This window comes from Mytilus edulis, chromosome 4, assembly GCF_963676685.1.
Source record: "Mytilus edulis chromosome 4, xbMytEdul2.2, whole genome shotgun sequence".
Taxonomy (NCBI): domain Eukaryota; kingdom Metazoa; phylum Mollusca; class Bivalvia; order Mytilida; family Mytilidae; genus Mytilus; species Mytilus edulis.
Genome location: NC_092347.1, coordinates 19,289,773 through 19,578,130, shown reverse-complemented (window position 1 = coordinate 19,578,130; position 288,358 = coordinate 19,289,773). Strand labels below are relative to the sequence as shown.

The 288,358-nt window shown below is 31.8% G+C and overlaps 8 protein-coding genes across 19 annotated transcripts; 4 read left to right on the top strand and 4 right to left on the bottom strand.

The window, feature by feature from the left end:
* The first annotated feature begins 9,155 nt into the window (after positions 1-9,155).
* Positions 9,156-15,361, top strand: LOC139519153 (lysM and putative peptidoglycan-binding domain-containing protein 3-like). Its single transcript, XM_071310983.1, has 2 exons — positions 9,156-9,588; positions 11,309-15,361. The coding sequence occupies exons 1-2, from the start codon at positions 9,307-9,309 to the stop codon at positions 11,870-11,872; spliced, it is 846 nt and encodes a 281-aa protein (XP_071167084.1). The 5' UTR covers positions 9,156-9,306; the 3' UTR covers positions 11,873-15,361.
* Positions 15,362-19,580: 4,219 nt separating this feature from the next.
* LOC139519152 (DNA-directed RNA polymerase III subunit RPC7-like) lies at positions 19,581-25,360 on the bottom strand. Its single transcript, XM_071310982.1, has 5 exons — positions 25,226-25,360; positions 22,280-22,472; positions 21,823-21,962; positions 20,763-20,897; positions 19,581-19,901 (listed from the first exon to the last, which is right to left on the bottom strand). Exons 1-5 carry the CDS (start codon positions 25,340-25,342, stop codon positions 19,812-19,814), a joined length of 675 nt encoding a protein of 224 aa, XP_071167083.1. The 5' UTR covers positions 25,343-25,360; the 3' UTR covers positions 19,581-19,811.
* A 105-nt stretch (positions 25,361-25,465) lies between these two features.
* Positions 25,466-41,180, top strand: LOC139519151 (ATP-dependent Clp protease ATP-binding subunit ClpX-like). 5 transcript variants are annotated; one of them, XM_071310980.1, is made up of 13 exons: positions 25,582-25,880; positions 29,803-30,018; positions 30,715-30,845; positions 31,432-31,606; positions 31,928-31,978; positions 33,020-33,079; positions 33,871-33,933; positions 35,183-35,329; positions 35,779-35,943; positions 36,804-37,063; positions 37,562-37,852; positions 38,455-38,547; positions 38,999-41,180. In XM_071310980.1, the coding sequence occupies exons 1-13, from the start codon at positions 25,808-25,810 to the stop codon at positions 39,131-39,133; spliced, it is 1,860 nt and encodes a 619-aa protein (XP_071167081.1). In that variant the 5' UTR covers positions 25,582-25,807; the 3' UTR covers positions 39,134-41,180. The 5 variants fall into 5 exon arrangements, with proteins under 5 accessions (XP_071167082.1, XP_071167081.1, XP_071167080.1 ...); XM_071310979.1 differs by having other exon boundaries at positions 33,871-33,939; XM_071310978.1 differs by having other exon boundaries at positions 33,020-33,121.
* A 2,628-nt stretch (positions 41,181-43,808) lies between these two features.
* Positions 43,809-101,220, bottom strand: LOC139519150 (neuronal acetylcholine receptor subunit alpha-10-like). 3 transcript variants are annotated; one of them, XM_071310975.1, is made up of 7 exons: positions 101,080-101,220; positions 59,443-59,553; positions 52,430-52,593; positions 51,040-51,084; positions 50,190-50,299; positions 48,532-49,067; positions 43,809-46,009 (listed from the first exon to the last, which is right to left on the bottom strand). In XM_071310975.1, exons 2-7 carry the CDS (start codon positions 59,513-59,515, stop codon positions 45,411-45,413), a joined length of 1,527 nt encoding a protein of 508 aa, XP_071167076.1. In that variant the 5' UTR covers positions 59,516-59,553; positions 101,080-101,220; the 3' UTR covers positions 43,809-45,410. The 3 variants fall into 3 exon arrangements, with proteins under 3 accessions (XP_071167076.1, XP_071167074.1, XP_071167075.1); XM_071310973.1 differs by lacking the exon at positions 101,080-101,220 and adding an exon at positions 72,403-72,770; XM_071310974.1 differs by lacking the exon at positions 101,080-101,220 and adding an exon at positions 72,408-72,649.
* On the top strand, positions 88,689-90,230 carry LOC139521283 (uncharacterized). Its single transcript, XM_071314757.1, has one exon. The coding sequence runs from the start codon at positions 88,689-88,691 to the stop codon at positions 90,228-90,230; it is 1,542 nt and encodes a 513-aa protein (XP_071170858.1).
* A 24,697-nt stretch (positions 101,221-125,917) lies between the features above and the next one.
* Positions 125,918-159,207, top strand: LOC139519148 (neuronal acetylcholine receptor subunit alpha-10-like). Of its 3 annotated transcripts, none has more exons than XM_071310971.1 (7): positions 125,918-126,450; positions 152,898-153,015; positions 154,399-154,568; positions 155,154-155,198; positions 156,235-156,344; positions 157,098-157,633; positions 158,401-159,207. In XM_071310971.1, the coding sequence occupies exons 2-7, from the start codon at positions 152,949-152,951 to the stop codon at positions 158,967-158,969; spliced, it is 1,497 nt and encodes a 498-aa protein (XP_071167072.1). In that variant the 5' UTR covers positions 125,918-126,450; positions 152,898-152,948; the 3' UTR covers positions 158,970-159,207. The 3 variants fall into 3 exon arrangements, with proteins under 3 accessions (XP_071167072.1, XP_071167073.1, XP_071167071.1); XM_071310972.1 differs by lacking the exon at positions 125,918-126,450 and adding an exon at positions 134,523-134,654; XM_071310970.1 differs by lacking the exon at positions 125,918-126,450 and adding an exon at positions 146,252-146,673.
* A 5,838-nt stretch (positions 159,208-165,045) lies between these two features.
* Positions 165,046-170,929, bottom strand: LOC139519147 (protein C19orf12 homolog). 2 transcript variants are annotated; one of them, XM_071310969.1, is made up of 5 exons: positions 170,861-170,929; positions 168,777-168,944; positions 167,746-167,838; positions 166,679-167,224; positions 165,046-165,884 (listed from the first exon to the last, which is right to left on the bottom strand). In XM_071310969.1, the coding sequence occupies exons 2-4, from the start codon at positions 168,868-168,870 to the stop codon at positions 167,004-167,006; spliced, it is 408 nt and encodes a 135-aa protein (XP_071167070.1). In that variant the 5' UTR covers positions 168,871-168,944; positions 170,861-170,929; the 3' UTR covers positions 165,046-165,884; positions 166,679-167,003. The 2 variants fall into 2 exon arrangements, with proteins under 2 accessions (XP_071167070.1, XP_071167069.1); XM_071310968.1 differs by having other exon boundaries at positions 170,781-170,889.
* A 10,625-nt stretch (positions 170,930-181,554) lies between these two features.
* Positions 181,555-288,067, bottom strand: LOC139519162 (G-protein coupled receptor GRL101-like). 3 transcript variants are annotated; one of them, XM_071310997.1, is made up of 25 exons: positions 287,704-288,067; positions 244,775-244,945; positions 233,939-234,049; positions 232,438-232,554; positions 231,746-231,865; positions 228,887-228,982; positions 226,724-226,840; positions 217,772-217,915; positions 208,128-208,292; positions 207,317-207,433; positions 206,195-206,314; positions 204,997-205,131; positions 201,645-201,764; positions 199,115-199,235; positions 197,418-197,492; positions 193,992-194,063; positions 191,549-191,620; positions 191,130-191,201; positions 190,810-190,881; positions 189,634-189,705; positions 189,192-189,263; positions 188,173-188,371; positions 186,105-186,761; positions 183,346-183,523; positions 181,555-182,497 (listed from the first exon to the last, which is right to left on the bottom strand). In XM_071310997.1, the coding sequence occupies exons 1-25, from the start codon at positions 287,744-287,746 to the stop codon at positions 182,373-182,375; spliced, it is 3,363 nt and encodes a 1,120-aa protein (XP_071167098.1). In that variant the 5' UTR covers positions 287,747-288,067; the 3' UTR covers positions 181,555-182,372. The 3 variants fall into 3 exon arrangements, with proteins under 3 accessions (XP_071167098.1, XP_071167099.1, XP_071167100.1); XM_071310998.1 differs by having other exon boundaries at positions 183,342-183,523; positions 287,704-288,064; XM_071310999.1 differs by lacking the exons at positions 244,775-244,945; positions 287,704-288,067 and adding an exon at positions 244,697-244,719.
* Between the last annotated feature and the right edge of the window lie 291 nt (positions 288,068-288,358).

Genomic DNA, 288,358 nt, shown 5'->3' with positions numbered 1-288,358 from the left:
ATATTGTGTATGCATGGTTAAACCGCAAATTAAAGTACAAACATGTCTTTTGATGATACAATCGACGAGTACACAAAACAAATATATGATATGGAAGAAGGAACAACTTATAGAAATAGTTTTGTTTTTTGTTTCGTCAACACCCAAAGATCAAGGTGTTCGTCAAAAATATAATATTGTATCAAGAAATGATTCGGGTCTGGGATCAAGAGGGTCCTCATTGTCAAGAAAGGGAGATAATGAAAAAGTTGATTTACCAACATTCAACAACCCGAATACGCACAAAACTGTAAAATTTTCCCAAAATGATTTGAGGGAAGGGGATACTTTGCCTTTACCCATAGACAATAGTTACATTAGGGAAATAGACGAAACTGACAAATCAAAGTACCGACATACTGGTAACACAGATAATTCTGGTGTGAAAATTAAACCATGTCACTATAACGGTAGCACATCATGGACAGACTATTTGTCCCATTTTGAAATGTGTGCACTTGTAAATAATTGGTCGGAAAATCGAAAAGGGTTATACTTAGCGGTATCGTTAATGGGACAGGCACAAGCGGTACTTGGAGAATTACCAAGTGAGAAAAGACAAAACTTTTCTGATTTAGTCAGCGCACTTGAAGAGCGATTCGCGCCTTCTAGTCAAACTGAGTTATATAGAGTTCAGTTTAAAGAGAGACGTCAAAAAGCCAGCGAATCACTTCCCGAATTAGACCAGTCAATTCGGAGATTGTCCAACTTGGCATATCCTACAGCCCCATTGGACGTACGTGAAACTCTCGGAAAAGAGCAATTTATTGACGCGCTTGTCGATTCGGAAATGCGGTTTAGAATAAAACAATCACGACCGAAAGGTTTAAATGATGCCGTAAGACTTGCTGTTGAATTAGAGGCGTACAATAAGGCCGAAAATAAAGTAAGAGAGGGACGAGGTTATTTACGGCAAACTATGAACGATGACGAGTTAGGTAGGGAAGAAAAGATTACAAAAAGTGACTCGCCAACGAAAGACATTGCATCATGGATGCAAACAATGGAGAAAAGTCTAAGTACTCTTACGACTGAAATGGCAAAATTAAAAACTAGTGGTACAAATAATAAAACCAGATATACCCAAAGTAAGAGGACAAATAAGGGTTGTTACAATTGTGGCAAATTTGGTCATTTAGCAAGGGACTGTCGCCTACCCCGAAGAAATAAGAACAATTATAATGGAAATAAGGGGGATGGGACTGTCAAAACATTAATGAAAACTAGGAAACAAAATAACCGTAAGACAAAGGAAGGTGCGGTTACAACAGCATCTGAAGATGCTGGTATGTATGTCAAACTAAATGTAGGAGACATTGAAGCCAAGTTTGTGGTTGATACAGGAGCAACTTTGACATTGGTATCTTCCAAGTTATACGATATGTTGACTCCATTAGATAAATCATATCTAAGCGAAGTTAAGACAACTGTTAGGTCAGTGTGTGGCAATAAGCTAGAGCTTCGTGGAAAAGGCAGGTTCAATCTGCATTTCGGTCCAAATATGTTGCAATCTGAAGCTGTTGTGACTGATCTACAAGTTGACGGTATACTTGGTTTAGACTTCATGAAACGACATAATTGTTTAATTGATGTTAAGAATGGACACTTTTGTATTGGAGATTTTAAGGTAGATTTGTGTTTTCAGGGATCAATAGGCTGTTACCGAGTGGTTGCTTCAGAAGCGGTTGTTATACCGCCAAGGTCAGAAATTGTCATTAATGGCACGGTTTGCTTAGCAGAAGGTCAAAAATTACCTGCTGACAATGCTTTGTTAGAAGCAAATGAGCATGCAGGGAAAGACTACATTTTGACTGCTAGAACGTTGGTAAGGTCAGGCGAAAAAGTCCCTGTTAGATTAATGAACACAGAACTAGATCCTAAGACAATCTATCCTGGTACAACTATAGCCCAAATGTCTGGTGTTGAACAAGTACTAGATGGTAATATTAGTTCAAATGAACAGAAAAATAACGGACTTAGACCAGATTTACAAGATCTGTTAGACAGGACATCAGATGAATTGACTTCGAAAGATAAACAAAAAATAAAATCTTTGTTGATAGAAAATCAGAACTTGTTTACTTCTTCTGATGTTGACTTGGGAAGGACCAATCTTGTAAAACACGAAATCAATACGGGAAACGCAAGGCCATTTAAAGAACCACCTCGTCGTACACCTTATCATTTGAACAAGGTAGTAAATGACAACCTTGACAAAATGTTACAACAAGGGATTATTGAATCATCCCACAGTCCCTGGACGGCAGGGATAGTCTTAGTTAAGAAAAAGGACGACAGTTATCGTTTTTGCGTAGATTATAGACGCTTAAACAGTGTGACCCTTAATAAGGACGCGTATCCTTTACCGAGGATTGATGATTCGTTAGATCATTTAGCAGGAAATAAATGGTATAGTACTATGGACTGTTGTTCAGGATATTGGCAGGTGGAGCTGGCCGAAAATGACAAACACAAAACCGCTTTTGCAACGCGAAGGGGTTTATTTCAATTTCGGGTCATGCCGTTTGGGTTGTGTTGCGCTGCACAGACATTTGAGCGATTGGTGGAAACCATACTAGCTGGTTTGCAGTGGGAAACATGTCTGGTTTACATTGACGATATAATCGTTTTTGGAAAAACACTAGATGGTATGCTTGATAATTTAAGAGACGTTTTTGCTAGGCTTAAATCGGCTGGTTTAAAGCTGAAGGCGAAGAAGTGCACCTTGTGTACCACCAAGGTTCGTTTCTTAGGACATATTGTCTCTGAGGAAGGAATATCAACCGACCCTGACAAGATTAAGGCCGTAAAAGAGTGGCCCACCCGTACAAATATAACTGAAGTTCGTTCCTTTTTAGGTCTTTGTGGGTACTATAGAAAATTTATCAAAAACTTTGCCCACATTGCTAAACCGTTACACAAAATTACAGAGAAAGAAACTAAGTTTGTTTGGACTTCAGATTGCCAAGAGGCTTTTGATCAATTAAAAGGCAAGTTAATAAACGCACCAGTTCTTGCATATCCCGATTTTAACAAAGAATTCATTTTGGATACTGATGCAAGCAATTTGGCAGTCGGAGCTGTCTTGACTCAGAAATCTGATGAAGGGCTTGAACATGTTGTGGCTTATGCTAGTCGTACACTTTCAAAATCAGAACGAAAGTACTGTGTGACACGCAAGGAGTTGCTTGCTGTGGTTTGTTTTGTTAAACATTTCAAACCATACCTCTACGGTAGAAAATTCACGGTAAGAACTGATCACGGATCATTAAAGTGGTTACTTAACTTTAAGAACCCAGAAGGACAGATAGCTAGATGGATAGACACTTGGTTCATTTGAGATGCAAATTCAACATCGACCAGGAGTGCAACATAGGAATGCAGACGCACTTAGTCGCATTCCTTGTAAACAATGTGGTTATCATTCTGGTTTAGAAAAAGAGACTGAGACTAAAGACCAATATGACACTGTTAATGCTATCACCCGTTTTGATGATAGTAATGACAAAGATGATGACAGTGAAGATCATGATCTGTCTTTAAAGGAAATTCAAAATAATGATCATAACTTGAAAATAGTGACAGAATGGGTAGAAAAAGATGAACGTCCTGATTACAAAGATATTTCTGATAAGGGATTTTTCTTGAGATCGCTTTGGAATCAATGGAACAACTTAGAGTTAAGAGATGGACTTATTTATAGACGATTTGAAGACCCTGTAACCAAAATTGTAAAAATGCAGGCTATCATTCCTTTATCAGAACGCAAAAAGGTTTTACAATTTTCCCATGATGATAAATGTTCTGCTCATTTGGGTATCCATAAAACTTTGGCAAAAATTAGACAATCTTATTATTGGCCAGGGTTACAAAATGACGTCAGGACTTACATAAACGGATGTGACAAATGTGCAAAGCGAAAAAGTCCACAAAAGTCCAAAAGAGCTCCAATGGCTTTAGTTGAAGCTAATGGGCCAATGGAAAGGATAGCTACAGATATCCTTGGTGAGTTGCCAGAAACAGAGAGTGGTAACAAATATATCTTGGTAGTTTCTGACTACTACACAAAGTGGACGGAATCTTTTGCCATGTCAAATATGGAAGCTAAGACTGTGGCTAAGATTATAGTTGAAGAAGTCATTGTAAGATTTGGTGTTCCTCATTGGATTCATTCAGATCAAGGCAGGCAATTTGAAAGCTTGTTGTTTCAAGAGATGTGTTGTATTCTAAACATTGAGAAAACACGTACCACTCCATATCATCCAAAATATGATGGTATGGTGGAAAGGTTTAATAAGACTCTTGCAACAATGTTAAGTTCATTTGTGGAACAGAACCAGAGAGACTGGGATGAATACATTCCTTTTGTCATGATGGCATATAGGGCATCCGAGCACGAGACGACTGGACAAACTCCAAATAGTCTCATATTAGGTAAGGAACTATCAACCCCTTTAGACATCATGTATGAAATGCCACCATCAGTTAAAGATATCCCTGCACATAAATGGGCTTGGGAGCTTAAAGAGAAGTTAGAACACTCCCACAGTTTTGTCAGAGGTAAAATTAAAGGGCAAATGCGAAGACAGAAACACTATCACGACCTCAAATTGTCATACCAAGATTTCAGAAAAGATGACGAGGTGTACGTTTATTTCCCAGTTAAGAAACCTGGGATGTCTTCAAAATTGACTAGTTTCTGGAAAGGTCCTTTCAAAATTCTCGACAAATATGGTGACCTTACATATAAAGTTGACTGTGGATACAGAGGGAAACCACAAGTCATACATGTCGACAGACTTAAGAAAAAGAACAAACAGACATTAAGGACAGAATCAGATAATAACACGTTTGTTCCATTAGACACTGAAAATGATACAGCTGAAAACGACTCTTATTCACAAGACATTGCTGTTCATGAGTCAACGTTGCCTGAGGAAGAAACGCAAGAAATTAGTTATGAAGGGCGTCGTACAAGGCGAAAACCAGCTTGGATGGCAGATTACATTGTTAAATAGTTTTAGTATATATTTAAATGAATAAAAATGTGCATAAAGTACTTCTATGTTTTATCCGTTTCAAAAGTTAGTTTTAGACATGCGGGACGCATGTGTTTTTGAGGCGTGGGTTATGTGATGATTTTGTATCTGTGGTTAAATTGTTTACATTGGTTACAGTTCGGCAGAAGCCTTATTTTATGCATTGTGTATATACTTTAATAAAACATAGAAAAGAGTAAGATGTTTCGCGGGTAAACTTTGGGTCAGGTCAAATATGAAGGGGTGTTCCAAAGGAAACTGTCAATACGAGTAATGAGACACTTTGGAAGAACACCCCTCCTATAATAATGGTACGGCTCCCATCGGGGTATATAAGCAGGAGAGAATCCTAGCTCGGGGTCGATTGTCATAAGTCTTCGTAGACATAAGACCAAGGTACGGACGGTACGTTGGTATTCGAGATCGTAGTCTCGTTTATATTAGATTTATTAGATAATATTACTATTAAAGTGTAATAAAGAACAGGTTGGTTCCTGTTAAAAATACGGACTTGTACGTTTACAAGTTGAACCGTATTGTACCGTATAGGACAAGTGTGAGTCTGTGTGACCACCTTGTAAAGTACATAATTGTACCAAGGGAACAAAGACAAGTGCGTAAACTTGTAGGGTACATTATTGTATCAGGAGGACAAGTTTGTTCCTGACCCAAGGACACATTTGTAATAATACAAATTTGTACCAATTGTATATATTTTAAGTAGAATAGTTTATAGATAGTTTATTAAAGATTGCAAAGAGCAGTTGTACATATTTTGGTTCATTGACGTTAATATTTGAATACAGATTATTTGTTATATGTTTTGTAAATAGAACAATTTTGGATCCAGTATCAAACTGGTAACGAACACATTCTAAATAGAAATAGACACGCTTACCCTGTGTACACGTTACATAGGTAAAACATCGAAAGCTGTTACATCTGTATCACAACGTAGGGCCTATTTGTTAAAATACCAGAAAAGGCCATATTACATGTGTTCGTATCACAATTAAGGTGTTCTATGACCAAATGATGTAAGATGTTGTCCGGTAAAAATATATCTTATTTTATTTTATCTTATAGACGACAAAACTTAAAAACCAGGACAAATACAGATATTTTATTAGACATATATTGAGAATGACAAAAACAGCATCCCATTTGAATTTGTTTTTATATTATTTGGCTTCTTGACAAGCTACGTGGTATGACACCTAATGCTCATAAAAGGTCAGGGCCGTAACTACATTGGGGAGAATGAGGCAAATGCCTCATGTTGGAAATTTCAAAACAAAAAAAACAAAAAATTTAAACAAAAATTATTTTGTAATAAGCAAGATAAAATTGCGACTACTTTGTACAAGTAAGACCCTGTTCACACTAGCATTTTTTTTTATCGATCTAATTTGAATCGATCTAAATAAAACCAGTTAGCGTTCACATTCTTTTTAATCATATCGATCTCTATCGGTCTAATATGAACCACTGCGTTCACACTACAAAAACGCAATCGATCTAACCTTTTTGCCCGTAAAACTGTAAACACTGTGTATAAATAGAACTGATTTATCAAATTCATGTGCTGATACACTGATACACACACTTGGAAAAAAATGGATAAAGTTATTGTTTCTCTTGAATCACAATTTAAAATTTTGATACTGGTGTTATTGCAGTTTTCTTTAATTTTGAAAAAAATAACTGTAGCAACGAAGTTACAACACGACGCCGGAAATACTGCGGTTCCTGCAAAGAAAAAAATCAACATAAGAAAAGAAGACACAGATTTCGCAAATCTATGCTATGGCGAAGACAACATGTTTACAGTTTGTTTTAAAGGTCTTTTAACAGAGAAATATGGGTTAAACAACGAACCTCTGAGTTTAGACCGATTGAAGATCGATTCAATGCGTTCACATTAGCCCTTAAACCGATCTAAAGTGAATTACCGGTCTAGTTTAAATCGATAAAAATGTCCTAGTGTGAACGGAGTCTTATTCTATAACATGCATATTAAGAAATGTTTCCATTCTAAATGGGTTGTTTGTATTGTAAAAAACCTTAATAATTGTGGTCGTTTAGATTACTGGCTATGTCTGTGGGCTGATAAACAAAACGACGTCAGCCAATCAGAAGACGCGTTACATCCAAAATTAAATTATTACACATGATTATATGAATCCAATATTTCAGTATTTTCTATTTTCTCAAAATATGCAATGGCAAGTGTCCAAGTTTACCGTATTTAAAAAGTTTGTGGGGACTTTTTTTACCAAGTTTCAAAATAAATCTACAAAATCTATTATACATGTTATATATTAAGCTGTATGTCACCAGCACGATGAAAACCCCATATTTTCAAACAATGAATGTCTTTGTAATCAGTTCAAACACACATGGGTTATTTCTGTTTAAGATTCAGTTAAATGTTTGAATTATAGAACAGTTCATGATTTTGAAAGATTTATTGTTGATCTACCATGTCAAGTTCTTGTTCATAATGCAAACATTCTACTTTTGATGAAAATATGAATAGGAAATCTTTTTCGGAGTTCTCCATATATATACATAATACAATTTTGCCGGTGTAAATTTGTCAGACCAAGTATCATCGTGTAATGTGTTTTCGTACTAATAACAATTTTCACTGCTTACGGTTTTTACTGTTGAGTTTTTATTTAGGTGTTTACTCAGATTTAAAAAGCATGTCCTGTAGATTGATTTTAGGTATCTAGTTTTTTTTGTCAATGATTTCTACGATTTTTTACTGTTTCCGATTACTTTGCGATTTTTGTATGTCAAAAAAACGGCGTCATATGTTTTCGTATGAAATAAAAATTGGATCAGTACACGGACAGGAAATGACTACAAAATCCGGAAATAATTTTTTTTTAAAGTCGTGGTTCTGGTGATCGCTTGAATCATAAAAAAAGTTATTAAATACTTTTCAGTACTAAAAATTACTAGTAAATAGTGTAAGGTTGGTGTTTCGTGTGATGAAAGTTTTAGATTTTGATTAATTTTCAGATTGGCACCTGGTTTGTACAAAATACATTATTTTTTCTAAAATAAAATGCAGTTTTCAAAATTTATGATTAAATATAAAAAGTTAAGACTGTTTTCATCTTCATGTATCAAGGATGTATAAAAAAAAATTGTCAATGAAATATTGAATAGTTGGATTTTGAACAACCATTTTATATAAGAACCATGCTAATTTTAACTCGATGGTTTGTAATTAAAACGGCCAAAAAAACACATGACAGTCATATGTCTTGAAGATCCGGTGTCTGACTTGCAAAAAACATATCTGGACTTTATTTTAACCCTTCAGAATTTTTTTCCACAACTATTCTAGTGATGCGTTTTTTTGACATTAAATAAAAATGGCTAAATAGGTCAGTTTTATTTAATTTGTTCTAACGTCTTTAAAAAGCGACGTTGAATATGTTTTAAATATATCAAGTTGTAGTGGTGTTGTTGTTCTAAATATAGAAACAGAAAAACATGCCACAATGTACGCGTATGCAGTCGAAACCGACGAAATGTGGTTGATACGAAAACATATGACATACGAAAACATATGACACGACGATATATATTTATAAAATTGCAGACAACATGATTCCAGAGACATATATATGTATATATGTCTCTGATGATTCTAGTATACTGTTATAAGTTAAACATCAAATCTCACAACCGTATATCAAGGACTTTCTATACTTTAATATATGTAAAAACCATTCAGCATCAAACATCTCAAGCTGTACATCAATAGGTAAATAAAGTTTTTCTACAGTTTTTCACATACTTAAAACCTTTCTAGCTTGTTAAACTAATCTTTTCTTTATTTTTACAAAATGATCCATTTTTGAAGATATCTTTCAAGCAAAGATTATTCCAAGATATGTAAAATCATCAACAATATCTATAATTTGACCATCATAAGTGAATGCGTTCTAACCTAGTACGATTTGACTGGTACCCTTCCTAACGACTGACATTATTTTTAGAACGCACCTACAAGGTTTTTCGGAAGTAATTGATGTTACCTTTCCCTTCAAGATAAAAGTAGAAAACATCTGAATGAACTATTTTTGCCAAGCACTTCCGCTCAACTTTGACATGTCACTTGTCAGACGGATTAAAAAATCAACACGATGATAGGATTTATGACATTGTAACATCAGTTTAAAACAAAATTATAAAGTCTGCGATTGGCATGAGTAGAGGTTATGCAAGACCAAACGACCGGGGATCTCTCATTAAAAAAAATGAAGATTATCCATATGCACAAGTCCAAAATGTTAAAAAATCCCGGGTCTACGTATTTGGCGATGCAGACCTCGAGGAGGATGAGATCGTTGAATACGAAATGTCTGAAATGCGATCCAGGAACCAACAAACTAAAAAGAACAAACAGAAAAAAGAACCACTTTTGTTTGATAGGAAAATCACTGATGGAGACACGTTACAAAGTCTTTCCTTACAGTTTGGATGTCCGGTGCGTTAATACAATTTTTAATACTTTTGCTACAGATTGCTGTGTTTAATGGGTATCGGGTCTGTTCACTCCCAATATACTTTCGCATCCTATATGTTCGCACCTTGCACTTTCGAACCCAAGGTCCGTTTGCACCCTACACGCTTTCGCACCCAAATTTAAAGCTGAATAATTACTGAGAAAATCATGATTGTTGTTTAAATTGCTTTGATGTAAATACTACATGTAATATGAGGCAGGCATTTCCTGTAAATGGGGACGAAGTCTGTATGAATTATTTTTTGTACATTTGTAACTTAAATATTTGTTAAAAAAAAGAAACGGAAATATCGTAAAGTTTCCGATTTTGGTTCTGTTGTTAGGGATTTTAGTGTGACGTTATTTAAGTTATGACGTCATATGCAATGTAAACAAAGAAACGCTATCATCAGGTAACGTTTTTTCATATCAAGGAATTATTAAAAATGAAATTGGTATTGCGTCCCCTCCTATTTTATAGTAGACTGATAAATATATATTTTACTCAAAGTTTCATACAAACGAGACCAGAAAAAGGAAGTACATTGTTTTTTTATTGAATTTTCTACTGTTATTGGGGACTTCGTCCCCATATTAAGCTTGGTATGAGTAAAAAATTGAAGATTTTAAATGAAAAACACAAAAAGAAAAGCCCCTTTGATCTGAAACAATGTTTCAAAATAAAGTGAGATTCTGACAACGTTTTTTTTTGTCTAAAACATTTTAATCATGTTTTGAAAACAAAAAATTATAGAAATACACTAACCAAACATGACAAAAAAACGTCAGAATCTCACTTTATTTTGAAAAAAAAGAAATAAAGTTATAGCAATACACTAACCAAGACATGATTAAGATTTATTCAACACATCAAAAAAAAAGTTGACAGAATCTCACTTTAGTTAGAAACTGATTATTTTTTTTTTTGTTAACAATACACTATCCAAAACATGATTAAGATTTATTCCACACAAAGAAAACGTCTCACTTGACATCTTGATTTTGACACAATGACAACTAATTATACTTATAGGAATACACTTGCCAAAACTTGATTACAAAGTCATTAAAAACAAAACAAATAAAAAATAGGACGTGGACGTGTAGGGTACGAACAGACTTTTAGGTTTGTACGTGATTAGGTGCGAACAGACCTGGATTCTGTTTAATCTTGTTAATGCACATTCCTCTGACATGTTTCAGGACAGGTCTTCTTCATGTTCTTCAGTAAACTCAGAGGCTCAGAGCAAATGTACAGGGTATAGTCCAAATAATGACAAGTATCAGCACATATTTATTCCTTCCCATCAAATCACTCTTACATTTGAAGTCAACTAATTCAAACAAATTTGATATTAAGCAACACATATTTAACCATGTGTTAACTGATGATTAAAGATATTAATTTTCAGCAATTCTGAAATATGTGAAAAATAACATTACAAAATGACAACACATGTTCATGCAAACTGAAGATTCAAATTTAATAACAGAAAGTTGGGTAAAAAACAGCAAATCATGTACATTACATGAAGCATGAACAGAGTAGTGACACTGTCAATGGCAACAAATATTAGTGCAAATCGTAATGTTGGACAAACAAGAAAATAGCAACAATTATTTATTTTAATTTTACTTTTAATTATATAAAAACATATCTTGATTGAAACAAATTGTCATGATTTTTGTATGTATTTTATAGGTGGCTGAATTGAAGAGGGTGAATAACTTTATAACAGACCAAGACTTTTATAGCCGACGTTCAATTAAAATTCCAGTGAAACAGTACTCATTTTTAACAGAAATGCTGGACAAACAAAAAGAGGAAGAAGTGGATAATAAGATTACAAATGGAATGACTATTGTTGATGAAACGGAAGAGAATGTTGGCTTTATGGAATCATCTGAAACAGATAATGATTCTTTACATGACCTTAGTGACCCAGAGACTCAGCGTCAAGTCATTAGAACTATTAGCATTAATGACACGTTTCGTAGCCAGTCAAAAGAAGCCAAAGAATTTTTGAAAAATATGGACAAAGATTTATCTAAAATACGAAAAACAAGAGGTGACAATAGTTCATTAGAAGAGGTTGTGTCTTTACTTACTAGTCCACGAATACAACCTTTCCCTAAAAAACCAGCAGCGGTCAACTGGGTAGACTGTGGTGTTCGATGGTGGACTATTGTTTTAGTGATAATTGTAGTGGCTATTCTGGTCCCCTTAGTTATATTAATTTATTATGAGTTAAGAAGCAAGTCTTGATGGCTCAAGTCGTTTGATATTTTTATTCTGGATATTTTGTTTCCTGTATCTGAAGTTTTTTTTATTGATCATGACAGGCTGGTGTAATAGATTTGAAATCAATTAAGGGAGATGATTTTGTTATGATAAGCTAAGAGATTTTTTGAAATGATGTACTTAATCTAATTTTTACATGTACATATAGTAAAATATAGTTTGCAACAGTTCGAAAGTGAAACCTTTTCAAAAACAAAATTGGGTTTGTTTATATACATGTAATGTTTTTGTGATACAAGAATGTAATTTAGGTAAACAAAATATAAGTATTTTCATTTTTTATCATGTTATGATTTAAATTTTTTAAACTTATTTTACATATATGTTACTACATATACATAAATCTGTTAAAATGAATACTCAGTACATATTTTAATATTTAAAAGCATGTTAAACTGTAAAACATATACATGTACATGTGAATTATGATTTTTTTTGAAAGCTATGAAAAGAATTAGTGCTGGAGAGATTATTTTTCCTGCAACAAGTTAGTTATACTAACCTCCTCCCCGTAATCATTTGGAGAATGAGGTTTAAAAACTAAGTCCTGCTCTGCTGAATTGCACTAATTGCAAATTTTAATAATTTAATAGTTTCAAAAGAACACAGTTTTTAACAGTAAGATAGTGACGTCCATCTAATTAATGGTTGCTTATATTTTGCTAAGCAAGTGAGACATATCACTGTATACATATGTTTTATAAACATATTTGTTATAAATATGTATATTTACTTTGTTTCTTTTAATTACTTGTTGTCATAAGTCATTATTCAAAAACAGAAACTTTCAAATATGTTGCATTTTATTTTGCACTAGTACAATGTAGGTAGGAATGGCCTTTATTGTAAAATCTTAAAAACAACTGACCAGATCTAGGAGGGACACTCCCTTTTTTCCTTTTAAAAATTTGAAATCTTGCCTTTTAGACCTGTCATCATCGAGGCATTTTTAAAATCTTATCTTGGGCTGAAAACTTTTTTCATAAATTTGGCACATTTTACTTTTTACTTTTTTATTGTTGATCCATAAAATCTTTTCACATTCCTTGATCAGGGCTGTAAGATCATAGGTCATATAAAAGTTCAAATCAGCAAAATATAATAGAAATAAAGGTTGTGTGAAAGGTTCAACTATCTTCTCATTTCTTGGTGCTCATTTGTAAAGCTTTGCTTGTGCTAATCACCATCATTGTTATTGACACATAGTATCAAAGTTTTAAAAGGCTATTTATAATTATTATTAGTGCTTAATATTGTTGATAGGTTGGTATACAGAATTTACAATATATGATATTGGCAAAATGTATTGACCAGGTTCATTTCAAGATTTTGAATACAACACATCTGGAAGGAACAGGTCTTTTATTTCATAAATAATTTAACCAACTGTTCCATGGACCATTTGGCATTCAAGTATTTTTTCATAAATGATTTGTAGAATTTAATAAACAAACACAAACACAAAGTTATAATTCAATATCTTGCATTTGTCTAAGGTTAAATCAACTTTGTCATGTTTAATTTGTATCCTAGTATCTTGATATTCAAGATTTGTTTAATTCAAATTATCTCCCTTGTATAAATTTGTTGCTCCTATGACATTTACATGCTCATATTAGGTAGGTGGTATGTCATATATGTGTAATGTATTACACACAAATTGAATGTCAAAATGATGTTGTTAATTTTATTATATCATGCTCATTATCAGTCCAAATTACATTATATCTCAATAAGATTGCATTATACAATATGGCATAATCCTGTTCATTGCTGGTCATTTGGATTTAAACTTTAAGATTTAACTTGCTGCTCATATGCTATGTTAGGGAGGTGAGATATTTTTATATGCATGCATTTATATGGTGACAAGGAAACTGTTCCTTGGCAAAAAAAAAATAAAGTGATGGACAAATTGAAGTCACATTCCAATTATTTTTGTCAAACCCTTATCTTAATTGCAAAGATAGATGGATAAGATTTGTTTGGTCTTTTTTTTTATTTTTTTTATTTCCTATGGAATCAATAGATTTTTCACTAAGATATCAAGTTTTAAGTAGAAAACATTAAAAATTCTATGATTTAAAAAATAAATTTTGATAAAATTCATTTTAGTCTTATAAAAGATGGTCATGGTTGGGGCATTGCCCAGGCTTATTGTTATTACATGCATTTACCATTAACTTGATTTTAGCTTTATTATTCTGCATTTATGATTTTTGTTGTTATATTATTTTGAGTTTTTGAATCAGAATTTTATAAAAAGAGAAAGTGGATGATTAAATGTTATGCCATTTTCTCTTTTTATGAAACTGACTTTCAAAAACTTAGATCACATGTCTGTTAAATAGGCTAAAAGGGATGGTCCATCTGTCAGATCAGTGTGAACATGAAATTGTTTGGAAGTATTGGTTTATTATTAAACATATCAAAAAGATTATAATTGTACATACACATGACATACAGAATATATTATATAGAATAGATTTTAGAAATAATTTTGGTCATTATGACAAATATAAATACACTAATCAGTCATTTTTCCTATAAAGATATGTAAGTTAATCTAAATCGGGCATCATACACACTAATTTTTATGTTAAAGACATGAAAAAGGGAACTTTTGGCACTGTCCAATTCACCTGGATATAACTTAATATAGATAGCAAATTCTGTATAATCTTAATTAGCAAAAAAACAAATACTGGTACCGTATAAAATAGAATTTCTTTTAGAGGTGTTAAAATTGGGACCATTTATAATATACATGTATATCACTACTATAAATTAATAGGTTTTCCCTATGATTTATTTTCATACATCCTAATTGATAAGATCTTAAGCTCCTACAGCAACTGTCTTTTCTATTTGAAAATCTTCTTCTTTAACAATTTTCATTTTCAAAAGAAAAACTTTAAAGAAAATATTTGGTTAAAATTTTGAAGTTAGATTTAATGGTTTGATAGTTTTCCAAAAAACTAATAGAAAAAGAGGACCACTGGTATCTTCAAAATGATTAAAAATATGGGCCTATGAAGCTATAGTCTATATTTTAATTTAAAAAATGGGTTCATGTTTGTAAAATTACATTACAGTAATTATTCATACATGTTAAGATATCATGTTCATGTTTAGATTTTGAATACTGTGATAATCTCCACCATAAATAACTAGACCACTGGCCCAGGACAGTGAAAATAAAGTAGCCCTGGTTAGAAGATTCATGAAAAATCAGATAATAGCCTCATTGATATATGTATCATTGTTTAAGTAAGTCAAGAGGTTTATTGTGAAGACTGAATTGTAATATATTTATTATATTAATGGTGATGTGTGTTAAATATGTTGATCATATTATTTCAGTATTATGTATGTCAAATTTACTGAAATATTTTAAAATTCAGCAATATTTTGCAGGAGAAAAAAAAATATCAATTAAAAATCTATGAACTATTTTTTCGATTTCTGTATGCCTAAACTCATCAAATCGATTGCTATAGATGAATAGTAATTTTCTGGTTAATTTGTTCATCTTCTCCTTATATCACTAACTACCAAAACTCCCCTTTTATGTGACTACCACCACAAAACTTTTGACAAAATTGGTAAAGCACCAAAAGTTTTAAATTCATTTCACAGATCAGTGTTCAAGGTTAAAGTAACCTGATTAGGTCTGTTTCTCAAATACTTTAAGCATAATGATAACTTTATATGGTATATTTAATGATTGCAAGTTGTATATGTCTGGCAGGTGTCGACTGACCTTGACCTCATTTTCATGGTTCATTGGTAGACATGATGCTAAGTTTTTTATGTGTTGGTCAGTTTTTAAAGTACTTTTAGCAATATGTCAACTATGTTTTGGTGTATGGAATGATTGTAAGAAGAATATGTCAGTCTTGCAGGATTTCATCTGACCTTGATCTCAGTTTTATGGTTTATTGGTCAATGTTAAGTTTTATGTCTTCTGTTTTTCAAATACCGCAAGTACAAATGTAATAGGTCAGCTATATTTGGTGTAGGAAATAATTGATATACATGTCTGTCTGGCAGGTATTATCTGACCTTGACCTCATTTCAATGAGGCTCTTTGTCATGGTTTATTGGTCAATGATACATTTTCGTAATTTTGTCAGTCTATCAGATACTTTATGTAACTATATTTGATCTATTGAATGATTTTAGGTGTAAATATCTGTCTTAACTGGCTCATCTGACCATGACGTCATTGTCATAGTTTATGTGATACTTGTGGTAAAAATTTCATGTCACACACATAAATTTAATGATAAGTAAAACAGGTGAGACATTTCAGCGTGTGCACTCTCGTGTTTAATCTTAATTTCACATTTTTATATCCTCTGACAATATATATCAGTTTTGGTAATTTTTGTTGCTCCTGTGAAGAAACTTTCCGAATGTGAGACGAGAATTACAACCTGAAGGTAGAGACTGTGTAAACTATTTCTATAAAGCTTTTATATTTCAGACGGTAGAAAACCTAGATGCTTCTTACCTTGTATGCAGATGTGTTGTTTCTGTCTGTCAAATGCCCATTGTCCTTGACCACATTTCATGAAACTTCAGGGACTGCTTATCCTCTGAAATATTCCTTTATTTTGAGTACTTGCAATAAGAGAAATATATTTGCTCTGTAAGTTCCTTGCAAGGTCTATATGTCTGCCAGACAAGGTTCACCTGATCTCAGCCTCATTTAGACCTCATTCCATGGATCAATGATCAAAGCTCAGTTCTTTAAGGTTAAATCTGTATCTAAGATGCAAGAAGCATCTATATTAAGTGTATTGAATGACTGTATGGTGGACATGTATGACAGGCAGGTTTTGTTTGACCTAGACCTCAGTTTCATTATTCATAAACCTCATCATCACAGATCATCTGTCAATGCTACATTTTTGTGTTTGTTTGTTTGTTTACCATAACTAGAGGCTATAAAGAGCCTGTGTCACTCACCTTGGTCTATGTGCATATTAAACTAAGGACACATTTGTTTTTATGCCCCACCTACGATAGTAGAGGGGCATTATGTTTTCTGGTCTATGCCTCCGTTCGGCCGTCCGTCGTACCGTCTGTGCGTTCGTTCGTCCGTCTGTGCGTCCGTTCGCTTCAGGTTAAAGTTTTTTGTCAAGGTAGTTTTTGAAGAAGTTGAAGTCTAATCAACTTGAAACTTAGTACACATGTTCCCTATGATATTATCTTTCTAATTTTAATTCCAAATTAAAGTTTTGACCCTAATTTCATGGTCCACTGAACATAGAAAATGATAGTGCGAGTGGGGCATCCGTGTACTTGGGACACATTCTTGTTTTTTTACAAAATTGTGTTTTGGTGATGGTGATGTGTTTGTAGATCTTACTTGCTGCTTACAATTATCTTTATCTATAATGAACTTGGCTCAGTAGTAAAAGTGGAAAATATTTTGCAAAAATTTACAAAACTTATGAAAATTGTTAAAAATTGACTATAAAGGGCAACAACTCCTTAAGGGGTCAATTGACCATTTTGTTCATGTTGACTTATTTTTAGATCTTATTTTGCTGAACATTATTGCTGTTTACAGCTTATATCTATCAATAATAATATTCAAGATATTAACCAAAAACAGCAAAATTTCTTTAAAATTACCAATTCAGGAGCAGCAACCCAACAACGGGTTCTCCGATTCATCTGAAAATTTCAGGGAAAATAAATCTTGACCTGATGAACAATTTTACCCCCATGTCAGATTTGCTCTAAATGCTTTGGTTTCAGAGATTTAAGCAAAAATCTACATTTTGTCCCTATTTTCAATTTTTAGCCATGGTGGCCATCTTGGTTGGTTGACCGGGTCACCAGACACACTTTTTAAACTAGATACACCAATGATGATTGTGGCCAAGTTTGGTTTAATTTGGCCAAGTAGTTTTAGAGGAGAAGATTTTTGTAAAAGTTGACTACGACGACGGACGACAAGTGATGAGAAAAAAATTATATATATAAAATAAATATGTCGGATGTATTTGGTGTATGGAATGAAGGTAAGGCATACATATCCGTCTGGCAGGGTTCATATGACCTTAAAACTCATTTTCATTGTTGAGGCTTTATGTTTTCAGATACTGACCAATAGGACCATTATATTTGGTATATTAAATTGTAAGGTGTAATTGTCTGTCTGGTATGGTTCATCTTACCTTGACCTAAAAATATCATGGATCATTTATCTTAAGTTTATGTAATCCCTTCATATTACCCGGTACAGACATTCAATCTTTAATCTTTACCTCCTTGTTCTTTGTTTCTATAGTAGATTGTGTCTTAAGAAATCACATCACATCTCCATATTTTCATATATACTGGTAAGAGGCAAACATTAGGTAGATAAGTGAGGATTTGAAAATGTGTCATATGGTATAACTTAAAGCTTTGTATCAAATATCTAGATGGCCTGATTTATAGTTATAGATGAAAATATTTAACCAGCATTTCTATGGTTCAACCTGAAGCCATGTATGTGGCATTGAGATGGTAGAAAATTATGGATCTGAAAATGTGCCATACAAACAAAGCTCAGCAATATGACACTTAGTAATAAATAGGCACTCTTTTTACTAGTTGCTGATTAAAAAGGGCTGACAATTTTCTTATTATTGCACCAATGTGAAAAAAACATATATATGAAACATTTTCTTACTTGTGAATTAATGTGAATAAAACAGTTATATATATGAAACAATCGGGCAGTAGATATTAGTATAAAGTAAGTGTCTGTTTGTAGTAGTTGAGAAAAGTGTGCCACAATTTCCACAAATGTGTTACAGATGGAAGGACAACAGAAATAGGTTAACCAGTATACCTCCTCAAACATCCTTTGGAGGGAGGATAAGAAATATAAAAAATATTCTAAATTGAAATTTTTTTTGTGAACATGTGAAATGGGAGTTTTCTCTTCAAACTTGTAAAGTGCATTAAATAAAGACTGACACAGAAAACTGGACATAGGGATCGTGATCCAGCAGCGGTGTTTACTAACTTCTCAAAATACATATATTTTAGAAGGTGGAACACCTGGATGCTTCATACTTTGTATACATATGCCTTAAGTTATGAAGTGTCTGTCTGTCATATGTGCATTGTCCTTGAACTCATTTTCATGGTTTAGTGATTACTAGTAAGTTTAAGGATTATAAGGTGTATATGTCTGTCTGGCAGGATTCATCTTACCGTGCCCTCACTTTCATGGTTCATTGGTCAATGTTAAGTTTTCATGGTTAAGTTTGTTTTTTAGATACTATAAGCAATAGGTTAACTATATTTAATGCATAAATTGATTGTAAGGTTTACATGTCTGTCTGGCATGGTTCATCTGACCTTGACCTCATTTTCATGGTTCACTGGTCAATGATTAGTTTAACTGGTTAAGTCTGTCTTTTACAAACTATAAGCAATAGGTCAACTATAATTGGTCTATTGAATAATTGTAAGGTGTACATGTATTTCTTGTTTGGCTTATCTGATTTTGACCACTTTTTCTTGTTGAGTGAAGATAATGATAAGTTTTGTGTGATATTTATATTTGATCTATCAACATAAAATCAAGTGTCAGTAAAGAAGGCAAGACATTTCAGCATGTGCACTCTTGTTTTTAAATAAATAAAAAGCACAAACAGTCTTTATGCCAATTAAAGTTTTAATTTATATCTGAATGTATCCATTGTAACATAAGAGCTTTTCATTGAGCTCTACAGATTTCCTCATTTCGTTGCTTTACAAAAATGTGTTCCAACTTAAATTGACCTGTATACAGTCAAAGAAGTGTTGAGAACTTTCTGAAGTTTCCTCGTCTTTTAACACATCTTTATCACTGTTTTTCTTTCAATCATCCTTGGAGGGGAGTGTTGATTCAATATATTGGGCCATCACCATCATCATCGTCATCATCATCACCATAGGTTTCTCCATTGTCAAAGTACGTCAATATATAATCAGTTTCCTATAAAAAAAAGTTAGCATGAAAACGTTAATGTGTTGATGTATGAAAAATTTAATGTATGAATTTCAAGTCGTAAGTCAAACATACATATATATTTTTTATATAGATTAGACCCTTGTATTTCCCTTTTGAATGGTTTTACACTAGTCATTTTAGAGCCTTTTATAGATTGCTGTACGGTGTGAGCCAAGACACTATGTTGAAGACTGACTTTAACCTGGTATAATGTTTTTTTTTTATAAATTGTGACTTGGATGGCGAGTTGTCTCGTTGGCACTCATATCACATGTTCTTATATCTATATAAAGAAGCATGAAAAATAGAGAAATTCTAGTGTATTTCTTCAGAGTTTAAATTTAAAAAAACAAACATTGTAACAGTGCATTAACACAGAGATATGTAGCTCCATTATGGTCAAATCATACCTGCAACCTTAATGGGTTTGGCTAGTGACCTGATGTTGCATTTAAAAATGTATTAGAATCTGTGACATTTGAAATTATTCAAAAATTGAATGATAAGAATAGTTTTACGTCTTTGGTTTGTTTAAAAGTGACCTAGAGGCCTGAGATAATTTTGCAATGTGACATTGTGACCTAAGGAGGGTAAGGTACCCTCAAGAACCCCCAGATATGTCTTGCCTGTGTAACTTATCACAAACTTAAAGAATTGAGGTCGTTGACACTGCATCTACCATCACATCATATGATATCATTATCACCACTTTTGAAATTTCATGATAAAATCATTACTGATCCCCATGATGTTAAAATAAGATAGAGCTGTGAAAATTTACTGCCCCTCCAATATGCATGTATATTACTATGACAAATGTCTTCCCCTCTTATAAGCTGTCAATACCTCTTCTTCATCTATTTCCTCATCAATATCAAGGTCTAGATCCTCCTCTGTTTTCTTTTCTGGGTTTGCTCCTTCCTCTTCCTCTTCTTCCTCTCCTTCTTTATCTGTCATGGCAGCTTCTTTTTTCTCCAGTTTCTGTCAACATAAGATATTTGCCATTTAATCAACTGGGAATAATACAATAATATTTTATAAATCATGTCGCCAGGAATCCTATTATTCAGCCCTGTGGTGTAATTAGGATATTATTAAGAAAACGAGGTTCTGACTCCTTCATGCAGACTTAATACAAAATGTGGTAAAGCTTGGTCCCTTTTGGTCATAAAGCTTCTAATGTTTTCTACATATTTATACATCCATGGCTTTAAAATGTTTGGATTAATAATTTATCAACCATACCGATATGAAATAGTATATTCACTCAGCATTTACTATTACCATCAGATTGTCATATTGAATTTTTTATCAGACATTATCATTCAGTATGGACAGTGGATACTAAAAGATCAGCCTTATCATTTGTTTTGAGTTTGAAGCTTCACATTGTAAATACTTTAAGAACATTAAACAATAGAAGTTTTTGCACAAAGCTAACCTAATTACCTTCCAATTCTCATGCAGAATGTTCTTTGCTAAGTAAAATACAAGAAAAAAATCATACAAAGATGAAACTGGATTTTTTATCTCAAGAAACTGAACCTCAAACAAGATTGTAAGAGTTATACGTCTTCTAGTAATGTAGCCTGTGGCTCCGTCATGATTTCATCACAACTGGTTACGGTAGGTGTTTCCATTCATTCAATAAGAATTGTATTTAACTGTGTCTGCCTGCCATGGAAATATTCTAATTTCTAATACATATCTACATGTACGTATGTATAACAAAAGGAAATGTTGGTAATACCGGTACTTCATTAAGAAACCGACCCAACAACACAATGGAACAGGGTAAAACCAAACAGCCCACAGAGAGAAAATAACTTGTGCTGAACTTGATTTTGGAATAGGAAATGGAATAATAAGTTTTTACATCAACACAATATGATTCTGATGTTCATACCTCCAAAGTTTTTGTTATTTCTTTTTCTGATGTCTTTGACTTTTTAGAGGCTGGAATATTTGGTTTTATAGGTTTACTGCCACCAAATTTACGAACTTTCTTCTCTGCAGGCTTCAATTCATCTGGAAACATTCTCCAATCTGCAAATTCAAATAAAAATATATACATTCAAAGGATATTTCTAAAGGTTTAAACTAAGATCACAGTGATACGTATACATATCCATTTTATACATAGAGCATATATGTATATGGGTTCATCAGTTCTGTTGGGTTTACTTGTTTGAAAGTGATTATTTTAAAGATTGCAGAGTACTAGAGAAGTTAAAGTTTAATGCTCTGATAATGCAAATTTTAACTGGATTCTACCATTCTAGATTTTGTTGTTCTTATGTTTCTTATTCTGTATAATATATGCTATAGCATGTTACATGTATATCATTCATCAAAATCTTTACCTGGATTCCATTGTCCCAATGTGTCTTGTCCTGATTGATATTTATCTGAATATCTATCAATATCTTTCCTTTTCTCTTTGGATTGTATGTAGTATGGGGACTTTTTCATAAAACCTATGAACTCTTTCTTCAAGGCACAAATATATTCATAATCTTCACTTTGTTTCAGTGGTACTGGTTTGAATTCTTGTGGCTAAAATACAGAGAAAAAATCAACTCCTGCATATACTATATTTCATGGCGTTTTAAGAGTATGCTTGTAACTTAGTGGTCACAACACACCACCTACCCACATTTTACTTCCTTCTTTATCCAGATAATCCACAACAAGAATGGTATTTATGTTTGCTTTGGACATGATATTGGAGATAAAATATAAAGTCAAGTGATTGGTACTCTGATCAGGGCTAAGATTTTGATCTCAATGTGGATCAATTTAATAATGGGACCAAAATAAATGAAATGGCAATACATGGTTTGATACAGCATCAAAGAAACCTAAATATTCAGTTTTTTATGAAATCAAATAAGTTAAATTTGAACACTTTAGACCATAAAATAGACAACTTTTTAAAAGGGATATAATTTCTAAAATCTAAATACACAGTTAGATTCATCATATATAAGAGAACCTCATGAATTCAAGACTTTGAATTAGACCCCATTGAAATAAGTCAAGAAATAATGTATACACATGAGTAGAAAAGTAATGTTTTTGGCCCTTTTTCAAAAAATCATGGTAATACATGTACATGCATAAATACATTTTTTTTTACCTCAAGTTATTGTTCCTGAAAACATAAAATCCTTGTTTTTTTGTGATTACCCCTTATTTCTAAAAGGGATTTGGCCATTACAAGTTACTTAATAAATCTATCCCAACCTTATTTTTGAGGTATGGAACCTTTTGGTACAATTTCATAGAGTTCCATACACTTACACTAGTTATTTTCACGAAACAAGAATTTAAGTGACAGTTTATTTCCCCTTATAATCCATACCAGTCAGAACAATATCCACCAAAATCAATCAAAACCTTCCTTTTGTGGTATTGAACCTTGTGGTACAATTTCAAAATCTATGTATACAACTATACTCAATTTCGGCTAGAAACCAAATGACATTTGGATCATGGTGATAATGTTATACCATATTAAATGACAGTGGTCTTAAAAACTAGGAAAATATGTAGCTTTATCATTAAAGTGAACAGAAAATGTTGATACAAATCTCCAGTATATTTATACAATGTAGGACTCTAAAGTGCAATGGGGTCTCTTAAGTTCAATGGTCACGCTGAAGTGCCATGGTATACGCTTAACTGTGATTCCTCCATACGCTTAAGCATAATGGTCTGCGAATGTATAGGCGTAAGAAATGTAGTTGTATTATGACGTTAACAGTCGTTTATAATAACTTTAAATGAACACACTGGAAGACAAATTACAAATATTTGATTAATAAGAACTTTTAAAGAGGCACTAGCTACCAGATATATAAAAAATCTAAAGTAAGAATTTTTTTGTTCAATCAATTATGAAAGTGAAATAATAATTCGCTTTTAGCAGCCAAAATGGTTCAATTTTGTCAAATTAAGCTAAGAAACATTGATAATTAATTATTCACTTGCAAGTCGACCTCATTAAATCCGTATTTTTGTGAACTTCAATTTAACCCCCTAGCTAGAGATTGACAACGCATGCATTAATATTGTAAGTGTACTGGTTGTTGAAGAAAAAGAATCAACAATGAAAGTGAAACTCAGTATCGATCCACATAAAATCATTCTTATACGGTCATGACGGTTAAAACAATGAGAAACATATATTTTTAATCTATAAAATAAAAGACCTATAAAAATCCAATTGCACATGTTGGTTTAATCTATTCATATCTTTATTTATGTTTACATTGCTTATATGGTCATCTGAGGCCAAATCAATAGTTAATTAGATGGCGTCTGTACTAAAATACACACGAAATGAACCTACATATTATCTACCCCATGCTCTGTAAACTGTTTATTTTAGACTTTTGATAGTTTGGATAAATGTTTAACATTGTTATAAATCGAATATTAGAATTTGAGTCAAATCGGTGACCATGAATTTGACAGCTAGCATTGGCTAGTGCCCTTTAAACCAGATGTCAATGAATTTATTAAATTAAACCTAACTGTGCTCACTGGTGGATCCAGAAATTTTCATAAGTGCTGGCCCGCTGTCTGCCTAAGAGGGGCCCGCTCCAGTCACGCTTCAGTGATTCCCTATATAAGCAACCAAATTTTTTTCCAAAAAGGGGGGGCCTGTGCCCGCTGCCCCCCTAACTCCGCCTCTGGTGCTTTGTCGGCTAAAGCAAAGGTCTTTTATTTTGGTAGCTGGAAAAAGAACTGGTGCATGACGATAAAATGTTCACTTTCTTAAACACGATAAAATAATTAAATAGACAGATTCTTTTCCCTAAACTAAATTACTAACTTCATGGCGCTAAACGGTAATGGTAGCCAAAAAAATGACAGTTTAACGCCTGACATTAAACAGCATTTCTACCCACAGGCACTCAGTCTCAGAATACACCTTATCGCTATTTGTCCGCCATTACTGGATATCACACAGGTTCCCGTAAAAATTTGACGTCATAAAACAAAATATCTGACGCCATAATGAAAAAGTGATTATTGTATGCGTCAAAAGTTCAAGCGGCCGGGTCAGCCGGGATTAGCGATAAGGTGTATATATATATATATCCCCTCCCCCCCGCCTGGTATACCTTTATATAACACGTTTTTTTTCTGAGACGAGTGCCTGTGTTTCTACCCTCATATATTATTCTGAATGAGAATGAAATATTTTTACTGGACTCAATCAATCAAATTATTTATCTATTTCATCATCACTTGGTTTTTCAATATGACATGATGTCATCTCTGCTTCTTATTCTATTTACCGGGAAGAGCGGTGGCGGTTGAAGAACAGGCCCTATGGGTACTTCTCCCTTGTTGATTCCCAAAGCTTCTACATTGAAGGATACAGTTCTTCCTCTACCTCTGCCTCTGCCTGCCATTGGCCTGGTCAAGAATAAAATTGTTGACTGGTGGAAGCGGCCATCTTTAGGGAGATTTCCAAACACGGAATATCGAAATTAATATTTTGGATAAAAAAACTACGAGATTTAATTTCAATTAAACAACTGGGGTATATCAAAATGATAAAAGTGTTATTTCTTTAATTTTCAAGATTAAAACATTTACTTTCAAAGTTATTTTATATATACTTTTCTGTGAACTACGATTTCTCCCCGTAACCTTGACCTTAAAATGTCAACAATCGTTGAGATGGAAGACTAGTAGAATTCTTATATAAAACTGTTTAATGTTGAATATCCTCTCTGCAAACCACACATTTCGTGATATGCGATAGCGCTTAAGCACTTCGACTTTTTTTTAAACACTACCGTTTGAAAACTAACCTGTTGTCGATCAAGTTTAGGAAAAGTAACATTTTTAGATTGAAATTTTTATCAACAAATATGTCTGCATCAATAAGACTTTGCAGTAGCCCTGTTCGTCATATGGTTGCTTCTACCTTCAGAAGAAACATTGGTAAGTATTTTCTAAACTGTGAGGCAGATGTCAATGATGAAAAGTGAATGTAATGTATAAATTTGACAACATGCTTATGATGATGAAAAAAAATTTTCAACTATAATTTCAGCATTTCTAGGAAATATTCTATTTAAAGCACACAAATATACACAACTGAAATGTTTTTGACGGAAGTGTAGATATCTAGTAAAGGTCAATTATGACAGCACCTTAACTAAACCATCATTTTTAATTTTACTACATGTACATGTAACATAATCCATATATGTAATCAGTCTGGACATTCTTGAGACAGTCACACCAATACGCTTGAATCCTACTATAATCTTTCCATTCAAGAATTTGGATATAGATGACATTATTCTAGGTGTGGGGTCATTAATATTTTATTTTATTTAAAAAAAAAATAGTGATGAAATTGATCAGAAAAACTTTCTTCAGTTTGAAAATGGTTTCTTAGCCAATGACTAGCACTGGCAAAATGACTTTGGTGAGGGTTACAAATTTGAAAAAGAAGATGTGGTATGATTTCCAATGAGACAACTCTCCACCTCTCCACAAGAGACCTAATGACACAGAAATAATTAACAGCTATTTATTTAATATAGGTGCAAACAGAATAGAGTGTGTGAAATTCTATAAATACTTAGGATTAGTTCTTACTAATACTGGAAAATGTAATGCAGCTAAAAAAAAACTATATGATAAAGGACTAAAGGCTTCATTTAAATTTTACAAAAACATTAAGTCATGTTCTCCATCTATTAAGACTTTACTTCATATTTTTGATCACACCAACAAACATTGGTTTAAATTTAGTACTTTGTAAAAAACTCAGTAAAAATAAATTCAAACTTTACTTAGAAAATGTATCAAAACTGATTTTTTAACATATTGGAGCAATCAGTGGCGTAGCTTGCATGTATGCTCGGATGCTCAAGCATCCACATCATTTTGAAAAAAATAAAATAAAAATAGCAGCAGTTTAACTCGGAAGTATCCAAATGTAACAAGGCTGAGAATATGAAATCATATGAGGATAACGTCCAGTCATTTTCGAAGCAGTATGCCTGGTCTTGCATTTAGGATAATTTAGTTTATGTAAACAAGATAGTTGAATCGCAGAATAGTGTTCCAAGTTAACTTTTGTTCGTAAAAAGGTCTACGTCATCGGCTTAGGCAAGCGGAAAGGACTGATACGCAGACCCGTGGACATGTTTCATCTAAAATCATGAACCTAGTAAAGTGATGGCTTCTCATTTGACTATAGCAACTAACAAATAAAACACCATATCATGATATCGTTTCTTGCGACATGGTAAACGACGTGATAAAAATAAAATCAATTTGTAATAGATCGTAATAAGTCCGATGCTTATGAATTCCAGTTTCTATCTAGGTTCAAATACTAATTTTATTTTCAATGCACATTATATGTCATATTTTATCTATCAAAGGGCAAGGAACAAGGCATATAAACTAAAAAAGCACCTTTTTTCTTTTTCTTTTTTCTTTTCAATATCTTAAGAGAAATAAAAGCTTCACAGCAAATGAAATGTGATTTCCATTACAATTTATATTTCAAAGGGTCATAACTGGTTAAAAATATTTGATTACGACTTATTTTCCAAATTGTTAAAGACATTGCTTAAGATATGAGTTTCACTTAATCTAACAAGAATTGTACACATGAGAGTGCTAACAAGACCAGATGATCGGACGCCTGGTATTTTTATGTCTCCTGCAACGCGTTTAGCTCAGTAATCAAAAATCAAAAACCCATGGTTGTAGACTCAAATTCCTGGAAAGAGAAGTCACTTCAGTTCCTATATTCCGAAGTTCCTAAATTATACAGAAGTGCCGCTGTAATGGGGTCCGTTTCTCATATGTCAAATATAAGATTGGGTGGGAAACTTTACATCAAATATTTATGAATTGAATGATGGTAGTTATATGTTGAAAAAATGAACGAAAAACAAATATGTAACACAGCAGCAAAAGGACAAGCATTGAATTACAGGCTGCTGACTTTGGACAGGCACATACAGATTCACTATACATACAGAATGGGGCAGGTTTAACATGTTAGCAGGATCCCAACAGTTCCCAAATATAGGACAGTGGTGTAACAGTGCCACATAAGAATGAACTATAGAAATCGGGTGAAATATATAAAATGTACTAGATATGATATATGATATAGCAAAAACTTGTGGAAGAGACAGGGTATAAGTACATCCCAACAACAAAAAGACACTAAGTACAGATCTGAGAGTACTTGTTACTGACATCTAGTTCAAAGCCGATAACCATGATAACCATGATAACAACTAATATAAAAAGTCATGCATCATACTCATAGACTTTTTTCATTAATGGGTCTTTATTTTTGCTGGAATTCAGGAGTTAGACATTGTTTGACATGTATCAGGACTATGGTCATAATTGTGGAGATTGTTTTTGGGGAAATCAGGCCGGCTAGGATAGAATGCTTTTTTGGAATTCTGGATTCAGCATTTAATTTTTCCTGAAATTTGGGATGTCATTTGTGGCTTTAAATTGCTTAAAATCTATGTCAGAAAAACAAATTGAGTAAAGGGAGGAATTGTCTTGATTTAGATGATTTTCCTTCATATAAAATTGCAGCAGCTAAGATAATTATGATGAATGATTAAACTGAAATAGTTATATAATTAGAATTCAATATTGTATGTAAGAAATCTGTATACAGACACAAAAAAAACAGCAGGTGAGAGCTGCACAGCAACCTTCTAAGTTCTGCATACACTGATTCAGTTTGACAAATTCACACCTTGGGGACCTCAAAATCAGCATACCGTCAATGACTGTATAGTCAAAGAATTGTTTTGCTAATGGAAATGGTGTGAATCATTGGTATTTGAAATTGGCAAAACTAAGGTGTCACATAAGAGTCAAGAAGATTAAGAACAGAAATTTAACAACAGTTTAATTAAAAATATAAACTTTCTGGTAAATGTGAACAACAGAAGATTATTAGCAGTCAGAGCTCAGACATAAATAAGTCTGAATCTGCTTTTGACTCATAGAGGTCTAAATTTGTAAGTTTTAGGATTTGTCTACCTTAAATGCAAGACAAAATACCACTTTAATAAGTCAAATATTGTTAAGCAAGAAATAATTGACCAGAATCAAAAAGTTGCAAATATCGAGTCCTGCAAGTCGATAAGTTATATAAATTGGTTAACTTCAAGACCCACGCATATTTATAAAAAGGTCATGCATCTAAATCAAATAATGACAACATTGAAAGACAACGCTTTGCCTTCTGAAGAAAATAAGAATGAGAGTCTAAAAAATCGGAGATAATGTTAATCAACATATCAATGCAACCACCTGGAACCACACTTGATGAGGTGAAACATCTGTGTTTAGTAATGATGTTCAATTAAAAAGGTAGTTAAATATAGATTAAGCTCAAGTCCTTGTGAACTCTCAGACTGGTTTTTGCTGTCATAGGTGGTGTACTTTGGCCACCAAGTAAAATTAGTTTTTTTCATCAACACAAATAGACCTAAATAAGTCTGTCATTTTCTGACACAGATAAGTCTAAAATTGAAAACACATTTTTATAATAAATACATGTTTTGACTTCTTAAAGTCAAAAACAAAAATCGACTTGTTTATGTCTGAGCTCTGACTGATTAGAGTAAAATACTATAAAAGGTCACAGACTGCTTCTACCAAGAAAACCAAAACAGATTCCTATGACCAATCTTTCTTTCCATACTTACCACAGTTGAGGTATTCAGAGCTGTTTTGAAGGCATGACTCCAAAATGTACATAGTTTTAACTGTAAAATACTGCAATATTTCAATTGTATATAGCTATTAAAGAGACATATGTTGCAAATCAGTTGTGTTATGTTTTTATTGACAGTTTGTGTGCAGAGGGTTTCTGATGTAAGAATTTTCAAAGTATGGCAACAAATAAGTGCTGCACCAGGCAGTTACCGATTTATGTGTACTGGGAAAGATGGCGGAGGCGGAGAAGAAGGAGGTGGAGGAGGAAAAAATTTCAAACCACCTGGTGACATAAAATCTTTCAAGTGTCATAAATGTGGCCATGAAAATAAATATGATTTAGCTGGGAAAGGTAAGTTTATATATTCTATCGTAAACTATTTCAAAGTGGTCTTTTTACTGAATTTCCTGTGTTTGAATTATATTTTCATGAAATTTAGAATGCAAATGGTGGAATAAGTTTTGCATTCAGATTCAAATCTTAAAAATTTACAAATGACCTCTTTCATGTTTATTTATGCAGAGGTTTAAAAAAAAATATTTTGTTATCAAAAATGTCTTGAAAAGTAAAAATAATCAAATAAAATAAGGACACTTAAACTGTATTTTCATTATACATATCTGGTTAATTTGTGAATACAGTTCCATAAATAATTAGCAATAAAAAGCCAAAGTTAAAGGATATTTTTTTAGTTGCCAAAGTTAAAGGATATATTTTTTTAGTTGAGAGATCTTTGATTATGTACAAGATGCATATAAAAGTTAGGGAATTTTGACTTTCTTTTAACAATATATAGTGATTCCAGTTTTAATATTTATTGAGGTTTTTAATTGAAGTTACTCTGCCGTTAAATGAGTGAAAGAATTGTGACTTCTTTTATGGAACTTACTTGTTTACATGTCTGAATTTTATAGCTTACTATTTACATATTGGGTCTCTTCTAAAAGTGATTACAGGAATGTAGTTTATATAAATGGATTGCAGTTTCTAGTGGTATGGGCTTTTGAAAACAATGTATTTAATGTGGAAACTTTTGTTTGTTTGCAGAAAAGAAATTTTCGGTATTGGTTTGCCAGAACGAGGACTGTAAAGCCAGCATCATAGTAGAACCAATTAGTTCCCCAGAACCACCAAAACCACCTAAACCAGAAATCACCGTCAACTACAAGCCTGAAGATGTAAGATACTTATAAATCATCATTCTTAAAGATAAAATATTGGTTTGCCTGGGGTATAATTTGTATTCTTGTTACATGTATTAATATTACAGTGCATTGATAGATGGCTAATTAGTATGGTAAGAACTCATGGCTATTGTTAACCAAGGTAGGAAAACTGCATTTCCTGAAAGTGTTCAAACAGTGAGAAAATCTTGTCTTATTATTCCAATTTTTATAGAATAGATAAAAATCCAATTTAAACATGCTTATATAAAAAAGGACAACCAATTAAAAATGTACTGTTAGAGCCAATACATTTGTAATAGTACAATACTGTAAATTCAGAAATTATTGTGTACATGTACATTTATTATCATGATTATTGAGATTTTGTCATTTTATACATAAATACAATTTAAATGTATGCGATAGTGAAAAAAAATCTGTTTAATTCATATACAAAATGTCAAGTTGGGAGTTAAAATTATTGTGATTATAACCCTGTCGCATTTTTCGCAATAATAAAAATATTGTAATAATTTCTGAATTTACAGTACTCAGTAAAACATTGGTTGCAATGACTGAAACATGTTTGTTTTATCAGATTCACAAGTTTTTGGACCAGCATGTAATAGGACAACAGAAATGTAAGAAATATCTAGCTACACAAGTTTACCAACATGCCAGAAAGATTCAGAAGATAATGAGTGAACAACAACAGAAAACTGCACAGGTGGAAACAGATGTCAAAATGAAGGATTTTGAATTGCAGTTCAGAGGTATTGTACACAAGTTTGCTTATGTGTCAAAAGAAAATAGTTTTGTTTGTATTTTAGGTGATATTTGACTTAAAGGATTTTGATATGTAGTTTTCTTGACAGGATTTTGAAACTGACTTGCATAATTAAATTTTAAATAAAAATTTATAAGCTTCAGCGAATAAAAAAATTAACGTAACATATTCATTGGGAATTCAAAACAATGTACTTTTAGAAGCAGATAAGTAAAGATAAATGCTGATTTACATGTATGAGGAATAAAATGTCATTTTCACAGTGCACTATTATGGTTATAACATGATTGATATTTTTTTATTTCAGCATTCCTAGGAAATTCAGGAAAGGTGGTCCCTTTCCAGACTCAATATCAAGGTAAATTATTTGTTGTTAATGTTTGGCTGTTGATCAAATACCTGTAGTATATATTAACAAAAACATAACTATCAGGTTTTATAACTTATTTATACTTATATGAATTACTTCCCATCATCATCTTTTTTCCTTAGTTAAAAAAAATGCATGGGGGTATATTCCATCAGTGGCAACAAAGCTTTCTATGTAGAATTTTACTTTTAAGATAAGTTGTGTGCGGAAATCAATTGTTACCAGTTTTGTGTTGGAAATGTTTGTCAAAATATTATTATTTGTATAAAAAGAAGTTGAATGTTCTAAAGTCATAAAGAGAATTGGCAGCAAATCAGATCATAGATATCATTGATGTTGTCATAAATAAATTTGAAACCCTTCCTTGCATTTGTAACAAGGGTTTGATTTAAACTCCTCCCTGCTGGATGATATGTGATATGTTCCTTATGTCGTAACTACAATCCACTTCCCTTTTCACCTCGAATGTGACCTACTGAATTAGACTAATTACCGGGTTTGTAATGACATGAGCAACATGACGGGTGCCACATGTGGAGCAGTTTCTGCTTACCCTTCCGGGGCACCTGAGATCAACCCCAGTTTTTGGTGGGGTTTGTGTTGCTTAGTCTTTGGTTTTCTATGTTGTGTCTTGTGTACTATTATTTGTCTGTTTGTCATTTTCTTTTTTAGCCATGATATTGTCAGTTTATTTTCAATCTATGAGTTTGAATGTCCCTCTGGTTTCTTTCGTCTGTCTTTTCTACATTCTTCATGTCATATTGTACTGCTATGGTTGTAAAATATTAGGCAATAAGCTCTGAAATATTTAAAAATACCCCAATTCATTGGAGAGGTTTCTTTTCGTTCTGTCATTGAGTAATAATAAATTTGAAATGATGTATTCTATCTTTTTTTGTCTTTGCTTCTGTGGCTTCTACCATAACCATACATTATATCATTTTCTTTTTCATCATATTTTCTTAGCCTTTTTATTATCATTATTCATTTGTCTTTTTTCTATATCATGCTCATTTCTTCTATTTCTAGGGAGAGGAAATTCTGAAAAGTTATCTAAACGTGAGAAAAAATTACTTGCACAAAAACTGAGTACGACTTCTACTTCTGTTATGGCTATCTATCATTATCTAGGTTTATTATTTACTTTCATTTGTCATTCTTAAAACTAATCTGTCACACTTACACACCACAAACTTCATTTTACTTAAAGAAAATGAAGTAGTCTTATTGTGTTTATGAAGATGCATGTATTTTCCACTTTCTCTACTGTATACTTATGTTACTACAATGTATTGTTAGTTTTTCTAGGGAATTGTTTCAGAAATTTCTTCTTTAATATCCACCAATCCTTATTTGTGTTGCCTAGATTTATATCTTGTTCACCCCTGTAAAACAAAAATCGAAATATTTGTGAAAATATGGCAGATTTTACAGAAAATGTAAACAAAATGTACATTAATATAATGGACAAATATATACATGACCATTCATTACCTAAAAAGATACATTAAGTCCTACTTGAAAAGTTATTGAATGAGGAGGAAGTCATTATAATTAAGTCAAACCTGACAGATTAGTTTTATTGAAGCAATTGAGACTTATTTATAATGTCTGATTAAAAATATAATCCTCATACAACTGAAAATTTATGCTATGTTTTATCATGTAACAAATTTGGACCATAAAGTAATAGAGAAATAGTTTACATTTTCAGTGTTCACAATTTCTTTACAATAATGACTCATTATTCAACTTTCTCGAAACCATTTAAAATGTTCCATCCTCTTTTCTTCTTCTTTCTTTTTCATTTTTCTTCACACTTTTTGTCTTTTCTGATTATGATATCATCTTTACCTTCTTTCTGATGTCTTCTCATACAGACTCCTTGATTCTGGTACCAGGGACAACAACCACTTCCTCTAAGCTCATCAACAGATATGAGGGTAAAAGTATGAACATTTCTCCTTATTACTGGTCACTTTTCTATCTTTCTCTCTTCTTTCACATCATGCAAATTGTTATAACTTTCTCAATCATCATGCAAATTGTTCTACAATACACTATGTATTCTTCTTTGCAGTTGTTGACAATGTTTCTGATATATTAGAACTTTTAAATAACATTTCAAATGGACATTCACTGAAGCTGATCATGTCATAATTATAAGCTATGAATTAAATGTTTTTGTCATTGCTTCACAAGTATTGGATATTATATCCACCTTTTATTCACAAATTACATTTATATGAACAACTGATTCTTATTCCCCACTTAGGGGCATTATGTTTTTGGTCTATGCGTCTGTTTGCTTGTCTGTCCATCTATCCATCTGTCCGTTTATTTGTCTGTCCCGCTGAAGGTTAAGGGTTTTTGTTTAAGGTAGTTTTTGACAAAGTTGACGTCCAAACAACTGGAAACTTAGTATAAATGTTCCCTATGATATGATCATTCAAAATTTAATGCCAAATTGGAAATTTGGCCCAATTTCATGGTCCACTGAATATAGAAATTGATGCTGTGAGGGGGGCATTTGTGTACTATAGACACATTCTTGTTTGGGTACATGTATATGATGTGTTAGGAAAACTGACAGCCACATTTATATGTCATTCCAACACCATATTTTGAGGAGCCTTGCAATTGTGATTATGTGTTAATTTGCAAATTTCTGGGAGCTTTGTTCACAGAAAATGTCTTAAAATTAACAATTTCTAACACGGAAGTAGTTAAGACATGTAAAAAATCAGGTTATGTTAATAATTTTGTATGTAGAAATTTCAAGTAACCAAAACTTGATGAATTACAAAATTATCAGTGGCTCTTTTGAATTAATCAAACTAAAGAAATGATTGGCTGATTTGTAATGAGCTAACATAGACACACACTGACATAAGGAAGTATTTTTTCTGGAAATGAGTCCCTTGCTGGACAGTATTGTAATAATGTTCTTATACAAGTGAGAGGTTTAGCAAGCTATAAAACCAGGTTTAATCCACCGTTTTGTAAATAAGAAAATGTCTGTACCAAGTCACGCAAGTGACAGTTGTTTTCCATTCATTGATGTGTTTGAGCTTTTGATTTGAATTTTCCTAGGGGTTTGGTATTTTTGTTACTTTACTTTTTTGTATACAAACAGCTTATTTTTATCATATGTCATTATCAAATTCCTATAAGAATTTTTATTTCATGCAGAAGCTCTTCAGACAAGTCCACTTGGTTTGGGAACCACTCCACAGCAGCAACAACCATACCCTAAGATAGATATCATAGAAACAAACAAGGAAGTAGAAACCTTCATCAGAAAGAGTAATATGTTCCTGATAGGTCCAACAGGAACAGGTTTGTTAAATACAATTATTTATTTACAATCAAAATTAAGTTGCATTTACTAATATCAAGATTTTGTTTCTTTTTATATTGGACTTGCTGGAATTAAAAATAAAAAAAATTGCCTAATTTTCATATCTCAGAATTTCTGCAGTAAATTAATAACAAGTTTGGCACTTGCAGAAAGCTCTGCCAGACATATAAAGCAAACACTTTTTTACTTTATGGGGTATTTCCATAGTGGTATTAAATTTTAGTTAAATAAGGCTGTACCTGCATTTCAACAAATTTGTAAATGTTGATTCTTAATTGACAATTGCATCGTAAGTGTTATTTGCATGATAGACCGACCATACAGAGATAATACAGGCACAAATATGCTCTCAAGGACTGATAAGATATGAGTATTGAAATACTACAATAGCAAGCTTTAAATTGATGTAACATTTTTGTTGTTTCAGGTAAAACACTTCAAGTAGAAACCCTAGCTAAATGTTTAAATCTCCCATTTGCTAAATGGGACTGTACAAATCTGACATCAGCTGGGTATGTCGGTGAGGATGTAGAATCTGTGATAGAGTTGTTGTATCATAATGCTGGACAAGATGTACAAAAATGTCAAACTGGTAAGTGTTGTCTCCCTTTGTTAAGTAGACATTGAATGATATTGGAGGAAAATGTGACAAAGACGTTTATATAGCGAGGAACAGATAAACCATGTGGGATTTTAAACAATTATAGTTTATAAGTATCTTTAAATCAGAGCTAGTACTTCATGTTTTACCTTTTGAACTTGTAATAAAATTAACGGTACTAATTTTCTTGCACCAGATGCGCATTTCGACAATACATGTCTCTTCAGTGATGCTCGTGGCCAAAATATTTGAAATCCAAAGCTTATATAAAAGGTGAAGAGCTATAATCCAAAAGGTCCAAAAAGTATAGCCAAATCCCTGAAAGGAATCAGAGCTTTGCATGAGGGAGATACATTCCCTAATTTATAATAATTTCTATCATTTTGTAACAGTAAATTTTAATAACACAAAAAATCCGTATTTTGTAAACTGTGTACCACAGGGGATTGAACTGTGACCTAACAGAAAGATAAAAGTATAGTCCTAGGTTCAATTTCTTCTAATATGGTTGTAACTTTTTAAAATTTGAAGGAATATCACCTTATTGTTACAATACCAAAACACAGTATGACAAAATTGAAAGTGAGTGCAAATAAAACTGTTGTCTGAACTTTAGAGTACATACACATTCTTTCGAACTGATATGTTAATGCCTTGATGGTGAGATAATGGAATTGCACTAGGTTATATGCTTCTTTTGATAAAAGTATGTGCAGTAAATATCAAAAAGACATGGCAAACAAAACAGGATGCACAAATAAAAGAAAGACTTATATTAGCTGACTTCTATAATGAAGACCTGAAATTGAGCAGAACTGTATATACACTAAAGGGTCAAATTTTTCTTTTAGGTATTGTGTATTTGGATGAAGTTGATAAGCTAAGGAAGACAGCAGGTTTAAATGTACGAGACGTTGGAGGTGAAGGCGTACAACAGAGTCTCCTTAAAATATTAGAGGGTAGTGTTGTTAATATTCCACAAGATAGAGGATCCAATAAAAGGTTAAAAGACAAAGAAACTGTGCAAATAGATACTACCAACATATTGTTTATATTATCTGGAGCATTTACTGGAATAGAAGATATTGTTCGCAGACGAGTTACTAAAGATGTAAGTCATGATAGTCAATTCTTAATCGTTGTCAATTCTAGTCTTAATGTAAATGAAAATTTAACTCAATGCAGAACAATATATGATGATTCTTAAAGGTTAAATCTTATGAGATAATTAGAGATATAGTCTGAACAGATTATTGTTCTTTAATTTGTTATCTCCCTTTTCTTTACTCTTCATTCTTTACAAATGATTAAAACATCAGTTAATTTCAATAATATTATGATTAATGTAATACAGCAAACTTTTTTACATATGGTTAATTAGACATTTAAATAAAAAGGTTATTTTGAGAATTATTAAAACTTTAAAGCTTATCTGCAGTTAGTTACAAGAAGGTTGCAATCAATTGTAAATTTACACACATTAAACTAAAATGGAGATTTTCAGTTGTGAAGTAAAAGTTTGGAATTTTTATTCAAGTTTATTGTGATGTTACTAAAATATTTGTAAATTTCAAATAATCTTTGGTCATGTTGTAATTTTACATTTCAGACTAGCTTTGGTCTTGGTGCTGCAAAAGTTCAAAGTGAAACAGAATTACAAGCACAGAAAAATAAAGCAGTTCTTAGCAAAGCAGAAGTAGAATTTCAGGAGAGAAATAGTTTACGTGAAAAACTTGAGGAAAAAGATATTATAGACTATGGATTCTTACCAGAATTTGTGGGACGTGTAGCAATCATTGCGACGGTCCAAGATCTTAGTGTAGATGATTTAATAAGAATATTAACGGAACCCAAGAGTTCTATCGTATCACAGTATAAACAGATGTTTGCATTAGATGATGTAAGTAAACCATATAAAAAAAAAAAAAAACTAGTTACCTCGAAACTAATCCCTGCAATATATTTTGACTTGCATGTAGATAAAAATTCTGACATAAAATATTGGTCATTGTTAATTCATCGGGGAAAATTTTTTACAAAGTTGGATATGACTAGCAACAGTACCTTTTTTTTGTTTTAAGATACATTTTGTAAAGATATCTTTAGTTGATTGTTGGGCTGTATGTCTGTTTTATTAACTTTTACATATTTTTGCATTGTAAATTTTGTTCAAAAAGGCATATAGGAAAAATTCTTCTGACTTAAACAACTTAATGTTAAGGAAATAGATCAGGAAATGTAAACTTTAAGGTATTTCTTTTCGTAAAAAACTTATACACAACCATTTATTAGAACCTAACTTTGCTAAATTTTTTGATTTGTTTTAGAAAATTGTATAGATATAAGAAGATGTGGTATGAGTGTCAATGAGACAGCTCTCCATCCTAGATACAATTTGTAAAAGTTAACCATTATAGGTCAAAGTAAACCATTATAGGTCAAAGTAAACCATTATAGGTCAAAGTATAATCATTTAATAAAAATCTGACTTAATTTTTTCAGTGTGATCTTGAAATAGAACCTGGTGGCTTAAAGGCAATAGCAGAGAAAGCTTTTGATAAGAAAGTAGGAGCAAGAGGACTGAGAGCTATTATGGTGAGTTATTTTATTTGATAGAGGAGAAACAAACAAAATTTTATCAGAATACACTAAAAACATTTTGAAAGTAAAAGAAGTGTGATTAAAAAATTTTAATTTAATAAAGACCATGGCTAATTTAGTAAAAAGACAAGCAAAAAAAAATTTAAAAAGTTCCAGAACTGAGCAACATCAACACTAAAAATCATAGATTGAAGTAGGTGTGCTCTGAAACAATAGTTGTATTTGAGAATTCATGATCAGCTGAATTGTCTCTGAATGACCTGAGATATGTTTTCAACTAACTTACTGATATCACACAATAATTTCTTTTCAATTATGATGTCAAATGTTTCAATCGTGAAGTATATTTTAGGAAATCTTGTTGTGTTGCGTAGGTAATGGTAGACAAATTTGCATACAAGAAAAATTTGTACTGATATCTAATCATATAATTCTTATGTTTCAGGAGTCACTATTTTTAGATATTATGTACCACCTCCCAGATTTAAAATCTGTGATAATTACTGAAGACTTTGTGAGAGGTAAAGCTGAAGCTATCATTGTTAAGAAGCCTGAAGAAGTAGTTGAAGTGTACGGATAGTTCACAGATATAATTAGAAATCATTTATTCATTGTGTATAACAACATTTTCAGGGAAATTTTATAATTGTAATAGGACTACATAAATTTAAAATGATTATTGTAAAGAGACCTTATTTCATCTTTTATTTGCTAACAAAATTTTGCATAAAATGTAAACATGTCATAAGGCTGTGATAAGTATGTTTCATAAGTATTCCTTTTTCATGTTTAATTACTTGGGAGTAATATTTTCACTGAAGAAAATTGTGATAAAAAAACCTAATAAGTATATAGGTAAACTTTAATGTTTTGAGTTGATACTCCCTTTAAAATCAAGAAATTAAGAAAAATTCTCAATTCACAATTAAAGGGAGATAATTTCATTAGATTATTTTTCTGACAAGGAAGTAAATGATTAAATTATAGAAAAAAAATGTATCTTAGAATCATAGAAATGCCATGTCTTTATAGTAGCAATAGAATTTAAAATTTTCATAAAGAATTGTTGAAAATATTTTAATCAGTTGAATCCGATGTAATTTTTTTATTGCCTGAATTATTTTTAATTAGTTTTAAAAATCCAATTTAAACTTCTGTTCTATATCTGTAATACATGTTAATTCTTGTGACAAATGTTATCATATTACACCAGGCATTCAGTTTAATCTCATATTTAAGTAATGATTTTGTATATATCTTGTGTAAATCTGCATAATGGAGTATAAATGCTTATTTTCATTGTATGGGATGGGGTTGTATGTAAAAGTGTATGAGGTATGTCTTGTCATATGAAGTCTTTCATGTTTGTAGTGCTGAAAACAAGTTAATATATGTGTGGATATATGTTAATGATGTAAATTTTATTCATTTGACATAAATGATTTAAGTCCTTTGAATTAAATTTATTTGTCACTGTTTGTATTTTTATGTGTGTCTCATCATTTGATTGCATAAAGCCTTAAAAAAGAAAAAAAATCTTAAAGAATAAAGAATGTTTAAAAAAATATATAATCTTCAAGACTGTTAAATATACCACTTATTTTTATCAAAGTATTAATTAGTGATTTCATGTGTGAATTTCTATGAAAATATATTTGCACTTTTGACAATTTTTCATATACAGAGTGCAAATCAATGAAGATGGTTTTATAAACATGTATTTTAAAGACTTGTTTGATTTGCTAGACGTTTGATTGACATGTTGTTAGTTTTGAAAAGTGATATTATGTATGGTCTATAATTTATTGAATTACGAAAATTGTATCAAAGATCTTTTTTTGGTATTTATTCCTCAATGAAATGTCTACTTTTTTGACAATTTAATTTTTCTCTGTTACTTTTCTGTACATTTATTGTGCAAAGAATTAAAAAAAAATGTCTTTGTCTTCAAACAATTATTCCCTTTGTGTTTTTAATATTTTAACATAAATGAACAGAAAGTACTGGATGTTAAAGTATAAGAACTCTTTATTTTGAAAAATTTACAAGAATAATTACTGTAACTGTTTTAAACTTCAATACAAATTAAGAAATTAATGTTTGAATACAAATATATGATGTTTGCAATGTCACAACATCTGTTACACATACAGTACCAAGTGAATATACAAAGGAAATATTATTTTGTTATAATTGTTTCTGAGCTGGTTAATTTAAAACTGTATTTTAATGACATGAATGCAGCTTTTTGATATATATGCTTTTCCATCTGAAATTCTTTATTTGTTTCAATAACATGTGTACCCGGTAATATGTGGACTACTGATGTTAACGCTCAAATCTATTGATGTAACCTGATAGTTTATTATAAGAAATGAACACTGAAATTGGTTTTGGTCATGCTATAAAATAAGATCAGTGCATATTTTTAAATTAAGCTTTTAATTTTTTTATTAAGAATTAAAAAACAATTAATAAAACAAATATGTTTATTATAGTTTCTCATATACAATGTTATAGTGGGGTTAAAGCATAAATATTTATCAGAGAATAAGTAAGTCAGTGTTTTATGATTTGAACATTCATATTTGTTCACAAAATTGTTACCAATAAAATATACTTTGTAACATGTGTTCTTGTTGACATTTGTCTCAATACTTGTGACTGTTTTGCTACATTGCTGATATTGCTTTTGTCCTTGACAACAGCAAATGTGCATAGTTACAGAAAATAATCTTCAACATGCAATTAAAAATTGAGTTGCTGTTACATCTAAGTTTAAACCAAAATATGAGGTAACAGTCTTCAATCTTGCTTCCTGTGTATATTTTCATGGCAGCCATAGCTATTGTGTGGTATACAAATAAATAAGGCGATATCATAAGGGTCAACCAAAGTCTAGGTTCAAAGCATTGTTGAAAATTTAAAGACAAAACACAAAACAAAATGAACCAAACAAAATACAATTAGCAGTTGGACACCCATGCTATAATATGATGAATGATATATTGTAGTAAAGCCATAGCAGATTGAATAAGAAACTCAGCAAAATAAAAAAAAAATAAAAAAATTGACATGCTAAATGGCATTTTGACTAAATTCACAAGATGTACTAAATGATAATTAAACCAAACTAAATTTGAAACTTCCTATAGTAATATTGACCTTAAATGGTATTGTTTAGCTAAGATCCAATAGATTTTGCTTCTTTTTAAACTTTTAATCTACAAAAGTCTGAAACTTGTCAAAAATACAATGTTTTAATTCTAGGAAAACTGAAACTGGGTTATAATCGCATTACAGTGACTTGACTGTCAGTGTTGCTCTCCACCAATTACAACTCATTCAAAATTTTGACCAAATTGCAATTTGTTTTATAAAATCAAATTGTTCAACTGGTCAGAAATTTGAACCAACTAGTGTAGAAAACCACAGCCAAGTCATGAAAGTGCAAGGTGATAAAATAAAACATACTTACAATCCTATAAGATATAACTCCACTTTAATGATGTTGTGACAAAATTAGTTTATCAGTTTGTATAGTTATATTATATTCATTTCCATGCTGAAGGGGAACTGTTTATTTTGAATTGCTGTCAAAATTTTGAATGAGTTGCAATAGGTGGAGAGCAACACTAACAGTCAAGTCACTGTAATTTAAACTTGCATTTTGAATTTTTTCATATACATGAACAGAATTTTTCTTAACATTGCAAGATTTAAATCCAATTTTAGTTGTAAATGTCTAAATCGCCATAATAAATACACACAATAATTTCTGAATTTAGTTCATGATTAAGATTATTCCATTTGTATTGAAAAATGTAGCAAACTTTTATTTTTGACACAACTAATGGGTCAAAGATTTGCGCCATATTATCTGCAAACTAATATGCTTAAAATCATAACATGAAACACTGTTTCAATACAGATTAGTATTGATTATAAATAGTTGTTTATCTTTAGAAAGTATGCATTGACCATGATTTGAAGGAATAGTTTATTTAAGTCATATTTGAATGGATCAAAACAGAAAACACCTGGACAAAAAAGAAAGCTTTGTAATAATGTAAAAAATATTAAAAAAGAGCTACAATAAATATAAAAGGCTTTGCTGAAAGTTCAAAATAAAATAATGAAGTGATTATGTACGTTTTAGCAATAGAGTTCATTGACAGGTTGTAGGTATTAATATTAATTGTACCCTTAAAAGCAGACTTGTTCCTGTATTGTTATGAATCACAGCCAATCGCAGTAACTTTTCGGATAAATGTAAAATACATTAATTGATAAGTTTAACAAAACTTACATTTACCTTTACGATGTGGTCTCCAAGTGGTCAAAATAGTTTATCTACAGTTATCACTAGCATTTAAAGACCAGTTTGAGTGGTTGAACATGTGTAAAATACTGATATATATATATCTGTGACACGTTGTTGATGAACATACCACTTTTGATATGTTTATCCCAAGTTAGGAACCTTTTCATATCTAAATGTTTTTTGTCCACTATAGAAATAGAAGTTGACTGCAGGTCTTTGATAGTTAGTCTTAAGTTTTTGTCCTTTATATGCCTTGTGTTGTATTTTTTGTGTAAATTATTTGTCGTGTTTTTTCATTTAACCAATATCTTATTTCATTCACAGGAAGTATCACTTATGAAAAGGTCGAGCACACATTCTAATTGGTAATTGCCAATGACGTTGACCGAGTTTTAACACTGGCAGAAATGTGAAAAGGCTAAAAAATTAAGATACCAAAGGCGAAAACGAAAATCATCATTCGAATACTAACAAACACCAAAAATATAAAAAACGAAAAAAAAGACAATCAGCAATATAAACAACAACAACAACATTACAATAACAAACTTGACATAGATTGAGCAATACGAACCCCAACAAAAACTTTAAATCAAGTGCTAAAATGAATAACTAAAATATACATAGATATCCTTCAACAGCAAAAACCACAACACGACAGCTGGTTGAATTTTGACTAATCATAGATGGTTCTTACAAGCACTATCTGTTTATCTCAATGTCAGTATATATTTGTCCCATATTCACACTATGCGACTCACATTCAACTTAATGTATTGCTCAATTCTTAGATCTTGTAAACTGTTGTTTATATTTTTGTCAATAATATTATTTTGACAAAGAAGAATAGATTTGTAGAATTATACAATGAACAGTCTATTTAAAACATGTTAATTTAATGGCTAATATTGTATTGAAATATGCAGCAAACTTTTCTTTTCTTTTTTTTTTATTATTTCTTTAATGAGTGCTAACTACGATGACATAGACATGACATAAACATATGATAAATATTATGCATATTTTACTACAATTTGTCATTTCTAAGGATGGATTTGATAAAAACAAAACAACAGTATGAAACAAACAGATACATATCAGTATCTTTATAAAAGACAACCTGATGCAACATATGTTGTGTGGCGCTGTTGTTGTTGTACATGTTAATATAACTGTTATGTCCTGGTCAAATCAGGAATATGGCAAGTATTATCTACATTCCGTTTCTGTGTCTGTTTGCTTTTGTTGTAGTTTAGTGTTTTGTTGTTCCGTTATTTTCCTTGTATGGTTGTGTTGCTCTCGGCTTTAGTTAGTTATACGGATTAGTTTTTTGCTCAATTGAATTATATCTATTAAACAACAGTATACTACTGTTGCCTTTATTTATAAAAACGTATCAAATAACAGGCAACACAAGAATACCGATGTTTAAAATTCGAAAATTCATATTTAATTTTCAAATCAAGACGACTGCCTTCTGCTTACGGCATAAATCAACCGTCGTGCAGATTTAAAAGAACCAAAAGTTTAATTTGTTTTAAGTGTTTTTTGATACACATTTACCTTGACGGTAAGATGCACGCATACAAGAAGATTGTATCTGTTACATTATGTCTTGGGAATATTTGATGCATTCCTGTCATATGGATTGTTTTTTAATCTGACTGGCGGTTTTAAAATCTCTGCTTTTACATGTCTTCAAAATAGGGTGTTTCATAGTTGTCGATGTTCAAAGCTTACAGAGATAGTTCTCGTAGTTTGCATTTGCACCATAATTGGGCTAAAAAGTGTATACGAATTCATTTTAGTTTTCTGAATTAAGAATCCAACTAAGTCAAATTAACTCTTAAATAAAAAACATATATATATATATATATATATTATATATCAGTACAATAATATCGTCACATTGTCGTTAAATGTTATACATTAATATCCAGATTATACTTGCTGTTGGATCCAAATGATTTCACAAATTCACTGTATGAATCATTATAACCCGTTATGTATAGAAAACATACCATCACAGCTAATAAATTACCATGAAGTGCTTTGCAATTTGGAATGTAAAAGTCACCACAAAAAAATAGACGTTAAAATATTATGATTGAATATTTCTTTCAGAAAATAATCTGAAAATATTGAAAATTAAAGAATGAAATATACATTACCTATACGCAGCTACTGATATTACTATGTTATGCTTAACGTAGAGTAACTCTGCATCTCATATAACATATTATTATTTCTTTTGTACTCTTGGAGATACAGTTCTTCAAGTTTTGGTTTTGGATCATTTTCCAAAATATATCATCCAGAGGTATCTTAGGAAAAATATTGTCGAAATATAGATTATTAGATATCGAAATTACGAATAATAACGTAGTCTACATGTGTCATTTTATCTGATGTTTGCATACTTAATGGTTTAGACATATCTTAAATACTTAATATATTGTATGATAAAGCGTAACATTACATAAAGTGGAAGACATGGAATAATATCACAATGTTCATGCAAAACTGAATCAAACTATAAAACTGGAATTTCGCCCTCGATACTGACTGATTTGATCAAAGGCATAACAACTAAAAGTAGCACAGAAGATAACGTTGTTCCGATTATGAATATTATGAAAAAGAACCTGTCAATGATTTCAGCGGCTTCAATCCATCGTTTGGAATAAAAATCAAATCTATCCTTTTCATCATCTTTATCAATTAAAATTTTTAATCGACGAAGTATCTCCTCAAGTTCCCAATTACCTTCTCTGGTATTACACTGCGTAGCAGTCATCTTTAGATTTTGCTGATTTTGCTGATTCTGATTATTCGGATGACAGTCGCCATTTTCGTATTCAATCAAACTACACCCAGAATCGTTAGAAAATGTGTTCTTCATTGTATGTGTGTAACCTTTTATATGCAATGGGATCATTTGTATATCTTCGGGAGTTTCGTTAGTCAGATGAATCATTTGGAAACACATTACACGCCCTAATCCAATAACACACTTTCGAAACCATCGCGGAACGTCCACTTCACGAAATCCTCTCTGATTAATATTTGATGTCACTACAGCTAATATAACAGAAACTGATGTTAAACTCATCACTGTTGTTAGATAAATCCCTACAACAAAAACAAACAATTTATAATTGATATAATACGAGAATAAAACATTTATGATATGTATTAACGTACCAATAGAAATAAAGTCCTTAAATACGGACATTCAAGAGATCGAATCAGGTTAAACGACTATGCTAGTAACAAATAGTAAACTAACGCTTTGACCGAATTAAAGACAATTTAATAACTTAAACACACTCTTTTGGTGATCATGTCTATTTTTGTTTTGTGTAATTAGTTTTATACTGGACGCATAGTATTGGTGCTAATTTATTTACATATTCTTCTATTATATTGCCAATGATGGTTTTGTAAGTTTTAATTATCCAAAGAATGACAAACGAATGAAAGAAAGTTTTCTTATGCAGATTCTTGCCAAGAAAATCACTTGAAGCAATGTTAGTTGAATATAAGAATACTGCTACGGTAACGTAAAGAATGATAAAATTGAGAAAGGAAATGGAGAATGTGTTTAAGCGACAACAACCCGACCATAGAGCAGACAACAGCCGAAGGCCACCAATGGGTCTTCCATGTAGCGAGAAACTCCCGCACCCGTAGGCGTCCTTCAGCTTGCCCCTAAAAATATGTATACCAGAACAGTGATAATGGACGTCATACTAAACTCCGAATTATACACAAGAAACTAAAATTAAAAATCGTACAAGACTAACAAAGACCAGAGACTCCCGACTTGGGACAGGCGCAAAACTGCGGCGTGGTTAAACATGTTTATGAGATCTCAACCTTCCCCTATACCTCTAGCCAATGTAGAAAAGTTAACGTATAACAATACACACATTAAAAATCAATTCAAGAGAAGTCCAAGTCCGATATCAGAAGATGTAACAAAAGAAAATAAATAAAATGATAATAATACAAAAATAACAACAGACTACTAGCAGTTAACTGACATACCAGCTCCAGACCTCAATTAAACTGATTGAAAGATTATGTCTTCATCATATGAATAGCAGACACAATCCCTCCCGTTAGGGGTTTAGTATCATACTTTCATAAAATATATATGGAGAACATAACCCGTGTCATGCCAACAACTGTTTTTTTTTTAAATAAATGGGATTAGTTCCGATGCAAAGACCCTATAAGTGAATCAATATTAAAACCAAAATTTGCAATCTTTAACGACCTGACAACAGTATCGTAACTATATCCCTTCTTAATAAGTCTGTTTAAAGGTTTTTTGTGCTTTGTAAAGAATATTACCATAAACTATTGGACGTGAAATACCTGAACGTGTAAGATGTCTACATGTTGAGTTATATTTACGAATTATGTCCTTATACCGATGATAAAATTTAGTAAATGTTTTGACTAGTTTGTGATATCGAAACCCTGGTGTAATAAATTTTCAGTAATACATAAATTTCTCTCGCTAAAATCTAGTACTTTGTTACATACACGAGCGAATTGTACAAGTTGAGATATATAAACACCATAAGATGGTGACAAGGGAACGTCACCATCTAAAAATGGATAACGATAGGAAATGAACAATTATCTCTTTTATCATAAATTTTTGTATTATTTTTTTTGTAATGAGTTCACCAGCTCAGCAACGATTGAAGACATTAAAATAACTTTTAAGGTACAGAAGAACAAAAGAACATGCCGTGTTAATTTGAAATTTATATTGAAGTTGGGTTACTATATCGTGCACTACAAGCCAGACCCATTTTCCGCCAAGCTTCAAAACGTAGGTGTGCTAAGTATTGGCTAACTAAATTCATATGAATATTGTGTTACTAGGTTAATGCCTTTTACATTAAATGTGTCTTTCTTCTAAATAGACTTCAATAACCTTGGCAACACAATGTCTGAACAGGGTGTTTTAATGCACCATTACTGAAGTCGTGTGATTATAACTAATATATCTTAATGTCTGGGACTTGGATTTTTTAAATGTCGGAATCGTTTTATTACCATTTCCCTTGTTCCATTATTGCATATCCATAAATATTAAAGACGTTTATATCACTTAATATTCCCAATTTCGTAATTGATAATATAGTTATGTCGACAAAAGGTAGGATATAAATCCGGCAAAATCTGTCAACCAGAAACCTGAGTTCAATGGTGGTGAGGAAATATACTATCAGCTTTGATTCAATGTAAAGTCTGAGATGTATTATATAAGAATATTACTGTTTAATTCTATTAAAGATAGTAATGACTCCCTTAAGTATGTTGGCAGAAATAGGTTTGTAAAGTTATACAAAAAGCACGCAGTCTTCGTTTTCTAATGTTTATAAATTATTATTAATAAGAAACCAAGGTTTCAAATTCCTTAGGCATATTAATATAATAACCTTTGATGACATTATCAATTTGTTTTTAATTCTTTTTGGTCATCTAGCTTTTTGTCGGTGGATATCCTTTAAAATTTTCGGTATTGCGCGTTCGGTATGAAGGTTAATTGAGAAAAGCTCGTCTAAACGCATGAAATTTACAAAATATTGTTTATTCTTATGATAAACAATCTAATCATTTTATGTATTTACCTATTAAAGGAACAAAATTCGATGTGGCTGGCATATTGTCTGCAATAAGTAACATAAACACAGAAAAGGCAAGAAGCACAGTCAATCCAAGTGTGACCTTTTCACCACTGTCAGGTCGCATCCAAAATCCAAGTAAAGTGAGTATTGATAACATAATGCATGGAATTATGACATTATAAGTGTAGTACAATGTTCTTCGCCGAATATGTAGCATAAACGTTACATCCGGAAATGGTTCAGGGCAACATGTATACGTTATAACATTTCGAACCGACTTAACGCCTACAAGTTCCCATTCGCCATTACTGACAAAATTCGATAAGTCAATCCCTTTTTTACTATTAAAAACATCAACTTGAAATCCATCGTATGCCCATGATCCCATTTTCATTTTACATATCTGATCATCAAAAGGATAGTATGTGATGTCAATGAAACATGTGCTCCTGAGTTTTACAATTGGAGGCCAGAACACCGATCCGTCATGGGATACCATAGCAAGCGCTTCCATATAACCATCAGTATAGTCTTCAGCACTGAAATAATCAAATTGAATGTTTAAATAGATATAGGAATATGTTGTATGAGTGCCAATGAGACAACCCTCCATCCAATTAACAATTTATAAAAGTAAACCATAATGTATATTACCAGGTTTTTCAACTACTGACGATTTAAAAAATGGATTTAAATAACATGTTAATGTAAAGTTGAATTTCGGAAATCATAATACTTTTATAAAAATTCAAGGAATTTATATATATATATATTTCTCTAATTCTTCGTCAATTTATCCTTTTCTGCACCCATTGTATAAAAAATTTGAAACAACGTGTGGTTCGTTTGATTTTAGTTATTCATTGGTTAAAATCCGATTATGACGTCGAATTTTCTTGTTTTCCTCTGAATTTCCTTATTGTGACGGCCTGAAAATATGCGACCATGCCCGATGACGTCACATAGAAAGAACATGCACATCTTTTTGCAGATCAGTCGCAAAGAAGGAATAAGTTTGCCTGCGTATTGTTTGAAAATCATTAGAGAAACAGATTTCACCACCAAATCTCGTGTAATACTATATGTATCCACTCTCTACAGTTAAATTTTAAATATTGAAAACGCTCGGTGAGCCTCGCGTTTTGAATTTTAAAATTTAACTGTCTCGAGTGGATAAATATCGTATCACACTATATTATTTTTCAAATAATCCGCGCAAAAGGTAAATTTTGAGCAAACGTAATGAGTTTTGCCGCGCAAAAGTAACACATCGAATTATACACCATTCTTTGACATTTTAACTTATTATGTCTGTTTTTTTGGCTTACATATTGTTGTCCATATATTGTAATTCAATTCGACTGTCATACAAGTGAGAGGTTTAAACAGCTATTTAATTAAGGTATAATCCGTCATTTTCTACATAAGATAATCCATGTACTACGCTAGGAATGAGACAGTTATTTTCCATTAGTTTAATGTATTTGAGCTTTTGAATTTGCAATTTTAGAAAAAAACTTTCCGCTTTGAATTTCAATTGGAGTTTAGTATTTTAGTTTTTTTATACTTTTCCTTGTTTTTTGCTCTAGTTTTAGCTCATAAGTATCAATATTGCCATAATACAATTCTACTACTCAGTTGTGTTTTGCATGTTTTACTACCTGTTGTATGTAACGATATCTGGTAACCACAGACTTTTACATGGCATCCTTAATACTGTTAACCCATTGTAGTCTTTTGGATCCCACTTTATCTTTTCATCTATCCAACTCTGTAATATCAATCAGTATTTGACACAAAAGTTGAAAAGTGATCAACAATACAAAAGTAATAAGGTATAATCAAAGGACCAGGCTGAAATAATACAAAATCTAAAGTGGTGTGAAATATTCTGAGGAATGAGTAACATTTTATTTTGCAGACTAAACGCGCGTCATGCTTACATTATTATATGCCTGTTATCTTTGATGAGTTTTTTTTCAATATGTGTTTTAAATATTGTTGTAGCAACTATACTATGATAAATATAGACAATCTGTGTTCATTTGTTTATCTTCACAAAACGAAACAGAAGACATTCTTACACTAAAAAAACCAACTCTGTCTGAAGCAAAAATAGGCCTCCAGATACGTATCACTATTTGGCAGTTAATGGCATGTCTTTTACATTTTAGTTTGTAACCCGAATTTGGTTTCTCTGAATCTATTTATGACTTTTGAACAGCGTTATACTACTGTTGCCTTCAAATTTTTGAAGCAAGAATAAAGAAAAACTTGCAAAACTTGAGATCTTATCTATATATGCCTTTAACAGAAATTCACTGAATACAACTTTGACTTAATGAACATGTGCAAAATTGTTGTAAGCACAATAATTTGTATTTTGTAGATAATCATATTCAAAATATGCTTTTACAGTTTTCGGTTTTTGACGCTCTAAGTGAAATACATTCAGATCTTACTGATATAGTTGATATTACCATACTATTTTATCAATTGTCATATTCTTACCTGATCTAGCCATATATTTGTGGTAATGACTTGATTCTTTTCGTCCTGTAACATTAGATTTAAAAAAGTATAACTATAAAGTAAAAAAAAAATGTTTCATGGTCAAAGTATGTTTTCGTAAACAGGTTTATTATTGTATATCGATATATGGCTTCACTATTAAATTATACTATTGTGTATTAATAGATTGATAGTATTTGTTTGTTTGCTGGTTGGGAAAAATAAAAACTAAAAAAATACGGAACTCCGAGGAAACAACTATTATATTCCTGATTTAGTACAGACATTTTCTTAAGCAGAAAATGGTGGATTGAACTTGGTTTTATAGCTAGATTAACCTCTCACTTTTATGACAGTTCAAAAGTTCAGTGGTCAATACAAATGTTCATAGTTAAGTTCCGGAAAATCTATAATACATGCAACCGACAATATGTACTTGTTATTCATTTCAATAAGATAAAAAGAATGTGGCCCAAGTATACTATCATTTTCTATGTTCAGTGGACCGTGAAAATGGGATGAAATCTCTAATTTGGCAATAAAATTAGAAAGATCATATGATAGGGAACATGTTTACTAAGTTTCAAGTTGATTGGATTTCAACTTCATCAAAAACTACCTCGACAAAAAAATTAACCTGAAGAGGGACAGACAGACGAACGGACGGACGAACAGACGAACGAACGAACGGACGGACGAACAGACGAACGAACGAACGGACGGACGAACAGACCAGAAAACATACTGCCCATGAATGGGACATCAAACCATGTAAAATGGAAGAAATATATTAACATTCTAGACTTATTGTTCAATTTGAAAAGGTTCATCTGAGGTCCAATTAATTTTATAATCTATATTTCGCACACGTTTTGTCGGAACTTTCGTTTTTTAATATTCTTTAACTTTTGTAGTTGATTTATCCTACCAACTGATTTAATTTGAGCGTCAACGATGAGTCTTCTGCAGAGGAAACATTTTTATTTCCAAATTTAACTGATGATTCTCTTGTAAAAGACTCGCATGCGTCTGTGTACAAATTCAAAAGTCTTGTTTCTTGTTGAGATTTTACGCTGTACGTCAATCTTCCTTCTATCCATTCATTCAGGTATAGTACCACTAATCCAGGCCCGGTCGGAAAGAAAATACAATAAGGAAGTACATATGTTAAACAAAATAGTTCCTATACATATCTGTATCTTTATTAATAGTTGGAACATTTGGGTAGTTTTGGTACCAAATGAAAGCTTAGGATTTGGGGTCACTGTAAAATACTTTCTTTTGATGAATAAACAAGTATCTAAAACTATAATAGGAAGTTACATTTGCCCCGTACTTCAGAACAGAAGTACCTGTTGTATACCCAACAGTTCATCAAACTCCAACTTACCACATCAAATATCTGTGTAAGTGTAATTCCAATGGTGACGTTAACTGGTTGTGAAGCATTAAACACAGGTCTTGTATTGCTGTCATAATTATTCATTAATACCATATACAACCTCTGTTCGTCTGTTAGCATTGGAGTTGTCTTATTAATACAAATCTGATATTCTGAAAATTGAAACCATAAACAACTTTTTCATAGTCTGAACGATCAAAAAAGTTTTGAAATACAATATTTATGTGACAAGTTTTGCATCTGATCGTTTAAATTGTCTCTTGATTCATCAATTTGTACACATAGTATCATCACAATTGAATTTAATCTAAAAGATATTCTTTGGTCTTTAGTGCAATACAGTCGTGGCAGACAAGGAAGAAATTAATGAAATAATTCATGATTCAATTTTGACAAACATAAGTATTGCAAAACGTTTTATTAGTGCTTTTTGATGCAATTCTTTTTAGAACCCACAATAAATAATGATACCGAACTGCTTTCCTTGAAGAATATATATTTTTATCATATATACAATAAACAACAATAAAGTGCTATAAACAGTCCTAGAAAACTAAAAAAAATATTTATAAAAAACATAACTGAATGGATAATCCCACTGGAACAGGTTGATAGTATCCTCTGAATTCCATACTTTGTTACCTGAAGAATAGTTTTCCACTGGACGGCAGTGGGTTAACTTGTACCATAAATTAATCTTCTTGTGTTCAATGTTTTTCTTATAAACAATCTCAATGTTTAATTGAAATCAGTTATGTCATAATAGTTATCAAAGGTACCAGGATTATAATTCAATACGCCAAACGCGCGTTTCGTCTACATATAACTCATCAGCGACGCTCAGATCAAAATAGTTATAAAACCAAACAAGTACAAGGTTGAAGAGCATTGAGGACCATTATGTTTCATGTTTATATCATCTGTATGTTCACTGAAAGACTTATTTTCTTCTTCTATTTATCATTATGGGTCACATAAAAGAACTATAAAGAAAGGGAAAAGAAACCCATTCCTATCGAAAAGAAAAAAGTAAAACAAAAAACAAAAAACTCCGAGAAAAATCCAAACGGAACATGTTGGATTAAACCAGGTATTATAGCTATAAACTCTCATTTGTAAGAAGCAGAACTTTACTGATTTGTTTTGCATTGCGGTTAGATTATGCATACCTAGACACCGGTATCGTTCCTTTTTGGAATTTAGGCTTTAAGTTTCTGTTTGTTTGAATTGTTAGCAGGTCAGTTGTATTGTATGTCTGCAAACAGTAACATGATTTTGACTGCTGGATCCCAGTTATTATCTCACGAACCTATTATGTATGTTTGGGTTGTGAATCCAATTGTTTTAACACAACGGAACTATAAAAAGTAAACTCACAAAAATACTGAACTCCGAGGAAAATTTAAAACTGAAAGTACCTAATTAAACGGCAAAAACAGGGTGAAATTTGTCTAGCTATAAAACCAGATTTAATCCATCATCTCTTCTGAAGATAAATGCACCAATTCAAGTATATGGCAGTTGTTTTTTTTTCTTTTTGGTAGTGTTCGATTTGTCAGTTTTGATGAACTTCCTCTATTTAAATATGCTTTGGAGTTCGATATTTTTGTTACTTTTTTTCATTCGTACCTTCACAAATATTTTCATTCGTACCTTCACAAACAGTTTATGATATATGATCATCGACACACTATTGTTGCCTTAAATGATTGACTCTTCCTTTTACGAGTAATGGAAGTTGATATGACTGTCATATTAATGGAAAATTTGGAGCCAAAAATCCTGGTTAAACGTGGTATCACGTTTTAATGAGTCAACACATTTTATGAGTTGGGATGGTCTCCAAAATTTTATACAAGTTAACTTTAACTCTCGATGTTTTACACTTAACAAAAGAGTACAATGTGTTATGATATATTATCGCATTAGGTATATATTGTTGGCAAAAGTAGAATGATCCATATTGACTATTTAAAATATAATTTTAGGCGACAAGTGGACTCTCTTTATTTAGCCCAAATATGACTAGATACGTCAATTTACACAGAATTTATGCCCCCTCAGATACAAAATGCAAAGTTTAACGTTTATTGTAAAACCAACTGAATTCTGAATATAAATGAGTCTAAATAGACCAAAAAAGGGGTTTTCACCCATGCAAACCTAATCTGTAAAGTGAAAATGCTATGTTGCGCTATGAATTGTTGTTAGAGTCTTTTTGATACAAAATAGCAAATCACATTTTGCGATTATATCTTAATTTTTTATTTAAAACTGGAAGGCTTTTTGAAATAATTTCGAACTTTTTAAATTCTAGTAAGAATAATTAACAGATGTTTCATCAAGATAATGAGACAATGGTTGTATATAGTTTTTAAATTATTTTACGAATGTGTTCCTTGCTATGAAAACTAGTACATTACTATTTTATAGACCCAATGTTTAACCTAAAATCCATATGGTCATAATAAACTTAATTTTACCAATAATTATCACTTGATTTTCTTTTATTCAATTGTAATCAAGCATTTTGATTTTTTCAATATTTGTCTATTTTCTTTGTATCAGTACCGAATGAACACACACATATTTTACTACAGTTAAACCCAAATAAGAAACAATAATTCAACATAGATTGCACATACATCTATTGATTCCACTTAACGATTGATAACCAAGCGATGAGTATCAGTTTTTACGCAATGATATATAGACAGGGTTGGACTCGGTCAGATGATTTGATTAATTATATTTGTCTTGTGATTCATACCGATGCAGAAGATAGGATACATTGGTAATAGAATACAAGAAGATCAAACATTTGGCAAACAATGCATACTTAGATAATATAAAGAGTTTGGGATCAGTTAATGCTACTTACACGTGTCAATCATGCAGGTTAAAAAGTAGATTGACCGAATAATGTTATTGCGTGATATAGGTAGATATTTGTACGTAACGTGTACCTATCTTTATCTAAAATTTGCTAACTTAAGAAAATTTTACAATCTAGTAAGGAATAGACGTAGCATATTTGAAAATTAGTATTAATAACAAACTTTTAGTAAAAACTTTGAATTTTTCGAAATACCAAGAATTTTCGACCCAATGTCCCTTAGGCAAAACGTTTCTGTCTTTATCGTCACGCTAACCCAAATTGCACCTATTGAGCAAAAGTAGCAGTGGAAATCTTACAAGTTTTCTTAGAGACTGGACAATTTTTGTTTTTAAAATTGACAGTATGCACTTCTTCGAACATAGGTGAATGTATTTTAAAAATACACAAAACGTTCATACCAGCAGCAAGTAATCACTTAAAAAAAAGTTATATGTACGAAGACGTCCACAAAAAGGTCATCTTTTAAAATGAGCAAATAGAATATGTTACAAGCCCCCATTTCTCAAAATTTCGATACTAGTACCTTAACGTAAGCGTAACTGATGAATCTTTTGCGGAAAGTAGTACCAATATTATCGACATCGCAAAGTAGACAATGTCGACACAATATTGTACGACTTTGTCGACATCGTTTCATACTCTTATCTACATCGTTGACATTGACGATATCTCGAAGTAGATAATGTCGACACGATATTGTTCAATGTTGTTGATATCATTTCATACTCCTGTTTACATCGTTGACATTGACGAAAATCGCGAGGTAGACAATGTTGACACGATATTGTACAACGTTGTCGATATCGTTTCATACTATTGTCTACATCGTTGACATTGACGAGATCGCGAGGTAGACAATGTCGACACAATATTGTACAACTTTGTGGATGACGATGAAGACAGTAAAGAGACGATTTCGTCACGATGATGTCAACATCACGATGTCGGCGATATCAACTATGAAGACAGTAAAGGGGGACATAGAAGAGGGACGAAGAAGATGATGTCGTCATCATGTTGTCAACATCACAATGTCGGCGATGTCAACGATGTAGACATAAAAGAGGGACAATATAGACGATGCCATCACGATGTTGTCAACATCACGATGTCGGCGATGTCAACGATGTAGACGGGAAAAGGGGACGAGGTAGACGATGTCGTCACGATGTTGTCAACATCACGATGTCGGATGTGTAAACGATGTAGACAGGAAAGGGGAAAGGAAAGAGGGAAGATGTAGACGATGTTGTCAACATCACGATGTCTGCGATGTCAACGATATAGACAAGAAAGAGGGACGATGTAGACAATGTCGTCACGATGTTATCAACATCACGATGTCGGCGATGTCAACGATGTAGACGGGAAAAGGGGACGAGGTAGACGATGTCGTCACGATGTTGTCAACATCACGATGTATGATGTGTAAACGATGTAGACAGTAAAGGGGTACGATGAAGACAGTAAAGGGACAATGTAGACGATGTCACGATGATTTCAACATCACGATGTCGGCGATGTAAATGATGTAGACATAATAGGGGGACAATGTAAACGATGTCGTCACGATGTTGTCAACATCACGATGTCGGCGATATCAACGATGTAGACAGGAAAGGGGAAAGGAAAGAGGGAAGGTGTAGACGATGTTGTCAACATCACGATGTTTGCGATGTCAACGATGTAGACAGGAAAGGGGGACGATGTAGCCGATGTCGTCTCAATGTTGTCAACATAACGATGTCGGTGATCTCAACAATATAGACAGGAAAGGGGGACGATGTAGACGATGTTGTCACGATGTTGTCAGCATCACGATGACGGCGATGTAAACGATGTAGACCGGGAAGGGGAACGATGTAGACAATGTTGAGATCAGGTATTGAATCATGAACGAAGTTGACAATATCGGCGATATCGTCACTACATCGTGCACTGAACATACTACATAATTTTAATCCGGGTACATCTATAATAAGTTTATTGACATTTCACAAAGGACTTTTCGTTTCGAATTTCCCTTGGAGTGCGGTATTTTTTGTTATTTTACATTTTATCACACGCACAATCAGGCTAAAAAGTAAAATTAACACGAGGTGATTCCGACGTATCACACAGGGCTAACCATCTTACATGTCACAATATTCGAAAGTCATAATATCTAGTTATGTGTATCAATGAACAAAACAATCAGTAATTGTGTGAGATTGGCGATTGTCAGCATATTTATTATAAGACACAAAACACGTTCAGTGGCGTAGCTTGTATGTATGCTCGGATGCTCAAGCGTCCACATCATTTTGACAAAATTAAAATAAAAATAGCAGCAGTTTAACTCGGAGGTATCAAAATGTAACAATGCTGAGGATATGAGGATAACGTCCAGTCATTTTCGAAGCAGTATGCCTGTTCTTTCATTTAGGATAATTTAGTTTATGTAAACAAGATAGTTGAATCGCAGAATTGTGTTCCAAGTTAACTTTTGTTCGTAAAAAAGTCTACGTCATCGACTTAGGCAAGCAGAAAGGACTAATACGCAGACCCGTGGACATGTTTCATCTAAAATCATGAACCTAGTGGAGTGATGGCTTCCCATTGATTTGACTATAGCAACTACCAAATAAAACACCATATCATGATGTCGTTTCTTGCGACATGGTAAACAACGTGATAAAAATAAAATCAATTTGTAATAGATCGTGATAAGTCCGAGGCTTATGAATTCCAGTTTCTATCTAGGTTCAAATACTAATTTTATTTTCAATTAGAACAGATCCAATGTGCCCCGCCATGTACATTATATGTCATATTTTATTTATCAAAGGGCAAGGAACAAGGCATAACTAAAAAATGCACTTTTTTTCTTTTTCTTTTTTCTTTTCAATATCTTACATGTGTCTTAAGAGAAATAAAAGCTTCACAGCAAATGAAATGTGATTTCCATTACAATTTATATTTCAAAGAGTCATAACTGGTTAAAATATTTGATTACGACTTATATTCCAAATTGTCAAAGACATTGCTTAAGATATGAGTTTCATTTAATCTAACAAGAATTGTAAAAATGAGAGTGCTAACAAGACCAGACGATCGGACGCCCGGTATTTTTATGTCTCCTGCAACGTGTTTAGCTCAGTAATCAAAAATCAAAAACCCCAAGTTTGTAGACTTGAAAGAGAAGTCACTTCAGTTCCTATATTCCGAAGTTCCTATATTCCGAAGTCCCTAAATTATACAGAAGTGCCGCTGTAATGGGGTCCGTTTTTGATATGTCAAATATAAGATTGGGTGGGAAACTTTACATCAAATATTTATGAATTGAATGATGGTAGTTTCGAGGAAACAATAAAATTTGGTTAAAAATATAAATATATGAATTGGTGAGTATTTTGAATTTAAACAAAAATCTAACTAGTGTCGGATTCTGGGGGAGTACATGAGCTTAAATAAAAAATATTTTTCTGCATAAAAAGGTCCAAATTATTTTTCGCATCGCTCCGATCGGCGAAACATCCACATCATTTCAACCCTGGCTACGCCACTGACGTCGTAAGTTATTCTTGACACATAAACAGTATGAACTATTTCTGATGGCGACAATATAATAACTGCTTAAGTTGGATTGGTTTTTGAGGATAGAGTTTACCTCTGTTTTTGAAATGGCCATACTGTGGATAACTGATTAATGCCAATAATGGGGATAACTGATTACGTGTGAGGGATATGAATGTTTTATGTTATACAAGTGTTGAAACTCTAATGAAATATTAAATCTATATAAAATGAGATACTTTAATGCATCAGACTGTTTGATATGTTACTACTACCCTTTATATCTATAATTAAATGTGAAATTAAAGGATTAATGGTGTGCATAGTCCAATGTTTTTTTTTATGTGATTTCCATAACAGTAAATACTTTAAAATGTTTTAAGAAAGAAAACGTTAATCTTAACAATTCGTCAAAAATTGTATCTATTGGAATTTAAAATTTGAAATTGATAGAGGTTTTTTTATTGGTGAAGTGCAAATTTTTTTGAAACAATATATAACTTATTTTACTTGGACATTAATTGTGAGTGTCTGAAAAATGACTTACCAGTAGACACGACAGTCATAAACGTTGAAATGGACAGGAAACACAGTATTCCGTAACCAATATCTCTCAGCATTTCTCTACATCAAATAGTTTGATAGTTCAACTCCTTTTCTGAAATAATAAAATACTAAAAAGTAAAATCACAAAAATACTGAACTCCGTGGAAAATTCAAAACGGAAAGTCCCCAATCAAACCCCAAAATCAAACAATAAAACAAACCAAACAAATGGACAACAACCGCCACACTCCCGACCCGTCACAGGCACTTCAAATGTAGAAAATTGTAAACTGAACCTGGTCCCACAGCGCCAAAGCCCTCACTTGTGCGATAGTCGCATCAATTTCGATTATAATTTAAAAAAAAAGGGATTATACTTCATTCTAAACCAAATATAACTAGCTTATTAGAGATACATACAAATTATGACGATAACCACATGCGTTCATAAGTTTACATACCGGTCTAGTCGTTTAAACTGTTTAAACTGATGTAAATGTGTTTGCTTACAAATTACATAGATTTATTTTACGTTATAATTATTTATATTCTATTATGTTTCAATATCTTTTACAGTTTTTGTGTTAAATAAGATGGATCAGGGTCTAACAATTAAGAAGGAATATTGTAGCTTGCGTTGGGTCTAACATATCCAAATCTAAGTTAGTAGCCCGAAATATCAGATGCTGTTTTTTAAAAACTTTGAAGTCTAAATGCAATTTAATACAAACGCATCATATTCATAATTTATTTATAACATTGTTGAATATGTACCATAATAGATATTTATTTTATAAAATCAAGATTGTACTTTAACCATTCAGAAAAGTTGCTACTAATGTATAAGTGTTTTTTTTTTTTTTTTTTTTTTTTATTAATATAGAAAATCACCTTCTTTACTATATAGTTAGAAAAACAAAAACTGTAGTTCCATTTAGAAATATTAAATGCCTTAAATAAAGCCAACAGAGTATACCGCTAAATATTAAATGCCTTAAATAAAGCCAACAGAGTATATCGCTAAATATTAAATGCCTTAAATAAAGCCAACAGAGTATATCGCTAAATATTAAATGCCTTAAATAAAGCCAACAGAGTATACCGCTAAATATTAAATGCCTTAAATAAAGCCAACAGAGTATATCGCTAAATATTAAATGCCTTAAATAAAGCCAACAGTAGTATACCGCTAAATATTAAATGCCTTAAATAAAGCCAACAGAGTATACCGCTAAATATTAAATGCCTTAAATAAAGCCAACAGAGTATATCGCTAAATATTAAATGCCTTAAATAAAGCCAACAGAGTATATCGCTAAATATTAAATGCCTTAAATAAAGCCAACAGAGTATACCGCTAAATATTAAATGCCTTAAATAAAGCCAACAGAGTATATCGCTAAATATTAAATGCCTTAAATAAAGCCAACAGAGTATATCGCTAAATATTAAATGCCTTAAATAAAGCCAACAGAGTATACCGCTAAATATTAAATGCCTTAAATAAAGCTCACAGAGTATATCGCTAAATATTAAATGCCTTAAATAAAGCCAACAGTAGTATACCGCTAAATATTAAATGCCTTAAATAAAGCCAACAGAGTATACCGCTAAATATTAAATGCCTTAAATAAAGCCAACAGAGTATATCGCTAAATATTAAATGCCTTAAATAAAGCCAACTGAGTATATCGCTCAATATTAAATGCCTTAAATAAAGCCAACAGAGTATATCGCTAAATATTAAATGCCTTAAATAAAGCCAACAGAGTATACCGCTAAATATTAAATGCCTTAAATAAAGCCAACAGAGTATATCGCTAAATATCAAATGCCTTAAATAAAGCCAACAGAGTATATCGCTAAATATTAAATGCCTTAAATAAAGCCAACAGAGTATACCGCTAAATATTAAATGCCTTAAATAAAGCCAACAGAGTATATCGCTAAATGTTAAATGCCTTAAATAAAGCCAACAGAGTATACCGCTAAATATTAAATGCCTTAAATAAAGCCAACAGTAGTATATCGCTAAATATTAAATGCCTTAAATAAAGCCAACAGAGTATATCGCTAAATATTAAATGCCTTAAATAAAGCCAACAGAGTATACCGCTAAATATTAAATGCCTTAAATAAAGCCAACAGAGTATATCGCTAAATATTAAATGCCTTAAATAAAGCCAACAGAGTATACCGCTAAATATTAAATGCCTTAAATAAAGCCAACAGAGTATATCGCTAAATATTAAATGCCTTAAATAAAGCCAACAGTAGTATACCGCTAAATATTAAATGCCTTAAATAAAGCCAACAGAGTATACCGCTAAATATTAAATGCCTTAAATAAAGCCAACAGAGTATATCGCTAAATATCAAATGCCTTAAATAAAGCCAACAGTAGTATACCGCTAAATATTAATTGCCTTAAATAAAGCCAACAGAGTATATCGCTAAATATTAAATGCCTTAAATAAAACCAACAGAGTATATCGCTAAATATTAAATGCCTTAAATAAAGCCAACAGTAGTATATCGCTAAATATTAAATGCCTTAAATAAAGCCAACAGAGTATATCGCTAAATATTAAATGCCTTAAATAAAGCCAACAGAGTATACCGCTAAATATTAAATGCCTTAAATAAAGCCAACAGAGTATACCGCTAAATAATAAATGCCTTAAATAAAGCCAACAGAGTATATCGCTAAATATTAAATGCCTTAAATAAAGCCAACAGTAGTATATCGCTAAATATTAAATGCCTTAAATAAAGCCAACAGAGTATATCGCTAAATATTAAATGCCTTAAATAAAGCTCACAGAGTATATCGCTAAATATTAAATGCCTTAAATAAAGCTCACAGAGTATATCGCTAAATATTAAATGCCTTAAATAAAGCCAACAGAGTATACCGCTGAATATTAAATGCCTTAAATAAAGCCAACAGAGTATATCGCTAAATATTAAATGCCTTAAATAAAGCCAACAGAGTATATCGCTAAATATTAAATGCCTTAAATAAAGCCAACAGAGTATACCGCTAAATATTAAATGCCTTAAATAAAGCCAACAGAGTATACCGCTAAATATTAAATGCCTTAAATAAAGCCAACAGAGTATATCGCTAAATATTAAATGCCTTAAATAAAGCTCACAGAGTATATCGCTAAATATTAAATGCCTTAAATAAAGCTCACAGAATATATCGCTAAATGTTAAATGCCTTTAATAAAGCTCACAGAATATACCGCTAAATATTAAATGCCTTAAATAAAGCTCACAGAGTATATCGCTAAATATTAAATGCCTTAAATAAAACCAACAGAGTATATCGCTAAATATTAAATGCCTTAAATAAAGCCAACAGTAGTATATCGCTAAATATTAAATGCCTTAAATAAAGCCAACAGAGTATATCGCTAAATATTAAATGCCTTAAATAAAGCCAACAGAGTATACCGCTAAATATTAAATGCCTTAAATAAAGCCAACAGAGTATACCGCTAAATAATAAATGCCTTAAATAAAGCCAACAGAGTATATCGCTAAATATTAAATGCCTTAAATAAAGCCAACAGTAGTATATCGCTAAATATTAAATGCCTTAAATAAAGCCAACAGAGTATATCGCTAAATATTAAATGCCTTAAATAAAGCTCACAGAGTATATCGCTAAATATTAAATGCCTTAAATAAAGCTCACAGAGTATATCGCTAAATATTAAATGCCTTAAATAAAGCCAACAGAGTATACCGCTGAATATTAAATGCCTTAAATAAAGCCAACAGAGTATATCGCTAAATATTAAATGCCTTAAATAAAGCTGACAGAGTATATCGCTAAATATTAAATGCCTTAAATAAAGCTCACAGAGTATACCGCTAAATATTAAATGCCTTAAATAAAGCCAACAGAGTATATCGCTAAATATTAAATGCCTTAAATAAAGCCAACAGTAGTATACCGCTGTTTAAAAGTCATTAATCGACAGAGAGAAAACAAATCCGATATTTTGAAAATTTCCGAAAAAGAAAAAAAAAGTCATTTCAAAGTTCCTTCGTAAATTGTTTTTTTGACACTTAAACCAGTTTTCCCAAAATTTTAGATTTTGTACACATTGTTATAATATTTAAGCTAAAACAAGGTCAGTGAAAAATCTTTTTATTTTACTACACATGCAGATTTAAAAACCATTAAAACTGTATTTTGACAATTAGCTGTGGACCTTTTTATGCCAAATAGTAGAGACCCCACGTCTAATGGGAAATGTTAAAGTTTAAGCAATCTCTGTAGCAAAATTATTGGTCAATTCAGCAGACTTATTGTATAATGGGTATATCGATAATTTGGACACCTTAATTAGACTTAACGCCATTTTTGTGAACCGCTGATATTGTTTTGCATACAAAATGTAATTTACGAGGACGAAAGACAAGTTGAATTTCTAAATGTGTCCTTCGACTGTATGCTTCACACGGCAATTATTTATACTTTACTTACCTGAAGGTAATTGCAAAGTAATACAAGTGTAATTCTTTACAAATTAATAAGCTAATTAAAAATGGCTCAATGCACATACGGAACAACAAACAAGCCAGTTTTAATCAATGTGATACAGCTGTTTACTTTATGTTCAACGACTTAAAATTATTAATTTTCGCTAACTTTGTTCTCTGCCATCATAGAACAAAAAGAGTTAACAGATTGTGACCTAAACTGTGCCTAGTATTCACTATTTGAATCATGAACATATAAACAAATGTCTTTCATATCTACATTCAATGTTGCGTAACTTTTAATACTGTCAATATTTTTATATCTACATTCAATGTTGCTAAACTTTTATTTGGATTTGTATAATTTCTATCGATCTTTTCTTAGGTTTTATCTTTTTTATCTTAATATGAAACATTTAAAAAATCGACAAGATCGAAAAACTGTCACATGAAAAGTAACTGTATAACACAGATTATGTCGTCAAAGAAAATGCTACATACTAAATGACGAGCTGAAACTTTGTGAAGGGACGAGGTTACTTCTTTAAAAATAAGTGACTTTGGTGTTGAGGAGAGGTCACTACAAAACTACGAAAGAGGTACCGAGAGATACCAGAGGGACAGTCAAACTCATAGATTGAAAATAAACAGACAACGTCATGGCAAAAAATAAAAAGACAAACAGACAAATAATAGTACAGAAGACACACCATATAGTGATATTAATTAGTCGTAATATTAAGCTTTGTGATGAAAGACAAGTTGAAAAATATAGGAACGGTAGTACTATTAAGTAGTACTTTTATAAATACGCACAACTGTAGATGTATAGTCTTTGGGTGATATGCATAAAACTACTCAAATTAAGATTTGTTCTGAACGGACGGATGTTTCTACATGTCCTATATTAATTTGTACTACGATTTGATATCGCAACTTAAGTTGTTTTATGCATATCAGCCGTATATATAACATTCATTGATTAATGTGGTATTCACCAGTATTTTGGAAACTATAGCTCATTAAAATATATGCCAAAATTCCGTCTGATTAACGGCAAAGTCGTCTCATCCGTAATTTTATCAAAATATGACATTTCAAATGTATGCGGATTCGCATGGCGGAGGATGCATACATACACAGTTAGGAGTGTGGTTTCGCATTTTGGCCCTGTAGATTTTTGAAATATGAAAGTTATTGTGCAAATAAAACTATTTTTTAAGACAGCTGAGTCCTATTTTTTTCTACACGAAGTTTTTCATGCAATTTTACTAAATATTAGACGACAGACATAATTTTAATTTGGTATCATGATAAATATATGTAAACAGTTTCAGAAAAGGTATCACTCCAAATGGTTGAAATTCTACTTCTGGCTAAATTATGGAGAAATAGGTGACATCTTGACCCACATTTTTGCAATTTTTTATAGCAAAAAAATGGAGATTGGTGCAATTGATTCACCAAAAAGATATGATATTTTACCTGTACCTGTACCAAGTCAGGAATATGACAGTTGTTATCCACCGTTTGATGTGTTTGAGCTTTTGATTTTGTCATTTGATTACGGACTTTCGTTTTAAGTTTTGCTCGGAGTCTGTATTTTTGTTATTTTACTTTTTACCATTTCAACAACTGGGGTATAAATCTATGGAAGCAAATGCACATATATGACACAAACAGTAAGCTTGATTTGCCAAAAAAAGCAAGGAAAAAGGAATAATTATAATATTTTTTCTTCACAATATATCGCAACCTAAGCAGCAGACGCTCATACAAGTGAGAGTTTTAACTAGCCTTAAAACCAGATTTAACCCACCATTTTTAGATAAGAAAATGCCTGTACCAAGTCAGGAAAATCACAGGTGGTATCCATCGTTTGATGTGTATGCGCTTTTGCCATTTGATTACGAACTTTCCGTTATGGATTTTTCTCGTATTTCGGTATTTTTCACCTTGTCGACGCATCCAGTCTCGCTTCAATTTGGAGTTCATGCGCTTCTGTCAGCTTTTTGTTATCTTCTTTGTCGACTTATGAGATATGAACATCCGTTAACTACAAGAAACTGCCCTCTAAATACATTAATGCAAACAACACATGACTGCCTGAAGATAAAAAAATAATTCATTAGAACCGAAGTTGAAAAAAAAACGTAAACATGAAATTATCAACATTTTATTAATGTTTGTGCAAAACCAAACTCGTAACAAGGAAACCGAACAATAATTATATTTTTATTGGGAAACTAAATGTGTTCTATTTGTACAGCCAGTTGTCGCCAAACAAACAATACAGTTATAAAGTTGCGATCTCTTTAATTTGTAACAAAATGTGCTACTTTGCCCTATAAATGCATTAAATACTGAAAATGTGATAAATGAGAAAATTTGTAGACCATATACAGTTAATGTGGCTATTCAATACTGTCTCTTGTTAGTTAATTAATTAATTGTTCATCAATAGGGAATAATTTACAAGTCATTTTCTAAGGAGATAACTACATTCAATTGGTGCATCGGTGTATAGCTATTTATCCTGCAATTGGGTGTCCTACTATACAGATACAGCCCTACAGATATCGCTATGCTGTATATGTATACTATACAGATATCGCTTTAAAGCTCCGCCCACTGCCGGACTGAGTATTGTTTGAACCTGTGTGACCTCAGCATGTGTATTCCAGTTGCATTCCAATGACGATGACAATTGTCGATTTCAAAACTTGAATGTGTATGATTGTGTTACAAAATCAACCATGTCAATTTCAGCATGCATGTTTAGTGAATGTCAAGTCTGAAGCGTAGGACAACTCGTACACTTCTGTTTCAAATTTGACAATGTTTTGTTATTTGTTTTTATTTTTGAAATTAGTTGTTATGTTAAAATAGACAATTATTCACCTTGAGCGATGTATTATTGTTGACCATTCGAGATTCTGTTTTTGCGAACCCGTCTTCAGCGTAATGTGTGATTTTGATATTACTACGCGGGCCTCAAGGGATTACAAATCGAAAATAAATGCTTAATATGTTAGTTTTTGTGTCTTTCAAAACGCAAACAATGTACAGAATTAATTGCAGGATAAAGACAATAACTGTTTAGTGTCTTTAAATATCAGCTGTATTTGTACTCGGCTCGAAACAGGTGTAGTAGCTCGCTAAAAGCTCGCATACACCTTGTTTCCTAGCCTCGTACAAATACAGCTGATATTTAAAGACACTAAACAGTTATTGTCTATAACACCAGGTACATTGTAGATTTCTATGAATAACTCGAGAGTATTGCGTTGATTTTGTGACATCTATATTTTGATATCTAGACACTTCGTCTTTATAAGTCCCCGGAGAGTGCACATTAGTATTTACTTGACATTTTCTGCTACGATGTGTATTTCTGTAGATTATTTTTTCGTTTTTTTCGCTAATTGTTGCAAACTTGTGGATCGTTGACTATTTTTTTAATCTTTTGTCGCTAACATGAATCTTACAATTTCCAGACTAATTAAAATACTGTCTTTAGACTTTGTTTGCATAAAATATTTATAGAATAACTAATCGAAGAATTAAATTATAGAAAAATGTTAAACCAGTAACTTCCTAATTTCTTATATGTACTGAATAGAAGCAATAGTTAATGATACATGTACTACAAGAGACCGCGAGAATGTAAATATTCATTTGACTTTTCTTAATCTATATTAAAATTCTCACCGTTCACATTGTTTTTTTGAGGTGTAGCGTACTGTGTGTGGTAAAAAGGAGACCGGCCGAAAGAAATGTCTTCGAAACTTTAATGTATTTTATTACATTTGTGTTAATATACCAAAGTAAACTATGGCAAAAGAACAGTGATTTCAGTTTACCTATTCTAACTCCTAAGTACTAACATTTAACTTCTGCCAATGTCTATAGGATTTTGTTAATTATAGTTATGATTATATTGTTCTGTTCATTTATGTTAAATATCCATTCATTAAAATAGCGTTTTGTTTATTCGTGAATGTGTCAACTTGTTTAGTTGAGATTGACTGTACAGCTCTACCCATGGCATCATGATTTGCTTAGTAAAATCTGTCTTTGTTTATATGTTCCTTTAAAAAAGACGTGGTATTATTGCACACGAGACTATCCACCAGAGTTCAAATAACGTGGATGTAAGCAATTATAGGTCACTGTATGAGATTCAACAATGAGCAAAATCCATACTGTAAAGTCATCTTTACAAGATGAATAAATGTGAAAAAAACCCGCTCCTGACTAAAGACAAAAAATATGAAAAAAAAAAAATCGTCGTTTAAGGCTATAACTTCTTTAAAAAGGGTTATTCCATTGTTTTCGTTGTGGTATTTTTGTTGAACTTCTATTTCTGATCATTATTTATCTATTGTTGAACTTCTATTTCTGATCATTATTTATCTTTCTATTTAAGTTTTTAGATAATAAACAAAAACACTATCATTAGTAAAATAAATGTCCTGTATGGGCAATAACACCTTAATAAGGCTTACAATCTTTTCAGTCATATGCGCTTTTTTGTAAATCTTGAATTGCTGATTATGTTAGCCTTCCGACGTTCTACCCATCTAATATAGAGTCAATAGGCAAAACATAAAAATTAGCCCAAACTAATCGTTTAAGGGCAGTAATTACACAAGGAGTCATCAGATAACTAGTACAAACAGGAAGTAGTTAGATTTTGACGTTTTCATATTTGAAACCCCCTCCCCACCTTCATATTTTTTCTATATCCATGATATTTTTCAAGATATATGTTAATCTATATTTTTACTCCTATGTTCTATCTTCTTCTTTTTTTTTTTTAATGTTTAACCATTGTTTATTGACAAACCGGAAAAAAACACAAACTTAATTTACACTAGATACTATAAAGATTATTCACCATAGGGCTTGTTTGTAATTGGATCAGTATTTTTAGAGGGGAAGATCTTTGAAAAATCAGAAGACGGACACGAAATTGATCAAAATCGTCGTTTAACTCCTTAAGGGCCATAGCGTTTTGTTAATCAAATGGTTTCCGTAATGTGAGCACATTGGTGGATCTTGAATTGGCTGATCATTTTAGGTTTAAAGAGTTTGTACTTATGTCATATTGTTTTTGGTTTTTGAGTCAATACAAAAAAATTTAAAATCATCATAAAATATCTGAGAAACAAGAAGTAGGTATATCTTGACATACTGACCATTTTTGACCTGCTATATTTCGAGACTCTGTAGAACGACATCGGTGTCAGAGTTTTGTTAATTAAAGAACATCTTGTACTTTTTCTCTAAGCTATTCATGCATTTTACCCGCATGCTTTATTTTTAATCATGGTGGCCAACTGACCTGAAAAATCACAAATTTTTGACAAGATACCAAAAAAGGATCATTCTCATCGGGTAAGATTGTCCAGACGAGATATTTACGACGGACGTCAAGTGATGGTAATGACTCAATTAGCCCACAGCAATATGAAGGAAAAAAGAAAATATCAAACCATACCCATACACATGTCTGTAATTATTGACATCTAAATCGTGATATCTATTGTTTAGATTCAATTTTCGTTTACCCCGAAACATTAGATAAGCCGTGTTAAATAAGAATGACAATATTATTTTTGTAATCATATAAAAAGAAAGAAAAACACTCAAATATAATCTAAATCGGTGTTCATCTATATATTATATTAAATTTGTTTATGCCAATTAATCTTTCACTATGTCCAGTTTCATCCTTTTATCATAACGAATATACATATTTTAGTTATGCGCTGAACTATACACTGAAACAATTTTTTCCTTATTTTTCGATTTCATTATCAAAAAGGTTCAGCAAACAACAATCAATCGGTCATTTAAAAAGACAGGGGACATTTAACACGGCGTAATCAACATATTTTCCCCAAAGTTAAATTATAGCTATGCAGTTATTTATAACACATGTGGTACTGCTTTTTGCAAATGCTTAAATTGTGCTATTTTCCAAACGTTTTTTAACATACAATTTAAGAATTCGTATAAAGTGTGTTTTCAACACTTGTGATCCGGTATCGTCGATACTTTTAGTTTGGCATTGCATTAGTTCATAGTTTTCACAGTCTGTTTATATAGGTATTAGAAAGATGTGATATGAGTGCCAATGAGACAACTCCTCATCCAAGTCACAATCTGTAAACTATTATAGGTCAAAGTACATTAAAATCGGGCCTGTTTTCAAACAATGCATATATTAGAGTGTTATAGTACATTGATAATTAACGCCAAGTGGCAAATTAATTGCATATTCAGGACGAGAACATGTAAATGTGATTTGACTAGGAATTCCCCTGCTTTGCACTAGATCGCGACAAGAGACATGTAACCTTATCCGGACATAATTGTATGACTAAGGCCCAGTCAATCCTTGATTTACCACGTCATGAATCAAACCCATGTTCTACCAATACTCACGGCGAGCACGTTGTCACGAGACCACCAAGGCTGTTATGATTTTATGGTATTCGATTGAAACAGGAAATTGTTACTATAACTTGTGCAGTAAATTTCATAGTTAAATCGACACACTGTTCAGTTTGACTCGATTTTGTTCTTGGTGTACCTATATTTTATTTCATAACTGCAAATAACGTTCATTCGGTTCTTAATGCATTTTATATACAACTGTACACAATCTATATTCACAGGTGGTAAAAATAACCGCCCACCAGTCAGGTTTTGGCGCCAGCTACGAATTAAATACACATTTTGTTACATTATCAAATTTGTAGTCTTTACAACATTAATATTAAAATATAAAAATAAGAAGATGTGAATGAGAGTCAATGGGACAACTCTCAACCAGAGACCAAATGGTACATAAATTAACTACAATAGGTCACCGTACGGCATTCAACAATGAGCAAAACCTTTACCGCATAGTCAGCTATTACAGGCCCCGATCAGTCAAATGTAAAACAAGAAAACTAACAGCCTAATTTATTTGATATGCATAACAAATTTGATACACAGCAACACACGACAACCGCCGAATAATAGGGTAGTGCTTAATCATTAGTCGTTGAGTTGCTACATCTTCAATGTATATGCACCAATTCCTGTTTTTCATATACATGATATAGCTTTTGGATTACTTACAATAAAGGTATTTAGATCAAAAGTCTTACTAGAATAATTCTTACATGTCATATTGTTATTTTTTTCAAATGTGTAATCTGTTTTCTCATTCGCGAAACATAATTGGCTTTTATGAAGAGTTTAGTTGAAAAAAAACCAGTTCGAAGCGTCATATCAAACACAAAGTTGAAGCGCATTAAAACTCGAAAGTTCAGAGTTCTTTATCTGCCATAAAACAGCATGCAATTGCTACAGTCTAAGAACAGGGAATATTTAAGCTTTCAGTACACCTGAGTTTACCCCTGGTTTAAGCTGGTGTGATGTGTAAGCTTACAGTACACCGAATGTTATCCCTGGTTTAAGCTGGTGTGATGTGTTAGCTTTCGGAACACCGGATTTTAACCCTGGTTTAAGTTGGTGTGATGTTGCTCAATATTTAGTTGTTTATGTTTCCTATGATTATAGTCGGTGTTGGGTGTCGTTCCATCTGTGATTTAGATTTAGATTGCAATCTTGGTCTATTCATAATCAACTATTGTTAAAAAATAAACTTCAGTTCTTTGTAAATGTCTTTCTTCATCATTGGTTTAACATCATAGGTCAACCTACATTTAACCTCCTATTTGCATTTTATGTTTCCTTTTAATTTCATATAATTAAAATACTTTGTTTAAAATTTTAAATGGTGGACAAATTCTAGTTTTTCAATTATAACAAGTATGTGATGTTAAATGAATACACAGTTTCTTAGCAGTTATTTATTAATACCTATACTTTGGGTTAGTTTAAATTATGTATCAATTTGTCTAACATTAACTTCCATTCATGTCTTGATTTGTTTAGTAAACAAATGACTTCAGACATATAATTAATCTTGTTACAAGACTTATTGGAGAACAAACAAATATGTACATTCAAATAAACTTAGATGCAAAATATTTAATGAAAGTAAAGCTACTCGTCGTTGTCTTTTTGCCATGGCATTTTCAGTTATAATTCCACTCAATGTTTATAACTTCACCTTTAGCCACCCCTCCCCTATTTTTATTCCATATCATACAAATTTTACTTTTTGATTCTAATATATGCACTTCATATATGGAAGTTATTGTCTATTATTAGGCGAGGTTTGATTCATAATTAAAATCATTTGTTTTTCAAAATAAAAACATGAAATAAAAACGAACCAAATAATCGAATTCAGACTGCAGGTATAACAATGGTTTTAACTTTAAGGATTAACACCGTCTGAAATAAGACTAATTCAGGGGATTAGACATCACTTGAAAAACAAAATGACAAATATTTTCCGTTTAAAACATACAAAATACTTTAAATCACTTACCTTACCTATACTCTGACATGCAATTGGTTTTATAATGACTACTTCTGAATTGTCAAATTATTTCAGTCTTCTGTCTTCATATTTAAAATCTCCAAACTTTGTGTACTGTTAACACATTTCAAAAATATACATAGTCTATCTTATTCTTAATTAAAAAAAATGATTATGTTATTTAAAAGATTTAAAATCCGAACAAACAGCTGTTTTTATAACGTTTAAATCACAGCACAATGTCGGAATAAAATGCGATCAGATCAATTGTTACGATGCAAGTTATATATATTTATTGATATATACCATTGAAATAGTCACAAATTACTCGGGTAAATAGATTTATTGTACGTACTACATATCTTATGATCAACAAGTAGTTATTGACTGTTTAAACCAATTATATAGAAAATAAATGAACATTTAAATCCCATTCATGAGATGTAGGTTCTATAGTAAAATAAAAGTCGGCGTGGTAGTGCAACATCAATAGCAGTTTATAATATAGTACGCAAAAACGCTTAAGAAGCATTAATTGTTTATTGCATCCTTTGACTGAAATATATTCATTTAAAAGAATATAGTTTCTCTTTTCTTACCGCACTACTTGTGAGATCGTACTTGTTGAAGAAAAGAAAGATGTCATTAAAATAAGGCCAATAGGTTCTTTGTCTGCTTTCATTTAAGTGAAGTACCTGTGTACGGTGCATAACTCAGCTGATAAACACTTTAATTGCATGATGGCTGGTACAGCATACAATCTTATATTACAGATATCGCAGTGAATGACACATGGAACAACTTTTATCTGGTATAAATAAAAAACAACATCAAAGATACATTGTTTATAATTGTGCACGCCAGACTCGAGTTTCACCTACAAAAGACCGATTTGTGTCGCGAGAAGAAAAACTGTAAATAGCCAAACAAAGTACGAAACTATAAATTAAAAATTCCTTAAAGCATTTTCACTTAGGTACGCGAAGAACAACATAACATGCATTTGAGACAGCAGTTTCAAACCTTTGCTGAAACAGAACACTTGCAAGCATTTGAGACAACAACTTATAACCTTAACTAATCAAGAACACTAACGTGCATTTTTGACAACAATTGTTTAACTAAACTGAAACAGAACACGAACATGCATTTGAGATATGCAATTTCTAACATTAACCGAAACAGAACACTAAAATGCAGCTTATACCGCAATTTCTAACGTTAATTGAAACATGCATTTATGACAACAATTTCAAACCTTAACCGAAACAGAAAACGAACATGCATTTTAGACAACAATTTATAACCTTGACTGAAACAAAACACTAACATGCATTTGAGACAACCATGCATTTGAGGCAATAACATCTAACCTTGACTGTAGCAATAAGTGCAACCCCACATAATGAACAAGCAAAAATGCATGATAAAAGTGAAGATTATGAAATAGTGTAAAAAAAGTCTGTAATTTACCAACAATATCATGACAAAGATAGAATTATAGATACGAAAACAACTTCTGTAAATAATATGTTAAGCGGCTCGGACCAACGAACAAGAAAGTAAAGACGAAATGTTATAAATTACTAAACTATCGGGATAAAGTATTGTCATAGGGGAAGATATTTTGGAAAATGAACACAACGTCTGATTGTTTTTGCTACACAATGGTGGTCACTTTTGTTAGAAACGAATGTCGCCCGTACTGAAGTCGATAACTTTTGTAAACCTCAAACTGAACGACAAAGATGGGAATCAAGTTATACATGTATATATTATAAAAATTTTATAATTTTAAAAATGCATATAACAGAGCAGCATAAAAAAATGTTTTTGTACTCGATAAAGATACATTTTATTGCCGCGGTATCGAATCATGATACTTTGACATTTTATGTTACGATAGGAATATAATAAGGAATATAGAAAATTATTTGTCATAAAAACGTTTTCTTGACGAAGATGAGGTCATTTCCGTTTCATCAGGAGTGCACATAAATAACATAAAGTGGGAACATGATATCCTTAATTTAGGCCTCTATTTTTGTATACGGATTTTTCATTAATATATTTTAAGATATTCACAGCAGTGTTTTGTCACTCTGTGGATTTATTCCAACCAGTCTTTCCGTTTTTATGATGAAATCTGTACATTTTCAATTATTACAAAACAGTTATGTTGCACCTAGCAGGTGAAGATAATTATGTTCATTCTTTCCTTTATTCAATTTTTATTCACCCGTTCGAACACAAAGGTTACATTTTGACGAAACACAGAAACCAATTATTTTAATTCTTGTGATACGAGAACAGTTTCATCTTAGAATCGTGAATATGCATCTATAAGTGCAGCATTTAAAAAAAAAATGAGATAAAACGCTTGAAATTAAAAAGTCAATATGAAAAATGCAAACATTCTATCTGTTACAGTAAGAAATTAATCTTTGTCATTTGAAACTTTTGCCGATTAGTATATTATGATGCATGCATGCTAATGCAAAAAAAAGAAAGATAATAATAATCTGAAAATATTATTAAATCTGCACTTTAGAGTTCCTTAATAAATGCATTTACTGAAATCTTCCTATCAGCAGAACCTTTAAACATGCAAAACATAAAACAATTTATAATTGAGAATTGGATACATCTATTATATTTGTGATGTAATATCAAAAATCTATTCATTTATGTGTCGAGTGAATGTGACTATGGGCAAAATATGTATCCAAACCTTTATTTATTCAAGTTCAACTAAAGTATAGTGATGTTAGATGACTATTTAGCGCCCAGTCGCAAATTAAAAGCATACCAAGGCCTAAAGATAACTATAGGACCTCTAACTGTCATTGAATAAACTGTAAAATAATGCATTCCTTTCAAAGTTATGTTAGCAAGAAATGCTTTTTCTGCAAAATGTACTACGTCAATTATATTCTTACAAATTAAACAACTCATGTGACGTCATCCTATACATTTACCGTGGTTTCTTTTTCTAGAACCAACGCTTCTTTTAAAAATCTTCAAATTCTTAAAATAAAAATTTATTGACGTTTGTAAAGTTGACAAAAATACTTGACTTCTGCATACATGGATATATCATTTTTCACTGTGAAGAAACTACAACGATAGCTGTCATTTATATATCAATAAGAAATTTTTCCGATTATGGTCCACGGAGTAATAATACTACGCAAAGGCAGAGACGCGTACTGTGTAAATAGGATTTTAAAACGTATTTTAGGTTTGCAATCATGTTTGAAATGCAAATTGAAATTCTTACTATATCATCGTAAAAATGGACGCCAGTTATTTGCATATACAAGAACTAAATCGTGATTTGTGTTGTATCAGCAGACAATATACATGTTTCTGATTTGGCTATAGAATTTGGTTTATTTTTAGTGAAACCTTCATTATTTTTGTCGTAAACTTTATTTCTGGATCGAACATAATCCATTTCTAGATCAAAGGCAGACAAAGAATAACACTTATTTCTGTCTATAAAAACATGTAGTACTCCCTTTCTTCAGGGGTGTTGTTAAACGGCGAAAACGGAAAACGGAACGGAAAAGGAAACGGAGAGAAATTTTTATATAGACGGAATATAAAAGGGGGGGGGGGGGGGTAAAAAAAACTATGAAAATCAATAAATCTTGTCTTGCTGGTTATTTTTGCTATTAAAAGTTTCTATCTATTTATTATATATATTTCAATAAAACAGGCTAACATGCAAGTGAGAACATTCGTCATCTAAGGTCGATAACTCTTATAAAAAGTCATTTGACCGTTTTGACGGGAATGGACATATGGTAGAGTTCAACATTTTTATAAAATTGAGAATGGAAACGGGGAATATGTCAGAAAATGGACACCACACTAAACTCCAAAACATATAAATGAGATTAAACTAAAAAACTATATACAAGACTAATACAGGCCAGAGGATCCTAACTTGAGACAAGCGCAAAAATGCGGCGAGGTTAAACATGTTTTGTGAGCTCCCAACCCTCCCCATATACCTCTAGCCAATGTAGAATAAAGAAACACACATGAAACAATGCACACGGTAAAACTGTTTTAAAGAAGTCCGAGTCCGATGTCAGATTAGACATGTCACATTAAATAAATTAAATAAAATAAATAATCTTTATTTCAAGAGGATGATCCCATTAGTTAAAACTAATCTTCCTGAGAGTCCTCAAAATAATAATAACATATTTATAAGTACATAGAGTATTATAAGTTATATTATACACAATATACAATTGTATTTAAATAATAATGAAAAAGCATATTAATTTGCACAATTGATGAAAAATTTGTAACATTTTGTTTTAAAAGATACAAGTGTACTACTCATTTTTATTTCATTTGGTAAACTGTTCCATATTTGAGAACCTGAATATGTAAATGTTTTCTTTAAAAAACTTTGTTTTTGGTTTCGGAAGATTTAATAGTTTTTCATCAGCTGAACGTAAGTTATAATTTTGATTATCATTAGGTTTTCTTTATTCATAGAGTTTTTTAATAGACAGCATTTGCATTTAATCCCTATGTTTCAATTTTAGCCATGTCGGATAACTTGGCTGACATGCCACTGACGGATCTAGAATTTTTGATAAATGGGGGCCCACTGACTGCCTAAGAGGGGACCCGCTCCAGTCACACTTCGGTGATTCCCTATATAAGCAACCAAATTTGTTCCCAAAAAAGGGGGGCGGGCCCCCTGGCCTCCCCTAAATCCGCCTCTGCATGCAGTGTTATACAACACAGTTTTAGACTAGATACACCAATGATAATTGTTGCAAAGTTTAACCAAAATCTCAGGCGACCCCTAAAAGACATGTGTTCAATAACATTTTGCCAAGTTGCTTTAGAGATTGAAAAATTTTGTAAAAGTAAACAAAGACGAAATCGGACGACGAACGCCAAGTGACAAGAAAAAAGAACTCTCTCAAAGTATACCACTAAAGACTAAAGCATGTCTTAGTATCGGCAGAAAACGACCATGACAGAGCAAAAACATTGAATGAACATTTCACTATAATTGTACAAACTAAAAAGAACATCAACTAAATATGAACCACTTAATAAACCGTTACATCCAAAATAGAAAGACATAATTACTAGTATGGGCGAGAACAAAATAAGAATATGAATTCAATACATAAGAATATGAGGGCCAGAAGAAATAAGCCATAGAATGTAAAAAAAAATATACCTACAAAATATAAAATGAATTAGCCGCTATCATATTATTATTCACCAGTTTTTCAACAATCATCAATACCAGCGTGTTACCTGATGAATGAACAACATGAGACATATGTGCATTTCCGCTTATTAAGTATCTCAAACATGCATTCTCTGTAAGATACTGCAACATATAGTATGCTTCAACATAATGCGTTACCGTCTAGATTATTATAATATCATCAATGCTTCGTCTTAGGTGCATGATTTTTTTTATGAGTTGTTGGTGGCTATAAACTAGTTGTCAGTTAACTGCGAGTACTATTAGATCTGTACCTAGTGTCTTTTTGTTGTTGGATTGTACAAGTACCCGACCACGTCCACTTGTATGTGTTTCCATCTGATGAGTATAAGCCATTTCAACTGATTTTTATAGTTCGTTCTTCTGTTGTAATGTTATACCGCTGTCCCAGGTTAAGTGGAGGGTTGGGCCCCCAAACATGTTTAACCCCACCACATTCTGTATGTTTGAGCCTGTAATTCAGTGGTTGTTGTTTGCTTATGTGTTTCATATTTGTTTTTCGTTCACTTTTTTGTACATAAAAAAAATTCCGTTTTTTTGTTGTTTTTTTTTAAATGCCGCTAGTTTTCTCATTTGATTTTTTTTTACATTGTCATTTCGGACCCTTTTATAGCTGACAATGTGGTATGGGCTTTGTTTATTATGAAAGGTCGTACGGTGACCTATAGTTGTTAATTTCTGTGTCATTTTAGTCTCTTGTGGAGATTTTTTTCATTGGCAATTATACCACATCTTTTTTTTTTTTTATATATTTATATATATTTACGTAAATGTCGCAGTTGCGACTTTGTGCAGCCATCAAGGACTGCGCCAAAAAATCTTTAAGGACATCTTACAGATATATATATTTTTCATATCTTGAAAAAGCCCCATATAACTATTAAATCAAAATTAAACAGTTACAGGAATCCAGGTAAAACACAATGTTGGATTTACTCATTCCTATGCTTCCGCAAGAAAAGAGTCGTGGTAAATTGAACAACATCGAACAGGTCCAACAGACCGTTGATTCTGATGTATCTCAAGGAGCTGTTCGTCAGGTGTTATTTAATAGTAAATAAAATCAGTGATATCTTTGAAAATCGGGTGTTTGGCCAGTAGAAACACCCAAACGAGCAGATGCATAGTGTGAAATAAATACTCATTTCTGTCATAAAAAAAAAAGAACAGAGCAGAATGAGTTTTTATTTGTCTTGACATAGCACCAAAATTATAAAGACTACTGACCAATATAAATAGAAGTAACTTTCAAATTTTAATATTTTGTGTGAACGAATATAAATACATGTCTATGTTAACTGGTGTCACATGTGAAGCTGGATCTATTTACGCTTCTATTTACTCCTTGAGTATTGTAAAAGGGTAAGAAAGGCTTTTTAATGCGAGAGATTTTGTCATTTTTTCTTAAAAAAAACTAAATATATTTTCTATTCTAGTTCCCTGGTTTCCATATCGGATTTTGTCCACACAATATTGTCCTATAGGTTTCATGATTATACAAGAAAACGATACAACGAAAATTGCCGTTTCAGAACAAACGCAACAAGACACACCATATCACTTATTTTGATTCAAGGCAATTAAAAAAGCAGCAAAGAAAAAATGATGCAAAGAATTTCCACAAAAGTTTATTACTTCACAACCTATTAATAGAATCGAGGTCGATGTCAATCTTTTTAAGGCCTATAGAGATTTTTTTTGTGTTGCTGGGTTGCTATCTTATCGACATTGATAATGTTTTATGTTAAAGAAAAGGGGAACAGACTATCTTGAGTCGCATGAACGACGTACAAAATGTACGCATAACCTTATCAAATATTTCAAAAACATAGTCTCATCATCTCCTGGTAATTATTTCAATACTTGATGCTTTAATATCTTTTATTTTAATACATTCCTCTGGGATTTTTTTCTTGCGAACATGTGTAATACTATGTGGATAAAATAACCAAAAAGAAAAGATGTATATTCTTTATGTTTCCGTTTTCCGGATTCCGTTCCGGATTCCGTTTCGTTTTTCGTTTCCGCCGTTTAACAACACCCCTTTCTTCAGATGTATAAGTGCAATGTTTCATTCTAGCAGTAACAATTTAAATGGTTACACAGATCAAAAAACAACGTATACCCTCAAACTCTTTGCCTTTTTAAGACATGTTATTTTTTGCCTTTTTCAACTTATTATTGACTACACACACATAAGTGAAATACAAGGCAGTTTATACGTCAATGCCAGATCTACCTAATTATACAAACAACCAAAAGGCATTTAAGGACAACATACAGCCTTCAACAAAAGACAAGTGTCTGGAAAATATGTCTTCGGATTCTCCAAATTATGTTTATTTATTCGAAATGATTATAGTATCTATTTTCATATGACTTAAAATAATTGTTAATCCTTAATATTTCCCCTAGTGAAGTTTCTGTTTAAAAAGTTGTGAATGAATAAAACAGAAACTGTACAATAAAAAAAAAAGAGTGCAAAGAAATTCTTAAGAAAATAACTAAAACATCAAGACTTAACATAAGACACGTAGTCAAACTTTTTTTTTCAAATAAGGGTTTTCTACCACGTATGCCCACCCTCTATTCCCCACTCCAGACATGATAGGTTGCCAAAGACTTGAAAAAAATTATGGAATTTACGGTTTCAATGCTAATCAACTTTGTTTGACCTTCGAACTATTTGGATTCAATGCTAAATCATGTACCTCTTATCTTTGAGTTTCTCAACCACAGGGTTGATGCCACTGAATACTAAACATGTTGTTGGGTCAGGTTCAATATATTTTGAGGTTAAACAAGGTTTGAGATTTCCACCAAGCACTTTTAAAAACAAATCGTCAATAGACGGAGAAAAAGTGCATCAAAGTTGATATGAGATGGATATATTCGTATGAGGTTGTTAAATTTGATATATCCCTTTTTTGTGCTTCCTTGTTAAATATTTGTTTTTATAGTGATTAAGATGCTCGTGGTACTTGTGTTATATTTCCTATTTTGTAAATTCGGAATTTCAAAATATATCTATAACATCAAAATTACATAGGTTGTCGCAACATAGGTATACGAAAATCAATAATTTAGATTAAAGTGTCAGCTTGGTTGACAAGACAAAATTATGAGTGACCAATTAAAATGTTGTGGTCAGTTATGAAATTATGTAACGATAATTTTCATTGGTAAAACGAAGAAAACCTGGGATCTCTAAGCACGTGAGCAACGACCTTTTTAAACTAGTGTTTTGGGGTATTCGTCAGTTGCCATGAGATCTCAGTTGTAATAAAATATAGTTATTTTGGAATTCTTCGTTTTTACCAGGTAATTCATTATTAATATTTTAAAGCATTCTTTTTATGAAAATTACATTTCACATTTACTTTTAATTAAGTTTTATTTATTTAGTTCTATTTATTTAAAATGAGCGTTTTTAGTTTATTACATTACGATTAAATAGATGATTTTTTAAGTGAGATATACAGTAAACATAAATTCCGTAAATGTTATTTATTTCATTAATATTCATTATTACATGCGAATTTGTTTACAGGAGATTTGTTTATTTGAAGCATAATTTATTCGCAGTAAAGTTTAATTCTGTTATTTGGTTATATTTAATATTCAACGAAGTTTAGAGAAATCTTTGTTCGTCGCTTTGGTTTACCTTGACAACGCAACAGAACATAATGAAAATATTTGTTGTTTCATGTATATTGAAATCGTACCGATGCAGGGTTGATCTCCAGAACAGAAATATTTGCGTATTACGTAATAGCAAGAAACATTTAATATATTACAGCTTGACATTATCTATGTATGATGAACTATAAATATTGTGAAATATATTGTATGCATTTATATGAAATTGTATTACAAATGTATAGAGTTGCCATGAGATCTCAGTTGTAATAAAATATAGTTATTTTGGAATTCTTCGTTTTTACCAGGCCAGCTAAAGTCCAGATGACATAGGCTGAAAGTCAAGTACGACATTTGGAGGAGGTACCCAAAAATCCCGGCTAGTCCCCGAGAATACAGAACAAATGCCTGCACCACTCAATAGCGGTAGTAACTACTTTTTAAGATCAGCACCAACAACTACAGAAACAGACACTGGAGCTACAGGCACAGCAGATACGAGCACAGGTACAACAGCAACAAGCACAATAACAACAGCGTCAAGCACAATAACAACAGCGTCACGCACAGGGGTAACAGCGTCAACCAGTACAAGTACAACAGTTGCAACAGCAAATACTGTCAACAACACAGAAGCAGTTAGACCAGTAATTATGCCAGGGGGTATAACTTTAGACAAGTTTAATGAGGAAGAAATAGCAGGTCAGTGGTGGACATTTTTCATGCAATGGTGTATGCTAAACAACATTGTAGGGAATAATATTTGCTCAACTTTTCCATTCAAGTTAGCTAAAGGTGCGCCATTGTTGTGGTATAACAGCTTAACAGATACGGTGAAAAACAACATCCAACAGCTGAAGGCGGAGTTCCTGAAAAGGTTTTCAAATCAAAGTACCATGTTTGATGTAGGGCTGTTTCGAATCAAACAACTACAGGATGAGACGGTGAACGATTTTTTCGTCCGGTTACAGACAGAGATGAAGGGTGCAGTTATTCCAGAAAACATCGTGGTCGGAATGGTTATTCAAGCACTTAATGGGAAAATTGGCGAGAAGGTTTACTCAAGAGTTCCCCAACCATTAACACTGACGGAGGTAAGAGAAGCAGCGTTGCAAGCAGAGCGAGCTGTCAAACTAAATTCAGAAGACCATGGTGCATCTATAGCGAATCTTCAGACGATGCTAGAGAACATGAGTACAACGTTGATGGCAATTGGAACAGGACAGCAGCAGCAGCAACAACAACAGCAGCATCATCAGCAGTATCAACAGCATCAGCATCATCAGCAGTATCAACAGCAGAACCAACAACACAGAGAGTACGACGGCGGTTACAACAGTGGACAGAGTCGACAATCAAGACAGACCATTAGAGAGGAGGATAAAGTCTGCTATAATTGCGGTACGTTGTGTAAGCGTAGTAATAAAAGGTGCCCTGCTTTTGATAAAATATGCCATAAATGTAAAAAACAAGGTCACTTTGGTAGAGTTTGTATTAATAGTAGAAGCCAAGAAAGATATAGAAATGATAGGGGTACTTATAATCATAATAATAATTTTCAAAAACGTGGGTTTTAGGGATTCGCGCCTATCCGTAGGCGTCAGTCTGAGGATAGGCACAAAGGCAGATCTTATGCAGAGGTGAATTTGGCGACATCTATGCATAAAAATACTACTGTTGTAGATGTGCAAGGCAGAAAAACGCACAGCCTTGTAGACACAGGCGCACAAATTACATGTTGCAGCTCAGATTTTTTCAATAAATTGCCCTTTAAAGATAATAAGCTTTGCAAATCTGAGTATTTTAACATAACAGGTGTTGGAGGTACACGTTCACGGGTATTAGGCAAAATTTTATTACCACTGTCATTTAAAGGCACTGTATTTCAACAGTACGTACATGTAATTGAGGGTCTTCAGCATTCTCTGATTATAGGAGTAGATTTTATGTTGTCACATAAAGTTAAAATAGATTTTGACACACAAACATTATGTTTTAAAGACAATGAACAAGAAATCTGCACTTTAAAAGCTAATACTGGACTTGCAAGGTCATTGTTAACTGTAACTATACCCCCACAACATGAGACTAATATTAGCATAAAAATTTCAAAACGAAATTCAGGGGATATAGTTCTTTTAGAACCAAATGATGAAATACAAGGTTTAAATCTGATGAGTGCAAAGTGTTTGGTTAAAATTAACAAAGGAAAAGCAGTCATTAGAGTTTTGAACCCTACAAAAAAATCAGTTACAATTCATGCAAGTAAAGTTTTAGCAACTGTGTCAGACATTGAAATAGAGTCAATACAAGAGTTAAATGATGCATCTACAAATGATGCTAACATACATGCAATAGATACAGAAAATAACAAAACGAAAACACGCATTGATTTTGATTTAAAGAATTCTGACTTAACACAAGAGCAAAAACAAAAGCTTTTTACATTTTTGAATGGTAATAGAGATGTTTTCGCTACAAGTCTTTCAGAGTTAGGTCATTCAAAAATATACAAACACAAAATAGAGACATACAGAGATGCAAAACCAGTGAAAAGACCATTCTACCACCAGTCGCCGCCTGTTGAAAAGGAAATTAGCAGACATGTCGAAGAGATGGAACGACACAACCTGATAAAGCCATCAAATAGTGAGTACCATTCTCCCGTGGTTCTTGTGAAAAAGAAACAGTCAGGGCAATGGAGATTTTGTTGTGATTATCGTTTGCTCAACAAGCAAACAATTCCTATGTCCTTTCCATTGCCTAGGCTTGAATGTGTCTTTGATACATTAGGAGAATCACAAGCAAATATATTCTCATCACTTGATCTTTATAGTGGCTTCCATCAAATTGAGATGGACGAGGAAACAAGGCACAAATCTGCATTCATTACACGAAATGGTGTTTATGAATGGCTTCGTTTACCTTTCAGTCTCAGAAACTCTCCTGTCAGTTTTCAGATGATCATGACTCAAGTGCTCAGAGGGTTAAATTGGAAATTTGTTTTGGTCTATGTCGATGACATTCTTATCTTTAGTAAAACTTTTGAGGAGCATCTTAGGCATCTAGAACAAGTATTTAACAGACTCCGAGACGCAAATCTTACATTGAAACCAACCAAATGTGAGTTTGCAGTCAAAGAAGTCAAATACTTAGGTCATATCCTATCAAAACACGGAGTTCAGGTGGATCCATCTAAAACGGATGCTGTTAGTTCATTTCCGGTCCCTAAAAATCAAAAACAGGTTAAATCTTTTCTGGGCATGTGTAGCTACTATCGGAAGTTCGTTGATTCTTTTGCTAACATTGCTTCTCCTTTGAATGCTTTATTGAGAAAGGATTTTGAAAAGAAATTTCATTGGACTTCGTTATGTCAAGAAGCTTTTGACAAGCTCAAAAAGGCTTTATTATCAGCACCGATCTTGGCATATCCTGATATGAACAAACCTTTTATGCTGACTTGTGATGCTAGTAGTACGGCAATTGGGTTTGTTCTAGGTCAATTAGATAGTCAAGGTCGAGAGCATGTCATAGCTTATGGAGGTAGAAGTCTGTCTAGGGCAGAACGAATCTGGTGCACCACAGAACAAGAATGTTTAGCTGTTCTAGAGGGTGTCAAACATTTTCGTGCTTATTTGACTCGTCGATTCAGAATTTACACAGATCACAAGGCTCTTAAATATTTGATGGATCAAAAGGTTGCAGTTGGTAAATTAGGTCGTTGGGCTCTTAAATTACAAGACTTCGACTTTGATATCGTTCACAAACCAGGTAAAAACAATGAGGTGGCAGATGCTCTCAGCAGACGCACATATACTGAAGTGGCTGATGAAAATAAAACATCGCCAGTGAAAGTGTTTGTTGCAAATGCAAATGAAAATGAGTATCTGTCAGATATAATTGAGGTTAATGCTTGTGAGACAGATCTAGAGGTAGACAATAAAGGAGACGAGGACCTGGAGAGTGTAGAACTCGAATTATTTTATGGAGACTATACACTTCTTGCTCCTCTAGATCCTGAAGTCGTCAATAGTGAGTTATTGGACATTCCTGCTGTAGGTCAGTTACAACAAGTTGACCCAGATTTTCAGGATATGTTTAATTACCTGCAAAATGACGTTTTACCTCAAAGTGAAAAGGTTCGACAAAAAGTTCTAGCAGAATCTCAAGATTACTCGGTTTGTGATGGTGTTTTGTATAAATGGTTTCAAAAGAGGTTTAAAACGAGTCCAGATGAAAAGTACATTAAACAATTATGTCTTCCATTAGCTCTCAGACGTCATGCTTTGCTAGCTTATCATGACTTGAATTATGGTGGTGCACACTTAGGATTGGACAGGGTTTTGGCTGCTTTGAGACAAAAATATTTTTGGCCAAAAATGCACCAAACAGTCAAAGACCATGTTCTTTCTTGTGACAGGTGTCAACGAATTAAGGTTGACCATACACGCAAAAATCCACCTTTAAATCCTTTACCAGTGGTAGGTCCATTTGATCGATGGCATATGGATTTCTTAAAGCTGAGCAAGACAAACAAAGGTGAAACGTACTTGCTCGTTTTGGTTGATAGTTGTAGTAAGTGGGTTGAAGCATTTGCTATGAAAACACAAGAGGCTTCTGAAGTCGCAAAGGTCTTGTTCAAAGAGGTTTTCTCTAGATTTGGCGCAGCAAGGTTTTTGGTTAGTGATCGTGGAAAAAGCTTCATGAATAACTTAGTTCTGTCGTTATGTGAGATATTTGATGTTACAAGATATCATACTAGCTCGTACCATCCTCAAACAAATGGGTTAGTAGAAAGGTGCAACTCAACTCTGATAAAGTCTTTCAGAGCATACTGTGATAAGGCTCAAAATAATTGGCCCGATAAATTACCCGGAATTTTAATGGCTTTACGCAATTCTCCTTCAACTCAATCAACTGAGTTTTCTCCCTTTCATTTGCTGTTTGGTAGAGAAATGAATCTACCTTTTGACACTTCTGTTACACCTAAACAAAATTTGTCATCAGATGCCAAGCTTCAAATGGAAGAAGTTCTATCAAATCTAAAGATCACACAAGATCTTGCCACTAAAAATATGTTAGAAAAACAGTTAAAATCTAAAGAGCGATACGACCGAAATTCAAAAATTCCACAATTTAAAGTAAGGGATTTAGTTTTACTTCGGCAACATGTGGTTCCCGTCGGTCGCTCACCGAAATTGGTAGATAAGTACAAAGGGCCTTATTACATAACTGAGTTGGGACCAAAGTACACATACAAATTGAGAATGTGCAGCACTAATAAAGAGGTAAAATCCATGATCAATGCAAAAGAAATAATCCTTTACAAGGATCCAAGAGATCATCAGCTGCAACCCAATGAGGTGGTACAAAATCAAGCTAATAATGCTGATAGGGTAGATCAGCATGATCAAAGTGATGAGAATGTGCCTCAAGCACAAAATAGGGAGAATGAAACCACTGATGGTAATGATGATCAGGTAGAAGATCATCAGTTTTATAAAGCGGAAAAACTTTTGAAGTTAAAGCGCTTACAAGGTAAACGACATTTCCTTGTAAAATGGGCGGACGGCTCAAAACCCACATGGGAACCAGAGGAATATGTTTCAGAACATTTAATCAGAGTATATTTCAGCACACATACAAATACAGGAGCTAAACGAAAGAGAAAAACATGCATACGGCAAAACTAGTCACACAAAACTATTAAAGTATTTTTCATTCCTTGAAATAAAAGAAAAAATATATAATAAAGCACATTAGCATATACACATTTTTTTTCTTTTGCACCAGTGCTGAAGTCTTTGAATTGTTTTTATAGCGTTATTCTCGAGATTATATCTTTTAGGAACTTTAGATTGTTTTCAAAAACCATAAATTATTTATTCAAAATTGTGGTGTTTTGTTACCCTTGACAGATTTATATCTGTTGTCAAATAGTGCTAAGAGTATGCGCATGCTCATCTAACAACTCATCACACATTTTTTTCCCATTTTTACAAGTTAAGGTTAAATAACACTTAGAAACTTTTCACTGATGACAGTTTTTTTTTATGGTGTTAATATTTTCTTGAATGATACAGACTAAAAGCCAAGGCATAAAGAGAAAGTACACACACATTGTGGACAGTTTTTTACGAAGAGTTACATAGAGTCATGACTAATGTTGAAGTACGTTTTTTGTTTAATTTATTTGTATATAATATGATAATTTTCTTATATTTTTGTGGTTCAAAGCTAGAACATTTACTTCAACACTTGTTATTTTACAGTACAAAAAGAAAGCAACATGTGCGTTTGTACCTTCTTTTATTTTTGCAAGCCGCGACGGCTTTTCCTTCCGAGCCATTGGTTCTATAATTTTGAGCAACAATGCTAATATTCAACTGACTATTTTATTTTGGTTTAGTTTGGTTGATTTTTTTTTTTTTGGCAAGCTGCGTGTAGAACCAAATTTAAATTTGTTTTCACAAAACAAAACAAAAATTCCGTGGATAGTACATGTGTTACAGTACCAGTCCTTATTCTGCCTCTGTGTCCATCCTATTTTACTATTAAACCTCACTGTATTTATAACATTGTATTGACAAAAGTGAGTAAACTGTCAAATGTCAGATTTCACGATACCCATGTCCAGCAATGCAGAGTATGAGTTTTTAAAGTATCTTAAATATTGGCTTTAATTCAGCAAACTCATGATATTTTTTCTCCAACATAAATGGCATTTATTCAGCACCTATTAATGTGGCTCAATGAGCATACTACCTTACACAACAATAGCAGAAAACAATAGAACATTTATTTGTGACAATGTATATATGTTTTATGAGTGTATATAGAATTGATTAACTTGAATTTCTAATCATATATGTATATATATTTGTAGCTGATGTTATGTGGCTTTGGGGTCAAAGCCAATTAAGGCAGAGGGGAGATGTTATAGATATATTTTGAAATTCCGAATTTACAAAATAGGAAATATAACAGCTTTGCAAGCTTTCTTTTATTAAGTATTATATTTTTTATTCTCAAAATGAATTTGTAAAAATGGACAATTTAGAAGAAAATAGATTTTACAGATGTTTGACAAATATTGATAATTATTCATTCATTAATTATACATGCTATATTGTGAATAAAAGAAAGAGTGTAGGCAATTATGCCTATTGTCAAAATTACATAGGTTGTCGCAACATAGGTATAGACGGGTTTATCCAAGTCTTATCTCAAAAACATGTGCGCTGCCATTAAGAGGTCACGTGGTGCGTCGGCCATAGCACTCGTGAATGATAACGCACGTGCAATCAATAACCTATATAGTCTATATAATTATCGGTCATTTATAACGTTTTTGTTCCACATATTTCATGTTTATATGACCATGGCAAGTAACGAAAAATATAGGAAAGGGGGAGGAAATTCTTGTGCTGTTAATGGATGTTCTAATAATCGTCGTAAATTAAATGATTGGAACGTATCAATTTGTGAATTACACGGACAAAATCACGAAGACTGTTCTTGTTTGGTTCCATTTAAACTACATGTTATGCCCGCTAATGAGACAAAACGATTTCAGTGGATAAAAGCTTTAAACAGAAAAACACTTCCAAAGCAAGTATTCGTATGCTCGAATCACTTTCTAGACGGAGCTCCGACGGAACAAAATCCTTTTCCAAAATTAAATCTTGGGTATGAATGCCAGACAACCCCCGGTAGACGTAAACTGTCGAGACAAGAACCAGAGAGTAGAAAAAGAAAACGTTTACTGGAAGAAAGCAGTAGTACCGAGACGTGTGTTAACATTAGTCAGACTGAAGGGGGACCGTCTAGTTCTGAACTGCTTCCAGAAGCTTTTTGTGATTTTAATGTGGTTAATCCACCTACGGCATCAGTTGGAACACAATATGTCGATTCTGATTATATGATTTCACAGGATCACATGTATTCAAAACCCTGGTCGGACACACAAAATACCTTTACTCAAACGAATACGGCGTTGACTGAAGAGAAGGGGGTTCAAGTTAAAATTGAAAGTAGCGCTATGTCCGCAAAAATAAGTATAGTAACGGACAGTGACTCTTTGTTATATACTGGTGTAAGTAAAGAAGTGTTCTTTACGTTAGCAGAGGTTTTGTCAGAAGTAAATACATTTAAATTTCAACTTGAAGTCGCCGACCAGTTACTACTTGTGTTGATGAAACTTAAACTAAACTTGTTGTTTGATGACTTAGCTCGTAGATTTGGAATTTCTAAAAGTTTAGCTAGTAAAATGTTTAATGCTTGGATGCCAGTCCTTGCAGAAAAACTTAAGGACTTAGTTGCATGGTTGCCGAGGGAAACAATTCGAGCATGTTGTCCCGAATCTTTCCGAGAAAATTACCCTCGCACCACTGTAATAATAGACTGTGCCGAAACATTTATACAACGACCTACGAACTTGAAAACTAGAAGTGAAACTTTCAGTAATTACAAGTCGCACAATACCGCAAAATATTTAGTTGGAATATCTCCACATGGACAAATCATGTTTATTTCCAAAGCTTTTGGCGGCAGAGCTAGTGACAAGTTTATCGTGGAAAAGAGTGGATTTTTAAACTATTTATTGCCGGGAGACGAAGTAATGGCAGATCGTGGATTTACAATTGAAGATTTTCTTTTTCCTCGTCGTGTAAAATTAAACATTCCTGCATTTACAAAATGCAAACCCCAGCTTTCGAATGAAGATGTCACAACTACTAGACGTATTGCACATGTACGAATACATGTAGAGCGTGCTATTCGTAGACTGAAAGTGTTTAAAGTTTTAAGTGGAACTGTACCAGTTTCGTCTTTAAAGAACTTTGATGACATTCTTATTGTTTGTTCCGCATTGGTGAATTTGAGATCAGATTTAATACGGGATGTCAATGTAGATACGGATTGAATGTAATAATTACTTGTAAATTGTATTTTTTGTCCTTCATTTTTAAATTTTTTTATTACATTTTTATTCAACCTTCAGGTAGTTTTATTTTGATTAATTGATTTCCATTATAATCATGATAATGGTTGTTATGAACAATGTGAAAGATAGTTGTATACTAAATTATATATATTTATTGGTAATAATAAATCTGTTCATTACTTTTTATTATTAAATTTAATTGTATCGAAATATAAGCATCTGGACTAATCAAAGTAGGAATTACCAGTCTCCTGAAGTGAACTCCTGGGGTAATACATATTTATTACATAACAAGCAATTACGTTAACATGTGAAGGTAAACAAGTCAACACTGTTCGTCTTTCCAACTGTGATTAGCCCTAGTAAATTACACACATGTCTATGAAGTCTTCTTGTCCAAACATCAACATTGCATACCAATATGTTATCTCATTAATATGAGATAATTATCAAACTTAAGAATTGTTTTTCAGACCCAGTATTTACTACATTTAATTATATATAACCAAACATTTAATTCAAAATGTCATTTATCAGGTTTATTAAGTGTGTGGTTTTGCATGCACTTTTACTAAACATGCTAAACAATGACCTAGTGTTTAATGTCCAGTGGTAAATATTACATGAATATTACGATGAGAATATGATACATTCCTTGTACTATTAACCAGTTGAGCTAAGTAAATCAGTGGTTGTCATTGGTTCATGTCTGTCATATTTGGTTTTTGTAGATTATTTTGTGATAAATAAGGCTGTTAGTTTTCTCAATTGAATATATTTTTTTCATAAATAAAATTTGTTCATGTTTGGGCCTTTCATTTACAATGTACATGTATTATGGGTCTTTCTCATTGTTGACAGTGGATATTTGTCTCAATTGTCAATCATACCACATCTCCTTATTTTATTATTATTACAAGGACACATTGTTAAACTCTGAGTCAACTAGTCTTTACTTCTAAACCTAGATGTAAATTGTATATTCTGTAAAAAATACACACATGTATACTGTGCTTAGCAGAGATGTCTGACCTGGTAGGGGTTTAAATCCTTAACCTCCTTGACCATACATTGATTTATAAGAACAAATGCTTACAGGGTCAATCTGATTCTTAAGATTAAATGAACAACTAAAAGTTTTAGACCATAAAATTATTATTATTGAAAAACCTATCTCATAAAATTACAAAACAGTCTACTGAAAGTGAGACGATCACTGTCTACTTCATCAACAATTCTGGGAATCATTTTTCTCACATAAAAGTCTTTTAATCTTTGGACTTGTTCACGAACATATTCCTGGTCATAATCAACATTTATTAAAATAAAGTCATCTGGACACCTCCACAGGTACAGTTTGCCTTTTCGAAGCCCAGTACAGTACATAGTCAATTGAATCTGCATGTAATAACCCCGACTTCCTTTGACTTTAATTTGATAATGTCCTTCTGTGGTTTTAATTACATCATATTTCCCACCATTTATTAGTTCTTCAAGTGTATTCCATTTTGTTGGAACTGGACATTTAACCTCAAGTAATGTGTCACCATTTAAAATTCCATCTGGACTACTAGAAAGCCACTGTTCTTCAGTTGAGACATACATGCCAGTATCTATAATAGTATTTTCCAGTGACCTTAGGTGCTCTTTAGCCACAGGTTCTTGCTGCGTACCATGTCTCGTATATTTGTTCCCTGTAAATTTGGGATGCAAATGTTCCCTAATAAATGATGTTGCATCAGTCGTGTCTTTAATTGGCACTTTAGTTGCACTGCTTGCAGTTATGCGCAATTTCCTTGCATCTTTCCATAAAACACTGCTACTTTGACCTTTTGTTCCATGTTCCAAGTTTTTCCTTTTTGTGTCATTAAGTTCAATATATTTATTGAAAAAGGTATAACATTTCCTACATGAACTAATAGAAGTATGTTCACCGTGCTCCTCTTGGATTATCACGTTAGACATAGGTGTACAATTAAAACTTTTGTAAACAGTTGTTCCTTTTATTTCGAACAGTTTGGATATAGGTGAATTCTTTATAGCTGCCTTAAATTCTGCATCTGATGAAAATAGAGGAGTGTCACGAACACTTGGCACATAATCTTCATTATTGTCCATAACAGATTCACCAACCTTGGGCTTCTTAAATGTTATATTGGAGAGTGCCTTTGGTTCAACATTCCTTGTGGTCCCTTTATTCCATTGAGCACTTTCATCAGTGCAGGCAATCCCAGTAAGACTATTTCTCACAGCATGTTCCAACTTCCAAAGAAGAGCCCCAACATGACTACACGCATGACATCGGCCTGCCATACACGAACACCATCCATTTTTCACTGTGCCATCTTGTGTAGAATGCACATATACACTGTTCATTCTCGATACTGTTTGAGAAGAACGTACTTCTGCCCTCATTAAAAACGTATTGTCAGTATAAACATGGTGCGTAATAGCTCCGACATTTCCACTTTGAAAGTAATTATAACTTTGCAAGCTTTTGAAATTTTTCATTTCTTGACCATCGACAGCTTTTGACGAAATTAAAAAGTTGTACACATCACCGTACATAACATTTGGCCATACCCTCATATCGTCGGCCCATGTTGTTATTTTATCCAAGCCTGGTGGATTCAGATTATTCATTTTAGTTGTATCAACAATAAAATCATGTGTGTTCAGATAGCGTGCTTTCTGTAATGTTTACAATTTTTCACGACCTTAATGGCGACCGGATATCGATGACCTCGTGCGGACATGTGCAATACTAAGGGGGATAATTAGAAAGACCCGTCTATACGAAAATCAATAATTTAGATTAAAGTGTCAGCTTGGTTGACAAGACAAAATTATGAGTGACCAATTAAAATGTTGTGGTCAGTTATGAAATTATGTAACGATAATTTTCATTGGTAAAACGAAGAAAACCTGGGATCTCTAAGCACGTGAGCAACGACCTTTTTAAACTAGTGTTTTGGGGTATTCGTCAGTTGCCATGAGATCTCAGTTGTAATAAAATATAGTTATTTTGGAATTCTTCGTTTTTACCAGGTAATTCATTATTAATATTTTAAAGCATTCTTTTTATGAAAATTACATTTCACATTTACTTTTAATTAAGTTTTATTTATTTAGTTCTATTTATTTAAAATGAGCGTTTTTAGTTTATTACATTACGATTAAATAGATGATTTTTTAAGTGAGATATACAGTAAACATAAATTCCGTAAATGTTATTTATTTCATTAATATTCATTATTACATGCGAATTTGTTTACAGGAGATTTGTTTATTTGAAGCATAATTTATTCGCAGTAAAGTTTAATTCTGTTATTTGGTTATATTTAATATTCAACGAAGTTTAGAGAAATCTTTGTTCGTCGCTTTGGTTTACCTTGACAACGCAACAGAACATAATGAAAATATTTGTTGTTTCATGTATATTGAAATCGTACCGATGCAGGGTTGATCTCCAGAACAGAAATATTTGCGTATTACGTAATAGCAAGAAACATTTAATATATTACAGCTTGACATTATCTATGTATGATGAACTATAAATATTGTGAAATATATTGTATGCATTTATATGAAATTGTATTACAAATGTATAGAGTTGCCATGAGATCTCAGTTGTAATAAAATATAGTTATTTTGGAATTCTTCGTTTTTACCAGGCCAGCTAAAGTCCAGATGACATAGGCTGAAAGTCAAGTACGACACTTGTACAAAAATGTACATCCTGTCATTATTGTTTATGATATTCTCGTATTCTTGTCTTTCATTTTTGCTAATGTGCTTTGTCTTTATTATGCCTTTTGGTGTTACCTTGATACATATAGCGTGGCTCTGTACTTGTACATCCCGTTATTGTGCTATTGTAAAACTTGTTTGTTGCTTGTTATTCGTTTTTGCATGTATGTTTTATCTATGTGACTTTTTGTTGAACATTGCTTCGTTACATGTATGACGTGGCTCTGTGCTTATACATACCGTCATTGCGTTATTGTACTATTGTAAATTTATCACATAATGTTGACTGCTGTATTTGTAACATTTAACTATTATGCCTGTTTGTCTGGTTTACGCATCGTTTTTAATATTATAATGGAATTTGATGCAACTGTCATACAAGTGAGAGTTTTAGTTCAATCCACCATTTTCTAAAAAAAAAAATGCCTGTACCAAATCAGGACTATGACAGTTGTAATCCATTCGTTTGATGTGTTTGAGCTTTTGATTTGCCATTTGATTAGGGACCTTCCGTTTTGAATTTTCCTCGGAGTTCAGTATTTTTGTGATTTTACTATTTATGTTAGGTTGGTGCCTTAAGTTAAAACAAAATTAAATGTTTGATGAAGCTACATCATAACTATAAGTGAAAGGCATAAGAGTACTATCGAATTTCCTTAAACAAAAAGCGATCGTTTGACCAGAAAGAAGGACATTTTTTTACAGACTAACATTTCAATTAATGTTACATTGTAAGAACTATCATTTGACCAAAAGATATCAAAGCTACATTAAGCCACATTATTTCATAAAATGAAAAATACATTAAAGATCAAAAGCAGACCAAGGATTACAAACTGTAGCATGTTTTGTTCGTTGACGAACATTCTATCACATCATCAATTGTGCAATCTCCTGGGACGAACCCTGGACAGAACGAACTCATACAAGTGATAATAGATAACACTGAATACCTTTTAAAGGATATCGGTTTAAACTCATCATACAGTGATATATGATACTAGGCCATATCAGCACATCATCATTTGGCGCTATCCTATAATAGGTATAAATCGCTTCATTGCGCAAACAGAATCTTTTAAATTAATTTAAATGAGTCAACACCACCAATTGTATTCAACTTCTAACAGTAATTTGGCAATATTCACCTAACCTGATTTCGTAAACCTTGTCCAGAAAGGAGAGCATTTGTGGGTAATTGTTGCAAGGTGTTAAGGTTTGTGGATCCAATTTAGCCAACTAACAAAGAGTGTAAACGAATGGATCCATATATTAGTAGTCTAGCGGTAAAAGTTTGTCATATGAATAATCCCTGATTTGTATAAGGTTAAACAACAAAGACATAGCAAGTGACTAAGTTAAAGGTGCATTTTCACAGTAACAAACCACATGGCGTCCAGTTTTCTTTTTACCCGAAAGAATATCGTTCAATAGTTCGGCAAGCCGTTTTGTGGAAGGCCTACAAGTTTGGATGGTGATATATTATGAATTTGTGGAAACAGCAGTTAAGATGCTAAACAAATATACCAGTTCCAAAGAAGATTAGTTTTATTGATATCGTATTTCAACTTGGATAAAAGAAAAGGATATATATTTGTTTTCATGGCGATTGAAAGGAGAATTTATTTCCATTGATCTCAGTTGTTTCCAGTTATTATATTGAACTGAGATTTATGGTGTCGCAGTCTTCATTTTACTTTAACAATTTAACAAGATGAAAATTTAACATCTATATTAAAGAGGGGTTTCGGTTACCGAGTGGTTTAAATAGTTCATCTACACTGAATATCTAAATAAAAAAAAAAGATGTCGTATGATTGCCAATGAGACAAATCTCCACAAGAGACCAATTCTTTTTTTAAGGTGACTTATAATTTCTATGTCATTTGGTCTCTTGTGGAAAGTTGTTTCATTAGCAATATACCACATCTTCTTATTTTTATATTAAGAATGTAGTAGGGTCAAACAAGTCGCTTAATCCTCCCACTAACATTGGTCATTGATTGCTGTAACATACGAACAATTTCTACTACATAAATGTATACATATAGACGAATATATCTTCAACATAACGAATTTAAAGTAAAATGTTTTACTATATTTGGGACATGACCATAAGAAATGTCTCAAGGTTAAACATGTTTTTGAGCGCTAAACCCTCTTTTAAACATTGTTGAAACAGCAATACATATGAACAAACTGCTGTAAAAATCTGTTCAAAAGACCTTGAATCATACGCTACTAAACACAAACACAACTAACAAAATACACAAAGTATGAATCTTAAGCCTCGGTCACATCTTACCGGATAGCACGAACGGACGCCTAATGGATGAAAATAAAAGTTGTCCGTTGACAAAATTGTTATCCGTTGATGTACTGAACGAATAAAACGGACGTGTAACGGATGCATAACGGACACATACCGGATATGCAACGTACGAGAAACGGAAACGTACCGGGCAATATGGATGTCGAACGTACATCCAACGGACGAGTACCGCATAAAACAGACACCTAACGGAAGCGTACCGGATAAAACGGATGAACAAGATTTACGGAAAATTCAAAGGCAACAATAATAATACATGTAAATCGAATAAATATTCCAAATGTTTCTCTGTAACTGGTTTTGGTTTGTTCTTCAAAATTCCGCCAAAGGGCAGTGTCTGGCCTGAACAAGAACTGCTTGATTGCGAAGACGTGCCTATACTCTAAGATCAATTATGAATAATAAGAATTCATGAACCTTAAGAAATCTGACATACCATTAATTGGCAGTTCAGACGCGAAATTTTGAATTGGCATTTATCCGTTACAGATCCGTTCATCATCCGTTTTAACCGTTATACGTTCGGTAGAAGTCCGTTTCTCATCCGTTCATCATCCGTTTTGTCAGTTAAACGTCCGGTAGAAGTCCGTTGGTGAATTTATCTTCCAGACCTCCAACGGATGTACAACGGACACGTAACGGATACAAAACGGAAACGAAACGGACGAGTACCGTACAAAACGGAAACCTAACGGACACCTAACGGACACATAATGGACGTTCAACGGACATTTTATCCGTTGGACGTCCGTTCAAAGTTTTGAACATGCTCAAAATTTTCCACCGGACAGACCGGACGTCGACGGATAAAACGTACGCTTAACGGACATGCAACGGATATGGACGGACGTCTAACGGATAAGAACGGACGTCTAACGGACATGAACGAATTGAAAAAAAAGTTATCCGTTAGGCGCCCGTTTGAGCTATCCGGTAAGGTGTGACCAAGGCTTAAGGGTAATCACAATTTACTGAAATCTAGTTCATAGCGCAATTTTAACTGCAAAAATGTATGCATTTAGACAGAATATTTGCAAAAGAGAAGCGCAAGATACCAACATAGACATTTAAACTCATAAGTACAGTTGTAAATAGACTGATGTCAACAGCGCCATTTGAAACATAGATAATATAAATTAAAATATTATTACTTTTTGAAAGAATGATGCAGATATAAATAATTTATACATCTAATGCGATTTATAAACATTTCTTTCTACAATACAACTTCTTAAAGAGTTTCACATATTTATACCCACCATGTATTAAACGAGATTTAAAGAGCATGACCTGTAAGGATAACTATTACATAAATATTTATTACATTAAATATCTGCAGGTTAACGCCAGTAATGGATTAAACTTGTTATAATTGTATGTTTAAATTGGTTTAGCAGTTACATGTTGCAGAGCTGTTAAGTCTTGTAAACAAACATACATGTCTTGCTGTCTGGTAATTAGGAGTACTTAGTAAAAAGTGAAAATAGAATTCAAGGGCCATATTCTGATTCACGTGACAGGCGTACGGCATCATATGATTGTATTCGTGTTGATGTGATCTGTCAGGTTTGTAATGCATCAAACAAGTGGCAGTGTTCAATTGATTTGCATCATGAAATATAAGAATAACATGGGACTCCCTTTTACTATATAAGTATAGCTTTAAACATGTTGTAGTGTCATAAATAAAGACAACAGTAGTATACCACTGTTCGAAAGTCATAAATCGATTGAGAGAAAATAAATCCCGGTTACAAACAAAAACTGAGGTAGAAACCTCAACTATAAGAGGAAAACAACGAAACTACAGAAACAATGAAGTGCAAAAAAAAAAAAAACGAAAAAAAAAAAACGACAATGCAACACACAGAGAAACTGCCATTTTGATGACCTGGTACTGGACATTTTAAGAAAAATGGTGGGTTGAACCTGGTTATCGCCCAGCCAAACCTCGCGCTTTAAAGGCAATGTCAAATATAACACTAGAATGACATAATTACACTGACAGGACTACAGTACAAGTAAATACATTCAGGACAGAGAAATACACAATTAAACATTACAATGGAACATTTCGACATGCTTATAGTTATCAAAGGTACCAGGCTTATAATTTAATACACCATACGTGCGTTTCGTCTACATTCGATTGTTAAAGACATTTGATAAGTACACTTTCACATTTTCTACTAGAAATGCACATAGTTTAAGTCCGACAGAGAAATAAGTATACATCGCAATTGAAATCCTTGGGTAGACACACCTTTAAGGGGTTGTTTATTTTGTTTACGTTGTGATTGGTATCACACGACTGATAATTGCTCTATGATAGTAATCAGCTTAGATACATTGTACTTCCAAAAAGTTATTAGTATCCCCCTTACACTATCTCTAGACATAACAAATTTTGTTTGCTTAAGAATCGAGCCAATAGAAATATCAATTGACTGACTCCAGGGTAACTTCGAGGTCTTATCTTATTGGCATTACAAGGAATGTAATACTTTCATATTTCTGTCATTGAAGGACAATGGTATACATGTATTCATAATATAGAAATCATTCGAAATGATCACAAATAAGCTGAAACTGTTATAAAAATGTAAACGTAATGAAAACAAAGTAACAAGCTCGTATATATATAATGGGGATTTACGACTATCTACATTTCAAAAGAAAATATCGAAATGGTATACGAAATTCCCATAAATTTCAATTCTGGTATTTTTTATGGAACAAAGAAATTCAATAATAGAAAATTGAAGAAAACATTCACTTGTTGATAGTCAGTCCAAATATTTCCAATAACGCTATTGAAACTCTCCGATATAATATTACCAAAAGTAATCTTACTCAGATGGAAACCACCTTATTAGAATTGCAGAAGCAAAATGATTGTATAAGTCGAGTTGCTATCTGTATTGATATTTAGCAGAAGAAACAGCTTTTTGAGTCGATTACAATTTTTCTTTTGGTATTAAGTCGAAGCATGTCAAGTCTCAACATTTAATTTCAAATGTAGGAACACACATATATCTACGGAGGGTTTGCTCTTTTCAAAGGGTATTCTCGAGCTAATCCCAGGGTGAAGTTGGACACTGGTACAAAAGATGTAGCTAGAAAAAAATTCTTGTCCAAATTTCATTGTTAATGCAGAAACAAATGTATTGTGACACTTTTAATTCAGTCACTTGAAGCTGTAAAACTGACTTATGAGAAACAGTCTAGCCATAGTTACTTTGACCTAGACCTTTTATCTATTTACATTGAAATAGATTTTTCTCTCTCAAATCATGGAGCATTATCGAAGAAATTTTGGTAAAAATATTGTTTATGGCTCAAAATATTTTGTTTGGACAATGAAATGAACTAAATCAATACTAGTATATTAGCTGAAAAAATTTGGAGGTGTTTTAAGATTTTTAAAGAATTTGATTACATTTATATTTCAATTCAATTCAATTCAATATTTTATTTAAGTCTCATCTCTCAACAATATGTGAAGTATACATTTACAGTAACACAGATTCACAACCCATCTATAGGTCATCAGTATGTCCGCATTGATTGATCACATGTCAAGCTATATATCATCCCAGAGTCGTGAATTTGTGAATGACTTCAATAACGACCAATGAATTTAAATGAACTGCAAAAACTAAAAGGTACAGCCACAACAACTGAGGGGATTTTAAGTTTAACCTCACTAATGAAGTGACTATGCGGTATGGGCTTTGCTCATTGTTGAAGGCCGTACGGTGACCTATAGTTGTTTATGTCTGTGTCATTTTGGTCTCTTGTGGACAGTTGTCTCATTGGCAATCATACCACATCTTCTTTTTATATCGATTAGTGAAATAATAATTATTTATACAGTTAAAACGCAAAGTCAAAGTCAAACTAGTAAAATCGTTATTTTAAACTGTGATATTTGTTTTATAAAAGTAAAAACCGTGTGACAGAAAAAAAAACCAACCTTCAAAACATTGGTAAAAAACTTTAATGATAATAACAACGTATACACTTAAAACCGGTGTATTAATTTTATTTAATTAACTATGTTTCTAACATAGTAAAACATTAAATTTGTTTAACAAGCAAATAAATAAAAGAATATAAAATAAATATATCAATTAAAAAATGAATTAATAAAGGAGTTAATATAAGTCAACGTCAAAGTACTACACACTAAATCTTTTACAGATATGATTTCAATTTCTAGATCCGGTTATAGATCTATAAAAATAAAGGGATTCACCTGTTTAATATTTATACCTTTAATTATTTGAGATAAATAAATTGCAGCGTGAACTCTTGATGTCTTATGCCAATTTTTAAATCAGCTGTGTTATTGACCACTGTTTTAATTATATTACATATTATAATAAAAAACAAGTAGAGTAACATATGTTTTAAACATAAAAATTATTCGAACACATGATTTCAATCAAAATCATCTTAAAACAATTAATTTAAGCTATCAAGAAATATGAAAATGAAATTGTAAACAGTGGTCGAATAATTGTAATAACGGGATATCTCGTTTTCATCGGTTAAATCTAATATTACAAAATCATATATATTTTTTATAGCTATCGTTTAATCAGTTGCTTAATCTCTTCATGAAGGTACAAACGAATAACGATTAAATCTGTAAAGAAATATAATGTAAAGAACACCATGAATTCAGTCTTACACAAACTAAAATTAAATATTTTTATCTATACACGGAAAAGTTTCACTTACCCCTTCGTGAATTAAATGTCTCTATTAAGCATCGTTTAATATTAATCTGCATCAGTAAATGTAGTGAAAATGTCTGGCTAATCGAACGGAATAATGGCTAATCGTTACGTCGTATTGAATCCTTGAAAATGTAGATCGGTAAAGAATTAATCAGGTTCGTGTGTGTTTATTGCGATCACAAGGGAAGAAATGGTCATAGGTTACTCTTGGGTAATTTACAGAACTTCATTATAATGTCAGCATGATCAATTAATAGTCAAATTGCAATATCAATAAACAAATCCTAGAGACAATTTTATGCCATGCTTTTTCTGGTTTATCCCAAAATAACGATCAAGGAGCGTAAAACGCATGTTTACATAATCAAAGGCAGCAAGATTCACATGTACTGAAGAATTGATGAACCTGGAGGAAATCATACATAGATCTGTAATGATTTTTAAAGACGGAAATCATTATATATATATATCAATACAAATATATATTAGTAAGATATTTCGTCATAAAAAAACTTCATTCCACGTCATGGTTTGCAATAAAATATACGTTGAGAGATTTTACTACAGAAAACACGGTTAAAACACGGTTGGTGTAATCAGGTTACGGCATTATTTGATAAAATTCTGGAAAATAATCTTCGTTCGACTATCACAACAAGTCAATGTAAAAAACATTCGACTTCACTTGAAATACATCGATTTAAATAGTATTTGTTTTGAAGGAAAAGTTGCAGATGAGATACTTTTATCATAAAATAAATTATCCTATAAAATTATTATTTACCTATAATAAAACACGCGACGCCAAAAAAAATATATGATATACCCAGAATATGCAAAAAACCGGCTAGATTCTAATGTAGAGTGGGAATTAATGCCACAGAAATATAATGGCATGCATATCTTCAGCTGAATACTAATGCGGAATACAAAGTTTTAAAAAAATAATAAAGGAAAGTTTCAAAAACATTGTACAACGATCCATGGTAGATCATAACTCTACACCGACTGCAATCGGAATAAGAAAACTTAAAAGTTGTATATATGTTTAAATAAAAATCCTTTTTTGATAAAATATATGTACAAGCATGTTTAAGTGAAATGACTTATTCTCTCTGTACAGACATTTTGACATTTGGCAATAAATCTTATGAAGCGCTACCTGATTCGATTTACAATAACTATTCCATTAATCCATGTTGCAATAGTTGTTTTAAGATAAGATGTTTTTCTTGCGTTTCTATATTTCTTTCTTACATTGATATTTTTCTTTTATATTGATGATAATCAATATACAGACACCAGCTAATGACTACCAGCATCTTCATAGCTATATATATATGTTATTTTTCCAAAGTAAAGCACACTTTATTTCGGACGGACTTTAACCCGAATAATTAAGTCGTTATATTACGCTGATCTACGATGGCTCCATTAACGCGTAGCAAGAAAATTGGTCACGGAGAGAGATTGAACTATTCGAGTTAGACGGAATTGTACTGCCCTAGAAGGGTCACAAATATTGACTCTAACCTATTCTAAAACATGTCAAAATTCATTTTGCATGAAAACAAACTACGTAACTTAATTAGGAAACCAACAAAATAGTTCGTGGTATTCATGCTGTATGTTGTTCAGTATATGTGTTGCCTCGTATCTAAGTGCAGCCAATTTTATGTATTTTTGATTAACTTGCTTATTATAATTCTTTTTTTGCAATTACCAATCTTACTGCAACATCAGTACTGTTTGGCTACAATTGTATTGTCTCAACTGATTTATGATGTTTAAAGAAGTGACAAGATAGTCTCGAAATGACGTAGTTGTTTATTTCTGTGTCATTTGGTCTCTTGTGGTGAGTTGTCTCATTGGCAATCATAATTATACCACATCTTCTTTTTAAATATTTATAGTAAATTAAATATATTGCCAATCTGCGAACAGTTTAATATAATAAACTGCAGACACAGATCATCAGCGATTAGAATGAAAATAAATTCGTTTTTCATTCCACCAATTCCTCGATTTTGATTCGCTAAGTCTTGTAAGCACTGTTATCGATAACTTTATTTACTTAATGTCATTTGAGTAATGGCTATTACTACCGTACAAAGTATTTGGTCAATATCACTTCATAAACGTGTTGTTATAATGACCAGTAGTTCTACATAAATCTACTAAGGACAACTCTGTTATAATTTTACCCTTTTCTTGGGAGCTCTGGCCTAGACAAAGTATAACTGTGTGGTATTTTTGGTTCCTCAGAAATATATATAATTGCATCTATCAGGCTTGTATAATGCTTCATAGTTGCATTCGTTTTATTTGAGCAGTAAACATACGTTAAATGTTTAATTTAGTGTAATATACAATCAGTGAACGTGAAATCTTAGCCTAAGTATCAGTGACGAATGCACACGAGTACATCCCTGAACCAAAGCTGTAGTCTTAGCCATGTAAAAAATAGTTTTATTAAATCCTTCATTCTGACTTCACTTAAAACCGCCATGTGTAAGCATTAAGAATTTGAGCCTACAATATTTTAATTTTCGCGTACAATATATATATATATATAATTTGTATAGGACTCTAATTTGACTTCATGTCATTACGCCATACATACAAAATTAAAATTAAAATTCGTATTTCATCGAGACGATCTTCGACATCAACTCAATGCTCCACAGAGTCCACTAGTACACTGAAAGATGGTAAACGCACTTTTTTTCATTCTTTGTTGTTGATAAAAAAAAAAAATCCCATTGCGAAATGGTTACATATTATTCTGAAATCTTCCGTTCTTGTTCATCCGATTGATTTGAACAACACATGTTTGGGACATTACAATTTCAAACCGCCAAAATAAGAACCTGGAGTCGATTTCACAAAAAAAAAACTACGACTAAGATTGATCGTAAGTATACAGAATTGTGCATGACTTAGTCGTAAGTTTTTTTGTGAAACCTACTCCTCAACCTTATCTAGGCCGGGAAAATCTGTAAAAGTAGTTTTAAGAATATGTACTTATATCTAATGAAAAGATAAACTAAAATAACACAGTAGGGTTAACATTATTTCCGACTGCAATCTATAAAGTCAAATATAGATTTAGAAATTTCACACGAAAACTCGACAAAGCCTCGCATTTCATCCGTTTATTAGCCTTGTCAGATCGTTATTATTTCATTATGATCTATAAACATATACCAATCCCCTATCATTAGCCGATAGCGACTTTGCCAGTCTATAGTCTTGATTTTTTATTATGCTTATTGATGATAATTTGTAAATGTTATCATTTATTTATTTGGATTAGGGTTGAAAAGCGTCGACTAAAGCACATGTAACATTAAAGCCTCATATGATATATACCGTAAATACGGTAGTTTTTATTGGCCAAGACATTCCAAAAGTTAAATTTTATTTCAGTATCTGTAAATGCACGTGAACTAAGAGACAAAATTAAAACACTGCAAACAATATCAAACGAAAGGCTTGATTTAACTCGTAATTTCATGGTTATAGCAAAATTATAATTACTAGAATTGAAAGCCACTTTTTGAAATTTTATAGGTTTGTAAAAGCGTTGAACGGGTGAAAATTTTTATTATGAAGCGCGATAAAATGAATAAGGTTAATTCTTTTTCATCCCAATAAAGTTGAAAAGAAAAAGGATCCAATTCTCAAATAGAGTATTTCAATTTTTACATCAGAGGCCCCTGAGGGGCCTCGGGTGTATTGCCATCGCCTACTTTTCAAAGATCAAAGAGGTGCATATATAATTAGTTTTGGAATGATAACCGACATTATAGACCCGCGGACCTATATAGTGCAGAATAAAATTCCGTATCGCTTCTTTTAAATTCATGTTTTCAATGGATACTCAGGTTTTTTTAATTTTTCTTAATGCAAAATTTATAATATGAAAATGTTTTGTCGTTAGAAATATTTGTATATTAATCAAACGATCTTCAATACCGTGTCTAAAAATTGTTGTTGCGGATGAATACCACGAGTGCGCAAGAGGGCAAAAGCGAGCGTGTAGAAAATCGAGAGGAAATCAATTCACACATTTATACACAGAAAGGTAATTATATTTCAATTATTTGATTTGGAGTAACCTTTTTAAACCGTTTGTAGCATATTTGTCTATAATATTAACGTAGCAAAACCAGGAAAATTTAATCTGTCATAATATTAAAATAAATTATCAGGTCACGTCCCCCGCAGCCATTTTGAAAATACCAGCAGATTGGGTAGGAGTAACAAGAACCTGCAAGGCCTTTAAAGATAAGGTTACTATTTGTGTATATTTTATAACAACAATATGTTTTTATAAAGATCTCAACAATTTTTGGAGTTAAATTTGTTTTCTTCGTAAATAACAAGTAGATTGATCACTTTGACACACACACGGAACTATTTTCTGTTTTTTAAGATACTGTTTCGGATTTTCGCTCCTTCTCCGACTTAGTTTGTTGCATTAGTATATATGTGAATATGTCCCTTGTATGTATGTTCCGTATCTCCCTCCTTTAGTAGGAGCACCACCACGGGTTATGATGTAAAAAGGAAGACATTTAACACACTGTATCGATACAGATTTAATGTGAGCATTTGCCTATCCAGTTTCCCAGCCTGGCCGTGACGGGTCTTACTACCAGAAAGTTAACCTTCCCCAAAACAATAAGTACAATGTAATAAAGCATACGAACACACCCACTCACCTGACTCGCTCATCCTCAAAAATATAAAAAATTGCATAATATAAAAAAAACACATTATATACAAAATAAAGGATAAGGTCACCCCGGATGCCGCACAAATGCCTATACAACGAACGGGAAACCGGAGAGGACATACTTGGAATCCAAACCGATACCGCTTGACTGGAAAATACGCGGAATTTGTAATGACTTTGACTTGACTATGTCCATGTAAGTAATTCTAATATATAATTATTGGTTGAATTTATTGTTTATATAATATTCAGAGAATCTTCGACTTTTTCTTCTTCCAATAGAGTTGGACTCTTTTTGAGTGTATAAAGACTCTTGCTCGTAAAATCAAGAGTCTTTAAAACTTTACACTGAAATGTCAGAATTTGGGTTAATCACATTTACTGAATTACTATAGATATATTGGGAGAAACCTTACAGTTTTGGAGATATAAATATAGATTAACTGTCCTGTTTTTTAAGTCTTCCTTAGCTTGTAGTATTGTATTATTTTGACCAAAATTATATATGATAATTTGATGACATACTTGTGCTTATCATACTCTACAGCATTATTTAATTTAAATGTGTAACCATGTCAAATTTTAGTAACTTATATTAGACATTTGTTCACACATACATGCATATGAGAACTTGAATTGAGCAAATATGATTAGTTATATCTATGAGAAATACAATCAGTTAACTTTATCTATGAGCACCCATGAGATCTTCAATTGAGCAAATATGATCAGTTATATGTTGAGTAAAATTTGAGCTAGATCTACTCAATTGAGTTAGATATATATCAATATTGAGACTAATCTAAATGGTTATTTGAGCACACATGAGCCTATTTATACTATTGAGAGCAATATTGGGATACTGCATGAGCAAACTAAGCAAATCTTTATTGAGACAAACCTATGAGCGCTATATTTTTGAATTTGTTCTTGACAATTTTTTGTTTATTTTTAAAAAAAATATAGGGACAACAGAGTTGGTGTATGTGGGTTCGATTCCCACCCTAGGCATTCATTTATATTGGCTGGTGCAAAGCGGGCAGTTTAGCTTAGTGGCCCCACACTGACTCTGTTGTTCATATGTTACTTAAAAAAATTAGGCGGCATTGTTAAGGTCTTGCCATCTTTATTTTTCTATTCGAAAATCAGACACAACAAAACCATTGAATAATTGTGAAAATTATACCACAGATAACTATGGTAAAACTTTAATTGTTTTTGGCATAATTAAACTTGGCTGCCATCCAAGATCTAAAAAGTTTTTATATTGATGAATTATATATATCAGATTTGGATTCTTTTGATTACAAAACATTTTGGACGGTACATGTAGGTAGCGGCCAAATCTTTATTCCTAAAGGCTTAAAGCTTTCAGGTCTGAAAATTGCCCAAAATCATCACATTTTGACAAATTTGGAACATAAAATGTACTTTTATGAAAAGAACTGATTTATTGAGTGTTAAGACTTTTGAAATAGACCCAAATTACGAACCAAATTGAGAACTTTTTGGAGTTTTATAGTTTAGGCTATTTTGGGCAATAAGTGAAACTTGTCCTTTGAATCAGTGGTTTCACAATAACCATTATATACTAAGTATCTGTTAGAAGATAGCTCTTTCACAGTACATTGTTAAACTTAAAGATAAACATATACCGACAATGACCAATATTAATGATGGAATGAGATTATACATGACTATATACTGTTTTATATTGTTACATGTACATACATAAATGAAAATTAAAACCAAACTGTTGTCATTATTCATAAAAAAAGAAAAGGGAGGTATGATTGGTATAAATCAGACACCAGCTCTAGACAAAATGATGAAAAAGAAATAAAGCTTATAACCATACAAAATTTTTACAATCAGAAAAAAACTATACATAAATCAGTTAGAAATAGCCATGAAATGTCAAATGTTAAACAATATATACAAGAAAACTAATGGCCACATCATTGTACAATCGGGAAATCAAGATATACAATTACACCAAAAAATTACAAGACCTGTTTTACAGGTTTCTTACAAAGGACTGACACATTCATATGGTAGTTGTGTTCTATACGTATAGTGCAAAATATTCTCATTGCTATACCAGTGGTATCCAAAGTATTAAATCCAGAACAAAGTAAAAAAAACCTAACAGTTGAAAAACTATCCAAATGTGATATTCAATTAACAAAAATACCATCTGACATTAGCAAATGGCTATCTACATATAATACATTGTAATATTTACAATGAACCATTTAATAATTAGAAAACAGAACCTACAATATACATGTATAGCTGCTGATTTAAAAAAAAAATATAATGGATAAATGATTGACTGTGTTACAATAAAACCAAGATACAAATGTAACTCAGTGAAGCTATTTATGAACATTTAAAGAGTTTGTGTTGACTGCAACAAAAATCTAGAATAAGGGATAGTAATCTTGCTGTGTTAACATCCATTTAATTAGCAATTGATCCAAAAGCTAAATGTTTCAGAAAAAAGACCTGGATACTACATGTACAAACATTGTTAATAAATGCCATTTGTAGAGCAGGATCTGCTTACCCATCCGGAGCACCTGAGATCACCTGTTTTGGTGGGGTTCGTGTTGCTCAGTCTTTAGTTTTCTATGTTGTTTCTAGTGTACTTTTATTTGTATGCATGTCTTTTTCAGTTTTAGTTATGGAATTGTAAGTTTATTTTCCATTTATCATGTTTATGAGTTTGCTGTTCATCTGGTATCTTTAGCCCCAGGGTTTCCCCTGGGTCAATTATTTTTTTCGCCACCTCTTTCGCCAAAACAATGTATTTTTCCCCACTTTATTTTTTAATTAGCCACAATATTACAATTTATCTGTTTTGATATGATTGTCTTGAACCTCTTTTTCATAGTTCAGTGAGTGACTATATAGCTACTCGAAGAATTGTTTGCTATGTTGATTCTCTATTATAAGTTATATGTTAGCGATTTTTGTATGTGTGCAACTATATGGTCATAATGCCAACCTAACAGTTCTCATTTGACCAAGCAATCATTGATAATTCACAAAGTTAAGTTTCCTAGTTCAAGTCAGTATCTCAGGTATGATAGCAATTTATATTTAATATTTGTACTATATTTAAGAATTGAATGCTGCTTTTTGTAAATTTATTGGGGTGTAAAAGCGTTGACCGAAGTACATTTTGTATGAAGCGCGGAAGCGCTTCATACTAAAAATGTGCGCACGGTCAACGCTTTTACAACCCTATAAAGTTACAAAAAGAAGCATTACTTATAATTACATTTTTTTTAGCTAGAATCATGAAAACACGATTTTTATCAAGTTTTCATTTAATTTACCTGTGCACTTTATTGTGGGACCTCGTGTCATCATGAATGATAAATGTTATTGTCTAATACAATTGTTTCAGGAATAGCACGAGATGTGCAGTTGGCCAATCAGAATAACGTATTATAATGAAACATACATCTAATGTAATTATTGTATGGTGAACATATCTGTCTGGTAGGTATAATATAAACACCTGTCATTTATCAATAATTTAACACAACTTGAGGTCCTCTGATGTTCAGTACTTCAGTACTTTGATTTCTCTTGTGATTTATACAATCTGAGATAATTGTTCAAAGAGTTTATCAAGTTAATGTCAAATATTTTACCATGTATTTTCTCTCTTTCTATGACGTTTGATGCAAACGTTAACATTCTTTCAACAATTCGAGCAGTTTTCTATTTAACATCTCTGAAAGAACATTAATTCATGTCAGTTTAGAATATTATTTTTCAGTAAATAGCCCCAAACTTCTATAAATTAAACCTAGTTCTTTTGACACGCAGCAGAGGGCAATGGAAGGCATTTCCTGCTTAAAGAGACTAATCCAATCAATTACACATCTTTCACGACTTAAAATAATGTTGAAACAATCGATATATTTTGAAAAAGTGATTAGTTTTGTTTAGACTTGTGGATTTGATTTTTTATCAATGAAATAATTAAAAAGACCGATAGCTTCTGATTAACCATTTTCAACCATCTGTTGTACGCACGTGATAGTATTGAAATATTTGAAAGCTAAAAAAACCCACACAATTTGACCATGACCTTGTTATTTTGACCTATCATCGGAAAAGGGTTTAAAGTGAACATGGTCAATATCTAAGATATCTATCGAAGGGGATGTTTCATATCATGTTCAATAAATGAGATGTCATGCGAAAGGGTTATATGTGACCATGCATGGTCAATAGATGAAATGTAAATGCAATGTGGTTCTACGTTAGCAGGGTTAATAAATGACATATCATGGATAGAGGATATTTCTGAGCATGGCAAATGAATGAAATGTAATTCGATTGGATGACAAGTTAGCGGCATTTCAATACTGAGATATCATGTGAAGGGGTTATTTGTGACTAGTCTTGGTTCATGACGAAGATATCTTGGAATGTGGTTATGTGTGACCTTGTCAATGACTGAGTTATCATGCGAAGAAGTTATGTGTGACCTTGTCAATGACTAATATATCTTGAAAAGGGGTTATGTGTGACCTTGTCAATAACTAGAGGTTATCTGTGACCTTGTCAATAACTTAAACATCATTTGAAGGGGTTACATGTGACCTTGTCAATATCTAGGGGATATCTGTGACCTTGTCAATAACTGAGATATCATGGAAAGGAATTATGTGAGACCTTTCCAAACCTGGACATTCATGGGTTCGTGCTTTTATTGTTGATAGAACGCATTTAATTTCAAGAAATACATTATAGCTCAATATTTACATAAATAAAACCAAAAGTTTCGTATATATATCTGACAAAATATCAACCAATTGTAGTTTAAATCAATTGCAAGTATGAAGCGATTTCCTTTTTCATAACAACCTTCAGTGAATATACCCAAGTTTCGCTTTTCATGAGCATTCCCTGTAACCCTTTTAAGTTTCCAAATACAATATTACTGTAGTTATCATAATAATTTATCAGGGATTCACTTAATATACTCATGATATTTATTAGTTTTGTGTGTGATTGCTCAATTTAAAATTTTACTGTTATCATATTGTATGCAGGAGAAGACTTCATTAGTTGGAAAACTTGTGTCTGATCCTATTTGTATCATTGATCAAATGAAATAATCATAAAATAAACTTACATATATGTCAAATTCTTAGTGATATAGAATGAATAAATCTTTTATTGAATATAAAACCATATTGTTTGCAAAAATTGTCAGACAAAATGAACATAAACATTTATTATGATGACATCTTGTGATAAAATTTGCCATTTTACAAACTTACAAAAATATGTACGAACTATCTAAACAGTCTATTATTTGTGTTTTTAACTTCCAACTTTAGACACATAAATATTGTCACATGGAAAGTAACAAGTGAAATGTATGTGGAAGCTGTCAAGATTGACTGGAAGAAATTAACAAAAGCTAAAAAAAATATCTGCAGTAAAAGCTTTTATAAAAGTTAAATTCAATACAAACGCTACACCAAAATGGTGCTATTATTGATTTTTAGTTTTGGAAAGACAGTTATATGGAAATAGCTAATTGGTGTAATTTCATTGCACTTTCAATTACGCTACTATAGTACTCATAAAACGTAACATAAAAAAATAGTTCCGATTTTTTTTGTCAATTCCAGTGCCAATTAAAACTATCGAACTTGTTAGTCTGAAGCAAACGTATAGAATAAGTGCCATAAATTGGTAGAATTTTCACAACAGGTCTACTTTGCCTTATTTGCAGCTGAAACAGACATCCATCAGAGACCAGAGAGAAAGAAGAACAATCCTAAAGGTAGCAGGTCAACATTAAACAACATTGTTTATAGACCCTTTCTATGTCCTTGAAAGGTAGAAATAACATAAAATCACTGAAATAACTTTTTAAAACACATCTAAACCTGAACCGAAGTATAAAATATTGATTTTTCTTGCAATTTAAAAAAAAAATCTAATACATTTTGATTTGATTTTGAACATTCTGATATACTCTGGTTTATTCTCTACAGTGTCGCTTTTACTCTCCGATTCTTTAATACTTGTTCAGGTAAAAATGATTGATACTTGCTTTCTGACTGAGTAATGAAATTGTTAAAATTGTTGCCGCTGACTTGATGTTTGATATAAAAGAGGGACGAAAGATACCAAAGGGACAGTCAAACTCATCAATCGAAAATAAACTGACAACGCCATGGCTAAGTACACATGACACAACATAGAAAACTAAAGAATAAACAACGCGAACCCCACCAAAAAAAAACTAGGGGTGATCTCAGGTGCTCCGGAAGGGTAAGCACATCCTGCTCCACATGTGGCACCCGTCGTGTTGCTTATGTGATAACACATCCTGTAAATAGTCTAATTCGGTAGGTCACATTTATGAAAGGGAAGGGGATTGTAGTTACGACGTAAAGAACATATCCGATATCATTTGTGAAACGGTTATTCCATAACGGTCAACCAACTCGTGATGGCGTCTGTAAAATTTACGAAGGGATGATTTCAACTTCACCATTTGAAACTCTTGGTTTAATAGCTTCCTTGTGAGCAGCAATCCTCTATCAAGATAATCATGATAGGAAATGCAAGCACGGGAATATCGTATCAATTGGGAGATATATACCCTGTCTGTAGGTGCTGCTGGAAGGTTGCTACTTAGAAATGGAGAGTTCACAATTGGAAAGCTGAAATCATCTCTTTTGTCGTAAAGTTTTGTTTTCAACCGCCCCTCATTGTCAATTTCCAGATGTAAGTCAAGATATGAGGCCGACTTAACTGTATCTGTAGTATCCCTTATCTGAAGTAATAACTGAAGTAATAAAAAAAACATAATATTAAGTAAAACCAGTATCTCTTTATATCATCTAGATTCTGTGGGTTATGTTTTTGTCATATAATTCTAGTCGTATTACTCGTTGACGTTTGCTTCAAATCCATATCGAGGTAGTTCCAAATCATTAAGGAAATAGATACATGATATTGGTCATCCGAATTAGCAAAGACAAAAATAACATTAAAAGAATATCGGACAGCTTTCTACCGAAATTAGTCTGTGATATAATTGTAATGATATGATTAAAGGAAGCTTGCGACAATATCAAAATGTAACAAACTTAGTACGTTTTGTTTCAAAGATTACTTTTACATCCAATAAGTCGTTTTTAGAAACTATTTGGTCATTAATAGCTTTGATTATATGTAAGATAAGCCTGTTTTGTACTGATATTGCCTTCACTGAAAGAAACACCCTTTACCGTTACAAAGTAAATTAAAGTTGTGAACCATTAAGGTTATATTGCATGTTCGTGAATAATTAAATTGTCTTTGGCAGTTTCCGTTTGGCTGATTTAATAATTGACGAACAATTCCATTATTTTGAATATAAAATGTATCGTACTTTATTGAAATCCTTTTATTCCTTAAACGATTTATTGCAGAAATGCCGCTGCTCTCGTTTGTGCTGTTTTAAGATCAAATGCATTAGTTGACAAGCTAAATAAAAAGATAATAATACTTATTTTAGAACTGATAAAAATAATTACTGAACAAAACATGACGTCATCAACGTCTCATCACTGTCAATTTGTTTTTAGCTTGTTTAATTTTAATAGACTACAGAATTATATAACAACTATGAGTTTCGAACTGAAACCACTTGATTTTGCTATCAAGTTCTAAAAATTAGTTATGACAGCTAAAACAAATTAATTTAAGAACCTAATTGTAATTAAACTGACGTTGTTTCCCTGATGTTTGTATAGTTATAACAGATGTGTATCCCTGTATGTAAAAATATTATGTCCCTATAGATGGAACAATAGTAGGTCTCCTGTTTAGAAAATATTCGTGTGTTATTCATAGAAATATTTTTAAAGTACACACATACACATCTTATTGTATGGAATCAGGTTACTCTTTGATATATATGTACTTATACCATTGATTTGATACTTTTATTTGATATTTTCATTGTCGTTGAATTTGATGTTAAAATTTGTTTACTTGTTATTTTCAATTTTTAGCACTTTGTTGTATGAAACTTTCTTGAAGGTTTCCAAATTGTCTTATTTACGATTTCTGTTTTGAAAAACAAATAACATCTTTACTGTGTAAACATAGTAATCTTAGTTCATAATTCAATCGAATTAAGTGTGTTTTAAAGGGCTAACTTCAAGATATAGAAAGAAGTAATCAGCAGGTAATCTGGAGAAACAGTTAAAAAGAAATTGAAAAACAAATTGATACTAGTAGTGTTATTTTTTGAAAAATTATTTTGTGCAACACAGATTAACATATAGAAGCAAATTGCGTCAATACAATAATCGATAAGAGATTTGTCATGAAAAGTATGTTGCACTTAACAGACTCCTAAGGGAAAAAGGGGTGAAAGTTTTATAGCAAAGGTTTTACATGCCGTTATTCATGTCGCAAATAATCAATTCTGTTGCAGCGATTGAAGTAGTTTATCTTAGAAAACTATTCCTGATGCTTATACAAATGAGTGTAAAACAATTGCCGCATTAGGAATTAAATCGATTGTCGTTGAATTTGATTTTAAAATTAACTGTTACTTTTAATCTTAAACAATTGTCTATATGAGACTTTCTTGAAGGTTTCCAAATTGTCTTATTTACGCTTTCTGTTCTGAACTATATCATTTTTTAAATTTTATTAACATAATTGTCTATCGTCTTAGTGAAATTTGTAATCTTAGTTCATAATTCAAACGTATTAAGTGTGTTTTTAAGTGCAATAGCTACGAGATATATAAATAGATAGAATATGATGTTTTTAGTTTGATAATGATTCACATTCGCTTTTAGCAGCAAGTTTCGTTCAATTTTGTCAAAATAAGCCTAGACACATCGCCGTTGAATAATTCACTTGCAACTAAATGATTCGACCACATTAAATCAGTATTCATGTGATCTTAAATTTAACTCTGGAGCTAGAGATGGTTTACACACGAATTAAGCGTGGCAAGTTATTTAAAGGAAAAGAATGACAACACTGAAATTGAAAGTGAAAAAAGGTAAACCAGTTAAATGACTGATTTTATCTACAAAAACCAATACTTATACAAGTAAAAACGATGAAAAACGTATATTTTTAACCTATATTTAAATAAAACAGACCTAGACAAAATTCAATTGCACGAGTTTGCTATCTATTTATATCAATATTTATGTTCATATCGGGTTATATAACCTTTGTCAAAGTCTACAGAGGCTACCTCGATAATCAATTAGATGGCGTTTATACTTCAATACACACGAAATATTGACACAATTATCGAACCTATGCATTGTTAGTTGTTTAATTTATAATTTTCATAATTTGGATATACGTGTTAGTATATTATAAGTGAAAAATGTGAATTTGACACCCAATGCCTCTTTACTTAAGTTTCGTAAAACAAGAATCTTGAAATTAATTCTGTACTTTCTGTTTTAAAGTAAAAGTTATCAAATTGTCAGAAATTGAAAAATAGACATAGTAGAATAAAACATATTTTGAACGTGTCGAATATAATAGATAGAAATTATATCATATACATATTTGATTTTTTGCAAGAGTAAACAGAACCATGCCCAAAGAATTAGAATTAAATATTGTATCAAGAACAATTTTCATAACACCATTTTGTATGGTATTTACAAATTGAAAATGTTCCTTTGTTGTTAAATAATGAGATAGATATAAAAGTAGAGTTCCAGTCTGATCATTATAATTACCCGAATACAACTAGGAATACCACAAAACAAACATTGAATAATTGAGAAATCAAAATATTCCATTTTTGAACATATGTCATGTCCATAAAATAATCTTAATTAGCGTACATCTGTTACACATATTATGTAAATATTGAGCTTTTTGTTAAATTATGTAATCTAAATAGGATTTTAATCAAAATTATTCAAATTAATTGTTATTGTATCAATTCTATTATATACCAATATACCATCTTGTTAGATGCACCGAAATACAGATTTAAACTATTCCACCTCGCATTTATAGCTTTTTGTAATATCATTTCAAATGTTTGATATGACCTTGGAGATTTCAATAAAATATTGAGCAATAATCAATAAGATATGGATGACCAACGTTAGCATTACGAAATTACATCAAGACATCTATTTCAAGCTCTAACTATTAAAGTAACAAATAATTTCAACGGAAACAAATCTCAAATCTGCGACTAAAATGCAATTCTCAAAATTGGGACGGTGGTGCTGTTTCAAGGTTTCAATACGACAATGCAATTTACTGTAACGACACATCTGCTTTCAATAAGATGTTACCATTTGAGTATCCTATTTAACTCATGAATACATATACATCCCATTAAAATCCATGAAGATGTCAGATCCCCGTGAAGCCAACGAAATATACAATTATTAGCAAAAGGACAGCTAAAGATTGAAATAAGAAAAAGCTTGAAAAGCCCCTTCAATGCACTACAATCAATAAAGAGGTATAAATCTATAAAGGACGATTCTAGTACAATACAGTTCGTACGTACATGTAGTAGAATCCACAGTCAAGAGAAGATTTGGATAGGAGAGTGGATAAGCCGGTAAGAGTATTGATAGTTGGTGACAGACGAAACAAATTTATATCAAAGTATCTTCGGTCAAATAACTTTACATTGATCAAATCTTATACTTACTTAAAGGGGTTATATCGGTCTTTCTCATGTTAGACTTATAACATACAAAAACGTATATCCAAATTACAAAAAGTATAAAATTTAAAACTAATAATCCTGCATGGACCCGATGATATGTATCAACATTTCCTGTCTTTTTTCGTCTAACAATTAACTACACTCAATACAGTAAAGAAATCGATCTAATGTAGATTAAACAAACAAACAAAAAGAAAAGAGAAGAAAGAAAGAAAAAAAAGGCAAAAATTTAACATGGCAAGAATATACAAAAGAAATGAGGTAGGTCATTTTCTTTATCTGTTTAACACTTTTAATTGTGTTTGAAGTCGACATTTCTCAATGTATTGTAAAACAAATTTCATCATTCCCGATAGTAATATTATCTCAATTTTAAAAATGAAAGAGAAACCAAAGTAAGAGTAAGATTCCTGTTTATTTGTTATCTTTCTGGTATATCGCCGTATCATTATAGATACCACTTATCAACACATACTACTTGATCGATCTCTATAAAAACAGAACAAACACTATTTGAGAATTGCAAATATTTAAAAGACAATATTAATTCCGATAGTATCCTTAGAAAAACATAAATGAATAGCAATAGATAGCAAACCTATAGATAAGTATCAGTATAGATAAAATTTATCCTGCCTATACTAATTTGCCAATTTTCATTAAAGGGGCATTAACTACGATTTAGACAAAAACAAAGTATAATTCTTTTTGTACCAAACATTTTTGAAATGATAATTCACTTTTAGGATCCAGTTTGGTTAGATTTAGTGAAAAGAAGCTCTAAAACATCGATGATATATGGCATTGTTTTACATGAAATTCATTCGACCTCAATAAATCATAAGATTAAGAATGAAAATGGGGAATGTGTCAAAGCGACAACAACCCGACTATAGAGCGGACAACAGACGAAGGCCACCAATGGTTCTTCAATGTAGCAAGAAACTACCGCACCCGGAGGCGTCCTTCAACTGGCCCCTAAACAAATATGTATACTAGTTCAGTGATAGTGAACATAATACTAAACTCCGAATTATACACAAGAAACTAAAATTAAAAATCATACAAGACTAACAAAGGTCAGAGGCTCCTGACTTGGGACAGGCCCAGAATTGCGGCGGGGTTAAACATGTTTTTGAGATCTCAACCCTCCTCCTATACCTCTAGCCAATGTAGAAAAACAAACGCACAACAATACGCACAGTAAAACTCAGTTTAAGAGAAGTCCGAGTCCGATGTCAGAATATGAAACAAAAGAAAATAAACAAAATGACAAAATTTTTATAAATAACAGACTACTAGCAGTTATTGACATGCCAGCTTAAGACCTCAATAAAACTGACTGAAAGATTATGTCTTCATCATATGAATATCAGGCACAATTCCTCCTGTTAGGTGTTTAGTATTATACCATCATGAAATATATGAGAAGAACATAAACCGTGTCATGCCAACAACTGGTTTTAGAATAAATGTGTTTAATGCCGATGCAAAGACCCTATAAGTGAATTAATATTAAAGCCAAAATATGTAATCTTTAATTACCTGACAACAGTATCGTAACTATATCCCTTCTTAATAAGTCTGTTTAAAGTTTTTTTTAGCTTTTGAGGTTAATACTGACATTTTTGTGCTTTGTAAAGAATATTACCATACAAGATTGGATGAGAAATACTTGAACGTATAAGGTGTCTGCATGTTGATTTATATTTACGAATGATGTCCTTGTACCGATGATAAAATTAAGTAAATGTTTTGACTAGTCAGAATGGTTGCGAGTGGCGATTTCAAAGTTGGCAATTTCTAGTTTTCAGTAACGTTTAGTTCTTTTTAAAAGTTGTTTAAATTGATTTGCCAGGTACAGATATAATGAGTCGGACCTTATTCCTCACATGATACTGTTACACCATTGTTCCGAGTTATTGTGGTATTTTGCGATTGTTGCGAACTCACTTCTAGCACATGTTCAAAGCCAAATTCTTTATGGAAACTTTAGTTGGGCTTTTATATGCATTGATTTTTTTGCAGTTTGATGTTATTCGCTTTAATAAAAGCAACAGTAGTATACCGCTGTTCAAAATTCATAAATCGATAGAGAAAAAACAAATCCGGGTTACAAAGTAAAACTGAGTGAAACGTATTAAATATAAGAGAACTACGACACAACAGAGACACAACACCGAAATGCAACACACACAGAAACGAACTATAATTTAACAATGGTCATTTTCCTGACTTGGTACAGGGCATTTTATGAAAACATGGTGGGTTGAACCTGGTTTTAGGCATGCCAAACCTCCCGCTTTAATGTCAGTGTTAATTATAACATGAAAATGACAACATTACATGACAGGGTTACAATAAATTAACAGATAAACAGATAAATGGGAGAAAATATAGGACAGAGAACAAATGAATAATATCCATCAAAAGGTAGGCCGTGTTAGGTGTCTCTAGATTTTTGTCACATTACATATTTTTTATCCCGGGCCATATACATCTTAATAAGCCGAATTAGTTTTTCAGGCGGTACAGTGACCTGTTAATGCTGTCGTCAGTGTCCTTAGAATTATGATACATTGCGCTAGATTAAATCATACCGCATCTCCATACTTATATTGTTACATTCGATAAATACTTAAGTTAATACTATAATTTTTCTTTTATCTAAATAATATTTGCACGGGTTATTTATTGTCGATTTTAGAAAGCTAAATAGAAATCAAACTAAACTGGAAAATACAATATCATAATAAACAACTGTTGCCCCAGAATGTTTACGATAACCGATATCACTATGCTCCTTTTTAACATGTAACAGCAGTTAACAAACACGAAATAAATGGATTAATTAGGTCAAAATGTGCCCGTATTAGGTAACAATATACCGATTATCTATAATTATAGGTTGTTGTTTTACGTTTTTATTTTATCAATGTCATACAAAAACTATACAACATTGATTGATATTCATTTGACATGTAAAGAAGAATAATTGAGGGCCTGATAAACATCAAGTAATGTCTTTTTGTAGAAAATGACATCAATATCATGAATGACAAAGTAACCAATACTATGACATTGTAATTGTCTATGCGCTTTACTGATTTATTAAGTGATGGTGTAATTCATGTTTTCTACATATATAAAATGAGTGTTTGGTACTCTTATTGCCAAAACCATAATGGACCGACACCTGTGTTGAAGAATCTTAATAAACAATGAGTTGTGTTTTTCTATACGTTTAATCGTCGTGATAGCTAATGCATATAATATAACGTCACAGAGTAAAGCGGTATTGTAACAACGTTACCATAACGTAATGTTTGTACTTCGCGACAACATGTGTATTTAACTTGCAAAGTATACATTTTCTCCTCTTATACACCCATGTTATAAATTGTGAATGGAATTGTCTGTTTAGTTATAATATGGACAGATTAAGTGTTGTCTTTTGTTTTTATAATTCAGTTATGCCTATGAAACACTTGTCTTTTTCGTTTGATCTATTTCATCAGTTAAAGTGTCAATCACATTTACATAATGAAATAGAAATAGAAATAAAAAATGACATATATGACCCTCCAAGTTTCTTTGACGAGTGGTTCGAACAATCAAAAGTATATTACAAATCAGTTTCCATGAACATGATGAATATATCCAACTGATTAGTACAATAAATAATTTACGAACAAGGTAATTGATATAAGCAACAATACCCCAATGAAGAATAATATAATTGTGTATTAACAGAATTGGTTTTCATGAACATAAACATCCTATTTTGCCGTATAGTTTTTGGTTTATTATTTGGTATCTTCAAGCAAGAGAACTTATTTAGGCAAGCTGATTCTAGTTACTAACTAAGCATTAATCTAACTGTGAAATGTATTTCATAGATAAAGGCAACAGAAGTATACCGCTGTTCACAGTTCATAAATCGATTGAAAGAAAACAATCTGGGTTACAAACTAAAACCGAGGGAAGACGATTTCATCAACTAAAAGAGTAAAACTAAAGAACAATAAAAACACTGAAGTGCAGAAAAAACAAATGCCAACGTATAAATAAACTATTTGATAACAACTTACATGTTCCTGACTTGGTACAAGACATTTAAAAAAATGGTCAGTTAAACCTGGTTTTATGGCTAGCCAAACCTCCCGCTTATATTGCAATTTAAAAAAAATATGGCTAATTTCAAAACCCCTATTAACAGTTTTTTTGTTTTATTAATTTTTTTAATTGAAAATCAGACATTACAACCGAAAAGCGAACTGTTTTCTTTGAACTTCTTAGTAAACATGCTTTTATAATAAATTGATTACCTTAATTATGCTCTCGGATTGTTATGGTACGACTATAGTTGATGTTTAGTCAAAAAGATATCCGACTGCAAGTCCTGAAGGCTTTATAACAAGGTTTCATATCTTGTATAAACAAGCTTGACCGCGCCGCATGTTGATGCGCCTTTATCTGGCCAGTTATTTATTTAGGGTGCACATATTTCAATCCAGATATAGAAAGCCATAAACAATAACATCAAAGTAACGGTCTGAAACGATACATTAGCAAATTGATCCGCTAAAATACAAGACGCAGTTATTGAACAACAGTATAATTACAGCTTTTAATAAGACTTTACAGCTGTATAATTTTTGAAGAACACTCCTAAACGAATTAGCTCCATATGTGCAAAGTCGAATAAGACTAAGAGTTGTTCTTTTTCGGGAATGCGTTGTTTTAAGATAAGACGATAACAAGGGTACGAAATGTTTTTTTTTAATCATGCTTACAACATTTATAATTTGCCAATAGTAGGATAAGGAAAATGATGCGAATACATATAGTTTATTTAAAAAAAAATACCGTTATGGGGATGAAGCGATCAAAAAGAAACTCTTAACTAAACAAATATAGAAAATTGACTCAAAAACATATAAATTAGAACAACGAAAAGCAAGCTGTTTAATAACAGAATGACCGCATAATTGTTAAAATGGTAATGTAAAGATGCTACATAAATATAACAACTAATTCAATATTAGGCGTCGCTGTGACTACAAGGGTAAAATTTCCGTCTGCCAATTATGGATATAAACCACCTGATGTATTTTGGGCTATATTATCTAAATTCTATTCGATTAGACTCTCTATATAAATTCCTTCTTGTCGGTAAATATACATAACGTGATTTCATATAAGTCCTAACATATTAACCCTATTTATTTGTAACACTTTTAGAAGACAATGTATGTATAAACACAATGTATTGGTAGGGTCGTTATATGCTAGAGCAATATTATACAGTGGTAGAAACGACTGAATTTCAATGCAGGTCTTTCTGCACTATCTGTGCCCAGTTTTTCGAAATGTTTATGATTAACTATTTAATCTATTTAATTAGTTATCAAAGGTACCAGGATTATAATTTACTACGCCAGACGCGCGTTTCGTCTACATAAGACTCACCAGTGACGCTCATATCAAAATATTTATAAAGCCAAACAAGTACAAATTTGAAGAGCATTGAGGATCCAAAATTCCAAAAAGTTGTGCCAAATACGGCTGAGGTAATCTATGCCTCGGATAAGAAAATCCTTAGTTTTTCGAAAAATTCAAAGTTTTGTAAACAGGAAATTTATAAAAATGACCACATTTTTTATATTTATGTCAACACCGGAGTGTTGACTACTGGACTGGTGATACCCTCGGGGACGAAACGTCCACCAGCAGTGGCATCGACCGAGTGGTGTAAATAGTTATCAAAGGTACCAGGATTATAATTTAGTACGCCAGACGCGCATTTCGTCTACATAAGACTCATCATTGACGCTCATATCAAAATTTTTATAAAGCCAAACAAGTACAAAGTTGAAGAGCATTGAAGATCCAAAATTCCAAAAAGTTGTGCCAAATACGGCTAAGGTAATCTATGCCTCGGATAAGAAGATCCTTAGTTTTTTCGAAAAATTCAAAGTTTTGTAAACAGGAAATTTATAAACATGATCACATTTTTGATATTCATGTAAACTATTAACTTATTAAGTACACAACTAAAATCATATCAATTACACTTGAGAAAGTTAAGGATTCTTTCTTTTATATTTTTTTTTAAACGTCCAATCACAAGAATCATTATCATGAGTGATGAAACAAATCTTGATTCAAGATTCACTCCAAATGTCAAACAAGTTAAAACACTGTCGAAAATCTCAACCATTTTGGTTTACATTTCTTCAATACGAAAGAAAATAACGTTATTTGGTAGTTTTATTTCTCTAATTGACCAATTATATGATAAGATCATGATATATTATTCTTTGTCGAAATTTGTTTTCTTTATACGTCTTTAAATTGAATGGCACACACCAGTTCAGTCATAATAAGACATCTTAGGGAAAAAGTTAATACAAATTACCTAATATATAAGTATTGGATGTCGTCATATCAAGATAAAAGCAAAACGTTTACTAAGATCTAAGACAATTATTCCATTGTTCTATGAAAATTTCTGTTTTTGTAACCCCTGGACATTTGTTCATCCAAAGAATGAACATTAAACCAAATTTAATCAACCAATCAATCAACCAATCAACCAATTAATCAACCAATTCATTCATCCATCAATCAAACAATTAATCAATATCATATGAAACCATTGTATTAAGTTCTCTTTATACCCCTTTTTAGCACACGTCCGTTTTTTAATTTCATGTAACCGTTGTGAATGACAGTAACAATTTATAAAGTGTGTACTTCCGTAGCGCTTTTTCTGGATTTACCTTCATAATTGAAACTTGTAAAATAGTCAATGCTATCATAGATACAAAGAAGCCGGACGCGCGTTTCGTCTACAAATGATGAATCACTGACACTCGCATCAATATTTGAATATTGTTAAACATTTTACGTATCTTGTTTGATACTGGACAGTATCCAATACAAGACTTCAATTTTTAAAGAACAGTGAAAAATATGCACTATTCAATTAGTCCATATCTTCATTTGGAAAAACTTGATTCATATTAAATGTAAAACTGTGCTTTCATGTAGATTTCAGTAACCAAGAGTACTCGTGGGTTTTTACTTTCTATCAGTTGACTTTCTGTTACTGTGCAAGTACTTTAATTCGTCGGTGTCAATTTTCGTGGTTTGAGCAAACGTTACATATTCGTGGGTTTTTACATTCGTGGACTTTAGTTTTCTGACAGATACAAATCGAGTGAAGAATTGAAGCCATCAGAAACGAAGATTCTTTTTAATAACAATAATTATGTTGTTTCATAATGATTTGTATTCATTACAAAGTAAGGTGTTAATTTTCACTTACTTGGGTGTCTTTAGAAAATTGCAACATTCAACAAATTTGAAATAAAATAACTGCTTTCATCTGCGATTACCATTTGTCCTGATTGAAGAAAATTGCTTAGTAAACATTTGAATTGTTGCACACGTGTAATCAGAAGTGATGACACTAATTAATTCGACATCGAGTGATCAACAGGTTAAAGACTATCAAAGGTGTTAATCGGGCAATAAACATGTCAATTAAAGAAAACAGTTAATTATACAAAATTGTTATGCTTTAAATCTACCCTGAATTGAAAATTAATTCTGATCAAAAGCAAGCCCAGCATGAAATTCTTACTTTCTGTATGATATAAAATGAACACTTCGTCACAGCATATCATCACCGGAAATCTAGCTTTCATCGATCAAATATATGTTTATACGTATAAAGATTAAAAGTCGTAAAGTTTAAAGATTAAATATACATGATAATGTATAATTATGCCTGCAGTTGCAGTTCATAGTGCATTTGGAGATGTTCGATTTATTCTCTAAATTTAATGACATGCCCGTATCCATGTTATCAAACCATGTCTTGATTTGGACAACAGTTATTATATTTCGTTGGACATTTAAATTCGTGGATAAAGTAATCCATAAAAACCTGGCAAATTGGTTCCCAACGAATAAAAGTACTTTCACAGTATTTGTTTTTGTGCATAGTTTGTTTTCTGTGGTATGCAGTGACACAACTGTCCAGGTTAGGAGAGGATGGAACGCGCACACACATGGTTTATACTGCCACATTCTTGATTTGCATGTCCCACATTTTTATTAGTTTATCTTTTATTGTAAAGCATAAATCATGCTGTTGGTTTTCTATAAAGTTTAATTTTCACAATATTGAATGCCAGGACCTTTGATATCTTTTATACCATATATACGGTACGGGTATTGCTATTTGTAGAAGTCCTTGTAGTAACTTATGAACTTAGTTGATAACATTCTCATTTTGTGATCTCTGGTGGAAAGTTGTCGCATTGGCAGTTATAAAACATCTCATTATTTTACACTGTATTAGATGCATAGTATTAAAATAGTTTTCGATGACCATTTCAATCAATGTTTTGGGATGAAAATTTCAGAAACTGAATTTCCGGCTCTCCCTTGACACCATTTGCGAGTATGGTCTCGAAGAAACGATGATTGTCCGTCGGAAGGGGACGATAAATGGCTGACCCGTGTTAAGAGAGAGCCATATCTCTTGCACGTTAAAGACACCCTTGTAAATTTCGAAAAAGAGCAGGCTACAAGGCAGCACTCGCACCCGCAAAGTGGAAAGGGATTAATATAAGTTGCAAAACTTGTTTCCCAATCCACTATAAATAAATATGTTTAAACTAAACTAATCAATGTTTTTGAGAAATGTTAAACTATAATTATTACTGACATTTTTTGTTTTCTATATTGATCTAATCGTCACCAGTTTCAATGTATGAAAATTTGCATTTAACTAATGTTAATTCGAATTATTCATTGTTCTAGAAGCTGTTAAAACGTCGTTTTAAGTTATTATTTATAGCATTCTTTTCTGAAAACAAGTTTTAGGATTTTGAATATAAATAAACAGTATTTCAAGAGACAGTTGTTATAGATCTTGAATGCAGCTTTTTTTTTTTATCGCAGTATTAAGATCTACATTGAACTGTATTTCAGTACAAGTTTATTCTATAAAAATCATTTTAAATAAATAGTTTTTATAACTGATATAACAATACAATAATTAGAAAAACAAATATGAAATTATGCCATTTAAAGTGTCAAATTTATACCGACGTTCAATGCTATTGCTTTAGGGGGGAAAACAATTTATTTTACCGTTAAAGATTTACTTAGGTTATAGTAACTTCTAAAGACATTTAACCCTTTATATAAACGTTTGTAATTATTTTTCCATTCTTTATAAATATTTATTCCAATCTCTGCGTGAGCAATGGTCTGTGTTGTACATGGTTTGATGCAGTGTCGGCTATTTGTTATGTTTACTTTAACATGTTAAGTAAACGAATGAATATAAAACGAATTACATGGGCTGATCATTTTAAAGAAACTGGTTATGTTTAGTAGATAAATCGTGGGTTAATATTTCAAATGACTAGATTCAGATATGATTTGATATCTTTATTTAAATATACTTCTTTGATGGTCAGTGTGTTTGTAAAGAGATAAGGCAGCGATAACAATTTCACGAACATGCTTAATTAATTAACTGTCATTGGAATAAAAATACAAATCGCCGAAATAACATTGATAAACTACGAAAGAATATTAGGCTTAGTGCCTCACACCTCAACGAATTGATCACTATAAAAATCTAAATATTTCGTATTTGATTTTACGGTAATTTAAATCTTTTAACAGGTGCAGGAATTGTATATAAGTACGCTATGAAAAAATATTCCATTATATAGCTAATGGAAGTGTGGAAAAGGATAATTGAGTTAGTTTTCCCGGGCGTCGCAGTACTGTGTCAATTATAAACTTCACTTACTGAGCTTATATACTGGTTATATAAGTACCTCGAACAGCAATTCGGTTGGACGTATTCAACATTAATGGTAAGCTTATTTTATTATATGTTTTAAATGTTTTGACATGAATATCAATTATATGGTAATTTTTATAAATTTCCTGTTTACCAAACTTTGAATTTTTCGAAAAACTAAGGATTTTCTTATTCCAGGAATAGATTACTAGTACCTTAGTCGTATTTAGCACAAGTTTTTGATATTTTGGGTCCTCAATGTTCTTCAAAATTTGTACTTGTTTGGCTTTATAACTATTTTGATCTTAGCGTCACTGATGAGTCTTATGTAGACGAAAAGCGCGATGGCGTTTTAGATTATAATCCTGGTACCTTTGATTACTGTTTATGTTGGTATATACGCATATTTATAAAACTATAACCCTGATATCTTAGATGAGTTTATTCTATTTTCTTACGACAAGACTAGTTAAACTCGGATATTTTGATAGGGAGCGTACTTACTTTAATTTCATGTACGGATTTGTCAATAGATGTTTTACTAGAGATGGTTCTTAAATATTCGATGTCTAAATCCTTCAACGCTCTTAGAACTATTAGAAGTGATAATTTTGCTTTGCCTAAGGATCTGTTCATAACAAACTGACATACTTTTACTATAGGTACCGCAGTTTTTGAACTCTCGGTACCCGAGTTCACTATCCGCAAAGCAACCACTAACTTGCATCATTTCTGTTATAACTTTTTGGACTTTTCAATAATAAAATCATGTAATTATGCTCCAGTTAACTAAGTTTGCTCGTATGTTTTGCTTCTTTTCATTGATGTATTTGACTTTTCAAACGTTTTACGTCTTTATAGTAACCGATTATGGCTATGCAAGAAAAATGACTCTGTCAATTTAAATTTGTGTCGCATTGTGTTATGAAACATAGTTACAATCTGCAAGCAGATAATTTTACTTTGTTGTAGCTTATTGTATTTTACTTTCATGACGTTTAATGTTAGAATTTACTAGATTTTTATAATAGACTTTTTTATTTATCAAATATTGATAAATGTATATGCTTCCATTTTGACAATGATTATTAAAGCCATATGATCTGCAAAGTATGCATGCAATGGTGTAGTATTCCTATAAATTGCGTCCCCAGGGCTAGTCATTTTACATTTATCTATAATATTTGACTTAAATTGTTAAAGTCGTATTTGTATTATCAATGCGTACATTCAATGATATATAATTATAAAGCGTGCATACAAATAACACCATTATTTCCAATTCAAACTCTTAAAAATTGCATAAATACAATATTTTTAAGGTATTAGTATACAAACAATAATTGACTAATAAGTGTCAAAATTTTTTAAATTGCTTAGCTGGCTTTTCGTTTAAGTGCACAAAGTACAAGCGTCTATAACTTTTGTTAGTATTTTCCACAAGTATAATAGGACATTTAATGATGATTCATTTAAATCACATTGTACTTTATTATCTGGATTCCTTGAGAAAAAAGAAGTTAAAATAAAAAACCGAACTCCAAGGCAAAGTTCTAAAGAAAAAGTTTTATTTATATTTGTTAATATGTGTAAATTTGATTTAACCTTTAACCATCTCGTTGTAAAATGACATTTGTTTACCAGCTTTCCTTCATTTGTTCCTCATCTAATAGCTATTCACTCAAGCTGTCACTATCAGGAGTTCCCCCATTAATTTACGAGTTCTAGTTGTTACCTGTTATATCTGTCTATATTTAAAGAATGTCCAATGTAGAATGTTTACCCATCCAACCTTATGCTATAATTGGAAAATCCCCTGGGATGGGGGCAATCTAAATGTTTTTATTTTTATATACTTTTAATTATGGGTTGGTCTTTTCATATCTTTTTAAGCTTCATCATAACAAACGAACAAATATGGCTGTATTTACATGCCAAAAGCTACTCCCAGGACAGACTTACCTGTCCAGTTTGAAAAGTTTAATGCCTGGCATCAAATAGTTATATAAAAGTAAAATGCAATTTGTGTTTCAGAAAGATGAAATCTCTTTTAGATTTTGAAAGGCCTTTTTTTCCTTCATGCAGAAAATGTAAAAATTAACTAAGTTGTAAAGCTGTATTGTATCGTATTAAGTGTCCTTGATTGACATGGACATGGATATCTAGACTATACAACTATATGATTTAACTGAGTGAACAGAATCAAAGTAATTCAGCTGTTTGTTTATTTTTACAACTCCTACAGAAAGGAAAAAAATGCCAAAAAAAAAAAAAATGATATCTTTCTGAACACAAAATACATTTAACCTTTATATATCTAGTGGATGCCAGTCCTTAAAACTTTTCAAACTGGACAGGTAAGTCTGTGCTCAGAGTAGTTTTTGACGAGTAAATACAGCCATATTTGTCCGTTTGTTATAATGAACCTTAAAGAATATATGAGTCATTAAAATCTCATTATTGTCTCATATTTTCGCCTAACGCTTTTAAAAAATACCTATTAAATACGGAAATTATTTACAGAAAAAGTAGTCCTTTCCAAATAAAAATCAATTCAGACCTAAAATATGTATACAATAAGTTTGGCAAACCTCAAAATATTAGAATTAAGAAATCTTGACATTTGACGTTTCCATTCGCAATTTTATTGATGTGCAGTTTGTTACTCTAAAAATTTGGTAGTTCCAAGTTTCTGTGGTAGTTTATTATTCCGAATCATTCTTTGATTACTCAAACATATAATTTTAACTTGATCATAGGCTGCTAGCTTAATCCTGGGTTATGATTTTCATTAGTAAACGATAACTCCGAGTTTGGTCACTTTCATTTTAGATAACATGTAATGAATTAAAATCGTTGGTCTCATGTATCAAGTTTGATTTTAATCCTTTAATGTTTTCACCAACACACCAACAATTTAAGCAACTGCCATAGTCGTCAGAGGTTTATTTGGCTATGAACACCATTTTTTACGCAAAAAGACTTGTACCAAGTTAAGATTATGCCAGCTGTTATCAATTCATTTGATGTGTTTGTGCTTTTGACTTAATCTGCTCGCTTTGTAAAAACCTTAACAACACGATAGCATATAATATATAGATATATTCAGTTAATAGAATTAATGTGTAATAAATAATAATTGTAAAAAGACAACATTTACAACAAATACTGCCAAGATGGTAACATGTTTCTCTTATAAATCAAAGTCCATAAAACAAAGCGTAGTGCCTACGAACTGAAAGCTGTTTATAAAATGACAGTTGGTTGCATGATCAGTTACATTTTCTCAATATTAATGGTGTTCAATATAATGAGAAACGTTTCGGTTACTTTGAGGGATGATTTGGCACAAAATAATAGTTCAGAGTTGCACATAAATGGAAATACGATCAGATAAGGCATGACTTTGTATCAATCTATAATTAATTGATAGGTAATTTCATGAGATAATCAATTGCATATGTATACAAAATAAAGATATTTATATTGATAACATGCTAGATAAATATTCGGTTCGTTGAATTAAAACTAAATTGATAGAAGTACACACCATATATGTATGCACCAGATTCTATACTGTCTATATATTTGCCAACGTGATTATTCTCAAAATGAATTTTTCATGGAATACATTCAAGTAATGTTACTAAAGGTAAGTGTATGATCGAATTTAGATGTTTCAAATAACTAAGACAGACATGCATTATTAATCTGTGCATATATTGGGATGGGAAACATAGATCAGTTGTTTTGTTATTAAAGCGATGTCATCATATCAATAGTCGAACCTTGAAAACAATGAAGGAACGATTTAACCAATTTTGACCAGTTTTCATTGCCTATCACATGCCTAGCATACAAAAAAGTAAATTAGAAAATTCCAAACTCCGAATAAAATTTTAAACCGAAAGTCCCGAAGCAAAATCAGAAGCACATCAAACGAATGGATAACAACTGTCCTAGTCCTGACTGGATAACAACTGTCCAAGTCCTGACTGGATAACAACTGTCCTAGTCCTGACTGGATAACAACTGTCCTATTCCTGACTTGATAACAACTGTCCTAGTCCTGACTGTCATACAGCTATACAGGCATTATAAGCTAGATATCTTACGAATGGATAACAACTGTCCTAGTCCTGACTGTCATACAGCCATACAGGCGTTATAAGCTAGAAATCTTACGAATGGATAACAACTGTCTTAGTCCTGACTGCCATACAGGCATTCAGGCATTATAAGCTAGATATCTTTGATGAGTCTTTTTTATTTCTTTAAAGAAATAAGATAACCGTGCAAATCAACCACAAAAAAGGTGTACACCAACAAAATTGTCATATAAATCACAGATATTCATAGGGTATATCAATGATATAGATTATTCCAAATTTATCAGGATCTGTTTACTGGTATAAAAAAAGATGTGAAATGATTGCCAATGAGACAGCTCTCCACAAGAAACCATAACTAACAACTATAGGTCACCGTACGGCCTTCAACGGTGCCTTTCTACAGCGACAAAGATCATTGTATGATTAGCGAGCTCGTGTTGTGCAGTCCTAAGGTTTTAGGGTATTATTTTGTAGTTTTTTGTTTCTGGATTTTTGATTCTCTTTGATACCGTTTTGTCGGTTTATTTGTGGAATAACAGATTTTGATTTTCTATTTTGTATCTTCCGATTGTTTTTCTTTCTTTCGAAAAACAGTAATTTTCACAGCAGAATTCATTTACCTTTGTAAACCTTCTTTTTTGGGGTGTAAAATCTGAGATTTTTTTATGTTTTACTATCTATCTAGTATTTATATTATTCTACATTATGTTACATCTCCTTTTATCCCATTCCTAATCTGAATTCCTAATTTTTAATATGGCCAAAATTCTGGACATTTGGTAACCCGTCTCTTCAAGGCTATAAACATCGATATACAATCATGATTCTAGAAACTTTATTAATTCCGCAACAACTAACAATATATTACCATTTGGTTAAACCTCCCAGTTGTTTTCATACTTCACAGATCAGTCGATACTGTAAGTGGACAATCCGTTCCCGATAATTTCATCAGCTCTAGAGTATGAATTCAGCATATCATTAGAAAATTATCCATTAATGAAATAAGGAATTATAAACAAACTTAGGTTCCAACACCCTCAGTCAAAGTTGGTCGGAGAAGAATTAAGCTTATATTTAAGGTCATATTTTTATTAACAGCTATTCAACTGGTTTGGTTGTTCTTATAACCATTGGCTTTCAATTTTTCGATTTAAGCGTTCAGGGTACAGGTAAATACAGGAAACCACCTCGGACGCATGTAGTTTATATGTTTTACCATCATATTACGCTTATCATAAGTTTGATGACTATGTTTTATAAAATACAGATGGGCATTTAAATAAAATATCAAAACAATGACTAACGTGATGATTTTCTGTTTTATTTTCAACGTACAATTTTTCAGCAGTAAAAAGTTAAATCACAAAAATACTGAACTCCGTGGAAAATTCAAACGGAAATTCCCTTATCTAAAGGCAAAATCAAAAGCTTAAACATATCAAACGAATTGATGACAACTGTCATATTCCTGATTTGGTACAGGCATGTTCTTATATATACTTCACGTAAAAGTGTTGGACATGTTCTCGTAATAATGTTGTAGATATTATGCTTTTATGTTGTATCTCCAATGGGGTTCATACCATGCAGTGCTCATTTATAGCTTATCTCATGGACTTGGATATGCAAACTTACTTTGGTGTATTACCTACATATAGTAGAACACGTAATAAGCTCAGTAGTTGAAGAAAAACAATCATTTTTGATAATTATAGAACCAACGTGTTAAAATATTTTTCAACTTTTCAAATTACAACTAAAAAGATTTAATAGCAAAATCACAGAACACCATAATGGAAATTAAACTTCGAGTTTATTGTCCGTAAACCGTATAACGTGTATGCTGCAAGACTTCATGCTTTTAATTATCTTTTAAAATATACATTCAAAAGAACATAAGAATCTTTTGTTAAGGGAAACACACATTTATATAATAAATTATGTATTTAAAGCGTGATCAAAGGTATTATTTAAACCACTTCGTATTCTGTGATTTAATCTTATTTATATTGAGACACACAAACCTAAAATAACCAGTTAAGCACTGCATATGTCAAGCCAAATAAATTAGTTTTATCATCTGACTAAGATGGAGAACATTGATATACATATGTCTTTTTGAAATAAAATCCCCTGTTATATCGATTTAATTCAAATCTTATATACTAGTACCCACTTCGATAGTTTGGTTTGATATTTTTGCAAACTTTGAAAAGAAAGCCAGTCAAAACCCTTATGTTGATGAAAATATCATGGTCAATTGGTGAAAGGACTATTAGGGTCAAACAACCATTTGAAAAATCTTTACACAGAAAATTTCAGATTGAGTAACTCAAACCCCACCAACAACGTCAAACAAAGATTTGGCAACGCGAGCCTCTTCAAAATAGAAGAAAGAATAAAAAAACATAAAGAGCAAACACGAATATTTCAATACCGTAACAGCCTTTTAGAATTATGTCGCTCTTTTATTTTAAATAATTCTGCTCCGTGCTTATACAGATCTTGAAATGTGAAATATCTATATTGAAATATTCCTATAAACAATTGTCTGAAATAGGAATTATACAGCATATAGTTAAAATGAGTCGGTGATTGACGTATTTTAAATGTGAGAGGTATACTAAAAAATCAAATAACAAAAAAACAAAAAAACAAAATCAGAAGGAAATTCAAAACGGTAAATCCTTAATCAAATGGCAAAATGAAATATTTAAATGCATCAAACGTATGGATAATAACTGTCATAATTTAAAAAAAAATAAACAGAAAAAAAAAATGAAAACAAGCTGAACTTCACGACAACAATACATGAAATTGTTCAAAATTGCAAGGTGCCTCTCTGATTGTTTTGTTGTACTTCAGAAAACAACCACCTTGCCATAACTTTCGCTATCACCCTTTATTTATTGCATTTTTATTTTATCAGTTATATAGCTAAATCACATTGTGGTTATATCTTATAAATGTGGAAAAGCCTTTGTTTAAATTTCTCTTAATTTCACAAAAACTTCAATTTTGAATGATAACTTCCAACAACTGGCATCATTAATAGAACTTTGATAAACAAGTGACATTCAGAATTCTTTAAGTAACATATTGCTGACATTCGGATTTTTATCATAGAACAGGTGAAGCAATCAAAACATTCAATAAGATTTTAATTGTTACAGCAGAGAACATAATACCATCAATCATTTTGTATAATTGATGTTTATTGGATCTTTTGTTTAACTGACAAAGTGAATGTTCTTATATATGTATTATATTACAAAGGACAAACAACTGTTGAAAACACGCAGCTGCATCCAATTGGAATATAGCTGTTTAATATGATGCAAAAAATAGTCTCTACATGGTGAAGTAATTTTTGAAACAATTATTTGGGAGATTTATTACGGACCTGACGTAAGACTAAATCTCTGTCCTTATCCAATCTTCCCTCTTTTCTTATCAAAGGCCAATTGATTAGCGGCAGAAAACAACACAATTTTTACACAATGTTTAACCAAAACAAAAACCAACATAGGTGTAGTTTATAAAATTTTAAATAACAAAAATACCGAACTCCAAGGAAAATTCAAAATTATAAATGGTAATTGAACAAAGATATGAAATCTTTAGACCACAATTTTTTAAACTATATTGTATACAAATTTTCTATTTTTGGGGACACATGTTTTTGTTTAAATCGTACTAGTTGTACTGTCTGACTTGTGATCTGTGTTGTTCTGGTCAAAAGTTTACCTGCCAGTCTGCGATGGGACTAATTCATGGCGGTTGATAGACAGGTATGCAGGACAAAAACATTGATTTGGTGACATCAAAACAAGACGGTTCCTGTTCGATATCTTTGATCTTCTTGATAATATAACCTTTTAATTAATTCTTTTGTATACGTGGTGTGCAATTGAGTAATTAATGTTTATAAACATGCAGTTAAGATGCATATCTAATATAATTTTTAACCTTTTGTGCAATATGCACCGAATAAAACTGCGATTAAATGTTTATTGTTTTATAAGTCATTATTGACATTAAGTAGATTAACCTCGATAAATAGTAGTTATTAACGTTGTATAATGTATAGTACAATGATCGTCTGGCTAATGAACTGTTTATGCTGATCGTTTTTGGAAAACATTACTTGCAGTATTAAGAGGTAAAGTACATATTTTGATTTTTTTTAAAAGAAGTTTAACGAAAACGTCGAAAACAACTTGTTGAGTTAAGTTTCTACTATTTGTCCGTATATTGATGCGCTCTTTTTATGCTTTGTTTTTTCATAAGCAACTAAGAATGTCAAAAAGTATGTATTTCAATAAGATGTACAGTATACAAATTTATATTATCTAAAGTCAGTGAACATATATCAATATTTTACTGGCGTATTCTTCTGTTATTCCCTTTTTATTTATTCTAAGGGTATTTCATTTTTTTGGGGGGGGGGAATGATGGTAAAGATAATACTATTATTCTCACATGGAAAAATGTATTCGTCTAATTTTAATGTAAACTTGGTAAATCAGTATAATATATCAAGATGATGATGCATTGTTCTTTAAAAAAATATCTACCATTAGAATGCACTTTCGATATTCTATCACACGATGGATATGTAACCATCTTAAGTTTCCGAAATAACTGTCATATAAAAAAGAAGATGTGGTATGATTGCCAATGAGATAACTATCCACAAGAGACCAAAATGACACAGAAATTAACAACTATAGGTCACCGTACGGCCTTCAACAATGAGCAAAGCCCATACCACATAGTCAGCTATAAAAAGCCCCGAAATGACAATGTAAAACAATTCCAACGAGAAAACTAACGGCCTTATTTATTTAAAAAAAATGAACGGAAAAAAAAATGTAACACATAAACAAACGACACCCACTGAATTACAGGCTTCTGACTTGGGACAGGCACATGCATACATAATGTGGCGGGTTAAACATGTTTGCGGGTTCCATAACCTGGGACAGTGGTATAACAGTACAGCATAAGAACGAACTATAAAAATCAGTTGAAAAAGGCTTTGTGATAAGAAAAATCCTTACTGTGTGCTTTTACACTATGAAGTTTTGTAAACATTAGCATGTAAAAATCGTTGAACTCCCTCTACAGAACAGCGGTATTCAGTAGTGGTATTTAACATTATTTTAGTAAACTATTTAGCGATCTATTGGTATAGTTAATGATTGTAAACGATACATAGAACCAATTTGAGAAGATAGTTTTGAAACCATATCCTCTGTTTGTGAAGAATATGACATAGAATTATCAATTGCGATTCTGAGCAAAATTTCTTTTTCAAATCACGGATGAGTACACGATATTCAAATGACCGCTTCAATAGCGAAATCATATTCATTTTGCTCTTTACTTGAAAGTTGCCCACATAGAGGCGGTGTGATACAAACAAACACAATTAATTTGGAATATTGTAGTTATGATATAATCCATGACTTTGATATTTGAAAACTTTTGTTTGATTTCAAGCACCTGAATTTACTGACATGAGGTGGACCATATATTCACTGACGGAACATTTATGACAGTGATGCCAAAGATATTCGAATATCCGAAACCTAATACAAACGTTGAAGAACTGATAACACCAACGAGGACCAAAAGTAACACATAACTGGACAATGAATCTCAACTATGCATTAGGGATCATAAATAGCCCTGTTGAAAATTATTTCGAAATGTTTTAACAGCAAATTTGAATAAAACAATATCGGTATCGTATCCAAGCTTCTGGTGCGGTATTTTCTTCGGGGATTATCAGTCTATAAGTAGCGTATCGCTAATAGCATTAACGGTAACAAATCTTATTGCACGAACTACTTATTTCGACAATTAATACCTGTTCAGTGCAGCTGTAGGAAAAATATAAATTGAGCTGATAAAACTTCAATAGAAATCAAATTTACAACAAAATGTTAATACTAGTAGTTGACATAGAATAAAATGATAATCGTTTGGAGTTCATGTGCTTAAGTGTGTTTTCAATGCCGTTGCTTTCTTGGGTTTTTCCCTGAACTTCTAATAAAATGGGTGATAGTTCGGTATGCCACGGCAGTTTTTTGCCGATACCTTTAATCTTGCTTACGAAATGTACGTCCACAAAACCTGCAGTTAAAGTACATAAAACATAGATTTAAAGGTCAGACATGCAAAATGGATTAGCACAAATCTGATTGAACCATTTACTTAAAAGTAGATTAACGTTTCAATTCCAAATGACAGATGTCATAAAATAAACAGATTATAGAAATCTTAACGATTCAGCGATTCAATATTTTCAAAGTCTCACTGCTGGGTCTCATAACTCTGATACTAATATATAGGTGTGTTGAATTAAGGACTTAACAAATGTAACCACAAGATAAATGTCACAAGTTATTGAAGTTAATCGAATTAAGAATTTTAAAAGTAGATCGTTTTATAAACTAATCTTTATAAAATATATATGTTCATGATAAGGCCATTAAAGTAAACAGAGAAATATGGGGCGAAGTAAGTAGTAGTTTCGTATTTTTGTTCGCGTATCCATGATTTTGTTTAGCCTTATACTTTTTATCTCCTCCATAGGAAAACTCATCTGTTAGTGGTCCATCACCTTGTTTGAACCAAAACAAGTCATTGGATATAAAAAAACATCATTTTTTTTTAGTTTGATGTGTTTGAGCTTTTGAACTTGCCTTTTGATAATGGTCTTTCGAATTTGAATTTTCCTCGGAGTTCAGTATTTTTGTGATTTTAGTTTTTGACATTTACTATGCTATATTTGTTCTTTTGAATTGACGATGCAACTTTCGATTGAAATTTCAATTTAAATATATTATATGCCAAGTTCGGTGTCCAATATGGATAATTAATTCTTTTCGTATTGAAAAAAAATAATATCATTTGAGAAATTTTAAAGTTATAGTCGAACCGTTTCATTACGACTCGATTAAAAGAAACAGCAATAGCTGCGGCGATTGTCAACGTATGGAATTTATTCCGATTAACCTGAATATTTTCTGGTAAAACAATCCAGCATTTGTAGACAATCAATTCATAACTGATAAATGTGGCGATAATATTATCGACATAAGATGATGCATCACCATTCGTATGGTTCTATATGGTAATTTTTTAACACCATTTAAAACAGTTATAAAAACTTCAAAAGCGCTGGGAGGAGTTTACAGTTAAGAAACACATTTAAACAAAAAGCACACTAAGATATAGATTACGCATTAGTCAATAAATGTAATATGAAACACACATCTTTTAAATTTGCAATAAGGAATTTCAAACCTCTATTGTTGAAATGGTGTTGGTAAGCTTTGTGTCTAGTTATAACGTTACCCCATACTTCAACTTATATGTTATTAATAGGATCAATGTTTAATGGTTTAAACCTAAATTTCAAAAGAAGAAAGACATATTTTTGAAATTATGAAAAAATATAGAATTTGATATAGATATTTAACCTCACAGTATATGACTTTGTTTAGCTGTGTGAAGCCGTTGATATAAATAACAGGACACACGGGATGAACGACTAAACAATATTATGAAACCATGCTAGAAGTCAACATATACATAAACTTCAATGGTTGACAAGGATTCACATGTCAAGCTATTACCCTTTTATATGTTGTATGTTTTACGGTATTTTCTGCAATTTTAATATAACATAGATGAAGAAAATGAGGAATATATTCACTAGGTGTCAATATAAAAAAGAAGATATGGTATAATTGCCAATGAGACAAATATCCACAAAAGACCAAAATGACACAGACATTAATAACTATAGGTCACCGTACGGCCTTCAACAGTGAGCAAAGCCCATACCGCATAGTCAGCTATTAAAGGCCCCGATAAGACAATGTAAAACAATTCAAACGAGAAAACTAACGGCCTTATTTATGTAAAAAAAAAATGAAAAAAAAAAAAATGAACGAAAATCAAATATGTAACACATAAACAAACGACAACCACTGAATTACAGGCTCCTGACTTGGGACAGGCAAATACACTTTAGAATTATAATCACGAATACTATAATGCCTTATGTATAATGTTTCGATATATATAGATAGAGATGACTTGAATACATTTTAAAGAGTTTCAAAGATGTTATTTAAGTAACCTTGTTCGTCTATAACAAGATGACCCCAAAAAAAATGGTTAAACTATTACGAGACGCTACTTGAGTATCCTTTAGCCCTTAATAAGACGCTTTATATCAAACCTAGTCTATTACGGGACCTCGAACGGGACACTCTCTATCTTCACTTTATTGTAGGTTCTTACGTGTGAAAATGAAGATTGATCCTTCAGATATTGCATATTCTTTATAGAAAGAGATGTTTCTACAAATTGATAAGTTAACCTCTGAGAAATTTCTTGACATGTGCTATATTCATATTGATATCAGAATATAGAATAAATATACCCAGAAGACTTTAACAATCTGTTGATGTAAAAATAACATTGTTACAGTTTCAGTTGAACCTAAACAGGTTTTCATTACCAAGGTTGGTACATATGAGGTGATAGCATTACATTTCAGCCTCATCCAGGTAATACTGTGAATTTATTGTTTACAGCTCTTTTTTGTTGTTTCGGTAATGTTTTTATTTTAATGATTTGCCATGGTCATTTCTCAAACGAATAGTCAACATTGACCAACTTCAATAATTAACCATACTCTCTGAAGAACTTTATTTTCAAATATAAACATTTTGAAAACTGTAAAAAAAAATAGACATATAATTATCCGAAGGAAGCATGAAATCTGCATTTTGAGGGAGGTATTCATATACTTATAATGATTGCTATTTTAATTTAAAAAAAATACTATTTCGAAATGAAATTCATTTTGGTCGTCTATTAATTTTATTGTAGTTTACGTATAAAACGAATGTAACAAATAAAAGCATGGCAAACAGATATGAAATGATTATAAACAAAATGTTGTAATATCAATAAACCGCGGTGGAAAAGTTGGAAACATGATTGGCAGTCTGATTTCTGTACATAAAGCAAACATGTGCAATTTTTGTTAAAATAAAATCATGTCACTATCGGGTGTAAATGCCGAAAATTGACAAAACCATGTTAGTAATACATTTGAATATTAAAGATGGTGATATATGAACAGAAAGCATTTTCACCCATATCCATTAACATCCAAATGTTATTCAGTGCATAACATTGCAGTTGAAGGTAATTTGTCATTTGTTTTCATACCCATCACTTCTTTAAAATATCGAATGTAATTTTTCTTTCGTCACGATTTCTATTTTTATAGTTGTATGTTTATATCTGTTCGTCACTGGTGAAGATATTTCAATTATCTATTTATTTATTTTCCTAATAAGTGTTAAACTAATTAAACATTTCTCATTAACTGTGGTAAGTAACATACCAACACTGAACAAACTGATAGCATAAACATTGTGACTGAACTTCTCGCTTATTGTATTGACTAGCACCCCAACTGTTTACATTTTTCTACGTACGTCTACATTAACCGTCGTTGTTTTTACCGTTAGAAATTGTCTTACATAAGATAATTGCAAAACCAGACAGCGAATTACCTCCCCTTTGATCATGAGGCGAATAATGAATACAGATCTATAGCAAAAGAGTAACAAATCGACTATGTAAGATGTGTAGTCGAAATGTCGAAAATTAATAACATAATGTAGGATCGAGCAAACAAACAATAGAAAACTAGCATATACTTGTCTACTGTGCAACTATAAACAATATAGGCAGAACAGACATAAAAACCACAACAAAACAAATTCAAAAACAGACAATACTGTCGTATGCATGTAGTAAACATATATTTGGTGGACACCTGTCTCAATTGAAACCTTACCACATCTCCTTGTCTTTAAATGAGCACATGTACGCAAAAAGCAATTTAAGAATAAGAATTTAATAATTATCAAACAGGGACATAATAACAACAGTCCATCTATTCGTGAGTTGCTGTAAGCGCCAACAATTATAGTTCAGAGTATACCTAAAGATTTTCAAAGTGCAGTTAACATTAGAAGTGTCATAAATAACCATGACATAGATGTTTATCCTCAAGCTATAAAAGTCAATCTGTATGTGTAAGAAAAGAATCCAAAAATAATACTGGATACTTGGTTATCGTATTGAATAATTTTAAACAGAGGTACTTAAATTGTACTTCAATTGTTGTAGTAATAAACTAGTAGGACACCCGAAGGCCTTCAAAAAAGATTAGATACATTACCACTCGGTTGCTGCTTCTTTTATCAGAGGTCGTAGGATATATGGTATTATTTAAGCTTATCTGCTCAGGGCCTCCAGACAGGATGCGTCATTGAATTTTACCAGACACTTTTGGATGTAACATCCCTGGAGAAATTTCTGAATAAAAAACTAATTGAAAGACCATTTATCTCCTTTTTTCAATATTCTAACGATGGATAGAAGACAGTGTTTATTAAATCTTAATCTTTTCACTTTTCACACGGGAAAAAAACCGAAATGTACTTATATTTAGAAATAAATGTATCATTCGACCAAACTTCGAGATACAGATACTTCAAAAGAACCAATATTTTCATTTACAACTGGAGGTTGAAGTTAAAATACATTCAAACTTGCTGAAGAAATCACTTGTATGAGGAAAATTTCTGTGTTATAAAACCAACAGTTTTGAGGTACCTCAGTTTATATAACTGCATTTTATATAGATTTAACCTGTATTTAAGATCACCTATCTTAAAAAGACCTCTGTAAATATGATTTTGGTCCAATAGTCTGTGTACAAATTTGCATTTATTAATAGAAATATACTATCATACAGTTTTATACAATTTGGCAGTCTTTTAAGCTAGGCTTTGTATTATGCATTTCTACTAGCTTGTTAATTTTGTTTACAATGATAATAGAGAAACTACAGCTAAATATAAGTAACATTTTGAAATTCCGTACAATTTTTATTTCTAGAAGGGTTGGGAAAAAAATGCGACCATAAAAATAGTACTTGATATATCATTATAATGGTTATCTAAAATATATCAGAATTGAAGAATTATTGTTATCATTACCGACTCACTGCGCATTTCATTTGTGAACACATGTGATACATATGTGGAAGATATTTTAAGCCTATTCTGCTATAAACAGGTTGCGTAATTAATGTGTGTTTAAAAGAGATAAACAAATAAAGATAATTAGGATGATAGACTTAGAGCTAACCGATGTTCAAATCTTATAAATCCAGTAAGAAAACAAGGCATGTATTTTTTATATTGTTGTTGTTAAAAAGACGAACGTGTTCTTATCAATATGTACTCATTGTTTATTTGAACTGAGGCTGTAGTCTGAAAAAATATTATTTTATTCCGCCGTTTAAACATTTCACAGTCATTTCACAGTCATATCGCTTTATTTTCTAATCTTTTTTTTATTGTTATAACATAACTGCCATTAAAAAAACTTTGTGGCGACAAGTTATCTACAACGAACTATAAACGATAGAAGAACAACTCCATTGGCAATGGGTGATTCTTTTAATATGTTCAAATTGATAAAATAATGCTTCACTCTTAGAATAATTATCATTTTAAACAGCCGAATAAAAAAGCGATTAATCCCCAAACGAAAAAATATGGAAAATGTCTTATTATCTGTTTTCAATTCACTTTATACAGAGCACACAATGAAAACTAAGTTAATTCTCCGATTTTTATTTGTCGATTTTTTTTAGCGAAAACCCTCTAGTTTATCGTTAAAAATGAAATATTTTCCACAAGTTTAAAACAATATTAACATCCTAACTATGCTGATAAATAGATTATGCGTTTTAGTTGTTGCTCTTGTCAGTGCATTAGTCGACTTTGGAGTCCAAGAAGAAAAGAAGAAAATTTGCACATCTGTTAAATAGGATTTGATAACTATTTATTATATTTTATTGTTATGCATTTTTTGACTTCATAGCCATTTTAAATCCTTTGATTTTACCAATCGTTAGTGAATTGATAAATAGTAATTAATAGCAACACATGTTTACATTATCTGCTACTCCACTGGTAAATCCACGAACTATTTGCCGCTGGACCGAAAGGAATTCGTCAATCTATATATTTAAAAAAAAATTGCACACTTTTTCAACCAAAGCAGATTTAATTCAATAAGAGGCAACAGTTTCATTCTGCAGTGATATAAAATAAAGAAAGTAAAGCACTTTGGAATTTCATTTCTAAATTATGGACAAAAAACACGAAAGGGTTGTATTGCTCTAAACAATTATTTCAAAGGAGACAATAAATTCATTGCGATCAATTTCACGAAACATTGTAAGAGAAAAAATACGCTTTACGTCATGAACATTTATACGGAAGCGTATTAGTTAACGCCTCACATTTTTTTCTAAATTTATTCCTATGTTTAACGCAAACATTTGCGTTATAACGAAACATTGGCGAAATATTTCAAACCTTTCATAACTACATACGACCACTGAAGTGATCACAGGTTGAAAAGAAACCGATGCGTTCATTATCAAATTGACGATTTGAAGCATTAACGTCTTACTTGCTAAATTAGCTTCCATGTCTTTTATAAGCAGATATGACACAAATAAAGGATAGTTGGTAAATAAGTTCAAAAGGTTTGATACAATTCAATAAGAAAGTTATTGAAGAAGTATATTATAACATATCAATCAAATGGGTAAAGACCGATAACCGACATTCGTCTTAATGGCTTGTAATCAATGTTTGATACACATTTGAATTATATAAATTCATATTGCTTTTCCACCTAGCTCAAGTCCGGGAGGTCTTCATGTCTTAAATTTTCTAGCTTTTTTTCTATTTTTACATATAAAAGAATATACTGCAAAGAGAGTTTTTACAATGAAAGACACATCATATCTATTTATAAAGAGATTGAATACGGTTTTGAATATTTTGTCATTTTTCTCATAATGACCTTTAAAAAAAATGTGTAAATGTTTATCGGTCATAAAATAGAGAATGGAAATGGGGAACATGCCAGAGACAGCAAGGTCACCAAAGAGCAGACAACATTCGAAGGCTACCATGTTCATCGAATTGTCTAGATAGAATGCAATTCAAATCTCGATCTCGTTTTATTCACATGACAGTGTGTGTTCCCTGACGGATGTAGGCATCAAACAAGTGACTATTTTCCATATCCGTCTCTAAAATATAATTTATAAAAGTAACTGTTGGGTTTTAGATGTCAAATGCCAAGGTCAGAAATCGTCAAACTTTTAACTGCAAAAGCACTGTTTTCTTTTTTTTTTACAAAAACATTTTCTTTTGTATGAATACCTTGTGAGGGGCAACAGCTCTCCTAAATCTGTTATAATATTTCTACTTCTCGAAAAATGGAACCCGATGTTAGTAAACAGTCAATCACTCTATTCATTTTAGTTGATAGTCATAGATATGCATTAAACAAACATTTTTAATACTTATATTGAGTGTCAAAAAAAATATCACTCCAACATTAATCTTATTTCAAAATTTGCAAAAAAAACCCACCCTGAATCAATCATATAATTAGATATTTTGGAAATGAATTATTTAATAAAACTATCTAATTTCCATAAAAATAATAATTATTTATTATAATGAAAACTTTTAAATGAGCACTCAAAGAAGAAAGTTCCGTTGAGTATAACTTAGACTCTGGTCAATAGCCAATATTTTGTTTTTGAAGAGTGCATATAACATGTATAAGACAGACGTGTTGAAAGAGATAAATGCGATGCGTGGCTTTCATTTCAATACTTGAAATCCATCGTAAAGCTCTTTATACATGGACGTCTTTAAAATTTAATTAACTTTTTTAAATCTCTGCAGTAGATAGTCTGAGATTTACATGGTACACAGTGAGTAACTATGTTTCAAAGATTTCCTGACAGACGTGTACTTGAAAGTTTTGCAGGGATTGTTCTGAACATGAAAAATACTTTACGCCAATCTTAACGGAATCACAAACAAATCAACATTCTTAATGACACAGCTAATTAGATTGTATCAGAAACTTTTTGTTCTTACTTTTTTCAATAATAAAGCACTTAAAGACCTCACATTTCATAGAAAATAAGATCCTTCCCTTTGACAATCTGTCTTTTTATGCCTGTCGATATTGATATATTGGCCACGATAACTACGAGTTTCCTTCTGATGGATGTCACAAGCTTGAACCCTCTCAACAGCAATTAAATCAAGCAATGATTCAACTATGTGTTATTAGTAAGTTTGTGTATTTGGAATAAGGGATTGTTGTCAAAGAAAAAAGGTTTATAAGTCAGTTGTCTTCAGATCTGTTAAAACTGGATGACAGCTTAGTCATTTGTTGACAAAAATTGTTAGGTATGTAAAGCACTCGTGTTATGGTGCCGTGTATATAGTTGATGACGTTGGATATTATGAAGCTTCAAATACAAAACACACCTTAATATCATGATTTATTTGAAATGAAGTTGAGATCAAGATATCAAATCCCAAAAGGCATTTACAAAAAAAAAAAAAAAAAAATAAGATCAGGAAGAATGCTTATATCTTCATATTAGAGTTACAGGGTACTTAAATCGAAATCTCAAATGCAATCGCAAGTTGAGGACGGCTACTAGTTCCTGTTGAGTAGAACTCTTTGTTAGTTGACGAGCACTAGCGTTACATCTGTGCATTAAATAACACAGGTGCAGGGTGTCATATTTTAACAAATCACAGCCTATACGGGCATTAGATCATAAAAAGTGGTGGCAGTATAGGAATGAAGTAATAAAGTTATTAAATGCAAATGTTTGTTAGTGTATAAGTTAAAGTGATGTGGTATGATTGCCAATGAGACAAATGTTCATCAAAGGCCAAATGACGGAGATTATAGCAACTATAGGTCACAGTAAAGCTTTCAACAATGAGCAAATAGTACTATACCATGCCGCATGTCAATCAATAAAAATTATCGTCATTACGGAAGCAAACTAAAGGTCGGATGCATGAACAAAACAATGAACGAAAAATAAGTACGATGCAACAAACGGCTAACTATGAACTACTAGCTGATGATTTGATATAGGCACACACAGAATGTGACGGGGTTAAACATGTTTGTAACTGCTCAACCTTTCCCTTACATGAGACAGTGATAAGATATTAATATGATCTATAAGAAGGAACACTTTAAATTTTGCAATACCAAAATATTAGTATCGACAACATACTACAGCAAGCAACATTGAGAAACATTTAGATTATAATAGCTGTGAAGTAAATACTATGGTAACCGTTTTCTTCAAGTGTTACTATTGTATAAAATTAGGAACTTTAAATTCTTGTCGTTTTAAACTCCTGAAACACTTTAATAGTGTCATGAAATATGTTATGTACATGTACGTTTATATCTTACAAACAAACAAACAAACAAAAACAAGAAAAACAATGACAGGACTACAAAAGTTAACAGCAGAAAAAAAACATTTTCCTTTCTGTGCAATGGGAGGAAGCCAACCCCAGATCAAGTGGTATTCATTTTTTTAATCAGGAAAGTTAAATGTTTTCAGCGTTTTTAACATCTCATCTGTTGGTGTACAATAGCAATATGTAATAGCAATTACCATATGAATAGAGTACCTACAAGTATAAAATATGTACGTTACATTAACCCAATAGCAGCAATCATCACTGCAGCTGAATTGCGAAAAAAATAAAATTGTCCGTTATTTACAATACATGTTTTCCATAGCTTGAAATGAAACTGTTATCATATAGGATATTTTCCTATCCTATTTGTCAGTTTAAATATGTTGTTTATTTATTGAGCAATGATTAGTTATTTTCAGTTCATATGAAAAGTTTCGAGGCTTCGTATAAAAAGTTTGAATCACCGTAAGAAAATCATTTTTCAGCTGTTACCCAACTAATGACCAAAGTAAATAATCAATTCTTACAACAAAATTGATTTTAATGTGTTAAAAACATTAGAGTTTATGATGACATGACGGACAAGATTATTACTTAATTAACTAAAAGGAAACAGTCGTAGTGAATACACAATGCATTTATAATTTATCTATCTACCAATATTACATTTATTGTTACAAGAGGATAATTTTACTTCGGCTGAATTATATCTTATTCGTAAGTATATTTTACTGTTTTATTTCTATTTACTTTTTTTTTTAGTATATTCATTTTTAATTAATATAATAAAGGACTTAGTTAATAAGCTGAAATATTGCTTTTAAAAAAGAGAAATACTTTTAAAAGTTATAGAAATAAAAGAAATAAAACATAACTTAGTCGTAAAATACTTTCGAAAACCAGGCCCCTGGATTATAATGAAGATCAACTGCTAAAAGCATACATGTTATCATTCTTATAACAACAGTAATATTTTTAATACTAATGACACAATCATAAAGTGAAATGGTGAATTTAACTATCCAAAGAATGGTCGAGTTACTTCTTTGTGTGTTATGTAAGACAGGGTTCGTGTTTCAGTCCTTTGCTATCAAATGACAGTTTTTATTTTAAATTTGTCTGCATATATCTTAATGATGCATGTAATTGTTTACCCTGCTATTAGATGAAGAGCAGCAATAAATGAGTCAATCTTTTGACATATATTATCAATTCCTAGTATAAATTAGCAATATTGTCTTTCTGTACATCTATTACATTTCAAATTTCCGCGGTGAAAATAGTATCGAATTTGATATGCATTATAGAAGCTGTGATTTACAAGATGCCAAACATACCTCTTTTGTTGTGGTGTTGTCTCCTTGACATATTCCCCATTTCTATTCTCAATTTGACCTTTCCTGAGTTTTATATTGACAACTTCTACGCTTTCATTTCTCTTATTCCTTATAATAATGCATAGTTAAGTTGATCCATAAATGAAAAACACTTAAAAATTTAGAAGCTTTTTTCTTGATTAATCTCCACTGGGAACGACCAAACACAAAAATACGAATGTCAAGGATTTATAAATACTAGTATGCATAATGATTGGAATGACCAAACTATATATATACATAAAAATAGGAAAATCCATATAAAAATGACGAGATATTTGTTTTTAAACATAAATCAATTATCGTTTTTACCCATTTAATTTCATGTCTATATAATGAGAACCCTGTAACAACAAGCGGATTGTCATTTTACAAAACAAGTATTGTTAAATATTTATTCTAGATGGTTGTTTAATAATGAGATGTTTTTGCCTGACAGAAACAAATTTGATATGCATTAAAGAAGCTGTGATTTACTGAAACTGAACGATGTCGATTTTGCTTTGTTCAAGGGGTTTATATTGTTGTGACTTAAGTGATTTAGTTTATAAGGTCATCTATATGCTTTGATATTTAATAGTGTCTTTCTATGCTGTAATATTACGCTACTACTAAGTACTTCAAGTTAGGGCGAAGGTTGGAGCCTCCTAAAACGTTTAAACCCGCTGCACTTGTGTGCACCTGTCCTAAGTCAGGAGCCTGTTGTTTAGTGGCTGCAGTTTGTTGGTGTGTCGTGTTTCTCGTTTTGTTTTTAAAATAGATTAGACCGTAGGCTTTTCTGTTTGAGCTGTACTACACTAGTCTTTTTGGGGTCCTTTAACATTTGCTGTTCTATGTAATCCAAGGCTTTGTGCTGAAGACCATATTTTGACCTATTATTCAATTTTGATGACTTTTTACACAATGTGACTTGGATAGAAAATGGACTCATTGGCACTCATACCACATCTTCTTATTTCCATGTATGTACCGCAATGTGGGACATTAGGAATATCATTATAAAATATTCACATGAAAAATTCTACGAAAGCATCATTTAATTCTTTTTTATCTTTTAATTCTGCATGAAATCTTAATCTGAATTTTTATTTCATCAAACAAAACATCAGAAAGCAACAGCTGACTTAGCATACCATGGTATGTTAGATTTAACTATGTTTTATGGTAACCTTTATTGTAATGCTTTTATTGTTACATATCTGATTTAACAAATGACTGCTCGTGTTGAAACTAATATAACAGGTTGAAATACTTCAGGCATTTAATTAGCAAAAACTTCTAAAAAACGTGTTTATAATAAAATGGAATTGACTGGTATATCGATAATGCATAGAGTTACCAGATGAAAATCCTATGCACATGAAACAGTGCTAAATCATCGCTGGAGTTGATTAATAAAACGTATCGGACAAAGCTGATCTTACACAATCTTGCCACAGTGGCGGATCTAGAACTTTTAATAAGGGGAGGGGGTGGGGTGGGGTGGGGTGGCACTGACTGCCATAAGAGGTGGCCCGCTATACAGTCATGATTCACTGATTCTCTATATAATCATTTTTTTTCCACGGAAGGCAGGGGGTCGATACATCCAGTGCCTAATGGATCCGCCTATGTGCCATTCTGTAAATTGGCCTGTTTTACATTTATGTTATCTAACATGCTATATTTGGTCCTCCCTAAATTCAAGTAACGAGTATTCCTGATGGAAACTATCCGCGAGAAACTGCGTATCTAGCGTACCTGGATTATCTGAGAGAATCCATAGTAGAGAAATAGTGCATCGAGTACACGGAAATCATTATCGTTCGATTATATTGAACAATGTTAATTATATCATGAATTACAAAATAACACAAGACTTAGTTATCTTCTAAAAACAGAGAGCTATAAAAAAAAAAGACTTATTATAGATGATACCACCGACAGACGCTTATATTATGTACCTGCATAATACAACTATAACCTTAATTAATATGATGTATGTATGTTTCTGGTGCAATTATTACAATCAGACTCTTACAATAGCAAGTTATGGTTACTGTTCTTCAAGGTGTAGTGACATCGAATTCTGAAAAACAAAGATAAAACAAAAAGTTCATTGTACATATTGTAGTTAAAGGGGCACTAGCTACGATATATATAAAAAAATAAAGTATGATTTTTTTAGATCAATCATTAATCAAATTGGAATAATGAAATAACAATTTGCTTTTGGCAATCAATTTCCTTTAATTCTGTTGAAATAAGCGATTAAACATAATTTTTGACTGATTCACTTGCAAGTGAAAACGTCATCATCATTCTAACCGGTATTCATGTGAACTTCAAGTTAACCCCTAGCTAGAGATTGACAACGCATGCATTGTACGCGTACTGGTTATTTAAAGAAAAAGAATGTCAACAATGAAAGTGAAACTACGGTAAATCATTTGAGAACTAATTCGATGCACATAAAATCATTCTTATATGGTTAAAAACAATGAGAAACATCTATTTTTAATCTATAAAATAAAATCAAACAGACCTATAAAAATGCAATTGCACGTGTTGGTTTAATCTATTCGTATCTTTATTTTTGTTTACATCGCTTATATGGTCATCTGAGGTCAAATCGATAGTTAATTAGATGGCGTCTGGACTAAAATACACAGGAAACGAACCTATATATTATCTACCCCATGCTCTGTAAACTGTTTATTTTAGACTTTTGATAGTTTGGATAAATGTTTTACATTGTTATAAACCAAATATGAGAATTTGAGTCAAATCGGTTACAATGAATTTGACAGCTAGTGCCCCTTTAAAATAAACATTCTCGGTATAAATCGGTGCACATATCTTTTTTATAGTTAAACTAGACAGTATCAATATGTAGCCTGTAGTTCAGTGGTTGTCCTTGGTTCGTGTTTGTCATATTTGTTTTTTTGTAAACTGTTTTATTATATTAAATCAGGCCGTTTACTTTTTCAATTGAATTGTTTCAGATTTTTCATGCAAGGGGCTCTTATACCCCACTATACGTCATGGGTTTATCATTGTTGAATACCGTACGGTTGTCTATGATAATTATTGCTTACCTCCACTTCATTTGAATGTTGGTGGATAGTTGTCTCGTTGGCAATCATACCACATCGCCTTATTTTCATATTATAGGTTTATGCCATTTTGATGGTACTAATGGTATGTGATAATTGAAAAATTACTGAAATTTAAATTAAATATTGGACTTCTTCTTCAAAATAGAACAAAAGCTATCACTTACTTTTACACATATACGTTTTGCATCCGTTCTCGCCGAACAACCCACATTCCCAAGTAGTGTTTCTTTGCGATTAATTAACGCTTGAAGAGAGTTGTCTCATTTGGCAATCATACCACATCTTCTAATTTTTATATTTACATTTTTCATGTTTTTTTTAATTCTTATGAACTTTTCGTTACAAATAAGATAATTATTTCATGCATGTACTTTATCATGGTTCTAAGAAAGATGAATATCATGAATTAATGCAAAAATAAATAAAAAAAAAATAAAAAAATTTGCAATCTAGATAAATGAATGACTAATTAAAAGTGCAATTCCTGTGTTTGATTTGATCAGTAACTCTAAGATAACAAATAAAATCACATAAAACAGACCTCAAAATATGCAAGCGATTGACATAATATTATCTCATATCTAAATGATATATGAATTACCCTTGTGTTGTGAAAAATGTACATACACCGGACTCAAAGTGAAGATCGCACTAAGAAAAATACCGATGAAATAATATTTACATGAAATCAAAGTTAGAAATGTTGATATAAATCTATTAATAACAAATCATCAAAGAATAACGAAGAATGTAAACAACTATTATTTTATTGATTTATTGATAATAACTGGACAAATAAATGCCTCGTCGTATAGATCTGTAAAGAGTTGTTTGATTTCCTTACCATGTTAACTCTTATCATATACATCATGTAAATGTATAATTATTGCATTTTAATACATCCTGATCGAGGCTCACGTGATCAAAAGCATTTATGATATCTAGATATGAAAAAACAATGCAAGGGTATGTCATATTAAGATTCACATATGTATTTATTATTAGTATTTGATTGTAGATCTTTTGTCTCTATATATAATATCTATGTTGCACGTTTTACAGAACCAAACGTTTACCAGATGAGAGAGATGTACAATATCAACTTTCACTTAATTCTCTGTTGAACTGATAACAAAAGAATTTAAAAGAAAAATAAGAAATTAAAAGGAAATTGACTCTTTATATTTTACTTTCAGAAGTCTATTAACAAAACATAAAATGAATTGAGCAATAGTTTAAGTCTAAACAATTCTCTTCTCTTATTACACACGATTTTAATTTAAAAAGCAAATGTTATAACGTGAGTCTCCAAGGTGTGTGTATTTTTCAAAGTGCTTATTTCTCATTAGAGAAACTGTGTTCTGTGTTGTCGGTCGTCATATAATTTTTAAATTCACATACTTAACAAAGATTCATTATAATATTTAGTATACAAAATGAATACAATGATAATTCCATAAGTCTGTGAAGTGGTTACAAATATTATGTCATTGTCAATTCCCTATAGGGATCATCTGATAACTTGGTTCGCAATTGCAACATTTTTAAATTTTATTTAGACAGGCTTTAAGATACACAAATTTACGGAAAATTAATTATGTTACACACAGGTATAAAAGCGCTTTAACAGATAAAGTAATTGTGTATCATTTGTTAAGCTGTATATTTGATTATGAATTACATTACCAAACTATACAGCAGTGACATTATTTATAAGGCAATTCTTTTAAACTTCCACAAATTTTATAATTTACCACTATAATACTGATTTGGCTTAAGTCTAGATTGTGTTCTTATGTTTAACGTTATATGTTTCATACTGCTTTGTCTGACTTAAATCTTATCACAAGAATGTATAGTTTATGTCACTAGGAGTCACAGAATTAATTGAATTTGCCACTATTTTATTTCTAATTATTTGCATTCATTGCATGTAACAAATAGAAAATGTAGTTTTAAATTCCAACTTGTTGAAATCTCTTACACACAAAACACTCTTTTATCAGATTTTTCTTGCCCAAAGTGAAGCCAAAACTGAGTTCAAAATCTAAACGAAATTACTTATTATATTTTACCTCATGGTTCTTTCCAAAGTCAGCTAAAAATCTAAACAATAGAAATAACTAGTTACCACGTTTTTCTTTACAAAAGCAAGACTGAAAATGAGTTGAAAAAATCTTTACCAATATAAATAAAAGGCGAATACTCTGTAAAATTCGTTTGTACGCATACAGGTAAACTCTTTAGCTGATATTAAAAATACGAAAGATTTATCTAAGCAATAGAAGGATGTGTTGTAACTATTATCAAATTGTAGAATGTAACCTGCCGTGTAAAGCCCAATGAACCACGTAATTACTACTGAAAGGTCATAGTTACCAAAACTTAATGCTGCACAGAAGAATATCCTCTAATCAGAGGTTAATTGATAATTCCTAATGATGATTCAATTGTGTTTCTGTTTCAGAAGGAGGAATCTAACAGGATCTTTACATTTGGAGTGTTATGTCTGTAGAAAATGAGATGTGACGAAGCCTTTTCTATAGTTTTTCTGCTGTTATTACTTCAGAGTTTAGTTCATTCAGGTACGTTTTTGCACATCATTATTTAAAGACAATTAGGTAATTAGATGTATCGAAACTAACAAATTACTTTGCGCCGTTTTGCATGTTATTCTTTCGTCATTTGGTATTTGCAAGTATTTTGAATTTCATCGTAGGCTTTTTATATTATAGCGAACATAGTTTCAGTTTATTGAATAATTCTTCAAAAACATTATGCAGAGTGTTTTAAAATAAATTTCATTAGAGTTTCAATTGATGCATGAGCTAGATTTGTCACCAACTGTGATAGCGTGTTTGTCACTTTTAAGGGGCGGTGTCGTTGATTTATATAACCTACTTGGTGCGGCAAAGACTTGGAAATGCAAATTTTCTGCCTCTCTCGTCAACACGCCCAATTTAGGAGTCAGGTCAGACTGATCGGTTCGGAGTCAGAATAATAAATACAATATTTATAATCTGTCCATGTAAATGTCTGGATGACATGTCTTCATGTTGATAGTTAACTTGACTCCGAACTAGCACGTAACATATACAGCCCAGTGTATCGGTCAAGTAGAAAGCAGGACATAGTTCCTTTTATCCATAATACCTGAAATTCTTACAATTGTTCTTTTCTTGTTATTCTAAGTATTCAAAATCAAACTTGAGATTTTTACACAATAAAATTCGTAGAACAAACATGTATCATGTTGGTCTCTTGTGGACAGTTGTCTCATTGGCAATCATACACATCTTCTTTTTTATATGTATAATGTTTATAATACAAAATAGAAAAACGAAAAAAGAAAAAATGTTCCGACAGCCCATATAAAAAACTAAGCTCTTTTAAAAATGTTTAACACAAAAACAGATACATTACATTTAAATTCTTAATAAAAAAATCCCTCAAATTACTCTAACCCCCATTAACCTCCCACATCTAGCAACTCTAGTAATTTGAGACCGCTTTTAATTAACTGACCTAGGCCGAGGGCTGATGACAGACACAGACTATGGGAATAATATAAAGGAAAACACGGTGACCGAATATACTAATCGTTTAATCAAAAGAGATACATAAACGCATTGACAAAAGACAAAAGACAGCAAGATAAACAATAACGATGCTACTTTCGTGCTTAAAAAGTTATCATTGTATTTTTTTTCTAAATTATCATCTAGTGTTTATTAATTCCATATTTAGTTTTTGTTCTGGATATGTTCTTATTGTTACATATAACAAACAAATGATAAAAAAAACCAACATAATTCTGAAACAATTGACAAGAACATTGATTTGCCATCTATTGTGTAAGAAGTAGTGAACGTGCTAAATTATTCGTATAGATATAGTTATCCATTCAAAATATAAACAAATAGAACTTTCACAAAATTGGTTAACAATTATTGTATTTTCATATTCAGTAATCCAAGGACAAAATTTGACAGATGAACAAAGATTATTCATGACAGATGAACAACGATTATTATCTGTTTTGATGAAACATTACAGCAGCGAGACCAGACCTGTATTCAATGCGTCACATCCGGTTGTGGTGCGATTGGGAATAACATTAACTCAGCTGTTTGATGTTGTAAGTAGAGATCATCAGATATTAAGAAGGTCAGATATACAGGTCATCCTTAAACAAAAAACCAAACAAACTGCTGAACAATAATACATTTATAATAATGAGTTAATTGATGGGTAAGAATCCAGAACATATTAAAAAGTAAATCACAAAAAATACTGATCTCCGTGGAATATTGAAAAAGATAATTCCAATGACAAAATCAAAAGCTCAAATGAATGGACAACAACTGTCATATTCCTGACTTGGTACAGATATTTTCTTTTGTAAAAAATGGTGGAATAAACCTGGTTTTAAAGCTAGCTAAACCTCTCACTTGTGTCTTTTTTCTAATCCTGAATAACTTCGAAAAGGCCAAAATGCGATTGCAAGTAACAACCTAACACCAAAAAAATAAATGATGTTTGACCCTAATCTTGATTACTTTTTTTTACATTGACCTTTTGAATGGTATACATAGTCACGTGGCATTTTACTTATTGTTTAAAATTTATTTGCATATATAATTATTTATTTCATATCAAAGTAAAATCCTTATTTCACAAAATTTGTAGATATACATATATATGTTCATACATCTATTTTCAGGATGAAAGAAATCAAGTATTAGTTCTGAACATATGGCTAGATCAGGTATGTACATCTTGGTACAAAAAGTAAGATATATCCTTCTGAACAGCATTGATAACCAACTAAAACGTCACGAAATACAATATAGACATAAGAGTCTCATTCCGGCGACAGCGAAAGTGTGTTAAAGATAATAACACAAGACAGAGGAATTATAAATCTGACTTCAGATGTAAAAACAAAAACAGACAACACAACTTTAAAAACTTATTTCGGGTAATAAATTAACCGTACAATAAAATATAAGAAAAACAACTGCAGAGGCTGAAATAAAACTGAACGGGAATCCGTGATGATTATTGTTCCATTTGATAACTGTAGCGGTTTTTGATGAAAATCATAAAGTGTCACTTATAAAAAATAATATAGGAATATTCCGCGATTCAGGAGTGTTATAAACTTTTGTTATATTCTATTTAGAGTCACTCTTTATATTACTACACGCAAACTTCATCAGGCGCCTGTAATTATCCAGGTGAAATCAGCTTGTGATGAAACTTTTGCAACTTATCTAATAATTTGTTCAAAGAGATCTTTAAAATGTGCTGTGTTTATTGTATTGCTTTTGTTGTTTTGCCTTCTTAAGATTTATTCCTTTGATTAATGATCAAACTGCTTATATATATATATACATCTTGGTGCTGCTTCCTCTAGCAACGGTCAAGTATAAGAAAGAAACAAAGCCAATATTTATTTATATATACTAAGTATTTGCTTTTTCTAATTTATATAACTGTCAATTGTTCATTCAAGCCACAGACCTAGATCTAACGAATAAACAACAAATACTAAGGGGGCACACCTGCTGTAGTTTAATTTTTTAAACGTCAAAATAACTTGTTCTAGGGTGCATCGCTTGCCTCCGTCGGTTGCACAATATTTAATCTTACATCTTACATCGAACAAATATTATTTAAAAATTGACTTTATTCGATAAAAAATATTTTCGTTCTTGTTAACTTTTTCATTACATGATATTAAAATGAACTGTTGATAACATTGATAACATTGATGATTGATGTACCTTTACATATGATAGGAATGGAAAGATGAAAAGCTACTTTGGGATCCAGCTGATTATAACGGGTTAGAGTTGCTCCGAATACCTTGTACGAAACTATGGAGACCTGATATCATACTCTATAACAGGTACCAGTTGTTCGTTTTTTTTCTGATCCACGTGGTTAATTAATTAAAAAAAAACAAGCTAACATCTGCTGCAGAATGTCGATGAAAAGTGCACGACTTGTAATTGAGTACAGCCACTTTATCTGTATCATAAACTTCCAAAAAGCGATGAGGACTAAGTAAAGAATAACAAAGTGATGCCAGGTAGTATTTGCCTGTATGCATCAAATCTTCTTCATGATAAAGTCCCATCTATGAAAACATTAAAGTTTGAAGCGAATGAGCTTCATAATGTTAATAAAAAAAAAAATTCTGACAGAAATATTTCTTACACCGAACAATATGGAATGGAAATTTTAACATTCAAATTTAGTCTATTTTTTGAGTATTTAGAGACAAGAAACCTGCCGGACCAAGTCTAAATTGACATTTCATGAGTTTTCTCTATGAACTGCGTTTTAACGTCCCACGTCCGCATCAAGTCTTAATTGTAAAGGTTTTTGCCGTCTAGAGTTCTAATATTATTTCACTGCTATTTTAAAGAAGGTTTTAGTGTGTTTTGTGGTCGGTCTTTCTGCGTGACATAAGAACAATAATGTTTGGTCCGCGGATGATTTCCACATCAGGAATAAGTAGCAAATAAAAGTCTTAGAATTATTTTTTTTCTTATCCTCTTCAATTTTCTCAATTTTTGTTGTTTTTGCATCTTAGTTTCCACCTGGCTAAGTAACTGCAGTCTGAAGTAAATTTTAATTAAACCTTTTTATCTTTCAGTGCCAATGACTACACAAACAAATATATGGAATCATTAGCAATGGTCGGACATGATGGAAACGTTTTTTGGCCTCCTATAGTCAAATTTCGTAGTACTTGCCAAATGGATATAACATATTTTCCATTTGATGACCAAATATGCAAGTTAAAAATGGGTTCTTGGTTGTATGATGGATTCCAGGTTGATGTTACAAATAGATCTGTGGACATAGATTTGTCTAACTATGTAGAAAATGGGGAATGGAAGCTTATTGACACAAAAGCTATTCGAAACGTAGTTGTCTATCCTTGTTGTCCGACACCGTTCCCCGATGTTACTTTTCATATTCATATTCGTCGCAGGACCACATACTATATGTACAATGTGATTATTCCGTCAGCCATGTTAGCGTCCTTGACATTACTTGGATTTTGGCTGCGTCCAGATAGTGGAGAGAAGATAACTCTAGGGTTAACCGTATTGCTCTCACTCTCAGTGTTTATGTTACTAATAGCTGAGAATACTCCAGCCACATCATTTTATGTCCCATTACTTGGTAGGTATTTTCAAATACATAGTAATAAGTCTTTCTTATTTAAAAGTGCATGGTACATTCAGAGTATAGATTGATTGATTAATTATTACTTAAGTGTCTGTCATCTTTAAAAGTGCATGTTACATTCAGAGTATAGATTAATTGATTGTTCGCGTCTGCCATCTTTAAAAGTGCACGGTACATTCAGAGTATATCTTGATTGGTTGCTGCTCAACGTCTAGTGACAAATATTGCATAGCATAAACGATAATATAAGATTAGTTATTATCTATTACTGTATACATCACTACTATATACTAGACACTCAGTGTCAACACATTAGTAATCAGCAAGTCATAAGTGTGATGATATTTGAACAACCGTTTTAAGTATGAGCCAACAAGAGGTGGAGAACCGTATTTAGTTGTCTAAACCATAAAATGTGTTTGCTTTAAAACAATAAACATATTAAACTATGTCATACATTTGTAGTGTACCACTAATATAAAGTTGAGTACCTAAACATATTTATGCTAAGGATTAATCGTCAACAAAAAAAGGCAAAAGTGTATAAACTTCTACGGGCGATTCAAATATTGCGTGTGGTATAGAAAATGCGTTAGCGTTTGACGTTCGTATGTTGTCCTTGACAATTATTTTTAGTCAAGTTGTGTCGTAGATACCACATAAAAAAAATAAACATTTAAGAAAAAAATGTTGCTCTAAATATTGTTTTATTGACATGTCTAAACAGTACGATATAATGACATTTCTTTTTTTATTTCTAGGAATTTATCTGATCACAGCCATGTCCTTTACTTCTTGTTCTATAATATTTTCCGTCCTTGTATCAAATATTTATATGAAGGGAATGCACGATCCAGTGCCGCTTCCATATTGTTTTAAAAGGGTTGTGACATTTCTATCAAAAGCAATGTGCATGACACTATATCATATACCATATCAGCCAAAACCGTCGCAGACTCATTTAGTTGAAACTGTTTATACAGGAAATGGAAGTTTCCGAAAATTGCCGATGGTTAACGGAACTACCCGAGTTTGTGATAGCATACTTTTCGTTAAAGGTGAAAACGAAGTAAATAACTCAAATCAGCCAAATCCATATAACACTTCACAGGAAAATACTGAGAAATTTCAAGAATTAGTATTACAAACATTACAAAACCTCATAGATAGAGAGGAAGAAAAAGATCGAGAAACAAATCTTCGGAATCAATGGCAAGAAGCAGGGACAGTTCTCGACAGATTCATGTTTTGGTTGTTTTTCACTGGCACACTGACTGGTACTTTATATCTCCTTATTTTCTTGCCCATGAGAAAGGAGGTTCATTTATGAGTATTGCTAGCATGATGCTTACTAAAACGTCGCAGACAATCTAAGAGACAAGCATATTGTTTGTGTCTTTTAACATGGAAATATATGTTGATGAACGATTTGATACTGCCTGTGTGTTAGAAGCGAAGCAACAAGCATGTTATGGAATGCTGCTTATAGCGTAAAAGCATTGCGCAAATGCATCATACATATAATTAAATATAAAATAAACAAAAAATGGCAAATGTGTTGGCAATAATTGTCTTATTGTATTTGATATCAAAAGACATGTCCTTTTTTGTTTTTGTGGTTCTCATCTGTCTTGCTTTTAACACGATTTATGATGTCATCGTAAATAATTTAATTAAAAGCACGTTCTTCACGCGAAACACTTTTTTCAATGGCTGAATAAAATAGAGTAAGAAATCTACTAGGGAGCACAATAGTCGATATAAGAAATTATACTGCACTCGTTCTATTTGAGCAGTCAAAATGCGTTGACCGTATATTTCTATGTCATATACAGTCACTGACCTGATATCACTTTTCCTCATGAATATTTAAATAGAAATTGTCGAAATTATGTTTAATTATTCATACGACCTCTTCAACCTGTTCTTGTTTTCAATGTAAACAACGATGCGTTAAACGACTCAAACTTGTTTCTTTTGCAATTTTCGGGAAAACATAATTCACTTTTTAATATTTTTTTGTTTGCAACCTATAAATCATTATGTTTTATGTTTATTGTTGATATTTTAGTCTGCAACGAATTCGTTCACCAATGATTGCGGTAATGATGTACATTTCATCGTGTTTTATATTTCTCCGTCTGTGTGATATGAGGCCTTTTTAAAGGGGGATTTTTCCCAATATTTAAATAAAAAAATAACATTAACACAATAAACAACAATTGAAAATGTTTTTTTTTAGATTGCAGTATAAAGACAATAATAGAGCATTGACTTGACATATCAACGATATAAGGATTCGGCCAGAAACGGGGAAAATGCTCGGCACAGCCTCGCGTTTCCCCGTTTCTAAGCCTCATCCTTATAGCGTTGATATGTCAAGTCAATGCACTATTATTGTCTATGTAATAAGACAATAGTAATTGCGCTGTAGTGTTTGGTTTTGTTTACCATGCACCTGTGGTTTTCAAAGTAAAATCAGCGCTCCAGAGATTATTCAAGTTATTATTCTGCACACGAAAAAGATAACTAAATACAAGCGGGATATTTTACCAAAGGAAAATCAAGTTAATGCAAAGTACACTGCACTAGACGTATGCTTAATACAAAGTAATTACACTGTACAAGAACATTGAAGAATTAGATAAAGTAAAATACAAAATAATTACATTGCATACGGGAAAGAGAAAGTTTAAACATAGTAATAAATATGCTCGGGAATGAGATGAAGTAAAACACAAAGTAACAACATTGCAGCAAGGAAAGAGAAGAAAGTAAATACAAAGTAATAACACTGTACGAGAATGAAATATAGTAAAATAGAAAGTAATGTCATTACATCAGAGAAAGAGAAAGTGGGAACATGGTAATTCCACTGTTCGGTAATGAGATAAAGTAAAACACAAAGTAACGCCATTGCATAAGAGAAATAGAAAGTTAAAAACGAGGTAATCACACTACAATATGAAGTAAAACACTGTTTGAGAAGTAGATAAAGTAATTTAAAGTTATAATACTGTACCACAGGCATATCAAGTGAATAAAAAGAACAACAAAGGTGATATATCAAGTACCGTATCTCTGCAAAAGTACAAGTAAGAACAACGAAAATCGAACTTAACCTGTCTTCAATTGCCTAATATTTCATTGATATTTCTATTAATTTGAAAAAAAGCGGTTCCTCTCTATTCATTATCTAGAAACAAACAAAAATGTATTCGTCCTACGATCAAATAACATATCCCTGAAACGGAAAAGTAAGAAAAGACGAAAATCAAACTTAATTAAACCAGAATATATTGGTCCATATCATTACATTAAAAACATTTCAATTAAGGTCAAAAGCCAGGTACCTTTTCTGAGTATTAAATTATAATCCTGGTTCATTTGATAACTATTTACATCACTGGGTCGATGCCACTGTTGGTGGACGTGTCGTCCCCGAAGGTATTATCTATCACCAGCCCAGTAGTCAGCACTTCAGTGTTGACATGTATATCAATTATATGGAAAATTTTATAAATTTCTTGTTAAAAAATTCTGGATTTTTCGAGAAACTAAGGATTTTCTTATCCCAGGAATAGACTACCTTAGCCGTATTTGGCACACACAACTTTTGGAATTTTTGGTCCTCAATGCCCCTGAACTGTTTAATTGTGTAACTTTCTAACTATTTTGATCTGAACGTCACTGATGAGTCTTATACGAAACGCGTGTCTGGCGTATTAAATTACAATCCTGGTATATTTGATAACTATTATCATATGTAAACTTATCACATTTTGATTTTTATCTACAAAAAGAACAACAATTTTCGGACGGCACCAAGTGAAAACAATGAAGATTGAACTGAACTTATTATGACGGTACGAAAGTTTTCCTTAAAATGTCAATTAACTCTAAAAATCAGTTCTCTGTTTATCATCTGTTAATATACTTTTTCTCTCCAAAAAGCATACTCTATCTCTTGATTGTTAAAATTTAATAAGATATAATCGATACTAACCTGTATTTTGTTTCCCAATACATTTTATTAAAATTTCGATTCATTAAAAAAAAATGACATTATCTATTTATTCTAACTTTTGAACCAAAAGCATGACGGACGGACACGATGATTCTTTATACCATTGACTCGATCAGATACCCCGGATTCGAGCGGGAGTTTACAAGTTCTGCTCACAAGGTAAGAATTAATAGAAAGAAAAAGGCAAAGTTTATACAAGAGGTTACACTGCACCAGTGGTATGGCAGATTCAAAGTACAAATGTAATTACATTGAACAAAAATTCGACGAAGTAAAAGATAAAGAAATGACACCAAATCAGAGAAATATAAAGTGAATTCAAGGTAAAAACACTACACAATATGCAGACAAAGTATATCTTCAGAATATAATTGAAGAATACAAATAAAATTACACTACACAAGTGATAGAAAGTTAATACAAGAAATAAACTGCTTGAGAGTTAATGCAAATTACAAATTACCTAAACCGCACCAAATAAAACTTAAATTGATACAGAGTAATTTCCGACGTTCTCCCGTACTTGAGGCGAGCACTTTACCACCCGATTACTGGAGTTGTTCACTAGAGGTGAATATATGTAATAAAACAAAGTAATTACACAGCACCAGTGGTAGATTAAGAAAATACAAAGTAATTAAAAAAGTGGTAAAGATAATACAAAGTATAAACACTACACCAGAAGCTTTTACAGTCAATGCAAACAAAACTGCAGCAGCGGAATGTGATAAATATAAATTAATTATATGATACACTGCACCAAAAAAAATAGTGAATATATAGAAATTAGTTTGACACCGCACAAGAGATGGATAAATTTAATACGAAATTAAAAAAATGCATCAGAAGTAGATACAGTTAGTAAGAAGTAGAAAAAAAAAAACGGTACCAGAATGAAAGTAAACTTAAAGTAATGACACTTCACAAAATGTAAAGTAATCCGAAGTAATTATACTGCACTAGATGTCAATAAAGTACATTAATACAAAAGACTTAGTAATTACACTGTACAGATAAAGATACAATTGAAAGGAACAGATTACAATGTACTAAAGAAAGATAAAATTAACAAAAAGTTATTATAATGCATTAGACAAATACATGTATAAGGTAATAAAATGTAATTACAAATTGCAAAATAGAAAACTGTCCATGGTTAATTATCTCCAAAGCATTAAATGAAAAAGAAGATACGTAACATCTTACAGTGTACGTGGTGTTGCTAGAAACCTTTTTACAAAATATGATAAAGCAATGAGGAAACTTTCAATTACAGACGATAAAATATAAATGAGTGACCACTATACACATAGACCAGAATACAAAATAGGTTATACCACGCACTCTTTCCAAGCTCAGGTATTTTTTAAGTATGAACGAGAAATTTTGTCATGGTGTTGTCTGTTTAACACATTTTAAGGTTATGGTTGCTACGATTTACAAGAAAATCACAATAAAGAATGACACCAATATATACATGGATAAAAAGTAGAAAGGACAAACATTCGATAACCAAATATGACCAATGATAGGCACTTCACTGACTTGACTATATCAATACACAGATCAGACAGAATATTTCTAGGTTTATCATGTCATCTTTACACATTAATCTCATTCTGAAAAATGAGTGACATACGATTGAAAATGAAATTTTCGAAAAAGAGATTTCTTCAATTTCAAGAAGACGAAATTTTCATAACGGATTTCTTTTAATTTTTCTTTTTACACACTCAGCACTCTTTGTTAAATTATTTTTTCTATGACAGAAACATATCTTGCAGCAAATGTTGTGCAAAAAGGTGGCCTTGAAAGATGAAACAGAGTGATTCTACATTAAACTGCAAACTAAACACAACTAGACAACAACTTTTGGAAAGTTATCATAATAGTGGTTTTATTACAATATACGGTCACAAATCACTGAGGTATAGTATATAGGGTCTTGTGGTTTGGCGTTTGACCTTAAGGATGTACTTAGGTGAGGTTAGGTGAAAATTAATAAATTAAGAATTTAAAATTGATACTATAAGCTGGTAGAGCATCATTTAAGGATAAAAATAAGCAAAAAATATTGATAGGTCACGGACCTCCTTTTCAAGATATTTGAGATTTTAAATATGGCGGGAAAAGGCAGACTCGGACTTTTACCTTATATTTGCATTGTTATTATTGGATCTCAAAACAAAAGAAAGAAAATCAAGAATCTTCTAAAATTTTGATAAATGACCTTTCATGAGCTATTAAGTCTTATGTGAAAAAATAAATGGGTGTTATGGGGTAAAATATTTTACATTGTATTGTATTGAAAAACACCAAGGAGTCCGAACATTTGACACAGATTCCAAAACCTCACCTAAGTACATCCTTAATTTACACTATATTAATATAACTTTTCAATATCTTGCAGGTTTAAAAATAGAACCATATCTTTTCAATTTCAACATCAGATATATTGATGATGTCCTATCAATCAATCTAACCTTCACTTTTTTGAGTGGTTGAATCTCACCTATTCCAGCGAACTTGAGATAAAGGATATTACCGAAACTAAAGGGATGCTTGCTGACACAGATATACACATGGAATTAATTCATTTTTTTCTATTGTCAACTTCTCATCTTTCAGCAAAATAACCCTCTGCCACATCGTATGACCTATAAATATTTCAATCAATTTGTTTCGCTCATGCTTGTGTACACAAACATACTTAATACTTCTGCTCAAAAACTGCAGAAAACAAATGAAATACTCAATCTAAGTTCTACTGTCACATCATGAAATGGTTGCCCTATGCAATATTTCTGTGTCTGAACTCTCTTGTGTCATTAATTCGAGGTTTTCGATTTCATGATTCTATAAAAAAAAAAATCTTAAAATTTCCTGTACCATGTCAGGAATATGGCAGCTTTTATCTAATAGTTCGTTTATATGTATGTTGCATTGCCTTTTTTTTGCACTTCAGTGTTCTGTTGTTTCTTAAAGTTGATGTGTTACTCGCGGTTTTAGTTTGTGACCCGGATTTGTTTTCTCTCAATCAGTTAATGACTTTTGTATACTACTGTTGCCTTTATCTGCTATGTTAAATTACCAAGTTTTAGATACCAGAATAATCCTCTGTAGCTAAATCAAAGGTTGAGTTCTTTCTATTGCCCTGAACTGTTGACTGAATGATGAATTCACAAGGCAGGTGTTAAATGTATAGAAGGGTACACCTACAGTGTTAACAAACAATGTCTGACTCCTTCGGAAGTTCACGTTTTTTTACAGTAATTTGTGTCTTCTAAGTTGATTAATGAGTTTTGAACATCGGTTTAACTACTGATGCTTTTAATCTAGTAAGTCATTAAAATTATAAATCAAAATCAGAATACATAAAGTTTTTAATGACAATTTATTTGTAAATGTAAATGTACAAATATAAAAATATTTTTAAAATATTTTTATGGGATGAAAATGTCTCTAGTTATTCATTCAAAGAAAAGTAACTCTAGTATGATGGTAATAATTTAACGATATAGACATACTAGAAAAACAATCACATAGAAACAAAACTGTTATGCCATACATCATCATGTCACATACACATAAGTTGTATAGAGAGGAAAATCATTATCCCAGCTGTGTTCTTATGTTTCTAAAATCTCCTAATAAGACACATATATCTGAGGCATACATGATTGATAAATTATTTAAAGAAAATGTATGATTATCACATTATTTCAATTACATTTGTATTACTCATTTGGGTATGGATGATTCCATGACAGTGATGTATAAACAGTGAAATTACATACCAGTAGACATGTATGCACAAGCAGAAGCAAAATGATAGGCACTAATTTATCATGGAAATCATGGAAAATCAAATGGACAACTAGATAAAGGTTATCCAACAAGTGCAACATGTGCAAGTACCAAGAGGTTGGGGCAGTCAGATCAAATTACTTGAATCAAAGAGTACAACATCATAGCTAAACAAAATTAAAGGGTACATCTTTGGGAATTTGATGCTTCCAAAACCAAAAGACTATATTTTGTTCACGACTATAGGCCAAGACATCCTTTCAAATGACTTGCTGTGCATTAAGTCAACAAAAATATTGTGTATAAAACATCTTATAAATTTCACTTAAGTTTGGTTTAACTAAATTTAAACCTACAAGATTATATTGACATAATATAGGTTTTTGCCACAAAATTAATGTGTTTCAAGATCTAACATATCTATTGCACAATACTGTGCAATTGAATATTTCTTATTGAAACTTTTGAAAAATGTTGAAAAAAAAAAATCCCTTAAAAAAATGGTAAACTGAGATCCCCCCAATTTATTGAACCCCCCCTTTGAGCAATAACCCTTAAACTCAATCCCATGATTAACTTTGTAATATTGAACCTTGTAGTACGATTTCAGAGAGATCCATACACTTAAACAGAAGTTATTGTCTCATGATTGTTTGGAAACTAGAAACATGCTCCTTTTTGGCCCGTTTTTTGGCCCTTAAATCCTACATATTTTGGGCAATTAACCCAAAACTTAATCCCAGCCTCCCCTTTGTTATTTGGTACATTGTGGTACAATTTCAGAGGGATCCATGCAATTACACACAAGGTATTGTCTGGAAACTAGAAAAACGCTTGTTTTGGCCCCTTTTTGGCCCTTAATTCCCAAACTTTGGCCCAATAACCCCTTAAATGAATCCAAACCTTCTACTTGTGATTTTAAACATTGCAGTATACTTTCAGAGCAATTAAAAAATACTGGTAAACAAGTTATTATCCTGAAACTAGAAAAATGCTTGTTTTAGCCTCTTTTGGGCCCCTAATTCCTAAACGGTTCGGACCATCATCCCCAAAATAAATCCCAACTTTCCTTTTGTGGTATTGAACCTTCTGAAAAAATTTCATTAAGATCTATACACTTAAACTAAAGTTATTATCCGGAAACCAAAGTGTCTTCAGACGACGACGATGCAGACGAGGCTGACGACGCAATCATACCATTATACGAACCCAAAATTTTTTTGGGGTCGTATAAAAAGGTTAAAAATATCTGACTGTAAAGCTAACGTATACATGATATAAGAATGATAAGAGAATAAAAATACAAAATATAAAAACAATAGACGACAAAAAAAACAAATGTCAATGTCACTTTCCAGCAGTATAGAATGCATGTATATTCGAGGTTGAAAATAACAATTAAATCAGATTTCAATGCTATCATTCAGATTCAACAGGTCAATGATTTTAATAGTCTCTTAGTGAATTACCGCTTTTATAACTTAATTTTAACAATGATATGAAATCGTTAATGATTCCTCATCTACATCTTTATCCCCCTTGTGGATCCTTAGAAAAGTTGCGTATAAGGTGTAATAAGACTTCTCTTTGAGCTTGGTTTCCTATGAATCTGGTTAGAGCCTCAATTCCAGTGCCTCCTACTAGTTCCTGTACTTTCTGAACAAGTTTTGCTTTTTCACTATCAGATAAACTATATAACACTTTTAACAGTGAATCATAATCATCAGACTGCCAGTAACCCAACACTGATCCTAAAAGCAGGTAAATATCATTGTTTAAATCTATATGTACTAGTACTATGCATGGTCTTTTCAATATTATTTGTTTATTCAACAAATTTATTTTGTGCAAAATAATATAAGAAGTGATTAACAAATTTATTGTGTAATGCAATTTCTAAAGTATTGTTTATTTATATACACATGTAAGTATATCTCCTTACAAACATTTACTACTAACATGACTAAGTTTATTAAGTTTATACCATCAGCAATATGTAAAATATAAACCTAATACCATTTAATTTGATGTGTTATGATCGAAAACACAGGTTTAGCAATATACCTGAAGAAAAAAAATATCTTTTTATTTTCTTGAGATGTTGTAATTGTGATAATTTCTGTGTTTTGTGTGATACATTTGTGTATATTATTTTGTAGTGTACCATTTCAATGGCAACTACGTAAAGAATGATTTTATTATATAACATGTAACTAGTCAAGTAAATTGTATAGTATATATTTACATGTACCATTCTAAAATAAGTACCTACCTGCAATACCACCAACCAAAGCCCCAGGAGGTCCACCTACACAACCCCCTATAGCAGTGCCACATGCACCATATGCTACCTGTTTGAAAATTCCTACAATATAAAACAATGATATGGAAATACTCGAAAGATTTCAGAAAACTGAAGCATCAATGTTGTCTATAAAAGATTAATAAAAACAATAAAAGGAATCTTTTCCCATATATATACTGCATTACATTAAATAAATCACAAATAAGTAAATAGTCAACTAGATTAGTCTCTATGTAGGTAAAGTATAACATCTGATCAAATTATTCAAGGACTTATATATTTATACAATTACATATGTAGCTACTGTACAGCATACACAAACAGAAATTTAAAAATAATGACAAAGATTAAATCAAAGTGCTTGTAAGCACAAAAGGGTAAAGATTGCCTTAGTTTATCAATGGGAGTTAAAATTTAATATTGCATTGTCAATCATTTGTCAATAAATCCTTAGTTGTAGTTGATTGAACTAAAATTCTCGACAATTGGTGATAACTTCAAATTTAAAGATAACTTTTTAAAACAACGACATCATCTATATTTTTAGAACAGATATAGATTTCTTCACTTTACAAAAGTTATGTATTTTTCTTAACAGGTGTAGTGTCGTTTTGTGACTTGAATATCTGCTCATATATGAAATTGATAAATTTCAGGAAATGTTCATGAATAGGATGTGTAGAATGTTATGATCAATGCACTATATTTTTTTCGTATAAAAAAGGAAATGGTAAGCCTTCAAAGATTTAAATATCAAGTCAGTAACATAAGGTTTTGATTGCATTTCATGCAATCTTTACCCACAAATTTTATTTTGAGAGAAACTACTTCATTGTGAGACTAAAACATCCTAAGTGTACCAGCATGGCTTTTTAGAATATTCTGTTAAAAGAAAAGAGATCTTTTTTATGTTATATTTCTTTTAACATGTTTAATATGTCTGATAATCATGTGTTTTTTTTACAAGTATATTCTCATAGAATCCATTTACTTTTTACCTTTTGCACTTGCCCTTAAATCAGGATTTGTGGCAAGTATTTCCATTAACTGATTATAATATGGTATAAACGCCATTCCAATGAAAGATGCCATACTGATGACAAAATTTTTGATTTCCTCTGTATAAAATTGAGAAGTTTATTTATTTGAAATCATCTGGAGCCACACTGAAAATATAAAAATCAATATATCATGTTGAATATAAATGGAATTAAGCAAGGCTAGGAGTTAATTTCAAGACTTAATCAAATTTCAATACCAATTAAACTAACAAAATAAAAATAATAAAATTAATATATGATCTTAATGATTTCTGCATTGTATTGGATGTATAAATAATCAAAGATGAATTAAATCATACCTTTTAAAATGTTATATCCAATTTATTTTAGGTATTGTATTAATCTAGCAGTTGAAATAAATAGAATACAATATATATACCCCTACATGTTATAAACTTGATTTGTCTTCAAATAAGGTTATATGGATTGAGTGATTGTTGGTTGCTTAACATCCAGTGGCAAATATTTCATGCATGTTTAGGATGATAAGGTTATGGAATGAACCAGGTTTGATCTATGATTATTAGTAAATTTATTTTAGAAAGTTAAAATGCTAAATTTCGACAGGATTATCTTTCTTGTCATGCTTGTACATGATGTAGGGTTTTTGTTTTCTTATGATATCTTAGTGGCATATCCAACATGTTGAATTGATGGGCAAGGGTCTTTCTATGTCATAAATGTATATATACATAAAATTGAGAATGGAAATGGGGAATGTGTCAAAGAGACAACAACCCGCCCAAATAAAAAACAACAGCAGAGGGTCACCAACAGGTCTTCAATGTAGCGAGAAATTCCCGCACCCGGATATATTCTTATTTGTTTTGGAGGTTTCATATTAAACCAGAAGAAGCTTCATGATTCGAAAGATTAAAGTAACATCATGAAAGTTGTTTAATGACAGAACAACAGTAGATCTGATTAAATGGTGACGTTTTCGTTTACCATAATAGAGGATAGAAATGCCCTTACTGTCAGGCATCAAATTGGTAAATATTTTACTGTGTTTCGTCAGTGGTCTCAAATAATTATAATACATGTACATGTATCTTTATTTTTCGGAAAAAATTATTGTGATACGTCAAAATCGGTCAATTTTTTAAAAGAAAGTGTACATTCTATTTTCGTGCATTAAAATTACTGTTTACATCATTTGGCTAGAATTTTAACAGTAATTTGTCATTTTTAATGTACCCCCATTACAGGTTCCAGGGCATTGGTCCAAAAGGTTGTTGGTCCGAAGGGTCGTTAGTCCGAAGGGTCATTGGTCCGAAAGGCTGTCTATTTACTATAAAGATTTGACAAATCCGTAGGGGGGAGTAGGGTATGCCGAATACAAAATATTCGGTTTTCTCTGGTTAATTACGGCCATAATTTGGGATTATACGGCCTCATTGTGGGTGCACCCTCATTTCGGCACAACTCGGCCTATTCTGTAGCTACATTATTGAGGGTCTGATAGGGGGCGGGAACCCAAGAGTCCAGAGGCAGGAACTGGAAGTCAGGGGTGGGAACCGGGAGTAAAGGGGTGCGGGCAGACAGGAGCAGGGAATAAAGGGGTGCGGGCAGACAGGAACCAGAAGGCAGAAGGGCACGGGAACAGGAAGTTGGGGGCGGGAAGTGGATATTACTACCCCTTCTTCTGCTATCTCTTTAGGCTCTTATGGTGAAGGATTTATTGCACATACATGTATGACGCATAGATGACAGATGCATAAATACTGATTTGATGTTGTCCCGATGTGGACAGAAGAAAAATTCCAGATAAAGACTGCTAGTTAATCATCAAAGGGAAAGAAAAATAAAGTGAAAGTATTAAAAGTGAAAGTGGACAAGTTTAACATTTCCTAAGTGCATACAATTCGTTCTACTGTATTGTTACTAAATCGCAGAAGAAATAAATTTGTTTAAATAATGATTTACAAATGATTATCATACCTGAACGAGAAATCAAATATTTGTTACATGTGTTGTAAACTAATAACCTAACATTTCAGATATTTCAATGTAAACATTACCTGGGGCTTGTTTCTTTTATTGCAAGGGAGAAAATCATTAAAAAGTGGGGCGAAAACCAGTTATGAAATACAACACTGAACTAGGTTCGGACGCGACTATGACGATTTTACGCACTATCGGAGTGACGTTGATATATATAGTGAGGGGGGATATGAGGGATCCTGATCCCGAAATCCCGGGCTTAAAAACACGAAATCCCGAGGTCCCGAATTTAAATAAAGTAAATCACGACGTCCCGAAATCCAAAAAAAAAGAATTCCCGAATCCCGAAATCCCGAGCTTAAAAACACCTGATCCCGGATTCCCGATAAAGGTCCTATCCCCCCTCTATAGTGTCAGTTTATTAAAGCCATTAAGTTTGCAAGACGTCACGTGTAATAAATATTTTATTTCTTGTATACCAGTATGTTCCCACATCATATAATGATGAAAATTTGTTAAGCATCGCTAAAAAGGTATAATAAAATATTTGATTTGACTTAATTATAGGATATTTTCATTTTTTTGTCAGAATATTCCGTTTTTGGGATACGATTGCTTTTAAGCAATCTGTAGACTTATACCATTGGCTCAGGACCATGCCCTCACGTCACCTTTTTCTTCTAAACATTAAGGAACATCTCAGATTCTTATGATTGTGCTTTAAAAGGTAAACACAAACAAAGGGATTGAACTAAAACAACTTTCCTATAATGTTCTTTTCATAATCTTCATGTTTGATATTTCCCTTGACTTATATTCGTGTTTTTAGGTGTCACACCACCAATTACTCCCTCCAATTTAGAACGTATAAGTAGCCCTACTCTGACACAAAATAGTGCTTTTGATGTTCCTGTTTACTTAAACTAACCAACAAATTTGCAGAAATGAAACTTTTGGTGAAAGAGAAATATATCTAGGTCATTTTGAGCCAAAATTTACTTGTCTATGAGTTTGCATTAAAAATTGAGGATTAATGCGCTCCATAGTATACTAATTTTAGATTTCCAGAAAACCAGGTTTTTGTTTTGGAGTACCTCTGTTTGATGGTCAGTTATTTTGTTAGAAGGCTTTAAAGGTATGGTGAAAATTGGCATGTAGAAAGCTGATACATGTACAATTAAGGATATACCTGGTTTCTATGAAGTTAAACTTAAGGTAAAATATTTAGAAAGCTGTGAAAATTGCAAAATTTGGTTGAACAGATAGGGATTTTTAATTGGTGGTCTGACACCTTTAACAACACGGAAAATCAGAATTAAGCAGTATTTATATTTAGTGTTTTTATAAAGTTAGAAACACGTCAGAGGGAATTCCCCAGTTTTGATAAAAATGCGAGAGTTCTCTGAATTCCAATAAATCTATTTCTGTAATATAAGAACTTAATAAGTGGAGTTTTCTTATATGTCACCGTTATGAAACTGATATTTGATATTGTACTTCCATAAAGAAAAAAAAGAACCATCTAGGTCGTTTAATTAACATTTAAACAGAATATACGTTCTTGCTCCAGGGTTTGTTTAGGTATTTATGTGCATGCGTATAGTGATAGTATTCTTGACTTCAAGGGGTATAAGATTGAATGGTTGCTCTGGATTCCCCACTGACTCAATTGATTTATTTCAAACTCATGGGATACTTTTATGTATGTCTGCTATTGAGGGTTATTGTTGTTGCATAATTTTAAATCATATAATGCATCATTTAAATTAAAATAAATGTAGTCCACATCGTAAACTGGGTGTAACTACAACACCCCTTCAGGCGAAATCGAGTCTTCCATATTATCGTTTCGAGTTGTCTCCCTTCTGGAAGTAACTTTCGTCAATTTTATACAACACGTCGAGAAAAATTAACTCGTTCTGTCGATAAACGTCGTATTATATTAAAAACGATCGGAATTTAAACCGAGGAATGTGTACGGAAAGGAGTCATGACCACTGACCCAAAGGAAATTAAATATTTAAAGAGTTAGGAATGGGGTTCCTCCTAGAATTAACGTAGGAAAATAGGTGATAAGATACGAAGTGAAATACCTTCTCTCACTCTCAGTCTCAATGACTGCTGTGGAAAGTAAACTTGGAATTGATAGTACAAAAATAAAACACAATACGTATATTGTTCATACACTTGTATCCGGGATTGGCTATTTTGTAACTATTCAGATTACGTATATTACATTTTAAATGTGCAGTTGAATTAGTTTTCAAAATAATATTATCCAGCTACATGTATACATGTGTCAATGAAAACAATGGCAATCGTATCCCTCAGAGCAATCTGCTCTTTAATTTTACCTTCGTTGCGAGTTTCGTTACTTGTCTGCTCTAAAAAATATTATCGAGTCCGTACGTACGCTTCATCATAGGGATTCGGCTCTAGGAAATGGGCTTGCGAATATTAATCTATTTGCTTTAAAGGGGTGATGATCAGCTGTCAAATTCATGTTCTTCTTTAGTGTTGCCGCTAAGTTTAGCGAGACTGAAATTTTGTTCCTGCCGTCCGTTTATCATTTCCTCATTCAAGTACTAAGTGGTCATGCTATTGGTAGCTCTACTATGTAAGTAACTTTCATCTTAAGTCATATCGGCCGCTATATTAGCGGAATGTTGCAGAGCTGATCTAAAAGCTTGCTCTCAGTGAAAGGTAGCAGTCAGCACAGCCTGTTTATATAGTTCTAACAAAGCCTGTATACATATGGTTCTTACAAAGACTGTATATTATATAAAGTACATGACAAGAGAGTTCGTCACCTGCATGCATTTGCTATATATTTCATATAAAAGCAATTTTTATGGTTGGATTTTATAAACAAGTACGTAAAATTGTCTCAAGAATATTTGTTTATGTGGTCGTAGTTTTGTCTCAGTTGTTTTTAATTGCGATCTGTGGATGGTTTATCTCGTGAGAAAATAAAAATGAGATACAACAAAAAATACAACCAAATAAAAATTAAAAAAAACTGCAACAAAACTTCTTCTGTTAGAAAAGTTGCCAAGTTGCTTAAATTCAAACCAGAAATGACTCCAAAATATTGTTTAAAAAAAACGTAGTTTTGTATGAAATATAAAGTGAAAATCTCTATGACGAATACTTATGGGCACACTCTGATCTAATTTACTAATTGATGCTTGAAAATAGCATTATGAACACTACATCTAGCTGTGTTGTCCGGAACCTATAAATCCACGATTGATTTCGTTTGTTTCAGTCGAAATGATTGATACTACGATTTTATAACATCATCTTGGTATGTTACCATCTTTCATTAGTACCATATATCGCAAATCTTAATTTGACATTTATATTTTTTTCTTATCTGCGCATCATTTCCCATTCCATATTGTTGGTTCTTTAAATAGACTTCTGTATTGGAAATATGTATTAAAAAAATGAGGTATCTGTAAGCCTGTAAACACATTGCTGGCATTCCGTACATGTTATGAATTGTATATACCACATATGTGTCAAGAGTTTCAGAAGATTCAAAAAACCAGATTCCTGGTACCTTTGATAACTATTAACACCACTGGGTCGATGCCACTGCTGGTGGACATTTCGTCCCCGAGGGTATCACCAGCCCAGTAGTCAACACTTAAGCGTTTAAGGGTTGACATGAATATCAATAATGTGGTCATTTTTATAAATTTCCTGTTTACAAAACTTTGAATTTTCCGAAAAACTAAGGATTTTCATATCCCAGGCATAGATTACCTTAGCCATATTTGGCAGAACTTTTTGGAATTTTGGATCCTCAATGCTCTTCAACTTTGTACTTGTTTGGCTTTATAAATATTTTGATATGAGCGTCACTGATGAGTCCTATGTAGACGAAATGCGCGTTTGGCGCACTAAATAATAATCCTGGTACCTTAGATAACTATTTACACCACTGGGTCGATGCCACTGCTGGTGAACGTTTAGTCCCCGAGGGTATCACCAGCCTAGTAGTCAACACTTAAGCGTTTAAGTGTTGACATGAATATCAATAATATGGTCATTTTTATAAATTTCCTGTTTACAAAATTTTGAATTTTCCGAAAAACTAAGGATTTTCATATTCCAAGCATAGATTACCTTAGCCATATTTGGCAGAACTTTTTGGAATTTTGGATCCTCAATGCTCTTCAACTTTGTACTTGTTTGGCTTTATAAATACTTTGATATGAGCGTCACTGATGAGTCTTATGTAGACGAAATGCGCGTTTGGCGCACTAAATAATAATCCTGGTACCTTTGATAACCAATTAAATCCCAGGAGTATCAACAGTAGATATTGATTAGGCTATCTGCTATTGATTTCTATGTCTGTAACCATCTCTATCTGATATATTTGAGTCTTAAGTTTAAGAAGCAAAATACATATCCTTATGGTCAACAGTTACATCACACCCTAAAACTGGATTAAACAAATAAAACCACATCTAAAACGGACACATGCCAACGGTACCGAATTAATAACCTCCTTTGTTAAAGTCATACAACGTATGTATAAACTCATAATTATCAGTAAACTTGTTATATAAATAATATTTTTGCAGAAATAATATTTACTGGAAGATGGTTCTCTCGGTTGATATGTACCAGTAACGATCGATGCAGCGACCCAACGATGAAACGTAAGATATTGATGCCTGTGCACAAGACACGTGTTTCCGGAATACCGTAGTAAGATAACCTCAATGTTCTAATGTCGATGAATGAGAGCTGTTCCCCTGGCAAGTGTACAATACATTCCTATTCTTTTATCTAGTATGTACGCTGATTACAAAAAGTGTTGGAATCATAAACGGAAAGTTTTTGGATTATCAAACCAAAACGACACACTAAAATATTATCCAGGACTAAATTTGAGGAACTTTTATCACTACTTTATTTGAAGAGTACATATACGCAGATTTTAGAATTGTTGATGTAAACTTCCCCCTTTTAAAGTTATTTTTCAATGCAACGATTTCTTTTCAAAACTGTACCTTGTTCAGAAGAAATCGGTATCAAAATAGAAATGTCAGATAAACAAGTGAGAGTAAGGAAACAGGAAATATCTGATGAAATGTGCACCCAACATACGAATATACAGAGAAATATAGAGTACCCAAAGTGAGACCAAGAACAATTTAAAATCGCAATACAAATTGAAATGTTAAAACGACAATGACATACATAGCGCCAACAGGTAATGTACTAATTTCAGAAACACAATTCAATCTTTAAGGTATAAAGGATTTTTTTCTGAGACATGTACACGTGCCTGTGATATCGCCCTCTTTTTCGGAGAATACTCAACTAGTTTTAACAAACTGAATGATGTACATCATCTTTAATTAATCTATATACGTAGTTTCTATCACTTTCCATTTTTATATAATGCCTTATTCTCATTGTACGTATTCCTATATTTCCGATCCCATTTTTATTTGACGTTAACAACAAAATTAGAAATACCGGTAAGTGCAATAAGACTGAAAATTAACATACAATAGATCCATTTATTGGACAGATGCCAATATAGATATTCCAACGTCGCATAAATTGTTTATACTGATTCTTACAAGAAAAGAAAAACAGAGCAACGAATATATATAAGAAGTAGCAATATTTAGAAAATAACCAATTCTCGTCATATCAATCACTTGTGAAACTTCAACCACTCTGACCAAGGTCGTGATACTTTTTATCGGAGAACTTACGAGACAAAAATGTTGACAAGTATTTTATAAAAAGACGAAGTCCTTGATATCAATACGTGTAAAGTGTCTGATTTGATTTGTAAATTACAACTGTACAACAATACTTTATATTATAAGTTCGTCCTTCGAACGGTTAGGTGTAAACAGTTGATAATACTTCAAGGTAAGGCGTTGATGATACAAGAAAGACGACATTAACCTGTCAAATTTCAGCTGAGATGTTTTTGTCGTATACGCTTATAGCTAAAAGAAGTAACACGGTAGAACTCGTATCATTTTCATCGGATGAAGCACGAACGTGCATTTCAATTATCAGACGGGTACCTCTAGTGGAGCAGGAGCTATTTGCTCATCCGGGATATTTGAATATACCATGTTTGGTTTGGATCGTGTTTCTCAAGCTGTATGTTTCTGTTTACTGCTTTTTTGTCTGTTTGTCCTTTTAATTAAGGCGTTGTCGTGCTGTCTGTTTTTATTCGACTTATGGTTTTAAGTATCCTACTTGGAATCTTCTTCGTCAGACCCAAGGGTATAATTAGACTGGTGGTCTAATTGATAATTATAAAATATGCTTATTGACAGAGGAACATAAACGGTTTGATTATTTTGATTGTCGTTTTGATAAATTTGTTATCGTCATATACTTCGTATGTATTTAGCTTTCCATGATAATGGATATGACAATGTAACTAAGTTTAAAGATTTTAAGGATTCCTGTAGAAAACATGTATATAATGACAATTAATTCTGTCTGTTGAAGTTCGCAAGTAGACATCATTCAATAGACATTATACAAGTGTTTACCCTGTACAGATAAAGTGCGTTTAACGGATGGAACTCTTGGGAAAATGTGTCTAGCAATTGAACATTAATATTAAGTGAATGTGAAATATGCGTATTTATCTATTTTATTTCATTTTCATGTCTTTTATGCTTATTTTAGTATGTTCATATTTCATAACATTCCTACTGAAATAATATATTTTTGTCGTTCTAGATAATCTGGTTTATTCGTCATGATATAAGTATCCGCTTGTTTCGATTTATATGTAAATTTGTCGTGTTCTAGACATAACAGTTTATTATTTGCTGTTGAAAACATAACTTTACAGCTATATCATGCGTGTTCCTTTACATACTCAGTAGAACTCATCCTTAAACTGGAATATTTGACCAAGAGTGAGAGACTTTATGTGTTATGCATATAAATAACTATACGTATACTAATTTTAAACATGATTTATGCCCCTATGGTATGTTCTGCATTTGCGGCTGGTTTTTGTTTACCAATTTACCAACATTTTGTTTCATTTTTCGTTGTAAATTAAAAGTCCTCAATAGAAATTGTGGTAAAGAGAAATATTACATAACACTCGCTAGCCTTTTATCTAATTTATCCATAGACTTGAAATATCGAATGTGTTTTGCTAGGAACACATAGTATACATGCATAAACATGAAAACCAAATGGCATAGAAGTTAACAACTGTAGGTCACGCTACGACCTTCAACAATGAGCAATATATATATATATCACATAATCACCTATAAACTTCCCCGACATAAAAAATGTAAAACAGTAAAAAGCAACTGTCTGGTTGGTGTACAAACAATGAACGAAAGATTAATATGATATACAGCAACAAATGACAACCATTGAATTACAAGATTCTGACCTAGGACATGTACATACAGAATCTGTCGGGGTTTACCATGTTTGCAGGCGCCCAACACTGCTCTTACCTGCAACAGTAGTGAAACAACACAATATATGAACAAACTATAAAACTATGTTGAAAAGGCTAGGGCTTTACTCATCAGATTGAACAATGTAGCACAACAAGTAACAAAAAAAAAAACAAAAACAGACCGAACCAGGGTATTTATACATCCCCACAACAAAAAAGACAACAAGTAAAGATCTGAGAGTAGACGCAGTTACTGGTAGCTAGTTCCAAACCAATATCAACTAACACAAAAAATCTTGCATCTAAGACTTAAGTACCATATCTTATAACTTTCATTTGTATTGGTATATCTAAATTTTACAAATTATTGTTGATGACATCGTATTCTATCTTCGTATTGTTTCACCATAACTTAACTTGTAATTACAAATGTTTATTACTCCAAATGGTTTGAAATTGTTAAAATGTGTGAAAACCTTACATAATCCTTTATTCCGAAAAGCATGTTTTCATTTCAAACTTTCATATTCGGCATGGTGTATGATTAGAGAATTTACTTGTGTCGATGGTTTATAAATTTGGTGGTATCTTTGGGTAAAATGAAGAGACATTTACTGATCTGTTATAATCATGGGATCATAAAATTGCCTCATATTACCCATCAACGTGATTGGACATGGATAGCACGGAGAGTGGCAGTATTGGAACAGAAACTGTTCCATACTAAACGAGTCTCCTGTTATTTGATGTTCTATGCGTTTTTTATTCTTTCAAATTGTTTTTCTGTGTTGTATTCTGATATTATTGTTTTTAATTTCATCCGTTTTTTATAGCCATGGTGTTGGTTTTTTTGTTATTGTATTTATGATATTTGATAGTCTCCTTTGCATCTTCTTTTTCCAATTTGCATTGTTAAACATTACCTCCCTTGTTTTATATTTTAATAAAAGTACTTGTAGGTAGCTGTAGATCATACTGCCCGCGTCACACTGTCCCGATTTTTACGCCGATGGCAACACGATTATGGAAATGTTCAAAATCGGGACTGATCGTATCAAGATCGGGCTATTCGTAGTGCCATCTTTAACCATCGTAGAACCATCGGCCACTTTTTCTAGCCTTCGGGGACAACTTCGGTAAGGGTTCTAAATTTTTTAACATGTTAAAAAATCCCCGAAGGTGCGTCCGATGTTGAGGGTTCGTATTGAGTTCGTATCACCATCCTCACCATCGTAATGTCACCGGGAATGCATCTTTGAACATCGTATTGCTTTCGTGTTTCCATCGTTTCCATCGGGCAGTTTTGACATTACGATGTCTACACGAATGAATCACGAAGCTACCCGAAGGTCTTACGATGGCAACACGACTTCTTGAAGACCACGAAATCCCGTCGTGTTGCCATCGAATAAAAGTACGAAGGCGACAAGATGGAACTACGACGGGAATAAACCCAGCTAAATGTAAGTAAATTTTTCGCGCTAAAATACATTTAAAGTGCCATGCGCGATATGCACTGATCAGTCTAATACGACAGTTAGGAAAGACGTTCACAAAACACGGAGCTCATATCATATGATTCTATGAGACCAAGAAAGGCGACAGCGTTGTTTCTATTAATTCAAATGGAACAAGGAGAGCAGCTATTACAGTCTCAGGATTTACTTTCACAAGTAAAATATTATTCATAATGAAAATCATAAACGCGCATCGTACACCAACACTGCAGGTACACGTATATATGGAAACCAACTTTTTCTTCATTATTCTGATTTTTTATGTATCGTCTGCGTTGTTGTCACACGAATGTTTACTCCATAACCATTTTGTTTTCTATATGTCATATTTTGCCGCATTTGTTGCTTTCTCCACATCTTTCCTTTTGTCTATATTATTATGATATTCTCCTGGAAAGAGCTCTTTTTAAATAGATCAGTAAACATGGTTATAATTATGGGTGATATTTCAGACTAGTGCACACATTTTACAGTTCAAACAAGGCATTGCCGAGCGTGGCATCCCCTCGTATGTAACATGTTGGGGACAAATATGGACACTATATTTGTATATAACACATGAAGAAAATAGTAAATTGAATATGCATATTCAAGAAGAAAAAAACAAGTCCCTCTGCATGACCTTGACCTTTGGCCTTGAACGTAAAAAATGCCAGATCATTACAAGGAGGAACAATATACCAAATGTGATTAAAATCTTTGGAAGCATAATGGTTTAAGAGTGTCCACATGATATTGGTTTGTATTACAACTGCTACTGTGACCTTGACCTTTGAACTTTAAAGTCAATAGTGCTTAAGATATTCTTAACGAGTAACACCATACCAAGTTTTGAGCATTTTGGTTCTAGAGTGTCCATAACAATTTTATCTACACGCAACTTACATGTAGTAGGCGAGGGAATAATAAAGTTCAAATGTACAATATAATATATATTCAATATTGATCAAACAATTTAAAACGCGTGATGCCTTCGGCATATAATTTAAATGCATCGTAAGCTGTACACGACGTCTTTTAGACATCGTATGGCCATCGCGCCATCATCGTAATCCATCGTGTAGCCTTCGTGATATGTCGTGTAGGCTTCGGCTGAGATATGAAGCTTAAATACCCGTCTTCGGTTAACCTTCGTATGTCCAACTTTTGCTATCGTATATAATTTCGGCACCATCGTATAGACTTCGCTATTCATCGTACTTGCTTCGGTCACTTTTTGGTATTTTAACGAGATCGGGACCAACTTCGTACGAACTTACAATTTTCGCATTCGGGTGTCTATCGTATATAAAAATCGGGACAGTGTGACGCGGGCATACAGAATAATTGAGCATTTGAGAAGTCATAATTAACGCTTTTGATACACATGACATTAGTTTTTTTGCGATTTTGACTCAATTGATAAAACTACTGAAAATGATCCCCTCACTATTCAGTGCTTCAAGGCGAAAAGGAAAAAAAAAAGGGGGGGGGCAATAATTTGGGAAAATCTTGGCATATAAGAAAATAACTATTTTCCTAACCAATTGGAATGAATCTTTCCGAATCATGTTGAAATTTGTACTTCTTTGGTAGACATCTTATTTTTCAAAATAAGGGATAATTATTGACCAGAAAATACATGAATATTTGGACGACCAGAGTCAATATAAAGTTCAGTCTACTGAAAGACAAGATGTGAAGGTAGACAATTTTTAGTGACAATATCATATCAAAACAGTTGTTGTCTGCTCTATCGTCGGGTTGTTGTCTCTTTATTTCCATTCTCAATTTTATTGTTATACGCATGTATACATCTATACAAATAACGATAAAAGACTTTATGGAATAACAATTTATGCATTAAATACAATAAATACATATGTGAAGTCAAAATACAATAAATACATGATACAAATAAACAATTGTCATAGCAACATAACATTTTCATTATTATACATAAAAACATTCACCAGCTGTATTCAACAATGGAATATAAATGTAAATAAAAAATATATAATACTGAATTTTAGCCTTTAGTACATCTTCTATGTGAACTGGAATATATTTACATTAAAGTGATTCGTTTTGCAACTTAACCATTTATATAACCTAAAAGAATACAAATGATCTATAAAAGATAAAAATTATTGCTTCAACTGATTCAAGGTAAGCTATAAACCATTTCGCACTTTACTTTAACACATTAAGATAAAATATAGGAAAACTAAAATAGAGTAAGATCGAATGCACGCTATATATACTTTCGATTGATTTTTCACTGTTGTTGTTTAAAATATCCTGTGATTCATGCAGACCCAGACACGCTCCTCAGGGCGTAATTTCGTTGATATGTGGTTATAATTTAAAAAAAAAACTTAAAAACAGTAATAGGGACAGGATAATTCTCTCCTTACGTAAAAGTTTTCCATCATCGGAAACCTGGAGCACTACAAGGGTAACGTAATCGTAAATATTAGCCTTTGGTTAGAATTGTCCCTGCCAGTTTTAAAGTGACATCATATTCAAACATACTTTAAGAAACAAAGCATGTTAAATTGAAATAGTGCTGTCCTTTCCATAAGAGGAAGCATTTAGCATGTATTATAATGGATTACTTCAAAGGCAAAATCATTCGATATATAGATACACTGGTTGTCACATACGTGAAATAGTGCTATGATTATTGTGTACAGTGAGCGAATAAGACTTATTGAGGCCACGAAGACGTGTTAGTTCTAACTGTCTATAACCTGAGTTTCTATGCCACATATATTTGTCATCTGAAATATAACAAAAAAGAAGACGTTAATAAGTTGTAAAACTTGTGTCTGATCCATTTGTCATTTTGAACATTACAATATTTTTAAACTAACAAAAAAATAACCACATGTCATTTTTCAGTAATGGACGAATGGATAACCATTAAAATTAAAATTAATTCTACGCACTAGAACTGATTGTATATTTGTTTGAGAGACATATAATGCCTTTGAAGCAGTCTCATCTTTCGGTATCTTTACAGTTTTGAGTTGATTTAAGATTTGCATCAATCTCCCTATCACAAACAAATGGTCTCAGACCCTGGCGACTGTACGGTACCGAAGTAGCGCCTGTATATCGTTTGTGTTCGTATAGTTATTTATAGATGTCGGTTTGGAAACCTTTAACGTTGCTGTCTCGTGTATCTAGTTAGATTGAATTTATAACAAGCGAAACAGTTGTTTAAGAGCTAAAGGGGAAAAAAGCTATATGATTTATTCATAATTATAAAGCTTAAATGATCAAATGCTTGCGGAAGATGATGCTGAATGCAACTAATAATGAAAATGGGCCTTAACAGTATTTCAAATAAATAAGTCTTCGATTATCCATGTTATCATTATTCATCCTTGCTGAGACCCACTCCGGGTGCGGCATTTTCTCGCTGCGTTGAAGTCCCATTGGTATTTATGTCGGGTTGTTGTCTCTTTGACACATTACCAATTTCAATTCTCAATTTTAAATGACACTTTGTTCGCCTACCGTAGATTTTTGTTTTTGCTTTGCCCTGATGCTTGTAATAATATAAATGTTAAAATACTTTCGTTTAATAGAAACTTTAAACCAAAACAGAAATATACGTACTGACCTACAATAGAATGTTTAGTATCAGTGGACCTATAAGATCCACCACCAGTGAAAGACTTCCGAAATCTACAGGCTCTTTTTCGAACATTTCCTAAAAAAGTCGCCGTTGAAATTGTATACAAAACTGGATTTATTGCGGAATTTAATGGAAGTACAAATACTGCTATCCATGCGTACACCTGTAAAATATAACAGTTCAGTGAACCTATAAGTACCAACTAATGAATTAATGAATTGATACTTGTTACTAGAAGCCGTCTAATTACCAAGAAATGTGATATGTTCACAGACTAGTTATATATGTAAAGAACATTAAGTGAAATCGAGGTTGAAGTATAGTATTACATCACAGTTGTCAGTCTTTGTGATGCGTAAGAACTATCGTAGACATAATATATTAAATTAATAAGACAGCCGCAAATTTGATTACTTTGTCATTACTCACATTAATAAGTGACAAAGTGAGAAAATGTCAATGTTGAAGCATTAAAGGGATATTAGCTAATGGAAGGATTGTTTTTGGCTGCAAATATTATTAAAAGTGGACCATTTGATTTAATTATTCGCTATAAGCATTCATTTTGTTTTCATTAACAAAAAAAACTCAATATCGTGTATGATATAGTGAATGGTCTTGCAAGTCAATAATTTGATCCATGTTGGGTCCGTTTGCACGCAGCTTTTTATTGACCCTTAGCTGGAGATGAATTGCGCATGTGATCAGCATTTTTCAGCTTTGTTATGAAAAAGAAAGAATCCATAACAAACTAACTTTGATCTGAAACGGTCGGTTTGTTCTGAAAAGTAAATTATTTAGTCATTTTCAGACTTTCAGTAACTTTCCGAATTGTTAACTGCAATACATTTTGTATTGTTCAAACAGTTCGCTTGCATTGAATTAATAACTGTTCAGACAAAGTTCAGATTTTTAAGAAGATGCTATTTTCCCCTGAAATCAATATCATACGGCAATGTCCTAAATACCTAATTTACTGCAAGCGAGGTGTTAAAAGAGTAATACATTTACCGCAAGCGAACTGATGGAAGAGTAATACATTTACTACAAGCAAACTGTTTGAACAGTAATACATTTATCGCAAGCAAACTGTTTGAAGAGTAATACATTTATCGCAAGCAAACTTTTTGAAGAGTTATACATTTACCGCAAGCAAACTGTTTGAAGAGTGATATATTTACTGCAAGCAAACTGTTTGAAGGGTAATACATTTACCGCAAGCAAACTGATTGAAGGGTAATACATTTACCGCAAGCAAACTGTTTGAAGAGTAATATATTTACTGCAAGCAAACTGTTTGAAGGGTAATACATTTACCGCAAGCGAACTGTTTGAAGAGTAGTACATTTTCTGCAAGCGAACTGTTTGAACAGTAATACATTTACTGCAAGCAAACTGTTTGAGGAGTAGTACATTTCCTGCAAAAAAACTGATGGAAGAGTAATATATTTACTGCAAGCAAACTGTTTGAAGAGTAATATATTTACTGCAAGCAAACTGTTTGAAGAGTAGTACCTGCAAGCAAACTGTTTGAAGGGTAATACATTTACCGCAAGCGAACTGTTTGAAGAGTAATACATTTACCGCAAGCAAACTGTTTGAAGAGTAATACATTTCCTGCAAACAAACTGTTTGAAGGGTAATACATTTACTGCAAGCGAACTGTTTGAAGAGTAATACATTTCCTGCAAACAAACTGTTTGAACAGTAATACATTTACTGCAAGCAAACTGTTTGAAGAGTAGTACATTTCCTGTAAGCAAACCGTTTGAAGAGTAATATATTTACTGCAAGCAAACTGTTTGAAGAGTAATACATTTCCTGCAAACAAACTGTTTGAACAGTAATACATTTCCTGCAAGCGAACTGTTTGAAGAAAAGTACATTTGCTGCAAGCAAACTATTTGAAGAGTAATACATTTCCTGCAAGCAAACTTTTTGAAGAGTAATACATTTCCTGCAAGCGAACTGTTTGAAGAGTAATGCATTTACTGCAGTTGAAAAATTTGAGAATTGACTTAATGACTGAACGTTGCTAAAATAATTTATCGTCATCTTTTTCAGATGGTGTTATGATCCATTTGATCGTTTACGACTGTAAATTCATTTACTAGTGAATGTTATCATTGACAAGTGAAACGAAGGGAGCAACCAAGTATAATGCTTTCGATGACTGGATCAGACCATAAAAAACGTTCTTAAACAGTTTAAACGACGGTACCTATATATATTCCAATTATGACATAAAACCAAACCTGCCTAGAAAAAATAGTCATTTAACTGTTGAACATACATTTTTCTCTATTAATAGTTAAATGTACAAGAACTATCGAAAGTCTTCAGAGGTCATCTCAGTTGTTATTGAGATAACATATTAGTCTGAAATAATGACGCAATGCTTAAACTTTGCTTTGATTTCATGCAATGTTTATTGTTTCCTTTGGCGCGTATATACTTTAAAATATTTACCGGATTCAAGTTGTTTACGTCTATTTCCAATTTAAGGACAATAGACAAGTGTGTATGGAACAACCTGCATTCGATACACTCGAGACAAAAGTATAAACAGCGAAAAAGTATAAAAGGTTTGAGTGCATAAAAAGCAAGAAGAGAATTTCAAACTGAAGGTATTTTCCCTAGATATCTATACAACTTTTTTTTTAATTCGCACCAAAATATAAAAGATCAGTAAACTGATAATTGGTTTTGATAACAAATCTTGACCATTAAGAATCACTACATACCTGTTGTGGAACGTGAGCACCACCTAGTGATGCAAATCCAAGTAAAATTATTGGTACCCAACACATAAAATCAGTCATCACAATAAGAGTCATTCTCTTGGCCATTGATTTGTCAGATAACGCTTTGGACTTTCTTACAGCTGTTGTAGTCTTTTTTGCCACAAAAAACATCCACAAATATGATAGAAATATTAAAAGAAATGAAACGAAGTTTAACACAAGAAATACAAAAACGGAGTATTCCCATCCTCCAACGTGATCTGGTGTTATATGGAAGGCGAGACAAACGCCGGAACGACCATAGAAGTTTTCAAAATATTCTATACCCAGTAGTGGACATGCGGATAAAAAGACTACCAGTACCCATAAAGAAGGCATTACTATAAGTGCTTCTTTCATTCCTAAACGTTTCAGTTTTAACGGAAATATAATACATACTAATCGGTCTATAGTAATAACTGTAAGAGTTAATACGGACAATTCACTAGATAATGTAGAAATGAATCCTGCAAATTTACACATCACACTTTCCCGCCAATATCTGTCATATATATAATAGTTTCCTCTGTAATAAGTATCAACTACAGCTATTATCATAAGGTAAACACCCATGAAAAAGTCACCAATAGCAAGATTTGCTATAAGAAAGGAGTGAACCTGAAAAAAAGAATATTGAATACCGTTTTTTATATATAACTTGAACATTTATGCTAGGTGAAACAACTTTTAAAGTCTAAAAATTAAAAGTTTAAAATACATATATTCCATTTTAAAATACTTTGAAGAATTTATATAAGCCACGTCTGATTTGCTTGTTTCGAAAAAAAAAAGAGACAGTAGATACCTCGGGGACATTCAGAACTCACAAGTCGAAGAGATATGTTTTTGGAAACTGACAACGCCATAACAAAAAGAAAAAAAAAACCCGAAGAAAACAAAAGTCCTGAAACAATACGGAAAAAGACTCAGCATCATAATGTACTTTTGAATGATATCGGACTTTGCTTCAATACGCATCACAGGCGACAAAAGCACGACAGCAAGTAAAACATAAGGATTACTAAATAATTTTTTTTTGCATTTTTGCGCATTTCCCAAGTCAGGAGCCTTTGTTAGTCTTGTTATTTTGATTTTAGTTCATTTATATGTTTTGGAGTTATTATAAGTGTAACGTCTATTTCCACTGAACTAGTACACAATTTTATTTAGGTGCGAGTTGAGGACAACCTCCGCGTGCATGATTTCCTCTCTGCGTTAAAGACCCATTGGGGGACTTTGGCTGTTGACTGCTCTTTGGTTGGATTGTTGTCTCTTTGTCATACCCAATTTCCTTTCTCAATTTTGTACTTAAAAATTGCTCGCAAATATAGAGATCAACCAATTCTCTGATAGATAAATCATGCCGTCTCAAACCCTCATATCGACCGACGTCTGAACCTCCAAAATGATCAAACACAGATTGATGTCGCAATGTCAGGAAAAAGATCCGATGAGTTAATACTTTACTCATGTGTGTTTCTCTTATGAACTTAAGGGTATATATGAAACAAACCATGAGACCACCAAGTCCAGATGTCTACATATTTAAATAAGGGTATTGAGTGATAATGCAAACGAGGCGATACTTACAAAATAACATTGAACGACAACATTTTAGCATCTTTAAGAAATTAAACAGTCTCCTAAGCTAAATACCTTAAAGCAAGCTCTAAAATACTCAATTCAAAGAGGACATAATCAATGACCAACGATACCTCAGTTTTATACCAAGTATGATAGCTGATAGTATGTCTTGTACCAAGTCAGAAAAATGGAAGTTGTTATCTTATATTTCGTTTCTGTGTGTGTTGTATTGTCGTTTGATTTTTGTTACACTTCAGTGTTTCTGTTGTTATGATGTTTTGCTCTTATTGTTGATGTGTTTTCCTCGGTTTTAGTTTGTAACCCGGATTTGTTTTCTCTCAATCGATTTATGACTTTCGAACAGAAGTATAATTCTGTTGCCTTTATTTATAAATATTAAAGATTACAAAAATTACATTTTTCATAAATAATTTAATGTACCTACTTTTCCATTTTTAAAATCCTTTATTCGCCATCCAATTACTAATAAATTTCCAAAACATGCAAGGGAGCCAAGAATCCATATGCTTGTACGTAAAACAAAGTTCGACATCAAATCCTCACAAGACGAAAATTCGTCTGGTTTTGGGTAGCAATTTTCCACCGTCTTGACCATACAGCAGTAAGGAAACTCATCGGTATGTCTCTCAAAAGAAAACAAAATACACAACTAAGCAATGTTTTAATTATTTCATCAGTTATTTCAGCATTGACCTCTTTCCTTTGGTTCAAGTACGACAATAAGGACCTCTTTGATTGTAAATATATGAAGCCCTAGTGTATATACAGTTTATTGAAAATATAAGAAATGGTAACTTTATCATTTCAAGGTAAGCATTTGAGACACTACGTGTGCATGTTTAACAATTCATATATACAATAACACATCTATATTGCGTAAAGGAAACATGTGTTGTTTCGTCATTTGTATTATTTAAATCAATTTCAACACATTATAGATCTGATAGAGGTATAGTTACCATAGCATGTTTATGGCAATATTATGGAATATGTTAATATATATATATATATATATATAGATCGCTTTACAATATCAAAAAAAAATTAACATTTTACTTGTATTGTTAGTTCCGACGTACAACATTACGAGAAATCCGACAGTTACCAAAATCGTGTTATGAATTCTGGAACACTAATTTTACGACAAGACAGTATACTTTTTTGTCTATATACTTCATTTTCTACATATACGTTTTTACTTTTAATGTGGTCCGACATATTACAAGGAAATCCGAAGTTTACATGTTTCGTGTTATGAACACTGAGACACATTTTGACGTTGATCAGCATGATATTTTTTCTACATGCTTGATTTATATTTTTGATTCTACCGATTTTTAATTTCCCCGGTAATAAGAACTTTAATCCTGGTATCTATGATGAGATTATTTAACTGTTTAAACCAATCCACAGAAACATGTAACACTCTTAAGAAATACTTACAATGTCCGAAGATTTGGAAGACCATGAAACGCGTTTGATTCTATCATCATAATTTCGTTGTTTGAAATATCTCTGCAAAACAAATAATGTACCATTACAAATATTGAATAGTTATCACTAGGTTTATATATAACAATGTAGATAAGATTAATGGTAGAAAAAAGAAGGGTGTAATGATTTATTCCAATTTAATAATTTGACAGAAAGAAAATATCAACATTATCGGTATGAAATTCGATCTATTACTTTTTAAAGATCATAACACATGTTGAAATTGAACAGATTGAGTCACTGCATACCAAAACTGCATTCGGTACTGACAGACATATTAGTAAAACATGCCTTCAGATTATACCTTTTTTCTATTTTAAAAAAGAAAAAGAGAAAGATGTGTTAGATATATGTTTGAAAAAAAATGAATATGTAAAAATGGAAGACTTACAATGTGAGCAGTTTCAGCAAACCATTCAAACCACCACCTTGTATTATCTGTATTGTGTTGTATGACAAATCTCTAAGTATATTGAATAAAGAGAAATTAAATAGCAAATTAGAACCAACGATATTGTTAATCAGCTCCTCATGGATAGAGAATTGAATGTCTACAGCAAAATTAATCTAAAAACTTTTTAACATAACTACATTATTGGATCGAATTTTTACAATAATTCTACAACTAAATGACGATGTTTGACCAATTAAATGGTGTTGGGAATTATCTTGAACACTGATATAGATCGAGAGAAACTATAAAAAGCAACACGGATTAGAAACTATATAAGATATTTTTCTATCGAATCTGGATAAAAATCTGGTCTTACTAAGCATGTGGGCGTGGCTGCCGTTGTTGCTAATTATTTTAAATAGTCTTAATTTAGCAGACGAGCGATTCAAGCTCATGAGAGTCCTATTTTTTATGTTTGTATCTAACAGATCTACCGTTATTTTTACACATTACATCAGTGAATGTGTTTAGAGACGAGAATTAATTTTAAATAGTTCAACAGAACATGTCCATGTTGATCTTTCATACATTTGATTTCCTTTACAGACATTCTACATATTTGTCATAGATTATTCGAAAAACGAATTCATAATACAATCGTGACAAGGAGTTGATTGATTCTTTATATATCCTCCAGATATGTGTAACATTTCATGTTTCGTTTATTTCGAGAACGTTTAGAATTGTGTAAAATAAAGGCAACAGTATTATACTGCTGTACGAAAAACATTAATGTATGATTTGTTTTTCAGTTCGCACTGGTACGTCTGAATAAAATACCAATACCTTCCACAAGTGCACTTAATAAGATAATATATATTGAAAAACGATAAATGTTTATAGACATCCAAACAAAAACAAAAACGTGGAAAATCCTTTTTTCCCTTAAGCATTCCAAAGCTTATACAATGTACTTTTATATATTTCCTTGTTGATTATGCATCTGTTTTGTGTTTTTCTTTTGACAATGACTTCTTGATTATGGTCCTGATAACCTTATTGTTCGATATTTTCCATTTGTGACAGGTGCATCGAGAACAGTTTATAAATGCATTATGCAATACCATTATTATTTATAAAATTGGCTAAACAAATCAGGTTTTAAATACTAACAAGCTGAATAGGCTACGTAATCCAAGGAATGTTCCGCTTTGCAGTGTAACAAGTCTTTGATGACTTAAGTCTCTGAAAAACAAATAATCATTTTATCATACTTAAAATAAATTCGATTAAAAAAGTAATCCTCTGCTATTTTTCTATGACATGTAATAATTTAGTAAATAGAGATAAGATAAACTTTCAATCTTAACATGCGATAAGAACAATAAAACTATGTAACGAATGCATTTTACCTACGAAAATGAGTCACTAAGCAGTTTTTAACAATTATTTATATTTGATATATGACAATCTAAGTACTACTAAATAGTTACAGTGTTTGCAGCTGTGAAAGTCCAACAAAGGCTGATGGATAAATCTCCTCGATACCATTTCCAGACAAATATCTGAAAAAAGAGACATGAATGCAATTTGTATACTATACTTTGAATTATTTTCATATAAACCGTAATTAATTTTTTTTTCGTGATGAATATTGCAAAAATATCCGCTTTATTAACATTGAAAATACTGAAATTGGAGATGATTTGTAAAAAGAAATTGTATCTTGTGGAACATTTTTTGTATTATACTTTAAAAAAGCTTGCCTGCACTTTAAATTATACTTTATCTAGTAGGAATGACGTTCAAAATTATTCTTATTCAAGATTAGCCTACACCTGGTACGCTTAGATAAAAAAGAAAGGGAAAGTAACAAGTGAAAGTCACGTAGAATCTCGTAGACTATACTTACAGCGCACGTACACTGGTGAGTCCACTGAAAGAACCATTCCCAAGTCTCCTTATCTGATTATCTTTTAAATTCCTATCACAGATAACAGATAATACAAATCATTTAGGATGGGGTACAAAAAAATATAAATACACCGTTAGAAAGTACAACGCTGCACCTGGATTAGTTAACAGGTTGTATCTTTCACTTGTCCTTTACTCGTTTATCAGGCAAAACAATATGAATTCATCAAGCAAATTCTATTCTTTTATCATTATCATATAAATCTCCTATAACACACATTCTATTTTGACATGAAATTTGTCTTGAGTAAAAATATACATCGTAAGCATTTGAATATAAAAAAAAACCCAAAAGATATGTTAATTGAAGTCTTGTTTTAAATACACTTTTTCTTGACTATACAATAGTTTTGTAAAAGTTAAAGACTTATTACTTAATTTTCATACAAAAAAATAAGGAGATGTAGTATGATTGCAAATGAGACAGCTTTTCACCAAAGTTGAAATAAAGTGGATTCTCCGCCCCCAGATTACACGAATGAGGTTTCGTTACATATTATTGTCTTACAATTTCTTATTTATAAATATAGTCTATGATGTAGCTTTCCTTTGAGGTATTTAGGAAATGGTAAAAAAAATTAGCAGATCATGTAGTAAAGAAATAACAAAACGATTCATATGGAACAAAGATAGGTTAAAATCATTTGAGATTTCTATAGCATATATTTTTAATTGGTGTTGAATTTACCGTTTAGTTGATTGGCGCAAATCAAAAGTACTAATAGCAAATCACAAATTGGTATCGATCTAATTGTTGCAAGTTAAAAGGATTATAGACTGTCTTTAATTAATATCGACAGAGTACTAGGAAATCGTAAACAGTACTAACAATCAATCACCGATTGGTATCGACAGAGTCCGAAAAGATCAGAGGAGCTTAAAGTCCTACCAATATTTCTACTAATTGGTATTCATTCAGTATAAGCATGCATACCAAAGGGTGCATCAGTAGTCTGTTGTAGAACACCCACTTGTTCTAACTTAAAAGGAACTCAAACAACTGGCTTTATGGTTTGGGTTTTGGCAATTGTTGAAGGCCGTTTAGAGACCTGTATTCATCAACATCCTATTACTTTAGTCTCTGTCGGATATTTTGATCATTGGAAATCAAACCTTACCTCCATATTCATGAATAAACAGTCTATCGCCATTTGGTATCGACGGTGTCTTCCTCGAATGCCAACATTTTATATGTTACCTATTCCTTTGCCATGTTTAAATTGTCGGTAGACAAATGGATGTTGGCATTCAAGGAATAAACCGTATCGACATAATATTACCTAATACGTGTTTCTCGTTTCTCGTTTTGTTTATATAGATTAGACCGTTGGTTTTCCCGTTTGAATGGTTTTATACTAGTGATTTTGGGGCCCTTTATAGCTTGTTGTTCGGTGTGAGCCAAGGCTCCGTGTTGAAGGCCGTACTTTAACCTATAATGGTTTACTTTTTTAAATTGTTATTTGGATGGAGAGTTGTCTCATTGGCACTCACACCACATCTGCCTTTATCTAATTAAGGGGAGCATCAGTCCATCACAAATAAGTATTAAGAAAGAAGTAGCAATTAAAAAAAAAGGAAAAGAAAGAGAGGCAGAAGATGCCAAAGATTTTTGACTTAAACTTTTAAAGTAGTAAATAAACTGACAACGCCATAGCAAAACCAAAATAAATATTTCAACAAGGCATTTTTGCCTTTCCCAAAAAACAAGTTCCATTTCTTTTGTTAAACCAAACTGTGTGTTAGCATTATAATTGGGTATTGACATAATTGTGGGAAACTATAAGAACTAACAGTTAATCACTAAGTGATATCAACCTAGTAAAAAGTAAAATAAAAAACTAAAAAATAACGAGCTCCAAGGAAAATTCAAATCGGTAAGTTCCTTATTAAATGTCACAAAACAAAGCTTAAACACATCAATTGAATGTAAACAACTGTCATATTCCTTTAATTAGATTGTTGTTCATATCTCTGGGATAAAATGTGGAAAATAACAATGATAAACGAAGAAACTGTGATACATATTTCTTCCAATTCAATTATTGCCTGTTAAACATTCTTACAGTAATTAAGTAAAGGATTAGCTGTAACATTTCATCAGCTGTGTTGCAATCATTCAGCAATTGTTATTGATTCAGTATCAGCAAATTAAAAAAACTAACTGAATGGACTCAGAGAATAGGAGTTCTTCACAAATTTGTAATGACCTGGTTTTGCTAAATTTAAAGGTACATCATTTTTTGGTATTGAATCAGTAGTTGTAGTCAATCAATGAAACTAACACCAACTAATAATGACTTAGAAGTATAAAATCTTCAAATGGAATTGACGTAGTAGTCCTCAAGTAAAAGAACTATAAATATACTGTAATTAACACTTACAATGTTACTAAACGAAACAAATTCTGGAAAACACCATCTGGTAATTCAGTAATTAGATTGTTGCTCATATCCCTAGGATAAAATGTGGAAAATTAGAAAAGTAAACAGTGTTACTATGCATGTTTCTACCAATTTAATTATAACTTATTGAATGTTCTTACAGTAGTTAAAAACAGGATATTTTATACAAATCTTAGAATCAATTCCTGAACGCATGTGACAACATCCACAGCAAATAACCAGCACTTCCATTGATGTTCTTCGTTTTAAAGTACTAAATGTCTTAATAAGTATACAAAATGGTCAGTATACTTTATTCAATAGTTATGCTTGATATATAACAGAATGAACAATTTAAACGTTTATTTACTCTCTTTTTTCTCTCATAATTTTGATACAAATTTAACACATAAGACACCACATTGTAAAAGAAATTAAAATAATGTTTATTACTCAATATCATAAAGTTAAATTGGCAACATTGAAAGTATGCCAGAAGTGCCCATATCTATTCATATATTTTTGTTGTTGAAACCATTCATTATAAAGTGAATATCCTGAGCATGCATTAAACATAAACATTTTAATGATTTTGCGGTCAACGTCTTCTATGAGTTTTCTAAAGACTAGTAATTTTTGAAAATAATGATTGCATAGCATGAAGTGATTACGAACTCCGGGAAACTAATTGAGCATAGAACGGAATATGAAAAGTGCAATTTCATCAATTATAGTCATTTGTAAATGTTATCAAAATTTCAATGAGGTATATTAAGTACATATATGAATCGGAAAAGCTCATTACCTCAGTACTGCACCGATACTGTTTTAAAACACTGATAATAAATTTAATTAAATACATCTTTGTACAATTTGAGGTAGTAGAAAAGTACAGAACTAAAGATAAGGTGTAGAAAACGGAAGTCATTATATATAATCACAAATCAAACGTACCTATTTGATGTATGCATTTTAACTTTGATAGAAATATTTATCAAAATTCTTGAAGGTAAGAAATGTGTTTCCTCCGGCTAAATTACTAAAACAAGCAGTATTTTTTTGGGTATATTATACAATCTGCATCGTAAATATTTCATACGTCACAGAATTAGAACTACTTTTTTTTCTAGACATGCGTTACCTCAGTTTTTCATTATCATTGTCAAAAAAAATTTGTCAACTCTAAACAAAGAAGGATACATATTAAATAATGACTTTATTGAAAAAATCATTGTGGGCAAGCAAGGCTTCAAAGATCCAATTTACTGAAGTAAATGTCAACGTTTATTAATAGCGGTCTTGTCCTCAGTGCGAGGTTCTTTGTTTCAAGGTTGAGAATTCGTATTTGTTACTTCGTCACTAAATAATGCAGTTTGCATTCGAATGATTTATTGGTGAGCTCAAAGTCAGTATAAAGTTAATAAGAAGACACAAGTAAACATATTCTGAACTAAAACGACCATTTTAATTAGAAATGCTGTATAAAGACTGAACAATAAAAAGTAATGTTAATTCTTTAAGTCAATTTTCAGACTTTTCCACTGAGTTCAACTCAGTACTATTCGGATACATCGCTCGAGATTATGATATATCTATACTATTAAACGAAAAGACCTCATTTTGTGTGTCGCTTCTCTTCCTCCCACAATAAATTAATCATCATGCAACTGTGTCATATAGGTACCATGCATATAGTCGCATTTGTCATCCTTTCTTATGACTATTCAGTTTGGGTTATTTTGGGAGAAAAACGAAAATAAAGGTGTCCGAATATTGTTTCCGTTATCAAACCGACTTTTATGTCAGACATGACTTCCGGATTAAACATTGAAAACCAATCGAATGATAGATAACAAAAATGAAAAATAAATAAGCCAATCAGAGCGTTGTCCATATCTTGGTTTCATATCGTAAGAACCACTACTTTATACCTCGGTTTTAACTTACACATAATTTTCATAAGTACTCGGACGGGGAAAGGACAATTATTTTCGCATTTATCTGCATGTATACTGTGATCAATATACTACTATAATATATAGAGACTCTCTATATAATATAGCAGTGAGTTTCCGTCACCAAAGAAACTTTTAATTCAGACATGATTACCGGTTTTAACATCGAGAACCAATCGTATGATAGATAACAAAAATGATAAATAAATAAGCCAATCGGAGCAATGTTCATTTCGTGGTTTTAAGATCGCAAGAACAACTACTGTTGTAGCTCGGTTTTAACTTATAGATAATTTTCATAAGTTCTCGGACGGGGACAGGACACTTATATTTTCGCGTTTATCTGCATGTATACTATAAAAATATACTACTATAATATATAGAGACTCTCTATATAATATAGCAGTGATGGCCATGGAGAAGACACTTTGAATTGATAGTTAAATAGAAAATTAAATACACTTTAATATTTATAATATAGTATACAAATGTTCATAGTATACAGAAACGCGTAAATAATAGAATTTAACAGAAAAAAAAAATAACGGACTTTGGAAACAAGGGAGCTTAAACTGTTTCCAAGTACCTATGAATTTTGACACATTTTCTGAAATACTCCAGATATGAAGTTGTTTCAGGCTGAAATTCCCCAGACACAAAATCTCACAAGCTCTAAATGCCCGCGATTTCCCTGGTGTGTTCTAGTTAAGTTTTATGTTTAGACTGTTTTTAGTACTTTGTAATGGTTTTGTAATTATGAAATAGCATGTATAATGACCGACCAAGCGTGATGATCAAGGTCAAACCCGATTCAAATTCACATTCAAAACAACACAATTGAAATTATACTTTATTTCATTAAACACATGAAAAAAATGGGCATGGATATCGATGCAGATATTATCCGCTGGACATGAACACCGATCATCATCCACCTATCCACTATACTATTATTATTAACATTATTTAGACTTTCGGACATTGTGGAGATAATTTTGTAAAAAAGATGTCACCTGAACGAGAAACACATTGTTAAATAAATCTGGAACGAAAATTCAAAAAGAGATTTTGATTATCCAACTTCGAGGGTATCATCAGCTCAGTGGTCAGTAATTCGGTACTGATATGATTAATAACAAAACTTTTTTAATTTTTTCGTAAATATATTTTGAAATTATTAAGAAATTAAGGTTTCAACTCCCTCATGCAAAGTTGTCCTTAGAAGGATTTGGCTATTATTTTAGTTCGTTTTTAATTATATAGCTCTTCAAATGATTCGGTTGGCTTTTCAATATTCGGCTTTGTGAGTTCCTGATAAAATTGAATTCAGGAAAGCGCTTCGGATGTGTTTTTTTCTCCCATTTTTCGACATATGTTGTGTGTATGTCATATATATGTAAGTAGTTAGGAGTCTGTGCAGTTGAATAGAAAATTCAGAAGTCAATACGTGATTTTTAATAATTATACTTACAGGTACGACAATCTATCCAGATCAAAAAATGTATCCGTATTAAATGTCATCCCAATTCGGTTACCAGCGAGTACACTGAAAAAAAAATAATATATCGTACATGTCTAGAGGAAAGTGATAATTTAAACTAATGTTTCCAAAAAAACAAAACAATGAGAAAATTCTATAAATTTTCATTTCCAGATTTAATTTTATTTTAATTAAAAAATTAAAATGAAACCCAGCATTTTTTTTTAAGGTACCCATTAAATATATCCCTATACTAATCATAAAACTAACCTTCACCCATAACTAATACTATCCATAGCCCTGAAAAATATTTATCCCTTAACCATAAACAGAACACAAGGCTACCTCTAAAGTACAGGACCGTTACAGCAAATGGTGGCCAAAAATCTATATGGAAGATCTTCATTATAGAACAACAAAAAAAAATCATTGAATGATGTTATTTACTTCACATGCCAACAAGGATTCCGTGTTCCCACTTCCCGTTTGACACTGAACATTGCACCTCAACTTTTAACTACGTGTTTCTGACGACTTCTATCAAACAACAAACGAAATCCATAATCTGCATACGAATTACCGCATTCATCCATGGTCAGCATACGAGGAATATTACTAATACTTGACCTGGGCAGTTTCAGCAATCACTGAACGAAACCGACAATATCGATCAAACTCATTATTTTGAGTTAAAATTGTACGCAGTCAACTTAATATTCTCAATTCAGTTTGCAGCGGATGGACAGAGATACACATTTATAAACATTTTAATGGTATCTGATGTTACTAAGATATTTTATACTCAACAGCTGTTTATCAGTTCTTTTGTCTCTTTCTAATCGATTTACGAGATTTGAACGAGATTTGAACATCGGTAAACTACTGTCGTCTAAATTCATATATGTCAAGTATAATCAGGCATTTTGTATAAAAACATAACGATACTGCCAAATTTTGAATTCTTTCATAATTTATTTACCTTTCGAACTAAAAATATTAAACTTTGCAGTTTAAAAAAGAAAAAGTTCGGCTGAAATAAGAGTCCTACAGATTGAAGACAACGGAAGTGGGAGGATTTAGGGGGGGGGGGGGGGGGGGGCGGCGGATACGATATAGTTTCAGACGAGATAGTTAAAGGAAAATGATTTAAATATACTTTTTACTGCATCTTCCACCACATTAAGGGGTGACACCATACTTTTTATTTTTTTTTAACTTTGACTTAAAAATCTAAATAACAGTAGAAAATTCAATAAAAAAAATCAAAAAAAAATCGGGAAAATTAATAAACTCAAAATCGTTCAAACTTTTTTATGTCATGTTTTGAATTCCCGTATCTGCCCAGAAATCTACAATGTATTTCCTTTTGACTTTCCGGTCTCGTTTGCGTGAAATTTTGAGTAAAATATGTATTTATCAGTCTAGAATAAAATAGGAAGGAACACAATATCAATTTCAATTTTAATAATTCCTTGATATGAAAAAACGTTACCTAGTGATAGCGTTTCTTTGTTTACATTGCATATGACGTCATAACTTAAATAACGTCACAACTAAAATCCCTAACAACAGAGCCAAAATCGGAAACGTTACGGTATTTCCGTTTGAATTAAAAAAAAATCATACAGACTTCGTCCCCTTTCACAGGTAATGCCTGCCTCATATTACTTCAATACATTTAAACTTACAATTTGATTAGATTACGCTCTAGAGTCAGGTATTCAGGCAAATCTTCTAACCCAAGATTAGTACAATTCATTTCATCTTCCTTACAAATGCATACGTCTACCTGATACGGACATGAATAAGCTGCAAAAATAAAGTACACAATAATTTGGTAAATGCTGTGTTGAGAAAGTAAATAACCTTTACTTTAAACCAATAACTAGTGGGTATTTTGTTTTCTTCATTATCGAGATATATCTTGATCCCTAATACGGTGATAGGAACTATCGTCAATAGTGAATCTTCAAAAATACAAATTATGTTTCTGCAAAAAGACCAACAATTAAAATTTAAACATTTATAAGTTTTATTATACGATTAATGACGTACATGTACATGAAAACTTTGAAAGAATATTTGTATCTTCAACATAAATAAGATAGGTCCGAACAAATCTCTAAAGAATTTGTTTTTCTCTCTGTTTACTATGACGTTACGCACGTTATTGCGTCAATACCGTGTAATCAACCAGTCCACACTAATAAACAGCTTTTCTATAAAATCATAACAGTAAGTTATATAAAACTTATATCCATAGACTAGACAGGTAAATACTATTCCGAAAAAAAGTACAATTTTTTTTATCATATTTTACTTTAGTCTAAAATAAGGACAACATATTGACAAAACGTCAAAAATATGCGTGTCAGACGTAACAGACTATACGCATAATCACTTTAGCAGGGGTGTTTGTGTTCTTCAAAACAGTGTTATATCCACGAAAATTCGAATGAATGATATGCTCTATATATAAAGTATAACAATATTACTGGATATGTGTTTCTGATACGACCAACGCTATTTTTTGGCAAAAACAAATAGTGTTCATATTGGTCAGCTTTTGGAAGATGTTAAGTTATCAAAATTTACAGGTTTTAAAATATAAGATTATATGATATTTCGTTTGTGTAAATTCGGCTCACATATGTGCATACATAGACCATATCAAAATCAAATTTTTGGAGCACTCACACTACATCTAAAAATGCAACGGCCTCTGGCAAATGTCTTGCAAGATGTCCAATATCGGATTTCGCCGTTTTTTACAAATAAATTGTCATTTACGACGTTATTTATTAAAAATTCAGATTAGTTGCATGCTAAATAGTCCTTTTCCGTAATTGTGCTTTAACTTTACAAAACAGCAACATACTTTTTGATAACTTGCGTAGTCAAAACGACTTCGTTTTAAAAGAAATGAAATGTCTTGCAAGTTTGTCCACTGGACGATTTTCGTACGTTTTCAACGTTGTCGATTCGGGGTACGCTATTTATGGTGGATCATCTGTATATAGTTCCTCAGATAGAATTTTCTTGATAGTCAAATACTATCAACAAGACCACAAAGCATCATAAAAAAAAATCCGAAGACTGGGTTTGTTCGTTTAGATGAGGTTCTTAAGTTGTGAAAAAGTTTTGTATCACAAGAGGATAACAAATCATCTTTATCAAATTTTCAAATTTGGGAATCGTAAACTGACTGCGATATTTTTTTTATTTCTCTGCAATAAGATTCATGTGTATAGAATTTAAAGTGAAAATAAAATTTGGCCTAAAGCGTGGCTATATACCTCTCCACATCATACAAAGCTTGTAAACATATGAGATGAATTATAATTAACCTTTTTTTCTGACAATCATTTCATTTCATAATCTAATATTGTACCGCTATTAAAAAAAGTATAGTGAATTTTATAAGCAAGACCCGTTTCACTTGTTATTCTCGACAAACTTTTTATATTAAAGCAAAATATATATCCTCCTCCTTTTCGGATCTAAATGGGAAAACATTGCACTTTAACACGTTTTATGTCAATTGATCTCTGGTAGAGCGTTGTCTCATTGGCACTCATCATACCGTATATATCTTCTCATTTCATAAAGATATGCATTACCCAAATACGATATATTTTGTTGTTTGTTGCTTACGTTACTTTCATTGGGAAATATTCAATGCATATTCAGTACAACAAACATTATAAGAAGTATCCATATTGATGTGCAAAACAAAAATTGTAAGCGAAATACAAAAATTATCCCAAATAATCGGTAATCGCCGTAAAACGTAAAAATTTGACGTTACCATTTGAGACGCAATATCGTGCTTAACGTCTATGTAATGAAATTAGACATCCATGAAAAAGATACCATCAGAACAATTAAAAAAAAACAATTGAAACACAAGGAACAAGACCTAATATGTGATTGGACAAAACTCGAAGAACGCTCTTAAACCTCGTCTGTATCTTATGCTACAAAGTAAGTATCAATTGACAGATTGGCTGAAAGGTTAAACAACAACAAAAAAGCAATAACAATAACATAAAGTAGAAGGTCAGTGTCGAAATGTAGACAATTTCTAATGAAGATGAAATCAGAACAGAGTATTTTGGAATGGTATACTTTTAACTCAATTGAACTTAGCGTTATATTGTTATCCCTTTTCGGTTATAAAAAGTTTCCATACATAACATCTTATGTTTGATTACTTACGACAGTTTGTTTCATCCACATATGTTTCTGTGCAGTCTGGAACTCCATCACAAAGTCTCTGGCCATCAATACAAAAGGACTTATTACATTTAAACTGACCATCTCGACACTGCCACGAACCTATAAATCAAAACGTTTTTAAGCTTTTTAAAACACCTGCTGGTTCTTGATTAAATAGAAATTGGTTGTGTGGTGTGAGTCTGGACTGAACAGCGATATACAACTATTGCCTTTATTTATAGCAACTAGGTTCAAGTCAACATGAACTTAGATCTAAACGACACATATTGTATAGTATAGTTTTCGATAATGCCATGTTGTGCATATTTAATATTTTAAGGTAAAAATATTTCTTCACATATTTAAATACGAACTTTTTTCTAATGCCTTATAATGCAATACATATTATTCAAGTGGTAATTTGGCGTTACACTGTAAGGAAACAAAAACGAAACGGCTACATGTGTACATAGTTATAGGGTGAGGTTCATAGTAAGAAATCACATGCCTTCCAATGTATTTTGAAAGGAAGAAGACGTCTGATGTTACTAATGAAGCATGCTCTGCTGCTTTCGAAAGCATCATCCACAATCAACTCTGGTTTTTATTGAGTGTTGAGGATCGTGTTGCTCAATCCTTAATTATATTTGTACCGTTAAACGGACCTGTTTTCTTCTTGAGATTTGCAATGGAATTGGCAGTTTCTATTGACTTATAAGTTTTGAAATTCCAGTCTTTACCGTTAGCACAGTATTTGACAAACGGATTTGTTATTACTATCAATTCAAATATTTCACATCTTTGGCAACTGTTCATGTGTATGACTTAAAGATTAAAATTTTCTATTATTCATTCTAATGATAGTTCAAATCAGGTATATAGTGTTATCAGCAATTACATATTTCCATGCAAAAATAGAAAAATCACAGAAGGTTATAATTACAGAAATAATCATTGCTGGCGGGTTAATTTTTTTCTTAAAATTAAAATCTACAAAAATGATTATCATTAATTTATCACATAGTAACTGTCATATAGACATGATGTATAACATGTATAATGTAACGTTTACAGGTTTATGAGTTATTAATTGAATATTTAAAATGAAAAAGAATATATAACTCGCATTACTGAACGACTGTTGCCATCCGTTGTTGCAGTAAAAACATATATTTTAGACATGTAAATTTAACGTGAAATGTCGTTTTGCAGATTGTGGATTCATGTGTTTATTAGTAATATACATGTATATAGTAAACGAAAAAAGGAGCTGAGCCTTACCAATCTTATAGAAGATATTATGTTTCCATATTAATCATAGTACATGTTTACTTCATATGGCAAAAACCCAGGTGAAAGACTGTACCAGGTTAGGGGGAGGGTTGGGACCCCGCTAACATGTTTAACCCCGTCACATTATTTAAGTATGTGCCTGTCCCAAGTCCTGGAGCCTGTAATTCAGTGGTTGTCGTTTGTTTATGTGTTATTAGTTTCTTGTGTACAATTTGGAAATTAGTATGGCGTTCATTTACACTGGACTAGTATATATTTGTTTAGGGGCCAGCTGAAGGACGCCTCCGGGTGCGGGAATTTCTCGCTACATTGAAGACCTGTTGGTGACCCTCTGCTGTTGTTTTTTATTTGGTCGGGTTGTTGTCTCTTTGACACATTCCCCATTTCCATTCTCAATTTTACATATTTGTTTTTCGTTCATTTTTTTTTATATAAATAAGGCCGTTAGTTTTCTCGCTTGAATTGTTTTACATTGTCTTATCGGGGCCTTTTATAGCTGACTATGCGGTATGGGCTTTGCTCATTGTTGAAGGCCGTACGGTGACCTATAGTTGTTAATGTCTATGTCATTTTGGTCTCTTGTGGACAGTTGTCTCATTGACAATCATATCACATCTTCTTTTTTATATAGACAAATATTATTCTAAAATTACGTGTTGTAAAAAAAAATCATATGTTTTTGAGATTAGCACATTTTTTATGCTGTATTTATAACGCTTATTAAAGGTTAAGCAGAAGCATAAAAGAGGTCATAAACATCCTCCTCTTCGTAAAATCAAATATTTTTCTGTTTCCTCCGCGGCATAGTAACTGTGGGACCCTGTTTAGAGTAACTGTTTATTGATGACTACTTTAGCTTTACTTATTTTGACTCATTTGTAAAACGTTAGACGTAAGTGGGTTGGTGAACTTTTAGATATGTCTGTAATCCAATATAGACATTAGGAACAAATCGAAAATTGAATAATAACTAAAGTCTCACACAAATGTCTTATTAACTAAATGAATTTGAGAATAAACGTTTCATTGCATGCTTGATTAACTAGCGAGAAATGAATGTTTAAAGGAAGGCGATTGTCCGTACAAAACTTAAATCAAGAAAACACTTCCAATTGTATGTCATTAATCGTTTCATTTCAGTTTTATTCTGGAACAATTTACTTCTGGAAAAAATATATTGCATTGTCAGCAGTACATTAATGAACTGATTTCAAGTTATCGTTTTATTAACTTATCAAATCAGAACTGTCATGAAGACATTAGTACATTCTGAGTTAAGGATTGTTTTTTGGTTTCATGGGAACCATTATATATATTTCCATATATATAAGTAGCTTTTTATTTGATTTGACTTCTGACATCACCTTAATATCAATATAGATGATAATAAAAAACAAAACTTCGGATAATTTGTTTTACAAAAGGAGTGAAAACACTTGAGAAAGAAAAGTAAAAGCCGTAATAAAAAATATTTATTTGAATTGCTTTTAGTAATTTCTCCAATTTCGTACTTTATTTAGCCTATTTGACTTTTTTAGCGTTACTAATGGGGCCTGTCTTAGTAGACGAAACGCGTGTCTGACATATGAAATTACAAGCCAGATATCTTGGATAAGATGTTTTCGTCATCATCTGCAATTCTTAACACAAAACGAACGGTAAGTATCCTATTCAACATTGTCGTGTTTCCTATGAAAGTTTAAATATTTTTTTTTTGCAAATTTTTTTTTTTTGGATTTTTAACGCCACTTTTAAGCGCCTATTTCGTGGCGGCCAGTTTGTATTGGTGGAGGAAGCCCGGAGAAAACCATCGACCTTCGATAGGATAACTGACAATCCTAGTCAATTAAGTTTGGAGTCGAGTGCACCCGCACGAGCGGGAATCGAACTCACAACCTCAGTGTTGACTGGCTAGTGATTACAGTATTAACTTGTCTACGTAGACAACTCGGCAACAGAGTCAATAGACTAACATCGTGTTCGATCCAGATCAAAATTTTGGAATATAAAAATACAAATAAAAAACAGTGTTTAGTCATAATTCTGTCAAGTAACTTACTGCAGTTAAGTAGATGAGATTTGTCCGCACAACCTTTTCTTGTGAGGTTATCTGGATCATAATAGCACACGTGATTCATATCAATACATTGGCCATTCTTACAGGTGAATTCATTTGAACCACATGATCTCCTCTCTAAAAAGATAGATGAAAAACTAAGGTTCAAGAGAAAATATCTGCAAAACGCGTAGGACAGAAAATACAAAAATCAAAAGATGATATTTCTTTCGATTCAAAAACATTTTAAAGATAACTCTACTTAAAATTTTGAAGCCCTTGAAAGGTAGACATATACTTGTCTATTTGTGAGTGTCCTTAGAGTAATATTTGTTGTATTCTTATAATAAAGTCAGTACAAATAGAAAAGGCAGGAAAATAAAATCCCAATCAGACTAATATTCGCTCGAGGCAAAAAGTGAGAATGTAAGCAAACAGAGATTATAGAAGAACATTCCCTATGAACATAACCAACACCGCAAAGCAAGCTATAAAAGGTAATACAAAATGTAACCAATCCAAAGGAAAAATTCAACACCCTGATTTATGTACAAACCATACATGCCGAATGTAGCGAGGTTGAACACGTTTACACGCACTAAATCCTCTTCCGTACCTCGTAATATAGTGTAACAGAACAATATCAGAAAATAATGTACAAAAAAGTTGAAACGAAATTGACGGATTGAATCAACACTAACACCAAGCACAAAAACAACTAACAAAAAGAACGACGATACAAACCATCGATTTTTAGAGAACTCGCAGTAACTAAAAGATACTACTAATAAATAACCTGGAATTCAGTGGTAGTTGTTCAGCATTCCTGATGAAATTAAATCCAGAAAAAATGCTTCGGACGGTTGAAAACTATTAAGCGTTGTTTACATTTGTTTTGTCGTAAGTTGTTGTATTTCATACAGGCTTTTTATAGTGCCAACTACTCCTTAGGTACGATTCAGCCAACAATGTGCAACATAACTTGTACTACCAATACGGTTGTCAGTGCTGTCTTTCATACTCACATCATCAATCTCAGATAATTTCACTTCGCCTTTCAATTAAACTTTGACCCTATCAAGCAGTCTTAGATCCCTAAAATTATTAACGATACCCTTTTTATCGTACCAGATGCGTATTTTGACAATAAATGATTCTTTTATGACAACATAATAACTATCATATACTTTGTAAAACTTACCAGGACACTGTGTCTCATCACTGCCATCTGGACAGTCCCTAACATAATCGCACCACCAGACCTCGGGTATACATTGACCGCTCCGGCATTTTATTTCTCCCGTTTGACAAGCAGTTAATCCTGAAAATAATGTTAATCCAATTTTAACTAACTTCAAACCTTGCAGTAAAAAGATAAACATTTAAAGGTGCATTGCTTCATTGTTCACCATTAGATTTTCTTTTTATTCAAGCTATAAGCCCTTCACCTTGTTGGTTAAACTTTTTCGGCATGCCATTATTATATTATTTATGATAAGTCAACTATAGATAGTTAGCTGCGAGGGTATTTTTCGTGTTTGCCACAGGACTTGATTTTTACTGATTGATTAATTATAATGACATTCTGTTAGTTATATTATCCAGTTCTTTGTGCAGCTTTGTTCACAGTAAAATTTAATAAGAAAAAAATATTCTACCTACTGTTTTGGTTTTTTTAGATTTTAAGTCTAATGTATTTCAATTTTCTACTTTGTTTTGTACTTTATCAAATAGGCAGATGTAAATTATAGTCCTATAAAAAGATACTCTAGTATAAGGCATATTATACAAAGCAAAGTCGTCTGACCTCTAAGGAGGTTGATTGACAACTTGTCATATGCGATAAACACTTGTCTATTGTTAACGAATGAGTGTTGACCTCTTCACGGATTTAATGTTTTTTATGTTTTGTTTGGTATTTGTCTTATTGAAGTTTTAACCAGACTTCTTTCATGCATGTCTTATAAGAACGATTAGAGGTATAATGTACTCAGCTTTACCAAATGAACAAAAAGTCTATTCCATTGTAATAAACGGATATAATGCTTAAACGGAAACTTGAGACACATTGTGTGAGGGATATTTGTTTGGATTAACGATCTTGTATTCGATCTATGTTTGGTATTTGTCTTATTCATGTATTATCCAGACTTCTTTAATGCTTGTTTTATTAGAACGACTAGAGCTTTAATGTACTAAGCTTTACCAAATGAACATATAGTCTACTCCATTGTAAGAAACGAATATAATCCTTCAACGGAAACTTGACACATATTGTGTGAGGGACATTGGCTTGGATTAACGACCTTATATTCGATCTTACCGCAGTTGGCCTCATCTGTCCGGTCAAAACAATCAAAATTCCCATCACACTGTCGACTTGCAGGTATACACTGGTGATTAGTGCACCTGTACTCGTCAACTGCACAATCAGGAAACACTGAATAACATACATGATATATATTTAGTTCATATTAATCTCAGTAAACAATGTGTTTTTGTACAGATGGCATATCAAAGGCAATGATGAAGTCTGTAATTACTTTTTACCTTTTAAAAGTAAACGATTTCCCCTTTTATCTTTTCCAGTGATAATTTGTAAAAAAACTCTATCAATTGCTCAGTGCAGCAATTGAGTAAAAAAACAACATTGTTTTTGTGTTGGCGTGTTTGATTGTTAGACAAGAAAGGTTCCTGATTTAACTATGATAAATTCTCGAAAAAAAAGGATTCTGATTTATATATTTGTCGTTTACACTGAAACTTCATACTTCATAATCTAACACAAAAAAAAGCTCAATGTATGCTAATATCGAATGGTTTTATTTTGTCTTTTAACTTTAATTCTGTAATACAGCTCCTTGATAAACGTCTTAAAATTTGACTACGAATGATCCTAATGAAGGTAGGTCGTGTTTGTGACCCATAATTTCAAGACAATACGTATAGAAAACAGCGGACGAATGTCAAACATAAAATTAAATTTATACGCATGAACAATTCTGAAATGGTAAACCCTTTTTTTTTAAGTATGCTCTAATACATTGTATCACTATCATTAAACAAGTCTATTTTTTTCATTTGGACAATTAATCTACATTTAAATTTATAATCTAATCTCTTTTTAGACTTACTGCATCCTTCTTCATCTTCTCCATTCAGGCAATCATAAAAATAATTGCATGTTGCATTTTCAGGCCCGGATGCTGGTAAACATCTCCCTTCTGGACATATGAAGTATTTTTCTATATGTCGTTCAGCTAGATATGGCAAATCTGCGCATGTCTGGTTTGGCTTTACTGAAAGAAAGATATGAGCTATCAGTATGCTAAGAAGATGATGTTTTAATGATGAAGCAAATTGTAAATATAACGTTGTCATCAATTCTTCCTCATTAAACCAAACAATAAACCAAAATTCATATAAACCTATACCAAATTAATATGCTGTGGAACACATAAGACTCAAAAATAACTATCATCAATTTTTCATCAATTAGAAGCCTGGATAGCTGAAAAAAGTATATGGACAACTTTGTAAATGAGGTTATTCTTAGATTTTAATAAAAATAAAAATTATTTTGCAGTGAATGTATTCATATGATTAATCTCAGCACGATCATCTCTATTTACTAATTGTAGAAAAGGCAATATCATTTTTTTGTTCTGTATCTACTTTCAATGTTATACTATAATATAATTACTGTATTATAGCGAAAATACAAAAACATATTAATTACCAAAAAAAAAAAAAAAAATGTTTTCCAACGAATTGTCATCCATTGTTAAGGAAACTATTAATCACTATTCGAAGTATATGTGCTTTTTCAGAAAACCGCTTAATTAGAGCTTTCAATTTTACATCTGTTTGGAAAATAATGGTTTTAACTTTTTACAAATGTTTATCTTGATAATCCAAAAAATATTCAGCAACATAATTTGATTCTTTTTGACAATATTTATGATATATTTGTTTATGCCCGCGTCACACTGTCCCGATTTTTATATACGATGGACACCCGAATGCGAAAATTGTAAGTTCGTACGAAGTTGGTCCCGATCTCGTTAAAATACCAAAAAGTGACCGAAGCAAGTACGATGAATAACGAAGTCTATACGATGGTGCCGAACTTATACACGACTGCAAGAGATGGACATACGAAGGTTAACCGAAGACGGGTATTTAAAGCTTCATATCTCAGCCGAAGCCTACACGATGGATCACGAAGGCTACACGATGGATTACGAAAGCTACACGATGGATTACGATGATGGCGCGATGGCCATTCGATGTCTAAAAGATACGAACAGAATTTCGACAACCTATCGTTTCTGTACAATAAAATTGAGAAAGGAAATGGTGAATATGTCAAAGCGACAACCACCCGACCATAGAGCAAACAACAGCCGAAGGCAACCAATGGGTCTTCAATGTAGCGAGAATTCCCGCACCCGTCGGTGTCCTTCAGCTGGCCCCTAAAATATGCATAATAGTACAGTGATAATGGACGTCATACTAAACTCCGAATTATACACAAGAAACTAAAATTTAAAATCATATAAGACTAACAAAGGCCAGAGGCTTCTGACTTGGGACAGGCGCAAAATTGCGGCGGGGTTAAACATGTTTATGAGATCTCAACCCTCCCCCTATACCTCTAGCCAATGTAGAAAAGTAAAAGAATAACAATACGCACATTAAAATTCAGTTCAAGAGAAGTCCGAGTCTGATGTCAAAAGATGTAACAAAAGAAAATAAATAAAATGACAATAATACATAAATAACAACAGACTACTAGCAGTTAACTGACATGCCAGCTCCAGACCTCAATTAAACTGATTGAAATATTATGTCTTCATCATATGAATATCAGGTACAATCCCTCCCGTTAGGGGTTTAGTATCATACTATCATAAAATATATGAGAAGAACATAACCCGTGTCATGCCAACAACTGTTTTTTTAGAAATAAATGTGTTTAGTTCCGATGCAAAGACCCTATCAGTGAATCAATGTTAAAGCCAAAATATGCAATCTTTAATGACCTGACAACAGTATCGTAACTATATCCCCTTTTAATAAGTCTATTTAAAGGTTTTGTTAGTTTCTGAGGAGAATACTGACATTTTTGTGCTTTATAAAGAATATTTCCATAAAGTCTGCCATGCATGGCGGGAAATCGATCTTTTTGTCAAATTCTTATAAAACTTAGTTTATTATCCCCTCGCCTACTACATGTAAGTTGCGTGTAGATAAAATTGTTATGGACACTCTAGAACCAAAATGCTCAAAACTTGGTATGGTGTTACTCGTTAAGAATATCTTAAGCGCTATTGACTTTAAAGTTCAAAGGTCAAGGTCACAGTGGCAGTTATAATACAAGGCAATATCACCCTTGTGGACACTCTAAAACAAACATTCTTCAAAAGATTTTAACCACATTTGGTATATTGTTCCTCCTTGTAATGATCTGACATTTTTTACGTTCAAGGCCAAAGGTCAAGGTCATGCAGATGGACTTTTTTTCCTCCTTGAAATAGCATAATACACAGGAAATTGGTTGCTCATTTTTTTACCTGCTGGTTCTAAAGACAATATTAAAGGTATTTCCAGTTATTGAATGTTTTGGTTGATTTCTAAAAAAATTGCTTATGTGTATCAAATATGCATATTCAATTTACCATTTTCTGCATGTGTCATATACAAATATAGTGTCCATATTTGTCCCCAATATGTTACATATGAGGGGATGCCACGCTCGGCATTGACTTGTTTGAACTGTAAAATATGTGCACTAGTCTGAATAATCACCCATATTTATGCCCATGTTTACTGATCTATCTTAAAGGTAAGGTAATGGGTTCGTTGATCCCTTTTATTCAAAAAGAGCTCTTTCCAGGAGAATATCATAATAATATAGACAAAAGGAAGGATATGGGGAAAGCAACAAATGCGGCAAAATATGACATATAGAAAACAAAATGGTTATGGAGTAAAAATTCGTATGACAATAACTCAGACGATACATAAAAAATCAGAATAATGAAGAAAAAGTTGGTTTCCCTATATACGTGTACCTGCAGTGTTGGTGTACGAGGCGCGTTTATGATTTTCATTATGTTACTTGATATGAAAAATTGACAAACTTTTTGAAATAATATTTTACTTGTAAAAGTAAATCCTGAGCCTGTAATAGCTGCTCTTCTTGTTCCATTTGAATTAATAGAAACAACGCTGTCGCCTTTCTTGTTCTCATAGAATCATATGATATGAGCTCTATGTTTTGTGAACGTCTTTCTTAACTGTCGTATTAGACTGAGCAGTGCATATCGCGCATGGCACTTTAAATGTATTTTAGCGCGAAAATTAACTTACATTTAGCTGGATTTATTGCCGTCGTAGTTCCATCTTGTCGCCTTCGTACTTGTATTCGATGGCAACACGACGGGATTACGAGGTCTTCACGAAGTCGCGTTGCCATCGTAAGACCTTCGGGTATCTTCGTGATTCATTCGTGTAGACATCGTAATGTCAAAACTGCCCGATGGAAACGATGGAAACACGAATGCAATACGATGTTCAAAGATGCATTCCCGGTGACATAACGATAGTGAGGATGGTGATACGAACTCAATACGAACCCTCAACATCGGACGCACCTTCGGGGATTTTTTAACATGTTAAAAAATTTAGAACCATTCCCGAAGTTGTCCCCGAAGGCTAGAAAAGTGGCCGATGGTTCTACGATGGTTAAAGATCGCACTACGAATAGCCCGATCTGGATACGATCAGTCCCGATTTTGAAAATTTCCATTATCGTGTGGCCATCGGCGTAAAAATCGGGACAGTGTGACGCGGGCATTAAGAAAAAACAGGATTGAGATAAATCAAAGAGGATTTTTTTTCACATAAGACACATTTATTGAAATGTTTTAAGTCAAATTAACGGAAGGGTTCTTCATATTCACGTTGTAAACTAACAGATCTAGTTGAACAATTCAATAATACTTTATTGAAAATTTTCAATCACATACAAATAGAAACAATAACACACGAAAATATGTAATAAAAAACCCAAAAAACACTCTAAAATAGAATATGACAAAAATTTGTGTATATGCGCCAAACAAAAATGGTGCACGATTTCAGTACAATCATTGTGGCTTCCCGTAAACAATTTTATAATGAAAAGAATCAATTTTAATTACATTATTATATGAGGATAAAACATATGATGATACCAAGGGACAATTTAAACGTTAACTAAACATTACACTGTTAAGGACGAAAGCACTATTTGTTAACCCTTTAACATATACAAAACAGTTCAGCTAATGATTTACAAATTTTATGGCATACTCTTCATTTGAAGAACATGTTTATTTAAACTGCAGTTTGTAATAAAATACAGAAAGAAAATTGCCAACATTTTATTAGTGTTATATGGGAATGTGTTTATTTGAACTAGAAGCAACTCTAACGTTATTTAAAGAAATCTTTCAGATCGAACTAATCAAATGCAAACATGAACTTCCTTCGTTCATTATTAGATGTGAAATGTTTACTTCTCGTCGATTTCAAGGATGATTTCAAAGAAATAGGTACAATTACTGTTAATTAAATTAAGTTCGGTTCAAGGTTGTTAAACCTTATTTTTGCTATATACTACAATTTCCTGACAGTATAAGACACAAATTAAATAAATGAATATATCATCATTAAAGATGCTCACTAAACACCAGCAAATTCCTTCTAGTAACAATCATTAAACAACAGGACGTCACCATACGTTCATCCAAAAACAAATAACTATTTAAAAGCATACGACATGTTTTTAAATGCCGAAAATATTTGATTGAGTTGAATACATACAATGTAGATCGGAACACAAATCATGCATCCAGGGTATTATCAAATAATACAAAACAAAGATATATATACAGGTGTTACCAATGACATTGATTGTAAAAATGCATGAGGGTAAATAAAGTCTAAAATCTGTGACAAATCTACAATGTACAAGGATAAGTATCAAATAATCTATGTTCAAAGGCAAACAAAAGTTCAGGAAACAAAAGGAAAACAAGAAAAAAAATATATAAGAGAAAAAAGAACTCAAATTATAGTATATAAAAATAAATATAACATTCCAGCACATAATAAAATCAACTGATTTAAAGTGCTAAATTATCTATGTGTAGAGAATAACAAAAATCAAAGTACAACATCGACAAAAACAACTCGAGGAGAAAACAGGAAGCTACTACATGTACGTTAAAATATAATCGAAAAGGGGATTATTAATTGAAATTAAAGGGAGACAAATTATATCATATAAGCACAGGTGCATGTATCTTACTTAGAAAAACATCCCGACAAATACAAGAGAGAATATAAATTCGAGGGATAATAAAAGGCTATGGATCGAAAGAAAAAATGAAAAAAATAAATCACGATAGCTTGAGAAAAAAGGCAATAAATATTGAAAAGTATTTGCCAACAGATTTAATTATAATATATATTAAGCTTAGTTCTCATTCCTGCTTCAAATCATAAGTAGATATAAGGAAAGTAATCTTCAAAGAAATATATGTAAAAAATGCGTATATTTTGTGCAATACAAGATTTTACAGTCAATGGATTCTTATAAGAAAACGTAAAATTGACCCATGGATTGTAACAGAATTTCTCAATAGTCTAGAGAGTACAAGAATTTAGTAAAGTACTACCGGACCACACTGAAACACCATCTCCAATCAATCAATTAACTTATTTCTGATTGCTTCTGACAGATTCAATGTACCAAATTATATTATTATCATATTATTACTGCAAGATTACCACTAGTAATAACAGCTGATTAATGACTCGTGGCAGGCTTAGTACCAGCTTACATCCAGAACCTTTAATAAGATAATTGAAGTCGTAATTCTTTCTAATTTCATTTGCCGGAACATAAATGAAACATTTAAAGATTTAATTCATTATAACAACACTAGGTTTAATACAGTGTAGTTTATAGGATAAGATGTAACGGATAAGAAAATAGTTTGCTACTTGCATACCCCTAGCATACCATTTGCAGATTTCTAGTAATTCTCTGTGCAAATCTCCAAATTAATTCAAAACCACATAATTGTTATTTTTTCTATAGATAGTAAATTATGCTACTAATGTAATGATAAAATTGTTATGATCTAAAAGTTAGAAGATGTCATATAAAGTGTTCTAAAGTAGAAAAAGCAATCCAACCACAAAGTTAGTTGACGAACGAGAATATCCATAACAGCAATACGGATAAATGTATGAGCAGGAAAAGGCTAACTAACAATGACCACTGCCCTTTCCTCGATCTTGATATCTATATCACTAATGGAAAGCTGAATACTAAAATTTATGATAAAAGAGATGATTTTTCATTTCCTATCGTTAATTATCCATTTTTAGATGGTGACGTTCCCTTGTCACCATCTTACGGTGTTTATATATCTCAATTTGTACGATTCGCTCGTGTATGTAACAATGTTTTAGATTTTAACGAGAGAAATGTATGTATTACTGAAAAAATTATTACACCAGGGTTTTCGATATCACAAACTAGTAAAACATTTACTAAATTTTATCATCGGTATAAGGACATCATTCGTAAATATAGCTCAACATGCAGACTTCTTATACGTTCAGGTATTTCACATCCAATTTATTATGGAAATATTCTTTATAAAGCACAAAGGTGTCAGTATTCACCTCAAAAACTAAAAAAAAAAATTGAATAGACTTATTAAGAAGGGATATAGTTACGATACTGTTGTCAGGTCATTAAAGATTGCATATTTTGGCGTTAATATTGATTCACTTATAGGGTCTTTGCATCGGAACTAAACACATTTATTAAAAAAAACAGTTGTTGGCATGACACAGGTTATGTTCTTCTCATATATGTTATGATGGTATGATACTAAACCCCTAACGGGAAGGATTGTGCCTGATGTTCATATGATGAAATCATAATCTTTCAGTCAGTTTAATTGAAGTCTGGAGCTGGCATGTCAGTTAACTGCTAGTAGTCTGTTGCTATTTATGTAGTATTGTCATTTTGTTTATTGTCTTTGGTTACATCTTCTGAAATCAAACTCGGACTTCTCTTGAACTGAATTTTAATGTGCGTATTGTTATGCGTTTACTTTTCTACATTGGCTAAAGATATAGGGGTAGGGTTGAGATCTCACAAACGTGTTTAACCCGCCGCATTTTTGCGCCTGTCCAAAGTCAGGAGCCTCTGGCCTTTGTTAGTCTTGTATTATTTTAATTTTAGTTTCTTGTGTACAATTTGGAAATTAGTATGGCGTTCATTTTCACTGAACTAGTATATATTTGTTTAGGGGCCAGCTGAAGGACGCCTCCGGGTGCGGGAATTTCTCGCTACATTGAAGACCTGTTGGTGACCTTCTGCTGTTGTGTTTTTCTATGGTCGGGTTGTTGTCTCTTTGGCACATTCCCCATTTCCGTTCTCAATTTTAACACAGGCACAAAATATAAAGCTACGAATAATATTAGTTAGATTTAAAGGGAAAAGCACAAACTTCACGTAACAAGGAAAACAGACAATAACTTGGATACATGAAACTATGAAAATCAACCTCCCGCGGATATGGCAAAATAAGGAAATTTTTAATTGATAACGTCAACTTACTACATAGATTCAAGCAATATGTTCATGATAAGTGAGTGTCAGAAATTAAAAACAGGCATGCGAATATGCCATTCATAGGTTAAACAAGTATTTTAATGTTCAATCCACTTGAAATGGAACAGATTTGTTAAGTTACAGATTCTAGCAAGATTCTCCTCAAACGGTCAATAACCTTCCGGTATTTCAAAACCCCCATCAGTATATTAATACGATGTCCTGCTTCTTGGACAGATTTTTTTTTATTGTGACAGCTGCCAATGCTTCCGATAAAGTCATATTTATATGATAGCAGCACGAGCATTATTTGATCAATGTAGTCTTGACATGAATAAATCACCTTGAATATAGAGGATGTTTACTTTAATATATCGATAAATGGGATGTATAGCCTGACTTGTGGATTATGAGTTTGAAGGTTCTTTTAGTATTTTCGTCTTTCTCCGAAATGTTGAATGGAGAAGACCGTTACAGATTCTAGCAAGATTCTCCTCAAACGGTCAATAAGCTTCCGGTATTTCAAAAACCCCCATCAGTATATTAATACGATGTCCTGCTTCTTGGACAGTTTCTTTTATTGTGACAGCTGCCAATGCTTCCGATAAAGTCATATTTATATGATAGCAGCACGAGCATTATTTGATCAATGTAGTCTTGACATAAATAAACCACCTTGAATATAGAGGATGTTTACTTTTATATATCGATAAATGGAATGTATAGCCTGACTTGTGGATTATGAGTTTGAAGGTCCTTTTAGTATTTTCGTCTTTCTCCGAAATGTTGAATGGAGAAGACCGTCTGTTAGCGTACATATGAATATTTTCCATTGTATTGCTTCCTTTTTAACATGTACCCTACATCTCCAACCATATATAAAATCAATAAATATTTCGTCCTCATTTTGCTTATATGTAAATGCAGACAACAGTTACTTAACTTTATTTCATAGGTACAAAAATACCAAATGTTCTTGCTATCTACACATTATTGCAAAATATACTAAAAACTCTGAAAAGCCTAAAAAAAGACTTCGTTAACTCTTGCTTTAAATATGTTGCGGTGGTGTTCTGTTATCTAAATTATTTTACCTCTTTAAAACAGTAAGTGTAGCATTTATCAGTTTCTAATTTTTCACTAAAGAAATACCCTGTATTATTTTGATTGAACGTTTAAAATGCTATATACGCTTGTAAAGATATATACACAAAAGAGTTATCCAAATATTAATGTACTTATTCTATATTTGGAAACCTAGTAACAGGTCAAAGATTGTTTTTTTTTATTTTGTCTTTGTCTTAATGGTGTTATCTTTTAATAAATGTAATGTTATTAGCAATAATTGGTAGATTTTTAGCAGAATGAAATGGCAAAATGAAAATAGCTAACAAACAAAAAAGTGTTTCTAGAACATCACGTGAAAAAGTAAAATTTAATTCAACAGAAACTGATTCGAACATCTGCGATGAAATTATGATTTTCAGAATTTTGTTTACCAGTTTCTGTTCGATTAGTGACACCCACCGAACTATTTTTCCTAACTTCGTTGGCATAATCTATCCAATGGTATGGCATCATACAGTAACGAATGTGTGGCCTTATGTGCCACTAGGGATGAAGAAGATAAGTAAGTAAGTACAATAATGAATGTCATTTAAAAAACAAGGGACGAAAGATACCAAAGGGAAAGTCAAACTCATAGATTAAAATAAAATTGACATCGCAATGGCTAAAACATAAAAAGACAAATAGAAAAAAAAAGAACACAAGACACAACACAGAAAACTAAAGACTAATCAACACGAACTCCAAACAAAACTGGGGTGATCTCAGGTGCTCCGGAAGGGTAAGCAGATCCTGCTCCACATGTGACACTCGTTGTGTTGCTTATGCTATTTCATTTAACTTTCTAAGACAAATAATACTAATTGGTAAAAGATTTAAGACATACATTTTATATTTACGCCAAACGCGCGTTTCGTCTACAAAAGACTCACCAGTGACGCTCGAATCAAGTAATGTTTAAAGCCAAATAAAGTACGAAGTTGAAGAGCATTGAGAAACTTATTGTTTTTAAATGATACTTACAACAAAGAGATTCGTCAGAACCTGACTCAGCATTCCAGCAATCATTCCTGTCATCACAAAGGTATTTCTTGTCGATACACCGAACAGTTGTTGTATGGTGAAATCTACATGGATAGTTTTCACCAACAGTACATGAATAATTATCTGGAAGAAATAAAACAGGATGTAAAAATTTCCATCGCAATTAGCTTTCCTTTCGATTTAAAAGAGAGAATACAGAAAAAGTATGAAACTTGTTTACTTACATTACTTACAAATAAAAAGCAAAATCAGAAAAATACTGAACCCCCGAGGAAATTTCAAAACGGAAAGTCCCTAATCAAATGGCTAAATCAAAAGCACAAACACATCTAACGAATGGAGAGAAAAAATGCCATATTCCTGACATGGAACAGGCATTTTCATTAAGTAGAAAACTGTGGAATCACATTGGTTCTCACAAACCTCGCGCTTTATGGAAATGTTAAATATATCGCCAAAATGACAACACCACGCGACAGGAACACAGTACAAACAAATGCAAGAACACTCAGGACAATAACAAACTTTTATTTAGGCTTTACAGGTAGTCATACTAATATACATAGATATAGGAAAATGTGGTGTGAGTGCTAATGAGACAACTCTCCATCCAAATAACAATTTATAAAAGTAAACCATTATAGGTCAATGTACGGCCTTCAACACGGAGCCTTGGCTCACACCGAACAAAAAGCTATAAAGAGACCCAAAATTACTAGACTAAGTGTAAAACCATTCAAACGGGAAAACCAACGGTACAATCTATATAAAAAACGAGAAACGAGAAACACGTATAAATTACATTAACAAACGACAACTACTGTACATCAGATTCCTGACTTAGGACAGGTGCAAACATTTGCAGCGGGATTAATCGTTTTAATGGTACCAAACCTTTCTCCCTTTTTCTGAACCAATAGCATAACATCACAACATAGAAAACCACACGATAAAATATCAATTGGAAGGCTTAACTCAATCAACAAAAGTAAATTAACACACTATGAACGAATAAATTTGATCTGCGATACCTGAATGCAAATGCACAGTTAATAAAATATAAGGGACAAACATACAAGGCCAAAAAGCAAACAAAAAAGTCCAAACAAAGCCATGGCAAAACATCACCGCGAAATATTTAACCCTTCAAAAATAATCACTTTAGAAAAAAACCGGTTTTTATAATATCTACAGGTAAATAAAAAATAGCTTTGTCGTTTTAGGTATACTACTTATGTGCATAAAATTCTTCCAATAATTAGGAATACCAAGAAAGTTATGTCATATAAATACATAATTTAACCCTAGATACAAATTGGGGTGAATATCAACAATAAAACTATGATAACAATTAGAGCTAGCTAAAACTTCCCTGTACAGATTAAAGGAGAATAATATTGATGTTCATACAAATGAAGTATAAAGAAGTGAAAATTAGTAGATATTCCAAATAATCAAAGCTGGTATATGACAAGATCCATATTAATATAAAATAACAAAAAAAAACATTATTAAAAGTATCAACAGGTCGAATTAACTTATGTCATAATAACAATACAAATGAAATTGACCCATTTGTTATGAGCATGCTAAATGAAAGAGTATCCTATATATTTGTTAACGCAATTATTATAAATTTAAGAAGAAAAAAGAGAACGTCTCTTTAATATAACTTAGAATTGGGCTGAACGCTAAAACACGTGTTTAACCCCACCACATTGTTAACATTCATGTCCCGAGTGAGTGGTTGTCGCTGATAGCTGTGTACCTTATTTGAGTTTTGATTTGTTATTTAAGAATAAATCAGGTCATCGATTCTCATTGAACTGTTTCACATTTTATCACGCTGGGGACTACCATAGCTTCTTTGACGTATAGCTTTTGATCAAAGTTGAAGGCCGTACAGTAACCTCTGGTTAATTACTTCTTCGTCTAGTTTGGTCCGTAGTGGATAGTTGTTTCATTGGAAATCTAACAATATATTCATATTTTTGAATTGTTATCTATTACTCTGACTTTCTTATCCACATGTTGCTTATTTCAAATATAAGGATGTTTGTAACATTTCAAAAAGCATCTGTCAATGCTAGCTTTATACCCGATGTGTATGTAATTCATGGGAAATTAGCTCTATTTCTAAAATAGTTTGAATGCAATAGAAGTCAGTCTATAATAAAATTAACGGTACCAATTTTCTTGCACCAGATGCGCATTTCGACAATACATGTCTCTTCAGTGATGCTCGTGGCCAAAATATTTGAAATCCAAAGCTTATATAAAAGATGTAGAGCTATAATCCAAAAGGTCCAAAAAGTATAGCCAAATCCGTGAAAGGAATCAGAGCTTTGCATGAGGGAGATACATTCCTTAATTTATAATAATTTCTATCATTTTGTAACAGTAAATTTTAATAACACAAAAAATCCGTATTTTCATGCTATAAATCTATATGTTTATAGGTGCATATTTCTACATCGTTTTCCTTGATTTGTACGACTACAGAAAAAAAGACATTTTATGAACAACTGAAATATTTGCATACAGCAATATGTCTAGGGTGATTACCACGACAGTTGCAAACAAGAATTACATTTGAACTATTGCAAACATGGATAACATCAATATTTCATATATATATATATATATATATATATATATATATATATATATAGAGTCTATAAGAATCTACCAACCTTCATACATATATTGTATATGTATAGGCTTTTATATTATCAAAGTTGAACTTTTTTCTACACCAGATTGACATTTGACAATAAATGTATATAGTGATGCTCGAGGCCGAAATTTTTGAAAATAAAAAAAACTAAAGACAAAAATGATAAGCTAAATAAAAGGACAATTAATATAAACCAAGCCCTGGTAAGAATTGACATTTTCATTAGGGAGACATATTTCGTATTTCAAGATAATTTCCAAACTTTTTGTAAAACTTTTGTAACAGCAAATTATAATACTTTTATAGTACAACGTTATTTGATTTTCAGCAAATTTAATTAAACATACAATGTATTCATCATGAGATATTACATTGGTCACAGTTACAGTAGAAGTAAGTTCACAAATAGAAGTACATGTAAAATTAATTGAGAAAGGTCGAATTGACGGCTCCTGCTTGCACATGGATGCGGGCTTCGACACTAACACCATAAAAGTAAGGAGATGTAGTATGATTGCCCTTGCGACAACTACCCCGCCACGTTCAAATCAATTGGACTTTCGCATTTACAGTCAACCGTACGACCTTCAACAATAAGAAAACCCAAGAGCGCATGATCAGCCATTAGAGGCCTGACATGAAAAATATGAAACAAATTAGTTTTAACTGTCTATTTCAAAATGTTTGCTCATATGCATATGACTTACGAGCAGCTGTATACTACCGTTGCCTTTATACATACTAGTAACAAAAATGACATATGTTTTTAACATAATATCTGAATTCTATTTTTGCACTTCATAATGATATCAAAACATCAACTATTAGTTTATACTATTTTTGTAGGGTTGTTAGCGTTACTGTGACCTTTCCAGTAATGGAATCTCATCTAAATTACCAGGGATGACAACGGCGGGAAAAGTTATTAAATTACATTTAATGACACTCTATTAATAGGTAATTTCAACATTCTAGCTATAGAAGTGGAATGCGTGAGTTAGATCAATCATACCCATCCTTCTCATCCATCATAAACTCTATAAGAACGTCTTTTGTTAACCAAGGTTTAAAGTTCCTACGGTTAAATAATCTTACGAGATCAATAAAACTTCATAAATTGTTTAACAGATTTGATAATGATTTTCGCAACGTTATTGAAATACTTGTTTTAACCGATATATTAGTCTTAGAATTCAATGAAATGTATCTGCAAAATGACATTGCATTGCAACTATAATCGTTGGAACAAGTGTAGCAAGATTTTCAAGTTGTTTGGTGGCCGTAGACAATTTCTTAATGGAAAGGGCGCATACTTAGTTCTGTTGTACTAAATCTTTAGATTTCTGTGTCTAAGATTGTATCATGTGGGTGTATAGTTTTCGTATCATGCATTTATTCACTTCATATTCTTTTTTTACGCGATATTATAATTGCACTTCTTTCTTTATAGCACCAAAAACTGCATAGCTTGTAGTAATACTTCAGCGAACATGTTTCATGGCAATCCGTACAAACAGTTCTGTATCTAAAAAATACTTTACAGTGGAATAACCCTACAGCGGCGATCATAATCTTTCTTTATCATAAGTAGGAAGTAATTTCAGTTCTACCATCATAATTCACACTTTTGTTTTAACAAGTGCCCCTAATAGGAGAATTGATAATTTAACCTACCGAAAATGATAGCTTTGTAACTTCAATCTAAGACAAACGTGACATTTATCATTACTGCACTTTAGCTTCGAGCTTAAATTCTTTTAATAATCATTAATATTTGAAAAATCTTCGCTTTTATTAAAGGATCAATTTGACATTTAAAAAAAATGTGTACTTTATAAAAAGAGAGACTAAACAAACCAATGTGAAATACAAATTGGCAACGCCATTTAAAAAAAAAGGAGATCAAAAACACAAACAACAGTATATAAAACACTACTTTGAAAATTTAGGACTCGGCAAAACAAATCCCGCAAAAAAGTCAAAAGGGGAGATAGCTCAGAAGGGTAGGTATACCTTTCTCTACACGCACCATTTATTATGTTGTCGTTTAAGTTAAAACCCGAATAAGTATAACTCGGTAAATCATCACATTCGCAAGAAAAGACTTGATTGTGGTTACGACAATTTGAACTTAGATAAAATGACAGAAGGCGTGATTTTAACTTTATTACTTGGAACTCTTGGTTAAATAGCTTCAATGAAAGCAGCGAATCTCAATGAAAAAAGTCATGATAGGAATGCAATTTCTGAAATGCAATATTAGCTGAGAGATGTTTTCTCCAATTGCAGGCACAGCTCGAATGTTTCATATAAATATAAAAATTCACAATTGAGGGACCGAAATGATTTTTTTGTAGTAAAATTTTGTTCAATTCATGATTAAAGTAAGAAATCTATGTGTTACGTTATCGTCGTTTCTCTTAGGACGATGTAAGGAAACATGTATACCATATGAAAAAAGGAAAAAAATTAGATGGGTTGCAACCTTTGCCAGAAGCCCAAACTGTTAGAGGTAAACCAGAGGATGTATAATGTACTATTTGACAACAGAATGCAAACGTTTATAATAATTGCAAAACTGCAATATTTCAAAGAAGGTGAGATAAACTTCTCCAAATACAGGGTAAGAAGGTTCAAACGTTATACAACCTGTTAAAAGTTCTGTAGTATTGAATTAAAGAAGATGTGATATAATCGCCAATTGGACAACTTTTAATAAATCATCGAGTGATACATTTTTTTTGTCAGGGACAGGCACTTATCAAAATGAGGTTGTTTACATAGAAACCTATAGATTGCAACCTGGTAAAACATCAATAATATTCATAGTAATACACAACTTGTCAGTTAATACTAACTGGACAATTGTATAGATAAAGCCGATACCGCAAACTAATATTTTATTTGTTCTTTTCCTTCCTTAACCATGTTAACCTATGACTTCAAACATAAAATACGACCCTGAATGTAATAGCTATTGCCATTGATAAGAAGTTTGGTATTAGGAGAAGATAAATTGTTTAATTAATTTCTATTATATAACAAGATTAGTGAAGGTTTCGTTGTACTTTTCGACGTATTTCTTTTATTCCATTTGTTAAATTTCAGAAAGATAAATTACGTCATTTTGAATGCATTGCCCAATGAACTGATAATTCATTAGATTGTGAAGGATCTTTACAGGGTATAATAATTACTCCGTTTAGAAGGGAAAACATAACTGCGGATCTTAATTATTCAAGATTTACAACCACAATGTTCTTCAGTGTTGGTTTTTTTTTTTTTGCATTAAATTCATAATGATTTTTGAATTCGAATTTGATATCTGTAAAAACAAGATAGACACACTTGTATCAACTTGTATTCCAACAAACACACTTCCTAATATTCCAAGCAATTAAGAACTCTTTTTTAAAAGCATAACAAGAACGTAAAAAAGACTTCAAATAATCTGAAATTTCTCAAAGTTTGTATCAAACAAGTATCTTACGTTTAAAAAAAAACCTAAGAGACGTATTACAACGAAACACATTATCAACAAAGAAATGAAACATTTTATAGTGTATTGAATCACGTTCATCAATTATATTTCTACTGCTCACTTAATCGTATCCACGATCCGTTTATGTACTCTGGAATCTTCGGATGATCATACATTGGAGCAATGTATAATATTTAATAACATCGAAATATCGTTATGATATCATTCTATCTCAAAACGTTACTAAATCTGCACTGTTTGTAGAAAATGTGTTCTTGGACAAAATTAATGTCTAACCATAGAAGGTATTATTATATATAACATAACCATGAATATGTTAATGAGCTTTTAGTTTTTAATGCTGCCCTGTAACTTCATATGTTATTTGACCATTCTTGATGCGTCTTATATATAGACGAATCGCTCGTATGACTAATTATATATACATCAACGTTTTTGATGAGTTTTAAAACCTCTACTCAATCCTTAAATTAAATCCATTAACAAATAATATAGAGTCATGAATCTGAAACTATATATCAATCTGTATAATCCAAAGTATTCAGTATTGAAACGCCATAAACAGTCTGAGGAAAAACATTTTATTGTCCGATTATAACATATAAGTAGGACCGCCAATTGTCATAGCTGTATAGCAATTAAATTATGCTTTGTTTTAATTTCATGATACCTTAATTAATGTTTGTATTTAAATAAATATTCAAATATCTCCTTGTCATGTTAGATTGATAACCTTTAGAATTATTCATTCAAAGGATCTGAAGGTACAACCAACTTCCAAACTGTCTATTCATTCATGTTTGCATGAGCCAAGGCTTACTGGATTGAACATATCAAGTAGCTCTAAAGTAGCTTCCATGCCCTCTTCTAAAGACTTTGTTTGCATTTGGCGATACTTTATTGCTTGATCAGGTTTCTTTTTTGTTTTATTAATTTAAATTTAACAGCTGTGTACGATCAATCAAACATTTTATGGAAACTCTGATCGACAGAATGTTTTCACCCACAGCAAATGCAAAATACAAAAACATACATGCATAATACTGCAGGTGTTTCTTATATTACACAGACTAGCGCGATTTTGTTTTATCATTATCATTATGTACATTCATGTTGTAATTAATCGCATCACTTAGGAGTAATTAGTGGTTATAGAGCAATGCATTAAAAAAAATAATCTGCAAAGAGATTTTTAATGTGAAATTGCACCATGAACATAAAATTGATGCACAGTCATTAAGAATGTTTGCGATAACACTTAATTCCTACTTCTAGTGAACATATTTCTAAGTTGCAATTTTCTCTCAAGGTAGATACAGTTGATGTAATTTGCTATAAATTTAAAAATCACGATCATTATATTCCGTGAAAAATGAAGAATATGTGTCTGAATTCAGCGCTAAATTATTTTCAAGTTGAAACCGTTAGTTTGAAAGAGCTTTGTTAGATCTAAAAAAAGTACAATTTACTTTTATGGAAGTAATATTGAGATTCCTAACGTTAAAAAATGTCTCCTTGCAGTCGTTCAAGGTTCTAGATTCGGCATGCAAAATAGACCTAAGAATAATTTAAACTAATTTTTTAACTTCAATATATGGATTTTGCCTTTTTCAATTTCCGTTTTTGGTTATATAGCTCTTCAACTGTGTAGGTTCTGATACATTCTTGGCTTTTTAATATTCGGCTTTGAGCATTCCGGATTGATAGGTCAAGAAATGCACTTCGGACGTATACAATCTGACACGTGTTATTTTCATATTTTAGCTATTATTCCCTTTTAGTATATAGCTCCTTCCATATTTCGGTTCTTATTTCAAGTTTTGGTTTAGAGAATTTCTGGTGAAGGTTAAAGCAGTATGAACGCATCAAATCTATAAAGTAAATTTTTCATTTTTATCCCAATAGGTCGATGTGTCTAATTTTGTTGTTGTTGATAGTATGAATAAAAAAATCATGGGAAGAAATAATACGTTTAATACGATAAGATGGACCAATATACATAATTAACATTGGGGAATTTTAAGAACAAGCGGAAATGGAATAAAAACAGTGCATGAGGGTGAAATATTTCAATTTAATATTTGTTTTTCAATCGGTTCTACTTTGATTTTGATCAGAATTAGCAGATGAAATCTACAAAATTACACACAAGCACTAATTCCTTTAAGTAAACTAGACAACACACTTTTCTCGGGAGATAGTGAAGAAAAAGAAAAGAATATACAAATTTATATTTTCAAAAAGATTACGGTCAAGTACAATAAAATATTTGACAAAGTTTAATAAACTGTTTGGTAATTAGAAAGTCAAATAATATATTCAGATATAAAATCTGATTCAAACGGCTGTTCATCGAACCTAAAAATATTACAAAAGAGCGTTCATTTGGGTAATTGTCTTATGGGGATATACCATTGTGAGAAAACGAAACTTATTTCTAAGTGTCAAGTACAGATAGCACAGAGACGTTTCTTCTTGGTATCTATTTTGGATGTCTTTGTGTTTAAAATAGTTCAAAGAAATATTTATTCAATAGCAACAACACATTTCAAAGCTTTTATAATCGCTTTTGAGCTGTTTAAATCCAACTTTTTTGTCATCATATGATCAAAATAAAGAAAGATGGACAACGACTCCCGTAAAGTTCAAATTATCAAAGAGAGACGTTGGACTGACAAAAACAAGCGAATTATAATCTTATATTAATTGTTGACAGATTGGCTTTATAACGCTGTATTAAGTAGATATTTACCACATGTGTTTTCATCATCACAACTATATCCACAGTCACATTTGCCATCACAAACATTTGATAGTCTTATACATCTACCATTACCACAATGATAGTCATCTGCCTTACACGGACCACCTGCAAAGAAGACAAAATTTGTGAATTTACTAACAAACATAGGTTATAAGTCAGGACATGGATAGTAAGCTAACACACTCGTTTTAAAATACATTATTCGATTGATGCTTATAAATTGATGACGCTGTAGTCCCATAATATAACTCTTGTTAAGTTAAAACATATTCCATTTCCCTGTAATATGTTTATCGGATGTATCCGAAATATAACTCAAAGTAATTAAAGAATAAAGAAAAAAAACCCATTATTTTAAAACTTTAATATGACCGATAAGAATGTTCAAAAGGTAGAAAGGGCCTAGTCATTTTATAGGAAGATGAACAATAATCGCCAATGATGTACGATAAAATTGAAACTGCTTAATAAATACAGGTAGCCTTTGTGAGAAATAAATGAAGATAAAAAACAAACTTTATTCAAATAATTATATATGGTGAGATGTATAGATATATAGATCGATATTGATTGCAGGTACATGTACATTTGTACAAGGATAGATAATATTTATAAAGGTTGATGTTAATAATTTATAGTGGGAGTTTTTTTCTCATTTGCTTTTCCCCGACAAATGAGACTGTAAAAATTGGGGCCCCCTTAGTTGCTTCCCTGGGCAACTGAGGGTTGATGTAACAGGTGGTTGTTAATAAAATATGTTTAATATTAAAAAAAAAAAAAATTAAAAAAAAAACAATAATCGCCAATAAATTGCAACAGTAATTTAATACTTTACGTTTTACGAGCTTAAATTTTCAACCCAAAAATCCTAATAACAAACCCTACACGAAAGTTCATCCGATAGCGTTTATGCATAAATATTTTGAATTTTTGCCTTCGGTGGACATCACTAGCCATAACATAAACGTTATCGTCCATGGTATCAATAAGGTTATTGCCTCATTAATGGTTGCATGTCATTTCCGTATATAGCCGTTATTTGGCATTAACAGTCAAACATGATATCATTGGACTACACATTTAAACTAGAACTGTTCACACAAATAAACAAAATTACTATAATTTGCATTGTTACTATATTAAAGTAAAGGATAAAACGACATCCAAAACCTAGATTAAATCTCATGGTGATTAGATTCAAAATTTGGCTTAATATTTTCTTAATAATACAATATTGTATGCCATTTGTGCAGATTAGGACGAATGTTACTGGATTTTCGTGACAGTTGTTAAAGAGGAAGCTGTCAAGACCTCTGATAATTAAACAGGAGTCTTTCATTTTTATTATTCTCATTATATTCTTTTTTTCTGTAATCTATTTGCATATTAGATAAAGCTCTGGTAGGGTTGTCAACCATCAACGTTCTAACCACATTGATTCTTTTATATATAGCATCGTAAAAATTCGAAAATATCTTTTCTTAATGACTAGACAATGGACATGATATGGTAAATGGTAGATGTTATGTTATAAATAAAAATGTTTATTGCCAAATCTGGTTTGCAAGCTGTCACAACAAGAGAAAACATCTTATTACCGATCGAAGAACCTAATATTCCTATTAATCAATTTTGTTTGTAGACTACAGTTAGCATCGTTCACTTCATATGTTGTTGAAGATATGTGCAATTGAGCAAATAATTCTTGATGTTTGGCTCTGATGAATGATTAATTTATACAAATAAACAAATAGAATAAGCAGTTTCATGACAGACAAGAGTACCAGTAAATATTCAATGATGTTTCGAAAGTTTAAAGCATTTATACCGATATTCTGTGCTCCTCTCCCTAAGGTGTCGAAAGTTGTGTGTGAATGCATGTATGTGTGTTATTTTTATCTAAAAAAAGAAGCATAATGCTGGATGTTCATAACGTAAACAAAGCGACCACAAAGAAAAACAAAACTTTTCATTACAAATGTTTAAATTTACGAATACAACTCACCAATAATTTACCTATTACAACATTGTTACGTAAATTTGGACCAAACATGTCTTTTATATACAATGTAATATACATTTATATCGTGAACCGTGTAGGTATTGTTTTTTTTATATCTAAGTAAAGGATCAAAGTTGATAAAAACTCACAGTTAGTCTCATCTGATTGGTCGTTACAATCTACCCAACCATCACATACTAAGTCCATGTTTTTGTATGTTCCGTCTCCACATCTGAAGTAAGAGCCTTAAACAAACATAAATAATTTAATTTGGGATGTAACGCGTCCTCTGATTGGCTGATGTCGTTTTGTTTATCATATCATAGACACAATTTTGTCATGTGACCATAACGTCATATGTCATATGCTACGCACGTTATTCAGTGTGTATCATATTTTTTATGTTATTTCTTCATAGACAGAAAAAATATTACAGTCATTCCATAAATAACAGAATTCAAAATACATCAAGCCATTACAGACTCAGCACATGTTTTTGATATATTTAATCATAACAGACACTTGTTGCCTGCGTGTGGTAATGCTCATGGTAACTCATCTTTAGGTAAAGATTTGAGCAAACGAAACCTAGGATAAGGTATTTGTACAATAATTAATTCATTTTAGCATTCAACAATGCGTGTGGTAATGCTCATGGTAATTCATCTTTAGGTAAAGATTTGAGCAAACGAAACCTAGGATAAGGTATTTGTACAATAATTAATTCATTATAGCATTCAACAATATTGTCATAGAGGTTATTTATGTGTAAACTGGGCGAATAACTCACAAAATGAATAAAAGTCTTGAGGAATTCCATAAAAAGTTTGTGATCAGCAGACAAATGTAAGCACCAATAACTTCTAGACAAAATGTGTTTCATCTTTAGTATTCTTGTCTAAAACGTTTACAATATCTAATTAACAACAGTTTACATATACTACTACTTGAAAATATACAGATGACATATCCTTACTAAAGTATGGAAAAAAGTAATGTAACAAAAATACTAAATTTCGAGGAAAATTCAAAACGGAAAGTCCGTAATCAAAAGACAAAATCAAAGGCTCAAGCACATCAATCGAATAGATAACAACTGTCATATTCCTGACTTGCTGTAATACATAAGATCAATTGAATCGTAAATAAAACAAGACCTATAAGTACTTGCTTCAATTGACAATTATTGAACCTCTCCTTATCTTAAGATAAGTGTCGGTGAATTTTGTTTCTTACATATGTTTTAGATTTTTTAACTAGTGAAGAAAGAATATTGGTCGCTGTTTTGTGTACTTATACTTTTTGTGGGTCTCCATCTATTGATATAGAACTCACACGTTAAAGTGAAACTGCATTACATCACACAGATATAAATCTTTCATCTTAATCTATAATTGCTTAACATATTTTCCAATGATTGCATATCTGTATTTCAATTCAAATGTAGATATTTATTATATCTTTATAGATTATATAATTGTAGTCCAATTGCATCTAAAAATTTACCAAGTCATTACAGAAGGAATCAATTGTATTTATTCTTCCAAATCTAATAGAAGTATTCACTAGTAAATGAATTTAACTCTGAAAAGACTGCTCTGTTCTAACCATTATCTTAAAAGCCTAAACTTGTAATATTTATCATTGTTTAAATTTTGTATCTGAATTTGTTTTGCAGATATTTCCTCATGTAAATTCGGTACACATCAGACGTTTACCTTGCAGTTATACAGTAATGCTCACTAGCTTTCAGACAACCTAGTACTTCGTTCGCACAGTTAAATACATGTAATAACGTTTAAGCAGTCAGCAATAACAGAACAAATCATAGTTTACTGCAATGAATGTAGTAAAACATTTACCGAATTTTGACTGTGGATATTTTTGAAAATGGACTGAATAATTTGACATTGTTCAATTTTTGAGACCTGTTCAAATCAAATGACCGATTAAGTTCAAAATATATTTAATAGTTATATTTCTCCATAACTAAAAATCAGTAGTTATTTCAGGACAATCTCATAGATATCGTCGTATAAGTTGCTGGTATGCTTGCAGCTGCTCTTGTGCAACTTATTCCTCATGTGTCATTAATACATTTACATTTCTTTTGATTAGCTAAACTTTGTAATAACTTAGGTTATCAACGTTAATGATTATTGTGGGTTTTTTTTGTTCATTCAATAGCTTTTATTCATAAACAGTTTGACCTTCTGGCTTTGATAGACCACAGTGGCCCTAAAATACACGTTATCTTTGAATTCCATGGTATCAGCAAGGTAATTGCCCCAACAATGGTTGCATGTCATTTCCGTATTTAGAAAGCTGTTGTATGTCCCCAGTCACGTTACAATGCTAAACTATTACGTCATGCAATATATGGAGTACTGTCCTAATGAAGTTATATTTGAATAGTGTTGGAGAAAAGGTTCACATAGTTTAATCTGATGTTTTATTTGAAAGTGATACAGTAAGAAATAGGTGTCTACATAAATTAAAACAAATTGACATATGTGTCCATCCGACACACGCCATTATAACTCTTGCTGAGTTTGTACAAGTTAAGTTATTTTCTGTGAGTAACTGTCATTCCACAATGCATCCTTAAATTCCTGTTACTGTCGTTATGAATACGGAAACATAAATATAACATAATTAAACGTCGTCTATGTTTACAGAAGGTACCTGCTCACAACTCTCATTTATTGCTGTCATTGATTGAAGTACAAATCATCACAGGTATTGTTATGGAGATTATGTTTTACCAGTTTAAAATGTTAGTGAAACATCATCACAGGGATTCAATATACACGTAAAAATTTACGATCACAATTTTGATTGTATAAAGATTACTTCAGATTTTTTTTGTGAAAAAAGTAATAAAACAAAACCAAATTTTTAAAATACCCAATTATTATGCATGTTAAAACGCACAATCAATGTTTAAATGTACTGTCAGGGAGAGAGATGGATGTTAAAAAAAAAATCTACAGTATAATTTTACTGACCACAATTTGTTTCATCACTAGCGTCTTCACAGTTTATCTCCCCATCACAGAGATAGCCATAGAATATACACTGAGAATTGTTACAGCGAAACTGGGACTGGTGGTAACAGTCAGAATACTCTAAAAGATAAAACATATACTGAGAACTGTTATATCGAGACTGGGTTTGGTGGTAACAGTCAGAGTACTCTAAAAGAAAAACGTTTAAATTTCAGGAAAGATACACAAATTAATATTTTATTCGATAATTTAGACTATATTCTTATGTCTTTAAATCTAACATTGAACCTTCAAATCTTTAAGTATTTGATAAAGATGTGTTGTCTGTGAAGGCCAATCATAAATATCAATTTTAACACTAAAGTACTCTTTCTCCTGGCATTGATTGCAAAAGTCGAATTTTGAACATTTCTGAATTTTCGGTTTGTAATACTCTTCAACTTCGTAAAACAGTTGGCTTTCCAAAGTTATACCTCAAGAAACATGCATCTGATCTACCAAATTATACGCCTTGTATCTTTGGTTAGTGTTTACCTTCGTCTTGTTTATTGTGATCAACAACAAATAACAACACAACACCAAACATTGTTAATTCAATCAGTCAGAAATAATCCTGTTTTGACAAAGCTGATCATTATATTTAACCACGCTTTATATATTTTTCGACCTTATTCGAAACAATAAATACCTACCACAGTGTTGCTCATCAGACCAATCACCGCAGTCATTTTCAAAATTACATGCTGCATCACGTGGTACACAAAAGTGGTTTTTACATTTACTGTGAGTTGGTGGACATTCGTATACCGCTAAAAAAAATGAAAAATTGACAATAGTAAGCACGTTATCATGTTAGTGACGTATGCATATTTATGAATCTGCAAGTACTCATGTATCAAAATTACCTAACATTACTAATGCGTTGCAACAAATTATCTTAATTTTAGAATTCATACCAAATGTCCTTGTTATTATAATAAAATTACACAGAAATAAGACAAGACATTAAAAAAAAATATGGTCAAATGGGTTTTGTGGATTGTCCAAGGCCTAAAAGTGACCTATAGTGGCTTACTTCAACGCCATGTGGTCTCTGGTGGAGAGTTGTTTCATTGGCAATCATACCATATCTTCTTATTTTTATAAAGATCTTAATGTGTTCTGATATCCTACTTCATTAATGTAATAACAATGCATTGATTTCATATATCCGTTCAACTTTGAAATTTTCATTTTATATTTAAGAAATCAATAAGAACTTGAGCGGATGATTAGACAAACTTCAATCCATATATGCAGTAAACTCAAACTATTATGCAACTGTTAATGAAGCATATATGAAGCTGTTATTCTTAAAAGTATGTCAATTGCAAAACAAATGGAAAAGCTTTTCAAAAAAGATCTTCGAAGATAAGGTTGATTGAAATAAGATCGTATGACTTTATTGAATAATGTTCCTGCTTAATAAAATGCCTTAATTGCCATGAGTAATAAGGATAAAGATGTTTTTTGATATTGCTTTCACGGCTGAAATAAATCATATTATAGAAAATGATTAAAACTTAGAATATTTACACGAACAATTGAAATTGGTATAAATATTTCAATGTTAAGTACAAAACAACTGTTACATCCATAAGTATAATCATAACATACATGTTCTATTATTAAATAGTGTCGATTCATAAGATGAGTAATAGAATACTAATAGTGAACCAATACTAAAATATGACATTTTTTGATTTTGTTACTTTTGAACTTGCTATGGTTCTCGCGAGTATCAGGTTATTTCTGCTGAAATATGTTTCGTTAATCAAACGTTCAAATTATTTTCTCTTTGTCGATACTACTACTAATGATAGACTTCCCGTTTCCGTTAAATCATGAATCAGTAGAGTTTTGGTTTTGGCACAAATAAGAATACACCAAAAAGAGTATGTTCGAAATGAATCTTGTTTTGAGTTACAATTTCAAATTTGGATTAATTCACCAAAATCACAACAAATCGTAGCTAATGCAATGACTAAATTAAAAAAATCTTCTTTTTGTGGAAAATGTATATTCTTGCAATCCATGCATTACGTCAGAAATAGCTCTTATTTTGATTTTTTTCTCGAAAATTCACTGAGAATAGGCAAATTTTCATTGATTTTTGGGTATGAAACATTTTTGGACTTTGAGTATTATACTTACCACAACCCTCCTCATCCTTTCCGTCCACACAGTCCTGTTTTGTATCACAACGTCTAATCATATCTATACACACACTGGCATTACACTGGAATTCTATGTCTTTTAGACAACCTTGGATGAAAAATTTGTACCACATAGTGTATCATGTTAATACATACATGGTATGTCACTGAACTTTAGAGAGTTTATACAACTTATATTGTAAATACCTGTATCAAATAGTGTAACATGTTTATATACCACTATCCCAGGTTATGGGGAGGGTTGGAATCCCGATAACATGTTTAACCCCGCCACATTATTTATGTATGTGCCTGTCCCAAGTCAGGAGCCTGTAATTTAGTGGTTGTCGTTTGTTTATGTGTTACATATTTGTTTTTCGTTCATTTTTTTTACATAAATAAGGCCGTAAGTTTTCTCGTTTGAATTGTGTTACAGTGTCTTATCGGGGCCCTTTATAGCTGACTATGCGGTATGGGCTTTGCTCATTGTTGAAAGCCGTACTGTGACCTATAGTTGTTAATGTCTGTGTCATTTTGGTCTTTTGTGGATAGTTGTCTCATTGGCAATCATACCACATCTTCTTTTTTATATTATACACACAATTGATTGACAATGCAAATCTTTGAGATCTTTTTATTTTTAAACTTGTGTACAATATTGCATGACGGTGCTAATGTTCTTTGACAGTTTTGATATTTTTGACAAATTGAAATACTAGTCCTTTTTTCTCGTTACCCTCGAAATCTTCCGAAGACCAGTCGAACCGATTCTATGTCAATTAGTTTTCAATTGAACGATCATATTAAATATCATATATTTAGATATGCAAACTGAAGATTTATTAGTGGCATTGGGTTGCACTTTTATATCAACGTTTTAATCTTGATGAAATTATACTTTTTTTAACTTCAACCGTGCAAAGGCTGCATAGCAAGGCAAGGTTGTTAAGGTCGTTAAAAACTTCCAACATCATCAACTTCAAAGGTTTATAGAATTAATACTACTTTTGATATTTGCATTGTTACAGATTTCTACATACCAGGTAACCGAACTCCTATGTAAATTTAAACAGATGAAATCATTAATAACTGACTAATTAATTTTTGTATCAATCAGTGGAAAACATATGTCTTATTTATGACTTGCTATATGTATTTCCCAACGAAAATGGTGGGTTAAACCTAGTTTGATAGCTCCTCCCACTTGTCCGGAATTTGTTGCGTTAAATTAAAAAACACTTGGTGAGCAACGCAAACCGTTATAAAAGGTTAAGGTCACAGGCATTGGAATCTAGTAGCTAAAACTGTGTAAACATACATTACAGACATTCAAAACAACCGACTTTTGATTCCTTCATTCTTCCTCTTTGTGTCTCGATTATCAAAATAGTACAAACCACTTAACTTTATATTATTGATATTACATTGACTTCTATTACATCACGAAAGTATAGTGAAATTACATCTTCGTAAATTTGTGAACAGAATTGCCAATTTGTCCATTTTGTTGAGTAATATTAGTTTGGATTTCGTCGTTGTATTGACCGATTTCTTAGTAAATTTAAACATTTGTCTATTTGCCACGGCACTATTTAAAACAGATTCACTTTATTTATTAGAATACAATATTTACTTTATGATTGGCAATGATGGGAAATCAGTTAATCTATGGATAACCATATACCGTGGTGATTTGGTTATTTAGCTAGTGTTAAAAAAATTATCTGCTCTAGGTATTATATTTCACATATTTTTGAAATAGTTTTTTTTAGTTATCAAAGACTGTCTATGATGATATCGGATGATATCGGATATATGCCTTATGTCGTAACTACAGTCCCGTTCCCTTTTCACGAGTGTGAATTATACTATTTATCGGGTTAGTAATAATATGGGCAACACGACGGGTGCCACATGCTGAGCAAGAGCTGCTTACCTTACCTCAGTTTTTGTTTGGGTTCTTGTGGCTCAGTCTTTTTGTTCTTTGTTGTGTCTTGTGTACTATTATTTGTCTGTTTGTCTTTTTATTTTATAGCTATGGCGTTGTCAGGCTGCCACAATTTAGTATTGTATATATACATATATAGTTTTATTAAAATGATATTGTCCGTTTGTTTTCAGTTGTAATGTAAGAAAAAAACAAATTTGATCCTCGATGCTGTTCAACTTTGTACTTGTTTCAGCTTTCCAACTTTTGTATTTGGGCGTCACTAGTAAGTCTTGTGTGGACAAAATGCACTTCTGGCGTATTAAAATTTTAAACTTGTTGCCTTTAGTTAGCTATTATTCGTGTGTTTCTTTGTCAATTGGGTTCTCCTATTTATTTAAATTGTAGTCCTGTAATGTTGTGTTGTCCTTTTAATGTAATATTTTACATGGCCATAAAAGAGGGAGGTTTGGCATGCCACAAAACTAGGTTCAACCCACCATTTTTTCCCTTTAAAAATGTCCTGTACCAAGTCAGTAATATGGCCATTGTTATATTATAGTTCGTTTCTGTATGTGTTACATTTTAACGTTGTGTTTCCGTTGTGTCGTTTGTTTCCTCTTATTTTTGAGTGTGAATTCACATTACTATAATACGTGTAACGGTACTTATCTATCCCAAAATTCATGTATTTGGTTTTGATGTTTTATTTGTTATTCTCATAGGATTTTGTCTAATGTTTAGTCCGTTTCTGTGTGTGTGTGTTACATTTTAATGTTGTGTCGTTATTCTCATCTTATATTTAATGCGTTTCCCTCAATTTTAGTTTGTTACCCCGATTTTGTTTTTTGTCCACGGATTTATGAGTTTTGAACAGCGGTATACTACTGTTGCCTTTATTTACAACCTAATAATGCTTCACTATCCGTATAATTACTATTTGAATTTTCAATTGCAATACACAAGGTCGTTTCGCTCTTCTCTGTTTAAACCCAAGATCTATTTAGAGCTATAGTGGTTGATATCATATATTGTTCATGACCAATCATAATATGTGTATATCAAGAGATTAAAATATTAAAGCTATTAGGTAGGTTTGATTTTTTACTGATTATTTGCATATGTTTTGTTGTTCTTTAGATTTCCAAAAATATTTAAGAAAGTGTTTTCAGCGGATTTTTTTCTTTACATTACCTTCTACGCTTTGTTTATGTACGCACTAGAATATATAGTTGAAGCCTTCGATTTCTGATGTGCTTTAACTAAATCAAGGATCTAGTGAGTGTCATTATTTTTTTGCCCATTAAAAAAATCAGGTCGAAACAAGTGTGTAATCGTTTTGTTGCATTCATTCAAATTTTGTATAGATCCCATGTTAGTCAGAGTGAGATATAAGGTACGAATGATTGCTTGTCATTGACAATTATATCTCGACCGTTCTTCGCTGCTTTTATTTATTTGTTATGCTGAAAACCATATATCTCTTCCCGTTTATAATCGAAATATTCAGTCTACCCTGATATCCAATTTACTGTTTCACCTAAATGATCAGTGATGTTTCAGTATAAACCTAAACCTATTTAGTTTGGTTACCTAGAAGTACGGCTGAACCTTTTATATCGGGCTGCAGAAATGAGTCAACATTCATTACTTATGCACACTTAAATATTAATCTTAGATCTACTCAGATGAGCATTTTGATCGACATCGCTTTAACTCTAAATGAAAATAACTACAATAGACGATTCTAACTAATAGACAATTTAGCCAGTAAACAATAATTTAAAAGACAATCAGACAACATATTGTCAATGAAAGACAGTAATAGGATAACAAAATGAATTTTATGGTCTTTATTTTAAAGTTTTATTGTTTATGTTTAATTAAATATGTTTTACGTGCTTATTTTTGTCAGTATATATTAATGCTAATGCAGGTGAAATCCTATAATTTCCGTTTCACTGAAAATGCTTATCAAAGTGTTTTTCACCTTTTGATATCTAACATTCTGATTGTTATGAAGCATGGCAACTTTTCAATTTCATTGAAAGGTTGGAGATCTGCAGATTATAAAATATCATTTTATACTTCCGTTGTTTTGATGTAGTTCATTGTACTATCATACGCATAGTTGTCGCAATTCGCCACAAAGGTTTTGAATGAGAGGGTTTCTTGTGACGACCGTCACTTTTGGAGGTTTTGCGTAAATGCCTTCTATTTATATCACAATGTTGTTTTGTACATAAATCAGACCGCTAGTTTTCCCTTTTGTATTGTTGTACATTTTTCATGTCGGGTTCTTTCATAGCATGCTTAAACGTACATGTATTGGTTTTGATTATTGTTGAAGGTCGTTCGGTTATCTATAGTTACTAGATACTACTTCATTTAGTGTCCTATATTGATGAAATATTTACAAGGACTCCTTTGTGAAAGGCTAAGTATTGTTGATGTACATTTTTGTTAGATGTACCAAAGAAGATTTCCTATCACTCTCATCTTTCAGGGTTTCCTTAATTTTCCTTTCTTTTGGCTTCCATTAGTGTAATGTTATTTATGTTGTATGTTTTCCAATAAATTTTGTTTGTTATGAATTTTGTATGTATGATCTAAATATTTTTATATTTTTATATTTTATTTTTTTAGTCGGCCATGCATGATGAAAGTAATTTCTAAAATGATTTTTGTTTTTGTTTACTTTGCCACTAGCCAGGGTGTTCGACTAATAGCCACAGGAAATGTAGTCTTCACAGTATACGTCTAGATACTACCATTGTATAAATGAGACACATATTTTTAAACTTATAATTAATGAAGTAAAAACAAGGCTGTAATAATCCCCTGTCAAAGTATATCTTTGCGGTTTTTGCTGTTTTACTTTTTGCTTTTCCATTTAGAGTCTTCTGTTTATTTGAAGTGTAAATGTGTCAAAGGTAAAACAAACAGAAATCGTTTAACACATAATTCAAAAAGTGACTAAAATATATGTGAAATTACAATACATTGTTAATAAGTTTAAATAAGAGATCATCTTATAGCATAGATCGTTTAAATATTGATCTAAACTCCCGTTTAAAATTTTAAATGTGTATATTCAAGTTTTTAAAATATTTTTCCAAAAATTCAAGAGACTGGTTTAAAGAAAGTTTTGTAGCATGCATAGAAAATTCCATTCTAAAAGAAATATTTTTTTTTAACATTTTTTTTTTTTGCAATTTATAAACTATTACCTTTCACCTTTTAAAAAAGCAGTTCAATAAGAATGTATGTAAAGAAATTATGCAATTCTTTTTCATAATATCAATGAAGTGGGGTTAAAGTCTTATAGGATTGTAAGTATGCTTTATATCAACACCTGGCACTTCCACGACTTGACTGTGGTAAACTACAGCAGTTCATTAAAATGTCTGACAGTTTAACTGGTTTGATAAAACAAATTGCAATTTGGTCATAATTTTTAACTGCAATACTTGGAAAGTAACAATTACAGTAAAGTCACAGTAAAATATTTAAATGATCTGAACCTAAAGCTTTGCAAGGTGTTTCCATAATGTTTAAACGGAGATGAATATTAAAAAAGACTTCTATGGTATACTATCACATATAAAGTCATCCTACATGAAGAAAGCTGGTGTATTAGGATAACGATTAGCTTCCATAGAAGTTAAAAATTCATTTTTCAAAGCTTAAACAGGAACAAAATGAGTCCCTTTTTTTTTAAAATTCATTTGATATCAGTATTAAGGAACAAATTATGGTGTTCGTTTATTTCTCAAGAACGGATGATATCGACGATCAAATCATGTTTAACTAAACCGTCTTTTGTGTGCACATACTGGAAGCGATGGTTGATTGCATGTATGATGTAATTTTGTTGCATTTACAGAACATATGCACGAATTTAAAGTTGTTCTGTTAACAAGTTTTCCATGTAACTTTGTCTGTTTTAATACCTTCACACATGACATGGCATCAATTTTACAGTTTTTTTTAACTTTCAAATATTCCATTTTCATCAAACCTAGGAAATTACATTGACAAGATTCAGAATTAAATGAATTATAAAAGGTCATGTAACTGTTTAAATGAAAGCCATCTGGTTCTTGCAATTCATTAGACTTCAATGAAAACAGAATTTAGAATAAAATCTATTACTTGCTGGAGCATAATGTGTTATAAAGGAATGAAGTAATATTTGCAAAATGTCATTTCAAATTGAAATCCTTAAACAAGTTAACAATTCTTCTAATTTTGTAATTAGCTAACGTATTGGAAATTCCATTGCAATAGTATTAATTCTAAAGTAGCAATCACTAAATATGGTATACACATGGTCTTTTTATTTTTTATATTTTTGTTTAGTATGTAAAATATCCATGTGATCATAATTTAAAGATGATACTCTGTTTGCTGAAGAAGGTCATGATACAACCATACAGTCATGTATTTGATTAAACAAAATGTTTAAACACAAAACTCTTTTCAGTTAATTACTAGTATTTAGTGAAGCCGCATAAAAAGATAGACAACGGGTAATTAAATAACTTTATAATCTATTCTTTGGCAACACCAGTCTATGGAGAAAAATTTCCCGTCAATACTATGTTCAACTACAAAAACTTTTTTATTGATGTCTTTTTTTTTTTACATATACCATTAACTACAACAATTTTTGTTGTTGATGTCACTGTAAGATTTTCGTTGTATGCTTTTCAATTTTTATCAGTTGCGGTGTATGTCTGTGTCGTGTGTCTGTGTTGTATGCCTGTGTTGTATGTCTGTGTTGTATGATTACACAGTTTTGGTTGCTGAATCATGATGATTGTCACCGAAACCTATCATACCTGTTTGGGTTGCTGACCAAGTTTTGTCAAAACGATGGAATTATATACAGCTGTCATATACAAAAGAGGATTTAACTAGTTATAAAACCAGTTTTAATCGAACATTTTCTTCAGAAAACGCCATAAAAACAAGGGGTATGACAGTTGTTTAACACTCGTTTGTTGGTTGATAGTTTACGTTTCCGATCATGCTTTCCTAGATAGTTGGGAGCTGATTACAAGTGTAATACTACTAAAACATAGTACATCACATAATGTTTCATGTTAAAAAGTTTCAAAAAAGGACATTCCCTTGAATTTAACAGGTTCAGGAAATTAGTTGATTGCAGATATTTTTCTACTCATAAACATTTATCTTGGGTATTTCAAAGCACCATTGTTTTTATTAGGGTGTTCTAATCAAACAAATTGGAAACGGTGACTGCTTACTCAAGCTTATAAACAGAGAAATAAAGGTGAAAATGTGCTTGGTTTACTTTCGGTGATCGTTATTTTCTTATATGCAATGAAATAATGTGTGAAAGTTTGACTGTAGTACTTTAAATGTTGAAGGGTGAAACGTTATTTATACCAAATATCCCTTTATTTTTACAAAGATGAATTCTGCAGAATGTTTTGACAAATGCAAATTTAACAAAAACAAATAGGGGAAACAATTAAGGTATTATCTTTGTCAGTTATGAAATATCTGTGTCACAATAACCATTTTGTCGTAACAACAATGTCTTCCTCTATTCCTTTGAAAGTGAAATCACCGACATTGTATTTGCCATGAAACACATTACACTTAAACTAGGGAAATCGGAACTGTGTACCATTTGGAACCATACGAGTTGACTACCTATTGTTTGTGTTTTTTCTGATTATTGTTTTTTAGAAATTTTATCTATTTATCGTTTATATCTTCGATGTATAGTTTTCGTATAGCTTCTCTCTCCTTTTGAATCAGAAATTGGGGGAAAATCTGATATATCAATATATGAAATAAGTAACTTCGATTATAGATATTGTATACGTATACCATGTATTCAGTTTATAGATATTGTATACGTATACCATGTATACAGTTTATAGATATTGTATACGTATAACATGTATACAGTTTATAGATATTGTATACGTATACCATGTATACAGTTTATAGATATTGTATACGTATACCATGTATACAGTTTATAGATATTGTATACGTATACCATGTATACAGTTTATAGATATTGTATACGTATACCATGTATACAGTTTATAGATATTGTATACGTATACCATGTATACAGTTTAAGTTTTATATTATTGATGATTTGAAGTTTCAATTTGACGTTGATTAACAGGTTATAATGTTCAATCGGTAAAATCAATATGTGCAGTTGCCAAAGCATATTAAATTTTAAGAAATATGAGTGGCATTTGATGAAAAGGGGAGAGTTTTGACAAAATCTACGAAAACTAAACGTTTATGATTTAGTCGAATTACTGCAAAACTAGTTCTTTTCGAGACAATCACAGCTTACATAATGATTGGAGCACGTCCTTTTTTATTTGAATTTAATATTTTCAATGTTTATATTTTGGATATCAGAAATTACTCCTTTTTCATTTGTAATTATATATATGATATCATAATAAAAAGAAATTGCATACTGATAGTCAAACAATCTTAGCTTTGGAATAGCTGGCATAAAAAATAACAATTATCTTTTTCACTCGAGAATTTGTTCTGGGCAAGAAATCAAGTATCTGCAAGTAACTTTTGCTTTCAATATAAAATAACATTTGGCATGTTTGTTTAGTTTCAATTCAAGATGTATCGAATAAATACTGTCAATCCTATAACACTACCTATTTGTTGAATAGCATCATTACGTAAATTGTGATACTGTATTATTTGCAAATCTACTTATAGAATTTCATCTTACAGTGGCTGTGAACAATTAATGATAATAAAGAAATCAAATCCAGTGCTTTTTCTGTACAAAGAATAATTTGTTAATCTTACAAGTAATAAAAAGGGAAGAAAAATCCGGTTTAAAAACTGTTAATACAACTTTCAATTATATCAAAACTAAGATGTTAACTTTATTAGTTTCAATAATGACATGGTTTAGACGATGAAAACCACCACCAATATCAAAAAGTCAGCTTGAGTTTGCTTTGCGGGACAAGTGGAATAACATTCCTCGAGATCACATTAAACGTCCGGGATGATCAATTCCACGGCGCTGTCGAGATTGCACTGCACAACAGGGTTGTAACATTTTTTGTTAGGACTGTGATTTGATGATTCGACATTGGATGTTTCGTTTATCTATTGCGCCCGAAAGATGACAATGAAACATTTTTGTTTGATATCGATCTATTGTTAGAATTGTTAATTTTCAAGAACAATTCATTTTGAAAGATCATAATTTCTAATATAAATTTTATTTTTGAAAAACCAAGTGTTGCGTTTTCATTTGCGCTCAGTATATATAAATAGAACCATACAAATAGTTAGCAAATACATATAAAAAAAGATGTGATATGATTGCCAATGAGACAATTCTCCACAACAGACCAAAATGACATAGAAATTAACAATTACCGGTCGCCACACAACCTTCAACAATGAGCAAAGCTAATGCACCATAGTCGGCTATAAAAGGTCTCAAAATGACAATGTGAAACAATTCAAAGGAGAAAAATAACAGGCTTATTTATGTACAAAAAATAAAGAAAAAACGAATATGTAACGCATAAACAAACGACAACCACTGAATTACATGCTCCTTATATCATGTTCTCAGATATCATCTCCCAATTTAAAAAAAATCACGAAAAATTGAACCTATTATGTGTTGCTCTCCTAGCTATAAATTGTATCCAAAATCAAAGATGTGGAACATATTCTATCATAATCATTTGGTAACTAATGCAATTAGTGTCTCTTCCATGCCTGTCTTGAACATAAAAACTAAACTAAATATAAATAAACAATACTCCTAATGCTCCGGTTGGTTGTCATCGTGCAACACAGTTAGTAACACATATAGGAAAATCATAGAACTACATTTATCATAAAACACTGTCAAACATACTATCCACACTCATCTGTGTCCACACTTGTTTCAATAACAATAAATTGTAAAAGAATATCAATGAACTTCAAATCATATCTAAAAATCCTTTTAACCTGTCTAGCATTTCGAACATCTTATCAAACTTACATTTTGAAAAGATGAATTATATGCACCATTATGAAAAGGCAATGGATACTTTTCTATTAGAAATTTAAATATTCTTAGAATAATTCATCTCAAAACTTCAAACGCTCGATTTTAATCATACTTGACTTTATCTATAGAATCATTATTTCATGTCAAATACTTAATCACAGTGGGATACAGTGCAAAATAAATGCATGGATATGGCTTTTCATCATGTCGTACTCAATTAGTTTCCTACGATTTCCTCAATGTTCTGTTCTGATCTCAATTCTGCTCTCATTTTTAATAAATGATATACCAGTTGACTTTAATCCTACCTAACGCCTATTTTCAGATGACGCTTTTGCATATATGGTAATAAAATCTAACATTGATTGCTGACTGTCAAATAATGTGGTAAACTAGTAACTAAATACTCATAACATATTTGCTGTAAAAAGATTACATGTTTGTTTGTTTTGTTAATACATTGATTGTTGTCAATCAATATAATGGTTCTGTTCATTGGACATACTATCATATTATTGATGTAACTTTGTTTTTGATGCTACTGTCATACAAGTGAGAGGTTTAGCTAGCTATAAAACCAGGTTTTATCCACCATTTTCTACATAAGAAAATGCCTGTACCAAGTCAGGAATATGACAGTCATTATCCATTCGTTTCATGTGTGTCATGTGTTTGAGCTATTGATTTTGCCATTTGATTAGGGAATATCCGTTTTGAATTTTCCTCGGAGTTCAGTATTTTTGTGATTGTACTTCCATATTGTTTACACTAACCACATTCCTCCACACTTTCGTCTCGCCCTTTATACTTACCACATTCCTTCACACTTTCGTCTCGCCCTTTACACTTACCACATTCCTCCACACTTTCGTCTCGCCCTGTACTACATTCATTTACACCATTACATATTTTATCTTTAGATATACACTCTGCTTGTGTATCGTCACAATGAAAAACGTCTTTTCCTTCACATTTGACAAAATCAGTGACTACTAGTTCTTCGTTAAGGTATTGACTTAAAACTGAAAAACAAACATACTCAAATTAAGCCTAGAATGAAAAATACAATTATCAGTTTATTGACAATGATAAAACATAGTATCGATGATTAGGAAAGTATAACGTTGATATCTATTACAGATATCTATTGATAAGGTTGATATCTATTACAGATATCTATTGATAAGGTTGATATCTATTACAGACATATATCTATTGATAAAGTTGATATCTATTACAGACATATATCTATTGATAAGGTTGATATCTATTACAGACATATATTTATTAATAAAAACAATACGTTGCCCTCTCAATGTCTTTTGGTTATATTTGTCTGTTGTTGCTATCTTATCATTGTTATATTCCTCACATCTCCATTTGTTTATATTTCAAGATGGGGTGTTTTTGTTTTTTTTTGTTATGTTGTTGCAACATTTGTGTTTATCTCAAATATTCCCTTTATCTTATTTAACTAATTAATCCTCGTTTTCGTTTATAAAAAAATATAAAATGAGAATATGTTTTTAAACCATACCATGATATATTAAACAAAATAGCACTGTTATTTCTGGAAAAGGATTTGATTTATATTATATAAATAAGACAAGCATTTTATGTGAAACACTGGACATTTTAGACAAATAGTAATGGTATTTGCATTAATAAATCACTCAATGTTATAAAAAAAAAATACTCGAAGAACAGAAGATCTAATTCATATTTCATAAGACTAAGATAAAAAAAACAAATACAAATAAATGTACATGGTCAACAAGCAAAGATACACAATGAAAACATATGTACGTTTTATTTCAATTAGAGGCTTCACGTATTTCATACTATATATTCAAATGTAAACATTGGCACTCACGCCACATCTTCCTATACCAATAAAGTTCAATAAATCGTAAATAAATTTATAAAACTACAGAACTAAATATCAGCATCAGATAAGATACCTATTAGACATGTTAGAACTGATCTTAAAACTCGGAAACTATAACGCTGTTAACAACTTATATTTCTACTGCTAAAGTGATTTGATTGTATTTATAGAGCATTGTATATCTAACAAAGTAGGAATGTTCCTCTCATAAAACCATTTATATGATAAATTCCACTTGTTAATGTATGACAATATGATAGATAAGCCATTAAAAAGAATTGAAAAAGTATTGCTGATTCTATAATGGCAGTTTCGAATGCAAACTATTAGTTAAATATGATGATATGAAATAAAATCTGTGTAAACGTTTTTGATTTATTTCATGAACTACTATGATACAACGGAAGTAGAATTGTGTAATGTTGTATTGGACGTTCCCAAACACCTTCCTGTGGGAAACATTATTCCATTGTATTTACACTGTCTGTTTTCCCACCATCTTCTTTAATAAGTATATTTTTCGTATATGTCCTTTTGTACATGATACATCACCCTACATACAGTTTTTTCTAAGAAGACTATCCACATTTTGATAAACTGTTAACGTTATCCATTCATTACCCCCCTCATGTAGAATGTCATTTAGATATCAATCAAATATTATCTGAAGTTAATGAACTAGATAAAGTCATATGAAAGTTCAATTTAAAAAAAAAAGTTCAATATGTTTATTTACCTGAAAGGCTAAGTGTTACTATAAATCAAGTGTAAATGAACTTAAGATGGTACCTAACACTACAGGGAGGTAACCCTGTAAAATCAGGTAAACGTTTTAATTACGTTGTGTTGTAAAAGGAAAGGAAGCTTCTCAATGATCAAAATTGGTGTTTGTCAAATTGCTATATAACCAGTGTATTTTTTCTGACAAAACGGTTGATTCAAAAAATTTTAAATTTTTATATTTTTATTAAAGTCTCAAAGTTAATACTTTGACAAAATTTTATGAAAATTAAACGAGCCAAATTAATTTTAGTGAAAGTGTTTGGTACCACCTTAAAAATTGTAAAAAAAATATCTTGTGAAATGTACTATTATTGAATCATTGTCTTCCCGCCATATTCCTATTCGCAGAATGATTTTCCACATGCAGTGACTTTAACCACATAACCTCTCGTAAGAACTGCGGAAGCCGCTCAGCGCAAGAGTGAGGGAAACTGTGAGGGGAAAAAAATAAAGAAACGTTTCTGAAAGAAGAATTAATTCGCAAAATAATTTATTATTACAAAGTTTAAATCAACATAAAAACTCATGGAAAACATGGGATTGACATCGCTCTATCAACTCGCTCATATGTTATGTGCTGTATGATTGATTCTATGTTTGATTATTTATCAAGTTCAAAATCTTGTACTTGAACTGAATTTTAATGTGCGTATTGTTATATGTTTACTTTTCTGAATTTGCTAGAGGTATAGGGGGAGGGGGAGATCTCATAACAATGTTAAACCCCGCTGAATTTTTGCGCCTGTCCCAAGTCAGGAGCCTGGCCTTTGTTAGTTTTGTGTTATTTTTAATTTTAGTTTTTTGTGTACAATTTGGAGTTTAGTATGGCGTTCATTATCACTGAACTAGTATATATATATTTTGTTTAGGGACCAGCTGAGAAGGACGCTTCCGGGTGCGGGAATTTCTCGCTGCATTGAAGACCTGTTGGTGACCTTCTGCTGTTGTCTGCTCTATGGTCGGGTTGTTGTCCCTTTGACACATTCCCCATTTCAATTCTCAATTTTATTTGATCAGCGTTCACTGAATGAAATATTATACAGTTATTTGATATCTAACTATGCAATAGATCAAAATATATTTCCCGAGGTATGAAGATCAGCTCATTGTTCTATTGCCCAAAGCCAACGGCTGATCTTCATACCGAGGGAAATACATTTTGATCTATTTCACTGTTACACATTCAATAACTGTTATATTACTTAATAAATACTGAGTCAGTTCCAATTTGATTGGACAACATGAATACCTTTCAACTAATCAGATTTCAGAATAAGAGGTCATAACAGGTCAGTGCAATAGGCTGCACACAAGTGCAATAGAACGATAATTTCCAGTGGAATAGACCATGGAACAAAAAAATTGCAGAACAATAGCAAATGATATAGAAATATTAATAAAACAGTAAAATACTCTTTATTAGGTAATAATGTTTGTTGTTTATACGTTATGCATCGTAATAAAAGCATAAAGAAACAATGTGTATATAGATAATAGAGTACTTAGCTTAGTATATATGCATGCATTGGTTCAATAGTTTTACTTTCATTATTATGATTATGATAAGAAACTCGTAAGGTGAAATATAATCAGACACTGTTGTTTCAATTTCAGAGAGAGAGAGCCCGAAAACTCTTTCCCAAAACCAGATTTGCATTTTCCCTCGTCCAGAGTAATATTGCATAATAAAATATTATTGTTGATAAAGGCATTTCTAGAGGTGCGTTGTATCTGCACCTAAATATTTACTGTGTATATGATATTTAAAATAAAGCGACATATACCAAAGGGACATCCAAACTCATTTAAAACGACAAATATGAGAGATATAACCGACAGTTTTTTTGTATATATCCGGAATTATGAATCTCTCGAATCCCGAAAATGTGGTTAATTGGGTTTGTACACTTGCTGTGTTATCATTGCAGAATCATCATTTAAATCTAAATTACTTATTTCGTTCTCATTACACTTGTAATATGTCAATAAACGAAAAGTAATTTTCCACATTCTTATACAGAAAACTCTATTAAAGGACTACTAGTACTCGATTTGATATTCTTCTTTCGTCCGTTTGCTGTGACAGTCTTCATATGGTTAAGAAAACCAGGATACGAACATTAAACCAAACGAGTTTGATTAAACTGATGATCAGATCAATGCACACTTTGCACATGTCATTTCATTCAGATTACAATAATCAAATAAACAGACCAATTACGCTGTACAAAGTGAAGAAGTTGGAATTATCTTACAAAACGATTTTTAACAAACATGACTTGTGTGACGAACGAAAGTATAGTTCTATTTGACAAATTGGCGACTAACATACGCTTTCATATTTATTCATGCTAAGTGATGCGTCAATTAAGCTGGCAAACCTAATTATTTAAAATAGCATTACGTAATATGTCTACATAACACAATATTAAGAGACATTACATTTCGGTCCAGCGAACTTCGGAAAAATTAAGCTGTTTGCATAATATATATAGAAAGAGAAGAAGCGTTATAAAACTGAGTATCTACGTCATCATTTACCAATCCTTCAAGATATAATGGTTTTATTTTCCCGCGATAATGTGTCGGGACTAAGTAATACCCTTGTGTTTTTGCAACTCAGCCTCAGTATTCTTTATTGTTTACTTATTTGATTTGATAGATCAAGTTGTATTACTTCCATCGGTTTGTTACAACATGAATAATGAAATATGCAAGGTAGGGTTTTATAGGCAATGCAATATTCGAATAAACAAACTGTAATCAATTATTTCAAGTCTACATATCTTTAAAAAGTATCTTGATAGTATTAAATTAGACATAATTATACCTTTGTAAACTTATTTTTATGTCAGAAACCTCTTTACATGACGAGCAAAAAAGAAGAAAAAACTGTAAATACCTAACGAATAATAAATATTGTTAACTTTACTTTTAAATCAAAATCTAAACAAGATATAGATATAACAGAGATATGTAACGTGAATCTTCGTAACACGTGCAGTCTTCCCTTGTTATGCCGTGGTTCGGTTTACCCAATCTTCAATTTTGTGTAGTGGTTTTTGGACATTTTTCTTTGTTATATTTTCTGTTTTTCATAGGTTTGCTCTCTTGATATTGTTTATGATTTACAACTGCTTTTCTTGTATTTGATAAGAAATTTAGAATGTCTATATAAAATTGTTTGTCTTTCTCCGGTTAACCTTCTGATAATTTAAAAATACTTTTCAATTTCTGGCTGACCTGTATATTTGCATGTTTCAATTTTTAATTTAAGCTAAGTTCAGTTTGTAAATAAAGACCAAGCGTTGTTTTTACTGAAAGATCAAACAAAAATGTTCTTCATTATCAGACATGTAGAAAGATAATTTGTGAAATCCCATTTCAGTGACTTATCAGACCCTTTCAAATATTTTTATCGATACTGTGCAAAAGATCATTATTATATTGCATAACTATATTAGTTAGCAATATTACTAAATTGCTTAATCCGTCTTATACTAAGCGGTTCATATTTCAATTATTCCATTGTTAACATATAAATTTTTAAGATACTCTAGGGGGAAATGTACAGTTTGTGACAATTCTAATTATTAAACAGGTTGTTGCATACAACTTTGCACTGTCTGTATAGTACCCCGTCATACGCCTTAGTTGTCATAAGTTGATTGATCGTTCGGGAGGTATCTTTGTCAAAAATTCCCCAGTTCCAAAGTATGAAATTATTTCCGTTTTTTTATATTTAAGATTTTCTCTGAAAGTGACTTTAAAATAAGGCGATGTTAAAATCAACACCGCTACAAGTAATTCTAGAATGAAATAATTCGATGTACAGATATAACCTATTTGACCTTGATAGGCTTACATGTACACTGTCGACTAAGGTCTTACAACCATTCGATGTCACTGCGTTACTATAATTGTCACAGCCCCATGTTAATCTGGTTTCAATCTAAACAAATACACGAGACTTTTACTAAACATCCGAATAAAGATAATTTCCTTAGTGTGAATATCATGTGAATTAAGATTCAAGTGCAATTCACATGAATTTCAAATCAAACGAGCTAATATCCCATAGACTTTGTTTTTACTATCATACGTAAGACTCGCGTTAATTTCACAATAAAGTTTATCAAATATTAACAACTTAATTTAAAAAAAACATTTTGTTGTTTTTGTAAAGTTCATGTGAGATTAATTCAAATCTCAATTCATACATGTGAAATTCAAATGAAAATTTGCTACTGAGTTTCGTGTGTGAGCTCTTTTGCGGTGATAATCACGTGCAATTTTTCGACGCCGATATTGATTACCACACCGCTATAAGTCATTTTAGACGGTTATAATTATATGTACAGATTAGATATATTTTGATCTTGTTTTTTCAAAAGACCTTCACATAGTCAAAGATGACGGTTTTGCAGAAACAATCGAAATATCGTCTACTTTCTAAGATTTATTTACCTGAAAGTGTTTTACTAAAATACACAGAAGTTAGATGACAGCCTTGAATATTTTCCTTACTGTAGATAAGATTGTAAGTGAACAGTATTCAACTACAATTGAATTGAAAATTGCTCAGCTGAACAGCACAAGGTTCCAAATGAGTGTTTGTAACCATGAGTTAAACAAGGAAACTGTACATTATGTATCATACCAGCTAGCGAAAGTTCGAAAAGAAGAGCTGTTTGTGGGATCATAATGTGACAAAGATTATGTTATTAGCGTTACTATTGTTCTTGAGTGAGAAAAACTCTCTGAGAGTGTTGAATGAGTTACAAAACTTGTAAAGTCAGTTTACCACCAATATAGGTTATGATTTGTGTACCCTATGTACTACACTACTATATGCAATCTTATCAGAGAAAGTTTTCCACCATATTAAAATCGTTTTTCAATAGATATTGGTGTCACATTATCTGCTGATAGCATAACAATTCATTTTTTCAGTAATCAAACTTACAAAACAATTTTCCATTTCGACATGCAAAGAACTGATTAAAGCCTGTCATAATTTGCTTAATAATATTTATGTTCGCTTGGGAAACATTTGAAAATTCCTGCCTTTTATTTTGCAAAATGAATTAAACAATTATAGTAAGATAACACAATTACACTGTAAGACGGATAGAGACATCCCGACATCTCGACGTCAACGTACGATTTACAATAATATTTTAATCAAAAATTTAGACCGTTCTGATAAATGAATTTAAAAGAGACAATAAAAGAGTTCTTTTTAACAACACGAACCTAAATAGAAAAAGAAATGCACGTGTAATTGTGTGTAAACAGCAGCATCCGCCGAAAAGCTTACGAATACGTTAATGTGTTATGGCTCTTTTTTGTCTTTGATAAGTTTAGGGTTCCAACTTTAAAAGAAGCAAAAGTATGTCATATGCAATCGGTTATAATCCGATGCTTTCAGATGCATGAACTTATTCAGAGTTGTGGCTGTCATTATTTAAAATAAAGTTTGTTAAATCAGTATTCGTTTTGTTTCATTTAAAATTTAGAAGGTGGATATATTTTCGTAAATAAATCATAAAGATCTGAGACAAATGAATATATAAATCTTTCTTTTACTTTTCTGTAGTCTAAGACATCTTGCTATAGACATAGTTATATTTATTGTTTCGACCTGACGTTCATGACGCTTTTTATTTTACAACGATATATTTTAACCAGAATAGATAGTCCATTATAAAAAGTTTTCTGCGTAATCTTAATCATTCATTACCGAAAACTGTTTGAGACGTTTGTGTGTATGGAAAGCCATTTGTCATATCAAAATGTGGTTTAAGGGGAAATCCTACAACAATAGATATATTTTTGCCGCACATAAAGTCTGTCTAAAGGTATAATCAAGATCTATTATTTGTCAAGATGAGACTATTCTATAGTTAGAAGTAGCGGAATGAAATACATCCAGATCCAAATGTGTTTGTCTCGGAGTTTTATCATATATACCATATTCGATTATATCAGTAACAATGCTTTCATAAACCTGTCTTTTATTGAAACGAACAAATCTTCTACAAATCATTCACATAATTTACGGGAAACGAGTTTCCAAATAAGAATACAGGCTTTGGATAGAAGGTTCCTAAGTCGGGTAATATGAACGATAAGAATAATGCTTTGGCTAGAAAGTTCCTAATGAATACAATAACGAATCATGAATGGTGATTTTATTGTTGTTGTACTCTAAAGGGACATTTGTATTTAAGGTTAACTCGAATGGTCTAAGTTATTGTAAATCTTAAGAAAGAGAGATTTATTAGCAGCAAAACGATAAAGCGTGCGTAGGTGTTAATATAAGATCAATAAATTACTGAGTATCAAGTATGTGTCCAAATTGAAGTGGTATTGTAGTATAAACGTAAAATGATAGAATGTTTTCATACTTTGTAGTATATATTGTGGTATGTTAAAAAATATAATTAAAACGATAGGTCGTTGATTTTTTCTTATAAGCCACAGGTTGTGAATAAAATGAATTTTGTATATTGGTTTTAAAGTGAAAAGCATCATTTATATGAATAGTAGGTAATATAGCTCTTAGAAAATGTTTTTAGAACATCGAAAGCAAAAGTGGGGTCATCGTCGGTTTTTTTGCTATAACATAACGTAGAAAAAAATCATGTAGATTCCTTAAGAAATTAAACTATTATTATATGAGTTCTTTCATGTTTCTAAAAACAAATTAGTTATTGATAAGTCACAATAAGACAAATTTGTTAAATGTAATGACAATTCACATTTTTTAATGGCATATCCGCATTAAATTTTGCTGACTTAATAGAAAATAAGATCTTTTATGTTCTGCTACTTTACAATTCAATACAGCAAAAGACTTCATTGACATCCCGACCTTACGATACCCTCAAAGGTAGTTTCTGTCGATAAACACCTCCATGTTAACTGTGCTATCTTGTTTTGAGTGTCACGAAGTAAAATCACAAAAATACTGCACTTTGAGGAAAATTCAAAAAGGAAAGTCCCTATTCAAATGGCAAAAGCAAAAGCTGAAACACACCAAACAAATGGATAACAACTGTTATATTCCTGACTTGGTATAGGCATTTCATATGTAGAAAATGGTGGATTTAATTTACTTTTATATTTAGGTAAACCTCTTATTTGTATGACAGTGTGTGAAAACTTACTATAGAGAAATGTTTTCATTTAGTTTTCCTTGCAAATAACAAAAAGGATATGTAAGGTATTGTATAATAGTACTCCGTTGACCGACTCACAAACTAAAGGATATGTAAGGTATTGTATAATAGTACTGGGTTGAATGACTCACAAACTAAAGGATATGTAAGGTATTGTATAATAGTACTGGGTTGACTGACTCACAAACTAAAGGATATGTAAGGTATTGTATAATAGTACTGGGTTGACTGACTCACAATCTAATCGGTTGGACTTAATATTAAGTATTTAAGCGAAAAATATCATAATTTGTCACATCATCATTAATTTCCATAAAATAATTTTTATTACTCACAATTCTAATAAAGTATGTTTAAAGTACTTACGATTCTAATATTTAAAGTATTCTTAAAGTATTAACAATTCTAAAAGACATTCTTAAAGATATTTTCATATCTAAATAAATTGATGTTTCCAGAAATATTTTGTTTGCAATGGAATTTATACTCGCAACATCTCGAATTTATCAAAGTGTTTTTTTTTCGGTTTAATGATATGAGCCTTGAAACTGAATGTAACATATAACATTGGAATATGCATAAATTTATCATACATCATAAACTCGACAAAATTCTTTCATTTATCAAAGAGATTAAATAAAGCCTTCATTCCAATGCATAAAAGAAATAAATAAAATGGTAAAAATAAATAAGACATTTCCTTTGAAGTAGAAAAACCAGTAAATTACATAACATACTATTGCGATTTTTCTATATATACAAGACAAATACAAATGTGAATAAATGTCTTTTGCAATTCCGAGTTCATTTCATATTTTTTTTTACGTAATCTGGTGTCATATGAAATCCCAATATTTTCAAGCAGTATTTCAATTTGTTTGCTACACAATTAGCACATTTCGTGCTTTAGCTAGAAAAAGCATTGTCTATCATCTAGATGTTATATTCATGTGAAGTGATTCATTCATTTACACATGTAGACCACATACTGGCATTCTGTTATCGTCCAATTTACAGAATATTTAAAAGAAGAAAAAAAACCGATGACTTTAAGCAATAGTATGTAAAAGCCGTACAATTAAACTGAGTTTAAGCAATACGATTTAAACTGAGTTTAAGCAATACGATTTAAACTGAGTTTAAGCAATACGATTTAATCTGAGTTTAAGCAATACGATTTAAACTGAGTTTAAGCAATACGATTTAAACTGAGTTTAAGCAATACGATAAAGGTCGTACTAAAAACTGCGTTTAAGCAATACTATAAAACTTTATTTCAACTTGAACATCGATTTACACGAGGAAAACAAAATACGTACAATGTTGAAAAATACACAATTTGTATTTTTTAAACCTGTAATTTTATTCTCAAAAGACGTCGAGAAGTTTTATATTGTAAATAATAATTGAATACTTGTTGTATAATTTTACCATTCATGTTTAATATTTATTATGTACATATACATATTGTTTTAGTTGATCATCGTCTCTCAAAAATCTGTACAGATTGGCTTATGTATACAAAATGTATCTTTTATAAATGTATTGTGTAATTTTAAACATAAGGTGAGACGTAAATAAAATATTGAATTGAATTGAATTGTATGTACTCGAAACGAAACAGGAGAAGTTTTAAAGCTCGGCTGTTATTGCATGTTATACACTGTCTGGTTGAAACCATGTTAACACACATTCTCGACACAACAGTAAACTTCATACTTAACAAACTCTTCAAAAGGACCAAAAACCACATATTCAGTTGACCTTAACGTATCACCATCTGTTCTATTTCTTTTCAGTAATTATGTTTTATTTAAGTTTTGACCTGCTATTGTTCTGGTTATTTTCAATATAGAAACTTATAATACCTTCGTTACATAACCTCGAGAAGCTGTTTGATGTTTAGCAGTTAAAGTATTATATGTATTTTCATTAAATGAACAGAATTTTTTTCAAAGGAATATTTCACTCTAACACCGTTGTTATTGCGTATTATAAACGAAATCTATTTCAGTACAATGAATGCAGATGTTAAATATTCGTTAATGAGACTGCAAGACAACGACACTGTCATTAAAATAACCAAAAAGACCTAGAGAGGGTAGGGTGCATGATACAATCTTTAACAACAGGCAAGTTTTATAAAAATATCTCAAGCTTCGAATCTTCAATAGTCTAAACAGGCTGTGAATAAATTTAAGTATAACTAATTTGCTATCATCCATGTTCCGTCAAAAAAAACTTTTGTTAATCGTTTAATTTCAGAAATTTTATCATCTGTAATTATGGGGAAAAAACATTTAGTATCGTTTTTTTGTCTGCTGCTTACGATCTATTCAAGAATTGCTCATGCTGGTGTATCAGATCGTCATTCGTGATTTTTTAAAGTCAAAATAATGCACTTTAAATTGTGTTTTCATATTTCGTATCAATATATCTCATTAGAGAAGGCTCCTTACGGATAATAATATTTTTACTCCGGTGGTGAGACGACAACTTTAGTATCAAATAACGTTTAGATTAGTTAAAACATATTCTATTGTTCAAAAAGGACAAATATCGTCCAAATTGAGCTTTCTATTTTGTACTTAAACTTTTAAAGATATACATGTTTCTGCGCCAGATGCTCATTACGACAATACTGACTCTTAAGTAAGAAATTATCATTTGTCGATATGATGATAGGAGCTTTTAATGACCTTGACTGGCTATACAGCCCTCGCATCTGGTTTTGTTAATATGGTGATACGTATAACTATATGTAGTAAGATCGGTTAATTGGATGTGCAATGATATTGATGCCATGAGACAATGAAAGGATAGAAAAGGTCCATATGCTAGGCTTGAAGGTATTCAATGTTCTAAGGTAATTAGAACAAATTAGATAATACAAAGGGAAAGGACTGTAAAAGTACTGCAGCGCCTGTTAAATGGAAAATACATATGACAAAACTGTACAGACAATATTTAAAGAACTAGGCAATTTTATAAATGTTTGATGCGGTATTATATTTTACGAGGTATTTATGTTGTCTGTTTTACGATTTTAATAATTGTTATTACCGTATCACCATGGTGATACGGTCTGATTAGTCAGAGGCTAAACGTCAGGTTCGGGTAAATATGTTAACGGTATTTCTGTTATTTCATTGGTTATAAATACTATCTAATGGCTGCTTCGTGGCTGTTTCCGGAATGATTATGGGGGAAATGAAGGTCATTTTAACGTCTGATTGGCTATTAATGAGTGGCATGCATTATATGTTCAACGCTTCCGTAAGTGGGGTCGGATTGAAATCATGATACTAGGTTATAGGTACATATTATGATAACGTGTTCATTTGCTATAGTGATTAGTTATGATGATAACTCACCACAAACTGTCAATTTGGTACAGATTATATAATCATGTGACAATTTGATGATTTAATCTTGAAATTATGTTGCTATTTTGGTAAGAAACTGTACATTTATGTATTATTGCTATTCTCTAAAAATAGAACAGTAATATGTATAATTTACACTTTAAACTGCGTATTAAAACGGTTAAATGATTGAGATACTTTTGTGTTAGATTTCTTCGTATAAAGCTTAGATTTTAAATAGTTAATACACAAAACGTATGCTCTATGTATAAAAATAATAACCATTTATTTTTCATTGCTTGGACATATTGATTAGAAAATATTAAAATCACGGAATTTACCGAAGATGTAATTTCGTTTCCAGCACTTTCATCGCTTCATTGATTTCTGGTGTAAATAAACAAACCCGACGATACTGATTAGAAGAATACAAAAAGTACAAGGTGAGCAATATGGTTTCTTATGTGCAAAGAAGCCTACACCAAGCATCACGGTATTGTTATTGGCAAGGGTTTCAGTGCACTATAGGATACTATAGTGTCAGCTGTTGCAAATTATATAATTTAGCTTTTTACAATGCACAGCTCTATATTTTGACAATGACCCCCAAGGCAATCATTTTATACGATCCTTCGAACCCAGAAAACTTGCAACACAGTGAACTCCCAAAAAGATGTTTGCATGTGGGGTAGACAGTTTGATGATCTTTGATGTACTCGTACATGATGATTTATTCTTTGGAGTTGTCAGGAGGCTGATTTAGAAGGGGGCCAGGGGGCTTGTCATCCTTTTCTGGGAAATTTTGTGGGCCTGCACTTATGAAAATTTCTGGATCTGCCACTGGTTGTTGGACCATAATAGTCCCAGTATGGACACAGTGGTGATCAGCAGTCATTATAAAAAAGAAGATGTGGTATGATTGCCAATGAGACAACTGTCTACAAGAGACCAAAATGACACGGACATTAACAACTATAGGTCACCGCGTACGCGTACAGCCTTCAACAATGATCAAAGCCTATACAACACAGTCAGCTATAAAAGGCCCTGATATGACATGTATAACAATTCAAACCAGAAAACCAAGGCCTTATTTATATACAAAAATGAAGGAAAAACAAATATGTAACACATAAACAAACGACAACCACTGAATTACAGGCTCCTGACTTGGGACAGAAACATACATAAATAATGTGGCGGGGTAAAACATGTTAGCGGGATTCCCATCCTCCCCCTAACAGTGGTACATGTATAACAGTACAACATAAGAACAAACTATAAAAATCAGTCAAAAAAGGCTTAACTCATCAGATTGCCCATTGATATATCAAAAGCACTGAAAACTTCATTTGATATGTCTGATTTCAATTTATTCACATCATCAGGTCTTACACTTAGTATATTTTTTCGTGATGAACAATATTACTATTTGGTTGATTATGTACGAAATCACTGAAGCACGACTGGAGAAGTCGCCCCCTCCCCCTCCCCCCCTTATTGTCCCAGCTGACCTGAGAATCTGTCCCATTTTAACCATTAACGTCATACAACAATTACTTTTCCATTGTGGCATCATATATTTTGTATTAACATCAAAATTTTACATGGAATATATGTGATGTACATGCATGTACAGTTTGTAATGGCAGATATACATATTGTAGCAATAAGCTAAAGCAAAATAATTAATAATAAATCAACTCAATGGATAGAAGCATACTGGTAAGTCAATTTTTTTTTCACACAGCATCTGCATAGAGTGATGAGATATAAATCAGGAGATCAATCACTGGAGTGGTTTTAGAAGTCAAGAATTTTTATATTTTACTTATTTGGTACCGGTAGATACATGTACATGTAAGTTAACACAACATTTATCTTGTCATAATACCTGTACGCTCAGTGTTCTTCATGAAAACTATCACACTGATTTTAAATCATTATAGGAAAGCACAGTGTATAAGCAAACATTTCAGGAGGCAAAGAGTATTATAGGCTGACTGCAATAGTATATTATCTGAAAAAGCTTAGTTCTTGTCAACTTTCTTATTATTTCAAACATTTAAATAGATGTCTCCCAAATTTGGTGTATTTCTATTAGCTTTTTTTAAAGTCATTTTCATTTATTTTTCAACCCGGCCCAGAAATATGTTTAATATACTAGTAGCTGATTTAGAGAAAGGCGACCTGGGTCACCTCTAACAAAGGCTATATTTATTGTCACTGCAAACATTTTACCTGTTCAACACCAAATGCTGTCAAGTTTGGGGCCCCTGGCCATGGCTCTTTTTTTTCATAATTCATCTTACATGTACATCTCCTTTGAATTGTTTGCTTATTTGTTCTATGGTCTATCTATGCATATCTATCTATATACCACATTTTCATGGTCCCACAAAAATGTTTAAAATGTATACATTTGACTTTTTTCTAGCTTCTCTCATGTGATAGCCATACCTTTTTGGTCACTATTTATGTGTTGCGTTTAAATATGAATTGTAACACTTTACAGTGACTGAACAGGTAAAACAAATACTTCTCAAGAAACAGAAAAAAGAAGACTACTTGGAACAGCACCAGACTACATGTATGTACATGTATGAATAAAAACTCAGATCGGAATAGCATGAAGGATATGATATGTCCTTGTGAATAAGCAAGGAAAGCTTTTAATAATAGTGCCTATTTTTTAATTTACTAGATTTTTCATTCATTATCTGTGCAAATTTCAACATAATTTGTCATAAATCCTTATCTAACTTTACTCAAACTTTCAGTGGTGGATCCAGAAATTTTCATAAGCGGGAGCCCACTGACTGCCTAAGAAGGGGCCAACTCCAGTCATGCTTCAGTGATTCCCTATAAAAACAACAAAATTTTTCCTAAAAAAGGGGTGGCCCAGGCCCCCCGAAAAACCCTCTAACTCCACCTCTGACTTTAATTTAATATGACAAGTGTTTCATTCACCAAAATACTGGTGCGTTTCTGTGATAAATAGCATGCACAATTTTATAAATGAGAGGGGAAAGAAGATCCACATGTGGTGTACCTGCACATGACAATTGCAAACTGCCCCATTTTTCTTATCACAACCAATCAACTGATCATGCTGATACTCCCATTACCAGAGAGAACACATCAAATGAAAAATCACAAATAACTGATACATATTATCAGATATTACAGAATTAAATATGTTTTAAATTTATTACAAAAAAATGTGTTCTCAATCTTGTAGATAGATATTACTGGATCTCATATACATGTAAGTACCAAAGACAACTGTCTATCCAAGTCACAATTTATAAAAGTAAACTATTAAAGGTTGTAGTTTGGTCTTCAACGCAAAGCTTGGTTCACACCAAACAGCAATTTTATATAGTCCATATCAATCATGACAATGGCGTTTGGGGTTAAACATGTTTTCGTAGGTAAATAATATTGCCATGGAACTTTTTTCATGAGAGTGTTATTTCGAACGCACCTATGATTGTTTACATTTCGACGATTGAGCTCCCCAAAAAATCAGTTTTTATCAGTTAAATAGTGATTTGTGGAGTGTATTACTGAACTATATAGTGAATTCTATAGTATTTCTAGAGATAAACATTTACACTGAGGGATAAAAAATTACTGAAATTTGTACTTTGAGAACTTTCTGTGAATTCGAAATAGGACGGAAATATGGAGGACCAAACTGGACATGACAGAGAGGTAATAACAAATAACATACAAAAAGACAGTACTGAACACAATCAGTAAATTCCAGCGAAAAATACCTCTATAAGGAAAGAATTGTCAGATAAAAATTAAATAATAGAGTACACAGGAAATGGCAAAGTTCACATAGTCGCGTATGATTAATCATTTAAAAAAAAACGAGCAAAAAAGGGGGGGATGGGGCGTACACACTTTACGTCCCCCTCTGGATCCGCCACTGCCTTCTGTTGTTGTCCATTTTGTCAAGTAGTAACCCTCAAAAGTATGTGTAGGTTATATGCTATTTTTATCAAGTTGATTATAGACACAGAATACATTTTATTATAATATCATTCCCCATTTCCATTCTCAATTTTATTAAGTCTCCTTCCATTATAACACGGGTCCACCAATAATACAACAAAAATGACAAATTAGTAGAAAAAAAGCGCTATGTTTTCATATTGCTTGAAGTGCAATATTCCAATAAAAATAAACTACTCACAAACCACTGATCTCAATATAATCAGCTAAAATACGGCAAGCTTTTTAGAAAAGCTATTACTTGTATTAAGAACTGTTGCATGTCATTCTTTGTAAATTTTGTTGATAACAAGACCAATGGCTGCGTGCTAAAATAGTCTATACGAAATGTTTAAACCCTCCTTGTATTATGATCATGGGGTGTCTCAAGTCGGGAACCTTGACATGTTTGCATTCATTTCTGGCATTATTGTAGATCTTTGTTAGCAGATAAAGGAAATTTGGTATGTGTGCCAATGAGACAACTCTCCTTTTAAGTCACAATTTGCAAAAGTAAACCATTATAGGTAAAAGTACGGTCTTCAACACGGAGCATTGGATCACACCGAACAGCAAGCTACAAAGATCCCCAAAAATTACTAGTGTAAAACCATTTAAACGGGAAAAACCAACGGTCAATAAAAAACGAGATAACACTTATGAACCACATCAACAAACGACAACTTCTGAACATATGCTTTGTTATGCATCTTCAAATATTTTAAAGACTCCAGTCTAAGTGCGTGGTGCATTTGTATATTGTATTATAAAGATACTATTGAAGACAAAGCTGGCATAAAACACAAGAACATTATGTACACAGCACTCTACACATTATGTACACAGCACTCTACACATTATGTACACAGCACTCTACACATTATGTACACAGCACTCTACACATTATGTACACAGCACTCTACACATTCCGTATGTGAGAAACACAGTTTAGCTGACAGGGTTAACCACGTATTCCGGAAGGGTCAGCAACACATGTCGCATACTATCAAAACCTGGTTTTATCGAGTGTAATACTCGCTCTGTTAATAATGCCACACCTGGTTTTCAAACGTGTACCAAGTAATCTTTCTAATTAGTTTTTGAACTCATGACATACTTATCTGGTAGATGTAGCAGCTAATAAATGCCAGAAATAAATGAATTAATGAATTTATAGACTAATCCAAAATAAATTAAAAAAAATATAGATAAAAAGTACACCTAGTTGAATACTTTTATGTAAGTCTGAATGGTTTATTGTTCTAGTAATACATATGATACTTGAACTTTTTGGCACAACAATACAAATTTTGTGCGGAATTTTCGTTGATTTATGAAAACTGATTTCTTATCGGCATAATGTTACGAAAGTATAAAGCAGCAAGTTTTATTTCTTTCTTATCTATGACATCAAAATTATCTCGTGTTCCTCTGATTTGCAGCTAACATAAAACTGGTTTTACTCAAAGAAATTACCTTAGGAACTGCCTGACAGCCAATTCATGTCATTGTTACATCATAAAAGAATAAAAGGTACATTTGAGTTAAATCTTTTCGTGGAATACATCATCTTCATTGTACAAATCTTTTCTTAACCCTAAGATCAGCAATATCAGAAATTCAAATTACTTTGTGACAAGGCTTTGCGCAAAACCCACTAGTTAAAGAGAAAAGATAACAGTCACTATTATTAGAAGACAAACGACGAAACCACGAACAAAAATCAGCAAACTGTGCAATGCACAGAAAATTAAAGATGAATTCAATATGAACTCCACCCAAAAACCGGAAGAGAATAAAAATACATATTTCCTATTTGCTTTATTAAATGTTCATAAAAATCATAATCCCACAGGATGAAGGATTGATCATAAATTTATAATAATTATAACTAATAAATCGATGAATTATAAAACTATCTGAATATTTATAACGTTAATAGATTTCGTCAGATCTATAAAAATATAATAGCTATTACTGTTTTTGATTTTGTTTGTTGTCTGTTTTTTCATCTGTTGGGTTGTTGTTTCAATACCATACACCCATAACTAGTTACATACGTATTTAAGAATATGATGTGTGTTTGCTTTTTTATTTTCATTCAGTGTATGAAGTAAACAATATATGAGCATTAAATACCAATTGAGAACGTCGATATTTATATATTTAATGAAACTATCAGATGTATCAGAAAAGAAATCTAATAATGTTATTTAGACAAAAAACCACTTCCGACATTAGAACTATGACTGCAAGGTATTAATGTTATACTGCTTCAGATAATGAAAGATAATGTGATTTCAGACAAAGATAGATGACTTCCCGGAACATAAAGATGACAAACTATTACAATGTAAATGCAGTTCCAGAACTACCAGGATTCAATACAACCGATTAAGTGTTAGGAATCTAGTAAACCACACAGAGATCACTTCTGTCGTGTACATTGATGATCTTTACTCAATCTTTTTTAGCTATAAAACTTACAAAACATTTCTTTTAATAGACCAATACCAGTTCTTATTTTTGACAGACCTATAATCATGAGGCAACTTAAATCTTGTGTCACGATCACTCATACTTAAAATGTAATCCATTCATACAGTTTTATTTGTCAAATATAAACATCTGCATGTTTTATTTCAAGGCAAATGACCGGTTTAGTATCAAAACACTTGAAGACAATAATTTGCCATATTTAAATCATAAGATTGAAGAGTTAACTTCCTTTCGGCCACAAAATAAAAATATGGATGATTCTTTAATATAAATAGATATAGTTGAGACTGCATTTCTAAAGGAATAATGCTTACCTCAGCGTTTTGATAGGAATATTTATGAGAAGCAAATGAAAATAAAACTTAACAGCAATATTATATTAATTTAACAGATTATACTGCTAATATAAACTCTTGAATTGCTATCACACAAATCGTTCTCTTGACGTAATACATATTTAACCGAGTGACTTTCGTCAGTGCAAACTAATCTCTTTAGTGATTTTTTAAGTTCAGACCTATTTAAATTAGATGTTTCTAGCAGTTCAGACCTATTATACAAATTACCGATGTTTAGCAGTCAGACCAATTCAAGTTACAGATATTTAACGTTTAGGACCATTGGTAGTTCGGACCTATTCTAATAACTTTTGTTTAGCAGCTCAGACCTTTTCTATAAATTGTTCTTAAGTTTGACTATTCAAACTATTCTAATACCTGATTTTTGGCAGTAAAGACAGTATCTGATAAATGAATTTCGTTATATATGTAGTTCAATAAAGAGGGGCGAAAGATACCAGATGGACATTCAAACTCATAGATCGAAAATTATCTGACAACGCCATGACTAAGAAGAAAAAAAGACAAACAATAGTACAACGACACAACATAGAAAACTAAATACTAATCAAACCTATTCTAACTACTGATTTTTGGCAGGGAATTATTTATTGATCATTATTTTTATCTGTTCGTACCTCTGGGTTTTGTTCATTAAGTCTTGCTAAAATAATGGATTACAGCCAATGCAAACTTGTTAAAACATGTTTTATGCAACTCGGTGTGCTTTAATTGAGTAGTTCGAAAACAGCAGCCGAACACATGTGTTGTGCAAATCCAAACTGACTTCATTAAAGTACATATCGTTCTACATTGACCGTTGTGATACACATCTATTTGGAATAAAATATTTAAACTTAGAAAATCTTCATTGACCGATTGCAGTTTGTGGTCAAACAGAATTATAACACGCGTACTCTAGCATAATTTTTTTTTATACTAAAACATAGTTAATACAAGACAAGGACAATGGCATGTTGACATGTTTATTTATACTATATGAAATCTACATGTTATATGAAGACGGAGACCCAGAAAATATTTATAGTCAAAAATATATTAAACAAAAAAAAACCTAGTGAAACTACTGTATCTTCGAAATGAATGAGCAACAAGGTCACATGCAATATTATACTGTGGGTTGGCAAGTTAAAACAATGACAGGATGCATAAAAATGGGCACATCAGCCATGGTATGCATGAGAAATAAAAGTCCAAAGAATCAAATGCCTGACAATCTTACAAATTCAAAAGATGCCTGAACGAATATGTATGTAACTGATATGTGGTGTAATGTATTATGTCCGTAACCACGTGACTTTCACATTTACCAGTTAAATTCTATTGTACTAACACTGTTTTTGATTAAAACTAAGAGTAATTAACTGATTTGAAAGCAATGTGTTTTCACGTAATATATTTACGCATGTTGTGGCTTTATACGTAATCTAAAGTGTTAAAGTCCAATAATTTAACCATAGAAATAATTGTATAAATATCAGATTGTAATTATATTTAGTTATTTCCAATTAACTGGAAATTATAAATAAGATTACAGCAACAAGATTACTATAACTCCCTGGTGGGTCGCCTTCGCTGGACTTATTTAATCATTACTAATAAGACTTTTCGTGTAAGCCAGAAAGAAAACCTTTCACCTTTTGGTGTATGGCTTCCTGAGTTTTATAAAAGCAAATTTGTAGAGCTGTTCAATTCACTCAATGTTGTACAATCACTGCCAATATTTTCAGTCAGTTTTTGCCTAAAATCAATTTTCTTAGTTTTTATCATATTTGCAACGGAAGTGAGGACAAAAGAGAGTGAAAGGTTGAAAAATTCATTTTGCTTTATCGGCATATTAAAACCACCCTATGATGATTGATTAAGAGAAAGATTAATCATATCAGTAAATAAAATGTCAGATGGCTTTCTGTGATTTTGTATGTATCACTTTTGTCATCGATTTAAAGTTGAATTAATATTTTAAGACATACTGTACTTGATAACTGTTAATCTAAACTGATTTTTGTATTCTTGTTATATATACGTTTGTCTCTATTACATGTATTGCAATGATCCAATACTAAATGGTGGAGATCGAGAACCATTTAGAAAACATTTAAATCCAAGCATGTTAGTATGAACGTTCCATACAATTAGTTATAGTGACGGTTGTATTGGTTTAAATATCTGTATTTTTTCTTATGTATCTTAATAAAGGTGTTGAAAGCAAATCTTGAAATAGGTTTGGTAAAAGAGATACAAATTTAAAAGAAACATTCAAAATCGCATGCCAAGTAGAAAACAAATTGACATTTTCATAGCTGAAAAACGGTAAGTTAGCAACGTTAGGACAGTCAAACTCCAGTTAACAACACGAAACCCGAGGTAATATCAAGTACATTATTCTGTAACAAATTTATTCACAACTTGGTTTAAAATCTAGATACGATAAAGAGTTTGACATATAGAGTATGGGGACATGTTGTGTTGACGTGATATGTCTTTCTTAGCTTTTTTCTGTTGTTTGATTGATGTATAAGTAACCTCTCTATTCAAATTCATTGATATATATAAATAACCTTTTTATTCATATTTATTGATGTATAATTAACCATTTTATTCATATTAATCCTTGTAACATAAATCTGACAACTCAACAATATCAATTGTCGTTAAGTTAAAGCCCGCAGTCAAAGTTTTCAAAGAAACCAAAGACATTAATAACTGGCGTATTATCGTAGACATTAGCAATCCAAAACTGCCAGTCTTTCTAGAATACTACACTTTAATACTGGTTCAGATATATAACTGGTAAGACTCAAAGTTTTAATATTTTTCATATCACAGATATTTAAAAAAAACAAACGAAACAAACATTTGCAGTTCAACGCTGGCAATACCTACAGAAATGTTTGCTGAAGGTCATCCGTTTACGTGTGGATTTATACATACACAGGTATGTCCAGTATGGTAGTTATATATAGACGAAGATTTTGAAATCGAAATAACTGCCCCACAAGCAAAAGGTGTGCCCTGAAAGGTCCAATGTGCCACTTTCATTCCAAAATAACCGTACAATGTATGGACAATGAATGTCAGTTGTTCCAATGAAGATCGTTTAGAAAGGAAATTAGCAAAATATGGACTAATATATGTAAACTAGACACGTAAATAACAGTAAGGTTTATTCCATGTTCTTTCATTGATTGGCTTAGTATGACGTGATTCATAAACTTAATTTGTGCATACACAAAATTTCACAAGACTTCAAACATCCTTGGCTCTAACTGTTTTATTTTGAGATGTTGACGAAGTTAAACCCCGAAAAGTGGCCAGATGAACATTTTTTTTTACTCATTGTCTGTGTGTTTAGTCCGTTATTTTATTAAAAAAAAATCCTTATTCTTTTAAAGTTCGCACTTATGGGGTTTATATGCATGCTCTTAAAACAGCAAGAATGAACACTTCATTTAAATATTCTATTAAAGACTTCTAAGTATTTGACTATCAATTATGATATGCAAGGAAATATACCTGAAAAAAACTGCAATGTGTTTTAGCTCGGCTTTCAATATTGTGATGCTGAAACAAAGAGAATGAAAAAAAAATATCTTTGTTATGGCACACCCTTTGTCAGAACATCGCTTGTTGACCGAGAAATTCCACTTAAATTTAGTAATTTTACATCTAATTGTGTTAAAAACCCGCAAGGACAATAATTTTTGTAATTATTTTCTCATTTTCTTTCTTTTTTATTTGAAAAAGTAAACAATTCCTTTTGATTGTGTTAAAATGTGCATGCTTATTTTAATCGCCTTAAAAAACAGACATAAAACAGGAATTTCCCAGAAGGTCTTTGTTCAGCTTGTAGTGAATAAATGAGCCTGTTTTTTTTACTAATAAAGTCTTTGATCATTTTTACAAAACTATAAATGACGGATTTAAATAAGTCACAAACTCTAAATATACAGGGGAAAAGAAAGTCAAGATACAAAATGTCCAGGGCATGTCTATCGTGTGTCTCCGTTCCAGATTGTTTTAATGCTTCTAATATGACATTTTTTCTTATCATCCTTCATCGTACTTGATTGCAGTATGATTCCTAAGTAAAACAATCCATTTCCAGTCAATTATGTAATCTCTTTAGGTTAAAACTAAAATTGCTTTCTTCCTAAGAAAAAGATAACTTTAGTCGGTCGTGTTCCAGAACAAGTATATTTTCGTGCCGAACAATAGTTTATTGTTTATGCAGTACAACCCGCTTGGCTCTAAAATACTCCATTTGATAAAGATTTATCAAGAAAGGTGACTTCAGTGTAGGACAATAGATAAATGTTTAAATGATAAGTTATGTCAACAAGTAAAGTTAATTAACTAGCGACGAAAGGATGAAAGGGAGTTTAGTTGTCCTAGAAAATGTAACATTGTACAACAAAGCTTACTTCTTATTAAACCAGAATAAATCAGAGGATACTCTTGTTTATATGTCGTTACAATATCAGAACTAAAATAGATATAAGAAGAGTGCCAATGAGACTACTATCCATCCATGTCACAATTTGTAAAAGTTAAAGAACGTTTAAGATATAGAAATTGGAGTTTGCTTCAAACGCCATTTTCATTATTTTCAATAGACAGTTTGGAAAAAAGATATGCTGAAATACAGACAAAGCCACTCTCCATGCAATTACGACTGCGTGTTCAACCGTACTATAATAGACAAACAGCATATCACTCGTCAGTGGTTGTTTTGTGCATTACAAATATTTGATTTATAGTTTCTGGTGATTTTTTTCTTGACTGTGTTTTTTTAATTCATTGAAACCTTCAAGATTTTTGTCAACGTTTTTTACCTTGACATAGTTTGCTCTCCAGATGTCTTTTAGATATGTTTTGTCGACATATTGATGTCCAATTGAAGATGATATCAACTCCGTACGTCTCCTTTCGTCAAAAATCAAGACTTACAAAGAACAAAAATCAATTAAAATTCTTTCTTTATCGTACAAAAATATAAATTATACCACTTCTACAAATTGATAGACATCAAACTTGTCTGATAAAGCGATGTAATAAATTTATGTATGATTTATTACCACTTTACAACGTTCACATGTAATTACATATAGTAATCTTTCAAAGAATTACCCGAACAGTATGCCTCATTAGTTTTCTTTAGCTATCACCTCCATCAGACAACACAGACGGATTAGTTGTCAATATGTTACTGAGTAAACGTTAACAATTTCTCTGTTGCAGTTTTACAACAAAAATCTGTAACATGTTAATTGTTTCGTAATTTTTCGATAACATAAACTTAAATGAGCCAAAATGATAAGAGGGAACTGACAAATTGCACAGCAGTAGGTCTGTAAATGCTTAATGTTTCATATATATATGATGTTAGCACATAACTCAATGTTAATAACAATTCTTAGAAGTTCAAAATGCTCAAACAAATGAAATAAAACGTTTTCAAATAAAATGGTACGCAAGTACGGCATTGTATTTAAAAGCCTTTTTGTACTTCAAACGACGAGAAGATATACACATTAGAAGATGTGGTTTAGTTGAGAAAACTCTTCACCAGAGACCAAACGACACAGTTAAAGATCATTAATATAAAGATTATGTAGACTGATCTCTCACAAGAGTACATTTTACAAACGTATTTCAGATGTCTGTCTTTAACAGTTGTAAAGTTAGTTGATTGGAATTTTCAAAGCGGTTAAGTAGACCATTTGGAAAATAAGAAGTACGAATAAAAAGAGAAATTGGTATACGTCACTATGATGGAGATGAGGGTGGGTCAAAGAAACAGCAATTGTAAAAACACAATGAAATTATACACAAGTGTATTTTGGGTACAAGAATCATCTGTCAAGTTTTACTTTTCAAAATGTTATCGTTTTCAGCATTTCGATGACCTCGGAGTTATTGGTTCTTTGATATAAACAGATTCATGGAAACCGATTAATCAGTGTATACATTTAATGTTACATAGGAATGGTTATTCTGGTTCTCTAGTATAGATAGTACTAGTTGGTTTCTAGTTTGAGAAAATTTTTGGAAACTATAATTAAAGATATTATACATATATATATATATCTATTAATATATAATATTTCAGGATCAACGTTTCCAGAAGAAAAACAAATACTCGTGCATTTTGTTATCATATTTAGATAGCAAGCTTTAAGGATCGGCTAAATTCACAACCGTTCATTTTGTAAAACATTGTTTATCTTTAAGTCATTTTTATGCTGGCTGTCCTTATTCATATCATCTATCTTGGTATCGTCAATATTTCTCACTTCCAAGATGGGGATGCTGTTATTAAAAGATAATATGTTCGGTGTGAGCCGTCTTAAAGGCTCCATGATGAAGGCCGTACTTTGACCTATCATGGTTAACATTTACAAATTGGGACTTGGACGGAGAGTTGTCTCATTGACACTCATACCACACCTTCTCATATCTACTAATCTTTTATGTGTAATCTATAGTGGAGAAAATAGTACTTGAATGAAAATCAGCAAATGTGTGTGAATGCGCATTTTAATTTTTTAGGGGGGAAGTCAAACATGTTTTGAATTGTCCATATACATGTGTCCGTTATTTTTCAATACTTTGTGTTTGTAATTACCTGCCTCAACTCCAGATAAGAACAGCCTACAAAAATAACGTTGCGTAATCTTGGGTTTTCAAAGTGTTTAAAAGGTTAAAATAAAAAATAAAATATTTCTTATTAATTTTTAAAGATTTGATTTATTTTCTGCTTTTAGGAATAATTAAAAGCAATCAAATCCGCTTCAAGTTTAATTTGAGCGCCAACATACAAATTTTTCGACTGCAAATGATTTAAGTGTATTTCATTATCGTTTCATTTTGATTATAAAAATCGGGAAAGGCCAATGACATTTAGTTCCATTATAAATGACATTTTAATAGTTTTATGAATTCGGCAAATATTATTTGGATCTTGTAGCTTTAATTTTTGTCAACACTTAAGAGTTGGTATCAATAAGTTAAACGACTTTTACTCTTAGCTTTATCAAACCTGATAATTTTAAGCATCGACATTTTTACTGTTTGACAAGAGGATCAGTTTGTAATAGAATTACAACTCTTGCAGTAGTCATGGGAAATCCGATAAATGTTAATGAACATTTGTTGCAAAGTTTCCGTCCGATATTTCCCTTGTAGCACTGGATGGTGGTAAATCAATTAAATCGGATTTACATAATACAGAAGATGCTGTCAAATATGACATCTCCAGTATTGCTTCCAACAAAACACTCTCTTTGAAATTTGGCAGTATTTTTCATCTTTCCCTAAAAGATTTTATTTGATAACCAGACATAAAGCATAATTAAGATTTATTCGGTTGAAAGTCCCTAATGAACATCTGAGTTCAACCCCGGTTGTTGATAGAGTTTGTGTTGCTCAATGCTTAGTTTTCGGAGTAGATACACAAGGAGTATCCATGAGATAAATCTCAATGATCTAGCATTCAAACGCGTAGTTAAGAAAGTATTTTGTGGATGTGTTTTATTTCTTTGGCCATTACATTGAGTTGTCTTTATTTGTTTGGTCATGTCACAGCATTGTAGATCTCTGTTTGTATGGCCGTGACACGGCATTTGCCTTCTTTTAGCCTAAGTACGTTATTCATTTGTCTTAAGTTTTTACCCATGATGCAGTATTGTCTGATTTCTTTTGGTTTGTGTGTCATTTGAGTGTAACATTGCCTGTGTCAACTATGGTCATTAATTCCAAGTCTGTGATTATTTTTTTGCGTCCTTCGTAAATCATTTTATAACTATATTTATGAGAAAATACAGACACAAAATGAACACAAGTAAGCCTTAAAATCTTCTAAGAATATACTTTCAAAAAGAACTACATATCCTGGTAGCAAAATTATTTTCAATAAGTGTTGGGTAAAAGAAAACAATAGCCTTTAACAGAGACATTCATCTAATGGTATATAAAATAGATTTTTCGTGATAGAGAATATATTACAACCAGGTGAATTAACGTGAATTACTGTTATTAATTGAAACTTATTAGTGATAGGCTAGTAAATAGTTTTTTATTTGTATTTACGTCATGCCTCCGCTGTAGATTTGACTTTTTAATTTTTGGTTATTTTGCGGCGGTCAGTTTTTGTAGTCGGAGGAAGCCGGAGTGCCCGGAGACAACCACCGACCTTCGATAGGAAAACTGACAATTCTAGTCAATTAAGATTGGAATCGAGTGCACCCGCACGAGCGGGGTTCGAACTGACAACCTCAGTGTTGATTGGCTAGTGATTACAGTAGTACTTTTTTTTACCTAGTCCACTCGGCCACCGAGGCCTGTTCCTCCGCTGAAGATTGTGCGTACTTAAATACACTGTGACAGTATGTTCATTTTCATATACATTTGTTGTCAAATACAAGTAACCAATCTCAATTAAATATAACAAGAGGCTCTCAAGAGCCTGAATCGCTCACCTTAATTTTTTTGGTTAAATCTCTCATCAATGATTATTTTGGCTTTTCAATTTATTTAAATGTTCTTTGAATCGTCCTATTTTCTTCAAAAGCAAAAAAAAAAATCATTTTCTCCTATGTTCTATTTTAGCCATAGGAGCTATGTTTCTTACATACAAGGAAATGAAATATAAAATTTATACTAGATACTCTGAAACTCATTTAGCCTAAGTTTGGCTGAAATTGATACAGCAGTTTCAAAGGAGAAGATTTTTAAAAGTACATGTAAGTCAACATGATGAACAAATTGTGAAAAAAGTCTTTAAAGGGCAATAACTCATTAAGGGGTCAATTGACAATTTTGGTCAAATTGACTTATTTGTAGATCTTACTTTGCTTAACATTTTTGCTATTAACAGTTTATCTGTATCTATAATAATATTCAAGATAATAACCAAAAACTGCAAAATTTCTTTAAAATCATCAATTCAGGGGCATTATACCTGAAAAACCAGTTACCCAATTCGGCTGAAAATTTCAGGACAGGTAGACCTTGACCTAATAAATACTTTAACTTCTTGTCTTATTTGCTCTAAATGCTGGAGTTTTTGAGATATAAGCCAAAAACTGCATTTTACCCTGTGTTCTATTTTTAGCCATGACGGCCATGTTTTTTGACGAAATAAAAAATAAAGCACAAACTTTATTTTATACACCCTACTGATTATTCAGTTGAAGTTTGGTTAAATTTGGTTTAGTAGTTTTAGAGGGGAAGATTTTTTAAAGTTAGCAAATATGATGAACAAATTGTGAAAAATTGTCATTAAAGGACAATAATCCCTTAAGGGGTCAATTGACAATTTTGGTCATAATAACTTATTTGTAGATCTTACTTTGCTGATCATTTTTGCTGTTTACAGTTTATCTTTATCTATAATAATATTCAAGATAATGACCAAAAACTGCAAAATTTCCTTAAAATTACCAATTAAGTGGCAGCAACCCAACAATGGTTTGTTTGATTCATCTGAAAATGTCAGGGCTGATAGATCTTGACCTAATGAACATTTTTACCCCTGTCAGATTTGCTCTAAATGCTTTCGTTTTTAAGATATAAGCCAAAAACTGCATTTGACCCCTATGTTCTATTTTAAGTAACGGCGGCCATGTTTTTTGACGGATCAAAAATCGAAGCACACACTTTGTGCAGGATAATCTAAGAAACAATCATGCTAAGTTTCATCCAAATCCATTCAGTAGTTTCAGAGGAGAAGATTTTTTAAAGTTAGCAAATGTGATGAACAAATTGTGAAAAATTGTCATTAAAGGACAATAACCCCTTAAGGGGTCAATTGACAATTTTGGTCATATTAACTTATTTGTAGATCTTACTTTGCTGATCATTTTTGCTGTTTACAGTTTATCTTTATCTATAATAATATTCAAGATAATGACCAAAAACTGCAAAATTTCCTTAAAATTACCAATTAAGTGGCAGCAACCCAACAATAGTTTGTTTGATTCATCTGAAAATGTCAGGGCTGATAGATCTTGACCTAATGAACATTTAAACTCCGTCAGATTTTCTCTAAATGCTTTTGTTTTTGAGATATAATCCAAAAACTGCATTTGACCCCTATGTTCTATTTTAAGTAACGGCGGCCATGTTTTTTGACGGATCAAAAATCGAAGCACACACTTTGTGCAGGATAATCTAAGGAACAATCATGCTAAGTTTCATTCAAATCCATTCAGTAGTTTCAGAGGAGAAGATGTTTGAAAAATTGTTAACGACGACAGACGACGACGACGACGACGCCAAGTGATGAGAAAAGCTCACATGGCCTTTTAGGCCAGGTGAGCTAAAAAGGAGATGTGATATGATTGCCAATGAGACAACTTTTCAAAAGAGACCATTAACGACATAGACATTAACACTTTGGGTCAACATAGTTGCCTTCAACAATGAGCAAAGCCCATTCCGCATAGTCAGATAAAAAAGGCCTCAAAATGAGAAAATGTAAAGCAATTTAAACGAGAAAAACTTATAGCCTAATTAATGTAATAGAAAAGAACGAAAAACAAATATGTAACACAGCAATAAAAGACAACCACTGAATTACAGGCTCCTGACTTGGGACAGGCACATACATAAAGACGGCCATCACGAGGTTACATGCACATTTTTTGTCATTTTGAACTACAGGAGAGAAATTGTACTGGTTCGTCTTATAAACAAATTAATGAAGTTATGGAATGTTATAAAATTTGTGATGATTGTGTCAAAACTGATAATTAACATACAGTATATTAAAATTGAACCAACGGACGAAACTACGGATGGCGTTTTATTTATCCGTCTTTAAAATTGTGACAATACGTTTCCTGTGAGTGTAGATATGAAATGTCAACATTCATCAACATATCGTTCATCTTTTTTTTTTTTTTTTTTTTAGACCCTGGTACCATTATTGATATCTTATTTTACAATAATATGTTTTTCTTTACAAAATAATCCTCACCCGAATATTTTTTTGTCTTTCAAAGTAAAATTGCTTTGACTGAAAGATTAAAGTTCAAGTTATCTTGTATCTACGTAGCAAACCTCCTTTGGTATTTGTGTTTGAATATAACAATATAATTGTTTGTTTCGCCATCTCTGAGACTTGTACCTCTAAACACACATCTGCCATGTAATGCTGAATATAGCTCGTTATATATTCTGTTTAGCATTCATCACAGCATGTTTTCTTTTCTATGTCACACAACAAAACATCTTTTTTAATCATGAATAGTTTCATTAGACATTGTTGTTGCATTACCACGGTTTGTAACTCGATATTTAGTGCCATTTATTTTATTAACAGGTTTCTATTATTGGCTTCCATGGAATTTCGTGCCGAAAGTTCAGCTACGAAACAGAATACAGACTTGGTTAATTATTTCATGTCATAAAGTAACACAATGACAATCACTAAATATAAAGAGCATATGATAATGAAATTTGAATAGAAGAAAATTAGCAATGTTCAGAAATATGCATTAAACGTGAACAAAAGAATATTTTCCTTTCTAAAAATTTATTTCTTGTTGCTAATGCCATTTCCTGTGTATAAGGACTCTACACTTGGTAACGAAACAACGAAGAAGCAAGTGCGCTATATACGACACGTACAACGAATAACGGAGTCCTATAATTCAACCAGAACAAAGATCTATGAGATACAACGAAGAACAAAGTCCGATAAGACAAGAAGAACAAAAGCCGATGATACAACGCAGAAACAAGTTTGATGATACAACGAAGAACCAAGTTCGATGATACAACGAAGAACCAAGTTTGATGATACAACGAAGAACCAAGTTCGATGATACAACGAATAACCAAGTTCGATGATACACTGAAGAACTAAGTCCGATGATAAAACGAAGAACTAATTTCGATGAGACAACGAAGAACCAAGTCCGATGATACAACGAAGAACCAAGTCCGATGAAACAACGAAGAACTAATTACGATGAGACAATGAAGAACCAAGTTCGATGATACAACGAAGAACCAAGTCCGATGAGACAACGAAGAACCAAGTTCGATGAGACAACGAAGAACCAAGTTCGATTAATCAACGAAAAACCGAATTCGATAGACAACGAAGAACCAAGTTGGACGAGACAACGAAGAACCAAGTTCGATGATATAACGAAGAACTAATTTCGATGAGACAACGAAGAACCAAGTCCGATGATGCAACGAAGAACCAAGTCCGATGAAACAACGAAGAACTAAGTCCGATGATACACTGAAGAACTAAGTCCGATGATACAACGAAGAACTAATTTCGATGAGACAACGAAGAACCAAGTCCGATGATACAACGAAGAACCAAGTCCGATGAAACAACGAAGAACTAATTACGATGAGACAACGAAGAACCAAGTTGGACGAGACAACGAAGAACCAAGTCCGATGATACAATCAACAACTTAGTCCGTTGAAACAACGAGGAACCACATTGGATGACACAACAAAGAAGCAAGTCCGATTGTAGACAACAAAGTACCAAGCCCGATTGTAGACAACAAAGTACCAAGCCCGACTGTAGACAACAAAGTACTAAGCATGATGATACAATTAACAACTTAGTCCGTTGAAACACCGATGAACCACATTGGATGACACAACAAAGTACCAAGCCCGATTGTAGACAACAAAGTACCAAGCCCGATGATACAATCAACAACTAAGTCCGTTGAAACAACGGGGAACCACATTGGATGACACAATAAAGTACCAAGCTCGATGATACAATTGACGACTTAGTTCGTTGAAACAAAGAGGAACCGCGCATGATGACACAACAAAGAACCAAGTCCGAATGTAAGCGACGATGATTTTTGTTAAGGTCAGTACTAAAACATTGCCCACATATATTTGATAAAACGATTTAAAAGATGTCAATGTTGTATTAACTATGTGATTACCGGTTATAAATATAAGCATAATTTTGAATGATAGTCCTTTGATAATCAACATAAATAGGGCTATAAGTCAACTCAATCATAAAAATTGCATCAAAAGCAAACAAAAGATCTGACTTGGAAGACTATTATATAAAAATATGTAGGAACAATTTCCACTCAATGTATTTCACACGAGAGGCAATTTCTAAGAACTTTTCAATCCATACTAACATGAGCAACTTCGTGTGTTTATACTGTTGTTATATCAGCGGTACAAAATTAAGTAAAATTGAGAATTTATTTTACACTCCATAAAAAAAACATGAAAAGAAATGTCTTCTTAACAAAGACGATTGCTGATTAAAGTTTATGTTAACAGTAGGGTATTTGGTATTCATGGAACCATTTTCATTAAGGAAGTTCGCTGCTCAGTTTCAAAATAAATAGCTTTCCATTACACTAGTATATATTGATAGGGGATTATTGAGGAATAAAAAAAGCCAAAAAAATATAGGGGTCAATGTGCTTATTTACGAGATATTATCCATTGAAATTTTGGCGGACAAATGTTCTCTCTTGACTTTTCAGAGCTTTATCATTGACCAGTTAAAGTTCTCAAAAACTATTAAAAGATAAACAAGATTTTATAAGACTTTAACAGATGGCTTATCATTATACATCTAAAAGATTTATAAAAAGAAAAATGGGGGTTCATGGGCAAATTTTTTTTAAGGCATTCAAATGGATAAAACCAGAGGATTTCGAAAATCTGACAAAAATTTCAAAACATGACAAGCAAACATTGGTCAACACAACATTCCTGTTTTTGTAATTCAAATTTTAATATTTAGGATTCATTTTAGAATTTATTGCAATATCTCAGGAGCTTCATGAGTAACAACAGTTGTGGATGCAACATTCTAAACAAAATAACCATAGTGATTACTTGTATGATCACAAGAGGAATGGTGCCTTTAACCTTATACTAGAAAAACCTCAGTGTACAAAGAGAGGCAGCTAACTTCAAAGTTACGTATACCATGTCAAACAGATATATCTGTAAATGTCAGCAATGTGTTAATATGATTTAGGTTTTTGGACATGCATTGGTTGTGTTTATTTACATTAAACTTAAAACATCTATTTTTTTCTCTCGATCAGAGTAAAAGTTAGACTTTATAATTGATTTTTGTTTTTACTTCAACGTTATATCCTAGTATAACATTTAAAGCTTTCTCTTACAAATAGATAGTTGGCTTGGTTTATTTTACCACCTTGCACTTACACCTTTTATACAAATGCTGGAATTTTATGATAACATAGATTACTATGCGGTAGAGACATGCAGAGTTAACAGATAATATTGAAAACTACTTACATCTTCAACTTAAAAAGAAAACCGTTTTGATAACCACCAATTAGTTGCGAAAACAACAATACATACTGGTATGTATATTACCTACATCAAAGTATGATAAAGAATTTGTTTAAGATCATTATACTATTTCAAATCAAAGGATGAACAAACAGAAAGAATAAATGTATCGACTGTTTACAAATCGTTAGTGACCTTAATCTTACGATGGTCGATCCAATGACGTTTGGAAACAAGTCAAACTATTTTAAAGATGCATGTTTTCCCTCTTGTAATGGCGGACAAAATCAAGTTCGTTAATTATTCAATAGATTTGTAGCTAAGAAGTAAAAAAAAATTCTGAACTCCGAGCAAAATCAAAACGGAAAGCGTCTAATCAAATGGCAAAATCAAAAGCTCAAACACATCAAATGATTTGATAACAACTGTCATATTCCTGACTTGGTACAGGTAAAAAAAAAATAATGCATATACAGCAAGCATAGGATTTGGCCAAAAATATACAAATACTTAGACAGCATTAGACTATCTCACATAAAGCAAAAAACAGAAAGGATCTTTATTCATTCAAACAGACATTTCATCGAAGCCACATCCAATATCCCTGTTTAATGAAGTGTGGTGTTTTTAACAGATAGAAGATTACTGCAACATTAATGTTTATACGTATCAATCACAATATGTAATGACATTTAGGGGGGAAACGTACCGGATTTCCACGTGGTTGACTTGCCATTGGCGTAGGTTTATTGTTAGTTTATTTTGAAACATCTTTTGGTCGATTGATTGAAAGTTGTTTGTCTCACTTTTAATGTCAAATAACGCATGTATAATAAGGAAGATATTGTATTTAAACTAAATTCGTACTAACATTAAATTAAGTTCTGCAAAGTAAATGAACAAAATTAGCATTGAAGTATAGTATAGACATTGTATATTGATGAAGACAGTGGTTGACCTCAGGATGCTGTTTTGTTTTGTATGCCGTTTGGTTGCGACTCATTGACTTATTTTGGTCTCTGATGGATATTTGTTTTATTTTCACTCAAAACACATCACCCTAAATAATTTTCGAATCAAAATGTGTCATGTTCCTCGTTCAATTACATCCAAGATTGATCAAGTTTCAAATAATTTACTTGAAAATTCATTCTGTGACACATTACCAAGAAAACATTTTTGATTATTTTAAAACTTCACCCCAAAACACTGCCAACAACAACGTATTTTAGTATACTTCAGTACTTGCGTCATTTCGCTTGTTCCCGTATGTTAAATAAAGGCAACAGTAGTATACAGCTGTTCGAAAGTCATAAAACGATTGAGAGAAAACAAATCCGGGTTACAAACTAAAATTTGGATAAACACATCAGCTACAAGATGTACACAACGAAACAACAGAAACACGGAAGTTCAACAAAAAACCAAACGACAATGCAACACACACAGAAACGAACTATAAGATAACAACTGCTACTTTCCTAACTTGGTACAGGACATTTAAAGAAAAAATAGTGGGTTGAACCTGGTTTTGCATCTAGCCAAACCTCGCGCTTGTATGGCAATGTTAAATATAATACTAAAATGACAACATTACAGGACAGGACTACAGTACAAATAGATACAAGAACATTCAGGACAGAGAAAACCATAAAAGAATCCAACACAATGCACATAATCCGGTACTCGATAGCTTTAGTCGACGGGTTGGCGACTATTTCTTATTCCGGTGTCGGCTTCTTATGAAAATTAAATCAAGGTTTTTTTTTTTAAATTTCAAATATCCCGAAAGGGAGCTCCATTACCTATCAATATTATTAGCTTATTTTGTTCCTTAAATTATGCTCTTTCGGTTTGTGGTATCAATTTTAAAATCTACATTCTTTAAATTTCACCTAAGTATAATCATCTTTAATTTATCATGAAATTGCTTGAATATATTTATTATATGGACACATTACACTAGTGTAACGAATATAAACAAACTGAAGAATGTTTAACATTGGCCGTTCTTATGCATTGAGGATAGAGCATACATTTCATTCAATCATTATTAGAATAGCTTAAATCAAGTTACTGTTTTGAAGTTGTAAATATACAATCTGAATAAAATGAGAATAACCAGGACAGCTCGTAAATTGAAGATTCATAATTCCTTTTCTCACTTTGACGCATAAATGCAATGTTTACCAATAGTTTGCTGCAGAACGCGTCAAAAATTCAAATTGGCCATTAAATTAGCGTCATAAGTTGTTAACAACCTTTCATGGTAGAAGAAGAAACTCTTTCTAAGTGAAATGGTATTTCTCGTTTAATACGGGCTTCCTTTTAATGGTTACATAAAATGTAATCAATGACATTCTCAAGAAATTGTACTTCATGGATAAGAATTTTTATAACCGAAGGATTGCAATAAGATTATTCTTTATTTGAATGAATAATGAACGCGTTATGTAAGGAAAGTCATAAAAAATGAACCCAAAGTTCACATCCTGACGATGAAACAACAACAAACACCAATACTCTATATAACGACTGAGTTAAAAACAAGTTTGTACGTTGTAGACATTCCTTCGTTCATTCAATATTTACAAATCATTGAAGGTTTATCTTTATTCACATTAATGATAGGAAAGCTACAAATAAAATTTTACTTAACAATAATGTTTTTTTGCAAAGTCAAAGTCCCAACAAATTCTTTGGCAAAAAAGAAAAGAAAATATTTAATATGAAAATGCATCTTCTAATGGACTGATAAGAAGAAGAGTGTTGATTAGAAAAAAAACAAATGCATATTTTTGAAGTTTATATTTTCACAGTTAGTTTCAAAGTAAATATTTCAAAAAATATTTTTTGTTTGGTCGATAAGTTAAATCGTATTTTCTTGGTTCTACAACAACTTTTTGAATGAGTTTTCAATGATGTATCTTACATAAAATGTTATTCGGCTGTACATTCCTGAATAGTGTGATCATTAAAAAATATATAAAAAAAGATCATGTGATTCAATCAGTGATTATAATTCCTATCAGTAAAGTCAATAGCGAATATCATCACAAAGCAAGAACTTTATACAAAGTATCAATAGGTAAACACATTTACTCTGCAGCATAAAACATATTAAGATTTGCTTGCCAATCCTTCTATTAACTTAATAAGCTTGTTATTCAATAGAAACTGTTTTTTCTTTATAAATATTTTTTCAGGCTATGGAACATGCAAAAAATATTAAAATGAAAAACATTCATTGGAACATTATTTAGAATTCCATTGTTAAATATAGTTTTAAGTTTTGCTTAGTTTAACGTAATTTTCCAAAATTTCACAAACATATTGAAATTAATAGGGGTGGATTTATGAAATAACTTGAGGTAAACCATGACATTAAGGAGAATTACGTTTTCACACATACCGGTATTGAGTACACAGCGTCATGCAAGACCAAATTCATACTGATATAATCGAGAACAAATCGATATGTTTAACTATAGAACACATACATGTAGATAAAATTTTCCGCAGAAAGTATCAGCATGATAAACGAATGCAAGTACACGGCCGGAACTCGGCTAACCGAGAGATTGGTCGGTTAATATGTATTGAGTATGCGGCTATATCGGCGGTTGGTCTGTTAATCGGGTTGGCTTAAGTCTGTTAATCAGGTGTTATCGAGATAATCATTGCAAGTTCAGTATGTTTCATTGTATAACTTTTTAAATATATTTTTATCATAAAAACTATTCATGTCTGACAGAACTATTTGATGTACTGAATCCAGTGGTGTAATTTTTTTTCTAGCTTCGATAAACGATCTATAAAATGAAAAGGCGGGTTACTCATCAATAATTTTTTACACATTTTACACACACAAAATGTACAACAAATTACACATTGGTTGAATTTACTTGCATGCAATATTTCGAACATCGAAAAAAGACAGGCATTATGTTTGCTAACCATATTTTTATCATTGTGTGGAAAATCTACACGAAAATCTGTATTGTGGTGATTTTAATCAATTTTTATTTAAAGCCTGGTCTGTTTAAAATATGTCGAAGAATGGTCGCATCTATCATGTGGATTCTGTTTAGTTGTCATGAATGACACCAATTTGTCATCTACATTAGTAACCAGTATATAAATCAGAGATAAACGTCGTAATGTAACTAAACATCAGTAAGTAAAATATATTGGGATGCTAGAATATAAAGAATAGTGAAAGAATAATGAGTAAGATAAATAAAATGTAGAGAAAATTGGCATCACTTAAAGAATACAGAAATACACATCACCCCCAAACCGAACCCTCATGGTTTACACGATAATCTGGATGGAGACGCAGAGTATAGAATAATAGATAAGGATAGTAGAGAATGATGCATTGCTAAAAAAGAGAGAAAAAATAATAATTATTCAAGAATACAGACATGAAACACCCCTGCATAGTGTTGAAACAGTAACGGATTGCGATGTACTCAAATTGGTGATAAATGCTAGAAGTTTACATGCGGACAACTGCAGTTCTCCTCTGCACTTATGTAGAAAGGAACTAAACGGAATAAAATAAATTAAAACTTTAGAGAACCAAATGTAGCTGCATTCGCTCCTTTCCATTTACTTTTTTAGAATGATTTGTAAATAGATATAGGAAGATGTGGTGTGAGTGCCAATGAGACAACTCTCCATACAAATAACAATTTAAAAAGTAAACCATTATAGGTTAAAGTACGGCCTTCAACACGGAGCCTTGTAAACAACATATGATTAAGTAATAGAAGAAAAGAACCAATTGGATGATGCTGACGAACTAGGGTTTAACGTACAGTAACAAATATCATGTGCATATGAGAACGACAACACGTTATATGTACCCTGTGTTGTATTAGAAATACACTTTCAGTTGGAATTTAGAACGTGCTACTTTGAACAGACACAAAAATTAAGGCTGATTGAAAACGTTAATAATAAATTCATGCATATTCCAGCTGCCAATCCATATCACGCTATATTGAAGTGACACACCCTTCAATAAAATGCAAAGAAAGTCAAAATTAAAATGCTCATACTAGAAGGATTCTGTTGCACCGTATTGTCATTTTTTTTTTAACTCAAGAACATCTCATTCTTAACTTTTCAATGGGAAAGTATAAAGGTAGTAAAACAATTATCGTGGCTGAATAACTCTTAACTGACATAATTTTTATTGTCCAACCCATTTACAGACTTTATTCCCATAATTTTCAACATAACGTGGTATTATTCACGTTATATTACAATTATGAAATATTTACTAATATAAATGTATTTGTTAGAACCAAAGTACTATTTTGTGTTCTTTAAATGATATCTAAAAATTGTTTGTTTCGCCTTTTATTAAAAAAGTTTCTATGCGTATAAGCATAAATACTACATACCTGCGCGACGCCTTTTTGTTTTTTCTGAAAACTGCATAGACTATAAAAGTTTTTACAGGTGGAAAATATCTTTTTGTCAGACATTTTTCTTTTTTGATTTGGTTCTTATAATATGCTAAAATTCTGTATATTTAACAGAATTTTACATTAAATTTTGCGTTTTACTCTTAACAGACGTATAACCAACACGATTAACAGACCAACCGCCCATATAGCAGCATCCTCAATACAGATTAACCGACCAATGTCTCGGTTAGCCGAGTGTCGGCCGTGAAGTAGATTGAGCTCACCTCGACGTGTATCTGATAAACACATACAGGTAGATCGAGTTCACTGTGTATGTGATAAATAAAGATAGAGGTAAACCAAGTTCACTTCGGAGGGTATCTGGTAAACTTTAATCACTTTGTTCCAATTATTGAAAAAATTAAGGTGCACATAAAGGAGCAGTGGATTTCAGATAAGCCACAATATTTATCATAACACAATATTTATCATAACACAATATCCTCGTCTCTGATACTTTTGACTTATTACTACTTTCGTCTTTATTTAATCATACGGAGGAATGTTTGGTTAAAGAAATTACTAACATTCAATGTCCAATATCTATAAATTCCTCTAACATGAAATTTTCTATGAATATATTTTGTTTTTTAATACAACATTCGGTGGTGAATCAAACTTCTTCTGAAAGGAGATTTATAAAAAGAACACACAATAAACAACAGCATCTTAAATGCATACCTTAGTTTGAAATATGTAAATATATAATGCAAAATTATTTGGAGATAAGTATTTTTGCTACGCAAATGTTACCCTCTGTACGACAAATCATCCTGTCAGTACTTCATTGTTGTCAATATACAATTTTACATTTCTAGGCTGTTAACCAGCAATTAGGTTTACATGTACAACTTGATGTCTAAAATTATCATTTTACTCGTATGTTCATTTATATTGACTGTGTTTGTACATAAATGTTAAATGCCACATGTGGAGCATATATGCTAATCATTCCAAAGCACTTGCGATCATCCCCATTTTTAGTTTCGGTTTGTGTTGCTCAGTCTTTAGTTTTCTAAGTTGTGTTTTGTGTACTCTTATTTGTCTATTTGTCTTTTTTCTTTTTTAGCCGTTACGCAGTCTCTTTTTTTTTTGACTTACGAGTTGGAATGTTCCTTTTGTTTAATATACGTCGTATGCAACATGAGTTTTGCTCATAATATGACCATTAGAGGTCAAACATTTACAAACGTATCAACCGTATCGTATACGTTGACGTATCCGCATCTGCAGATATATCAAAAACTATTATGTGATCTCGAGCTCATTAATAAGACCATACTTCATTTAAAAAAAAACTAACTGGAATCTCTTCGAAACAATCCAACATACACTTTCACCTGTAACAATAAAGAAATATCGAGTTTATGTGGAATATGTAACCCTACTTTTAAAGATATTCCGGATAGTTGGAACAGTTTACAGGCATGGTAGGAGTGAATACGTTAAAATCATTTCAGTGTGTGTGCTGACTTGTACTCACGTAGAACCAAATTGTTATTAGACAAATAGATTGATACTCAGTACTGTTTTTATTCAAATGGATGTATATGACATCTGAAGACAACTCGTGTTTCTATTACCTTTTATAATAAAATCGCACATGAACAATATTCAAAGTTCCTTACATGTATATAAGTAGTACTTTTTTTGTTGTGTTTATTCATGTAAGATCTTAAAATATTTGTTGACTAGATTATTATAGGATTGTGTACGATATTCGTGTACCTGCCCTATAATGGCATGTAAAACTAGTTGAAATATCCCCTTAATTCTTTTTTACAAAACACCACTACCGCAAATATTGAAAGTGAATTTTTGATTGTTTCGAAGATATTTCAATTAGTTTTCTTTTTTTACAAGAAACAATCGCCTTAAACTCGGGATTACATAATATTTTTTGATATATCTGCAGATGCGGATACGTCAACTTATACGATACGGTTGATACGTTTTTAAATGACCGACCTCTAATTGTAACACTTTGGTGGAAAGTTGTTTTATTGGCAATCAAAACACATATTTTTGATTTTTAGGAAAATACACGTATTCAATTTGAGTTTTACACCAGTTAAGTATTCATATTTTTTGGTTTATAACACAATGATAGAAAAGTACCGCAGATACAACAAATAAAGATACACCTAATTAAGTTGCTATCAATTTTTCAGACAAAATCATCCTTTCTTTTGTCAAGTATAATAAATGATACATTGTATATATATAAATAATTTACTTTTTTGATATGATTGAATAGTTTCTTATAATCTTATCTGTTCACAAAGTGAATCAAGTTTTGTTGGACGTTAAGGTGGTTGAAGCAACTAATTTATTAGTTACTTTTACCGAAGAGGTAATGAGGTATGAGATTGTATGCTTAACTCATCTTATAGACGAGTGTTATCAGGAATGCAACAGAAATGAGACCCTACGTATGATAAAATATACTGTGGGGACAAAATTTACATAGATAAAGGGTAGACTCATATGAAACATCTTATATTTTTTCATTAATATTTTGACGTTAATAAATGGATTTCTGAAAGGAGATTAATAAGTAATACTAAATTGAACCAAATTTATTAGTATTATCATGTTTGATGGAAATTGAATTGATCTTTTGATCTGAACCAATCTGTCGCACATATTTTCTTTTTTTCGTGTCAAGCCGACTGAGATATTAACTTGTGAAAAATTGTTTTATTAAACGTCTCATTTATTTACACATTGTAATAATGTTATAAACCCACTCCCTTCATACTTTTCTATAAACCTTCATTCTACTGTCGGCATATTTGGTTTTATTGTCTGACTCCATTAATTGTTTCCAACTAACCTTTGATCAAGTTAGATGATATTGTGATCCCCCATATTTGTTCTTAACCATATCTAACTGAAGGCTCTGGGCAGCTGTCTTTATATACTTTTGTATTATTATTATTATAATTATTATTATATTATTATTATTATTATTATTCTTTTACGATTATATATAATTTGATACCTGCTCCGGAATCTGTAAGCTTTCCCGATTATACATGAATCGTAATGATCCTCAATGCTCTTCAACTTTGTACTTGTTTTGGCTTTCAAACTTATTATTCGATCTAAGCGTAATTGATGAATCTTATGTAGACGAAACGCGCGTGTGGTTTTTAAAATTATAAGCCTGGTACCTTTGATAACTATTAACTTATTTCACATAATTTCAACTTATTTGGTTTAAAAAAAAAAAAAAGATAGGGGGTACACACACTTCCAAATGCGATAAACACATGGTCGTTAAAAATGCACAAGTGTCTATATATAATAGCAGAGCTCTAGTAATGGACTTAATATGGATAATATATATAAAACTTCTAAAATCGCCCTGAGTCTAGAAAAGTTGTGATCGAATTAAATCAATCATCAAGACAAAATTCTCTAAATATAGATAAAACAATCGCCCATCTACGTGTATCTCTTATATTGATAAGTTTAAAAATTCCATTATGTTCCCTTTCTTATAATTGCAATACCAAGACCAATTTCATATTATTTTGTATCACTATCAAAACGTTTTGCATATCTTTCCTGATAATTTCCGTATAAAAACATATATTTTAAATTAAGGTAATTTGCATCAAACGACTTGTTGAGTATCTAAATTACAGCAAGTTTGTATGTTTGAATTGAATAACTTTTTTATCATTTCATTACCATGATTACCTCTGTGTCGTTATCCTGGTACCGAACTACAACCTTTAAACACATGCAATTTTCACAAATTTAATTTCTTTTCAAAATGTATTGTGCTTATCATTTTCAAGCTGAAACATGTATAACTAAATTTGGAACGTACCAAAAATAAACCTAATATTGCGAAAAAGAAAAAGAAAGATAAAATGAGAACAAAAAAATTGAAATGTTTTTAAAAACTTACCGGATGATATATATAACAGGAAGATAAGAAAGTTGGTTCCCATTACAAAACCAATATAATCACTTCTTTGGTGAGATAGTGATTGACTAACTAAGCTTCCTCAATCTAAATATGCCATATTATTGGACAAAGGTGATAATAACCACAGAACTCCAACAATCAATTCCACTATCTGAAACAATTTCATAAATTAATCCTTTAACGTAGTATTAGAGTATACGTCATTATTCAGAAGATCATTATGCCATAAGTTACTACGGTTCATTTAGAATATAGCTGTCCGGCGCTTAATCATATTCATTTAGTGATGTGTATGAATCTGTTGAGCACGTGCATGCAACTGAAGTTACATACACCTTTTATTACAAAATACCTTGTTATAAGCTATTATATCGTCTTAAATTTTTATCTACGTTTGATATTAACCTCCTGATAAAATCGCGTTTTGATCGCATGCAGCATATAATGAATTTGATAAAGATTTACTGAAATAATCACGATCAACCTTTTCTCATTACCATTCGATATGATTAAGAAACGCTTAAATAGCACTGATATATCGACAAAAATATTAAGAATATGGGCATATGTAGCTGTGGGTTATCTCAGTTTAAGAGACAGTTAATTGCATATATGCAAACTTATAATAAATACA

Bases quoted from the DNA above. Each gene is read 5' to 3' on its own strand.
- LOC139519162 (XM_071310997.1), bottom strand. From the start codon at position 287,746: ATGGGAACCAACTTTCTTATCTTCCTGTTATATATATCATCCG. The intron at 244,946-287,703 runs GTAAGTTTTTAA...TTTGTTTTTCAG, and splicing joins CCTGTTATATATATCATCCG to TTTTAAGTCAATACCTTAAC. The intron at 231,866-232,437 runs GTAGGTATTTAT...TTTATCTTTTAG, and splicing joins GTCTGATGAGCAACACTGTG to AGTATTCTGACTGTTACCAC.
- LOC139519147 (XM_071310969.1), bottom strand. From the start codon at position 168,870: ATGGCATCTTTCATTGGAATGGCGTTTATACCATATTATAATCAGTTA. The intron at 167,839-168,776 runs GTAAAAAGTAAA...TTTATATTGTAG, and splicing joins TTTAAGGGCAAGTGCAAAAG to GAATTTTCAAACAGGTAGCA. The intron at 167,225-167,745 runs GTAGGTACTTAT...ACCTGCTTTTAG, and splicing joins TTTGGTTGGTGGTATTGCAG to GATCAGTGTTGGGTTACTGG.
- LOC139519148 (XM_071310971.1), top strand. From the start codon at position 152,949: ATGAGATGTGACGAAGCCTTTTCTATAGTTTTTCTGCTGTTATTACTT. The intron at 153,016-154,398 runs GTACGTTTTTGC...TTTCATATTCAG, and splicing joins TCAGAGTTTAGTTCATTCAG to TAATCCAAGGACAAAATTTG. The intron at 157,634-158,400 runs GTAGGTATTTTC...TTTTATTTCTAG, and splicing joins ATTTTATGTCCCATTACTTG to GAATTTATCTGATCACAGCC.
- LOC139519151 (XM_071310977.1), top strand. From the start codon at position 25,808: ATGTCTGCATCAATAAGACTTTGCAGTAGCCCTGTTCGTCATATGGTT. The intron at 25,881-29,802 runs GTAAGTATTTTC...TTTTATTGACAG, and splicing joins TACCTTCAGAAGAAACATTG to TTTGTGTGCAGAGGGTTTCT. The intron at 30,019-30,714 runs GTAAGTTTATAT...GTTTGTTTGCAG, and splicing joins ATATGATTTAGCTGGGAAAG to AAAAGAAATTTTCGGTATTG.
- LOC139519153 (XM_071310983.1), top strand. From the start codon at position 9,307: ATGAGTAGAGGTTATGCAAGACCAAACGACCGGGGATCTCTCATTAAA. The intron at 9,589-11,308 runs GTGCGTTAATAC...TGTATTTTATAG, and splicing joins CCTTACAGTTTGGATGTCCG to GTGGCTGAATTGAAGAGGGT.
- LOC139521283 (XM_071314757.1), top strand. From the start codon at position 88,689: ATGGCAAGTAACGAAAAATATAGGAAAGGGGGAGGAAATTCTTGTGCT.
- LOC139519152 (XM_071310982.1), bottom strand. From the start codon at position 25,342: ATGGCAGGCAGAGGCAGAGGTAGAGGAAGAACTGTATCCTTCAATGTA. The intron at 22,473-25,225 runs GTAAATAGAATA...TCTGTATTTTAG, and splicing joins AACCGCCACCGCTCTTCCCG to CCACAAGAATTCAAACCAGT. The intron at 19,902-20,762 runs GTATTGACAGCT...TTTTTTTTATAG, and splicing joins AGGAAATAGATGAAGAAGAG to GAAACTGATTATATATTGAC.
- LOC139519150 (XM_071310975.1), bottom strand. From the start codon at position 59,515: ATGCTGAGAGATATTGGTTACGGAATACTGTGTTTCCTGTCCATTTCA. The intron at 52,594-59,442 runs GTAAGTCATTTT...TTCAATTTTCAG, and splicing joins TATGACTGTCGTGTCTACTG to AATATCAGATTTGTATTAAT. The intron at 51,085-52,429 runs GTAAGTTGGAGT...CTAATGTTACAG, and splicing joins TTACACAGATATTTGATGTG to GACGAAAAGAATCAAGTCAT.